The 235,313-nt window shown below is 38.5% G+C and overlaps 3 protein-coding genes across 10 annotated transcripts; 2 read left to right on the forward strand and 1 right to left on the reverse strand.

The window, feature by feature from the left end:
• Positions 1 to 14,036: 14,036 nt before the first annotated feature.
• On the forward strand, positions 14,037 to 51,947 carry LOC103055799 (prominin-1-A-like). Of its 8 annotated transcripts, none has more exons than XM_088131659.1 (25): positions 14,037 to 14,167; positions 16,506 to 16,861; positions 28,697 to 28,758; positions 29,074 to 29,279; positions 30,666 to 30,786; positions 32,735 to 32,798; positions 35,053 to 35,142; positions 35,830 to 36,020; positions 36,498 to 36,572; positions 37,679 to 37,742; positions 40,655 to 40,814; positions 41,482 to 41,634; positions 42,068 to 42,191; positions 42,561 to 42,652; positions 43,452 to 43,536; positions 43,762 to 43,911; positions 44,870 to 44,941; positions 46,785 to 46,877; positions 46,967 to 47,020; positions 47,547 to 47,627; positions 48,303 to 48,371; positions 48,882 to 48,971; positions 49,413 to 49,525; positions 49,869 to 49,895; positions 50,376 to 51,947. In XM_088131659.1, the coding sequence occupies exons 2-25, from the start codon at positions 16,732 to 16,734 to the stop codon at positions 50,422 to 50,424; spliced, it is 2,415 nt and encodes an 804-aa protein (XP_087987785.1). In that variant the 5' UTR covers positions 14,037 to 14,167; positions 16,506 to 16,731; the 3' UTR covers positions 50,425 to 51,947. The 8 variants fall into 8 exon arrangements, with proteins under 8 accessions (XP_087987785.1, XP_087987782.1, XP_087987779.1 ...); XM_088131656.1 differs by lacking the exon at positions 14,037 to 14,167 and adding an exon at positions 14,208 to 14,461; XM_088131653.1 differs by lacking the exon at positions 14,037 to 14,167 and adding an exon at positions 14,208 to 14,383.
• HPS6 (HPS6 biogenesis of lysosomal organelles complex 2 subunit 3) lies at positions 51,925 to 59,244 on the reverse strand. The gene has a single exon (XM_088131652.1). The coding sequence runs from the start codon at positions 58,592 to 58,594 to the stop codon at positions 56,150 to 56,152; it is 2,445 nt and encodes an 814-aa protein (XP_087987778.1). The 5' UTR covers positions 58,595 to 59,244; the 3' UTR covers positions 51,925 to 56,149.
• A 2,552-nt stretch (positions 59,245 to 61,796) lies between these two features.
• Positions 61,797 to 211,204, forward strand: ARMH3 (armadillo like helical domain containing 3). Its single transcript, XM_088131951.1, has 26 exons — positions 61,797 to 61,929; positions 68,099 to 68,210; positions 68,406 to 68,462; positions 68,582 to 68,728; positions 69,316 to 69,423; positions 70,220 to 70,312; positions 71,272 to 71,346; positions 72,036 to 72,122; positions 81,778 to 81,834; positions 82,494 to 82,537; positions 83,720 to 83,780; positions 83,996 to 84,042; positions 87,571 to 87,646; positions 90,077 to 90,170; positions 93,075 to 93,176; positions 96,416 to 96,474; positions 98,426 to 98,491; positions 100,034 to 100,103; positions 101,342 to 101,402; positions 102,876 to 102,964; positions 120,580 to 120,662; positions 124,031 to 124,157; positions 126,135 to 126,210; positions 168,209 to 168,287; positions 206,252 to 206,368; positions 209,140 to 211,204. The coding sequence occupies exons 2-26, from the start codon at positions 68,109 to 68,111 to the stop codon at positions 209,230 to 209,232; spliced, it is 2,070 nt and encodes a 689-aa protein (XP_087988077.1). The 5' UTR covers positions 61,797 to 61,929; positions 68,099 to 68,108; the 3' UTR covers positions 209,233 to 211,204.
• Positions 211,205 to 235,313: the final 24,109 nt, after the last annotated feature.

The following is a 235,313-nucleotide window of genomic DNA, read 5'->3' on the forward strand; positions in this document are numbered from 1 at the left end:
CGAGAATCAGACATGATTGAATGGATAACGTCATTATCATGTGTGGAAAGGATGTCTCTTTGAAACTAGCATTTGTTGATAGTCTAGGCTGCTGCATAGAGAAGCATGTAGAAGGAGGATACTAGTGGCTAATAAGTATATCAAAACACAGAAGGATGCTTTCTTTTGACTATCATAAAGGAAGAGATGGATCAATAGTCTTGTCCTACTATTGCAGATACCTGAAGTACAGGGTATCTATTTAATAAGTTGGTAAAATTAATTATATTGTGAAATGTCTCTTTTTTGCATTTAAGAGTTCCAGAATACATGTATAATGGGGGAAGGATAGAAAGTGTTTTATGAACCCACCACCTTAACCTTTAATGTTTATATAATATATTTCAACGCAATACTAGAAGAAGTCACAGTATCAAGGAAGTGGCCCCAAAGACAGAATAAATTCCATATCAAAGCCAGAACAGCATGGCCCTACCCTCTTCCATCTGTTGATTGTAAATTTGCTTCCTACTTCTGTTCTCATGCATTGCTAATCTCTACAAAGGTGTTTCTGTCAGCCGCACCCACTGTAAAAATAAACACAGTTCCCTGTAGGATAAGAACTTGTCCAAGAATTCCAAATCTAAGAATAGAAAAATGGCATTTGGTTTTTCTTTTTTAAAAACATTGTAGCCATATGCAGTGATACGTCCTACAGAGTTGTGAATAACTTGAGTTGTGATTGAGATACAATAATGGTCTTTCCGTTGTTGAAAGATACTATGTAAATGCACGTCTACAATTATGCACATCTATTTAAAAGGCTTTTAAAGGCTTTGCAAAGATCAAGAATGGACTTCTACACCCATGGAAAGAGTGAGTTCACACATGGTTTTAAGCAAGAGTGGGTGGAATGATAAAACAAAACTGGCAGAGCCAGAGTTGTCTAGTTTCTAAATTATTTTAAGCCTATTACAGAACTTACACTCTGTATGTGTGTCCCTGTCCCATCCCAACTTACAATGGCAGGAAATCATATTGCTGATTTTTGGCAACTGTAGTTAGAAACTCTGTCAATGGCAAAAATAGGACTGGGGAGCCACAAGTGGCCCTGGGGCCTCAGATCACCCACCCCGTGCTAAACTGTAATTTAGTTTTGGGGTTTGGTTTAGCACATTGTGCTTCTGCTGGTAAGTATTGTGCCTTAGCTTGATATGAACCCAGTCATTGTGACTTATTCAACAGAACATAGGGTTCTTTCAAGGAACAGTATTAATATGCAGTCCTCCAGTAAGTGAATCATCAGAAAAGTATGCTGGCATAAATTACTCTGCCCAGACTGCCAAACCCTGTTTATGTCTCAGTAGTGAGACTGCTGAGTGGTGCTGTCCTTTTAGCTTGTAAGGTGATTTATGGATTCTCCAGCTTTGTTCCCTTTCATAATGAGCAGCACTTAGTAGGAAGAACAACCACTCTGTGTGGTGGGATGGAGTTGGGCAACTGGGCAGTGTTCCTGGGATGGATGGTTTAGCCACCTTTCAAGCTGCCCAAGTGACTGGTCACAGGCAAAGTGGTGCTCCATGCCTGGGACTTGTCACTCAACCTATTTCTGAGAAACGGTCTACTACTCTTCTGAAACAGTGCTAACTTTATGTTCAAAATTATCATGGCTGCCAAATGGCAGTCATGGAGGAGGAGAATCGGGATTGTGCAGGAGGAAGCAATAAAGAAGTGCTGACAGTGAGTGACCATAGCCAGCAGCACTTTCAAACCCAGTCAGGGGGGGAGGAGGGGAGCTGTACTTAAATGTGAAAGAACATCATTCCTGAGAGCACCAGACTTTCCCAGCTACTCAGGAAAGTCTATAGGACCCTAGACATAAAAATACTCAGAGCTGCCACACACACACACCCTCCCACACATCCCCTGTTGAGTATGGTGGCAGGTTTCTTCCCAGTGGCTAGCAAGCCCCTCACATCTAGACTCCCAGAACTGTTCAACATGCCCTTCCTAAGAGGCCAAGCAGGGGATTCCAGGAACAATGACGGGTGGATTCTCTCTGGCTGCCAAACTACCTTCTCACAGGCGGACCTGGACCTGGACCTGCTCAATCCCATCCCCCAGCACTGGTTTCAACGGACATGATAAATTCAGACAAGGGGGACACCCCCAAATAGAGGATAGGAAAATGGAGAACCTGCATACATGAGGCAACAAGGGCCTCCCTGGCTACTTCAGTCTTTGTCAGGACTTCCACCTTTGGACCAAACAGCTAGTTCAGCCCATCACTCCAGAGTGTAGGTTGCTAGTTTGGACAGTGCCTAGTTCCCAGACAGAGGCCTGGCAGATTGTATAGGCACCAGGAGAGAACTACAGCTGAAAACAAAGTGTTAAAGCTCTATAAATCTATTCTCATTTTGAGCCTGTTCAAAGGTGGGCAAGCTACTTGATGACACACAAGATGGTGTCCTAACTGCAACTAAAGGCAAGAAAAAAGCCTTGTCCCTGATCATCAAGAAATAGGAAGGCAAGGACAACAAAATGCCAAACTATTCCCATTGCTTTCATCCCTACCCACCCAGAACAAAATCTTGAATTAGATAGGTCATGGATTACTCTAGGGGAAGGGGCGCAACAGACAGCCCAAAACAGGCCACACCAACCCCAACCCAGGAGAACTACTTCCCCCATCAGTAGAAGGGACATGCATGCAAAGAACACTTCTGGGTGAGAGGCTAAAGGAATTAAACCACCTATCAAACTTATGTGTCCTAAAGATTGTCTCACACAGTTACCCTACAAAATTTACCAGTATCCCCACCCAAGATTATTTCACCTTTTGCCCCAGACTGTGCAAATAAGCCCAAACATAGACTGCAGGCAGGTCCTGAGGATCATAAACCACCTTCAGCACATTTAGGCCATTAAACTTGTCCCTCGGAGGATGTGATTTTCTGGCTTCACTCTTTACTGTCATCCCCAAGAAGAAAAAGGTCATCAAGCTGGCCAAGGAAAAACTAAAATAACATTCCCTGCAGGGGATCGCAGCTCCTTTCCCTAGGAATATAGCTGCCTGGGCTGGTCTTGATGATAATCCTCTCCTGGCAGACATCTGTAGGGCTGCCACAAGGCCCTTTTTTATGAAGCAGATTATGAAGATTAATTATTCTGCCTTGACTGAAGCATTCTTCAGCAGGAGATTCTACAGAAAAGAGTCCTCAGCAAGAACTAGTCTCTTCCCCTTCCCTGCCTTTCCATCCTTAGGGACAGTTCTGCTACATCCTACTTTGGTATGTCCCTGGTCCCACTGTAGGAATATGATACATTGGACTTAGGAGACAGGTATACAGTCCATCCAGACTTTTAAATAAAAGGGGGATAATTATTGAAGGCCCCATTAATATTCACAGCCAGTACAGAACCCAAGGTGTTTCCCTATTTTCTTATCTCTTCACATTTTATTTCTTTGAGCTAGTTTCCCTCTTGTGATTTTGGATCTGGTGCTAGATCTAGATCTGCCTCTAGAGCAAGTGGGAGATAATACCCACTTTAGAATGCCTTGTCTGTGCTGTCAATAATGGACCTTCATGGTAACCCCGGTGCACCATTTTATAATTTTAAGTTTGTGCTTCTTATTCTTTCAAACCCAATCAAACATTGGAAAGAAATTATGCAAAAAGGTTCACCACTCTCTGTATATCTGCAGGAACACTCTACAAACTGAACAGAATGGGATCACATTTGGTGTGAGAAGAGAACTGGCAAAAGAAAGATTGTGTTAGAAATTGGGCCAGGGGCTGTGGAAAAGAAAAATCCCACAGTGCATCTCAGTGGGAGAGGCAGCTGGGCAATGTCTCAAAATGCTACCTAGTCTTCTATTTTAAGCCTCCTCCCTTTTCCTTCCTAATCATGTGAAAACAGTCGTGCATATAACTCCCCCCTTGTCCAGTGTGCACACCTATGGAAGCATAGAGAGATGTAACACATTACTTGGTTATAAAGATGAAAATAAAAATATCTCTGCTGGTAAAGAGGTTTGGAAAGAACATCAAAAGCCCTGATCTGCATGCTTTCCCTAATGTGTATACTGTATTTTTATTTGTTTGTTTTTGATTGCTTTGGGATCCTTGGATGGACAGCCTTTTTAGTGGAATGGTTAAGAATTGCAGCAGTTCGGGTAACTGATGCAGCTCTGCTACTTACAGAGCAGTGCAAATCAGAGGAGTAGATCATTGCAGTTTGCATTTTACAAAAGCTATCACTGTTGCACCATTCCTACTGATATTTCTTAACTGCCTATTTATAGGCAAGAATATGGAATTTTGCTCTGCTGAAAGGCCATGAAGTCCAAATGAAACAGAAATAGTGCCACTCAACAATATTCCAGGTGAATCTGGCCAACAGTTGGTCCCTAGGCAGACAATGGGTCTGGTCATCTGCCAAAACATCCCAACCACTGATGCTGAGCTTGAAACCTTACCTTCTTTCATATTTATATTTATATTTGTAAACACTACAGTGAGTAAAGAGAAGGATAAACCAATGGATATCAGGCAAGTTTAGTAGCAAGCTTCTTAATATGCTTCTCTAAATATTAAAAAAATGCACTCACACACTTACCTGTTTAGCCCTGCATCTAAACTCACAAGTTCCTTAGGGAGTGGCAGTGAAACTGAAAGCCTTGGGCTTGTATCATTTCCTATACACGCAACAGTAGGTTCACTGAAATCAGCCTTTTCTATATTGTTGCTATAAAGGACACACCCATTATTTTAACTCATGATTTGGATAACAGGCCTCAATTTGTGTTGCATTTTGTGTTATAAACCTGGATGTCTTTTGTCCTTATTGCTCTGACAGCATGTTTTTGATGTTCCGCAAAACTAGAGCAAGGGATAATAACTGGTGGAAGAGAGGCAATTTGCTGATCTGTGTGACCCTTTTTAATTGCAGGAGCCTTGTTTGCTTTGCATTTGCGTTCACTGGCGTCTCATTGCTAAGCCAACAAATGTTTTCTCACATCAGACATCACCACCTCTTTTGTCAACAAAGAAAACTCCTGGTCTTTACACGTCACATGTTGCCAAAGCACCCATGTTGATCATGAAATAATGTTCTAAAACCCAGTTTGCCAAGATAAAATATTTTGGATTTTGGATTTCTAAAAAGTGTTCTGTATATTATTAGGAGAATAGCTAGAAAACTCTGAACTTTTAAAATTATTTCTCCTTAACGGCAATCCTTCAACATCAAGTTGCATTTGTACAACTTTCAAGAGATTGCAGAGATATTCTGTGAGGCGGCCACTACTATTCCCCACTGTCTGTTACCTGATAGTTGGGCTGTCTCCCCTTCTGCACAACTGACCCAGCTTGCTCCATTTCAGCATATATTTCAGAAGGGATCAAAGTCACTTTATCATTCGTATTGTTACAGAAATCCTTGCTGATCTAATGGGCGTAGAACCCAACACTTTTGGCAGCCATTAAAAACACAAACCTAATCATCTATCTCAACAAGAGTTTCTGTTGCTGTGTTACCATTTCAAGATTAAATATGAACCATTTCAGAAATTACCTTTTTTTTCTCATCAAGAAAGAGCCTATCAAATAGTATGGGTTAGTTTCAGTAAAGCATATGTTTCAAGGGCAGAGAGTAAACTGTATGAAAGCAAAGCCGTATCCTTCCTTCAGCAATCTTTGTTAAGTTTACTTATTTGGTTTTTGTTTTGTTTTGTTTTGCAAAACAATTCTTTTTTTCCAGAGACATGAGCTGTTTTCAAAAAAACGTCCCTCTGGAAGGATGATACAGGAGTTCAGACTCTCAGGTGGCTGTTTCAGTCTACCCCAAGGAACTCTTAGCAAATTGAACAAGGATGTTTCTATCAGAAACTCCTCATTCTCCAGGCCCTACCATGACAATTTAGCATCTGGAAATTGGGTGTTACAGCACAGGACCCCCTCTATGCTGGGGAACAGGAGGGTCTAGTTCCTTTCACAGGAAAGGAGACCAAGTAAAGCAATTATTTCTGAGTTAGATGGAACAGCAAAGCAGAGGTGCATTAATAAGCAGCTTTCACTAATCTCTGCTCAAATTAAGAATAAATTTATCAACACATTATCATTTCCTCAAACTTCCTCATAATAAAACTGCCACATCAATACTTTTTATTTCAAATTTCTGACTCATATTTCCATGTGAAATATGAAAACTTATTATTTCCTTTGACAAAAAGACAAATCACCTGCCGTTTAGCAAAGCTCCTCCTAATCCATACTACAGAAACTGCCAATAGTCAGAGGAAATCTGACTTTAGCACTACATATTCATCCTGTGTCACCTTCAAGGTTAATAAATGTAACTGCAATTTTGGTGAGTCAGAACTCAACCTAACAAATGCTTGAAACTGCATATGACATGCAGGTGGAAAAATTCACAGCAGATCTATCACAATGGGATTAGATTCAAATAAATATGTACAGGCTGAGATACCACTAAATAAGAGTGAAAGTAAAATCTCCAAACAAACAAAAAAATTCCTGGTGAACTTATGGACATCCCTTAGTAACAGTGTGGAACTGGCTTGCTACTGCCTCCATATGGAATAAACAAGATCCAAATGTTATTTAAGAAATCTGGAATGCATGACATGGAAGGTTTTTCTACATGCAAACAGAACCTTTGTATTCTTCCTTTTTGGATAAGCATTGTTATGCAAAGTTTAGAAAAGGAGTTAGAAATAGAAATCAAAACAAATTAGAGATAAGAAAAATCAAAGGAAATATAGCCAATTTTAATTTATTTTGATACCATTCATTATATTTTTCTATCTTTGCAAACCATCCTTTCTTCCACCATATCCAGTCACTGCTTTATACACTGCATTTTGTTCTTTAAATTCGCTTCTCTCTTTTTTGAGGATCTCATCAGCTCTATCCAACCATGACTTCCTTAGTCTTTCCCTGCCTTCAACTCATTCACTCCTCCTTCATATAATGTTTTATGATTTGATCCTCATTCTTTCTGTATGTACAGAGCAGCTCAATATACCTCTTTAGACTCATCATTTATAGTATTCAGTCCATATTCACACATCATCCATTTGTTTTTGACCCTTTGTCTTATTTTACCACACCCTTCATAAATTACCTATTCCATTTCAACTTACTTTTATCTTGATATACCCAACTCTCAATTCTCTTTGTACAGCAGGCCAAATGCAATCTTCACATACATGTTAAGCAACACACACAACTCCCTAAGTAAACCACGGCCATGTTTTATATTTCTCCAGTTACACTGCCTACACCTCCAACCCTACATTTTTTCAACATTCTGGCAGCATTGATGAATTTTTTAACATTTTTGTTCTTGGACTTTTTCTGGACATGTATCAGACCCTTATTGCATTCCATTCTTTGATATATCATCATTCCCATACAAATATTTTAAATACTGTTTCTACCATTCCCTCCTTTAGTTTTATCTCAAATAATTTTATCACTTCTATTTTTAATTTTGCTGGGCCCCTTCGTCCACTCTGAAGACAAAGTTTTCAACAATGTAGATTATGGAAAGAAGGAAAATTTGATATCACCTTAGAAAGAGAAGGTAAAATATAAACGTACTTATAACTCCTGTGAAGAAGATTGGAAGCCACTTCTTTATCATTCTTCTTTTTTTTTCTTTTTCCTTCTTTTCTATCTCTTTTTCTTTATTTCTTTTTCATTTTTCTATTACTTTTCTCTATTTCTCTTACCTTTAAAATTTGTATTGTTTTTACTCTCTGGAAAAACTTCTTTAATAAACATTAAGTACACACTCTTTCACTTCATCATTCTACCAACTATCCTTTTCTTACTTCCCATTGGCATAGCTCCACATACTTCTGTGGCTGTTTGTAATATGATTCTTTTTACTCTGTACCGAGCAGCTTTCATGGATCCTCCTTCCTTATGTCCACTTTCAATTTATTCTGTTGGGAGATTATTTTACCTTCTAACACTTTTTCTTCCTGCAATAATTATTTCATTCTAGTTTTAAAACTGATTTCTTTTTCTTCACGTTCATTTTTCCTATGATCCCCTCTTAACAGTATCAAATAATGTTCTTTCCCACATTTGGAACCTCTCATCACCCTTGTATCCTTCACTAACTCTCTCAATCCTTCATACTAAACAATCAAATCAATCATATTTTAATTAATACCCTTTCTATGTGCATGCTTGAATAAAGTTATGCCTACCTCATGTATTGTAAGCAGATACTAACCAAAGAATCACTATTCTTACTCATTCTTGGGCCTCTGAATAGTGCAATAATTTTTTCCCCATACTCTCTTATCAAATTCCCAACCATCCCATTCTCATCACCTAAAAGAACTTTTTTTCCCATTCAGAATGTTGCACAATTTTTCTCCAGACTCATCCCTGGTTCTTCCAATACTGGCATTCATTGGAACATAACACGCAACTATCACCAATCTATAAATTCCTATTTTAATATATCCCTACAATAATCTTGATGACACTAATTAATACTTTCTGAGATGTATTTTTGTCTTTTAATTAGCAGTTCAAGTGACAAATACCAAATTACATAGCAGTTCATACAGTATCCTATTAGATATCTGATCAGTATAAGTTGAATAAATAACAGACAATTTTGTTAGTTAATAATACAATGATATTATAAGAAAATCTGGCAAGGAAATTCAGTACAAATAGTTTCTAACTTTTAATAATTCTATTGTTTTCATGTCCTATTGTCTTTTGCTCTTTGTTTGACCAAGTAGTTTACCATAGCGTTTGTAGATTTTATTTATTTAATATTTTTTCTTACTTTTCTTACTTATCTTTCAAGATCATGGTCTTCATAAAGCAATTTAGACTATAAAATCAGTGTTAATATAAATTTAGAAAAACATGTTAGATTAAACAAATTTACAGTAAGTCTATTAAAATAAAATATAGTTTCAAGTATCTAGAGCAAAAAAATGTAATATCTTTTCAGTTAAAACACAATTAAAACCACCATATTGGTAAGAACAATCACAGATGGAGTCGGCTATATTCCGTTAGGGAGAAAATACTGTGGGATAGGAGAAGGCTTTCTCTTTGGTGCCCACCTGAACAATTCCACTGAGTGTTTTGGTAGACCAATAAGTAGATCCTTTGAAGATAATCTTAAAGCACAGAAAAATACATACAGGGTATAGATGCAGTCCTTAAACCACTGGGATTCAAACTTTTAAGGCTTTGAAAGAGAACATCAGCACCTTGAATGGAAGCTAAAAATGCTCTGGCAATCCATACATCTGATACAGGATGGGTGTAATGACAAGAGCACAAATTACTCCATTTAGTACCAGCTGAAGCTTCTATTTTATTTTTAAGGTTCTACAAGTGCCCTACAGTAATGCAGTATGGATCGCACTAAGGCCATCAGAGCAACATACACTGTGTTTGCACAAAACAGTAAGCTAAAATAAGGTTGACTAGTGGATGGCTCAGAGTGGCATGTAAATATAGCCAGACCCTCAGTTTCTCTGAGATTCTGTTAGTGAATCTGTTTTCATGGAGCTCAGACTGAAATTCAAAAACGCACAAAGAATTCCTTGGGTATATTAATCAACATATGTATTATATTCTGGCATCTCCTGCTTCTCCAGCTGTGGTGGGTCTCTCTTGGTCTCTCCTTCCTGTCTGTAGATTCTTCTCTCTCTCTTGGCTTTTTGTTCTCTTCTTCTCCACAAATTCTTTTCAATCTCCCTCTGTTCTTGCCAACTGTCATAGAATCTTCATATTCTGCCTTACATGGATACTTGCATTTGATGTGCACACTAATATATTTCTATGGAGCATTATTTTTACCATGAGTATGAATTGCTGAAGTGATATCTTTAGTCACAGAAGGTACATATTGGAGTTTATAGTAAGTAATGGCAGAGTTTGCACTTGTGGTACTCAAATGATGTTTATTTTGTCTACTGTTACTTGGTGATATTTAATAATAAAATAAACATTCCATAAAAGGGATAAAAGTAAAAGAGACAAATGTAGTTTAATTATATCATGGAAAATCAAAATACTAGATCTGAATATTTCCAGAAAATGTCAACAAAAATCACAAGAGGGTCTGCCTAATCTATGCCCCAAAAAGAAGGTCCTTTAGATATCACATATAGCTAATGTCATATTATTTTGATTGTTCTTTGTTTATGCAAACATTCCTTGATTTCCAAATGAATCACAGAAAATATAAAAAGCTTACCACACAACTCACAAAATGGAACTGGTAAAGCTATGGGAACTATCTGGATATTGGTCAGAACTTTTATCTCCATCTTTCCTCCCTTTTCCAATTGCCTGGGATACCTATTATAAAATTCCAGAAATCCTAATTCATTACATTACACAAATGAGTTCATCCACACTATAGAAAAGGCTCTGTGTCCACAGGATCAAGCTCTTGAATGCCTTGCAAATGAATAATTAGCTGTTCTAGGATAATGAAGTACTTGCTAAGAGCGAGGCTGCACAATCGACAGGCTCCTAGCAGTAACACGAGATTTTGAAACACCATCCTGCTCTGAAGGGGGAGAAGAGAAACTGCTTGCTCAGCTGCTTCCTACTGAGCTGCCCTCTCTTTGCCAAAGGCTACCATAGGAGCAGAGGAAATGAAAGGATCTGATTTTAAAGGCAACATAAAAACAACACCACCCAGATCCAGATAGCTCTGCAAGGAGAAGCAGCTTATGTTTGATGGGCAGTGTCTGGCTAACTCTGGTGAATAGGCTTTGGTATGTTCTTTGCTAACTGCCATCCAACCATAAGAATCCTTAAATGCTTTTGCTTCCAATGTAGGTGACTGAAAGTATTGAAGGGAACTAGGGAACTAATAAAGGCTACCTGATGGGAAGAGAGTATGGCAAAGAAGGAACATATTTGGGAACAACAGCAATATTAAAAGATAGCCCAAACAAGAAAAACACAGCACAGTAATGGTGTTAAGTGTTATTTGTGCCAGTCAGTCCTGCTCTTTCCTTGCACAGGAGGGAGGAGGGGTCAGTTAGGCAAGAAAAAAGGCATTTTTCAGCACTTAAATTGGAAATGCAAAATTGTGGCTGCCTTGCCAGCTCTGGTCCTGCCATATCATAAGAGCCTATGACAGGGGAAAAAGGGAACAAGGAAGAATAATCATAAAGGTTAGCAACAGCTGTCCTCTATTCTATCACACCCTCAATCATATGCATATAGGAGATGGATTTGAAGACTGATGAATGATATCAAATTCAAAATTGAGAAACACTGTACAGTAAAGCTAACTGACAAAAGCTGTTTGCATAATACCTTGAATCGCAAACTCTTCAACCACATTTTAGCCCAACATATTGTGCTAACCTAGCCCATGTACTTAGTTTATCACCAAGTGTGTCATACTTATCCATAACATTTTAGTTAACCAAACATGTTCAATAAACCATGGATAAGCATGTCTTGTGAACAAGATTATAAGCATCTTCCGCTTCAGTCCTTTGTCCTTCCTAGAACAGAAATGAGCACGCTTTGCCCCTTGAATTATCTTTTTGTGGCCCTATAGCCTCCAAAAGGGGGATGTGGTGGCGCAGCGGCTTAATGACACTGAAAGTTGCCGGCCAGAAATGGTCGACGCTTCAGCGGTTCGAGTCCAGCCTTCGCGTTAAACAGGGTGAGCTCCTGTTTCCTCCCCAGTTCCTGTCAACCCAACAGTTCGAAAACTCACGTGAGTAGATAAATGGGTACTCTCACTTTGGTGGGAGGAAAAATGCTGGTGGCGCCTTGCAAAAAGGAGTCGGGAGCAGTTGCCAGTAAGCACGAAAAACTGCACGCGCCTGAAAAGGGCACGAAGCAATGGAAACCCCGCCTCCTGCACTCGCCAGCTGGGCTCTGCTCTAGGAAGGAGGCTCTGGCAAACCACTTCAGAAAAACAATTGCCTTGAAAACTGCAAGGACTCGTCCAAGCAGTCACTGCAGGGTCAGCAATGACTGAGCGCAGACAAAAAAAAAAAAAAAGCCTCCAAAAACTCACCTCAATTCCTCCCCAAATGTGTGACACCATCCTGCACACCTAACTGCTCTGCGATGAAAAATGTTAAGTGTGGCTCCTGGCCCCCTGTTCTGATGGCTTTTGTTTTTCTGGCTGGGCCCCCACCATAGCCAGCCAATAACAGAGTCTTCCTCTTAAGCTTCCCTCTTGACTCTCTTTGTCCTCATCCTTCCAATTGCTTTACCATTTTGGATCTTCTTCCTGCTCAGAGAGAGGGGATTGTATTAGCACCTACCATCTTTTACATCCCAGTCCTATTAGGGCTCAGGAGATACTATTGATTCCTCACTGGATTTTCTGGGGATTGTCCCCTTGGGTTCATGAATGAATTCTCTCCCTGGACTTTCCCTGGCAGATAGGGAGCACTGGGTACCCCAGCTCCCACTGGCATCCTTTCCCAGATTGGCTCTATTACATTTACCTGACAGTATTCAGTATCCGATCTTTCCCCCTACTTTCAGTGGTAAACTCTGTGAACCACTATGGGTTAACCGTTGTTAACCTTTTTTTTTAGAAACTATCACTGAATCTGCTCAATGAGAGCAGCAAATTTGCAGAGCCGCTACCTCCAAGGGCACATATTAGAAAGTGTTAAAAGACCTGCCAGTGGCAACAGCAAGGTTACTAAAGAATCATAGTGGCTGTATGTGGATGATAGGCTTACATATACTTAAAAGAATTAGGGTTTACTAAACCCACTTTTGCGAGTTTGTTCAACATAATGGTAGTCTATTCAGTGTTTTGTACAAATCCAGCCCGTGTTAATTAGTTCTACAGTTTTTTCCACTTTTGAACTGATGTCACACATAGAAGACCCTTCTCACAAGGAGCCTGTTTATTTTAGGGCAATCCTACATAGAAGTTAGCCACTATTAGACAACTACAAGAAGCTCTCCAGGTCACAGAAAAAGCAGAATAAAACATGTTGTTTATAAGAAAAATTTAAACTTTTAGGAAATTTTAAAAAAGAAAAATTTTAAATTTTAGGAAAATATCTTGTGGCAACAAAGATGAAGAAGCGAGCTAGCAATAAACCTACTTGCTCTAGATTGAGTCCTGGAGGCAACTTCAAACATCATACCACTTCAGCCGGGTGTCCAGTTTCACTGTAATTTCTCTGTTCACATCCCATGCAAGTTGTAACTAGGTGAATTTCATAATTTTGGCATGGTCTTTGCTTTGGTTTCTCCCTCCATATTCTCCAGTTCTGTGTTTTGTAACATCTTGCCTGGGGAAAAACTCCCCTCCCTATCTTTTTGAGACTTTTTAGAGGTATTGCTTAAAGATGGATTTTGATTTTCTCTTCTTATGGCCAAACACTGTTTCACATAATAAGAGAAGATGACTGAAGAGCCACATGAGAACAGCAAGCAAGGAAATGCATGTGGAGAAGCAGCTTCAGTAGTCTGTGACACACCTGAAAAGGTAACTTATGCAAGGAACGTTTCTGTAAAGCACCAGTCTGGAGAATATTTAAAAATGGAAATGAAATCTATGAATTCCTAGATTTTAGAACATGTAGGAATGGGGTATTTTTCCATCCCAATCAGTAAGAGGGAACTTTTCCAGATGTTAGAGGGTTTAAAAAAAACAAAACAAAACCAGAGGTGTTTTCCACTTAAATGTAGCAACTACCGGCTACCGTTACCATTTCAGGGTCCTACTTCAAGAGAGGAAGAGCAGAGCTGCGTTTGTTGATGAAACCTTTTAAGTCCCGTTTGCCAAAGGAGGATGTTGCATTACACGGGCCCTTCCCCCGTTCGGGCACTTAGCACTGCCAAGAAAACGTTCGAAAGCCACCAATATTGTGGCTTTCTAATATTTGTTTCTTTGGAATCCGAGGGCCCCGTTCGGAGACTGAAGGAGTCCTGCCCATAAAAAATAAGGCAGCGAAAGCGGTTCTGCGCAGGGCTGCGGAGGAAATGGAGGGGTACAGTTCTCGGGAGCTTCCAAACTCCCGGCTCTGGAAAGTCTAAGTGTCGTCGTTGTTTCGGACTCCACGAGGCTGTCGCTCAGATCGTTCTTAAGGAAACCGAGCATTAGGCGTCTCTGTCTCCAGTTGCTCCGGGCCTAGGTGGAGTCGACCAGCCGCGTTTTGGAGGTCAGGGAATGGCCAAGCCGCCCAGAGAGAAAGAGAGGGAGCAGACGGAAGGGCAGGGCGGGGATTGGATAAAGTCCCACGGGTGGTGAAACTAATCTCGCGTGTCCAGCCCCTCCTTATACCGGGCAAATCCGCTATGGGAATTCGCGTCGACCCTCCTTCTAGATCTTGATCTCTTTTCGGCGCCCCCCAGTGTTCGCGGAGCGGCAGCATCAAGTGAGCTTCTATTCTGACCCGGGGGGGGGGTTCCATCGCCCCCATCTACCCCGACTCGTGAATTTTCGGCAGAACAAAGTGAGATATAGGAACAGATGGAGGGACGGGAAGTTGCGACTTTGCTGGCCGCTCGCGCGCTCGCCCTCAAGGGCCGGGGAAACCGAGGGTGGGAATCGCGCCGCGAGCAGCTCTCGGATCCTGGCTGAGTCGGAGCCGAGCAACAGCGCGCCTTGGTCCGGACTGAGCCCCCACGATTCGCCGCGATTGCCCTATCTTGCTCAGCTCCCCCTTTTGTGTGGAGAGGTCGGAGTGCGGGTTGATTTATCCAGGTTTGCGCAAGCGAGGGAGGTCTTGCAGCTGTGGTGCAATTCGGTTACGACTGAGTACAATAGTTTTATTGCGCTGCCAGAGCCGAGAAGCCCTGGGAAAGACGCACTCCGAGAGACCCCGGCAGCCTTGGGCTCGCCAAGCCCCTTTCACTCTCCCGGCTCTTCCAGCTCCCGCAGCCCCTTTCCCGTCCTGCTCACCTCCTACCAGGTGGCGAGTCGTTTTTTTCTTTTCCTCTGCAACTTTTGAAAGAATTTGGGCGCGTGGCAGCAAAGCTGGACCCACCTCCCATCCGGGGCATCTTAATTTCTTCTCCGGGAAGGGAGAGGCGCGAAGGGAGCGACAGGATAAGGCTGGGGATTATTTTTAAAAAGGTGCGTGGGCGCGGTGCAAGTGAAGTTGAGGTACGCAGGGCTGCTCCCTTCCCTTGCGTGTCCCTTCGGAAGAACGCGGTAAGCCACGCTTGTGTTGAGCAGGATGTATCCCCCAACGGCCGGGCTCGTTAGCATGAGCCAAGGATGAATGGCTGGGGAGGGAATGTGTGCTTGGGGCAACCTGGCTCATTATTCTCTTTTGTGAAAGTAACACTGGGATCGATGGGGTTCTCTTCCCCAAAAGGTGAAAGTAGAAAGTACTCTCTCAGAATTCTTGTGTTATCCAGGTATTAAAGGACAGGGTTTCTAAGATTATGTCTCAGAAATCTGGTAATCTTTTACTTAAAGTAGGTGACACAGGTGTTTCAAGGACCCATTATCTGTTGATTTATGGGGTAATCATTGCATTCTAACTTTAAAATATAAAATAAATAATAAGCCTGCCATCTGCTAACATGGACCTGCTAATAAAGGCCTTGCTCCACCATATATTATACTGGCATTTTTCCTCTATGTCCACTGCCCCCCCCCCCCCCCCGGCCACCAGTATACTTTCTACTTGTGTCTTGTTGACAACTCAGATTGGCAGAAGGGAAAATAATAGGAAGTATTCAAATGAAGGAGAGTGCAAAGGAACTCCTGCTTCTTAATGTTTTGTGCAAGCCGCTGTATTTAGGGGGATATAGGGGGCTTGAACATTTTCCTTCTGAGAAAAGGCTAAAATTCTTGGATTCTTCAGGTTTGGAAAAAAAGCTGCTGACTGGGAACATGATTGAGGTGTATAAAATTATACATCAGGGAGAAGGGTTTTTTTTTGTTTTTGTTTTTTTAACTGTCTCTTCAAACACTAGGACCAGGGATCATCCAATGAAGCTGATTCAAAAGAGATTTAGAACAGCACCCCCACCCCACCCCAGTACTTCTTCATGTATTGCACAGCTGTAACATGTGGAACTCATGGTAATGGCCACTAACTTGGATTGTCTTAAAAAGTGACTTGGTAAAGGCAACGAGGACAGGTCTGTCAAGACCTATCAGTGTTACTCAGTGTAATCTCAGTTTCAGATGAGGATAACATGCACCGAAATACCAGTTCCTAGAGAGCAGGAGAGGGGCACGTCTCTGTGTCTTCCCTCCAGCATCCTAGATTGGCCATTGTGAGAAACAAAACGCTGGACTGAGATAGGCCTTGTCTGATTTTGCAGGACTGTCTTATATACTTATGGCTTGACTTGGGGAGAGCCGGGTGAGGGGCTTTTGGGCTTTCAACCATCCCTTCCATAATTGGAGCACTGAAAGGTGAAGGTCGCCTATCCCAAAAATCCACATTAACCACTTGCCTCATCTGATTTTTTTTTTCCCTGACAAGGAAGCAGATAGCGCTTGATATTTCACCTGGCTTTTTCCTGGTTGGTTGCTAGGCTATACCTTCTTATTCAGACTCCGGCTTTATCATCACCTGAGTTTCCAGGGCTGGTGAGAGGAAGCTTCAAACAGTATTATATCTAAGTGGAAAGTGAATAAAGGCCACCTTGCAGAGCAGCATCAGACAGAGATTCCTATGAAGCAAACAAGCTCCTGAAGATCCATGAAATCTTTCTAACTTGACTGGGACTTGGGATTGTGCTGCCTTTTCATTCTCTGAAGATGTCTCTGCAAAACCTCACACAGCCCACCTATCACCAGCCGCCCAGTAACTCAAATGGTGGCTTACAAGGCTTGTTCAATATGGTGCATGGTTTCTTGGGGATCGTACAACCCAACAGTTTCCCAAAAGGTAAGAATACAATGATGATTTCTTATCATCAGTAACTACTATGGTACAGAATGCCATTGGGTTTTCTTCTCCATAAGATGTGATCAACCATTGTTTTCCTCATTGTATGAACTTCTCAGATTAAACGTTGTGGAGGACACACATTTAATTTGAGAATTCGGTAGGAAAGTCTCAACCGTTTGCATGCCCAGGTTGAGTCTGGCTAATAGGCAAATGGCAGTGAGTTTACTATGGCACTGTGGGGGAATGCAAGGTTAGCTGCCTTAATGAAACAGCACTGGAAAGAAGACACTCAATTTTATCATTCTGTGATGAGAATAATGTTGATTTATTGTACCAGGTTTAACTGGAGCCCAAGCACTGAACAATATGATAATAAGGGTCTTGAGAAGGGTATAAGTTACAGATTGTCCATCTGTTACTTGAGCCTGGAAGGTAAATACCATCTACTATTTGTTTATGGTGCATTTATTTATTCAACAATATTTCTTCAGATATTGAAAAAGATGAACTAACCTTTGAGACTGCTTGTATTGAAAAATCAATGCATGCTATAGTTTTGTTCATAAAAAATAGCATTTATTTCCAAATAGTTAGTTTTAATTCATCCCTTTGCCATCTTTGCCAGTCTCTAAGATTCAAGTTCTTCAGTAATTTGCTATCACATTTTTAATATTTTCCTTTTGAAGAGAAGAATTTAAGAAACATTATAAATGAAAAGCAGCTCAGGGCTAAACCTTTTTCTATTAAAAAAATGCAACTGCAGCCGCAGCCTTTGGTGGGTAGAATAATGTTGTGGCAGTACCCTAAATGGATGGGACCTGGTGCTTCCAAGAGACATTCGTTTTTAGAAATTAGTACAATATATCTATTTTTTAATGTGAAAGGCTTATATTCCATTTTTCTTTTTCTCCATTAAAAAAATCTGAAAAGCTACACTTTGTTGTCTTTTGGTAGTTTGCTGCCACAATTCTACAATTTCTGGTGGTTATGAAACCTAAGTCTGGGGGCCAGGTGCAGCCTGCATGTTACAGTTTCCCACCCCTGCTTCATATTAAAGTGATGAAGATTTAGCATGACTTTACACATCAGTTTTACTTTCTCATCCCTTTGAGAAATGGAGAAATACATAGTAGAGTTGTGGCATTTTACATAAATGACTTCCTCCCCGATTTGAACTTGGGATAACCTGTTTTTCTGGGTTATGGTAAAAAATAGGCTACTTTATACAAATAGATTTTTCTTTATGTCAGTCAGAAAACACTTTTTCTTGTCTAGCTTCAGTGTCAATCAACTCTTCTCAGATTTTTTTTAAAGTGCAAAGAACCTTGTGTAAATAAGAACAAAGCACTCAATAAGCATTTGATCTGATAACTTTGTAGTCACTTTAAAAAAGGGAACAAAAGGAAAAGGTCTGCTTGAACCATGGGCAGACGCTAGGCACTGAGTTCATAGTCTGAATGTGAAGGAGGAAAGTTGTAGGGATCAGCTCACCACATAGCAGAAAGAAAGGAAGAAAGAGCCCACACGCTCTTTCTTGTTTCTGAGATCTGCTCCAGGAGAAACGATCAAGAAACCTTCTACTTGCCTTCATGCATTTTTTGTTATATGATTTCTGCTCTTTTCTACTAAATTGTCTCAAAACTTCAAATGAAACTTCTGTGGAAGACCTCAAGAAGTGTTAAGTGGTACAGTTATCCAGATATAACGCAACAAATTTGGTGCCAGAAACAGAAAATGCTCCTTTTCATCACTTACATAAATTAAAATAGTAAACATATATACTATCTTAGCACAGTCTTCTGAAATCTTCAATATTATGGCTGAATGTAAATGTAAGCAGCTGTAACGGCAAGGCCCCATTTATTTCATTGTGGCTCTGCCAACGTGCAACAGGACTGCGTTTTAACAGGAAAAATGGGGTGGGGGTGGTGGAGAGGAGGAGCTACATCCTCTGCTGGGTTGTTTATCAGGCTTGGTTGCCTAGACTTTTTCCTCCTCATGGCCTTGAAGAACTTGCAACTGACCACTACTGATTCAGCTGGAGGAGGTGGTGGTGTTTTGTTTCTCTTCTTAAAAAGTATTATATTTAACATTTTAATAGGAAATTGTAATAGAAAGCAGGACTAAAACCATATATTTATTTACTAAAAATATTCCAGAGGTTAAACACCTGAGAGAAATAAAAGTCTGTGTCTGGTACACTGGGGAGAGACTCCCCAGCCAAGTCCAAAGCAGAAAGAAGTCTGTCCTCTATAGCCCTCTCCCTTGGCTCATATATCTTGGGCACTTGGAGGAAGGTCCCTGAAGAAGATAGACATGGGATAAGATGATTTCTTCATCTAGCATGTTTGTGCAAGGTTTAAATACAAGCACCACTCTTTGAACAATGTTTCAACATAAATTAGAAACCTCGTATAGAACTTTTCGAGCCTTGGTGAGGTGGGTTTACAATGCCTCTTATTCTACTTAATAGCCCAAAGGCTGTGTTTTGAACTAACCCCAAGTTCTAAGGCAGCAAATGGGCTGCCCATTCAAATGTTTAAGTTGAAATTCACTAGGACCTAGAGCATGCTTAACTATAGTCAAGTTTCTATCCAAATGGAATTGAAGCTCAGATCACTTCATAGCACTGTACAGTTTCAGCTTTAAACTCCCACCGCCCCACCATTGTATACAAGCATAGGACAGCAACACAATTAAGAGTATGCTGGAGGCTTTATCATGCAGTTTGACCCTGAGGAGACCCTGCTTCATCCTTTAGAATGGTGAGACAGACCCTGAGACTATGATTCCTTATCTTGGATATAATGCTTCTTGTGATACAACTCAAAATGTTAAGATCCTTTTGACAATAGTGTTGCATGTTGATATGTATTCAGGCTGTAGACAACTTGATAATCTAGCCCTTGTGGCCTTCCTGAAAGTTATTGTTTCTTTCTCTTTTAAGGCTAGATATAGTTCTCTAAACTCAGTGTTGTAGCCTGTCGCAGCTTAAAGGGGTTGAGAATAATAGCTACTGAAAGTTGTGAGTCTTCTAGTAACTGTTCTTCTGGACCTTCAAATCATTGAATTTGAAGCTACAAATTAGTTAGTTATAAGTAACTTCAAAGATCTCTGTGGTGCAATATTTTGCTTCCAAGAATAGCCATCTATTCCCCATTTAGTTTGTGTTTTACTACTACTCTTTAACTATGATGGCAAAGAGCTATTTAAAAACTTATATAATTTATCTAATCCTTTAAAAAATGAATCTAAGGTTAACAGGCATATTGAACAATAGTGTATTTGTTGTATTTAACAGTTACCTTTCCATGAAAGCACCAGTTCTCTTATTCTTGTGAATGCTAAGTTTTCTCAGATATGAGTTAAAATGTATGTATGCTGGCTTTCCCTGGTCAGGATGTTTTTATTGATCATTTTACATAATCCTAAAAGGATTCATTAGGCAGAATTGCCTGCAAAGCACTGGACCTGGGCATTCTGATCCACAAGGTCACGTAAACTTCAGAATCAGCTCTTTCTCAGCTGTTTTGCCATTCTGCTATTCTGTCACTCACAGACCTTTGTTGCCGCCAGTGCCTATTTTTTATTCTGTCTTTCATTGACATAAAATGTGGTGTCTGGAGAAAGTATAGAGTAGATAATATATTCAAGGAAATCTGGGATTTTTCCCAATCCTTGGAAAGGCAGTCATGTTTGATAGGTTGTGGAGAGCTGAGGCAGACATGAAGATTGTTTTGAAGTCCGTTCTACACTTTGGCAGCTGCTGTGTTCTCCGTTACAAGCTTGAGTATCAACATTTCTATTTGTTGCAAAGGAGCTGTTCCAGTTCAGTCAATCATTAATTTTTTGTTTAATCTCCAAGCAGGCTGTTCCTAAATGCAGAGTAGAGAAATTGGTTGGAGTAGGAGGGGGAAAAACAGCATATTAAGATGGGAAAAGAGATATAAAAGTGGCATGGCAAAGGAAGGGCGGTGCCTTTGGCAGAGCACTCTCAACAGGGTCTCTAGTGATTAACATTCAATATTATAAAACTTTCCAATTTGCTTTAGAGTCATGTCCCCCAGACCTATTTGTTCACACTGTGTGTTTGGATAATATGCATACATACATGGCGTTTGATGATCTTTTATAATGTGATATCTTAGCTTTCAGTTGCTTTCCTAGTTCCCATTGTTTGGGCCTATGAATTCAATAGAACTCAGCAATTTCCACTTCTTAAATTTAACCCTTTGGAGTATTGCTTTTCCTCTGAAAAGTATAATGCTACATATTTGCCCTTATGAAATAGGAGTCTGTGGATTATAGCTCAATATTTGGATTTATTGTTTCCTTCTACATCTCTTTATTGTAAGGTCGGTCAGTTGACTCATGTTTAGATCACATTCCAGTAAGGCACAAGTTTCTTTAACAATGCCGGAATTCAACCAGTTTCTCCAGTTTGAACATTTGGATTTTTTGTTTTCCTCTCTTCCTCCTTCAAAATAAAATACATCACATTTGTCAATGCTAAATGTAATTCTGTAGCTTACAACCTAATGCATCAGTACATTTAGTTTTTCAATCTTGCCATTGTACCACATCTGCTATTCTTTTATAGTTTGCTTAATTTATTCTAAATCCCATCCCAACTTTTTCCATAGTTGGGATGGGGTTTAGAATAAAAAGTTTCATGAAGATTTGAAAGTTTAATGAAGGGCAGTTTAGTGGTCTGTTTATTTTTTACTGAGGTAAGAAACTGAACCTGTTTTCACTTAAGGAAGTACTGATTTGTAATGGTAGTTGCTGATACAGAACTTTTCAAATCAACATTTTCATTATCATTGACCAGCATAAGATAATATAAAACCATGAGATAAAACAATAGTTATATTGTGTTGTGATACACACACACACACAAACAAAATTTGGTATAAATATTATTGATATTTTTTTGTAGTATCACATAGTATAATATTAGTTAATATACGTATAAAATCCCTATATGTTGGTAATAACAGATATTACAGTTTTGTCCTATATTTAAAGTCTATGTTAAACATAATAAAAATAAACAGGCTAAATAACTGGAGATAATAAACAATGATACAAATGTATGGATATGACATTTATTTGATTGAATTAACAAAGAAATCAAATTTCATTTGCATTCCCAGATAAAAATGATGTATGAAATAGCAGAATAATAATAATAATAATAATAATAATAATAATATAAATAAATTATACTACTGCTGTAAAACTTATTTATCCCACCTAATCTACAGTTTGACTAATTGCTTGCAAGTTTTGCATGCTGATAATGCAAATATAGCCACAACATATGTTATTTTAGAATCTTTACCTAATAAGCGGTATTGAACATAAAATGCATCAGGATGTCCAAGGAATGTCTTAAGTAATGGTTCCACCTGGGAGTTTCTACAATCTCTATAAAAGTTACAGTATAGCAGGACATGGGCCAATGAGAAAATTTCAACTGTTATCCAATTCACTTCCTTAAATATAAATGAAACAGTAAAGACATTACAATTGGCCCTTTGCAGATAATTCTGTAAAAGAGAACCTACATAGACATTATGTAACACACACACACGCATATAGTCTTGCAATTTAAGAAGAAACAGCCAGGGAAGACTGACAGTTTAAGCAGAAGAATGGCGAAGGGATGGAGCAGTCAGCTAGCCCTTCTTTCTTCTTGCCATTTAGCTGTTCAAAATCTCCTCTTTTTTTTGTGTGTTTTCCTGTGCCACTTTTCTGCAACAAATGACACATAAACTTGTGTACGAGGATATGAAGTCATAAATCAACCAGAAGACTGCCAGTTAATCTAGTTAGCCTATGGATCTAAACCAAGAACAGTATGAATGGGCATAAAGACGCTTTTTTCCCCCTGCATTCATTCTCTGGATGACTTACAAAATCATCTTAATCGATGAGGTGTAGAACCTCCAGAAGTTGGGCAGGTGGTTTGTCCATATTCTATCAATTAAGAGGAATGATCAATCCTTAACTTGTTCCTACCAACCCTATTAAGTGGACCAAAGCCAATATCAGTTCAGTATCCTATGTATCAGTAATAGAAATTCAGTTAGCAGAGGAGCTGTCCCAATACAGAGCACAGCAGAGGAAGTTGCTTAAGCAGGAGCTAGCTTCTGAATGAAGAGAGGCAAGGTTTCTTCCCTACCTCTTTCTGATTTTTATCAAGGCATGATCCACACAGCATACTTCCCCTTCACAAATAGGAGTCATATCCTTATCTAATGTGCTGTCATCTGGGCACAGCACCTTTAACACAGGTTTCCATCTGACTATGCTATTATTACCTTTGTTCCTAGAATTTGGGAGGGAATCCTTTGGCTTTTCCAATGTTGTGATCTCTCTGAGTAGAACACCCCCTGAGTGGCAGGCTATCAGCATCCTATAACTTTCCTTGACATTGTTCATAGTAGGGCTAACAATAAAGTCTTCCCTCTTTGAGGACTTGTTTACTTCTGGGATAGTTTTAAAAAAGATAGAGGGGCATGACAGTCTCTCTCCCTCCAATTGTCCAGATTGGAGGAGTTTGTTAAAGCTAGCCATTTTTCAAGCTTTGCTTTTTTGTATTGTGGATCTGGAATCTTAAAAAAATGACTTAAAATATGAATATGAAGATACTAAATGTATGAGCTCGTAGTTTTGTTTAATCCTATTACCAGTAGAATAGCTGTTAAAGAGACAGACAGACAGAAAGAATTGTCATGGTTTTCACTTCTTGTCCCTGCAGACCCAGCAGGGCAGAGTCTTTGAGTGAAGAGTCTTTGCTGAAATCCCCTGATGCTGACTCTAGTATCCAACGCATGGATGCCTCAGTGCTGTGTTCTGCATCTCCCTTTCAGCAGGATGATGCTCAGCTCAACCACGTGTATGCCCTAAAATACCACAAAGAAGTACAATTAGCTCTCATTCTTTGGGTTTTGCACCTTGTCTGCTTGATCTTCATCCAGCCTCAGATTTCAAGAATAACAATCCAGGCTTGTTCCTCTGAATGGCTGTCATGGTCTATTCCTGCAATGTCTTATATCCTGGAATATTGCAGGATAATGTGCCAAACATTCCAGTCCAGATTTTCCAGAGTATCTAAATTAATTTACAGTTATACTTTTATAAGAGCCTTGGGATACTGAGCCCTTAAACATTAAAGGTTTCTTCTCTTTTTCCCTGCTGGACAGCCTGAGTTTGAAGGGAGACTGCCCTTTTAGGGGAATTAGTACTTTGTTATCAGATTTATTGAACGTACAAATGCTGTCTGTCTTTCTCTGTGAACAACTAGCAGTAGCAATCCCCATAAAAAGTGAACTCTACTAAATTTCTTTTGATAAATGTCTACTTTCCGCTAGAAAGTCTTACAGCTCGTACTACTAGTGACTGGGATTGTTTTGAAACTGGCTCACTGATCTTAACTTCCAGTTTCCTGACTGAATAATGATACTGGCTGGCAACTTTAATGCCAGGATGGGAGGCGGCAATAAGGCTCTTTTACAGCATTATAATGTCACCTATTCTTTATTTGGGGAGATTCCATGGAAGTCCAAGGACTGTGGCATTAACTCAGGGGTAGAGATGGTTTACAACAAAATCTACAAAAACATCTAAATCTAGTGGCTATATATTTCATTGCAAAGATTGCAGGGTAGATTTTCATTTGGGGACTGATCACCTACCATTACTGGGAATGTTCACCTCCATAAGAAGTGAGCAGAGCCACCAGCAGTCTCTTAAGAATTTACCCATTAATGGCAGGTATCTTAGATCAATGTGGATATGTAAGCTGGCTTTGGCCATAACGCAGTTTTTCAATGCTCCACAAACTACCCACCTAAATCAGTCACTACTTGCTTCAAATAACCATCCTGAAATAATCTCAATTTTTCAAAGTCTCATTAGCTTTGCTCAAAAGTATATTCAACCTACTCCAGCCTCATTCTCATACCAATCCACTAAGGGATCCCAATCCTGGTATGATAAGGAATGTATTTTAATTAAAGCCCAGGTAGCACTATCATATAGGATGGCCAGAACAGCTAATGATTTTAATACCTGTGAATTTTTTTACTCACTATAGCACAATAGAGCTATAACAGGTGAATAGAGAAAAAGGTTGGGCCAGGATACAGTAGGTTGTGATGAACAAAGATCATCATCTGTTTTGGCAGCTTGTTTCTAAATCTACAGCTAACATAAACTCCAATAATCATAATCATACAGTTCCTCTTCATACTTGGTCCAGACATGTCTGAGGTATTTTTACTGTCTCAAGATAGTATCCCCAATATTCAGTCATTAGATGATCCAATCCAGAGTGCCTTCAATATCTTTTGCTAAGATTCAAAAATGAGTTGTTCATCAAAAAAAAAAAAAAAAAAAAATCCTTGCAAATATTTAATTCCACCTGAATTTTTAAAGCTAAATCTAACATGGTGGGAATCAGTGTTAGCCCTTCTCTTCACTTCCATAAATCTATATGAATACCCAAGGAATGGCTTAATTCCATAACACTCTCAATATATAAAAAGGGAGATAGGTGTGACCCTGCTAATTATCACCCAGTCTTCTTTCAGAAATTAGTAAACTAAATGCCAGGTTTTATATCATAAACTTTCAGATTGGCTACACTATGAGAATATTTTAGTGCCTGAGCAGGCCAGTTTCAGATCTGGATACTTTACAATGAACCAGCATATAATTCCGTATCATTTAGCGGAGAAATACTATAATCTCCCAAACGGAACCCTCTACACTTCCGTCTTAGATCTAAAGGTGGGTTTTGATTTTATACCCTGACAGAAACTCTGGAGAAAATTAGTAGCCTCAGTAATGGATTGTCATCTCCTCAAATTGATTATACCATTACATCAAGGCACTGTCACACTGGTCAAGGAATAGCAATGGGAACTTAACAGAGATTGTTCTTACCTGTAAGGGAGTCAAGCAAAGGTGCACTTTTGCCCCTCTTGCTGTTTAACCTCTATATTAACAATATAGGTGAGTTTTTTGCAATCCAGACTTTCATCTTTCATCTCTAGCCAGTTGCCCCATGTCTTGCTCTTTAGTATGTGGATGATGCAGCCATTCTCTCTATATCAAAAGTCAGGCTGCACAAGTTGGCATGTTTTAGAGCATTATCGGCCTATTGTGATAGAGAATGCTTCAAAATAAATCACTAAAAAACAAAAGGCCTGGTATTTTCAAGAAAACACTTCAACTCCTTGGCTAGATGGATGATAAATGGAAGATCTGTCAAGCAGATAAGTAAGATAAATGAGATTAAGCATCATGTCAGTTGGATGTCTTAATCTGCTGGGTCAGTTCCTTCCTTTCTTTGTGGTTGTCAGCATGCATTTTTATTTCAATTTCAGACGACTGTTGTTTCCCAAAACAGCTCAGATCTCTTAAAAAAAAAAAGAGAAGCAAGCCTCAATCTTTAGGATCTCAGAAGTACCCTTTAGAGGAGAAACCACAAAGTGCCTAATGGCATCTTAATACCCAAAAGGTATTGCAAAAGACTGACAGAGCTATCCCTGTGGAAATTATTTGTGTGAGCTAAAGGTAAGCAAGCTTACAGCAGCCTTCTGTAAGGAATCAGGTTGGCTTCCTTCACATTGCCATGATGTTCTTCCTGGAAGACAGGGAGAGCCATTTCCAATGGTTCATTGGCAGATGGATGACGCTAAGATATGCTGCCCTACAATTATCTGGATTTAAGAGAATTTTTGAAGAAACGTTTATTGGACAAAAAAAGTGTTTCCCTTTTCCTATCCTGACCTAGTCAATGGTAAAGCAATGAATAATTTGATTTCCTCTGTATGCTATTGCCTATATTCAAGCAGAGATGTCTTTTATAACCTCATTTTATTTTGTCAATTTGTATTAGATGCTTAGGATCTAATGCTCAAACTCTCTTGTGCAAAGAAGTCTATGGAAGTTTCAGTCCCAGCAAAAATGTTATTTGATAAATTCATACTCCTGCAAATCCGAAGCCTACTTTTCTTTTTTAAAAGAATTCTCATTCTTTGTAAAACACCTTGCATGGTTTCCTCAGTGCTTTCTTTACGTGCCACGAGAGATCTCAGTGGCTAGTTGCAAACATTTGTAAATCTAATTCACTTAGATATATTTATAATTTATATCCTGCATTTCAGATGAGATTAGTTCCCAAAGTAACATTAATAAAACCAAGATCATAAGGGGAAGTTGGGACAATGCATTAAAAGGAAACAAAACCAAAAATGCTTGCTAAGAGTAAACAAGGGAGGTATTTATGCAAATAAAGTGAGCTTTACTGGAAGTGGAAACAGCTGAGAGGAGGTTGGAAAGCTGCAAAAAGATTTTGATGCTCAGGGGCTACATTTCAAGATGAGAGACTTCTCAATGGAGGGTGACAATGTACATTTATGAAGAGGAAATGTGCTGAGGCATCAGCCTGCCTGATAGTTATGCTTCCAAACCTGGAAAGTACTTAATCCTAATACTAGATTTCTATAGGTTTGCTGTTACTACACAGTATTGGGTGAAAAAAAATCTGATCCCAAGTTCTCTCTGATATTCTTGCTGAGCCCTGATAGGAGTTTTGTGACAAATGTTTACTTCAGATTAAATCATATCTTTTAACAAGCAAAAACCACACTTACGCTAAGCACTCTTCTTTTAGCATAAGGGTGAACTACATCCTGCCCCAAGGCCCCTCAGATAACATCTGAAAATTAGTACTGGGGCCTTCTGCCATTTTGGTCGAGAAACACATGAAATCTATAGTGTAGGTCATAAAATTGCCTTAACATAGCTTAAAGGAAACAAAGGCCTACTGCAAAACTCTTAAAGCATTCTCCAAACCAAACATCTCAGTACTGCTGATTTGCATTGTTACCATTTATTAGCCTGCTCCCAAGTATTAAGTTTCGGTGGCCCTCAGCCACCAAAAAGTTGTTTGCTACTGTTCTAGGTTAAAAAGCTATAGTTGACATGGTGACCATGAGGAAAACCAATATGAAAATGCATGAAGGCACCTTTATTGAAGTTGTACAAAATTGTTACTAGATGATAAATGTTTTTCATCAAGCATGTGGGTAGGAAAGAAAAGAGGGTGGGAAAAAAAGCATGGCTAGTCATGGAGTCATGTTTTTTCCAGCTTCCCATGGTTAGATAGAATGATGGGGATTTTCAGATGTGCAGATGGGTTCTTCACTGGTGCTGAGTAGCAGTACATCCTCTGAAAGCTTGCTATATGGATTTTGGATCTTCTAGCATGACACAGATATCTTATAATTTCCAGCTGACTTCCATGTAGCTGTGGCTAATCCCCATATAATGTTGCACTGCACTGCATTGCTCAGTGGCTTGGTAGAATATTTGTTTTGGGCACTTTCTGTTGCACTGTGTCTGTTCCTTCAGATCACTCCAAGCCGATAACCTTTGAAATGGAGAATGTTTGCAAAGCATGGAGCACTGCACCACTTAGAGGCAAAGAGGGATATTGCTTGCATAGCAGTGCCAAAGGAAATATTTTTTTCTGACATCGGGGTGATAGGATCAAATCCAGTTACCTGAACTTTCCTGCTCCTGGAACTAAAGAGTGAGGTTTCATGTGTTCTGAAGACTGGCATGGCTGCCATACATATGGGCTATAGTAAAATGGCTTTGGAGAAAGGGAGCCTGGGAAATGACATTTTCAGCTTGGTAACCCAGGCTCCAGGCAAGAAATTTTAAACAAATTTAGGTTTTGGATTATCTATAGATGTAAATAAATAAATAAATGATAGCATTTTCTACCAACCTCTCTGTGCTTCTCCGTAGATCTCCTGACTCAACTGATCAAGCGTCAAGATTTCCTTCAAGACCAGACAATATATAAAGAGGTGAGTAGGGTGTGATCCTTGTGATTATTGCAAATGTGGAGATGTCTAAGACTTGATGTGCTGACTCACTGTCCTTTGCTAGGCCTGGTCCATCAGATGAGACTTTAAAGTAACATTCTTGCTGTTTAGTGATTTTTTTGAGGAAGTAAAATGAGTAGTAAAACAAGATGGTATCTGAAGTAAATCCAGTGGAATTTGCTCACTCCTGGAGACAGTCTTCTGTTCAGTCTTCTATCCTTCTTTGCATTTTGAAGCGGACAAGTGTCCACAAATTGCTAAGTCTGATAACTCTCTTTTGCTTCCCTCCACTTCTAGATGCTCAAGTATGAGACGGGCTTCCTGGTTTGTACCGCCATTGGTCTTCTGTTTATCGTCCTTGTTCCCCTAGTGGGCTTGTATTTCTGCTGCTGCCGCTGCTGTGGACACTGTGGAGGTTTCATGTACCAGAAGCAGAACAAGCACACTGCCTGCAAGAGGCAGACTCTTTTTTGGTCTCTGCTGGGTATTACTGTTGTTCTTCTGTGAGTTTCATCCTATGCAGAATAATAGAATGAGCTGGTGGGAGGTGCGACTTTGGCCTTTTGCTTGTGCTACAGTCTCTGATTTAAAGCAAAGAGTAGCTACTCCTGCATCACTGCATTAGATTTTTTACATTGACAGAGAATTGCGTAGCACCCTAAAGATTAAATAGTTTATTATTGTATCTCATGAAGTGGACAGTGATCCATGAAAGGTGAACTTATAAAAATTGGTTAGACTTTAAGATGTTTCTTGTTGATTTTGCAACAAGAGGCAAACACAATCACCACTCTGGAAACACATTGAAAGATTCCTTGATTTGTATGGATAGTACTTACACAGCAGATGTTCCTAATATATATGCACAGTGGCTGATGGAAGTGTTAAATGAGATGTGATCCAGTCCTCTTGTCTCCTTGGCAAGTCTGTCAGGATTGTTTGTACTTGGGGAATGGTTTCCTGAAAAGTAGGGCATGGGATGGGATGGGCCAAGCAGGGAGGCAGTAAAGGAAATGGCCACGGTGGGACAGCAGATTCCATTGTGTGGGACAAAAGAGTTATGAAGTTGCTCTGAGGCCAAAGAGCACAACAATGTGATCGTTAGCAGCCTGGAATATTCCTGGCAATGCTTGATTTTGCCAAAGCTCCACTCAGCACCTCTTTTCAGAAACAAGCACATTCCTAAAACATAAATATGCCCTCTTTTTTTTAATTACAGAAATTCCTACATTGGAGACCCTTAGTATATAATTTGTTCCTGTGTTATTCCCAGAAAGACACAAAGATCAAAGTTAGCCAGAATGTACTTTTGTAAATGCGGGCAGGATTACAAAGAGATCATGCCTGGCATGGTCAGCCACAACTGAGACCATGGTGCTAGAGAGAGAAGGTGTTGCACAATACAGAGTTACTCTGACAAATTACAGTACTGGGACATTCCAAGCCGAAATAACACTATGATTCTGATATATTAGAGAGACCATGAGCATAAAGTGCTGGCTCTAAACCATACTTATCTTTCCCTTACATATTGCTCAGCTTCACACATAATGCTAAGGTATGTTTTTAAACCATGTTTTGTTGAACATAATAAACTGGTTCACACATAATACTAAGGCAGAATTGGTGGCTTCATACATGATGCAAAGCCAGTAAAACTCAACTCATTTACATCTAAACATTGTACAGGTACAAGGCCTGTATCTCCATTGCCTTCCAAATAATTAACACAGCATCAACGTACAAGTAGATTTTATTTATTTATTGCATTTATATCTTGCCCCAGTTGGATGAGACCTCAACATACTGCTATGTTCGCAGTCTATTGGATGATATTACTATTTGCCCTTTACAACTTTGTTCCTTTCTTTTTTCTTCCTCTGCTAAAGGGCTGGAGATATCTGTGCATATGTCTGCAACCAACGTATATCCCAGGGTGTAGGGAGAAGTTTTGGCATTTTTAACAATACAGTGGGCAACTTGCAAATTTATCTGAATTCTGTATCTCAGGTAAACAGGACACATATCTACCCCTCTTCCTCATCCTATTTTTTTTTTTTACAACCCGTCCTGCATTTTCCTTCAGTCCCAGTTGCCATGTGGTTTGCTCTGTTTTCCAGTAAAATATCTTTGCTTCCATTCTGCAGCATTCCTTCTACTTCTTTTGGGAAACTCTAAACATTGATTGGTTCCTTTTAACCCACCGACATGTTACTATTCTCTGTCCACAGTTCTGGTACTTCAGTGCCTATAATAAATTACTCATCCATTGCCTGCTGGCAAATGAACATTAGGTCCTGTTAAAACTGGGGAAGATCCTAGTAAAGAAACAGGGTAAAGGCTTATAGCTTTTCCATACCGTAGCAGAAGGCTAGAATATAAGGTAAAACTCTTAAGAGACATGTGAATGTTCATAATTGTTGATGGTATTGCATTTTCATGCAGCCTTTTCCCTTATCTGTGCCATTTATTGTGGTGCACAATCAATCAATGTTTAAGTAGAAGCAGAAGCAAAATGTAATGATTTTTGTAATACCAGAAAGAATAAACATACATTGCTGTTAACAGAAAAAAGTTTAAAATGGTGCTGAGTTAGATTTTTTCCCTCAATATTGTTTTAGTAGCAGTTCCCTTTGAAGGAAGCTCTCACATTTAACTGCTTGGACCAGTATATCATGGCATATTGTATACTTCTGAGAACTACTTTTGCAGAACAGTTGTTCTCCAGGAAATATTTGCAAAAATCAGAAAGGTGTCTAAATCCATGAATGTTTCTTAATCATTAGTAACCAGGGGAATCTGGCAAGAATGGATTGTAGAACAGAATCTTGGAATAGCTGTGCTCTGGTTCCCCTTCACCAGAATTAAAATTAATTTTGGGCAGCCAGATTGTTATTGTGGTTGATTTATATGCTTCCTTTCACAATGTTTTTTATAAGATAGCATATACTGTAGCCAAATACCCTAAAAATATCAGTAATATCTGAATGCATAAAAGTAGCATAAAAAAGCTAGTGAAAATAATTAAACTCAGAAAAAAAATCAATTAGATTATCTTAACAATCAGTTACAATGACCACTATATGGCAAAAAAACAACAAAAAAAGCCTTAAAAAAACCTCTTTGTCTTGTATGAAAAAAGTGGGTGTCAAGCTTTATCTCCAAAGAGACCTTCCAGAATTGCAGAGCTATCACTGAGAAGGCATCCACTCAGAAGGTTGTGCTCCATGCTTCAGAATGGGAGGGCACTTGGAGCAGAGATAGCTAAAGATGGCTGTGATGCACATGTAGGAATTCATGGGCATCTGCATCCTTTCAGAAGCTGTGGCCCCAAGCTGTGAAGGACTTCATTGGTTGATATCTGCTCTTTGTACTGGAAATGAGCCAGTACAGGAAAAATATGATCATAATGCCCCATTCCAATTATTAATCTAGCTGCTGTATTTTGTACTAATGGATATTTCTGGACTATCTTCAAAAGTAGGCCCATTTATTTTTTTGTCTCTTTCTTACTTATTTACCTCCAGAATCCAAAATTTGCACTTCATTTATTGTATTGTGACAAAAAGCCCTTAAGGACAGTTCCTTAGAAGTAGTCCACTAGGATCTTCAACAAATATTGGTGCAGGACAATATGGGATCTATTTCCTATGGGCATAGCATATCAGTCTTTGGTGAATTAATGGCCCTTCTGTTCAACAATTCTGATGCTACCAGCAACTTTGCCACCTGAATCTATGTAAGAATAGTCAATATATGACTTGATATCTGACAACATATATGAATGCCTTTTGGTACAATAAACAGATTTTAATACTCTTATGTTCAAATTGTATATGACGTCCTATGTTTTTCTCATAATTTCCATGAACATAATTATGTCCAGGATTTTAGTTTTGTGTCCTGTCTTCTCTACTAAAAATAGGATTTTATTTCATCATTTTCTTTGTCCCCACAGGAGATTAGTGACATCATCAGCTTCAGTGAAGTGCCACTGAATGAAGTCAATAGGAGCCTATTGAGTGAGTTTATGCTTTTGGCTACAATTCTGGGGGGAAAGATTGATGCAGTCTCTAGTGAAAGAAAGTAAAAGATGGGCTTCAAGCTGACATACTGGAAATGTCTGAAATGTGAAATGTGATTGGAGCACTGCATCCTGTGATTACAAAGAATCAGATTATGACAGATATCTCTGAAAGTTTTCAGAGCATTGTGGGGAAAATAGGTGAGAGCATTATGTACACCACCTTGAGTTGTACAAAATAAAGGTGGGATATAAATATTATTGTTCCTGTTATTGAGCACATGAGTGCAAAGGCTTTTTTAGGTCAAGGTATGAATGTGAGTCATGATATCTGCTGGGGGAGGTTGCATATGGGTAAAGTGAAGGGGGAAATAGGTATGGTCAAATCAGAAGGTGGATGTAACAAACATATTTCCACTTGCACATTTCTGTCCATCCATCCTAAAAATTTGATTTTAACTTGGAAACTGCCTTTATAGCTGAATAACATACTACAAAGTCAGACTGCATTGCTTCTGCTCTTACTAAATGCAGGATCAATAGAAGAGAATATGTGTAGCTCAGGGCTGAACTGTGGAGTCCCTGGAGTTCTCTGAGCTTGGCTGTTTTCATTACCCGGCTAGGTAACATCTTCAGTCCTAGAATGGAATGGGGTTTGTTCTCTGTTTATATACAGTGGCATGCCCGGCCAGTATTGGTGGGGGTGTGGGTTTGGTTTGGTTTGGTTTGTTTTTTTCCTCTGGTAGTTCCTTGATTCGGGTATTGTTTACTGCTGATTGTATGTCTGGTGATAATCTTGGTGTTAATCTCTGTTTATCTGGGTGATGATTACTGGTAAGGAGATGCTCTGGTCTTTTGTTTCCTTTTTATTGTCTCTTTTGAATAGTGTGTAGATGTTGTTTATCTCTATGTGCCTGTTGATGGCTGCCTTGTCTGAATACCAAGCTTCCAAGAATTCTTTTGCATTTTTGGATTTAGCTTGGTCTAAGATGCTGACAGTTTCCCAGTTGAAACTATGGTTAAGTCTGTCCATGTGCTGTGAGATTAAGGAGTTTTCATTGTGTCTTCTGACTGCTAGTTGCTGTTCATGGATGCGCTCTGCTAGCCTTCTGCCTGTCTGTCCTACATAGTGGTTGTTACAGTCCTTACACTATATGTTGTAGATGACTCCTGTTTTTTCTTCTTGGGCTGCTGGGCCTTTTGATTTGCTTAAGAGGTTTTGGAGAGCTTTAGTTGGTTTGTGTGCTGTGGAGATGCCATGTGGTTGTAATAGTCTGTTGGTAGTTTCTGAGATGTTTCTGATGTATGGCAGGGTTATCCTTTTCATAGCTTGTGTTGGTTGTGTTGTAGTAGGTTCAGTGGTCAGGCACTTTTTGATAAAGTTGCGTGGATATCCATTTTGTTGGAAGATGTTGTATAGGTGGTCTGTTTTCTTTTTCTGCTGTTCTGGGTTGCTGCAATGCATTTGTGCTCATTTGAATAATGTTCTTACATAGCTCCTCTTGTGGGAGGTTGGGTGTTACTTTGGTAATGGAGTACTTGTTTAGTGTGGGTTGTCTTCCGATAGACTTGGGTTTCTAATTTGCTGTTTCCTCTGCTGATGAGGATATCCAGGAAGGGGTAGCGTGTTGTTGTTTTCTTCCTCTCTGGTGAATTTTATTCCCTTGAAGATGTTGTTGATGGTTTCATGTGTCTTCTCTAGTTGTTCCTTTTTTATTATAACAAAGGTGTCATCTACATACTGGATCCATACTTTAGGTTGTATGTGTGGAAGTGCTATAGTTTCTAGGCGTTGCATTACAATCTCTGATATGAGTCCTGACAGTAGAATATTCGCTCTTCTCTGTGAGATGTCCAAGATTTTTTGTCAGTTTTTTCTCTATGTTGTATGTTGGAGTCCCTGGTAAAGATATAATTGGTCGGAGCGGTATGTCAGGCTTGTGTATTTTTGGTTGTCCATAGAAACATGGGACGATGGGTCTACTGCTTTTCATCTGCCACTGTTCTTCTTTTGTGATCTGGCCTTTCTTGGTTAGGTCACTGAGGGTTCTCTTGATTAGGTTGTCTAGTTTCTGTATCGGGTTGGTGTTAAGTGGGATGTAAGTTTCTTTGTTCTCTAACAACATTTTGGCTTTTTGCAAGTATTGTGAACCAATCAGCCGAACCACAGTTATTATGGATAAATCAAAGCAAAGGACAATGAAAAAAGTTAGTGTTAGTGACTTCGTGTTGATGCTTTTCTTTCTTTGCAGATATTGATACTATCTTGGGGAACAAGATCAAGGAGCAGCTAGGTGGACCAGTAGACAAAACACTAGGCATAGCTGAGCAGCTTCTCCAAGGTATTGCAAGGGAAACTGGTTTGGGAAATGATATGGGGATCTAACAGTAGAGTGGAAGCCCAGAAGCTCTGTCTGTATTTTGGTAGTACAGGGCAACCCAGAAGTTGGAGGCACTTTTAAGGAATGTCCTCATAAGAAAACCAAGACTTCATTATAGTTCCAGAGGCAAGTGACTTGCCAACTTCACAATAAGAGATGCCATGACAAGAAAGAAAGTTCTTTTTCTCTCCAGAGTAAAAAAAATGGGAACCCAAAGACTGGGGAACTGCTGGAGACCTATTGACTGACTTCTCTTTCATTATGTTTTGTACGTTTGAGGAGTAATTCCCTGTGGACAAATCAGTGCCAGCCCTTTGAGGTAGGCCAGGTCAAGAAACAGACATCAAAGGGATTCCAGGAATGTCATTTATTGTTGTAGGATATAATAACAGAATCTTGAAAGCCTGTTCAAATTTCCCTCTGTCTCATCTTATACCGAACAAAACCAAAGTGGGGTTGAGTTCTTTCTCATGCTTCCTTCTAATTCTTGATGATATAAACTCATGTCCAAGTCCCTCCTAAATGGCTTCTGTATTTTGCCCAAGATCAGCTCTACATTCCTTTACAATCAAGAACTAAATGGATACTGCAGGTTGGGGAATTCATCCTCGGTCTGTCCCTCTGTCCTTCTTACTTTTTTTTTAATAGACATTCACAGTATAGAAAAGGAACTCCAAAAGGTCAACCAGACTGGCGTTCGCTTGCAGGAAATGCAAAAGGAGCTGGACAAAAACCTGACCCGCCTGAGAACCGAGATCAATGACACTCTGAATCATTGTGGTGGCCCATGCCGGAATGTGTCCATAGAGAACCTGACGCCTGGGGCCAATTTTAATACGGTAGAGTGGGGTTTGGAAGAGAAAGAACTATTTGGATAGGCAGGGTGGATTATTTGAAGGCATGGGAAGAGACTTAATTGAGGTGGGGGTATGGTGAATCACCCAGGGTGTTGGGTGGCATAGAAATGCAATTCATGATACATTTTAAAAGGGTAAGGGAGCATAGAATAGTTGGGATGAGATTGCTGAGATAGTTGACACCATGGGAGGCTGAAATCAGAGGCCATGAAGCAAAATGTGCCCCAATTTTAACAGAATAGAGGATTGGTTATGATGTGGGAGTATGTTTTCAAGATGTCTAGCTCTGCGTCTGTTAGTTCCTAGTCATCCATAAGTATGCAAACATTTCTATGTGTGCCAGCTCTTGCTTCATGTGTTTTTACTTCATCCCACTCGAAACACGGTGCATTTTCTATTGCTTAATTGGAGTTGATCAAACAATAAAAAGGTACATTTCTGCATTATTTGTTTCCACAGATTCCTGATGTCAATCATCCACTTCGTCTGATATCTGATCTGACAATGTCAGATCCCAACAGCACTATCATACAGGTAACACCCTCCTTTTCTTCTCCAATTCTTTTTTCAAATATCCAATCCAAGTGCCAGTGTGCCAGAATGGGTTGTCTGCGAGAGGTTGAGCAACAGGAACAAAATGGTCACTACAACAATCACTACAACGATTCATTGTTTGGAGCCACTGGGTTCATGGACCTCTGAACCCTGTTTGCATGAGACCTGTCCTGTGTCCTCTAAAGTGATTAAGTCTGGTGATTTGGGGAAATAGCAAATGTATCTGTGATGGGTTCTTTTTAAACTGTACCCAATTTGATTGGCTCAGACTTGAAAGGTCCACCAAAAGCACTGGACCCTAGACACTTGGATTTTTATATCTCCCTATAAGGGTTGGGGAGATGTTTTATTTTGAAAAAAATCTATCCAAGATACAAAAGTGAAATATGAAACTTACAAGTCTATATATGAGTGTTTTCTATTGCCTCTATCCTATATTCTATTCCCATTATTTCTATATTACTATGCTAATTACTATTACTATAACCATAACAATTACTATACTCTATTACTATTCAATTACTATTACAATATTTCCTCTGTACTATATTGTAGAACTATTCTATAACGATGTTTTCTTCTTGCAAACACTATTCTGCCTTAATTCCTCTCTCTGGAATTTCTTCTGCTTTTTTCTTCTCTGTTACTGGCCAGCATGGAGAGTACTTGCAATTTTCCACATGGGGCTTTTATACTTGCACTTTTCCTTGCTCTGCCTCTATACTTCTTTTCCTTTGGGCCATCCAGTCTCTGTGAAGGAAAAATGCCTTCTTTTATTTGGCTGCTTTTCTCTGTCTTCATCTGCTGCTGCTTCCAAAACACACACATCTCCTCCCTCACCTGTTTCAAGGTTGCAGCTTTTGTAAGCAACTCTGCCATGCTGACGTTGGGGAGAAGGCTCAAATAGGAGGGGAGGGAGGCAGCACAGGGGCCTACAATTTTGCTAGCAGCCTGCTCTTCCACAGTATCCTCTCAGGGCTTTGTCTTTTGTTCATGTTGTACTTAGCTTACATTTTGAGATCTGGGCTTTATATGTCCGTGTCTTCATCTGTGTCTGTCTATATCTTGGGTTCCTTTGCTTGTAGGCAAGAAATGCGCTGGAAGAAATACCACAGAAAGTCTCTAATCAAACCAAAAAGGAGGTGTCTGGTAAGTAACCCCATCACAGAATCTCTTCTTCATTTCAAGCATTAAACAGCTGCATGTTGTGGTTTCCAAAGACATGTATGTGTAAGAAATTATACACAAGATTGGCATAATGGTATGGGGAGGGGTGCATTTATAACAAAAGATCCTACATGACCCTCCCTCACTTATGGATACCCTACAAGCATACCCACTTCAGCTATATGCAGTTTTCCAATATTCCCATTTTTCCAAAAGAAAGGTTTCTACTTTCCTCCTCACATATGCATATTAAATGTAATTAATTAATTGGCAATTTAGGCATTACATTTATATCCCACCTTTCCACTAGAGTCAGAATTAGAAGGGAACCTTTAGGTAAATGAGTTAATCCCTTCCTCAGTGCAGCAGTTCAAAATAATGCCAGACTACATCCCCTGAAGGAAAGTTAACCAAATCCCATGTATTTGGTTCCACTGTCAAACTGTTCTTACCTTTGGAAGTTTTTTCTAACATTCCATTGGAATCTCTCTTCCTGTTACTTCAGACCATTATTCCATCTTAATGATAGAGAACAGGTCCTGACTTCTTCTGTACGGCACCTCTTCATTTACTTGAAAAGTGCTATTATATTCCCCCTTCGAAAGCTCAGGTCCAAACATACCAATTGCCTCAGACTTCTTTTTTTTTTTTTAATAAGAGTTACCTTTTAGTCCCCTTGTTGCTCTTCTTCACCTGTTGCTTTGAAACCCTATTAAAGCATGGTGCCCAGAACTGGACACAGTACTCAGAGTAGGAAGTAATTATTTCTCATGATTAGGTAAATTAAGATCTATTGACACGGTATAAAACTGCATTTGCCTTTTGAGCAGCCATATTTTCAGCTGCCAATTCCTTTTTCAGAATTAGGGTTACTAAGCCAGATATACTCCCATGCTCTACCTGGACATTTTTTCCCCCCCCTAAGTGAAGATCTTTCCATTTGTCATTATTACATTTTCTTCTGTGCTTTTCAGCCCATTTCTATGACCTACCAATATTATTTTGTATTCGGTTTTAATCTTCTAGAGCAGTATTTTCCAACCTGGACAATTTCTGATGTGCAGACTTTAACTTCTGGCATTCTCATGCTAGCTGGGGAATTCTGGGAGTTGAAAGTCAGACACCTGGAAACACTGTCCTGAGTTTTAGCCCAAGCTGGGAACCCCTATCCTACAGTATTAGCTATCCACCCAGTTTTATGTCACCTTGATATTTGATAAGCATTCCTGCCAACTCTTTAAGACAATTAATGACAATGTTTAAAGGCGCTACAAATAGTAACTAAAGCTGTGGTTATTAACAACAATAAAATACAGACTGAAAGTCTAATGAAAATGAAAACTGACAACATAGTTATAAACATATCTATTATGTATCTTTATAGTTCTCTCTCTATATATGAAACAGGTCTGTGGTACAGCCAAGAGCCTGTCTGAATAAAAATATACATTGGCTTCCTGTTAGAAGGAAGCCTGGCATCTCTGATAGGGGGCTCTAGCGCCTGCAGAAGATGTCCCTTCTTGGGTTCCCACCAAATATGCCTCAAAGGGTAGGATGTCTCCAAAGGATTTTGGCAAGTGTCAAAATATTTTGCCTAGTGATGTTTCCTCTGTTGGGATGAACACCATGCTCAGTACTGTGTAAACGTTTTAAGTAATCAGTACCCATAGATACCAAACATGCTGGCAAGGCACCCTTTTTGCATGCAAAAAAGCCCAAGTTGTCTCTGGCTTCTTCAGGTAGGACTGGAGAGATCCCTTAGCAGAAAGTCTGAAGAGTTGCTGCCCATTAGTAGCCAGCTTGCTTATTGTATTAACTCATATGGTGGCTTATAGTCCTATGTGAGGTGACTTTTATTTGCCACTCTGAAGACCTTCACATTGTGGATGCAGTATGTTCTCCTCATTGGAGCAAGAGAGCAACAAAATTAGCCTCAACTGATGTAATCTCCAAGTTTCCTATCTCTGTCATCTGTGCAAGTTAAGAAAGGCTTCAGTGTGGGGCTGTACCTGCGTAGAAGCCTTTTCCAACTTTGGTTAGAGGTGGAGGAGACTATCTATCATGCTGTAGAAGAAGGCTGCAAGGAGACTCTCAGCCAGCTCTGCATAGAGAAGGTGTGACAGACTTCTATGCAGGTGCCTCTTGATTTTTCTAAGTGCCAGAGGATATTGAGAGATGGTTGAAAAGCAGAGCAGTGTGAAGCAAATGATCAGTTCTCTTTAGTCATAGTTTTGAGAGTACTTCATTTGAATTTTTATCAAAGTGAAGTGTCCTTTTGAAGATTTGCACGGTCTAGTCAATTTGCTCTTTTTTTTTTTTTTTTTTTACCATGTAAACCCATCCATTCAACCTAGCTACATGTGAATCAGCCCATTATGGCTTGCTTAATTAACCATGGTTGAAAATCTTGGGGTTTTATATGAACAGAGACAGTGTAGATAATACTAAGATCAACATCTGATGCAGTATTAGGCAGATTCCTATGCTTTTCAGGATTCGTAATTTTTCAGCCTCTTTGGTCAAACATATCTAGTTTCTTGAATTATTCTACTCATTCTTCCCATGTGGAACTATTTATCTGCTCCTAGAACACCGACTTCAGTTTATCTCACTTAATGGGATCTGATCCCTCAAAAAGAAAGGAATTTTCATTCCTAGAATTTGCAGCCACCTTTGTCTGTGGTTTTTTGCTTTGTAAAAGATGCCTCTTAGGTAATATAAGAATTGAACTGCATCACTTAGATTGAGATGCAGTGTGAATTGTATCTGCATAGAGTGCAAATTGGAGAGCTTAACATATCCACAGCCCTTGGATGATGGCTGCTATGATTTAGGTGGTCCATGATAATGCACATAGTATAATGGTTTATCTGTGTTGGCTCTGATTCTTAAAGAGATGCAGGCTCAACTTTACCATGTCAAGACGGAAATTAATGCAATCAGTAGTAACTTTAACATGCTGGACTCACTGAAGAATATCTCTGGGCTCATGGATGATGCTGTAAAGATGGCAAATGAATATCAGCCAGCTGTGTTCAATTATGATGGCTACAGGTAGGAGTAAAACTTTGTTCAGCTTTTCAAATGTTGCAGAATTCCTTGGGCTGAGTTTACAGGTCAGATGAAATGGATATTCACATTCCTTTTTAATAGGCAAAAGGCAAGTTATAGGAAATGTGGTGCAGCTCAGAAGAAAAACGAAGCCTCTAGAGATCTCTGAGGTGCTGTTTTTAGCATTGCTGTTTGAATGGCTAGCACTTCTAATTTGCAGAAGTTTAAGGGCCTATTAGTTCATTAGATCAGGGTTTATTTCCTCCTATTGCTCTACTATTCCTCATTTTCTGGGCTTGAACTGGATCTCATTATTTTCATTACTTCCTTTAATTTCTAGTGCCCGTGTTCATATGATGCACTGAGCTACAAATGATTCAACCACATTTTAGCCTAAGATGTTGTGCAAACCCGGCTCATGTGGTTACTTTGTGGTTTAATGTGTTGTGCACCTGAGAAAATTGGGTTAATTGAGAAAATTATAGTGATGGTTGGTAAGCATTTTGTTTGACCACAACTAGTCTGTTGTACATGCTAACAGAGCATAGTCCCGCTGATCCTGGTTTCAACTAACTGAACTGATTTGACCCAACTGAGTATGTTTGCACCTCTTTCCTTCCTTCACTGTTGTTTGAATCTGAGTTAACTAGTTTGATTTCTCTCACTGCAGGTGGGGTGTTGGCTTCTGCCTTTGCTGCCTGCTGCTTGTAATAATTGTATTCAATGTGTTGGGCCTTTTGCTTGGTGGTCTTGGGCTAGATCCACATGAGATGCCTACCAAAAGGGGCTGCCTCTCCAACACCGGTGGAAACTTCTTTATGGCGTAAGAGATGTTGTACTCACTCTCTCCTGTTTCAGTGTAGGGGAGTAATTGACAATAACCTTTTTGTATCCCTCCAGACCATAGCCAAAGACACCAGCAGAATTTGCTGATATTTTTATGTAATGTTAGCTGCTATAGAGAAACCACTTTGCAGAGAGTTTTCTTATTGTGTAGTTAGCAGATTTCTACCAGGAAAAGGTAGAGTTGCACTGTTTCTAAGCGCCACTGTTGATGGCAAGGTACACTACTAAGTTGCAAATCAATGTCCTCTGTTTGCCTTGGCACATTGTTTTCCTGCCTTGCCTTACAGATCTTCACAGCAGTGGCATCATGAATATAAGACCCAACCGTAGAGGAATCTGTGGGCTGTTCTTCATACCCAAATCAATAGTTGAATTGTAGACTTCTGATTGTTTCTCATCTTTCATGACAGGAGTGTTGGATTCAGCTTTATATTTTCATGGTTGCTGATGCTACTGGTTCTACTGCTATTTTTAGTCGGAGGCAATTCATACACACTGGTTTGCCGGCCTTGGGCCAATGGAATTCTCCTCCAGGTAAGCCACCTAGGCTGTTATTGTACTCATAGATGTTATGGCGTCCCTTCATGGTTGGGAATGAGAAGACAAGGGGCCACTCAGAGTTGGTTGACAATTGGAGTGGCATATAAGCCTAATAAAATAAATGCATAAATATTGTGACATAGGGAAGGTTAACTCATGGTTATAGAATTAATAATGGTATATTAATTTGCAATCTTTGTCTGCAGTCCCCTCTTCTAACTCTCATAAGTCGTTATTTTAGTCTCTGGCTGTCAGCTCTTGCACTTTCTGGAGAGGAAGAAATACAGCTAGAGGAAACAGTGAAAACTTTGTTTTAAGAAAATAGAGAAAATATCTCATCAGGTGCTACTTATCTTTTTCTAGTTTCTGGACACACCTGGATTGTTCCCTCAATTAAATGTGAAAAAGCTCATGCAACTGAAGGGTTCTGATGTAAACCTGACCAGCATATACAAGTGAGTGTCATGCTGCTTGGCTGGGCTGCCATGATACTGGTCCTCAGATTCTCTAAGGGGAAGGAGAATCTGAAGGCACATAAATATTGCAGGTCTCGTGGAATAAATTGTGAGGGATGTGCAGAGGGAAACCTTGTACAGAAGAGGGGAAATAGTGGCTTGTCAACCTCTAATGAAATACATGGAAGCACTGCACTGCCTAAAGTATTTATACATTGGTAAAAGCTTGCTGGAATACAGTATGAGCCATGTTCCCAGAATGTGGTCCCTGTGCAAATTATGTGCTTTCTCCATAGGTCCTACCCAGACAGCATTCTCCTAAGCCAAAGATTGGCAACTTGGTGCTTATGGCACTCATACAGCATCCTAACCTGAGGTTGGCAGGTCCCTTCAGTTTCCCCTTCCCAGTGGACATGCTCCTTTTGCCCCAGCCCAGCCCATCCCTCCACCTCCGTTGGTCCCAGGTAGTTTGCAGATCCCCTAAGTGACAGGACTAAGTTGCTCTGTTTAATTGCAGTGGAGCAGGTAAAAAATAATTTACATATTTTTGCTGGCAATGACAGCAAAAGCTGCTCCTTTGCAAGGAAAGAGGAAGACTCATTGATGTGTGCAAGTGATAGGAATGAATAATGTGCATGTTCCTATAGTAAGGCTATTTCTAGCTATGGACCCCGTGGGCGGGGAGAAAGCTAATGTGTAGGACTGGAGAGCTTGGTCTATGGGGTGATGCTCTTCCAATTTATTCTTGATATAGTATTATGTATCCTGGCCTCTTAACTCAAGTTTTCTTCTTTTAAAGGAACTGTGAAGAAAATGCACCCTTGTGGAATACCTTTCACCTAGATGAGATCATCTCCCTGGATGATACCTTCAACATCAGCAAGGTCAATGATGGTTGCCTATAATGAATCAATCCAGTGACAGAGAAATGCCATCACCAGTTAACCTTTTGCTCCCAGATAACAGCTTAGGGTTTTCACTTGGAATAGTTTAAGCATATAGGTATGGGGCATAATTGCAGCCCCCTGGACAGTTCTAGGGGATGTACTGCAGAACAAATGATGTTGTGCTCTGCATTTATTCATCTTGCATTTCTGTTGTCCCTCTAGTACACTCGAGACATTAATTCAACCTTGGATAAAATAAATGTCAGTATTGGGTCTATTGATCTTCTGGATGATGAACAGAAACGCAGCATGCTGAAACTGAGTTCAGAAGATGGGCCTCTAGATATGGATTTTAACAGTACTCTTAAACAAGTAAGATGGGAAATAAGGAAAAGACTGTGGAAGAGAGAAAAACTTTATCATAAGATAATTTCCTTCCCAGAACCCTGGGATTCCCAGAATCCTTCCCATAGAGAACCCTGCTCTATGAGGACCAGGTACTCTTCTGCATCTGTTTGAGAATATGTGATGTTCACATTTGCTGGGACACATATTGCTGTTCCCCAGCAACAGAAGATTGTTGTTGAATCCTTCCACTGGAAGGATTCTGAGTTGATGTTGTCATAGTAGCTTATTGGCAGCTGATCAGTTGTCATTTTGTTTGGAGAACCCTAAGGTGGCCTCAATACCAGTGTTAGCATTTATAGCAAAACAGTAGCTGAGAGAGAGTTTGGATTATGTAGTTTTAAAGTTTTGTGTGGATTTTTAAAATAATTTATTTCTTAAAAACGTGTATCTCTGCTGCTATAGTTGGCATTTAAGATAGATTAACATCTCATTATAGCATAACAAAAATGTGGCATTGTTCTGTAATAGTGCAATAAAAACATGTCATTCTTTATAAATAATAGCAACTGCAATGAATAATTAAGCAGTGATCAGCAAAGGCCAGCCCCATTGATCAGTTTGCCTACTAAACACTTGTGAAGAGGGCAGACTTTGCCTAGTCCTTAAAGGGTAATAAGAAAACTTGGTGGGGTGCTCTGCTGTCAGAAAACAGCCACAGAAATGCCTATGTTTCCAAAAGCAAATCATCTAACCTTTGCTAGTGGAGGCACTCAGAAAAATCTCCGATAACAGTTGAGCAGAAAAGAGGGATGAGGTGGGATGAGGAAAAACAATAACATGTATTATATTAAAACATGAGTATTGACTGGAAAAATATGCAGAAGTATTCAAAAGTTAATCTGCCCTGAATTCCATATTTAATTCACTTGAGTGTCTTTTGCTTGCTTGACCTCTGTGCTCTCTTTTTCTCCTTTTTCTGTAGCTTGACCAGAATCTGACCAAACAAGACCTGAATGCCTTGGCTAATAAATTGGAAGATCTGGCAAAAAAGGTAGTAAGTAGACCTTGGGCAAGGATACTCACATACTCCTATACAACTGCTATTCCTCAACTCCCTTTCTAAGATATACAGCAGACGTTTTGGGAAATCCATTGGAGTAGATATGGAATTTTGCATATCCAGATGTTCTCCCAGATGCCACTGGAAGATGAAAACTATGTTTTAAATTGCCTCTTGGAATGTTCTCTTCAAGTAGCTTTGGCAGTGAACTGCAACAAAAATAACAGAGACCAAGCAGGAAGTTTAAAGTAATAATAATAAAATAACAGTGGACCACCTAGTTAGGTGCTGCAAGAAGATTGCATAGACTGACTACAAACAATGGCATGACAAAGTAGCAAACATTTGCCTGCAGGCAAGAACTGGTGGGACCACAAAACAGACAAAGTAATAGAAAATGAAGCTAAAGTGCTCTGAGACATTAGAATTCAAACAGACAAGCACCTGCCACACAACACCCCAGACTTAAGAAAGATAAAAAAAGTCTGGCTCGTGGACAGTGCAATACCTGGAGACAGCAGAATAGAAGAGAAAGAACTGGAGAAAATCACAAAATATAAAGACCTGCAAATAGAAGTAGAACAATTATGGCAAAAGAAAGCAAACGTAGTACCAATAGTTATAGGTGCCTTAGGTGCAATCCCAAAACATCTGGAGCACTATTTGAATACCATCGGCATGGACAAAATTACCATCAGTCAATTGCAAAAGGCAGTTTTACTTGGAACAGCTTATATCTTGTGATGATACCTTTAACATCATCAAACCATCAAACAATAGCTGGCTATCCCAGGTCCTTGGGAAGGACTCGATAGGTGGATAAAAATGCCAAATCCAGTTTAAACATCTGGCTGACTATGTGACTAACCATAATAATAATAATTGTATGCCATCTGACTCCCAACCTCTGAGTGGCTCACAGTAATCAAACAAAGAAATTACAATAAAATCAACAAAAGATAAAAAAGATGGCAAGCGCAACAGCCCAGATGGAATGAAATGAGGGGTCTCACTCTCCCTCACAAAAGGCCTGGGTGGTAGCTTTGAATCATACCTTGAACCCAGAAAGCAAACTAGCACCTGGTGCAGCTTGTGAAGCAAAGGTGTTACATGGGCACATCAAGGTATGTCCATCATTGCTCCTGCTGCTGCATTCTGGACCAGTTGAAGTTTCTGGATGGTCTTCAAGGGCAGCCCTATGTAGAGTGCATTGCAGTAGTCAAGCTGCAAGGTGACTAGGGCATGAGTGACTGAAGGGCTCCCCAATCTAGGAAAGGGTGCAACTGGCGCACCAGATAAGTTGTGCAAAGGCCTTCCTAGTCACAGCTGCAATCTGCTCTTCAAGCAGGAGCTGCAAGTCCAGGAAGACTCCCAGACCGCACAGCAATCTTGAAGGGGGAAGTGCTATCCCATCCAAGGTCAAAGATAGAACATCTCTGGCCCTGGAGAAAGGAAGAGAACCCCTGTAAAATGGTACCTCCAATCCCCAACCCATGGGGTTGTTTCAGAAGGATACTGTGATTAATGGTATTGAAAGCTGCTGAGAGATCAAGGAGCACAAAGATGGAGGCATGACCTCCATCCTGGTTTAACCACAGTTCATCAGTAAGCATGACCAAGGCTGTTTCAGTACTAAATCCTGGCCTGAAACCTGACTGAAACAGGTGGAGTTTCAGTCAGGTAATTGTTGAGGTGGAGTGGAGTACAGCACTGAAATTACAGAGTACGAACACTAACTGGATATGACCTCATGTCAAGTTTAATGCATATGTTTAAAAACAACAAATCTATCAATAGTGTGCGTGTGTGTGTATTTCTTTCTTTCATTCATTTTCAGAGCAGTGATCCTACAAGGAGAGATCTGCAAAGTCAGGCTGATGAGCTAAAGAGGATCCAGGATTGGATAAACCTCAGATTTCCTCCAGAAATTGTGAGTGCTGTTTCCCTTGCCTGTATTTATCTTCTTTGGCCAAACCTGGTGTCACTCTGAATGAGGGATTTCTTTGTTTTCTCTCTCAGCAAGTCCTGAAGAGAAGCATCCAGAACCTGCAGAATTCCGCACCTCAGATTCCAGTAAGCAGGCTGGGTGGAAGTGAACATTTGAGAAAGAGGCCTTTGATTCCAGGATTCCCAAAGATTTCTGCGAAGGACCCTCTTTGAGATATTTCAGAAGTTCTGCTAGGGGACAATCTGTTCAGGCCTTGTGATAGAAGCAGAAATTTGCGATATCATGTTACTAAGTACCAGTTGGGGAATTCAGAAATTTATCTTGGCATAAGAAGGTTTTAAATTTATTAGGAAGACTGAAAAAATTGAGGGGTTGGTAGACATCACACAAAGGAGAGTATGGGTGTGGAAGGCAGCTCTACAGCATTAGCAAGCTGTTTGCAGTGAATACTATTAATTTAAAATATTTATCAGCCACAATCCCTACATCTCATGTTTAATGTTCTTAAAATATATCAAAGGATTTGTCTTGGCTTTTGATATGCTGTGGATATGCGATGCAAGGTGTATAAGGTGTTTTTCTTGAGTGGCCAGCCCAGATATACTTGAAAAGTAGCCTTTGAATGAACCTAACAGTGATGTATCCCACCAGAAACTGATAAACTTCACGCTGTCGGAAATAGATAAGACCGATTCATTTATAAAGCATCAGACTGAGGAAGTTATAAAAAATGTAAGTCTTCATCAGTAACTCAGTGTGTTTATTTTATTTATTTATTATGTGTGTAAACTGCCCCAACCAGCCCCAACACTTTGGCCAGAATTGACCTACCAGCAATCTGAAGTGGGACACAAAAACAGGGCAGGGGATGAGCAGAATCTCCAGGATAGGGCATATTACTTCCTAGGGCTGCGTATGCTTAAAAATCATTTAGAAAAAGTGCTTCAGAGATTGTGGGAGTGCTGTTGTTCATTAAGTGGCCTAAAGGAAAAACGCTGCTACTTCAAGGAATCCACTCATTAAAGCTAATGGATAGATTCCTTAGGCTAGCTTCAAAACCTGAAAAAAAGTTATGCTTCTTTCATGAATAGCAGTACAGTTCTGCTGTCATGCTTGCAAGAAATCTGAAGGAGTTCTTCTGAGTAATTTAAACATGTAGAGCCTTATTACCTTTAGCTGATCTTGCATGAAACAGCTTTACTCTCTCCCTCTTCCCCCAAGTCTTCTAGAGCTTCATTTCCATTCATGGAGCTGCAATGAAATTTATATAGGATATTTATGCTCCAAAACTCATGAAGCTGCAATGCAGTTTATACAGGATATTTATACTCCATAACAGAACCATTTCCTGGGCTTGGAAAAGGATTCTCTATCCTCTTACTAATACTCTTTTCTACTTCCATCTAGGAGACGAAGGTTTTTGCATGGCGTGTGCTGGGTTACTTTGCCTCTTACCTGAACTGGGCTCAGGATGTTGTAAGTATTACCAATTATTTCTGGTGGAATAAGGCTGGATTTACGCTCCCACCTTGCCAAAAATATGGAGTTATCTGTCCTTGTTTAAGCCCTTACCCAACAATATGGGTAAGGCATAATTAAGGCTCAGAGGCATGACTATTTTTTAATCATAACCTATCCATTCCCTTGGTATGTTTTAGGGAGGTCATTAGGATGTTTGGTGACCCAGACCAACCTTACTATTTGTTTGGATGTGCTAATTGTGTTTTGTTAACCTGAGTTTAGGTTTAGTATGTTGTATGAGGCCAGCCACTGACATTTTCCCTTATTTTTTAGAGTGAAAATGCAGAATACAATTATTGAGTGATTGAACTTTTCCTACTGGGTTGGAAAAGAAATTTTGTGGAAGATTTCAAAATATATGGTGGTCAAAATGATGAAAATCAGTGTCCAAGAGAAGACTGGGGCTGGGTTTACTCTGATGAAACTTCTAATGAAGTATTGTTGTTTTTACATTTTTGTTGGCAGATCAAAGGACAAGTGGGTCGCTGTGGCCCTGTAGCCTGGGCACTGGATAGCGTGAATGTCGTTGTCTGCAATTACACCGTTGATTCTTTGGTGAGGAAATCAGCAGGACTAGTCAGCATTAATTGGGATGCAGGATTGCTAAATATGTCAACATGGATAAGGCAAGAGATGGTAGTTACAACCAAGGGTGTAACATTGAATTGTACATGTGAGGAGCACATTATAGTTGTCTTGGGAGTGAGTTTGCTGTGGCTACGCATAAGTGTCTTAATTTTGAGAAAAGATGTAGAGAGAAATTAGAGATGCATATACACACATAAAAGCTATGCCTTCTGAATAGAAGCTGGAGTGGGATGTACATAAAGAAGGCTCTAATGCAGTGTTAGGACTGGAAAGGTGCAAATACCTAATGTTTGAGGATATGTCCATCATTAAAGATGCTTCTCTTGGCAGCCTCGGTCAACTGAAGCTATGCTGAAGCAGTTGAAGCATTGCCTCTGACACTTTATCCCTTCTCTTTCCCCCTCTTAGAATGCCTTCTGGTTCAGTCTGGCCTGGTGCACTGTCTTTCTGTTGCCAAGTATCATCTTGGCTGTGCGGCTTGCCAAGTTTTATCGCAGAATGAGCGTCGATGACATATATGAGTAAGAGTGATTTATTATGTTGTGAGGTATGCTGCCTCTGGCTATGGGCTGCAGTCTTTCTCTTTTCCCAATATCGTCTATGTACTATAGTTTGAAAATCTCTTCAGGATCGTATGTGTAAGCACGCCCAACCTCCTGGGACTACATTCCTTGGAGCACTGCTTCAGAAATGTGATCTTGCCATAGCATAGCTGTAAACTCTCCCTTTCCCTGCCTCACTTTCTGATAATGTCCAGTTCAATTGCTACAATATTTTTTGTAGTTTCCAGTTTAGACTTTGTGGGAACTATCATGTGGGAATGGCAATATAAATGTCATTGATACTATCCCTTTCTCCTATTAGGGATGAGATTATGGAAAACTTTGAACTGTAAGTATCTTTCCGTATCTTTAATCTATCATTGCTATACAGCATTGATGTTCAAACAAATGTCAGTACTAGGCTAAAGAAGAGCCATTTAATTAGTACTAAAGGAGTGTGGAAGCCATTTGGGGTGTAGAGTATACCCAATATAGTGTAGGCAGATCCCTGTTCTGGTGTTAGTACTTAAAAGAGAACAAACAATGTTCTGCAGAGTGGGAAACAACCATCATTGAAATAAGCTGACATTTTTTATTGCATGCTGACTTTGATTACAGACAAACAATGCTTGGGATGGTGCTAAGACGTAGTGTGGTGGTAGTGTAGAGAGGATTTTTAAAGCCGTATCTTAGCATGAACCAACAGTGAGGAACTGAGAGCTGCCAAAAAAAGGTCTGAAGTTTGCTATTCCCAAATTGTCATTACCTTTATTGTCACCTACCAACCATTGAGATTCAGTCTTCTCATTTTCTTCTTTTTCCATTGCAGATCAAGGCAAAACATGTTCAAAATGCCCCGGGCTGAGTTGAGGAAATAACATCTCCTTTTTCAACATTCCATCTCCGAGCAGCTATGAAGATGAAAAACAGTGGTCTAGAGAATTTTTGGATTTCTCTTGACAGTGTTGAGTGTGTGGATCATTACTTTGTCACAATTTTTTCCTGAACAAGTTTGCAATATGGCAGCAACTTTTTCCCTACAAGAGAGACTATTGTGCCATAAGCCCTGTGACATGGAAGTTTAGTTTGGCTGTATCCTCAGGGTATTGAGAGGTTGTGCTCTACTGTAGAGTTTAGGCTTGCAGTCTTTATGCTATGTCCTTTCTACAGGAAAGGCTCCTTATCCTCAGGAGACTCCAGAGTCCTTAGATTTCAGTGCCTGATATCACTGCATGCTACTGAATTACCCTACAGACCCCAATAGGCAAGCAGTTGAAATTGCACTATTTATTTATATTGAGATGGAAAGAAAGAGAAGGGCATTATGTTAAGAAGTCTCTTCTGCTTCAAATCAATCTAGATCTTTTTTTTGTGGCGCAGTTAAGATGACTAACACTGGCCTACAAAGAATTTATAGTCATGACAAGAAATGTGACAGGCAACATAGCAAAACTTCTTTAATTCTTTGAACCTCAGCAGTCCTCCACTGTGTTCGAATTTAGAAATCTTTGCTAAGTTAACTTGAATTACAAATAGTGCCTTGCTGCACTAAATCAAAATCCACACCTACTCCAAAGATTGACATTCTGGAGAGAAAGCAAATATGAGCCATAATGAAACACTTTTGAGTACTTCTATTAATCTGTGCATCAGGAAGAATGAATTGCCTTAAATTTTATCTAGAGCACTTTCCAGATTTGTGTCTTGTTGCTTCACTATACCACTGCAACCTGGGGTCATGTATGCTGCTCTCTTTCCCCCTTCCTCACATCCTCCAATACTTGATTTGCATATTTTGGGCATTTTATACCCCCCTCCCCCAATCATGTTGAACCATGAAAAAGTATTTTGCCAGAAGTGTGGTTCTCCCATGTGGTGGGGAAAATGTTAATAGAATTAGATATTGTTTATTAAGGAATTAGTAGTAGGAATGGATGCATTTAGATTAATGCAAAATGAAAATGACTCCAATAATAAAAGGGAATGATAGAACCATTTGGAAGAAGAATGCCACAAGGCTTCTATTCCTTTTAGATTAGCTTCATCTGCCCTGGGGCACTCTGGATGTGAGGAATTACAACTGACATAACTGGAAGCCAGAACGAGTTCCACAACACTGGAAATTTGCAGTTTGGGGAAAGATTGGACTAGCAGCAGAAAATATTGTGCTTTTTTTAATGAGTCACAGACTCATTAATCCAGAGTATGGCACATAAACTAATTGTGCAATGTGTTGGTCTGAATGTAAAATTACAAATTTTATTTCAAAGTATTGAATGTCAGGAGGGTAGATCATGTATTACTTAAACTTTCTGTTGTCCAATCTGCATATAAAGCTTTTAAAGAACCCATTTGTATTTATAATAAAATTTAAATCAGATTCCCAGCTGAGTAGCAGAAACCTTTTTTATGCACTTACCACCTTTTGCACAACATTGTTCTTCCTCCAAAAACAACAGTGGCAAAATTATTTCTCCTTCCTTCTGGCTCTAAATTAGCTTTGGTTAACGAAGAATGTGTGAAGGGTTACTGTACAAGAGAGAGTAACAAATGAAATCCTATTGATCATGAAATATGAAAACATTACATAAAATATAACACTTTCTCATCTCACCTAGCTCCAGGGGGAGGGCTCACATTCCCGAATGTACAGAGCAACAAGCATGCAAATTATTAGAGGGCAACACACACACACTTTCATTCGCTTATTACTTGGACATAATTAACAATGGCCTTCTCCTAGCAAATTATCCACAACTCCATCTCTCTCTCTTCTAAAGAGTTTAAGAAAAAGGGTTTATGAAAACCTACCACAGATGAGAAGCAAGTTGACATTGTTGTCATGCTATGGATCACTTAGCACAGGACAGTAATTTTCCCCAGCAGCTCCACTTTATGCATTCTGTCTTATTTCCACTAAGTTTTAAGATATTTTCAATTGCTTGGATTACATAATTTCTAAGTAAAGGTTTATTTGATTGTATGAAGGAACAGGCGTGAAAAGGAATAATCTAGAGTGAAAATAATTACACCACTCTCCCCCCTCTCCCCAACTGCTTTATTGATAAAGAGGCTTGAATCTGTGTAAATGTTTTTGTTTCACATGTGAATGAATATTCTTATTTTCATTGGTATATTGTTTATTTTGTCTTTCATTTGTAAATTCAAAGAAATTACATTTTTCATGACTTTTATAGGATTTAAGGTAGGCTTTGGATACTTAGCATTATAGACTGTTGGTCCCCAAGAATGAGTTCCAAAAAGATGCCATCTTGCTGCTACTGGAACTGCAGTGTTAAATATTAACATAAATTGGTCCAAGAATAAACCATCACAATAGCACTTTTGGACCTTGCTTGAAAATTAGCTGGTATAGTATCAGAAGGAACTCCAAGATGATCAGGAAGCTATGTTTTTCATTGGACTCAAAAATACATATGATCCTTAATGAATAAAAGAAACCTAACTCCTATGATAGTTTCAATTACTATTAAATATAATGTTGGTGTATTTTTGCAATGGTGTGACAAATGCTTATTTAACAGGAGCACCTGCCTTCAAATCCAATGTTTGACCAAGCCAGAACATCCACTGAGAAAAGGTAGCTGTTCAAGTATCAAATTAATAATTATTATATGCTTATACATCTAACAAAGAAACAAGTTACTTGTTCTCTTGATATTTAGCAGTCATTTCCAACTCCCCTCCCATCATATTATGAAATCTAATTTCAGGTTGGTTAATATCTCTTGCTTAATTCTGTTTGAATTGATATTTTTAATCTACTCTTCCCTGAATGTTCCAGTTAGAGAATCTAAAGGCAGGGATATTAAATCTATAACCGTTTTACAGAAGCTGGGAAGTTAAGAGTGTAGCTCTTAAGCTATGGCTCAACAGACAAAGAGGCATTGATTGCTAGCAGTTTGCTTGCTGTAGTTTTCCTTCCCAACAAAGATTTGTTTTCTTAGCTGAAATTCTTCCAGGTCAGACTATGATTTATCTACTAGTGTTGGTTCTCATTAACAAGTAAACTCAGGCTGAATTAACAATACAAATACTGTAGAAGATACACACAGCTGGGTGCACATGCCTATGCCAGGTACTCTGCAGCATAGCACAAAATTCTCTAAGGGTGGTGGTTATCTTTCAGTGTTGCATATAGGATAAGAAACAGCTTCCAAAAAATCAGAAAAGCATTATAAAATAAAGTTGTTCATAAAAAGTAGCTTTAAAAGCCTACTATTTCTCTGCCAAGTTACTCAAGATAGGCAGGGCACAAAGGATCCAGGCAAATCATAAGGTTAATTACCCTCTCACCCCTACTTCATTAGGACAAACATCTAACCCACTGAAGTCCAGCATTAACAAAGAATCCATTAATTGTAAAGAGAGGAGGAAAACGCTTGGCTTTTAATCAAGGGGGCATTTTTTTTAAACCCGTAACATTTTAAAATAGCTCTGGGCTGAGGAAGCCTGAGGTTTACTGAAGAATGTATATCTGTAAAAAGTAGTAAATGTAGATTTGGGATGGCCAGTTTGGTATGAGCCCAGCATTTGTGTTCTTTTATCATCCATGCCTCCCTTCTTTGCTTTCTGACAGAGTAAAGGGAGACTTAGAGCTGCCCTTGACTTCTGCGACAAGTCTATCTTCTACCCCAGAAAGGGGAAGCTCACAACTGGAAAGAACAATATTTGCTTTGCACCAAAACTCGCAGATTGCCAAGGCAGTAATGATACTCAAGCCTAGTCAAGGGATACATTAGCTTTCATTCATGTTTCTCAGATATCAGGGCAGGGTCCTATGTAACCACAGAGCCTTTCCCCACTAAACAGTCACTCAGAAAACTTTCCAAGTGTGGGAAAGAGGAACAGAATTAGAGCATAAACAAAATAATGGAAAACATATCTGCTCGTGATCATCTTCTCAAAATGGGTGGGGAACCTGTGACCATCCTTAATTTCCAGCATTTCTAAGCCTTAGTCAAACTGCTTGGGATTCTACAGAGTTGTAGTTCAGCAAACCTGAGAGGGCTTCAGATTCCCTACTCCTTCTCTAATAGTTTCCACATAGATCCCATTCCCAACCAGACCATAAGTTGGCAGCAAAGCAGCTGTTAAACCTACTTTTTAAACAGAGAATTGAAGTGTACAACAGCACTTGCTTTTATTCAACAGGCTACCTCCTTTTTGGATCATATCAAGGAAATTCTGCAGTTCTAAAAAGGATCCTGTCAGTTTCATAAGAGTTAAAATCACCAACTACCTACCCAAAGAAAAAATATTCATGGTTAGACCAGTTAAAGACCCCTTTTCTTTCTGTTAAATCTATGTGGAAAGTGGCCCTACCTATTGTTAGCATGTAGGACATGGATGGAGAACCTGGAGCCCTCCTGATGCTGTTGAACCACAACTTCTCAGCCCACAAAGCTAATGGTCAGAGATGCTGGAAATTGCAGCTCAGCAAAGTTTGGAGGGCACAAGTTCCTCATCTCTGATGGACAGTACTATCTTTAATTAAATGGTAATTAGTCTTAAGCAGAGTGGACTAATTAGAAAATTGTCAAGGGTTGCATTGTAGTAGCACCTTGCTTCAAGTCTTGCTATTCTTTTAAAGCAGAGAAAGATTTGCTTAAATTTAAGAGATGTAGCATTAGAGAGAATTATACTTTCTTACAAAGAAGCAGGGTATAAACTATTATAGTGAATCTCTTCCACTTCTCTAAAAAGCAAAAGATAAAGGCCACTATAGAGGACAAAGGTGTGCATAGATAATGCAGTAGAAACAGCTGGGGCTTCCCCTGCTGTAGATAAATATTGCTTGGTTAAATCTGTGATATATCTGGGGAGTGATTTTTTCAGAGAAGCAGCAGCTGATATGATTGCATTTAGGGAGTTTCAAAAGCATTAGTTTCAGGAGGAAGTAAGGCTGGTAAATGAAACCTATTAGGCTTATTATCAAGAACCTCCTCTCCCCCAACCCCCTTAAGAAATAACAGTGTAGAGAAGCCTTCTCCAACCTGATGCTCTTCAGATGCCTTAGACTACAATCTTCATCAGCCCCCAATCCACATAGCAGCCACGTGCATTGGAGGAAGACTACTTCTGAGCACAATAGAATGCTGCTCCTCAGCAAAACTCATATACAAATATAGCTGATGAATGCAGATTGGCATGTTATCAGAATATCAACCAGTCTCATATTATTATTCATGAAAGGATGGGAGTGCATCAATAGTAGTATTTCAGGCAGTCCTGTGTCATTCTTATATACAGCTGTCCCCAGTCTGATGCTTTCCAGATGTACTAGAAATATAATCCAGAATTCTCATTTTGAGAATTATAATCCCAACACACCTGAAAGGTTAGGAAAGAGATGCCTTTATTTACCCTAGTTTAAAGATATAAAAAGCTTCCAATCCTTCCTAGAAGCTCTGCACTCTTTCAGATAAACTCATTGGCAATACATGATTCTTGATTTAACCTCCTACTTTAGCTGGGTGAGCTTGGAATATAAAGACTGCAGCTCCTAATTCTTCTAGAACCATTTTTCAAATACCATTTTACCTGTTTCAATCCTTTTCACACCACCTTAGACATTGAAAACTATGTTTGGTTCTGAAAGAAGGTTAGATCTTCCTGGGAATCTGCTTTTGGAAGAGATTGCTGGTGTCTGGGTGGTGTTGGTGGGGGAAAGGATGAGCCCTGTAAGACATGACCAAAAATTTCATTCTGGGATGTTTGACTCTGTGCCAGTCTGTACAACAGTGGTTTGAGCAGAGCAATAGTAAGTTGGGATGACCCATCTTGTGGGAAAGGAAATGGGTTGAGTTCTGCCGATGCTACATTTTGCTGAATAATGCTCAAGACATCAGAAGCGCTGATATCTGCAGGGCAGAGCTCCCACAACTTGTCCAAGTAAGGGTCTAGTGCCCGGTGCTGGGAAAACTCCCCCAAGAGGTTAATAAAAATCTCTTTGTTCAGCAAAGGGCTCAGCAAGGAGAATTTCTCTGCTGTCTCCATCACACGCTGCCATCTCCCATATTGGATAAGGAGATCCATGGCCTGGAGGATTGCTTTGGGCCGCTGGCTACAGAGCAGGAGTTCAATTTCCATTTCTCCATCTGCTACTGGACATCTAGCACACCTTGGCAGTATAGCCAGTGCTCTCTTGTAGAGGGGCACACCAACCTCAGGGCCCTCCTTGCTTTTATAAGTCCATGAGACACCCAAATATTGCTGGGATAGTTCTACAAAGGGAGGCAACCATTTAGGCTTGAACTGGAGAAGAGAAAGACAGACAAGTTCAAAGAAGGGGAATACTCCATTTGGAGGGCCTTCTTCTTGCTTGCTTGGGTTAGGAGCAGCTCCCCCCAGAACTTTTTTCCATATATCTGGAGTGGCTCTGGCTACCAGAACGCCATCCCCATTCTCTTGTAGTTGGAGATGATTCTGGATAGCTTTCCAGAAAGCCCCAGGGAAGGCAGTAAATATGACATTCAGGTATGTCAAATTCTCTCTATTCAAGTCCAAATGTAGAAGGCGGCTAAGTTCTTGCTCCACCAGTGCTTCACCATAGCTCTCTACCTCACTTTCTGAGGCCTGAACCACACATGACTTGAGGAACTCCAGGTTCTCATAGTTCTGCAGTTCTAACTGCATTGTGCCCAGTAGCTTGGTATAAGGTTCTGGGAGGGCCCTGAGCTTTTTTCCTTTGGGATCAAGACTATGGCACAGGATGGAAGACAGTGCAACAGGAGCCTGAAACATACCCCCCTTCTTCAGTTTCTCCACAGTGAGTTGGGAGCTACTAAGACTCCGTCTTTGATAGTATTTGCAGGCTTCTTCGAACACCATCTGCACCAGGCTGGGTTCAGGCTGGCAGCCTTGATCAATGTCTGAGAAGTCAAGAGTGTAAATGCCATTCTCAGCAAGGAGCTGGACTTCCTCTATAATAGGAGAATCCAAAAAATGCACTCCTTTGGTGTTCAGGATTTTTTTTTCTATCAGCTCTCTACTGTTCAGATCTATAAGATAAAGAGTCTCCTTCAGCAAGCAAGCCAGGATGTTCCCAAATACCTTTATTTGGACCTGCTCCCCTGAAGACAAAATGCTTCCTGCAAAGTCAAAGACAGGTCGCCACACACCATTAGGTTGGACTCCCTCTACTGTGCCTGTTTGCATAATGAGGAGGAGCTCTCCACAACTGGATAGGGCACAGCTGTGTACACCCAAATATTCCATGGATGCCAAGAGTCCCACATAGCTCAGCACTAGCTTCTTGAAGTCCACTTCGCTGCCTGCATGTGAGGCTTTTGTGGAAACACACAGACCATGTGGCGCAGCAATAATAATATCAGCCATTTCAGGTCGCCAGATGAGGACAAACTTGGCTATTCCCGGGAAGGTGGCTGGGGTGGGCACAAGGAAGACTCCAGAGGGTTTGGCCAAGACTCGGTAAACAGGGCTATTGTGCAAGACAACCCTGAGAGGGCTCAGCTGGACTCCCTGCTCGCCAACCTGAATACCTCGAACACAAATACAGTACTGGAAGGCTCTTCTCTCAGGAGATGGCTGGGCATCCAAAGGAGGCCTCTCTTCACACCACACAAGCTGGTCCCCGAAGCCACAAATGGAGACAATCCGAGCACGGGCTCCATGGCACAGTTCCAGACTCTGCAGCAAGTGCCATCCCGCGGTGGGCACAAAGCGCCAGACTTCGGTCCTGCCTTGCTCCCAAATGATCACCAAGACCCAGGAGACAGTTGTGCCAAGGCTTTCCAGGAAAAGTAGCTCCACCACGGGGGGCTGAGGTGGCTTCCAGGTCCTCTCCAGGTCCCCTCCATCAAGCCCCAGCCGCTGGAAAGCCACCACGCGAGCCTGGCAGGCCGGCTGGTTCCACAGGAAAAGCAGATGCTGCTTGTCAGGGCTGGTCACGATGCGGCTGGGAGGCTCGCCAGAACGGCGCTGATCCAGCAGTTCCCTCAGGCAGCGGCCTCGGACAAAGTCGCTCCAGTCCGAGAGCTGACGAAGCTCCACCTCTCCCTTCATTTTGAGGCGTCCGGAGTGGCTGCCGACCACATAGGGCCGGGGAAAAGACCGACGAGCGGTAGCAGGCCCAAGCTTCACCGACCCACCTAGGCAAATGCGGAGTTGTTGAATTCCTGCATCTTGCAGGGGGAAGACAAACTCGGCCCTCGCAACTCTTCCCACCGATTCTAGCGCTCCTGGATCTCCGTTATTACGCGCCCCCTTTTCGACAAAGGCGTACAGTATATGCACTTCTACGCCCTTCCCTCCAGCTGCTAATAATCTTTCGCTTTAGTCTTCGCTGAAGCTTTCAAAACCCGCTCTCTCCACGTCGCCGCGCCCCGCTCCGCTTACGGTTTGGGGCTCCAGCTCCCTCCGCACTGCATACTCCAAGGTCTGCGTTGCCCTCTCTAGCTCACACGGGCTTCCGCCCGAGCTGCCTGCGCTCAGGCGAGTAGCTGTTTCTAGGCGCCTTAGCCCTCCCGGAACAGGCCAAACGCCGGGCTACGGCTCGATCCAGCCAGTTCTCCCGCAAAAGCTTGGGAGCGCGCTCAACGTAATCCGTCAGACCCGCCACAGTCCAGGAGTAACAGCGCCGAATTCCCTATTGCAATCACGAGGTCTTTCGTTTCCGGACTGAGGCACTCCCCTCCTGTACCTCGCACCAAATCCGAACTGCCTCCAATTCTTTTACTTCCGTCCCTGCCCGATGAGGTTAAACCTGACCGCCCCAATTAAGCTGCCTTTCCGCAGAGTGCAGGGGCTGGCGGAAAACGGGAACTAGAGTGCGTTAAAGGGACACTCGGCTTATGCGTTGGTCTTATAGACTATACAGTACTTTGGGGGTGTGTGTGTGGGGGGGGCGGTGTTTGAAAAAACCCTAAAATCCTGCAGAGCCTGAAGCATAAACTTCGAATTGATTCAGATTCCAGAAATTGCTATTACTGCTAATGTTGAATGGAGCGTTATTGTTAAATCAGCAAAAATATTTAGAGAAAAAGAGGGAAAAACCCTTCCCTTTAACTAAATTTAATATAGAGACAGATATATTCCAGATCACCCAGAAATCTATTAATACCTTCTGCCCATGCCCGATGAAGAAAAGAATTACTGAATGAACGAATGAAGAGAGATGAAGATTTGGATTATGTACAAGCATTGGATTCTGTTTGACAAAATCTTGTTTTCTACTTGCATCTTAAAATGCTGGTTAGTCACATTTTTCCTCAAAAGTATTCATAGCACTGCTGCTTTAATTGCATTCAAGATTAGCAATTCTTCCTCTCACACCAATTGCTTCCCCTCCCTCCCACAGCAACATATTGCAGTATCTGTGCCTCTTTTCAGGACAATTAGATCAATAGGAGACCTGCTTTGGCATGTTGTCATGATTATAGGTCAACTCAAAGTTGTGGTCCAATCCCTTTTCTTCTGGTCACTAGCTGACATCCATACCACCATTTCTCCTGTCAAATAAAAGGGGTCTAAGAACTTTTCCCTGCTCCCTCACTTTTAAAAAAATTAAGTTCAGCACAGTGGGGTATATCATAATCTTTATATAATGATGTGTTTTAACCTCAGAAGCCCTGTGTCAGAGATCAGGATATTTATTTATTTATCATATTTATATAGCTGCCCATCTCACATTTAGCTGCAGATAAAACCCATCAAAATTGAATTTCCAATCCAGGCAATCAACTTTAGGATGATAATGTTTTTAGGTGACCCAGTGAGCTATGGGTGGCATTATAAGACAGAAGTGTAGAAATGGCCTTAAAATTGGCTTTTGGAGATTACAGCAATAGCACAATGGTCTCTTAACTATTTTGAAGTGTATATGGAATTGCAATCAAAATTTCTAACATGCAATGTATAAACAACTTGACCCATGGAATGGTAGTGGGCTAACTTATACCAGAAGTTGCTTCATATAAACACTTAGAAATACACCTTCCTGAAATAAGCATTACTTTTGAAAATGCACATATAGGATTCATGTGCACTTTTAAGCTCATTTACTTATTAGAATGCTCTGCTGAAATTGTCATATTTTGGGAGAGAGAATCAATGAATGTGCAGAGGATTGAATTGCCATATGTGCTGGTTTAGGGCATTAGGAACACATTCTGTTTTGTTCCATGCAACTACCTCCCTTTTCTCTCTTGTGAAGCATGGGAAAAGGAAGGATGAAGCCAATGGAAAGTCAGATGGAAGCACCTGGTTTTACTGACTTCTTGTTTTGCCAAGAATGGTTTGAATCCAGGACACGAACATTGATGCACCTGCATTTCTTCTTCAGAAGTAAACAAGGAGGGACAAAGACTGTTGGGTATAAAATGATATCCTCACCTAGAATACATTCAGGCTACAATCTCCATTTTGGGGTGACTCTGAACTACAGACCATAGCTGAAACATGTGGCTGAACTTTTGGATTCTCCTATTTCTCTCCATTTGATGCACTTGTACAGTAATCACTAGCCTGAAGAAGAGTCCTGGAGAAATTGAGAACTTCACTCTCCTGTAACATTTTGATTGGTCATAATAAAGTCTTACTATGGACCTTGGAGTTTCCCCTCCCCCAGCTTTATAAATAACGCTGGGATATTCAGAGCAGAGCCTTGAGATATGAATTAGGACATTCCTGTAAATCAGCATACTACAAGCAGGAAACCCCATGCTATCAATTTGTGCTGCATGTTGTGCACACCATTAATAGACTACACACAGCTCGGCAGCTTTAGTCTCCTAATGAATTTGCACCATGAGTCCGTGAAGAATTATGCATGTTGTAAGCCTACCACTGAAAATCAGCTCGTTACCACGACTGTGCAGTAATGAGATCCGTGCAATCATGCCAATTCGTGGCTTAGAGGATCAAGGATCCGCTAATTAAAATCCGGATCGTAGACACCGTACAGCGGAGTACGTTCCTGCTGAATTGGGACAAGGAATTCTTCCAAACGGAAGAAAATTCTTTAAAATTCCTACAGTGAAGCCCTGCTGAAGGACAATCTTTTTTTTGTTTCCTCTGGAATAAATCCCATTGTACTGTCAAGGAAAAAGTGTGTCCCACAATTGCCTTTGTTACTCAGCCTTTCCATCTGTGCAACCCAAAGGGTTAAAGAAACTAGGAACTCATTTTCCTTAATACTGTAACCCCGTAACGCGTCTTCCTAAAGTTAGTCTCTTCCCCGCAGTCCGCTCGTATTAGTAACTCGCAGGAAAGGACATCCCTGAGACGACAGTAGGCGGAACCGAGCTGATCAAGAATTATGCGCCTGCGTGGTCAGGAGAAGGTGGAGCGAAGGGTCTCTCGTTGACGCATGCGCTTTGGCAGGCGATCGCCCCGCGCAGGTAACAGTTACGTTCCTTTCCCACCCCTCAGAATCCGGCCTCCGTTGTGCCCCTGGTCGGTGTCCAAGCTGCCCTCGCTGATGAGGGCCGGGGGAGGGCGAAGCTGGGGCTAGCTAGAGGCGGTGATGGGATCGAGGAGGGTCAGGCAGCAAGGTGTAATGGGGGTGGAGGAGAGGGGGAGTGTTGGGGTGCAGCTCGGGATTATTTGAGGAAAATGTCTGTGGGTGCTTAGGCTATGTTCGCGAGGAAGGGGTCTGTTTTTCTGCCTCAATTTTTGTATACTTATAGTTGAAGAAACTTTTCTAGGACAGGAAGAGGAAAGCCTAACTCGCTTGTAGGTGAAATAAGTCCTGTGCCATTGATGAGGCAGCTTTAATCAATGTTCCAAGTTATACCGTCTGTTTCTTTCTCGATGTCTTGAACTACGGTACCCATAAGCTCTAGCCAGGATGATCACTGATCAGAAATTATGGGACTTGAAGTCCAAGCATCTGCATGGACGCCAGGGTACTTAATATATGCCTTCCCTTTCTGAGGCTTTCAGTTTTCTGCCCCCTTTGCTGAACAGGACAATGGTGGGCACTTGGTAGGGGTAGATTTACTGCAGGTCCCCTTGGTAGTTGGCAGTCAGTCAGACCCCTCGTTGTTTCATAGTAACAGTAGTAAAATAATTCTTCCCCCTCTGAATTTTGCTGCTGAAATGAAGAAAGTTTACTGGATATAACTCAGAATCCAGAAGGACTGTGAACTCTGTTAAGTTCTGATAGAGTAATAAAATGAATGCTTGGACTTGAACTCTTTCCATTCTAAGCCGGCGTCTTTTCTACCATGCCCCAGTTGGTAGATTGCATGGTTCTAGTAAAAATAAAGTATACATATGTATGAAAACTGTCCACTGTGTTATAAACGATGAAAGATCTATCTGAAGATAGGAATGCAAACTGTTGCCCAGATGGTTTTCTGCTCATGTGGTCCTCTCATTCACAGCACTGTACAGTTTTACTCATTTCTGTTCCACATCTTTAAACAGAATGCAGAACTTTTCTCTCCTATTATGATTTGGAATGAAGTGCATAGTACAGATCACTTAAGGAAGAATCAAAGACTCTTTACTTGGTTTTTAGAAGAAGGAACCAGGGATCCTTGTCAAATTTTAGCATTTTATGTTTCTGTTTACTAATCACTCCATTCCCCCCTTTATTTATTTTTAAGAGGGTATGGACTAGACCATATTTCAGCCTAGCAAATCCAGCCAGACTGGCTGATTTATGGTTCAGTGTGTCATGTGGTTGATTAAAATATGGTTCAGTTAATTAAGGGGAAGTATGTTACATGAACATAATCATTAATATTCCCCTTTGAAAGTTGCAAGTATGTGGGTAAGATCAGTTGGTATTCACAGTTAATAGGGATTTAAATGCAGTTATATTGTATTTGAATCTGACATTGTTCACTGGATTACCTTACCCTGATTGCAAACTTGATTGAAGATTTGGTTTCCTGTTTTGATGGGGGTCTGGTTCATATACCATGATGTTAAGCCATGACTTTTGTTTAGTATGTTGCATGAAACTAGCCACATGGTTTGTAAACAGTGACTTTCTTTTTAGTTAATTCTTTATTTTAAAAAAAAACATGGTTAAGCAAACCAGGACTTAGTGTGACATAAAGTCCTAAACTTTAACATAATGGAGATTGGTTCAGAGAATATTCTAAAAACGTGAAACAGTTTTACTGCTAAAATCATGCATGATTGGTAATGTAAAGTGTCTAGACTAGAAGCTTCCTGGAAATCCTGTATAAGCCATTCTGAAGAACTGAGGAACAGCAGCCATTTATATAATACTTGTAAATGTTATAAATAAGACTTGTTTGCATGTATGTGACTGATATGCTGGATGTGCGTCACTTTTGGGTTGCTATTAGTGTCTACCATTCTTCAAAGATAGTTTTGCTTGATCATGCTAGCTTTTTCCATAACTCTTTACTATTTTTATACATACATACATACATACATACATACATACATACACACACTCTCTCTTCTATTTTTCTATTTTGAAGAACTAATAGACAAGCTGTTGGTATTCCAGATGGAGAAATCTGAGAATGCGAGTTACTGAAGCCCTAGAATGGCTAATGGTTAAATTTTAAATATTAATAATTTAAGAGTTGAGTTCTTTAAATCAAGCTTTAAGTCAAATTGAATGAAAAAAGCAACAGCTTTATTGCGTTTGTTCCTTTTCTTTCCTGTTAATGTAACATGCTTCAGATGCTTCATAAAGGGTCATAGTATCATAACCTTTTGTCATGACATAACATAATGAAAGAATCAAATATTTATTCTAGTGAGGATAGTTGCATTACAGTTTAAACTTTTATTGTTGAAAACTATACCAGACAGGCTTTTTTAGAGTGGGCTGGGGGAGAGGGGGTTACTTAATAATAACTTCCCTCAGAAGAAAATAATTCAATACCTCTGTTTCTGTAGATACACTCATTCTTGTAGATTTCAGAATGAGATATAAATGCCCTTTGCTCCCTTTTATACTGGGGAGTGGCTTTATGACTTATTTCGAGGTACTTATTTTGATATATTGCTTATTATGTTTCTTTAATTTCTTACAGTTAGTTATACTTGTACAAATGAGATCACAATGGGGTTTATTTAGGGACACGGGGACCATTTTGGTGATACAGATAATAATGGACTTAATTTTGTTCATGTATAGCTTAATTTGGCATAAAATGAGTTCCTGCCATTGGGTGAGATTGCAAGTATGATTAGCAAATAACACTTCTTGTAAAATAATATATCCAGACCATGACAGCGCAAGTAGAAGAATTCCTTGTCCTTCCCTGCATGGTAGTCCTTTCATCCCCTTATCCATGTTATCTGGAAAATTGTGGACCCTATTAAATGTGGTAAACTGTAACTCTGGGAATGGGGGGGGGGGGGAACCTCTTCCCAACATCTAAAAGAGGTTACTTCTATATGTAGTGCTCTGCTGTTTGAAGATGCTTCTGATTTTGAAGCCAAGGATAAGGCTGCTGTGGTAGGGGAGGAGGCAGGAAAGTCAGGAATGAGATTGCCAGTCCAGTTGGGTTTATCTAAATCTAAAAAAAATCCAATGTCTATGACAGATTCTTCCTTTTCACTTAATATGCCAACATTGGCATTTCCATTCATATCTGATGGCATTATATTGCTTTTGCTTCGATGATTGTAATGGGACAAATATGACTTTTGGGATAGTTAGATTATAGCCTAAAGTCAAATCTGAACATTTTCTTGCATTAACCCTAACAAAAGCAATTTTCTCCATTCTGGTATCCACCATCCCTAACCAGGGCCAGGCTAGCTATTTCTTGTGGATATTTCAGTCCAAAACATTTGGAAGACACCAGTTTTGGAAAACTGAATGGAGAGTGAACTTGGGAAGGTTCACATGGATGGCATGATATCTCTCACTCAGAGAAGATGACAACACCACACCACTTTGAACCAGAAGCATATTATTTTATCATCTATGATATAAATAACCCAGTCAGAGTATTCTGAGTGGATGTACCCAGTTTTGTGCTGCTGCTGCCCCAAAGACTTGATTCTGAGAGTGAAGGGGAGAGCCTGTTTCACCCCTGTGCCCAATTTCCAGATCTTTTACCCTATTAAAACTTTTTTTCTTCCCTTTTACTTTTCTGATTAGTGATACTTTATTTCTCATAAAACAGAAAGAAAATGGACTGTTTAAGAAAGAGAAAATATGGCTGACCTAACAGCTTTTGGTGACACAAATTTAAATGATTTTGCACTTACTAGATGTTCTTACGGGCTAATAACAGCAAGTCTATTAACCAGAAAGCAGTAAGATTCTTCATCTTCTTGGACCCCCCTTTTCCTCTTTTTTAGTAATGTTTTTAAATTTTGATGTTTTATGTATTTATATGTATTTATGGTTTTAATGTTTTGTGTGAGTCGCCCAGAGTCCCCCATTGGGAAGAGATGGGCGGGGGAGAAATTTAATAAAATAAATAAATAAATAAATAAGAGTACTGGAGATGAACTGACTGACTGGCCTGAAGTCATCTAATGTATATTGCAACAATGTGCTCCTTATTGTACATCTTGTTTCTTAAGTCTGATTTTTGCAGAAAATAAATCTCTGTGTGATGGTCTGAAATGGATGTTAGCCACTGAGAATTCTACCAGATAAGATCATTGTGCTATTTACTCCTTTATTTAAGTAGCTGTTGCACCCTCAGCTGCAGAATTATTGTTAAAGTTTATAGGCACTGTACATAACTTTGCTATATCTATGCTGTTCAATACATTATGTATTATATTTGGAGATACCACTTGCCATTCTGCTTTACCACTACATAAACACATGTGATTGGATGGGTGGGATGGCAAAAAATCCAAGGAAAGGGGATCAGTTTTAGAATTGGGTGAATTGGGGAGTACTGTGATTTGCTTTATTATTTTTATATGCACAAAAATACCTTTCATCTTTTCATTAGACACACTGAATAGTTCCCAGTCAAGCTTTACATGTTATGTTAGATATGATGTGCGTATCTGGACAAACTTAGTTCTGTGCATGTGTAGGATCTTTACACTGTCAAAGGTATACCTATGTGCTGCTTTTTTGCAGTAATTTACATGTACTGTTGAAACGAAGGTATGATGCAAAGTTTTGTTTATATAGAATTACCTTTCAAATACATGTGCGTTACTAAGAACCCTTAGATTATTTACAACCATAAATTCATAATGATAAAACAATATATGAAATATTTTTTTAAGGTGAAGAACGTTTACCAAATAAATAACATGTTTAAAAATGCTTCATTGACTAGTATAAGATGGCAAAAGAGTGACCACCTGAATTTCATTGGTTGGACAATTCTACAGTTTGGTTATGACCAGTTAAAATAGACTTTTTTCTTATCCTACTCCATTAAGTCACCACCACAGAAAAGTCACAGAGTGAGTGTTCTATTAAATTTTAGCAATTGGGTAGCTGGTATGGGAGGAAGTATTCTCAATTCACCCATATAACTATTCCCAGAGCTTCACTGGTTACCAGCTAGCTTCTGGGGAATTAAACATGTTGGATGTCATCTTTGAAGTCCTATATGGCTGAGGACCTGGGTATCTTAGGGACTGCCACCTTCCAGTTATATTTGTGCATTCACTAAGCTTAGGAAGAGTGGGCTCCCTAGGCATCCCTTTTCTCAGAGAACTCTATCACTAGGGACACAGAGGCAGACCTTCAATCTCTGTTTCCTTTCTTTGGAACAGCATGCCCCCTGAGATCCAAATGACCTCTACCTGCTGTGATTTAGGAAAGATGTTAAGCTTGGCTGTTCCTTAGGGGCAGACAGGTTATGAGGGTGTTCCCTTTTGCAGTGAGGTGTCTGTTTTATTGTTCATTGGTAACTCAAAGTTATAGTTGCAATTGTTATTTTGTCATTTAAGCATGATGAGCCCTTAGAGTTGGTATTGATTTGAGCAGCATATAAACCCAGTTAAAATAAAATAAGATACAATTAAAATAAAATACCTTTCTTTTTGACTTAGCCTGATGTATGAACTGACTAACCCATTAGGACTCAGCCTTATTTACAGACCACTCCATATGCAATATGGTGATTCTTATGTATATCTTACAATTTCATTTGTAGAAATAAAATGTATGTTTAAATGAGCTACTGTTGTTCTCTGAGCTACATGGGTGGGTTGATAAGCCTGTATTTGAATTTTCTTTTGCCATGCAAATCCTTCACACAAATTTATCTGCTGAAAAAAAAAAGCACTCTTTTCTTTCTTGATCCTCCTCTTCATTACAAGTGAAATAATTCCTACACAGATATAACAAATATAAACATTACATATGTCTAACCTTTTTTGGTATGTAAAATATAGGCATCTATTATAGTCAGCTTTTTTTTGTGCACCTTGCACCCCATGTAGGAAAAATATGTCTAAACTAGGCAAGGAGCTATGATAGTTATTACTGTATTATATAGTAAGTACAGTATAGGGTGCTTGGTGAGATCTGAGAAATTGCAAAAACATTCAGGAAAAATTTAGAAAGGTGCAAAAGCTGTGGAAATTTTCTTAGGATCAGTTTCTTTGATGTCTACCATATCTTTCAATCCACAGGTTGTAAGCCATGGCACAATCTGAGAAAAAAGGTGGATTACTTCGGAAATCTTCATCTAGTAAGAAACCCTTGAAGGAGAAGGTGGTGTTAATGTATGATGAGATCTTCACAGTAAGCACTGGATTTATTTTTCTTTCATCATGACAGTCTTCTGTATTCCAGTATTAGTAATATCTTGTACTATGAATGAGAAAGGAAGACTAATCTTCCTTAGTGAAATATTTCTTGGCTCACTTTCTTGGGCACATTATTACAAAATAGCATAAGGGTAAACTTGTTATATTCAATTCAGCCATTCTCTTTCAGACAGAAGATCCCAGTAAATATAACCCTCGGTTTTGGGAGGAGCTCTTCCTCATGAAGGTAATATACTAAAGGTTGAAACCATTTCTTTATGTTTACTCTTACAGATATCAATTTCTAGTTTTTCTTGTCCTCAGTAATTTCACAAATTGGCTTAAGCTCTACCTCTTGTCTGTCAGGTGAATTTGGAATATCTGGAAGGGAAGTTGGAATCTCTGGATGGTGAAGAGCTAATGAAGATAAAAGATAACATTAATTGCTTGTTCCAGCGTTGCATCTGGGCTTTAGGAGAAGAGCATCCGATCCGAGTGGTCAATGCATTACAGGTGCTATAAATTTCCTTTGGCCTTCATTAAGCAAAACTTATGAACTAACAACTAATGATTGGTTATGTTAGTTAATGAAGGAATTAGTCTGCATTATTGAGGTCTGCTGAAATACCTGTTGGTTCAGTATACTGGATCAGGTATCCCTTCTTAAGTACTTTAACATCCTAGGCAATGATAAAATCTTTTCTTTTTTTATTGTTAGATGATTCAGGAGAGCTTAACATGTTATAAATTTTGGAAGAATATCAATAAGAAAACTATAGGTGAAGCCAGTGAAGTTCTTCTGCCCATGACACTGTTTCCCTTAGTGAGATCTTTCCTATCTGCCTATGGAGGTCAGGTTTTTGGTTTGCTTGTTTGAGGAAGGGTTCAGTGGAAAGGAGAAAGTCCTGTTGTACAAGTGAACTTCTGCTCACACAGTATTGGATTTACAGTATTGAAATTCACTCTAAGTGATCTGGGGTATCATACTATTAAAAGGTAAAATACCATAGATTTAAATTTCTGGGTTTATAATGGCAGTTTTAAGTGCCCAGGAGGCTTTGTCTCACAGTTCCTGCATGTGTATGTGTTTTCTGCTGCAGACACTATGTGCACTGATCCGTGGGGTCCATCAGAAGAACAAATCCACATCTGGCTTTGATATCATCAATATGCTGATGGGCTTTGACAAAGCTGAACTGTGCATGAAGGTGAGAGCATGCTATATAGAAATAACAGGTTTTGTTTTCATTCTAATAACATGTATGTTATGTTGACTTCTCAGCTAGCTAGATGATGTCAGGAAAGCATGGATTTTGGGGAGGGAGAACCCCACCCATTTTGAAAAGCCCACCATGGCCTGTGGCTGTTCTCCCTCCACTCTGCAGTGCTTCTTTTCTCCTGTGCAGAAGGAAGGGGTAGAGTGGGGAGAGAGGCATTGAATCCTCCTGCACAGACAGGAAAGAGTTGCCATTCCTGTCACCTAGAGCCTGAAAGTTCTTTTTCAGTCCCCAGTCCTAAGAGAAGAAAGTTTCTCAGCCCCAAGGAAGAGAAAAGCAGTCCCACCTGGAGAAGAAACCTGGCTTTATTTGGTTTGCAGGCTAGATTTTCCTCATCCCTAACTTAAGTTCTGGTCTGCCAGAAATTCAAAAATAGACATGTGTTCAGTTAGCAGAATAGTCTGTAGATAGAATAACATGCTTCTCCTTTCTTTTCCTAGGCCTCCTGATACGCCCTAGCCTAGATACTGACAAATGTATTTGTCAAGGAATTAACAGAAAATTACAGCATGATAACAGCTTCTTTAACATTACAGCATGACCATAGAATAGCATGTAGTTAGGTTCTTTAGGCATAAAATAAATAGTGTGAATAAGAAGTATATTAGCTAATCAGCTTGAGTTAGATTTTTACTATCTCCTGCACAAAATACAGAAGCACAGCATTAGTGAGGGTTAAAAGGAATGTGAGCTTGCAACAATTTATAATAACTACTCTCTTTTCTAGAATCTGATGGAGAGTTTGGATGCGTTACTTTGTGCAGAAGGCTCTGAAAGCCTCAAAAGTTTGTGCCTGAAACTATTGCTTTGTTTGGTGACTGTAAGTAATAGATAATGGGTGGGTTAACTATAAACAAGTATTTACTATGCAGACATGGGAAATGTACCTTTAAACTATTATAAGCTGTTGCGATACTGTAGTAATCAGTATAACATGTTTTACAAATAAATACAATAATAGATTAAACTTGTATGCTGCCCGACTCTCAGCAACTCTGGGCAGCTATATTACAGCCTTCTAAATTAAGATTTTTTGATCTAACTATTGTATTAGATATATTAATTAATTATGAATTTCCTGCCTCAGTTATGCTCCCATGTCTAGGCCCTGCTTTAATTTTTTTAAATGAATGCACACAATATGAGCAGAATACCCAATTTTGGTCATCCAAACCAAAAAGAAAGTGGAAGTAATTATGAAGAAAGACAAGTGGGTGAGAAGTAAACCAAACTAAAACTAATGGAAATATAGGGACTTCAGCATTATTTATATTAAACAGCATTAACATGGCTTCAACTCAATTTAATAATCTCTAGCATTCCTTTTACCCATTGTTCAGAAATACAACAGAGGTAAGAACTCTGCTGGTGATACTTCCAATATTAAATATTGATCTCACTGCTACCAAAGAAATGTTTTGGATCCTTGAAATTTGCTGTTTAGAAAATAGTCATAAAATGGACTAAAGCCCTGAACAAAATTATTAAAGGAAAATTGTACAATGAAGGCAAAGTAACAGTCTGGTACTAAACAGAATGTTTACAGTGTTTCATGCTGTGCCCAAAATCCATAATCTTGGGATAACAATACATATGTATGAAACACATAACTTAAAGAATTCTTTATAGGAGAGTTTAATAAAAGATACAATTGAGAGACTTTTTTTCAAACTGTTAGATCATGACATACACAGATTCATTGATAGCAAATGATAAGAATGTTTGAATTATTTTGGAACTGGAAAACTCTAAAAATCCCTAATCCTTTGATTCTACTAGGTGACGGATAACATCAGTCAGAACACAATTCTGGAGTATGTGATGATTAATAGCATTTTTGAAGCTATCTTACAGGTACGTTTCCTTATTCTCCCTTATCTCTGGGCTGCTAATCTTTGATAAAGCATTTCTATACATCATGCATTTTTGGCTGCTTTGTTCTGCCTCCATCTGGGCGGGAGTAGCAGGGAACTAGAATAGGATTGTCAGGAGTGAGAGGGACAAGGCGTCTCTTTTGCAGAACTCCTGTAATACATACGGCTATGTGACTATGTGTCCATGGACCCTAACCTGGCAGCAGATATAGGCCTTGGGACTGAAATGGTTGCCAGCACACTTGCCATAATTATACATACACTTTCCCTTCATGTTGCTTAATTGCAAATATGAGATAATTGTAAGCAATGTGGTAACTTCTCATGCTGGTAGGTAACTTTAGTTACCTTTAGTAACTTTAGTAACTTTGTGCAAGAAGAACCACATAGGATACTGAATCTAATTCCCTAGAATAGTACTGAACATCTAAGTCTGTACCCATCTGTACCCCTCAAATATGCTCATTATTTTTCAGGCAAGAATTTGGTTTCACTTTGTGCTTTCTTCATGAAAGAAGACAATTTAGCTCTATTCTAAGCTTATAAGATTCATTTTGGCTATAGGAAGTTTTCAGCTCATCATTCTACATGTTTCTGAAATCACCCATCAATGACTTCTTGAAATACATAGTTTTGATTAATCTAAGCTTTGTCTTGTCTTATTTTTAGATCCTTTCCAATCTTCCCAGTCGCAGGGAACATGGTTATGAGGCTGTTGTCTTGCTTGCATTATTAGTGAACTACAGAAAGTATGAGGTGAGTGCTTGACATGGAGTGTGAGGTTTTAATCTGGTGGAGCTGTGAAACCAAAAGAAGTGGGGACAGACATTCTGTCTTTCCTCCATGGAAAGGGCTCTTGTTCTTGGTGTTGCACTGTGTCTTGGGAGTATAATGTGCATGTGAGGACTATTTCTACATCTTTGTTTGGGAGATTGTTCCAGCAATAGTTTTGCATATCAGGGGCATTCCAAATGCCTTTGAAGTTCAGTGTGAAAATTACCCCAAGCTCTTTTTTCTAGATTGGAGGGGACTGGGGGTCATTGCATTTCCTAATTTCCTAGAAATATGTGGCAGCTGCAAAGTGGTCTCTTTCTCCCTGCTGGAAAGGCTGTTTGTTTGCTTCTGGTATGTTTCAGAACTACAATAGCAACACTGTACAGCAAAACATAGCTGGAGGGAGGGATCATTCTCATTGTTCTCATTATTGTGTTATGTTTCACAAATATGAACATCCATACAATTTACAATGGGAGATGAACCTGCTCCTTTTTCTAGATTTAAGGTTGGCAAAAGAGGTGTAGATTGTTTCATTCAATTGATGGTGATAGAATATAGTCCCGAGGAGAACTGAGGACTTGTGTCCTGGTGTTTAATAACAAAGTGATAGTAGTATCATATTAAAAATATGACAACAGCTTCTACTGTATTTTGTATATACTTCAAAAATAATTTATGCTACTGCAACATACATTGTGTGGGACAGCCTTTGAAGAAAACTTTCAAACTACAGTTGGTCCAAAATGCAATGGTCAAGATGCTAACTGAAACAAACAGGAGTAGCTGCATGACCCCAGCGCTCTGGTTGCCATATTTGTTTCCAAGCCCAATGCAAAGTGCTGGTTTTAATCTGTAAAATTCTACATGACTTAGTCTCTGTTGACTTACAGGGCCATCTCTCTCTGAAATAGATTTGGTTTGCCCTATCTAAATACCCATCTGGAACCTCAAAAACGCTTTGTTCCTGTTTTTCACTTTTCTCTTGTGCCTGTGCCTTTAACTGCTCAGCTTCAGCTACAGCCGGCAACTCCTCCGCTGCCGCTTCTTGTTTTATCTGCGGAGAGGGGGGTGCATGGGCTGCTTGCTCTCTAGCTAAGTCTGTGTATGAAGGCAGAATGACTTCTGAATTTGCATGCAGCCCTTGCCAATTAGAAGGCTCTTCAAAATTACAACTTCTGGAAATAACTACTCTTCCATTTCCTACTGAAAATCTATAACCTTTAGATTCTCCTGCATATCCAACAAATCTAAGACGCTGTGTTTTTGGTTGGTTTTTCCTCCTTTGAGCCTGAGGAATCTGTACGTAGGCAAACGTTCCAAACGTATGCAAGTGCTTTAAGGAAGGATATCTCCCATACAGCAAAAAATAAGGAATTTCATTCACAGCTGAATTCCAGTGTCTATTTGTGAGAAACACTGCTGTTAACATTGCTTCACCACAGAAATGGGATGGCACATTAGCATCCTTCAGTAGGCTATCCTTCAAAACCTTCAGAACGCCAACCTTGCGCTCAGCTACGCCATTTTCTGCAGACACACCAACATTTGTTAATCTGTGGAAAATGCCTTTTCTACGTAGCCAGTTTTGAAACTCATTGCTTACAAACTCACCCCCTCTGTCCATTTGCAAACTCCCTACTTTGTGCCCATTTTTTCTCTCAACAAAAGCCACAAACTCTTTGAAACGAGAGAAAGCTTCAGATTTCGTGAAACGTGTTTTATCATCCACTAACACAAACATAAATCTTGCTCCACCTTCACTTAAAGGAAACGGACCAGCTAGATCTGCATGCACAAGATCAAATGGTTTTTTAGCAATTCTGCTACTTTTCCTAGCAATAGGTGCAGATTTTATCTTAGATTGCTTACACACAGTACAATCAAGATATTTTTCACACTTCTTGAATCTCAAATCTGGATATACTTTTGCCATTTTTGACAAACATTTCCATCCTGGATGTCCAAGCACTCTTTGATAATAATGGATACAATTATCATGCAAAGACACATTGCCAGTGCAACTTCCAATTAACACATCTTGTTTAGGAAGCATTTCATACAATTGATTAACCAATTCCCCTCTAGCACATTCAATCCCCTCTTTACGTACATAGCATTCAGAACCTTGGAATACAACAGTATACCCAAGTTTAGTTAATACAGGGACACTGAGAAGAGAATAATCAAGTGTAGGTACACAAAATACATCAGAAACCACTTCCCCCAAACAAGGAATGAACACGTTACCTTGCATGGTTATCTTAGCTATAGAACCATCAGCCAAGTTAACTTGTTGGATTTTAGGCTTGCATTTGGTCAAGCCTAAAATCAACAACTGCTCATTGTTTACAATGATTTCACTACAAGCAGAGTCCAATAACCACTTATCAGTACAATGTTTGTTTCTGTTAGACATCAAGGCAGACACCATTCTAGTGCTTGCTTGCTTTTTAACAAATTGTCCTTTTCCACGATGAGGAGCCTTTCTGGAACTCTCAGTAGGCTGATTTTTCATAGGACAGTCTTTTAGAAGATGTTTGGTAGACGGACAACGAAAGCATTTCCTCACCATGCACGCAGTCTCTGTGCCAGTAGAAGAGCGCTGCTTTATGTTATCAAGCATAACATAATTGTTATGTATCAAGCATAACATAATTAATTGTAAATCCCTTGAACTCTGAATTTCTTGCAATCTGTTTGTCAGGTAATCAACAGTAAGATCTGCAGGTGATAAAACATTCACAGCTTCTACAAGCATATCAAACGAATCATCCAGACTCGAAAGTACTATACATGCTTTTTGATTCTCGGGAAGTTGCATATTCCGATCTGCCAACTCAGCAAACAAAGTTTTCATCTTGTTCAGATGCTCAATCACATTAGCACCTTGCTCCAATTTAAGGTTATACAACTGCTTTGACAAACTTACGATGGCAGCTGAAGTCTGTCTTGCATAGATTTCACGCAAAGCCACCCAGCATCCATTAGCAGTCTCCAAATTACGAACATGCACTAGTTCTGAAGACTCAAGTCCCAATATAAGATTACCATATGCACGGTCAAGCAAAACTCTCTCAGCATCTGTAGGAGCTCCTGGCGCAGGATTGTTTACAACTTTCCAGAGCCCTTCTTTCATGAAGAAAGATTTCATCTTTATACTCCATGTCTGGTAGTTCTTTGAATTCAATCTTTCAAATGGAAAACTCACCGTTGTCGTCGCCATGTTGCACACTTTATAACAGGCACTTGACACAGAAAGAATCCAAACTTCAAACGTAACGTTGACCAGATGCTCACAAGCAGGGTGATAAATCCATAAATCTCCCGTCACTTAGGAATGTCAGTCCTGGCTTCCAGCACCGGCATCCACGGCAAAACAAGCCTGGAATTTCACGCCTGGGCTAGCACACGCCTGGGACCACAGTCCTGGGACTAGCACTCCTGGAACCATAATGCTGGGACAATACTCCACACCTGGGCCGGCACAGCACCACTGGCCATAACCTGGGCCCATAACCTGTCGGGCAGAGTGATAATCACAAACACTCCTGTTTGTGCAGAGCACAGCAAAAACTCCAGGAAAATATTAGCCATGAAAGCAAACATAATGCAATGTCCATTTCTTGTTTCACAAAGAAATCCAGTCAGAAAAGATATACTAACTGGTGTTTATTGATACAAATGCAAAAATCCATAAAATGCAAATATCATACAAAATATAAAAAAAAACACATCTTCTCATGTAATGTAGCATCCAAGACTTATTAGCAACACAAGCTTAACAAAATCTCTAGCTACAAACTCTTAGAGAAGAGGTACACTACTTGGTACTTTGTTACAACTACGTAGCCCATAAAACCTACATAGTGGCTAACACTAAAACAACTACTCAGAGAGGCTGCACATTTTCCTCTCCTTGGCTCTATGCCACCCCCACTGGGTAACTAGCATACACACGCCAATAGGTGGCAGTAAATAGCACAATACACAACACACAATAACAGGTGTTTTTCACATGATCTCTGTAGTCAAAATATTATTTGTTATTGTTGTAAAGATAACGGGATGAATCCTTTCCCATGAGAAAGAAAATCCTGACAGTTTTGACTGAGAGTAGATGTGAAATTAGAGGGATGGGGTCCTGAGGGAAGCCCCACCACTCAGTGGGACAGCATGCTCCATGGAATGCTTAAAGCCCCCAACCAAAGACTCCTACTTCAGCAGACATTTAACAGATGATGGGTGATGCTAAGCTGCCCTTCATTGATTTTGATTTGTGCTATTTGGTTCGGGTATTATGTATGTTTGTATGAGGTTATTGTAATATATACATTCTTTTTACATTTATTGTAAACCACCTTGAATTTTGAAAGTGAGCAGCATATGAATGGTTAAATAAATAAATCATATGAAACTTTCCTATAAACATAAAAATAAATATTCTATTAAGTAGATACAAGCTTCTTTTTCCTATCTCCTTTAGAAACAAATACTAATCTGGAAACAATTTTTTTGTTCTTTCTAAAGGAAAGATATATTTGAGATTCTGCTATTCCTAAACTATTCTTTTTTCCCCCTTCTCTCTAGTTTGCATGTGTCGCATAATATTTTGATAATGGTTTTTAGCTTTTGCTGAGTTTTCAGGATATGAGCTCATTGTTTTCTAAAAGCTGCTGAAATCCATAATTTTCTGGCTCGGGAAGCAAGGTCTATCAAGATGTTTTACATAAGGGAAATTAAACATAAAAATATTACTGTACTTGTTATCATCTCCCAAGAACTTCTATAAATTAGAGCACAACACTGTTATAGGACTCCATTAAGTCCTATAACACTCCATTGGGAGTTCGCTAGTTGAGTGCTTTAGGGAAAGAAACTGGAGGCAGTCAGGGAGTGTCAAAAGCAGAAGCGTTGATGGAAGAAGCTTCCAGTGAGGAATGGCAAACTGATGTCCCATGGATAGCAGGAGACATTATGGCCAAAAGGCAGCTGGATGCTGGATCTGGACTGCTGAAAACTTTCTCTGGAACAAGGAGAGACCTTGAGATCACCCAATTGTACTCTGGGCAGCTGTTATTTTGTGTGTGTGTGAGTAGATGGCAGAAAGTGACATTTTTTGCGGTCTCTTACAAACAACTGGGAGTTGCGGGATTCCGCCGAGCTCAGAGCCATTAATGTAGCCATTGATGGAGTCAAGTTTCGACCAAACCTCATCTTTTTAATCACTTTGGAGTTTTTTTTTTTTTTTTTAATTTCTTGTTGAAGATTGAAAACCTTCAGAACCGCAAATTTGGCTGCATTCACTGGGTGAGTTCTCCTTCAATCTGTTAAGAAAGAAAATTATGAATTTAAAATTTTGTAAGAGGTTTTTTTTTTTTTTGGAATATACAGCAAAAGGGCAATTGTAGCATTGATTTTAGAAAACTTTAAATGGATTAAGGGCTTGGAATGGATTTGGATTAAAGAAAGACTTTGAAGTTAATTAAAAGAATCTTTTATTGTGGGAAATGTGCTTGTTTATATCTAAACAACTGATAACATGACTTTGAGGGTTAGATGCTAGAAGGAAATAAATGATGGCTAGATTAAAGGAAATTTTTGACGAATGGGCTAAAGATGTAATTATAAAGTTATCTGCTGTTATAGAATTTGAAGATGATCCTGATGAGGAGCAAGTTCCACTGAATAAAACTGAAATGGATCTCAATGTGGATTTAAAAATGATAGCTTATAAGAAAGAGATGGAAATAATGGATTTACAAATGAAACTGGATGATGATTTAATAATTGTAAATGAATTACAAATATTAAACCAGAAGATTGATGTGGATAATTTTTCTACAATGGATTTACAAAAAGGACCTGTTGGAATTGTCAAAGATTTTGTGAGAAGTGACAGTGAGAATATGAACAGTGATGTGGATAATTTTTTTATATTGGAATTACAAAAGAGGCTAGATAAAGATGCCAATGATTTTGAGAGAAGAGATAAGGAGAGTATGAGAAAGCAGATGTTTGGACTTTGAGGGAACTAAAGATTGTGGGGAAAAAGAAAAAAGAATACAAAATTGGTTTGTTTGATCAAGGTTAATACAAACAGATTGCTATTTTTGGTAATGTTTAATGGATTTTTGTAGACCAGGATTGTATGATGATATTTTAAACATTTTGTTATGCTATCTCTGGTGAGGTCTAATGGATTTTTGATCAGGACTGGATGATGATGCTTTAAAAACTTTGTTTATTTGAAAATGAGTGAGACAGATAGAAAATGAGTTAGGGGGATAGAAAATGAGATGTGAATGTAAAAGGAAGGATTCAAAGTGGATTTATTAATGTAATTTGTTTGGCATGTTGTTATTTCTGGTAGCCATTAATGGACTTTTGCTGATTAAGATGAAATTATGAAATTGTAAAGATTTGATTGTAGAAGATGGGGTGAGATATGGGATGAAGAGGTGATTGGTTTTTTTTTTTTTCCTTTAAGAGATGATGATAAGTTGTTAATGTTGATTATACTTCCTGGGGAGGAAGGGGGAGATTTCTTCTTTTTTCTTCTTTTTTTCTGCATTTTTTTCTTTTCTTTTTCTTTCTTTTTACTCTACTCTATGTAGAGTGTATTAGTTTTATTTGTATAATATAATCTTAATAAAATTATTTTAAAAAAGCAGAAGTGCTGATGTTCTACAGTAGAAGTAAATAATCTTCTAATATATATTATACAGTGGAAATAAATCATCTTTCTTACATATATATCTCCCTGGATTCCTAGGTCGTGGAGACCATTTTCTTATTGCTTAAAAATATAATAAATAGCTTTGGGAAAGCATAGATGCCCGCCCATCTCAAGGTATACTGTTAATCTAATTGCAGTATGGCAGTTAGTCATACTGCCCGTCCATCTCAAGGAATGCAGTTAATCTAATTGCAGTATGGCAGTTATTTCTGGTAGCCATTAATGGACTTTTGCTGATTAAGATTAAATTATGAAATTGTAAAGATTTGATTGTAGAAGATGGGGTGAGATATGGGATGAAGAGTCTGGTCCCCAATCCACCCATAATCTTTATCTTTCCTAATTTCCTTTGTGAAATGGAGCATGAATTAATGCTAGTAACTTTTGCATTCAAATATTTGAACAAAAGTTATTGTAATCCACAGTAGTAATTGGACGTTTCTGTTTCAAAGTAAAACAGTTATTTATTAGAAGGCCGCTTTGTGAGGGCTGCCAGGGTGAGCTGCTGCAGAAGGTTCTGTGGAGTTTTTTAGCCCTGGGCAGAAAACGTTAGCATTTGTTCAGAATGGTGCAAACACTCTGGGATGAATAGCATCTTCAAATCTAAAAGAAGACTAGAAGATCAGTGGAATATGCTCAAAGGTTTGGCATCTTTAATGACACTTATCTGATAGAAAAAAAAATCATTTGAAAGCCTTTGCATAAGGCTTACTTTTTCCCAAGTATTTATTTTTCCTTTGCTTTGAAGCTGAGAGAATTTCCATATATATAATGCTGGATAAAGTCATAATTTTAAAAAACAGACATTTCTTTATTCTAATCAGTCTTGGGAGACATTCTTATAATGTCTGAAATTTTATTTTTATGTGCATCGTGTTTCCAACAGTGAAAAATGTTTCTTGCTGTTCATGTGTGTAAATGTGTGTCTGTGTATGTTTATTTGCTTTTTTAGTAAGTTTGTTGCAACTGTTACTAATCATACTATTTCTTCCAGAATCTTGAAGGTGGCTAAGTTGTTCCATTAGGTTAAAAAAAGTAATTTCATTCAATATGCATTTATTTTTTTATGACTTTAGTGCTTCATTTTCTATAAAGTTTTAAAAACATATTCCATATTTAGTGAAATAACTGTTCTAGTATTTATTATTGATCCAGCTGGTCCTTATAGTTTTTACTGCAAAATCATTCTGATTTATAGAAATTGCCCAAACTAGTACAGAATTTCAGTTTATTGTCAGGCTGAGAGCTTGCTGCTACCACCAAGGGCCATCTTTATAACTATTTGACTTCATTGACCATAAAGTGGCAGCTTCATAGGTGATAGGGATTCCCTGTTATTATTGATTTTACCTTTTTTTGGGCTCAGAAGCCTTCGATATTCAACTCTGAACATCAGGCTTCTGAAGTCCTAATTAAATACAGCAATTTAGCAGTCGTAAGTTAAGAATGGCTGCTATTACTTTAATCTTAAGGCTTCTAATGTACTGGTAAATTTACATGAACAAGTTGTTTGTTTTTTAAAGACACACAGTATTAATTAAATGGTAAGACTAATACATCAAGCTAAGGAATATGAAATAGACTAATGCTTCCTGACATTGCTCATGGTTTGGGGCATAGTTTAGTTCTAACAAAAAATATATAGGAAAATGTGTTTAGAACAGCTTTCCTACTACGACCAAAGGAAGTAGGATGTTGTTGGGTTTAATGTAGTGCAGTTTTAGAATATCTACTCAGAAATCAGCCCTGCTGAGTTCAGTTTAAGTTATCCACATCTAAGATAAATATATATATATAAGATTATATCCGTATGTATTTGTGACTTTAAAGAGATCTCTCACAGTTCTACCCATTCTCTTATCCACAATTAATTTTTCCTTCTTGGTTATGCAAATATAAAATATTAGCTCCATATGAAAAGCTCTTAATTTAATTTCAGTACTTGAATGCAGAATTTCATATCTATGTTCATTCCTTATCTAATTTTGAAGTCTCATCCTGCAGTTTAGGTTTTCTTGCTAGGCTGCATGTTGTGCTATCCAGCTCTATTTCTTATTGCTTCACTTTTTGTCTCTGTGTAGCTCCTTCCACAGTTCAATGCAACTTTATGCGTAAGGCCTGTTAAGGCTACAGGTAGTCCTGGCTTAACAACTGTTTGTTTAATGATGGTCTGGAGTTATGACGGCCTTGGGAAAAGTGCTTTACGACCCCTGTGGTCATGTGATCGCAGTTTGTGACATTTTTATGATAGTCGTTAAGCGAATCATGTGGTCATTAAGCGAATCATGTGGTTGTTAAGCAAATTCTGGCAAAAAAAGTCCACTGGGGAAGCTCGATTTATTTAACGACCACGTGATTTGCTTAACAACCATGTGACTTGCTTAATGACCCCAGTGATTTGCTTAATGACCATTGTAAAAATGTTGTAAAATCAGCTCTGATTCACTTAACGACCAAATCGCTTAGTGACCTAAATTCCAGTCCCTATTGTGGTCAGATAGCAAGGATTATCTGTATGTTAAAAAATTAACAGTTGATTTAGAGTGCTGTTGTTTTCAGCTTTGTTGTTTAAGAGAATATAAAATTCTGGCAGGGATCAAGATTGAGGCCTTTTACATGCCAAGCCTCTTTTCTGTCTCTGAGCTCTGCCTGTTGTTTTAGCATCCAGTGACTGCAAAACATACATGGGATAGAAATGTTGCAATAATTCTTCTTTCAGAGAATACTTTAATGCCAAGGGTGAAACCTTGGGAGATCTGCACAAAACTGGAGAACCACCATTTTAATAGAAACTGTATGAATTTACTGTGATAAAACAAAATACGCAAGGCTTGAATGAGGTTGTGTTAACTTTGCTGATCATTAAATTATCCCATGACTTTCTTTTCCCTCTTGCAGTCTGTGAATCCTTATATAGTAAAGCTGTCAATTATAGATGATGAAGCTACGCTCAATGTGAGTATGACGTAAATTTTGTGCGATAGAATGTTAGGAATAAAGTAAGAAATGAAACGTGAATTAAAAAAGGTACACAAGGTGCTGTGGCTTCCATGTTACTGTTGAATAATATTGCAGGACATATGCAAGCTACATATTACGTTGTGGTTATTTCCATTGTTTTCTTACTCTTTCTGACTTTTGAGGATCCCATTTGAAGAAACAGTTGCAAGTCTGGGTTTAAATTATTTTGGTTCTTCCAGGAGAATTGCTAATACAATTAAAAAAAAATGTTTATCTTATTTTTTGTGGCATTTTATATCCTGTATTTTTTGCCCCCCAAATTCAAGGCAGTATACATTGTATCCCCATAACAAACTTGTGAGTGAGGTTAAACTGCCAAGGTCACTTAGGAAACTTAATAGAAAATGCTGATTTAGTGTGATTCTTTCCTAGAACTAATCTTATAATCCAGTCAACACACCAGACTGGTTCAGTTGGAATGAGGCTTCTTAGAAAGCATTGTACAATTCACTTGAAGAAAAGTCAGAATCTTATGCAAAACGAAGCCTTTAGTTTATTGACTAGTGTTTAAAGTGTTATTGTGAGTGATCTGAAAAACCTTTGCCACCTCTGTCCTAATTTGCATGCACCTTTCTCTTTTTCTTTTCTTGCAGGGAATGGGTCTTGTAGTTGCCCAGGCATTATCAGAGTACAACCGGTAAGTAACATTAAGGAATGTCTGTTGGTTAAATGAGTATCTACCTGAGAAAATGTATGCATGTTCTTACCGGCAATTTGTATGAGCAAAGTTGTGAAACAAATGTCTGAATGTTTGAAATGCTTATTTATGGTGTCATTCTTCTCTTCACACACAGGCTAGGCTTCACAGAACAGATTTATTAGCAGCTTGGTTTTGTATGAAAACTGGCAGTGTTGCGTTTACTTTCTTCCTTAATTGCTGTTGGCTGTACCTTTCTGTGAACTGCCTCTAACATTTTTTGCTCCCCAGAGACTAAGTAAATCATTTAGTGCTATCAAAAAATAAATTTTGGTGAAAGCGGTTTAAATTAGACCAGCCAGAATTTGGTCCACTTCATTTAATATCCAGATATCAACTCTTGATATCAACTAGTGTGAATTACTTGAAGGAAAGTATATGTTTCCCAGCAGGAAAGAGCATGTGGTAAACACTAGTTGGTTTCCATTCTCAATTTTTTGTAAATTACAGTACTTTCTATAGGTTGCTGTACAATGACATCCTCTTTTCATCACTATGTTAGAAATAATTAACTGTTGTAAGAGAGAGCTGCCCAGAAATTCAAATGCATTTTTAGCAAACTGCAACTGCATTTGGCTTGGTGTCTCAGTAGTGAGAGAGAGAAAGTGCAATTCCAATATAAGGAAAAGTAGGTTAGACCTTTTAAAATACCTGAGAAGGGGCTATAAGGCAGCTAGTTTACATGTAGAAAATTCCCAATATTATCCTTGTATTTGTCTGTTGAAGCATCTTGTGCACTAGTGCTGCTGAGAAATAGAAGAAGATAACTATGTTTCTGCATGAGAAAAAGAAGATGAATCAATATAGAAATAAACAAAGAACTTGGAGCATATTTTATATAATAGGCAGCATTGGGATGGATGGAACATTGAATTCAAAGGGCTTTTATAAATCATGTTCTCAGATATCTTCCCTTATCAAGTTTGTAGGAAAGTCAAAGTTTTTGTATTTCCCATTGGGAACAGATGTTATTTCTTTCCTTTAAAATAAACCCAGGCATCATTTGGAGGACTTTGTATTTTAAAAAAATGCTTATAATTAAAAAGAACAGATTTTTCTTGCTCTGTAATGATGCTCATGGCAACTTCTATTGCTTTATCTGCCACTGCTGTTCTTGTTCAGACAGTACAGAGACAAAGAAGAAGAGCATCAGAGTGGATTTTTCTCAGCCTTGACTAACATGGTAAGAAATCAGTGACTCTGTGCTGTCAGTCAGTGCTTGCCATGCAAGGAGCCTGGTCAAAAATTTGCGAGAGAAGACCTAGAATGTTTCTGTAGATGTTTTAATGGGCTTAAATTTTGACTCTGTAGAAAATACAAAGCATCTGTTACTTTTAGCCCTGTGGACCAGATAGGTTAGTGTATCCTAAAGCTATGCAATACTGCTTTGTTCCATAGGTGGGCAGTATGTTCATTGCTGATGCTGATGAAAAAATCTCAGTCCAGTAAGTACATCCATCAGATGACAAATTTAACTCTTTGATTTAGAAGTCTAAAATATAATGTATTGCTTACTAGAATTGGCACTTAATCTTCTCTTACTTTATATTTTTAAAATAGCACAAGCTCAGCAACCAATACTGGAGAGAATAGCATAAATGCCATCTAGAATATGAGTGAATTAGCAGATGCTGCATTTGCATTCTGAATTTATTTAGGCAATTTTTTTTCTGCTCTTATTCATTGGAAATACAGGGAACAAGTAGAAAGTAGAATTGTAGTACATAGGATAGCGAGTTAACATTATTCTGGAGCAGGAGCATCATTCAGGCTTAAATTCAGACAAATCTAGGACACTATAAAACTGAGACTTTTTTTAGTATTTTGAGATGAAGACCATGAAAAGTGAGGGTTAATGGCTAGAATGCAATTAATGAAAGCTCACTGTGAAGATGATAAAAGATAAAAACTGATTTACTGACTTACAGTTGTGTGAAAAAGAAAGTACACCCTCTTTGAATTCTATGGTTTTATGTATCAGGACATAAGAAAAATCATCCAGTCCTTAGCAGTTCTCAAAAGTAGGTAAATACAACCTCAGATGAACAACAACACATGGCATATTATACCATGTCATCATTTATTTTACAAAAAGAAAGCCAAAATGGAGAAGCCATGTGTGAAAAAGTAAGTACACCCTTACTGTTTCATAGGTATGAAGAAGCTAAGTAGCAGCCTGGTGCAGCTAATCAAATGCCCTTGATCAATTGATCATCAGCAAGTGTGACTACCTCTATAAAAGCCAAAATTTTTAGGAGTTTGCTAGTCTTGAGCATTGAGGTGTGTATTAACACAATGCTAAAGAGTAAAGACATCAGCAATGATCTTAGAGAAGCAATTGTTGCTGCCCATCAATCTGGGAAGGGTTATAAGGCCATTTCCAAACAATTTAAAGTCCCTCATTCTACAGTGAGGAAGATTATTCACAAGTGGAAAACATTCAAGACAGTTGCCAATCTTCCCAGGAGTGGACGTCCCAGCAAATTCACCCCAAGGTCAGTTCGTGCAATGCTCAGAGCAATTGCAAAAAATCCAAGAGTTACATCTCACACTCTACAGGGCTCAGTTAGCATGTTAAATGTTAAAGTTCATGACAGTACAATTAGAAAAAGACTGAACAAGTATGGTTTGTTTGGAAGGGTTGCCAGGAGAAAGCCTCTTGTCTCTAAAAAGAACATGGCAGCACGGCTTAGGTTTGCAAAGTTGCATCTGAATAAATCACAAGACTTCTGGAACACTGTCCTTTGGACAAGACCAAAGTGGAGATGTTTGGCCATAATGCACAGCGCCACATTTGGCGAAAACCAAACACAGCATATCAGTACAAACATCTCATACCAACTGTCAAGCACAGTGGTGGAGGCGTGATGATTTGGCCTTGTTTTGCAGCCACAGGACCTGGGCACCTTGCAGTCATTGAGTCGATCATGAACAACTCTGTATACCAAAGTATTTTAGAGTCAAATGTGAGGCCATTTGTCCGACAGCTGAAGCTTGGCCGACATTGAGTCATGCAACAGGACAATGATCCCAAGCACGCCAGCAAATTTACAACAGAATGGCTGAAAAAGAAAAGAATCAAGGTGTTGCAATGGCCCAGTCAAAGTCCAGACCTCAACCCGATTGAAATGCTGTGGCAGGACCTCAAGAGAGCTGTGCATAAACAAATGCCCGCAAACCTCAATGAACTGAAGCAATGTTGTAAAGAAGAGTGGGCCAAAATTCCTCCACAACGATGTGAGAGACTGATAAAGTCATACAGAAAATGATTACTTCAGGTTATTGCTGCTAAAGGTGGTTCTACAAGCTATTGAATCATAAGGTGTACTTACTTTTTCACACATGGCTTCTCCATTTTGGCTTTCTTTTGTAAAATAAACGATGACATGGTGTAATATGTCATGTGTTGTTGTTCATCTGAGGTGGTATTTACCTACTTTTGAGAACTGCTAAGGACCAGGTGATTTTTATTATGTCCTGATACGTAAAACCATAGAAATCAAAGAGGGTGTACTTTCTTTTTCACGTGACTGTATACTGTGGCAATGGCAAAGAAGTCTTGCTTGACTGCCACTTGCCACCCCTGCATCTGCCCAACATAGACTGGTAGAGCTATTTAAGATAATAAAGGTCTTGTTAAATGTCTAGAACATCTGTTGTGATAGTTTTAAATTTTGTAGATAAAAACCACTGAATTTGAAATGTCAGATGTTATGGTTTTAGAAAAGTCAGATATGGATAGGACTAGAGCACCACCTTGTGCCTTAATCATGGATACTTACCAGCTTGTGCAATTGGAATATATAACAAATTGCTTGGAGGGTACAGGCTTACCACCCTTACCACCTTACCTATAACACCAAGGATATGGGGAATGAGCCAATTCTTGAACTAGATCCTATTCCTCACTCTGCTCTAGTCACAAGTAGAGATAGATGGATCTGTTAGATCAGTGTTGTTTTGAGTTCAGAATGTTCATGTATTTTTTATTCCAGTTATGAAGAAATATATGGATTCTTATAAGCCAAAAGTAACAGAACAAAATCCTTACTTTTCTGTGCTAGTCAAATTCATCACATGCACCTATTTTCTAGCTGTATAGCTGTTGAGCCTGCATGAAAAAAACAGGTAGTCACCCTAATCCAGAACCTCAAATATAACTGAATACATAGGAATCCGAATCTGATCTTTTAAGGCCTTACTGCTTCTTGGATGAACAATCTTTCTTTTCTAAATATCAACATTTCTGGAATATGGAGGTTAGACTTTAGTAATGCATTCTGTATGGTTGTTCTCTTTGAAGATGAACCAGAAATTTGACATATAATATGCTGAGATGTTGGTGGGAACAGGGTGAATGGAACGTATGTCATCAATTCTGTATCAAATGCACTAATTGTCAGTGTGTTTCTGATTCAAATTCAAAGTATTGATTGGTTTATAAAACCAAAAATGGTCTGGCCATCAAGTTCTGAACTGTTGGTAAGCATGAAAGGCAAGACATTCATACTGATTTCTTCCATATTGTTACAGCTTTCTGAAGTCATTTCCAATGTCAGTGCTGCCCACTATATATAAAATGCATTACAGTAATTCTGGGCTTCTTTCTTATAAGCACAAATTAATGTACTTCATAAAATATTCCTATTTATTTAAGAACAGGATAATTTTAATTGATCTATTTATAATGCTACCTAGTTTATTGTATTGTATCGTATCTCTTAAGTGTTGTGATTCACCTTATAAAGACTACTTCTTACAAAAACCACGATACAGTTTATTATGTTCTACAACAAATGGCTTATAAACATAATTAATACAAGAAAACACACTCTGAAATGATCTAGGTTTCTGATTTGTGGGTTCTTTTGTTTTGTCAATCAGAATGTCCAAAATTATGTCTTCCCATTAGTGTAACTTGGCAAAGTGTTCCAAGAAGTTTCATTACTGCAGTAAATGTGTTCTTTTTTTAGAACTAATGAAGCTATCCTTTTGGCTCTTTATGAAGCTGTTCACTTGAATCGAAACTTTATCACTGTATTGGCACAGGTGCAGTATAATTCACTTTTGCATGTCTGGGGATGTGTGTAGAATCTAAATTGCAAAATAGCTCAGGACTTTGGAGAAGCTGCTCTAAATTAAACTCATCTTATTTATGTATTTGGTCAAGTGCTGTGTTAGATCTCAGTAACTTGCTCATGTTTTGATTTGGAAGATCGAACATATGTTCCCTTTAATTGGAACATTGAAGCATTCTATTCTGTTCCTCATTCCTGTTCACCCCCCCTAAAGAAGACAGGAGGCTGATCAAGTACCTATATAGCTCTGAGCCCCAAAATGGAATGGGAGAACCAGCGTAGTCTAGCGATTGAAGTGTTGGAGGTTCTAGTCCCCCTTCAGTTATAGAAGGTCAGTGAGTGACTAGACTTTTGGCTAGTCACTCTGTCTCAGCTCAAACTATCTCCCAGAGTTCTGTTGTAGGGAAAAATAGGAGAAAGGAGTGCTCAGTATATCCCTTTGAACTCCTGTATGAAAGGTGGGATATAAATCTAACAAATATATAAATATCACAATCAATTACTGAATCAAGAAAGAAGTTTAAGTCTGTTTTGAATACATCCATTCATTTGGCCAGCATGTATGCTCTGCTCTGCTCTGCTCTGCTATGGAATAAGCCAGTGCTATACAGCAGGGTTCCTCAGCCTTGGTGACTTGAAGATGTGTGGACTTCAACTCCCAGAATTCCCCAGCCAGCATGCTGGCTGGGGAATTCTGGGAATTGAAGTCCACACATCTTCAAGTCACCAAGGCTGAGGAACCCTGCTGTACAGAAGGGTGCTTTTTTCCCCCTTTCTGAATTCCCCAGTTCAGATAGCTTAGGAGGAGGCCTACCTATAGGGAAGATAAGTAGACTTAGAGCCTAGAAAATTCTCCCTAAGTTGGGCCAAGGACCACACATTGTGGAGATCATTTAGACTCAAGAGCAATCTCTCGGCTGATTAGAATCCAAAACTATACAGTGCCTTTTTCTACACTTAAAGTTGTTTGAAAATTACATTCAACCTCCAGTATTTTTCTTTTATTTATGCAGAGAGTTTGTAGAAGCCTGCAAAAAATGGGGTTCTTAATTCTGCCATTCTGAGTTTTGTTTTTCAGGGCTTTTAAACACTGTTGTTAATAGGTGGTGAATACTGGTCTAAATCTGGTTTAAATGAGTCTGAATAGAAGAAAAATTTAATCATGCTGTTAATGTACTTGTGTTGCTCAGAATAAATATTTCAAAGCTTTACTGTGTCATTTTTAAAAAGAAACTCAGTGTCATAAATAATAAATCTAGCATAAAGATGTGAGTAGTTTACATACATTGGGACCATAGCTATGATGTGGATAATAATTTATGTATGAGAGTTGCTTTGTTCAGCTTATTCACCTTTGTATAACCTGTATGTTTTAGAGCAGTACTAAACAGGATACATGTTGGGTTAATACTTTTTCAGTTGAACAATATAGGAATTACTGCAGTCTATGCAAGCTTAAATTTCAGAATTGCCATGCCATCCTGCTGCTAGGTGGTGCTGTTTTCCTTAGCTGGAACAAGAGTTATAAAACCTGATTGTAACAGAATCCAAGTAGTTAGGCTATGGAAATAGTCATTAATGTGTATTATTTTCAGTGGACAGTTTATTTCAAAGTTAGCCTCAGAGGTCAATTTCAAAAATTGAGGAAACGATAGTTAATCCTTACAAGATGTACTAATGAAGAGTCCATTAATAAACCAAGCTTTCAAGATTTCTGCCACAGCAGGCCCCTGTGTGAACTTGCATGAAATATTGTATAATTAAAAAAACAGATTGGTAGTTCCAAAATGCATTTCAAATCTGCTTGCTGATGAGAGAACATTTGGAGATATGTTGATATGAAAGATACTCTGTGAAACAGACTTCATTATTTCTCTGTTGAACATAAAACAGAATGGTATGCTGATCTAAATTCTTGCCTATTTTTATGGATGACAGTATTACAAATGGAACCCTATAGTTAAATCAGCAATTAGATGGGGAGCTTCTGGCTGAGATGAAATGTAGAGAGAACTAGTAGAAGCAGCCAGGCAGAACAGGTAACAGTAATAATATTTGTATAGCATTGTGTTCTCCTGAAACACCTGGCAGGGTAGCAACATGATGCATTGACTTGCTCTTTAATCAGGAATATATTAAGAGATAGAATGGAAGAAGAGGGAAGAAAATATTGCTTTCATAGCAACTTTTGTAAGGAGATTTTAAGAGACATGTTTTTCATTAATTTCTTATACGCATGGAAACAATATGACAGATGCTAGCAAGAGTTGTAGGTATGGTAAGATAGTGGAAGAAAAATAGCTGCAACATCAGGAACAGGGTGAAATTGCACTAAAGGATACTTAAAGTAGTACAGGTGTCACAGAATATAAATCTATCTGGATATGTGTTTAATTCCTAGAGTCATCCTGAAATTGGTTTAGTGGCAATGCCAGTAAGCCCAGTTCCGACTACGCCTGTTACTCCACTTGGAACTACACCACCTTCTTCTGATGGTGAGCTGTTCTGTCTGTTTCCTATGGATGTTCATTGCATTTCTGCACTCTAGGCAGGACAACGAATGGCTTTTTTATGGAGAAAAAGCATAAGGCTCTATAGATCTGGAACCTTACCACTACCAGGAATGAATTACAGAGCCATATTTTTAACTGGCTTGATCATAAATTAGTCCCAAGTGAGAATTTCTCTGTGACTGTCTTTTTTATGTGATAAGACATTGCCCTAGGCAGGAGGTAAATACATGGTTGTGTGCATGAAGTTGTGGGTGGCCATCCTAGATAATAGGATCCTGTATTCACTTGCATAGTTGCCTTGTGCGCGTTGACTTCTTTATGTGTTACAAACATCTTAATGGAAAATATGATCTATTTCAATAAAACTTTATAAGCATCTGAGTGAGAACTAGTCTTACTTAGCTGCTATTAAGGTCACTCTGGTATCCTAGTAGAAGAGTATTCTTCTCTGAGAAGATAAATTCTTTGTTGCCATGGATATCAAAAGTCTAAGGTTTTTTAAAGATGAATTGTGTCTTCTACCTCTCTGTGTACGTATTCTATAAGATGCTAAGGGTTGAGAGCTGCTTAAGCTTCTTTCAGATTATTCATTGCAAATGAATCTGCCCACACACTTTTTTTTAATGTAGCAGGCAAAATTTGTATGCTTACCTTCATCTCTCTTTTTCTCCTCATTCTCTAATTTACATAGATAAATGCAAACTGTTGTAGATATGCATAGAGAGTGTTACTTTCCTATTTCCTGGAGATTAATTAACTTTATAAAGGGAATTTTTATTTTGGCCTGCATCCATACAGCGGGGTTCACTTACAGTTTTTACCCATTTTCCATTCTTCCACATTCTCTTACTCCCCAGTATTTCTTTTTTTCAAAAAAGCATGCCAGGATTATTCCAACTCATATTCTGCCACAAAAAATTGCAGTTTAGGGATAAAGCAATATTTTGGCTTACAGTTTATATTAGATATGTCTGTTTCAAAGTCAAAGGCCACTTTATCTCTTGAAGAATATGGTCCAGAGTACTTAAGGTCCTGAGTACTTTAACAGCTGCTGGATTTTGCAAAACAAGCTTGCAGTCTTAGATCAGGTACTCTGCTTCTGACTTGTACCGGACATTAAATGCTCTTCTGATGTTTCAAGTTAATATTTATTTATTTCGATGATTTATATTGCCACCCAACTTGTGTAATCACAACTCCAGGTGGCACACAGCAAGTAAAAGCCAAACAAAACAATAATTACAAGGAAAAAATATATACAATAGAAAAAAGAAACAAAATCCATCACTAGCACATCAGACAACATACAGCCTGGGTTAACTAACACACATATCATCTCTCAGAAGATGAGCTCATATGTCATCCTGGCCCAGTGCTTGGGGAAAAACCAGGTTTTTAAAGCTTTCTGGAAGGCTAACAAAGTTGGGGCAATCCTAATCTTTGGGGGGGGGGTGTTATTTCAAAGGGCAGACGCTGTCATAGAAAACCACACTTCCTAAGGTCCCATCAGATGACATTGCCTCAGGGAGGAGACCTGGAGGGAGGAGTCCTATGAGAATTTGTGGGATAGGCAGAAATAGTTGGTGACAGGCACTCCCACAAATAGTATCTATTCTCAGCACAGGGTTAAGATAAGAAAGGTAGCAAGTTTCTGCATCGTGATTAAGAATAAAAGAGACAAATGACCTACCTTTTTCTGTTGTTGCAAAAACTGTATAAGATGCCTGTCACCATGGTATCTTAAATGCTGAATTTGCTTGCTGCTGTTAAATATTCATTCACTGTGTGCATCATAGAATACCAGAAAGGCCCATTATAGCTGTTGGATGAATATTAACTAGTCTGAGTGTAGTATTAACTATTGGAAGGTTGGGTGCTTTTGAAGTTGGGGAATGTTGCTGAGTTTCAGGCTCTACTGACAATGTTAAGAACAGCTTCCTTCCCTGTTTTAATGTGATGGAAAAGATTTGTTATTGAATTTACCTATCTCAAATACTTAATTGTGCTCATGATTGTCTTTTGGTATCTCAGACACGGAAGCAGAAAACACACTTGGCTTGCAAAAATATATAGCCATTTTATCTTAAGGGCTTGAAAACAATTCTTCAGCCCAAAAGTATCCTGAAAAAAGATAAAATATTTCTGTAGTGACTGGTGTGTGGGGGAACCTTTTAGGATCTATGTTGATTGAGATTGAGAAAGCAGTAGGACAATTCAGTTCTTAACAATCCTTGAGAGGTAATGTAATATTTTGGTATATCAGGTATGCTAATTTGGGAGAATAGAGTCTAGACATTTGGTTTCATTACTTGCATATAAACCTTCTGGTTGTCAAAGCAATGGGTAACTGGGAACAGAAAGGAAGTGATATCGAACTTCATGTCTTCTCTAAGTTTGGTCCACACCTGGAAAAAAACATATTTTAACATTTGTTTATTTATTTTGCTGGGCTTATGCTGCTCTAATAAAGTCTGATTCTGAGCAACCTCCAGACCTCTAGAACAGGGATAACTTTAAAAACTAAACATAACAACATAAACATTAAAGAGTAATAAATAACTTTCCAAATGCCGAGGTACAACCATAACAAAATCCCTGACTAAGAGAAACTGGACTTTTCACTATATACTTTATCTGGGCATTTCTGTTGGAAGTGATCCTGTTTCACTGTGTGCTGGTTGGAGTGGCAAAGTTGCTTGATTTTTCTTGTCCCCAAATTGGTAATCTACAGTGGCTCTGCCTGATATCACAAACAATTGTTAAACTGAGAAATATGTGTAATATTGAATACTGCCATAGTGGAGACATGTTGCTTTACCTCCATTTGGAGGGTTTTCAAAATGATTCAGTTCTGCTGATGAGTAAACCTTCTCTGGCTTTTCCTAGTCATAAGTACCGTGGAGTTACCCTTGGATGCTGACGTGCAGACAAGCAACCTGCTGATAACCTTCTTAAAGTACAGTTCTATTGTCATGCAGGATACCAAAGGTAGGCAGTTGTGTTGATACCACTTTATTTCTGAAATCAACTGGGGGAAAGAAAGGCTCGTTACTAATTTGACTGCATACAAAAATCTACCTAGATTCCCCATGGATAGTAAACTTCTTTAGACTGACAGAATGAACTGATTTCTTATTGCCAGATGACAATTATAAGAGATCAAGGAGCTCTGATGCTGAAGGGGAGAAAAACCAAATATAGAAGAAAATGTGTACTTTTGGGGAGTCAGAGAGACTCAGCATGCTCTTCCAAGGAAATGAACAGCTGAAAATTATATCTAATAATGCAGAGGATAGAGAGAGTATATAGCACTGCATTTCTGAGAACACCTCAAAGAGAATACTGCATAAAACAGAGCTCTGAGTTGAGATTAAACATTATAAACTCTTCAGAAGACATACATATGATGCTTCTTAGCTAGTTGGTTTGTTCTGAGTTGGTACAAGAAGGCTGTATCAGGGTGATGGGATTTGGCTTGAATTTAAAAATTTTGTCTTCTACAAAAAGTAGCATATTGGATGATGGTGGTTCACACTTGGATAACTATGCATTCTACCATCATTACAGCTGGGTAAGCCATAATGGCATGTGCACAAACATGCACAGGCAAACTTGCAGTTTTATGTTATGTTGGCTGCATTCATACATTATTTTGATTATTTGTTGAATAATGTGAGTAGTCCTTCAGACAAGTAAAATGCTCAAATCTTGAGTTGTTTTTACTTTACCTCTTCAGTCAGTACCCAGTATTTCTATATGTTAATATGTGGGGTATTACACACAGACACACACGCACCACCTGTATTAATGTATGTACTTGTCTATGCACATGTGTGCATGTAGGTATGGAATGCATTTTGCCTTTTATGTTTTTGGGGGGATGTCTGTCATGTGTTTTTTCCTTGGGGCTCTATCTGTGGATATTCTGTGTCAGCATTTTTAGTGGGATATATGTCTTTCCTTTTTGCACGATACATTTTCATGAAAGAATAAATGGTGAGTTTTTATGTAGGGTACAGCCACTCCTCGTTTAGTGACTGCAGTCTGTTCCAGCAACTTTGTCATTAAATGAAATGGTCACAAAGCAAGCCATGTGATAGAGAGAGAGAGACATTGTGAAGATTGCTGGTTGCTGCTGTCTCATTTAGATGTTCTCTCATGCAGCAATAGCAGCATTACTCTCACTCGTTCAGGTGCACAAATTTGGTTGTAAGTGTGTATCTTGGTTGGAAAATGATTTTTTTACTACTGTTTATTATTGTTGGATTTGCGAACAGTCATTAACTCTGGTAGTTGCTAAACAAACTCTTCTGTGAAATTGGTTTTTTGTTGTGCCTTCTGTTTCTGTCCCCACCTCTGCCTTGTGCTTTGGGATGGAATGGACATGAATGGTCATGAAAAAAAATTATTGCCAAGAAGGATGAGATGGAAGGAGAAAGCAAATGAGGGTGGGTCAGCTTGAAGCGTGTTTCTTTAATTGTTTGCATTTTGATTGTTTTTGCTTTACAGCATTGTGCATTGGTGATCTGGGTATAAAACCACACCAGGATTTTGGGATGTGTGATACTGTATCATTAAACTGAGGATTTATAAACCATCTTAAATCATAAACCATCTCAAATCATAAACAGTTGAATAAACTAAAGTTTATTTCTAGAAAGTTAACCATGAGTTATTGCTTGTAGTGTTTTTGGACATTCAGTTAAACCACAATTAGGTTAAACCAATCCTGATTTATATTATGTACAAACTACACCATTGTATTAAATGATAGAAATAGATGTGAAGGGTCCCCAAACTTATCAAGGTAGCATTATACAATTCCTTTTATATTTGCACTGCAGTTTAAATAACTCTTAATGAAGACATTAAACAGATGTAGTACATTTTTCTTTCTAATATAGTGTGTGTTATAACAGTAAGTTCTGCAAGTCATGGGTTCATTTAATTTCATTTTCAATATGAAACCCTAACCCTAACCCCTGTTTAAATGTAGAATGCTTATAAATTCTGTTTGCTTCTTTTCTTTGAACTAGGAGTATGGTAATGGTTCCAGGCACTCTTCCTTACCTATAATTGAATGTTGTTGAATGTTGAATGCTCTTTGAATGCTGTCTGCCATAGTGGGAGTGACTGATTATCTGCCACAATGATTGTATTAGAGTTTTCAAAATTGATGCTTAGTTCATTTCTTGAAATGTTCAATGTGACCAGTATTTTATAATGAATCCTCTAATTGCTATTCTCATGTTGGTTTCTGTTTGTTAACAGTCCTACTTTTCCTTTGTTTGAGAATGCGAACAAGCAAATTCTAGCAAATATGTAACTACATAGAATTGGTTTCACTGTGTGTTTCTCCTCATCTGTAACCCAGGGCCAAAATTGGCATCCATCTCAGGGGACCTGTGCCATTTTATAATGCAGCTAAGACTTGTCAAGGCAAGAAAGCTGTTTCAGTGCTAAAGCATAAAGCTGTAGCCAATAGAATGCTGCTAAATAAATACATCACTAGTATGTAACTGCAGTAATCTAAAGTCAAATGCTTGGCCTGAAGGAGTAATTGCCATGTAATCCCCAAGGATGTGACTTAACTGTAGCACCTAGCAGTAAGTCTCTCAATTTTGCAGTGAAAAGATAACAAGACTCTAAAGTATTGCAGCTCTCTAGGGCTGCTGTGTTCTGGAAAAAGAGCATTTTAGCTCTGTACAGCTGAATAGTCACATGTACTCATAGAGATGATTCAGATATTGCAATAAACCAAGGCCAAGTAAGGAAGTTATGGTTAATGCAGGTTGTAGTCTGCTTCCTCAACAGGAAAAATAAAGCAAAAGAGCTGTGTGAAAGTGCACAAAAATCATGCAATTCCTGGCTTATTAAAACAGGATTCATTTGGGTGGGTCATTGAAAACTCCGTACAGTATAGGGCAAGCAGCAATGCTGACTACTATTCGATGGTCAGGAGAATCATAATCTCTGTAACAATGGAAAGTATTAGTGCTGAAGACTGAAAAAAGGAGATAACTCCAGGGTTAAAAACAAAAATAAAAACCTTGTTATTATTGTGGGACCCCAGATAATACCTTTGAACAGTGCAATTGAAGAACCATGCTGGATAACCTCTTGCTCTGTTGTGCCTATGGGTTTCTGTAATTTCTGATTTGCGTATTTACCTTTTCACATATCAAGGAATGGTGGCTCATATGGGATCTGTTGACATTCATTTGCAGATGAACACCGGCTCCATAGTGGGAAGCTCTGCCTGATTATCTTAACTTGCATAGCAGAGGTAAGTTTCCCCTGTCCATATCCTCTGTCTCAGTAGCACATGTGGAAATCAATAACTTAGGATCTGTGCATTCCTTTACCACCACCACCACCCGGAAACTGAATGATAATCACTGCAGTTTAGAGAATTAACCACTTGCTGAGATTTGGCTCACTGAAAACATCTTCCCCTTCTGTCTACTATCTTTATTATGATAAAAAATGTTAAGAGAATAAATACTGGACACCACTTGTTTGTGTTTTTCAAGATATAAAAGGAGGTCCTTTTTTAACCTAACAAGGCAAGGAGGCTTGAGAAAGGGAAAATACAGACAGAAATGGCAAACCTTTGAAATTTAATAGTGCCTTCTTTCCATTTTCATGAGACAAACAGTATTTGTTCACATCCAGATTTCATAGACAGAATTACCTTTTCCAATTCATTCTGTATTGGCCTAACAGTCTGGTGATCTTCAAACTTGTTAGACTGTACATCTCATAATCCTTAGCCAGCATAGTTTTTTTTAATAATCTAAGACCATGGAAGCTACCAGGTCTTGGATGTTTTAAGTGGTAACTCAAGCTGCTATAAAACAACCATTGATTTCAGTCAGATGTTCACCATTAACTGCCACAATTGTCATCTGAGTTTATTGAAGTAATAATTTGAAAAAGACATTGATCATGTAGTCATGGATTATTTGATCATGAAATTGAATGGAAACAAATATTATATACAGCACTGTACAGTGTTATTTAGGGTCGATTTTGGAATTAATTTAATTCAGAATTAAGGTTGCAACTTCAGCAACAGGGTGGTTCTGATGGGTTTTGCATTATTTTATGAAACAGGTAAATATGTTTTTGTGTGAATTTTGTAAAACTTTTTCAGTTTCCTGACATGCAAATCAATAACAAAGGGGAGCAGAAACTAGTGACAAAATGCACATTAATGACATACTTGAAGTTATTTATATTTTGAGCTGGGATACTCAACTAGATTGACTATATATTTGAGAGAGGCTGGATTGGAAGAAAATGAGTGTGGTTATAAATTGGAGGAAGAAATATCAATGACCTTCATTATGTTGATGACATCGCTGTGATAGCTGAAGGTGCAAATAAACTTGAAACTTTAGTAATGAAAGTCAAGCACAGTAAAAAAATGGGACTAAGATTATAAAGAAGACCAAAGTCATGACAACAAGCACTGCAACCAGCCTTAGAACTGACAATGAATATATTGAAGTGGTGGATAGCTTCTGCCTTTTAGGACTGAATATCAGCAGCAAAGGAACCAAGAAATACATTGCATACAAGCACTTGGTAGGGGAGCAATGAAACCCCAGGAAAAGAGACTCAGACACTGTGATATGTCTATACCTACAAATATCAAGCTTGTGAAGGCAATGGTTTTCCCCATTACAGTCTATGAAAGCAAAATTTGGAATTTGAAGAAGCAGAAGAGTATTGATGCTTTTGAACTTTGGTGTTGGAGAGGACTCCTGAGAATACCATAGATTACTAAGAAAACAAACAAATAGATCATAGAACAAATCAATCCAGTGTTTTCACTTGAGGTAAAAATGACCGGGCTCAAGTTATATTTTGACACATTATGCAAAGATCCAGCTCTCTTGAGAAATCTATAATGCTGGGAATAGTGGAAGGAAAGAAGAGGATGACCAGCAGCAAGGTGGGTGCATTTGATTACAAGGGGGATGGGTATATCATTGGAAGACCTGAAGGACTAGGTTGGGACAGATCATTCTGGAGATCTATCTGGGTGGTTGCTAAGACTTGGCAGCAACTTGAATAATCATAATCAGTCAACTAGAAGAGGAATACATTTGAATCCATCTGCCAGGACTAACATTTACTTATTGTTTCATTCATAAAGGCTGTCTTTCAATACTGCTTTAGTGTTAAAATGTATGATCTTGCTTACTTTGGTTATTTTTCTTTTTCCATAGGACCAGTATGCTAATGCTTTTCTGCATGACGACAATATGAATTTTCGTGTAAACCTCCACAGAATGGTGAGGGCGCTTGATCAGGAGCTCTATTTGGTCGAAGTCAAATAAGAGCCTTAGATTCTTTCACTTTTCAGCTTGGTTGTTTTAATGATTTGGATTTGATGTTTCTCGGCTGCTTTGTATTTTAATTTTCATAATGTTTGTAATTGTTTTTATTTTATTTTAATTCTGTTCACCACCCAGAGTCACTTGTTGAGATGGGTGGCCATATAAATTAGACAGACAGACAGACAGATAGATAGATGCTTCAGTATTAAGCATTTGCATGATGCTGATGGTAAATATCTGAAAGTTTCCAGTGAATGTCAAGTGTACCTGGTGTTCTGTGCTTATTTTTCTTAATCTTCCAACCCCTGCCTCCAGTACTTGCAGTATGTAAGACTGGCTCATAATCATGGTTAAGCAGCCTCATCTTAATTTCTTGAGTGATTCTGGGGTCAGCTTGCAGAACACAGTGGAGAGCAAGTTGGAGTGAAGGAATGAGAGACAACTGGATCTGGGGAGATATTGGGGAATAATATATATGTATGTATGTGTGGTATTTTTATATGAGGATGAAGCTGTGTTAAGATGAAATGGCTGATGCAGGCAGCTGCTACTCCATGGGATTTTTTCATGGCTTCCCAGCTATTTCAATGGTTGCTAGAAGGTATCACTTCCTGCTATCTTTAACATTTTTGGAAGCAGTCAGGAGACTTACTGACCCCATTCATTTCTTTCCCTATTTCATCCTATACCATGTGACTGCAGGAGGAGGAGAAGGTTAAAAATAAAATGAAGAAAGAGTGGGAATTCCTAAAGCAGCCTCATTTTTAGAGCAACTGTAGGATTTAATTTTGTTCCAGCAGCAGCAGACAGAGAAAGTTAAACCTTTGTTAACACTCTCTCTCTGGTATTCTTACAACACAACTGACAAAAGAAAGTGAGTTTAACTATGAACAACCCTGGGCTGTTTTGAATTAATCTAATGTCCTCTAACTTAAGCACTGACTGGGTTATATTAAAGCCTCCCTGAGTCAGCTAATCAAAGGCAGCCTGTATGTATCTTGTCTGAATAGATGCATTCTTCTGTCTTTCCAGCTGATAGATAAAAGCACAGTGAACAATGATTACATGAAAACCTGTCCAGCTATCTTAGTATTTTCTTTCTGCAATGGCTGGTACTGCAGTTGCCCAAGCTGAAATAATGGATATCTAGTTTTTTGCTTAAAGCCTAATTGGCAAAATGACTGCTGTGGGACTGAAGAGGATATCAGTGTCTGCAGGGGAAGGGGCGGGAAGTGAAGTGAAGTAACATGCATCGTGATGTTATAACAGAAACCCCCAAATTGCATACTTGTATCTGACATCAGGATGCAATAAAGACTGGGTTTGCACAATGATGTCATGTCCATGTCATGATTTTTCCATTATTGTGACCAGCTGTGGATACTTATATGAGAGGATGAAACCATCCTTTCTTGTAGCAATTTGATTTATATGGAAAATAGTTCTGGTAATCATTGCCTTACATTTTCTGACTAATTCATCTTCATGTATTTGAAGCCTATGAGACACAGGAAGAAAGCTGCTGATAAGAATCTTCCCTGTCGGCCTCTGGTTTGTGCAGTGCTGGGTAAGTACCTGCCAGATTTCATCAACAGCTTCTCCAAAGGTGGGGGATAAAGGATTGGTGCAGGAAGGGAAATATTTATGACCTAATTCTGAAATGCATTTCATTTACCAATATAATATAGTCCTACCTTTCCTGCCTACTGCCCCTTTCTTCTTATGTAAAACAAGTTTTCATAGACAAATCCATCTGAAACTGGCTGCAATGTGATGGAATACATTTATTTTAAAAGACTTTCAGAAGCTAATGGAGTATCTATTTTGTTAACTTCTTTTATATATGGGGTGAGTGCTACATATAAATACAATTAAGTATAGAAGGCTGTATGGAGGACTGAATGCAAGGATCCTTTAGGACTCTCTCTGTTTTGCAATTTTTTGAGTACTGACAGACAAAAACTAGCAAAATTGTTTGGGTTACCTTATCAACTTAGAATAAATATACTTTGTATATTGGAGTAAAATATTTCTGAGTGTAGGTGATGTTGTAAGACTTAGCATACACGAACAATTTAAACTGCTATTGAGATATTGTCATTCATTCATGTATATGTATATGTATGTGTATGTATATGTGTATGTGTGTGTGTGTGTGTATGTATGTAAGAAGGAAGGAAGGAAGGAAGGAAGGAAGGAAGGAAGGAAGGAAGGAAGGAAGGAAGGAAGGAAGGAAGGAAGGAAGGAAGGAAGGAAGGAAGGAAGGAAGGAAGATGGAATTGCTGGGCATGGCATTCTTGCTCCACTAGGAAGATAATCCAGTTGAAGCAGTGTCTTGGAAATAGTGAGGCAATGCCAGTCTGATGTCAAAGAACAGTTTTGTACCTTTCTCTGTGGCCTTTCTCTGTGGCCTTTCTTATCCTCACCTTTGAACAAGCTGCAGCTTCTTTATAATTTACTCATCTATGGAACAGCTACTTCACACTTTCTGAATACTGAATAGCTTCTTTAATCAATGTGGTTATGGGAAGAGGTCTCTCCTACCTTCCAAGTTACAGTTATATTTCCTGCCCCTTAAATAATTCCTTACTGCAAAAGAATAGGAATGGGCTATAGGATTTCTCTCTTCCCAGCAAGTATGGCTTGGAATCATTATACTTAATTACATTATGTCTAGGCAACTGTTAATAATGGTTATTACTAGCCAAGAGTGACATAACTTAAAATTTTCAGTTAGAATGGCCACTGATTATAAGTCCTGTATCTTTAAACAGTTGTGGTGATTTCGGTATCCCTTTTTGGCAGATCTGATGGTGGAGTTCATTATAACGCACATGATGAAAGAATTTCCTATGGATCTCTATGTGTGAGTAACAGCTAGATGAATGGGCCATGAAACAAACATACATTCAGCAGCTATCATATTATCTTGTTTTTCTTGATTAGCCTGAAACTCTGGTTAATTTTAAGGATTCTCCAAAATTCCAAATGAGATGTTTCTGTTCAGTCCATCAAAAAATTTTAAAAAATGAATTGCATCCCCCCTTTTCTTTTCTAAATTACTTAACAGAATATGATAGTTGCTTATCCTCAAAGGGAATGGTGTGGTGGGTTACAAACCATTGTATGTAAAAAGTTAGGGCCCCCTGGTCAAATTTTATAGTTTTAATGAATCCTTAAGTGAACAGAAGCTGACACATCCTCTCCATGGTACAAAGTTAAACATGACATCTTTCTGCAACTTGGAATGCACACTTACTATTTATGTGTAGATTGTATCTATTCAAAATAAGGAAAAGTGAATATGGCAGGTGCAGATGTTTTGACAGCCTTTCATTTAGTATTTTTTTAATACCAACTTTGGCAGAAATAATAGCTTCCAAATGTTTCCTGCAGCTTTTATTTTTGCTTTTGGAATTTTTCCCACTCTTTCTTGCAGAAATCCTCTAGTTCAGAAATATTCTTAGAATCTTTGCATGTATTACTTGTTTGAGATACCCCACAGATTTTCAATAATATTCATATAACATAATTTTAAGCCATAATGAGTGATTCCTATATCACATTAAGCCAAAATGAACAAGCCACACTACAGTTTAGCATTATGTGTGAACCAGGGTGAGCTCATAGTAATGCTGAGTATATGATATTGTAATGTGTTAGAGTGCTATAGCTTTGAAATTTCTATGAGTTCACATAGATTTTGTTAATTCTAAATGGTCTGGTTAATATAATGTGCTAAGCCTCGTTAATTATGATTTATTGAATAAACTATTATTAAGTTCAGGGAACATGCTAAGTCATAAATCATGATTTACAAGTATTAGTGGTTGGGTTCATGCAATACACAAAGCCAAAATAATAATAATCGTATTTTGCATTTGGTGTAACATGTGAACCCAATCAATATTATATCCAATCATATTCTTGGTATGATTGATTTGAATTCCAAATTTCAAAAGAAGCTCTTAAACACGTTTTATTTTTATTTTTCTTGGAACTTAGGTTATTTATATAGAATGTTACCGAACTATAAATTTCAACCTGCTTCAGATTTCCAGCTAAATACCCCAGAATTTAGTAATTCCACATCTACCCCCTTTTCTTATTTCACACATATCAGTGGGCCTGCAGGTATTCTGAATATCCCATTCTGCTAATTTGACTCACCATTTTATAAGCAATTGGGCATATTAATTTGTTTCAACATTTCCAGCCTTGACCTTACTAGCCACAGTTCTATATGACACATCATTTATGGAGCTAGTTGTTGAAAATGTACATCACTCTCAATTCCATACTACTAATTGTGTTGGGGGTTCCTTTCTTTTTGCTCCAGATGCTGTATTCAAATAGTACACAAGCTGCTTTGCTACCAGAAGAAGTGCAGAGTGAGGCTCCATTACACTTGGAGGGAACTCTGGTCAGGTACGTTCTTAGTCTTATAACTTATCATTTTTACTCCTTCATAGGCTCATTGTTCATGGTTTTAAAATGAGTGTTAAATAACTTACTGCACTGATCATTTATACCACATTTCAGTACTTGATTGTAGGTGATCTCACCTGAAAACATAATTTGGAGAGTCAAGAAAGTAAATTAATTCTTTTAAATTCCAGCTTTGTTTTTTGTTTATGCTGAGACTTTTTTCCATACAGAGAAACCTTTTTATGGGATCCACATTCTAGAACAGAGATACTGTAGATATTCACCTCAACACAGAGCTATCATTTTGGTAGCAGCTCTGTGTTGGGCTCTTTTTCTATGCGTGTTTTAAGCACACTGAATCTGTGTTCTGACATTGTAGGAGGAGAGCCATGTTAGTCTATGGTGGCAAAAAATCAGAAGAAGTCTAATAGCACCTTTTCCAACTAATCAATTTTATGAAAAAGCATAAGCTTTCATGAGCTGCAGTTCACAATAGTTTTTGCTGTTTCATAAAATTGGTTAGTTGGAAAAGGTGCTACCAGATTCCTTCTGATTTTGAGTTCTGTTAATGTGCCATATTTTCTGCTCTCTTATTGTTGGCAAGATATTGAAAGATATGGAAAACTAAAGAGGGATGTGGGTGGTCTTTTCATAGCAGCTGTGTCAAACACCATGTCCTGGATGGAGGTTTACAAGTGAGATGGGGGATATGAAAACTTAATTGTCAGGGATTGGCTTGTATTTTGGAAATGAAATTGATTGCACCAGTAGGTTTATCTAGTCTCTTATTCTGTGTCATTGTTCCATGTTCTGCCTTCACAAAAGTCTCTCATGTCTAAATTTAAGTTTTCTCAAAAAGCTTGGGCATCCTACATATGTCTAAGGAACTGTACCTAATACTTATAGCTTAGGTTTTCAGCAAATTTCTTCCTGGTAATGCTGTTGGAAAGCTTTGTTGAATATTTTTAAAAATACTGTGGATAGCTAGCTAGCAGTCTCCCTTATTGTGACAATGTACAGCTAGAAGAAACTGCTGCCATTGTCTGATCCCACATCGGTTATTAAATATTACCTTTTGTGACATGTAACATTTAGCAGGTTCCTAAATGTATTCTATGCAGACTGTGATATATTAATAAACTGGCTACTAATGAATTGGCAAGATTGCTGTCAGAGCTGATGCTGGAACTAGACTTTCTGGGAGCTCTGTAACTGTTTCTGTAAAAACTTCTACCTCAGCCTCCTACTCCCCACTACCCTCTGTTAGTTGCCTTAGAATAATGAAATAACTGATAAAATAATGTTGTATCACATAGTTTACATCTCTTAAGTATTACAGAAGCATAGGGAGATGTGGAGCTGCTGCATTTAATGCCACCTAAGTAGTTTTTGCAAAATCTAATTCCAGGTTGAAGCTAAGTGGATGTTTACTTTACACAACAAATATGTGGGGAGTATAGAATTATGAAATGATAGGATTTAATAGCCATAGGAGAAAAATAATCTGTACCTATATTGTTAATTACACGTATGGATTGTGCTGGCTTTCTTCACAACTACTTAATTACGAAGAATCAAAGCACTTCATAGCATTCATACTGGAGTGATGGATGGATAAAATTCTGACAACTTAGTTACCACAATGCTCATTAGGCCTAACGTTGAGTCATTGAGTCTAGTTCAGCCAAGAAGACTCTAGATCAGAGATGATTGATTTTTGTTGTCTGGATGGTTGCATCAAGCTTTGCATAGTACTGAAGAAGAGTCTTCTCCTATATCTACCTACCTTGACCCTAAGATCATCTAATGAGGCCCTCTACCAAGTTCCTCACCAAAGGAGGTGAGGTGGGCCTCTACAAGGCGGGGGAGGCGGAGCTTTCTCTGTGATGATACCCCATTTGTGGAATTCCCTTCCCAGGGAGGCTTGACTGGCATCCACACTAGCATCATTTCATTTACAGGTGGAAAACCTTTCTATTTTCTCAGGCTTTTAACTTGCATTGATTTGTGTTTTAATTGGATTTTAATGTTTATGTGGTATTTTTATTTTGCATTTTATTGTATATGTTTTTATTCAATTTGTATTTTTTATGTGATTTATCCAGAGAGTTTTGGATAAAGTTTAAATAGATAAAGGTTGAGAGCTACACCCCTCCACCAAATAAGCTGCACATTATACAACCATCACTATGCCTGAAGTTAGAACTAGGTGAATTTAGGATATTGTGGACATCTGCAGCTAGATCTTTAACTTGTCTGACTAAGCATGTTGTGTAAATCCATCCTACTTGTTTATAACAGGAGCATTCAAAACTAGAGTTTTATAAATAATTAATTAGTTAATTATTGATTGTAGTGATCTTGTACTGTATAAACAGATTCATATAGTGGGAGAAATCAAGGGTTTATCTAGACCAAAGTAATTTTCTAACCACTTAATTTTTGTTCCTGAATTCATTCAACATTGGAATGCAATTAATTTTAGCAATAGTAATATATTAGGAATAGTATATTACTATAATTAGGAATAACATCTTTGATTTTAATGTGTGACTTGATTTGTTCTGTAACATTGTACCTTGCATTCTCTCTGTGTTCTATTATCACAAACCTAATAATAATGTGATACTTAATTTTTAAAGAATAGTGTTATTTTTGTGCTGTTTTTTCCCCTTTACATGGAAAAATCTTTGTAACCATAAATATAATTTATAAAATAACTAAATAAGATTGAGAACAGATTAACCTGCTTTATTTTTCAGATCTGCTTCAAAGCTTTTTTCCATCTTACCTTGTGCTAAGAAATTAGAAAGATAATTATTGAGAAGAGGGCCTTTTTACTGATAGAATCTCATATGTTCTCAGATTACTAAGGCATGTTTGCTAATGTATGTAGATCTTTTCTATTTACTCAGGCTTTTAAAAATTGTATTTCTGCTGATATAGCATATTTATTTCTATTTAATAGTGTTTAAAAACCAACTATTTTAACTGTAATGTTACAGTTTTTAGTAGATTATATTGAGTAACTGCTGGTAATCATAACAACAACAATAAATGTAATAAATTGAATAAATGTTCTATGCATTTACCAAGGCATAGAACAAAACAAAAATATAATAATTACAAGTCAATACAATACAATGAAATTAGCTCAGACACCAGTAAAGAAATATTAACACTAAAACAACTAACAAACAGTACATTTAAAATAACATCCTGAAATAGAACTGAGTATATATTCATCCATAATAATTTAAAACTAATTTTAACCTGCAACTGTTGCAACCCACATCAACTAGACTTCATCCTAAAACACTATGGTCTGGTAGTCCTTCAGATTTGAAGACACACTGTTGTGCAGTTCATCTGTGAATACGGAAGCGGCTCTGCGGTTCCAGTCTGGAAGCGCAGAGTCTAGCACAATGGAGGCACTGGAAGTCCATTGTTGCAGTAACTGTGGGTGTTCTCCTGTGATACTGCTCATGGTTTTCTATAGGTTTTTGCCAGCGCTTGTCTTCAAAGCTGGTGGAGGCCTCATAGCACAGGGCTCGCCAGTGGGTTTTGTCAGTAGCTGTAGCTTCTAGGTCCCTTGGCTGGATGTCCCAGTGGTGTAGGATTCCTTTCACAGTCTTTGTACCACTTGCATGGACAACCTCAAGGTCTCTTCCCAGACTCAATGACATTATAGAGCAACTGGCAAGGCATACGGTGGTCATCCATTCTGATGACGTTTTACACCCACTGCATCTGGGCTCTAATAATCAGGGATTCGATGCTGGTGGACTGCGTGATCTAAGATCTCCAGGTTGGAGACATAGTCTTGCCAACGAATGCAAAGGATGAAGTGAAGAGCACACATGTGAAATTTCTCCAGTTGTTTGAAGTGTTGTTGGCACAGAGTGCACGACTCACATCCATATAGGAGAGAAGGGATAACCACAGCTCTGTAGACTTTCAGCTTTGCAGAGATAGGGATGTTATGTTGGTTGAGCACTCTAGTACGCAGCGGCCGCAGAGCCTGGCTGGCCTTGCTGATCCTGGAGTCAAAGTCTTTGTTGAAAGACCCATCACTCGAGATAATATTTCTCAAGTATTTGAAGCTGTATACATTTGTCAGCTGGGTGTTGACAACAGTGATTTTTGGTTCTACGGGGTTGGTATTTGGCATGGGCTGGTAAAGTACTTCAGTCTTGTTCAGGCTGATAGTCAGGCCGAAGAGCACAGCAGTGTCTGAGAATTTGTTCAGCATCAGCTGTAGATCACTGTCTTTGTGCACCAGAAGCACACAGTCATCAGCAAAGAGGGTTTCTTGAATGACTTTATGGAGGCACTTTGTCCACGTGTTCAAGCAGTGACGGTGAAAGAGAGAGCAGTCCAATCGGTACCTGATGTACACTCCCTCCTTTACACCCTGGACAGCACATGGCAACATGCAAGCAAAGAACAGATTGAACAGGACAGGGGCTAGCACACAACCTTGCTTTACCCCATTGGAAATGGCAAATACAGCTGATGTATCACCATTGTAAAGGACTGTCCTGTCATTCCATTGTGGAGCAGCTGAATCAACTTCACAAATTTCCTCGCGTATCCATAATATCTCAAGAGACCCTCCCTGTTTACAGTGTCAAATGCCTTTGTCAGATCAATGAAGACAGAGTAAAGAGATTTGTTCTGCTTGATGCACTTCTCCTGGACTTGCCTCATGGCAAATATCATGTCTGCTGTTCTCTGTTCTGGTCGAAAGCCACACTGCACCTCTGGGAGGTTCCTTTCTGAGACAGTGACAAGTCCGGTCAGGAAAATGTGGGCAAAGATCTTGAGATGGACAGTAGTGAGATATTGTCAGGCTCACCCCAAGAACGACGATGAAACAGTTCAGTCCAGTACAGTTCCTTTATTTGCTTGCACCCTCTAGACAGAATCTCGCCAGACTAACTCTACACTACAGCAGCTAGTGGATATACCCCGTGATACTCTAGGGGAGGCTAGTCTAAACCTCTTCGTCTTCTCACAGTCTTGCTGCGGACTGAGAAAGCACTTGTCTTGTCCCCCTTTCTGGAATGCACTACCTCCCTCCTGATAGCCTTGATCTCCCATACCAGTCTCCTCCTCGCAGATACCTTCCATTACAGATATCCCTGTAGTTTCTGCAGTCTGACTTGGTTTCCTTATTTTTATAGAGAGCCATGATGAGAACATCACAAAAGTCATCAGGCGTCTCTTCTGTGGACCAAATGTCTTCCAAAATGTCTTGGAATGCCTGTAAGACGTTTGGGTCTAGTGCTTTGTAGATTTCAGCAGGAATGCCATCTTGCCCTGTTGTTTTATTGGAGTTGATCTGTGAGATTGCTCTCTTGATCTCATCAGAGGAGGGAGGCAGATCTAGGCATCCAAGTCTGGAAGCTGAGGAATCAGTAAGGCATCAGGATCAACTGTGGACAGCCTATTGAGTAGATTGGAAAAGTATTCAGCCCAGTGGTTTTTCAGTCCTTCTTGGTCTTTGATCAGGCTTGATCCATTGGATGACAGCAAGGGGGAGCTTCCTGATTTAGAAGGACCATAAACTTACTTTATGGCACGGAAGAACTCTCTGGTGGCATGCATGTCTGCATAGCATTCCACCTGCTCAGCCTTTCTTTGCTACCACTTGTCCTGTATTTCTCACAGTTCTGCCTGCACTTTGGACTGGAGGTGCTTAAACTTGTCTTTCTTTGAGACAGGTGATGGATCATTCTGCCAGTCTGCATAAGCCTTGTTGGCCTGGAGGACTGCTGAAACGGTCTCGTGGTTTTCATCAAACCAGTCTTGATGCACCCAGGTGTTCAGTCCAAGTACAGTTATTGTAGTCTGCATGATGATGACATCTTTAAACTGCGTCCACTTTTCAGAACAGGTTCCTATAAGTGGTAAATTGCCGAAGAGTTTTTCATTAAGTACATCTTGGAAGCATTGGACTTGGCTGGAACTTGCAGTCGGTCAATGTTGAATGACTTTCTGAGAGTCCTTGGTTGCTTATGATGTAAAGGGGCTATGTGCAGGTTGAGGACCAACCGGACCAGCCTGTGATCTGTCCAGTACTCAGCACCTTGCATGGCTTGGGTGATGGTGACATCTTTAAGGTTGTGCTGAGATACTATGACATAGTCAAGTGGGTGCCAGTGTTTGGACCTGGGATGTGTCCAGATTGTTTTGTACTTGTTTGCAAGTCTGAATAACATGTTAGTGATGCATAGGTCGTGTTCGGCACACTTTCTCAGAAGCAGCAGGCGGTTACTGTTTAGGTTTTCCCACCTCACGTCTCCCAAAAATTCTGTCCCAGTTGTCTCTGTCTGTCCCCACCCTAGTGTTGAAGTCACCCAGAATGACAAGTTCGTTGCTGGTGGGGGTTGTTCGAATAATCTGGTCCAGGTCCTCGTAGAAACCTTCCTTGTCTTCATCTGGACTCATGAGAGTTGGTGCATAGGTGCTGACAAGGGTGATATGCTAGCATTTGCTGAGAGAAAAGTGGAACTTCATAATAAATCATTTATTCCAGTGGGTGGAGTAGAGATGTTCTTCAGCAGAGCAGTTTTGATTGTAAAACCTACTCCATGAGTCCTGTTGTCAGTCTGTGGTTTCCCTTTCCAAAAGAATATATATCCACTCGCTGCTTCCTGTAAGAAACCCTTGTCTGCAAGCCTGGTCTCATTGAGTGCAGTGATGTCAATGCTATAATGGCAAAGTTTGGCTGCTATGAGTGCTGTTTGTCTTTCAGGCCTTGACACCTTATTTCTATCCAGCAAGGTGCAGGCCTGAAGATAAGTTTTCTTTGATCTGTTTTTCTTGATACTTGACCACTAAGGAGATGATCTGCCAGCTGTGGTTAGCTAGTCAGAGATTGTGGGGCAGGCAATAATTAGGATACCTTTTCTAACCCCCTCTCTCATGTGAGGGTGGGCAGTGCTATCCTAAAAAGGTCTGCCCAGTTGCCCTGGATGCTGCTGGATATCTCTGCTGCCCTAATCTGTCAGGGCCTGGGTACTGAGACAAATGACCACTGGTCCGAGGGCCACCCATGTGCAGGTTTGTGACTACAACTGCCTGTGGTCATCTCCACCTGTTGCTTTGCCACTCCCCCATTACCGCAGGGCTCACCAAATTAGGTTTCGACTGAGATGAATTGCAGATGAATTGTAGATGAAGATGAATTGCACAACAGAAATCTGTGTGTGATTGAGTTTTAAGTGGAACAGCCGTTGCACAGGGGCAGTCCCACTCTCTCAGCATAAAAGACCTTAATCCAGTGGCATGGACAGCCATTACGACTGGAGACTTCTCCTGCTGCAGTGGATGACCAGGATGTCTAAGTGCCTTGTCATGCTCTTAGCACTCCACAATGCCTGCTGGGCCTGCCTTCTTGACCATTGGACTGTTGATCAGTCTCTTCAATATGTCAGGGCCAGACTTCACATGCTGGGATAGACAAATCCCCTGCCTTACCTAGTGTCGATGACCCATTGGCTACCCTCACCTGATTTGGCCCTTCTGCTGAGATGATTTACTGGGGTGTGGCCAAGCACGTGTTACATCTACCTGGAGCCACAGGTGAGAGCTGAGCACCAGGTAGGGACCCAAAGTGAATGAGTGGCCTTAAAAAGGGCATGGCAGCCCTTCCACCAGAGGTGCTACCCTCTCTGGATACCCCATACAACTCCTCTAACACTAATCTAATTTAAAAAAAAGATTTTTAAACCCTTCTTACAGGCTCATTCTAGAACTGCAGGACTATGTCCATAAAGGACTAGAACCTGGGAACATGACCTTAGAGGGAGGAACAGGAAGAAGGCTCTGCTTAGAGCAACATAAAGAGGGAAGAGAATTATAGGGAGAAATAAAGGCAGACAGATATTGGTGAGGGATTGTGACTAGAGGCCTTGAAACAAAACAACCAATAGTTTGGTGTGGCTCAAACGGGTCTTGCTTTGTACCAAGACATGAGAGTAGTGTTCTGGTCTAAGGTCAAGAGACAGAGAGAGGAATCAGGAATATCTGCCAGGAGAGTGACAGTCATTTAGGTATAAGACAACCAAGGTACTCTACATTCTCCTCTGTTAGAAAAACCCCAGATCCTTCAAATGTTTATCAAGTGAATGCATAAGTTGAAGTGGGAAGGAAAGGAAAGGGAACTCTCATTCTACAAGCAGAAATTTATTCGCATAATTATGGGACTAGTTCATCGTTTGATTGTGAATTGCTTTAGATATTTTATTCTAATCAGAAAGCAACATTTAACAATTTGGAATAAATAAGCAATGTGTCATCATAGAAACTATTTTGGCTAGCCTGGGTATTGACTCTGATATTTTGTGCTGGCTTCTGAATCAGCAGAATTTTCAATCTGTTCTAATATTTCTCTGTCAGGAACACACATTTGTATGATTTCATGGTTGGTGCTTCGCCAGACTGAGAGAGACAGAAACAAGAGAAAGCCAAAGAGGGTATGGACAACATAGTTTGAAGCATTCTAGAACATGATATTTAGCACATTTCATGTAATAAAGGGTATAATTAAACCAGGACTTCCATTAGTTTTATTGTCTTCATGGAAGTCCAGTATACCAGATTATCTATGAGGTTGCTGGTTCAGTTGCATTTTATATGCAACAGTCAAGTATCACATCCAGGTATGCCCATTTCTTACACTTATATGGTAATCCATAACAAAGGTATCTTTTTCCTGCCTCTGATGTTATATGACCAAGTAAGTCTTAGCTTTAGTTTATAGGACATGTTGGGATGTGTTGTTCTAAAATAAGTTTCTCAGCTCGCCTTTCACAAAATCCCTTTGCTTTCTTGATCAATTGACAGTCAGCCTGCCAGTGTAAGCTGTATCCTTCCTAATTGCCTGCCATCTCTCTGGATCTGTGAAAAGTTGTGCTTGGGAAGGTTTGATGCCCTTGTTCATAAGAAAGAAGCTGATAATCTGGTTTTCTCCATAGAGGATGTGGCTGATACTTTCCTGTCATACCCAATTTGTAAATAATCCCCTCTCAGTCCGTGTGTTTGAACAATCTTATGTAGCAATTTGGGGTTCAGTGTAGCTAGTTTTTGCACCCTGGTTAGCCAACAAATCCCTACTGTTCCTTTAGGGGCTTCATTTATTTCTGCAGTCTTCCTACTTTCTGCCTTTTAGTAGTGGTTGTCTTAACAAGTGTAACATGCAGGCATTGGAATGTTAACTTTAGAAAACTTAAGAAAATTCTCCCATTAGTAGGGCTTTAAGGACATTCACAACCCCCTTATTAGAAAAAAGTGAATACTTATGATTACTTTAACTTATTCAGCATGTTTTTTCATAATGATTGTGTGGATCACAACAAACTGTGGCAAATTCTTAAAGAGATAGGGGTACCAGACCACCTTACCTGTTTCCTGAGAAATCTGTATGTGGGCCAAGAAGCAACAGTTAGAACTGGTCATGGAACAACTGAATGGTTCAAAATAGGGAAAGGAGTATGACAAGGCTGTATACTGTCACCTGCTTATTTAACTTATATGCAGAGTACATCATGAGAAATGCCAGGCTGGAAGAATCACAAGCTGGAATTAAGATTGCAGGGAGAACTGTCAACAACCTCAGATATGCAGACGATACCACCCTAATGGCAGAAAGTGAAGAAGAACTAAAGAGCCTCTTGATGAGGGTGAAAGAGGAGAGTACAAATGCTGGCTTGAAACTCAACATTAAAAAAACTAAGATCATGGCATCTGGACCCATTAATTCCTGGCAAATAGAAGGGGTAGAAATGGAAGCAGTAACAGACTTCATTTATTTGGGCCCCAAGATCACCGCAGACGGAGACCGCAGCCGTGAAATTAAAAGACGCTTGCTTATTGGGAGGAAAGCTATGGCAAACCTAGACAGCATATTAAAAAGCAGAGACATCACCTTGCTGACAAAGATCCGCATAATCAAAGCTATGGATTTCCCAGTAATAATGTATGGCTGTGAGAGCTGGACTATAAAGAAGGCTGAGCGCCGAAGAATTGATGCCTTTGAACTGTGGTGCTGGAGAAGACTCTTAAGAGTCCCCTGGACTGCTAGGAGGTCAAACCAGTCAGTCTTAAAGGAAATCAACCCTGACTGCTTATTGGAAGGATTGATAATGAAGCTCAAGCTCAGATACTTTGGTCATCTAATGCGAAGAGAGGACTCTTTGGAAAAGACCCTGATGCTGGGAAAGATTGAAGGCAAAAGGAGAAGGGGACGGCAGAGGATGAGATAGTTAGATAGCACCACTGAAGCAATGAGCATGAAACTGAGCAAACTCAGGGAGGCAGTGAAGGACAGGAAGGCCTGGCGTGATATGGTTCATGGGGTCACGTAGAGTCAGACACGACTTAACAACTGAACAACAACAACCACAAATCACGTTGAATTGATTTTATTCATTCAATTTACATGCTGTCTTTCTAGCTTTAGCATGAGCTAACGCTGGCTGATTATGATTATTAAGAAACAAAAAAGAGTTTCTAGTACTCATTTTGTTCAGGTAGTTGAACAAAATTCACAGCATTGCCTGTTCAGGATGTTATAGTGGAGAGATTCTGTTAGGTGTTCTGAATGTGTGCTTGATCTTCCAATCAATATGCTTGCTTGCTTATTTATTTATTAAATTTATATGCTGCTCATCTCCCCCAGAGGGTGACTCTGGGCAGCCTCAGGAATAATTTTGCTTTATTTTATCTAGTTTCTGTTGAAGACTGTAGAGTTAGAAGAATATTAAGGCAGAACTATTCCAGTCTTTTCAATTAAAAGTCTTCCCTCTGTGGTCAAACCCTTTTAAGTGAAAACCTCCAACTTCATTTATTTCTGCCTGTAATTATGAACAGCAGTTAATTCACCTTTATTTTGTAATAGCACTGTGTATATTTTATATTGATCAACTTTTTCAGGCTTCCTCCCTTCTGAGTATCTCTTTCTTTTAGCCTTGTAAATCTGTCTTTCTAGCCAAAACTTTGTTACTTTTAAGTAGGTCTTCTGAGCCTTTTCCAATTTGTCTAATAAACATTATTTTTTCTTGGAAGCCGATTAAAATAGAGACCTTTTCTTGAGAAGCCTGCTGGTAGATGATGCTAAAAAGAGTTGTTCCTTATAATTAATTAATTTGATTTCATAATTAACCTTTTTTTAGTTTTCAGACCTATTAGCCTTGATTACTGCTTGTTATTGTGCTCTTCAGTGAACATTTATAGGAGATATATGCCCTGTGACCTTAGTCATCCATTTTAATGGGATTACTGTGTTATCCGTGGGATCTTGACACTTCTATCTAGACAGAAGTGGGTAAATTTTTAGAAGCTACATTTTATGTTTAAAAGAATAGGTCCTAGATTTTTATGTTTCTTTTCTTGGATTTTGGAGTTTTATCTTTATTTTTGTTTTCCCTACCTCTCCCCAGCTGTTTTAAGCCTACTTTAAGACTTTCAGTTTTTATGTGTTTCTTGCCTTAGAGGCTAAAAACTACCCCACAAATTTTTAGTTATTGTTGTAAGAGAGAGAAAATATAGTGCATTTTTAGCAGTATTTAAAGATGATGCTTTCTGATTCTATGCATGTCTCTTTAAATACCTGGAGATAGTCTCTCATTGCACCCAAATGGTCCTTCTACAAGAATAATCCAGCTGGTGTCCATGGCAACTTGCTTCTTGTGCTTTAGCTTCCATCTCTTGACCTGGCTAGAGCGCAAAACAAATGGTACCACTTGAAGCAACCAATCTTAGTGACACATTTCAGTTCTGACCTTTCTCCCATTGTATTTTATAGGCCTTTCACTGATCTTTTACTTTTTCATGGAATCATAGAGTTGCAGGCAGCCATTTAGATCTCCGAGTCCTCCTATTCAATGCAGGAATCCTCCCTTGGGGATTTGTGATCTGCTTTTTCTCAACATTCGGGCAGAACCTGCCTTCTTATAACTTCTTTGCTATTGTATGTCTTGTGCTTTCTAACACTTGCCTTTTTGAATAAGATGGCAAATAGCCTTATGCTTGGAATTTTTTTCCCTGAATTTTAAAAATCTAGGATCATTTTATAAAACCTGCAATCACTGTGGTCTTCCTTCCCTCAGCCTCTTCTCAGCTGAAGTGTTTATTACTAAATCATGGACAGAGTACATTTGGGAAGATTTCTTTTTTTTTCCAACAGATGAGTGTTGCCTAAGGCAAGAGCTGACAAGATGTGAGTTTTGAGGCATAGATTTGGTAGAAACTTTCCAGAAACTAGCTTCCTGCTTTGCAACTTTGTATTTTCACACATCAAGATGTAGGACATCTATTTGAATAAGAACTCTGGAATCTGATTTTCAAGATGCACACAGATCTTTCCTCAGGATTTTGTGAGGAAGTTGATAAAGTTGCATTATGAGATATAGCACTCAATATCCTAATACTTAATGTTAGCTTGCTTTACCCCCAAGGCTCACTACAGTTATAATTTCTAGCATCTTTCTATACTAAATATTTTCAGCAGAGCTTTCTATTTGACCTGCATTTGACTACTCCAACATAAGTCCTAAAATTTTAATCTGATGGTTAGAAGAAAGAAGCAGGAAATACTTCAGGGGTATCCTCCTTCATTCTGCTGTATAACCTGTCTTGAATACAGAAACTGTATAAATTACTCTATTTTTCTTTTGTGTTGTCCATTTATCAGTATAATGTAACAAAATAGTAGCTTCATGCTACTAAGAAATGTGATCTTGATTTATTTCAGTTTAGAATGGCATTGCAAAATTAGAAAAGATAGCAGCTGACAAAAGAATATTACTGTTTTCCCAGGACATTTTATTGAAAGGGACAAGACCTCAGTGTTGCTTTCCTGAATGGTGGGTGTTGAGAGGTAGTATATACTGCTGGGAGACTAGGAAGAATACCACCGAAACACTATACCTCTTTTTCTTATGCTGGTTCATCTCCTGAAGCTCCTCTGATAACCAGTTGACCCTCCGGGATCCATGCACTTAGACAGTCCACCAGGCATAATCCAATCCAAGGCCATTATTGCCCTCTCATTCCAAGCAGTGATTATGGCCTCAGTTGAACGGTGTACCAGAATCTCAGGGACAATGCCAAGCTTTCTCTGGAACCCTACTGGGTCCATCAGGCACCTGGCATAGACTGATCAAATAGATCCAACCTCTCTGCAGTGGGGTGTACCTCAAAGAACTCTAAGGAATAGGTATATATCTTCAAATGTCTATTACAGAATAGTCCCAACATAATTAAGATTTGAAGACACCATTCTTGTGGACTTAGTGAAGAATAGAAAAAAAATGTGATGCCATTTCTCTTTAGAAATTAGGAAATGCCTTTCAGATGCAGTTTAATGTAATCCAGTCTTGTTGGGCGGTTGTGGAAATACACTTCTATTCCTTATGTTCTGTTCCCAGTGCCTCTACCTCCTATAAGCTTCAAGGAGGCTAAAGTCATGGAAGAGACTTTGAGCATGAGAAACCTACTGTTTGTACCCTCCCTTCTCTGTAAGAAGGAGTAAGTAATTGCAAAAGGAAAAGAGGGATCGTACAATGGTCTTTCCATTCACCATAAGGTTTTACTTCCACCTCCAAAATTTCAAAGCACCTATAGTTCCTAGTTCTACAACATACTTCTATCTATCAACCTGCTTCCAGCAACTATCCAGTAGACAGAAGTCACAGGCAGATAACAATTTGCGCTAATCCAGGAACGGAGAAGTTTTGTCACATGAAACTTCTGGATATAATCCTTATTATGAAAGGACATTGTACCAAAGGGATCTAAGGTCCTTGCTTTCTCCTGCATAAAAAAAATGGAATATGGAACATTCTAGGTCCTTGGCTGAATGATTTGACAGTGACTTTTTAAAGCTGAACCAGTGAATAAAACACGTATCTACTGCTGGGAGAAGTTCCCAATAAATTGCTAGCACAGAGACTCAGGGCAGCTGTCTTAGTCCAAAGTAGTGATTGCATGGGATGGCAGCGTTTGCCATGGAAGCTTAGTTACCTTGGAAACGTGTTTTAACTGCATCTTTGCTATATGGAGAGCCTATTTAGAATTGCTGCTTTGCTTTGAAGTCTGATGTCTTTAAGCACAATGTGAGCAGAAGTCTATTTTAACCTGAATCAATATGACATTAAGGCCTTATCCACAATCCTAAGAATTTAAATCAAACTGGGCATATTGATGGGAAGAGCATACAGTGCTCTGAGTGACAAATTAATATCCTTTATCTATTTGTGCAAATTAATGCTGCTGTGAACACACTATGCTCAGAGGATGATATTTTGTTTTATACATGTGAGGATGAAGTATTATAGTATTTGCTAGTGATTTTCCAAACTCTCAGTTATCACAGTTGTGCCTGTCTTCTTGGTTATGTTTACTTAAATGATGTTTTGCATGAAGATGACTTACTAAATATTTTCTTTGTCAGATCATTACCTGATCTACAGCAATATCTACATGTTTATTTGAACATGGGATCCTTCTTATCCTCCCACTGCCTTTTCAAATAACTTTTGATTGCCTCTCAGTATGTTAAATACTTTTGAAAACTCAGAGAACACCAATAACTGTCATTACTGTGGCTATTTGTTTCTTATTCCTCTTGTCTTCTTTCATACTTCCAATTATTAATGATCAGTGGCTGAAATCCATTCTAAATAGCTAAATATGCATGTGTAATGAATATGTTTTTCTGTGCCCTGCATATACTGAGTTTTTTTAATCTAGCTATTGTCCTGTTTCTGACCAAAAACACAAAATAGGTCCTGACATATCCAAAACTTCCAGAGAGAAAGTATTATTCTTAAACAAACAAAAATAAAACAAGCAAAAAAACCCCAGAGCAAACAAAAATAGTGAGCCACAAATGAACTCCTTGACAGAAGCCAAAAAGTTAATTTATATTCTCATGTTTGCCAAGTCAAGATTATTTACAATTCTTTTAAAGAGACAATACACTGCAGCCATCTGTTAAGGTATGTAAAAGTACTGTTAAAGTAAAGACAAATCAGCCATCAATAGAAACATAGAGATAAACCACATTTACACATCATTCAAAAGAGACAATAAAAAAGCTAAGAAGGAAGCAAAAAGACCAGAACACATCCTCTCCAGCAGCCTACACCCAGATAAGCAGGGATTAACACCAGACAATCAAGCAGAAAACAATACCCTAATCAAGGAACTACCAAGGAGAAAAACACACCCCCACCAACACTGGCAGGGTAAGTTACTGTACATAAACAGGGAGCAAATCCCAGATTCACTTGCACTGATGATGCTACCTGGTCGGGTAATGAAACGTCTGCAAGCAAACAACCAAGTTCAGAGAGCACCAAGGACTTCACAGTAAAGAATGAGTTGAGCTGGCTAACTTTAAGCCAGTTTAGGCTCCCTGTTCCTCATGGGCACATCAGGCACTAAAGGCAGTAGAATATGTTTCAAAAACAGTTGCATAAATTTATTGATTCAAATTTCCAGTACAATTTCCCCTTTAATGTATCTCTCAAGTCTGGTACAAACTGTCCAGAGACTATCACAGCTGACATGCAGCTTTCTCAGAGGAGCAAACAGGGAGGCAACTATATCCTAATAGGTTGAACTAGTAAAAATATGCTTTATTGTATTTCTGCTAGGCAGGCTGCAAACTTAGGTTAGTGTAAATTCAATCCTCAAGAAAGGATGAATAGCAGCTCAGAATGACAAATGGAATAGAATTATTTCAACTCATCACTCAGTCCCTCCATCTACATAGTATTCCTCCTCCCATAATGCTTGGGCAAACATAATTTGCCACTAGAGGGATGAATCACAAGACCATATCTGCCATTGATCATTACACTGCAGAGATAGGACAGGCAAGCTGCCACTGATATCTGAGCAAAACTGCAGTAAATAATCTGTGTCTTTCCCCCTCCAACCCAGTTTACTGTATGTTTGATTTATACTGAAATGCTAACAGCCAGAACTTAAAGATATTTTGGTCTCCTTTACCCTTATAAGGACTGCTGTACCATCTCTCTCACTCATACATAATGTGCATTACTCATACTAGCAGACACAATTTGTAATCCTGAATTTTGTATGTAACTGTCCCTACTCAAGAATGATTCAAGCAGCAGAGTTCATAAGTTTAGGTGCAAGTTTAAGAAGGGTTGGTAGCCTCCCTCCCATAGAAAGAACATTGATGGAAAGATGTTAGTAGATAAAGTATGTTGTTGGAGAGAAAGTTGAGTGAGGAGATGAATTAACAAAGCCTTATTCCTCCTCTCTTCTTATACTACTCAGCAGAACAGCATGTTGGACTCTGATGGGCAATTTCCAATTTAGCCAAATCCAGTCATTATTATAATTTTACTCCCTGTTTGGAAGGGTGATGTTCAGACTTGTTTTCTTCCAATCCCCAGAACATTATCTCTGGAATGTGTTTTAGGCAAGTCTCATTTTTCATGTCCTCCTAGCCGGTGTGTGCCCATCTTTGATGCAGTAGTGCTGATCTGAAATAGGATTCTTCCTGGCCAGTCTGGCATGACTCCTTTCATTAGTCATGTTTGCATATAAACTGATCATTCTAGCATGACTTTTTAATCAATGAGATCATTAGTTAGGAAGTAAACAATCACTGAACATTTTCACAAAGGTTACTTTCTGCTCAAACATGGAGGCTCTCTCAGGTTCGGTCAAGCTCTCTGTGTTCCTCCTATAGTTTATGATAGTTCCATGTACCCAGCAATGCATCTCATGTATTAATATTGCTCCATAACAAGGGTGAACTCTCTGCTCTCCAAGTTTCTAAATGGACTTAAACTGGACAATTTGGAGCAGAATTTCCTCGTTAATAACTGAAAATGATGTTCAATCTTACAGTTCACATGTTCAGAAGTAGAGTCTTTTATATACTAGATAAACTTCAAGTAAAATATAAATGCCTTTGTTTAAAAATTACTTTCTACTGTTATTTTGTGATTGTAATAATTCTGTCAGATACACATTCTTGCCTCATAAACTATTTGTGATCCTAGCTTTTACCACCATGGTTAGTCTGTTTAGCTGAAAATAGATTTAAAAGAAGATGCATAATCAAGGGTGTAATGTACTTTGGTCTTCAGGTAGTGCTTCTGAGCTCCTGAGTCCAAAGTGATCTGCCCTGTCCTAAGTGACTTGACATAACATATATTGAATCCAAGCAAATATAATACACTAAGTGAAACTAGTCAACTCTGCTGCTGCAGAGTTGTACCATGCATGGTTCTGCCTTGTGTATCATCAGCAAAAGTGACATCTAATATTGATTGGTTGGTTTTTGTGCTGGAAACAATTCATTTCTCATACTCTTGTTCCTACTTAAGGTGATCAGTAAGGAAAAAAAATCCCTGTTATTATTGATTACTGACAAGTTAATTTAACATAAAAATATGCAAGTAGGATAAATCTAGGGCAAACTGTCAATAAAACTGAAGCTTTCTTACTTGTGAAGGATAGGTTTCTAATTAATCAACTTCAGTTTCTTATTTACATTTTGGATAAGTACTGGCTTTATGAAAATAAAACTGTATTCAATTTTTTTTAAATTCTTCCTTCAGCTCTGATTAATCTGTTGAAGTTCCTCATGTCTAATGAAACTGTTTTGCTGGCAAAACACAACATCTTTACCTTGGCTCTGATGGTGAGTAGCTATGCAGAGATTCAGCCCCACTGAGGATAAAGAACACTAGATTTTAATTTTATTTTATTTTTAACATCTGTATGAAGCTGCTGGGAAAGGTCATCTGCTGGCACTGAGTGAAGTAGTATCAGTATGTCAATGATATCCTGCTATGCTGCCATAGGCTACATGGAAGGTGTGGGAGAAATACTGACTGGCTGTGCGGAGGCTTCCAGAGCCTAGATGGAGAGAAATGGGCTCAGACTCAAACCAGTGAAGGCAGAGTGGGTGTTGATTCAGTAGCCAACTGGCTCTGGAGTGATATCAACCCACTTGATGGGCTTATGCTCTGCCCTCAAAGACCAGACTCACAATCTGGGGGTCCTCCTGGATACATGGCTCCTGCCAACCTTTGTCCAGTGCAGCTAGTGTAATGTTTTACCTAGAACAGGACCCTCTGGAGAAGGTTATTTACACCCTTATCTCCTTGTACCTGAATTATTGCAATTCACTCTACATGGGGCTGCCCTTGAAGACCACCTGAAAATTTCAAATGGTGCAAAATGCAATGGCCTATATGGTTACTGGGCAATCACAGTATATTGTCATGTAACACCACTGCTGAGGGAGCCGTATTTGTTTCCAAGTGTTCTCAGGGAGGTTTATTACCTATAAAGCTGTCTAAGGCTTGGAGCTTGGGTATCCTAGAGACCACCTAATCCCAAATAAATTCTCACCGCATGAATAGGGAGGGCCTGCTAGAGGTCCCCTGCTATCAGGAAGTATGGCAGGATGGGGCCCAAAGGTGGGTGTTCTCAGTGGCTGTTGCTGTCCTGTGGAACAGCTGTTTTGCCAATTGTCAAAGTAGTGATCAGGTGCCCAGGCAATTGGTTCTTTTAGTTCTTTTAGATCCAGAGACAACACACCAGTAGGTAAGGAGATTTTAAGCTTTATTGTTCTCTAGCAAACAGATTTAAACAGGAATACAAGAGCATAAGATAGAATTAAACAGAAATGCATAAGCATAGTATGCATGACTATACCAAGCAAGATGATAAACTTCTTCCCCTACTGTCAGGAGCTACCATAAGGTGACAACAGAGAGACCCCAGGATGGTTTAGATAATACAGCACCTAGTCCCAAGACCTGTGTCCATGCTCCAAATTCCAGGGGCAATGCCAGGCTTTTTATTAAAGTCTGGCACTGCAATCCCATGACTCTGTTTTGGAGTCTGGGGCTCTAAACATGACCTTGACCAGATGTTATACCTGCTCATCAAAAAATTCCAGAGCCTTAGAACTGTATAGACAAGCTAGTGCTTAACCTAAACAATCCTGAGTAATTCTAAGTTAAAGTGAAAAACAAGCCAGCTAAACATTATTATGATTCAAAGTGAGCTTTCTTAACATGTGCAGGAGAAATCAAACTATGTCACCTAAACTCCTTGAAATAACAATGATCTTCTGCATTGCCACTACACAGCTTATCCCTGAAGCAAGAATGGCTCCCACTCTTATGGCTTATCCGAAAATAGCTAAAACCTGGATTTCTAGAGGGCCTTTGTTGATTAGCAGCTAGAGGAAGAACCATGGCATTCTTGTTTATTATTGCTTACAGTTTTATTTTTATTATATTGTTTTTTGTAATGTATTTGACTTTGTATACTGCATAGAGGCTCTGGAGTGAGGTGGTTAATAAATCACATATGTACATCCATACAAACAAATCCTGGGCAAAACCAGGTTAAGAATATCCTTTCCTTTCCTTTCCTTTCCTTTCCTTTCCTTTCCTTTCCTTTCCTTTCCTTTCCTTTCCTTTCCTTTCCTTTCCTTTCCTTTCCTTTCCTTTCCTTTCCTTTCCTTTCCTTTCCTTTCCTTTCCTTTCCTTATATTCTCTATTATAATATTTACATGTATCCCATGTAGATGGTTTAAGGACAATGAATAATAACAATAATAATAACAACAACAATAATTTATTAAATTTATATGCCACCTGACTCCCAGTGACTCTGGGCAGTTTACAATTGTTAAAACATTTAAAAACAAAGAACAATACAAAAACCACAAAAACAGCACAAGGCAAAAGAACAACAATGGCAAGAATACATAAATAATAAAATAAATAATAAAAATAAACCCAGACACAAACAGAAAGGAAGAAAGGGGCATCAGTCATCCTCGCCAAAGGCCTGGAGACAGGATTGGATCCATGGTGGGAATGTTCCCTTTAGGTACTTTTTGGAACATCTTTTATTTGGATAAATTATCCTGTAGAAATGTAGAAGAAGAAGAAATGTTTTTAATGTGCATTGAACTGAGTACCATATTATGAAGAGGTGTAGTTATGTGTCATAATTGGAACTTGTAAAAAGAAGAAAAGTTCCAGTGCATCTTCATCTTACAATAGGAGTGATCTTCGTGGCTTTAGGCAGATTGGAAACAAAACTTTGGAGCTCTGTTTGGGGCTTGGAAATGAGGATGGAGCTTCCTTGCAGTGATTTTTCTTTAAAATGTTGATTGCTAGCCTGAAAATCCAAATGTTCCATAGCTGTATAGCCAAGGAGGTACATTTTGGATAGCAGTAAATTGGGGGGTGTCATTTTACTTTTTCTTTTCCTCGAAATATTTCTATTTATTGCTGACAGTGGAATTTTTTATTTTTAATTTCACAGCAGATATCCTCAAGCTTCAAACCTTCCTCTTTTAAGATGCTTACTAGGGTTAAAATGGTGAAAAATAGCCACTAATATACAGCAATTCTGCACTGAGGGAGTTTCCAAAGCTTAGAGTCCATGTGTAGTCATGGACATTGAGAGAAAATTAGAGAGTTGAATAAACTTATTCTCTTCCTTTCCATTTGTTTCCCACACAGTTGACAATATGGGTACAACTGCTCTTAAAATATTTTTCTTAACATTTTGAAATTTCTTAAATTTTGGCTTTTGATTCATACTTTTACATATTTAAGTGTCCCTCAAGAGACCCTTGAGTATGTAGAAACAGCTCGTCTGATTTTTTTTTTTAGTGACTTCATTTTACTTCTAAGCTGGTACACACTCAACCATGTAAATTTGCCTTTTTGGTGAATGATATTTGCTCTCACTGTTGTCCTGGGTGACTGTAGTTTTCACTCTCTTAATAACATTCAGGTACTGCTGAATTTGTCAGGGAAAGAAAGAAGATGAATTTTGAACAAACACTTTTTATGTACAAAAGCTAAGTGATAGCTTTGGTACTTTTAAAGCTTGGATATGTTGTTTTTCATATGTTAGTATTTTTATTTAATAACCTTCTACTTTGCCCAGAGAATTCCTGTTACTGTTTGGATTAAAAATAATAAAGTTAATATATTTTTATTCAGTAATGCCTATAATCTTTTTTTTAAGGTGATAAACCTGTTTAATATGTTCATCACTTATGGAGATACCTTTCTTCCAACTCCTAGCAGCTACGATGAGCTTTATTATGAAATCATCAGGATGCACCAGAGTTTTGATAACCTATATTCCATGGGTAAGTAGCGTTAGGTGTCTTGACTATATGTTAATGTAACATTTGTACAAGTGTGGCTAAGAGCAAATAATAATGTATGACTGCTGTTCAATACATGTGTTTGTGATATAATTTTAATTAGCCTTTAATATATGAGTGTGAAATAAGCCTTATTTGAAAGGATGTTCCAGGCTAAAGAGATGTTGAAAAATGGCTCTTTCTTAAGCTTATATGAATAATAATAAATAATACAGTAATATATAAATAATATAGTTAAGGGATCAGATGATCGCCTGATACACCAGTATGCCTGCTGTATGTGAAGATGTGCTTGCTGCTGTTTCCTGGCATATAATATTTAAATAGTAGCAAGAACACACTATGTTCATTTAGAGTGAGCCAGCCTGGCATGTGCAGAGCACTCCCAATTGGGAAACTGTGCCTTAGTCTCAGATCAGAGAGCAAGCAAAGCTCCCAGAACTGTTCAGCTGCAGGGAAACATCACTATAAACACGAAGTGAAAACAGAAAGTGTGCTTTCATCTTGTTCTGATGAAAGCATGGCAAGAAATCTACTCCAAAAGATGTAGAGCATGTCATGGAACCATGTCAGTGCTTCAAAGAATGCAGTCAGAAAACAGGTTGTATACATTTTGAAAGGCATAAAAATAATGCTATCTGTAATAATGTTTTTGGGTGAGGGAGTGGAGGTGTAGAGTAATGCATTTGCTATTGCTATAGGTGAGTGGTGGACAATTTTTCTATAATTGGAGAACTGGATTACTTTATGGAGGGCCAAAGCTATAAATGGGTGATAAATCCATTTCTCTTTCTCTTCTTTATAACCTGTAAAATTCTGTACAATCCCATCCCGCACTCACAAGTCATGCACCACATCCATCCATCCTCCATTTACATATGCTCTCGTACGTTCACGCGCATTTATACATACCCACTTCTGCCTAAGATAATTCCTAAAAGGCAGAATTTCTCAGTGGGAAGGGAAGGGAAGGGAAGGGAAGGGAAGGGAAGGGAAGGGAAGGGAAGGGAAGGGAAGGGAAGGGAAGGGAAGGGAAGGATGGTTGAGTTTTAGCTTCAGGTATACTCCTGATTCCTTATTGTATTTTCAGGTACCAATCCTCCTCTCTGTATTGTTACTTCCACTACTGCCTTGGTACTTCCACTGTGCTTCCTTCAATTCATGGATAATTCTAAGTCAGCTTAGAAGTAGTTGTATTGGGATGTTGAACAGTATGGCAACAGTACAGTGAAGTTAAGGTTTCTGTGGTTTTGGAGCCCAGCTTCCTATTTCATGGCTTTCAAGGAAACTACGTGCCAGTTTAAAGAAGAAATATGGTTCCTCTAAGATTAATTATTAAGGAGATAATAGTTTAAAAATTAGTTTAATAATGTATATTTTCAGCAAGCTAGTCTCCTGCGTGTAGCATAGAAATCATGCATTGTGTTTATGTATCTGGGCAGATCTGGAAAGGAATGAAATTTGTATATTTCCTAAGTGTTTTTCTAAGAATGTATTTATTCATATTGAGGATGGACAATACACAAAATGCACATGGTCCCTAAGCATTACATTTTTTTACTGCTCCTGAATTTCCCAAGACTCTGCTGCTGAAATTTGCCAGCAAAGCTATTAAACACAACAGCGCAATTTTCTGCTGTGTTTGAGCAAGAAACTGAAGAAAATATGTATATTAAGACTTCAGTAGCCTTAACGAGCCTATTGCTGTTACTTTTAAATGCCAGTGCTCTCCCCATCCAATTTCCCAGAAAGTATAAAACAGATTGAACATCCTGTCCCCATCTCCTCCAATAATAACATGATATCATACTGCCCTGTCCCTGTAAATGCTTAGTCAGTTAAAAAAAAAAAAAAAAGGCAGGGGAAAAAGGAAATGCAGTCCCAAGCCACACAAAGGTTGGAAATAGTTGAGCTGCAGTCAAATAGGTATCACAGAATATTTTTCTTTCTTTCTTTCAGTTCTGAGGCTTTCTAGTAATGCTGGCCAGTGGAAGGAGCCAGCCAGCAAGGTGACCCATGCATTGGTCAACATACGGTAAGAAAGAAAAAGAAATGAACTACAGATTTTCTATTAACTCTATGCTCTTGCATATTGTTCGCTGCCCAGAGTCACTTGGTTGAGATGGGCGGCTGTAGAAATTAAAACAAATACATTTTCAGAAAACTTTTTTTTTGTTATAACAAGTCACAGTTTTAGATTTCTCAACTAAAGTTGTGGTAGATGAAAGATAACATTGTAAGCATGTAATATTATGTTTATTTTCTGTATTTTTAAATGTGAAGACTTTAAATGGCTACATGTTTTTCCTTATCACAGAGTATCTTGACCAGTAGTTTGAGAGTTGAGTAGATTTTTTTTAAACAGTAACCTGTATTGCCAATTTGCTTAAAAGTGTTCCTATTTGAAACATAATAATCCATGTGACTTTTTCATATGGGTCATGTGTTACTGTGTTATACTGTAAAGATACCCTGGTACTTTCCAGATGGTGATGCTTAGCAAAGTATTTGTAGGTGGCCTTTGAGTGATCTAGCTGCTTTTTAAGGAGGTGCTGGGTCTTAAACATTTATCTTTCCAGGAAGGAAGGACAAACAACACCTCAGAAACAATGCATTTGTTGCTGTGTTAACCAGCAAGACAATTGGCTAGGACTTTTTCCTGTGACAGAGTTTGCTTATGAATGAATTCAGCTGTCAGTCTTTTAGGCCAACAGTGGCTAATACTGTCTCTTTTCTCACTTTGCCTGTCTCAGTTCTTCCACATTGGAGATCACATCAAATCAAATAAATATTTATTATGGTCATAGACCAGTATACACATTGGAAAGATACATTTATGGCTCAACACCTCTTTAAAGAGCAGCTAGATCACTCCAAATCCACTCACAAGTGCTCTGCTAACCATCATAATCTGGAAGCCTCCCTCCTCCCCCAGGGAATCACATCTGGCTTTCTTCCGTTTACACTATCATTTTTATATTTATTTAGTGTGTTTATATACCGTGTGCTCCCAGCCAAGTTGAATGCCAAGTTTATTTGACCGTTCCCCACAATAACACAAGCAGCTTTTTGATTGCAGCTTTTGGCCATGCTAAAAATACACTTGGTTTTCCACTGTTTCATTCCCCTTAACACATCTTGTCTCTGCCACCATTTCTCATCCTGAGAGATGGCATGGAAAAACTTGAGATAAAATGCATTCTGGACTCCGTATAGGAGGACTGGGCTTGAAAAGCTGATTAATTGGAAAGGACTGTCTGGATGCTAAATGTTCCTAAGAGGCAGTGTATGATATGCATGGAAGCTTTCCACCTTCACGATTTCCAGTTACAATACCTTTGCAATCTGAAGCCAACTGGCCACACAGTAACATTTCTACAGCTGCCAGTGATTCTGACCCTGGGAAGATGGGGGATTTAGTGGCGTGGGGAGAGTAGGACAGATAGATGACCAAGGAGAGAGTAGCAGAGGTAGACTGAAAGAAACTGCACCATCAAGCATCTAGGTAGAGGGGAGGGGAAGTGTGCCAACAATTCTTGTTGCTCAGACTTTGGAGGAAAAGGAACCAGTCTCCAGAGAGATGAAAAGAGTGGGGAAAAATATCTCCCCTACCTGCCCTTTGGGACCAGAGAAAGGGGAGGTGGATTTTTATTCCTTCCAGACACATAGAGGGGAAGTGGGTGGAGAATTGAGAGGAGAGGATTAGAGTTAGAGTTTCTTAGAGCAGAAATACTGGTTATGTCAACAACTACTAATTGCTTAGCTTAGTCTAGCTCCAAGGATGAAAAGCACAAGGCTAAGTATTACAGTAGTTAAGTCATGGAAAAGGCATAAGAAAGAAACACAATAATTAACTGTTGTGGGAGTAAGAACAGTGTTCATGTTGACAAAGGGCAATCAACTGTTTAAAGTGGATTTGTCCTTGTATACAATAAAGGGTGCTGAGTGTCTGTATAGCTTTTGCCAAATTCAAGCCAGGGAACAGAACCTTTGCATGGAAGAGTTCCCAGAATATGGAGTCAAAGCAAAGTGAAGGATGTTTACAGGAGGAATGTTCAAAAAACAGCCTAGCTGCTATTTCCTCTCTAGTTTCATTGAAGTTTATTTACAATAATTGATTATCTCTTTGGCAATGGGGAAACAGCCATTAAAGGTACATGGCAACTTATTTTTTGACAATTTAATAGTAGAGGATAGCTCTTTTAATAGTATGAAATGCTAATTGGGGCATTAGGTCAAATGGTGCTTGCATCAGTTCTTTTCGTTCTACATCGGTAGTCTAATCGCTGCCATCACACAGTAACAATTAGCTTCTTAAAATGATTTGAATGAGAAATTTATTTTCATCTGTGATTTTTGTGAAATAATAGGTTCTGGTTGTGTGTATTTCTAATGTTGCAAACAGAGAAGATAGAATATATAGTTGCTAATTGTGGGTTTTAGACTTGATTCTCAATTCATTTGAATAAGGCAGTTGCAAATGCGTTTAAATTCTGCAAGTACTCTAATTTCTAATATTAATATGTGTATAGAAATTGTATTATGGTGATGAGGTCTTCCTTAGATTTGTCCCTTCACTTTAAAAAAAAATGTGACACTGGTGAGAGTGTATTCATTCTTTGACTCTGGAATTAATTTTAAAGCAGCAAAATAGTATATTACCTGCACAGCAAAGCAGTGGTAATTTTGCTAAGTAATTTTTGTCCATACTGTATCTTCTCCTCCTAAATAATTGCTAAGTAATTTTTTATCCATATCTTCTCCCCCTTTTCCCAAAACAATTGTGACTACTCTGCAGATTCTGTGCAGACTCACAGGAATCTGTGATGTAAAAGATTTGAGGCATGTGTTTCTCTTTCCCAAATAACATGAACAGAAGCAACTTTTTCCCTTAATGCAACTGAGATCTTTTGTTCTAATACTCCTAGCTTCTGCCATTAGGGCAGAAATTTACTGTGACCTACTTTATCCTTCCTGTTGTACAAACAAAGGCATCAAAATCTCTGCCTATTTCAGTGCTCTTTAAATTATATTAGACTTACCCAACTCTCTACTTCCTCGGCTGGTTTTGCAAGACTGAGCTATAGATTCCAGATTGGTTGGCTTGCTTATTTTAGGTAGCTGTTTTTCCCCGCAGTTTTATGCTTTATTTTTAAAAACTATGTTATATATAATACAAATACATTTTCCACTGTTTTTAAAAAATCTAATTTAAATGCCATGTGGTCATTGGATATTATTTGATGTTTAATTATTATTTGAGATTCTTTTTTTAAAGAACACCAATTCTCTTTTTCTACTAATATAGAAAGTCGTTTTGGACACAAGAAAATATCTGTATATCTATAAATTTCAAATTTAATGGTAAAATTAACTGAGAGGGAACCAGAGACATGCTTAGATGGTTCCATGCCTGAGCTTTATGTATTTTAATTTTAATAATATTTAATTTTTAACACTTATTTTTTTATACTTTTATATGGTTATTTTTATATATGCATTGTTTTATTTGATTATTTTATATATGCGTTGTTTTATTGTATGCTGCCCAGAGTCACTTCCAGTGAGATGGCCAGCCATATAAATTTCATTAATAAGATAACAATAATAAGTTGGTTCTTGTTGATTATTGCTTCATAGTTATCTTATTCTTGGTTATTTTATTTTCTATTTGATACATTCTGTGTCAATGCTAATTTTCTTATATTCTTCAGTTGTTAATATTGAAAACCAAAGTGTAAAATGTTGCCATTAAAATGCAAAGTTTTCTTTTTCTTAACTTTTTTGGTGTTATTTTTCACATACTTTTTGCATCCATTTAGTTTCTTCAATATGTGCTTTAGTGCTGTTCTTAAAAATAGAAAACAAAAACCTTTAATGTATAGTCTTTACTGTATAATTTCATCTAACCAGAGATCATGTAATAAATAGGATGGTCCAACAAACACCTGCACATAGAATATGGTGATGATCAGTGAGGCCAAAGTCATATTGCATTTATAGTAAAGCCCCAGTTTAAATAATCAGTTTTATTGTGCCTGCATACTCGTGAGCACTATAATGGACTTAGTATCCAATAGGTGACACACAACCAGGCTGGCACTGCTAGCCCTCCCGTGCTGCAGTAACAGAACTGAACATGCCTAAATGAAAATTTTAACAGGCTAATGAAGCAATAAGAGCTTATTCAGCCTGCCCTGTTTTTGAGCTATGTTGAATTGTTTTTCTCAGTTGCTGAAAATAGAAGGTGCACTTTTCAAGAGGTGGTGTGTGTAATCCCAACCCAGGATTTTTAAATTATTCTTTGTTGAATAAGCTGTAGCGATCTACTGTGCCATAAATATAAGGTTAATGCATCACACTAAACAAACCACTTTATGGCCTGGCACTGTGAATGAACCAGAACATGGATAAATAGGTATTTTCACAAAAGTTTCCTAGCTTGCAGACAAGAAATTTAATATACTTCATTTGTCAGAAAAAAGTCAAAATCCTTTCTAGTGAAATTCACATTTTCCTGCATCTCATTTTCTTGTCTAAAAGATAATGAGAGTTTCTGTAACTCAGTTCCTAAGCCTCAGAAGGTGAAAGAGAAATGTATTCTTTCTGTAGCCCTGATTAGAGAGCAGAAGGAACAGTTAATCTCACTCCCTTATTTAGCTGCACAAGTTACATACACTTATTTCTATTAGTCAAGTCCAAAATTTTCATTTGAGTCAGAGGTTATGAAATAGAACAGGACTTAAATGTTGGTTCCCAAACAGGTTTCCCCCCCGCTTACTTGAATTCTGAAAGGAAAGACAGAAAAGTGAATAGCTGATACATCTGAAGGCCTAATCAAGGCAATATATTAAAGTCAAGCCTCTCTTGGGTCAAATTTGGCTCCTGGTAACTTAATGGATATGTTTGTGTAGATACTATTGGCTTGGTACTGTCCTTCCAGGATGTTTTATCACTATACAATCTAGCCTACAGGCCTGGGATTTCCTGGTTGTTTCCTCTCCAAATACCTATGCATCTCATATGTTGTTTTAAAATCTATCTCAAAATTTCATCTGGAGATACTGTGGACTATCCTGGCAAGCCCAAGAGTAACATTGCTCTTACCACTAACCTAGTTGGTTGAAACACCAATTCATGCATGGTCTGTACCTGTGAGAGCACAGGATGAAGTCATGGCTGAATTATTACCTAACCTAACACCTGGTAATTTAATCTCATAGTAGCCTATTCATTGGTAGTTTAAAACATACACCCCACTGGTCTATCTCATAAACTTGGCCAATGAAAGAAACTTCTTTCTTTGCAGCTGCAGCTTCCACTTAGACTTGACTGTGATATAGTGTGCCTTTTCAAATCATCTATGTGAAACAAGTGATGATTACCCATGTAAAATACCTGCTCAGCATAGAGACAACTGATAACTGGAAAGTTGACCTTCACTTCTGTAAGGAAATAAGGAACTTTCAAGGCAAGCAATTTTTCCAGGCTAATAAGACCTTTACAATAATACTTGCAGGTTTGCATTTAATGAGATTTTTATTAATGCAAAATTTGAAGGGGCATCTTTTGATTACTTGCTAAATGATGGAGGTGTCATCTGAAACATTTAATACTTTTAATAGACTTTCTTCTGATCAGTAATTTTCTCAAGGTGAATAACTAAATTAACCCTATGAGTAATAGATACAATTGCTCCGTTATCACTATAAGGCAGTCACATCAGTTTTACACCATTTTATTTTATTTTTTGCTGTGGAACATTTTGAAATTGGCTAACAAAGTCTTTATTATTCAACCTGGGATAATATATTACTTCAGCAATTGTTTCTCTTTGCGTAGCCAATTCTGTTTGATTTTTCATTTCAAACTGAGATTCACTCTGCTCTGGTTGCCCCTTTTATGTTTTAACACAGAAGGCCTGCTGTTGTAAAAGAGATGGGATATGACTCAGCATTTCTTCATGTATATAATAGAACTTTAGCTGTCAAGTTGTGTTGACAGCAGGGTTGTGATTCTCTGATATTTAAGATAATTTTCAAGTAATTTATCCTGAAGAACTTTGAGTTGACCAAAAGATAGTGGGGTTAGAAGTACTAAAGAAAAATGTCCTCATGTTGCACAGAATGTATTTTGTGACTTACCACGTGAGCGCCTGAGAGGCTAGTAAGATCTTAGCATCTACACTAGAAAGTTCATACCTATTCCAGTTGGTTCATTGTATAAGCCAGTTCCTTCTGGATGAAACCCACTATTGGAGCAAAAAAAAAAAAGAAGTCATATAGTAAGAGACACATACCTCAAAAGCTGTACCTATTAAGTATGTTAAGAGTCTAAATCATCAGATGTCTGAATTTGTTTTCATTGTATATTCAATTGTTAGTGATGTGCTGGAAAAAATTAAGTATATAGAACCTTCCCATTTCTTAGCTAGTCCAGTGTCCTAGACTTCACACTGCAGAAATCAGCACAAGTTTATATGCCCATTTTCTGAGACCTTGTTTGATATGTTTGCTTTTTGGTTTGATCAATATTGATAATTATATCCCCTTAATCAACTCCGCTTAGTAGCAGTGTAATAATTCAGCTTAAATTGTTCACTGAGGTATACTTTAACAGTAATGACCTTTGGCATACTGTCACTACTAATCAAGTCAGGCTGATCTCAAACTGTAGAGCAGCCAAGAAGCTAAAATGCTGTCCTAGTTAGCAGTGCTTTTACACTAAAGACCTCCTCAAAATTATTGTTGAGATTGTCTCCAGAACAGATTCTGAAATGCTTTTCTGTTAGGAAACCTGCAGGTGTAATTTTCTTGGTTTGGCTGTATACAAAAAGTATAGGAAATACTGACATCCCAGAGTATGCATTATTTTTCAGAAAAAAGGGAAGAGGAGGAGGAAATCATGATCATCATCATCTTTTCCTGAGGGGAAAGAGAAGTAGCAGATCGGTTGCATAGAATGACCACTTCCCAATGTATATAATGGATCTGAAAAAATATTTTTGTTCCCCCACTTCCCTCTTCATATCTTCAGTGTGGAACACAGTATTTACATACTGCCTTTGAGAAATTGCAGGCTCTTGGCATCTTCCCAAATTCAGATGCTCCTACAATAAAATACAGATTTTTAGTTCTGCTAAGAATCTTAATTCAGGTTAACGATAGTTTTATAGTATACTAGCTTGGAACTCTTTTTTCCCCCAAATCTTGATTAAGCAGACACCATGATAATTCATGGGGGACGCGGTGGCGCAGCGGCTTAATGACACTGAAAGTTGCCGGCCAGAAATGGTCGACGCTTCAGTGATTCGAGTCCAGCCTTCGCGTTAAACAGGGTGAGCTCCTGTTTCCTCCCCAGTTCCTGTCAACCCAACAAGTTGAAAACTCATGTGAGTAGATAAATGGGTACTCTCACTCCGGTGGGAGGAAAAATGCTGGCGGCGCCTTGCAAAAAGGAGTTGGGAGCAGTTGCCGGTAAGCGCGAAAAACCACACGCGCCTGAAAAGGGCGCAAAGCAACGGAAACCCCGCCTCCTGCGCTCGCCAGCTGGGCTCTGCTCTAGGAAGGAGGCTCTGGCAAACCACTTCCGAAAAACAATTGCCTTGAAAATTGCAAGGACTCATCCAAGCAGTCACTGCAGGATCAGCAATGACTGACCGCAGACAAAAAAAAAAAAAAAAAGATAATTCATAATCACAGTTATAACATGTATGACTCCTAAGGTAGGCAGCAGGAATTCATGCACCAAAAGGGAAGGGTTGGAGAAAAAGACCAAGTATGGGACTGTATTTTCATTTAATGCAGCTGGTTTTGACTAAACTAAGAATTTTGCCCTTGGCTGAGGACTGAGTATTGGTAATAGATAGACTCCAAAGGAATGGCAATCTTGCTTTTAATCTAACAGCATGACTCATTAGAATGAAGTTGATGAAATAAAGGAGCAAGTAGTAAGCTGTGAAGAAACAGTCTTGGTCACCAAGATAGTATTATATGCCAGGATCCAAAGAATGTGCAATTTCTCCATATGTCTAAGGTCATATCTGAAGAACAGCTGTTATGGCAAATTGCTTTTGATATGAAATAAACTGTCAGAATCATTTTGTTACATGGGGATGAAGGACTCTGCTGGTCAGTAGGAACAAGAAAATATGTAGGATGCTTGTCTAAGACAAGGTCTTTAAATTGCAGTGGTGGTACTTTGATTATATTTACAACTCTAATCATATGTTTATATCCTTATCTTTCCCAATATAAACCTAAACATAAGAATTCATATCTTGCCTTGGGAGTTCTCATATCACAGTGTTTGCTAGAAATCACTCTGTTTTTGCTGAAATAGTGTGATGTTCTCCCAGGAGTATATAGTACATTAAAGCCATCCTCACAGAGTATGTGTGACATCTCTCTCTTTCCTCACTCTGTTCAGTGTTATCACATCTATTGCACTGGATTCTCTAGGGAGCTACATTATGGTTCAGACAGAAGTTTGTACATTAAAAGGAATTCTATGAAGTATAAGCTTTAAAGGAAATGGTATTGATCTAAATATATTGAGAAAGAATCTCTGGGATTGTAAAGGGTATAATGGAATGTAGAGAATGTAATTATAACCCAGGGTTATAATTAGAGCTACATAGCAATATTGCAAAAAAAAATTTCAATAGTAAGAACTCTGGGTAGTGCCAGTCATTTACCAAGATATGCTGATCAGATGGGATAATGTGAAAGGAATGAGGCAGGCAGTGTATGACTGGGAAGCCCGTTGGATGCATTTATCTTCCAGCCCCATTTTTGCATTCCACAGCAATATAGTGCCAAGATTCAATAACAAAACTGCTGGTTTTTAGTGGTAGTTGGTGTGGTAACCAACTTGGTGTGAGTTGTAGTTCCCCAAAAGGTCCTGAACATTACTGTAAGGTTTAGTACAACTATTTTACAACTGAATCCCTGTCACCAAACCCAAAAAGCAACAAAAGGCCAAAATGCACAATCATTTTCAATCCAGTCCCATGACATCACCATGTCATTGGTTGCATCCATTGGGGCCCTCAGAGGCTGAATTAAATATTAAAAGTGAGACCACTAGCTGCACAAAGTTTATTCAACCCTGGTCTGGAGCATGCAGAGAAAAAGCTGAGCCATTCAAAATCATAGTCCATGCAGACAGTGAAAAGAAAGTGAAACCAGTATTGTAAGATTCACGATCGAAGGGCAGAGCAACACTACTGGGGACAGGAGGAAAATAAGAGTTTGTCAGTCCTAAGAAAACTGTTTGGGCTAAAGAATTAGTAAGTAGACTAACAACTGATTTCAGAACTGAAAGTAATCCAGTGAACAGATGCTTTTCTCTCTGACCCCAGCCAAGGGGAGGTATCTTCACCTTCAGGAACAAGATTTTGGTACTCAAAGGGCTCCTGCAGTCTTTTGCTTCACAAGTGCTAGCAGTTTGCTAGTATCTTCCTCAGAGTCTGAAGGAAAAGCGTTATTTTCTGGTCTCATGGTATCAATTAGGGATCTCTGTAAGAGTTCCTAATCCTCAGGTTGGGGGGTTGTATGATTTCTTGCAACTATTTTTCTCATTCTCCATGGTCTCGCCTTGAGTGGTGGGAAGCTCCAGCCATGACTCATGACAGTAAACAGTACATCAATTACTTAATGGAGCTGCTGACAAATTAGGAATTTAATGGAAGCTTCCCAGAGCTACACTAAATGCTGGCCAATTTTGCTTGTCTCTACTGTGGTGTAGCCAAAATTATAGCTCGTCCTGGCATACTCTATTTCCATGGGGATAAATCATTGATGAACATGTTGTGAAAAAGTGTCAGCAGCCACTGCAGGATGGCTCAGTTGAAGTGACTGCAATCCATCAGATCCACTAACCACTTAGAAGAATACTTTTCTTTCTGCAGATGTCTGTGAAGAAGAACAAGTATTAGTGCTGAATTTTGTGCTTGCCATTTGCCTTTGTTAAGTTTTTCAGAGAGCTACCTGAAGCACCCTGCCATGAATGGTGTTAACAAATTAATAATTCTGTAACTGTTTCTCTTGTCAAATCTCACAGAATCTCTTGATAGTCAAGTTATTAGTCAAGGTGAGCTATGGTTCAGGAGGATTGGAATAATGAGACAATGGTTCCTCCCTCTCTAAACGAAGGAATTTGCTCAGGGCCTTATTACCAGAACACTTGCTTTTCTTTCATTTGATTTCTTTGAAGGTAAAGTAAAGACACACTCAATTCCTGGTGACTATAGCCATGCAGTTTTCATGGCAACAATACAGCACCGATTACCATTCTGTCTTTCAAGATATTTTTCAATATCCCAGGCTAGCCTATAGCTTAAGGAGAAATGGGGGTTGGGGGGCTGGAGAAAAAGGATGAGGATGATGGCAGATGCCAGTGATCAGCAGAAAGGAAACTAAAAACAAGAAAACTGTCGCTGGACTACCCCTTTCAGGCCTGTACAAACAGTTTTTCCTATCCTCCTCTGCTCCCTGGCCTTGAAACAACCAACTGACCAGGTGGAGAATAGACTTGTTTCCTCGAGCTGGAATGTCAGGAGGAAGGAAAGTAAGCCAGAGACCACATAGACAGAGAATTGCCTACACACTTACAGCTGAAGCTGGAGGGCCTATTGAGACGGTTGGAGACAGAGCAGAAGAAAAGCCTCAAATTTGTTGCTGCCAGAATGGCATTTTATTTTGACCATTACTTTGAGTTCTGGACTTCTCAGGCTCCAAAGAGTCTATTTCTGTTTCCAAACCATGTCCCTGAGTGCTCAAGAAACTGTGGAGAATAAACTTCATCAGGTTCTCTACATCCCCAACTTCTTTCCTTAGCTTCTCTGGCGTTCTGCCCTAGTTTGGAAATGACCAAAATCACTTTCTGTCTTTCATCGAGAGGCACGGAGCTATCTAATGCTCTGTGTATATGACAAAGAGCATCTCTCCCTTGTGGGGATGTATATTACATGTTTTGTGAATGTCTGGCAAGCAGGCAGATTCATAACATGCATCTAGGACGATTGAAGGAAGATCCATGTTCCTGTTCCGATGATTTAAATGCCTTGTATATAAGCCTAAAAGTTTTATTGTATCCCTCTTGATGTCAGTAGGACAATGGAGTGATTTGTCCCTGATGTGGCAAGTATAATTATTTTACTCTTCGTACTATGTGTTTATTGAATAAGAGATACTCCAACATCCAATAATGTTTTAATTAATAGGTGATAAAATTGAGGTGAGGGTTGTTTTACTGAAGAAACAAATTCCCATTTTTGAATTTTTTTCCTTTAGGACTGAATTAACAAAGCATCAGCTCATTAAGTACATCTGCTCATTAAGGTAATAAAGTGCATACCTTCATTGCCAGCTGAAAACAGTGATTATAGTGACTGGCACAGCTCCAATTCCTGAGAGGTTAAGAATATAACAAGAAAAGAATCCTGAGATAAAAGTAAAGATTACCATTCATATGCTCAGGGACACTGCAGAGCGCAAAGAGAATATGGCTTATTGATTAGAACTGGGTACTAGGTGCAGAGTCATTTAGAAAATGATCCAGCAGGGAATACATTGCCACCAAAATACTGGTTGACAGGGATTGGAATGCAAATTAAATGAGTCACTAATGGATGTTTTCTTTTCCCTTGCAGAAGGTACCTCTTAAATCAAGTTCCTGTCTGTCCACAAATTCTGTTGTATGAAGAAACAAGATTTAGGCTGAGCCAGTTCTAGATCACTTGAGTCAGTGGCGCGTTTCTGAGATTTCCATTTTGTGTTTTGTAATAGGAGCAAGTGTATTGTTTCAAAAGTGCACAGACAGACTGGTTCTCTAGTCATGAGTATATATGCCCCCCCACCCCAACATTACTTTGACACCTTGCCTCAGAAATCCATTATCTTCTGGGAAAAGCAGCAGAAAGAGAGTTTGCTGCAAAGGTCTCACAGTGTATTTCTCTTTACATTTTTTCTGTTGATTAAACTTCAGGAAAATTGCGGATATGGGTAAATGCCATTAATCTGAGCTGCTGTCCAGCTGGCATAACTGGAAGATTAACAAAATAATCTGGAGCTCTAGCAGGAAGAATAGCTCAGTCCTAAAACATTCCTATTGCCACAAATTACCAGTGCTCAGAGTACTCATAACTTTATTTTGCTTAATAGTGGCAATGTAGTTTTTATAGTATCTTTTTTATATTGTATGGTCAATTAGCTTGAATTCTATCAAGTAATCTGCAGACTCTGTCTGATTTCCAGGACCATATATTTCTTGGAGCTTATAACTACCTTTGAGTTTGATAGTTACTCTTTTATTTGGTTTGGAAACATACCATGAGCTCAGCTACCTTAAGCCAGAGTTTGCTTGAACCTCATAAGCCCACAAGGTGACCCTTTTCTAGTGCTGCCTTTACTCAATTGCGGTGTCTGCCCCACATTTCTAAACCAGAGCACTCCCCCTCCTTTTCTTAAACTAATTTCCTGTCGTCTTTGGCTGGAGAGATGTTTGTCTTGTGCATACAGAAGGAAATGTTAACCCCTGGCAAAGTATCCACTGAGTTGACAGTCTGCCTCCAAATATGATGTCGCTAAATTTGTAAGCTCCCTACTTTTACTTTTTTGGTGCTTTATGGGGATAGGTTGCTGGTTTTAAGGCGAATGATGGTGATCTAGCAAGGAAGTTAGAGTATTTGGAGGAGTCTGCAGCTAAAGCTCAATTCAAACACAACTGTTCAATCAGTTTGTAAAGTTTCTGGGATAACTTTTCAGCAAGTTCTTTTTTCCTCTTGTCTCTAATTCACTTTGCTTGTTGCCATTTTTAAAATTTTCTTCAGTGTAATTTACATCTATGGAGAAATCCATTTTAAGATTATCAGTTTAAGTTCTACTTTGTCCTATGTTGCATATTTGAGCTATCCATAATATGAGTAATGCCCTTTATGCTTCTGTTACTTTTCAACAGGGTCATTATATTCACTTACAATCTGTTTCTTTTCCCTGTTTTCTTAAATCTCTCTTTTTGTTCCCTATATCCTATCATTCCCTAAATTGATTATCATTTTTCTTAATATATAGCAATTGCTGCCATGCTATTTCCATAACATATCCTTTCTTGTCTTTTTTTGGCAAATGCTAAATTCCAAAGGCTTACCAAGGGCATCCAGGGAGGGGGTTAAAAAAATCAAATTGATGGCTGTGACCATGTGATCAAAGCTCTGCCCCATAGTCATGGCCACTATCCCCCTTGCAGACACTCCTCAGTGTAACACACACATGCACCAGTTTAAGTTTAAAGACCTGACAGTATCTGTAAAATATCTGATAAACTGATCCCGTGCTAAGAGGCCTGAAAAGATGGAATTCAGCTTTTATTTTTTTAAAAAACGTCTTCTCCAGAATAAACCCATTCATACAACGGCATTATAATTCCAGCAAGGGTATTTAGGAAAGCGGGGGTAGTCCCCAAATAATTTCTGATTTGGGAGAAGAAGGGCAACTGTATGAATATCTAACCGGGGGGCCAGGTAACCCCTTCCTGAGCATCATCTGTGCAGTGAATATGTGCTGAATCCCAACACTCAAATAAACTTCTTTTCTTATCTATGGATTTGACAGTATTTGTTTTAGGTGGGAATTCCTCATTAAAGCCTTTCCTCTGTAGAAGACTGCACAGTTACACAACTATCTATTGTGCTGTAGTATTGGTGCAAGCTTTGCTAAGTTCTGTATTTCTTGGTTTTGGACAAGAAAATCTAAAGCACCTTCCTTTCTAGTGTTCCAAGAGCCAGGCTGAAAGGAAAAATTCTAGGTAGAAGGTAGCTAGATAAACTAGGAGATTCAGCTGACTGATGGCAGCATATCATAATTATCTTTTATTGGGGAACTTTGAATGAAGCATCTGTCAGGGAGGTTTTACATTTTCTCTTCCAGTTTCTATCTTTTTCTACTTATAGTTATTACAGATAGAATACTAACCTGCATTTTTGCCTGGTTGTGTTCATGTGCATTAAAAATAAAATCTATTTAATTTTTTATTTGAGTAGTTTTGAATTTTTTTTTACACTTTTAAACGAACTAGTCCCTGTTTTATTGACATATATTGCATCGCTAATGTACATATCTCTAGAATAGAGCAAATATGGTAAACGTTCTTATAACGTGTACTTATGGAAGATGTATTCTGTATCCAAAGAACTCACACAGAAGCTTGTTTTATGCACAATGGTGAGTTTGAATGGTAATGAGAAGAAGGGCCATGTCTGAATTACACACAGCAGAATATATATTAAAGCATCCTCTGGTCATGGAAACAGGCTTTGTGTAAAAGTCCCAAATATTGGAATATATGCTGTTTTCATTAAGATACCGTGGGTGCTCTGACATAGCCTTTGCATTAGGGACTGATGTTTCTTTAACAGATTGAAGCTTAGTATGAAAATTATGTTTTTTTCATATGATTTTTATACTTGGTGATCTATCAAAAAAGTCTTGTTATTCATGTTGGACAATTTTCATGAGACCTTGATCAAGGAATATGGGTTCTTGTTGTTGATTAATTATTAATTAATCAACTATCATTTTATGCATTAATTACAGTAATTCTTTTCCCCTTTCACTTGGGTAATGAAGCTTCTAATATTTCTTAGAGCCTGCTGTCTTTGTCAAAAGAGAATATAATCCAGCTCTTGAAGTTTGAGAGAAATAATTGCCTAGGTTAAATCAGAAATCCTGTTCTTTACAGGAAATGGAAATTTGGTACAGACTTTTAGGAACAATAATTTTGACAGACAAATAATAACCACAGGCCTCAGATTTGGAATAAAGAGGAAATAGTACTACCCTGTACCATAGGGTGTTTTGTTGTTCAAATCCATGTAATTTTCGTTTGTGTTGAAATAGGCTGGCATCATGATTCTCATGATTTATCTCTGTGTTACCTATTTTGCTGAATTTCTCTAGGGCTGCCAAACAGGCCACAAGTAGCATATCTGCAAAGCAGAGGTGTTTTTATTATATACTTCTAATTAATTATTTAAGAGCTTGCTTGTGAATTTATGCCTTGTGCCTCCTTCAGATTCTGAGCTTTTTGCATTAACTTTTCATAGTTGTCTGAGACAAGCCAATCTGATGCAGGTGTGTTGCAAACTTTTCACGGCAGTACATTTACCATATGCTAGTTGTTATTGTTGTGATTGTTTAGTGTTGAAATAACTTTGATGCTTTTGCGAACACATCAAGGTGATTGCAAGTGGAAAAGTCATGTTTTCATTGCAGATTGGGTTCAATTGGAGGCATAAAGGAAATGGATGAACCAGGACGCCAAAATGTCTATTTATTTCAATCATAAGTAGGTATCAGAAAGAAAATTTTATTTCTTTTGATAAAAGGACTATTCTTTTCCACATGAGAATAGCCTGAACCATTATGGATACACTGTGTGCTGTATAGGGTACCTTGCCACAATAATCTCTGAGACTCTTCTGCTATTCTTATAGATTGAAAATTAATTTGTGCCACCACAAAGAGATGTAAGCTTGTGGTTATTTTTGATCTGTGGGATTTTGATTTAAATAAATGGCATACCTTATGTCCCTTTGAAAAACAAAACCATCTGTGGATCTGGGATGCTACTGCACCATTTCAAGTTAATTGTTGATTTATAAAGTTGTTTGACAACCTTAAGGGTCAACTGTATGGTTTTGAGAGCGGTGATAAGGGTTAAAAAATGAATTGGATATTATTCTTGGGGTGTTTCAGAGCTATAAGGCAGCCTTACTTACATCTGGTCTTTGAGGAGTAGTATTATTGTGAAAAGGCTGAACAGAGGAGGTCTCTCTTTTGCACTGGGGCAGATTTAACAGTATTAGTTTAAAATTCTGCCAGTCTGCCATAAATCCAGATCTAGTAGATGGAATTTAAATAGGTTAATATAGCATTTTTTTTCAAATAATTTCTAGTTAATAATAATAGAAAAAATCCCAGGAACCTAAGCCCAGAAGAGAAGCAGGAGCAGCTGCCCCAGTTCTACTTGTTATCGATGAAGTCAGCACACTCTCTCTTGTGGATGAGCTCCACCTTTGAAAGTAGTCACTTGTGTGAGAAAATGAGCCTGAGTATGATTAATGCTCTGCCTGACAATCTGGACAGGGAGCTCCCAGTTGTCTTGCATGCAGAATATTGCATTTCCACTATGTATATATCTGTGAAAGACTCATTGCTGTCTGTCTGAAGCTGAGTGTGTTAAAAATGCCAGTTAATGTTGCATAAAAATGCAGCTACTGTGGATTAGTGGCCAAATAAATTAACCTCTTCTAGTCGGGTAAGGTAAACTCTCCATTAGAAATAGCAGTTTAAAAATGTGTTCTTGACTGTCAGGAGACCTATTCCACTCTGGATTTGCATCTCTAGTTTGTCCAGAGAGGAACTACCAGTATGATGACTGGGCTGAGAAACAAGGCATAGGAGGAAAAAGTGAAACAGCTGGATATGCTTAACCTAAGGTAGAGAAGATTAAGGGGAGGTGAGACACGGTCTTGAAATATTGGTAGTACTGTAATGAATAAAACGGAGCAGAATTGTTCTCTGTTACATCAGAGAGATGGAATAGAATCAGTGGGTAGAAATTGTAGGGAAACAGATTTTTGGCTGTTAGTAGAAATTTCTTAACAGAGCTGTTCAGTCTGCCATAGGGAAGATAGGTTATCCTGTGGAAGTACTGGGCAGTTATCTATTAGAGATAATATAATGGAAACCCTTTACAGTGGTCTTGAATTGAGCAGGGAATTTGACTAGATGATTTCCGAGTTCCCTCTCTATCCCTTTTAATACTAATTTCTGAATGTGTTGTATTTTACCTGCTTGCCTTGACCTGAATACCCCAGAAATAATTTATTTCTGCTTATTATCATTTTTCTTTGGCCAGTGGCCTAGTTTGACAGATTCCAGGAATCTATCTTTTGAATCAATTTAGAGTGACAGTTGGCCACAGAGGAAGTGGTGGAAGTTGCATATTTTTTGCAGTCTTTCTTCACATTTGGTACCTCTCAGATGAATTCACCGAGCTCTATTCAGGTTGATCCATTATAGCAAGATGTACTGCAGTGTGGTAGTATGCATGGCAAGAGAGGATTAGGTCTGTTGTGTAGATGAATAATTGTTCTATCAGCGTAAGGTCACATTTAAGTTGATTAATTCTAAAACAAAATAGAGATCAGAGATATAGTGTAAGCTGAGAATAACATGAATATACTTGCAGAACACACAGTTTTAATGGAAGCGTGGTTGATTTGGTCAACAAGAACACCAAGACAATGACAAACTACAGCTTCTTACAAGGGTTCAGTAATACTAATATCCAGTTTTTATGTAAGAGTTGTTTTATAGCATTAAAATGCTTTAAAAAAAAAGGAAATCTCAAAGAATTCAACAGTCACTCTGCCTAACATGGGCTGGGACTAAGGGACATTTTGACAGATGGCTAGACCAATAGGTTTAGGCATCTGTTAAACTTTGCTCTGGTTTTGTACAAATGTTTTGCGTTAATGTATTCCATGGATTCTTTTTGGACATGGGTTTAGTGCTATTCCAGAAAAAAATCATGACCCAAAGCAACCCAGCTATCAGTTGATCAGCTCCCCCATTCTCCTTCCTGTTCCAGATTCTCCTGTTAGGATTGAGAGTGGGAATAGCACAAGGGAAGAAGAACAAGCAGATGAAGGAAAACGACATTCTCTTGTCTACCAGTCTACACACAGCAGGTCTTCGGTTTCTCTGATTTCTAGATTTGCTAACATCCACATGCATAGATACACTAATTCTTTTTTTTTAAGACATGTCTGCTGCTCTTCCAATAGAGCTGTAAACCTGGATTTATAATGTGCCCACATAAGTGCACCCAACAAGCCCTTAGATTGATTGTATAGCAAAGGTTGTGTCAGAAGAAGCTGCAAAACACTAACACCAGAACAGCTAGAGACAATGTAAATTGCCACAGTAATGGGCTAGGAATCCGTTGAAGGTGTTATCATGAGATCAGATTTTTTAGAAACAGCAGAGCACCTGCTGGTTAGCAAGATGTGAGGATGAGCCTAGGAAAAAAAAGATTTCTGTAGCTATTCTGGCAAAATGTAGAGCAGTGCACAGATAATCTTGATGAAAGTGTGCAGGAGCTGTTAAAGAGGGGAAAATAGACAACTCAGTCCTGGGAAAGGGGAAGGTGTGAAAAAAGCTCAGAATAACCACACCTTGATCCTGTTTGGTATAAGAGGTGGCAGAAGAAAATGTCAGGCTTTCCAAATTCTGCTAGTATATCTTACTACGTATAAAGTAACAGAATAAAATTTCCCTACTAGGATAAAGTACCATTCTTATAATCCTTGCAATCTATTGCTTCACCTGCTTCTCTAATAGTGATTAATGGTTAATTCTGGGATGGTAGCATGTGCTCAAAAGGAATGGTATGCACGCATCTTAGAACACTGTGATCTATTGCTACCATAGAGAGGTCAGTACCTTATTTCTTGAAATGCATGCAATGCATCAGTATGCATTGTAGATAAATTGCTGCACTATAGGTAAATTGGAGTGGCAATAATTGTACCAGGAGATGATGAAATCTAGCCCAGATGACAGAGCTCAGGCTGCTGTTTTGTTGTTTCTACTGTTTTATCTTTAGCATCCTGGGCTGGATGTGGTCAGTTTTTCAGTACTGCCAAGGACAGTAGCTTCCTGGCTTCTGAACTGCACACAGTGCAGTTCAGAAATTTAAGCCTCCTTAACTTGCAGTTATCTTTTCTTCCCTGCAAGTATACATAGGTAAAATACAATAGCTCAACTGCTAAAACTCTAGATGCATGGAGAGGGAAAGGGGTGTGTGTATTGTGGATAAATACAAAATTCTTGCCACAATAGAAAATAACTGATAATTTCTTGGGTATAATATATGTAATTGTGTAAACCATTTTATACTATAAGAGTTTCTGTTAATACTTGTTTAAATAAATTATGTATCTCCTGTATGCTATCCTGGAATAATGTGGATGAAGAGTGATATAGCAACATTTTAAATAAATATTGATGTTTCTTGGAATTAATGTGGGAAAAATCTGACAGTCATAAAAGTGAGCTATATTTTTTAGGAAATGAATGTCCACTCCTGAGTTAGTTGTCAGCTAATGCTAAAAATCTGATTATCACCAGCTAAGGATAAAGCAGTTTTCAGTTAATATATTTTTCAGTGAGCAACTGATTTGCAAACTCATTGTTTATTTCATTAAAGTATCTCTGGTGCAGCTTTGTGGCCCCTCTACCCTTCTTTATAAAATATGTGATGAAGTGTTTATTATTGAGTTCTTGATTCTCTTCCTTTTCCCTTTAATAAACAGTGTAAGGGTGATCTGTACCTTAACTAAGGCAACTCAGGAATATTTGCAGCATATGATTAAAAAAGTCAAGATCGTGGCCATGATGATACAGTCAGAGTTCCACCTGTTTTTTATAGGCATTGCAAACAAACATTTATTGTTGCCAGGCAGAACTTCAATCACAGTATCGTGGCTGTCACCTTGACTTTTTTGACCATACCCTGCGGACACCCTTGGTCGTTGCCTTCATTCGTGGTGATCAAAAAATTACTTTTTGAGAAGAAGGTTCCTCTTGTAAAATTCTGTTGTCATCTGACAAATTGCTTAGAAAACATTAGTGATGATAAATGTGATCTCCTTAAAGAGAAATCTACTCATTTGATTTAGTACTTTCAGGATTAATTGCTTGCCACACTAAATTGCTGCATAAAAGTGCACATCTTTTTTAAAAATTCAATTTCTTCATGGCATGATTAGTTAGACCATTCCACAGTTTTGTATGTTAATTACACTACTTTATTCTGTACTTTTAATGATTATTAATTCTGCACAGCATGTTTTGCTTTTAGATTTGTTGGCTATTCCTTTAAAATCCTTAGTGCTTTTTTTTGTCTCTTTAAACTTCATGTTATGTTTAGCAAAGAGGAGAAACTGCTCTAAAAATGTAGCAAGAATGCAACCAATAATTTCTTATAACCTTACCACCAATAATTTCTATTAGAAGATCATGGCTGCTAAATAAATTTTTAAAAATACTGATTAGCTGTTTCTCTTCAAAGCAGTTAATGAAAAACTCTATAATAATATTATTAAAAATATGCAATATAAAAAAATAGAAGAAAATCAACAGTGCAATCAGTGGCTTCTATCGAACCAGCAGTTGGTAAGAGAGGGGATCTAAGTAATATTAACTCTTTGCTGTAATAAAATAGTCGTAACTAAATGGTCAAATCAGGAAGGATCAAGTGAGGGTACAATGGAAGAAGTTTTATACATGACTTTTCCCATTGTTCAGAAGTGCAAAGTGTATGTTTAATTGGTTTTAGTAGCACATTAGAACAAGCAGTCTTCTAAATAAACACCTTGAGAATAGAGGTGCTAAGGAATGTGCATCCTCCTTGCAACTGTAAACAATAATTGTTCTTTTACATGTAAGTATTATCATTAAAGACCCAAAAGGCATTTCACAACCATAATTATTGTCATGGTGGAATTGGAGCCTCATCAGGATGCAGAACCTGGAAGATAAAATTGCTTAAGCATGTCTCTAATTTAGGACCTGATTTTATCCTAAAACATAGAATAAAATATAATCATACTTTTGTGTAAGATATAAACTTGTGGCACCTTCAATTTATTATAGTAGAAATGTTCGTAGATTATATTTTAGTCATCAGGTTCAACTGATGAAGCAAATGTAATTCATGAATGCTTGTGCCATAAACGTATACAGGTAGTCCCCAGTTTAAGAACGAGTTCTGTTCCCAAGGTCTGTCTTTAAGTTGAATTTGTATGTAGGCCAGAAGAGTATTATTGTAGGATACTGTATAAGTTGCCGGCCAGAAATGGCTGACGCTTTGGCGGTTCGAGTCCAGCCTTCGCGCTAAACAGGGTGAGCTCCTGTTTCCTCCCCAGTTCCTGTCAACCCAACAGGTCGAAAACTCATGTGAGTAGATAAATGGGTACTCTCACTCCGGTGGGAGGAAAAATGCTGGCGGCGCTTGCACGGGAGTCGGGAGCAGTTGCCGGTAAGCGCAAAAAACCGCGCACGCCCGAAAAGGGTGTGAAGCAATGGAAACCCTGCCTCCTGCGCTCGCCAGCTGGGCTCTGCTCTAGGAAGGAGGCTCTGGCAAACCACTTCCGAAACAATTGCCTTGAAAATTGCAAGGACTCGTCCAAGCAGTCACTGCAGGGTCAGTAATGACTGAGCGCAGACAAAAATTTTTTTTTAAAAAATTGTGTATTTAACTTAAATCATTGTGTATTTAACTCATAGGCTCCATTCTTAACTATGGGTCATCTGTAAACTGGGCATTCTTAACCCGGGGACTACCTGTATTAGCTTTTAAGATACCAGAAGACTTGCTACTCCTTTTTTTCTACAATTGACTCAACATGGCTACTTCTTAAAATGCTTATGAGATAGTATTTATGTTCTAACTACTGCGGAAAGTATCAAAACATATCTACAGACTTACAGAGCTTATGATAATTATTTTCTAAGTGTCTTACTGAAAGTTGTGGCATTTTATACATGCAGTTACTTGTATGTGTCTCAGCTTTTTCCAGTTTGAACAATAGATGTATGTGGGATTCAGGGTATCTGACTCAGTGCTCTCCATTCTTATCTGTAGTTTAGCTTATTCATCATATTGAGCCATAGCGTGGTTTGGTTTGGCTTTGTGAGACGTGTGAACCCAACTATTGTGGCTTGTAAACCATGACATACAACTTAGTGTTATATCTGAATTATGTTTGTTCAATAAGCCATGAATAAAACAAACTATGGCTTAGTGCAGACCATGAATTGAGTCTACATGTTAAAATTATGGGTACCATAACATCAGAAGACTCCTCTGTTTATGCAGAAGATAGAAGTATCCTTGAACAATTTGCAAGTCTGTTTCTTCTGTGACTGGTTTGATTATATATTCACTACCTTTCATATTCTAAAAAAATATGAGTTTGCTATGATTGCACACTCTGTCCTAGATTTTATGCAAGCATATCATTGTTTCTTATGATTATTTTAGGAACTGGAAGTATAATGGAAACTGATTTCTTAGAGACTCATTCAGATACATGAAAGAACATATTAACAAATAGCAATGTTATTTTGGTAGCAAGTTTATTGTTTAGAAGAAACATGATAGTGACTTTCTAGGGACTGAATGGCAGATAATATGTGTTTGTACATGCAGTTGTCTGAGTATATTTACACCGGGTGTAGTAAAGTGCTCAAGGTCCCAATTTCATTGGATCACTCTCTGAGTGCCATAGTGAACTGCTCCCCTGGTGTCTTAAGGCTGCTAAGCTTATCTCACAACTCAAAAATGGCAAAGCAACCAGAAGTGATTTGTTTGTAGCAGTGGTGCTAAAAACAAACGTGGACTTCCTTCCTTCTTTCCTCTCTCTCTCTTTCTCTCTCTCACACACACACCCCTTTTCCAGATTCAAAGACTGGAATATCCCAGTATTTAAAAAAGGGCCTGACTTACTTGCATCCCATCAGCATGTTGAATAGAATAAGCAAGGTATACTTCGGACACCTCAATGGAAAACTCATAGATAGTGCAGGACAACATCCTGGCAGAAGAATAAACCAATTTCATTAAGGGGTGCTTGATGCTTGATCAGTAGCTTTTTATTCATCATCTAATAGAATGCATCAGTCACTTGTGTGGGATCCTCTGTGTTCCCTTTATTGATTTAAAGGCAGTCTTTGATTGGATCTCTTAAAGCCAGGTTCTGGGAGAAACTGACTGCTACTTCTATAAATTGACATTTTTGGCTGATGATTATGAAATTACATGAAATCAAGGTAAGGCAGGCTTGCTGCAGGGCATCTTTCACCTCATAATCCACAATAAGAGGTGAAGCAGGATTGCAGTTGGGGCCCCCACTTTTTTGTTTTTATATTTAGCAGCTGTTTCACACTTTTGCCTCATGTTAAATGTGTGCTCTAGTAGAATACATGGATAGTAGGATACATGTGTTACTCCCAAGCCTATACTGATGTCTTTCATTTTTTCCCTCCAGATGCAAATTTTTCATCTCTCCCTGTTAAATTTCCTCCTGTTTTGTTTTGTGTCATCTGACGACTTGATAAATAAGCCCCCTCTCAGCTCCCCAATCCAGGTCATTAATAAATACGTTGAACAGCACAGGGCTCAGGACAGAGCCCTATGGCACTCCATTCATACGTCATCCAAGTTGACGCAGAGCCATTATGAGTACTCTCTGGGTATAGGCATTCAACCACTTACATCATCTAACAGTTGTATCATCATATTTTATCATATTATCATGGGTCTTTGCTGAATGCTTTCCTAAAGTAGTATTCTGTACCCACTTCATTTTCCAATCTTTTACAGTAGTAGTTCTATTGGAAAATTAGATGAAATGAGTTTTGTGTGACTTGTTTGAGACAAACCCATGCTGGCTTTTGTTAGTTGTTGTATTCTTATCCAAGTGTTTTTAAATGTGCTGTATAATAATCTGCTCAAGGATTTTGCCCAGTATAGATGTCAAACTGTGAACTCTGTAATTTCACAGAGTAATTCTTTTTTTTTTTTTTTTAAAGAGACTTTTTTCCCCTCCATTCTTTTGGGACATCACTCCAGGAGTTCTCAGATATTACACTTAGTGATTCTGTGATCATATCCACTAGTTTCTTTAGTATCCTAAGATATAATTCATCTATGCCTGGAGGCCTACATTCATTTAATTTAGGTAAATGTTGTTGGGTTTTTTTACCCTCTTCTTGTCTATCCTGACATGCAGCTCCCTCCTTCCACTAGAGACACAACCATGACCATCTAAAACTTTGTTTATTTTCTGAGAGAAAATACCCCAGTGAAAAGGAGCTGGCCTGACTCACTTCTGAATACTATCTTGCTTCTCAGGATTTAAATAATGTTCCTGCCCTCTTTGCTTATGTAACAGTTCTTGCCTATTTTTGTCAAGGTCATCTCCCTTCCTCCCTACAATTATGTATCTCAAAATATCCTTTCCCTTTCTGTTAAGTCTTTTCCTTTTGAGTAAGTTGTAGGCTTCCACAGCTATGTTCCAATCATTTGGTCATCCAATCAAATTTCACTGATGGTGATGACATCATGTTTGTCCTCCTGTGTTAGGATTGAAAGTTCTTCATACTCTCTGCACCAATGTAGAAATTTTTGAGGCTGTGAGTGGCACCCTTACTAGTTTCATTGTTGTAGTTTCTTACCAGACTGTAAGTCCTTCCTCTGCTCTTGTGCTTTTCCCTTTGTCTTTGGTGTTGTTGGTTCAAGTCCTTGACAGAACAGTTAGTTCTGGGCTTTTCCCATCCTCCTCCTTTTTCTTTAACTTAGCACCTTCCTAATGAAATTGGCAAGGTGCCCACCAAACACACCCTTCCCAGTCTTTATTAGGTGTAGCCCCTCTCTTGCCAAAAGCCTTCATTTAAGTTACACAGCCCACAGTCACGGAATCCAGATGCTTCTTGGTGGCACCATCTATGTAGCCAGTTGTTCACTTCCAGGATCCTGTTCTCTCTTATGGCATGAACCTTTACTAGAAGGAATAACAGGAATACTACTTGCCCTCGCTGTTTACTTTCCTGCCGAGGCCTCATAGTCTCTGAAAAGTTTTTCATGGTCTCTTCTGGTGATGTTGTTCATCTCATCATGAATAATTAGGAAGGGATAATTATTGCTGGGTTTAAAGAGTCTCAGCAGCTTGTCCATGACATTTTGGATTTAGGCACCTGGAAGACACCGTCCCCCACCATCATAAACCAGTCTGTACACTGTTTTTCCTTTATTTTGTTAGTCTTATTATGTCTCTAAGTAAATAAGCCAGTATATTGTAATAGAGAATTCTCATCAGCCTTTTGAAAACACTTGCTTTAAACATGATGTGAAAATATTTGAAAGTTCCATTTAAAAGGGAAAATGAATGAGAGGTGTGATGCAAAATGTAAACCTTTATAAAAGATTTATAAGTTTATTCCCAACAATAACATACCTACTTTTTATTCTGAAGAACTGAAAAGATTACACATGGTTTTATTCACTGATGCTGTTCTTTCGGGTAAATCAGGATGGCATTATTTTAGTTATCCCTTCCATGGAACTTCAAGGGTAGAGTCAATTGCTAAAATAGGCTTCTTATTCAAAAATATATTGTTCTTCCAAATCTGCCCATCCTGATTTCTAATAACAGTAGAATTTTTTCATTTTCAGCCAGCTAGGTTATTCTTTACTCTCTAGGTCCTTTTATTCTCCTCTGTTTACTGAGCACTGAGCAATAATGATAAAGGAGCTTCTGGAAGGTCCTTGTCTTCACCAATTTTGGACACTTCAATAAGCAGTACAGAAATGACACATTTCATGACTATAAGGCCAAGAGGAAATAAATAATTAAAAACAAATGGCTAGTATGGTTCATTTAACAATATATCTAGTTTGGCTCTTGATTATATAACACACAACAAGAAAAGTAAAGTTTAAGAATTTGGAAGCTTAATTCTAGACCAGGTAATAAAGCAAAACTTCTTTCAGTGTGAGACTAATTATCCTTTACAACTATTTGCCTGGGTTGTTTGTCTAGTCTGTAATCATTACAGGACTATATATGGTAGATATAGAAGGCCATGCATGTTACATAGAGGAAAACATCTCTGATTTACATAATTCTATATTTCATTTTATTTTTTGTGAAGATACAGTATTTTAAATTGATTTAGCAAATGTTGTTTTTCATGAGAAAGGGCAACTCTTATATAAAGAATAAAAATATATTTTTTATATATTTGGAAACTGGTGTGTGATTCACAAAACATGCCTCTGTAACAGGAACCTCAGATGCATCATGCTTGTTAAATGGAAGAAGCATGTAATCAAATGGCTAATTAGATTGCTAATTAAAATATTTTCACTTTTTGCCGTTGCCAGACCCTGAAACATTTTTAAGTCTTAGAGGGCTGAAATCTATTATGAACTATTTGGAAGCACTGAGGGGAATTATAAGCCCATGTATACAAGTGAAACTCGAAAAATTAGAATATCGTGCAAATGTTCATTTATGTCAGTATGGCAACTCAAAAGGTGAAACCAATATATGAGATAGACGCATTACATGCAAAGCGAGATATGTCAAGCCTTACTTTGGTATAATTGTGATGATTATGGCGTACAGCTTATGAAAACCCCAAATTCACAGTCTCAGAAAATTAGAATAGTGTGAAAAGGTTCAATATTCTAGGCTCAAAGTGTCCCACTCTAATCAGCTAATGAATCCATAACACCTGCAAAGGCTTCCTGAGCCTTTAAATGGTCTCTCAGGCTGGTTCAGTAGGAATCACAAGCATGGGAAAGACTGCTGACCTGACAGTTGTGCAGAAAATCATCATTGACACCCTCCATAAGGAGGGAAAGCCCCAAAAGGTAATTGCAAAAGAAGTTGGATGTTCCCAAAGTGCTGTATCAAAGCACATCAATAGAAGGTTATGTGGAAGGGAAAAGTGTGGTAGAAAAAGGTGCACAAGCAGCAGGGATGACCGCAGCTTGGAGAGGATTGTCAGGAAAAGGCCATTCAAAAGTGTTGGGGACTTTCACAAGGAGTGGACTGAGGCTGGAGGTAGTGCACCAAGAGCCACCACACACAGATGGATCCTGGACATGGGCTTCAAATGTCATATTCCTCTTGTCAGGCCGCTCCTGAACAACAAACAACATCAGAAGCGTCTTACCTGGGCTACAGAAAAAAAGAACTGGTCTGTTGCCCAGTGGTCCAAAGTCCTCTTTTCTGATGAGAGCAACTTTTGCATCTCATTTGGGAACCAGGGACCCAGAGTCTGGAGGAAGAATGGAGAGGCACACAATGCACGATGCTTGAAGTCCAGTGTGAAGTTTCCACAGTCTGTGTTGATTTGGGAAGCCATGTCATCTGCTGGTGTTGGTCCACTGTGCTTCATTAAGTCCAGGGTCAGCGCAGCCATCTACCAGAAGATTTTGGAGCACTTCATGCTTCCTTCCGCAGACGAGCTTTATGGGGATGCTGACTTCATTTTCCAGCAGGACTTGGCACCTGCCCATACTGCCAAAAGTACCAAAACCTGGTTCAATGACCATGGGATTACTGTGCTTGATTGGCCAGCAAACTCGCCTGACCTGAACCCCATAGAGAATCTATGGGGCATTGCCAAGAGAAACATGAGGGACATGAGACCGAACAATGCAGCGGAGCTGAAGGCCGCTATTGAAGCATCCTGGTCTTCCATAACACCTCAGCAGTGCCACAGGCTGATAGCATCCATGCCACGCTGCATTGCGGCAGTCATTGCTGCAAAAGGGGCCCAAACCAAGTACTGAGTACATATGCATGCTTATACTTTGCAGAGGTCCGATATTGTTCTATTTCCAATCCTTGTGTTATTGATGCCATGTAATATTCTAATTTTCTGAGATTGTGAATTTGGGGTTTTCATAAGCTGTACGCCATAATCATCACAATTATACCAAAGTAAGGCTTGACATATCTCGCTTTGCATGTAATGCGTCTATCTCATATATTGGTTTCACCTTTTGAGTTGTCATACTGACATAAATGAACATTTGCACGATATTCTAATTTTTCGAGTTTCACCTGTATAATCTCAGTTATAGAAGACAGATCAGTATTTGCTAATAATCATGGCTAGGAAACTATGATATCTGATTTTATAAAAACATCTTTTTTTAAAAAATAAGTCATTCTATAGTGTTGTGTAACTCTTGATTAGCAGTCCAATCCAATTTGAAAGTTGAATTAAAAGTAACATTAAAGGTATATTTATTTTTATTTATTTATATATCAAATTTATATCACCTCCCAACTCCCCCACAAGGAGGGATTCTGAGCCCCTTTTCATAAGGTTTCACCAAAACTGACTATTCCCATCCCCACCCCATGCATGATGACAAAACCAGGTCTTCAGTTTTTTTCTGAAGTCTAACAGGAAGGGGGCCAACCTCACTTCTGGGAGGAGGGTGTTCCAAAGGGCAGGGGCTGCTGCAGAGAAGGCTCGCCTCCTGGACCCCGTCAGATGAAATTCTCTTGCAGACGGGGTCCGTAGCATGCCCTCTCATGACTGGGTGGGACGGGTTGATGTGATGGGGATGAGACAGTTCTTCAGGTACCCTGGACCCATGCCATGTAGGGCTTTAAAGGTGATAACCAACACCTTGAATTGGACCTGGAAGCAAACTGGCACCCAATGCAGCTCACAGAGCAAAGGTGTTATGTGTGCTAATCTTGAAGCACCTAAAATCGCCCGCACGGCCGCATTCTGGACCAAAATATCTACATGTTAAAGTAGCTTGACCTTTAGTTATCTATTTCTAGAAGGCAGACAAACTCAGTGTCATCATAAAGAAAGAGTGCTAAAAGAGACACCAAATATCTAACTTTTGAGATTTGTATTTATATACGTATTTTATGTTATCCATGATATTCTGTACACAATATTCAGAGATCATATAGTTCATGGAAACTTCATTACAGGAGAGATATACATTATTCACAGTTATTAACAATTTAAATTGTTAGAGATGAATGTTTGTATATAATAAAGGATGGCACCAGAGATTCTCATCTCACCTTACTGATATGGTATTTAGAGGCAGAGTAGCGCTGGGAAATATTTCTTAATTGTTTGTTTAGTTTAGGTCTCCTAGCCAAACATTCTTTAGGTTGTGCATCCTTTATGTTAATGTTAAGCTCACAATATTTGAATACTGAGCTTTTGGCCTGGACTCCTACCATTAGGTTCTGACACTTATTTCATCTTATCTAGAAAAAATACTGGGAAAAGACTTTTGACCCCTTGGGAGAATTTTGAATGTTTGATTATCAGGCTTTAGAAACAAGCTATAAAAAGAATTTAAAATCCAGTGCTCTACTTTGGAAAAGGACTATAGAAAATTTGATTCAAAAAAAGTGTGTGAGGAGTTCTTTTTGGTTCATGTCTCTGAGTCTTTAAACAGCAACTGTAATTTAGAGTAAACCAAGGATATTTGTCTAGTATAAGGCAACTGCATTTATTCACTTAAAATGCTATTTTGAATTTATTTCAGTGTTGTTATGAATTTGATATTTCAGAGGACAATGAAGCTGGGAATAGTGGATTGGTTGCAGTACTGTTTATTAGATTAATTCCCTGTTATTAATCAGCAACAACAATAATTAACAGTTGCATTGTAAAAACTTTAAATTACTATCTTTATGTTTCTGCCTAGCTAAATGATCAGTATTGTAACCCACAGATATTTGTCTATCTTTTCATCTTCTTAAGAAAGCTCTTGCTGTTATGTGGCAGATGTGCTCTGTGAAATGTTGCTATAGACACTGATTGTATATAGTGTTAGTGATAAATGAAAAATGGTCATACTAAGACATTTTAAACTCTGCCTCTCTGCCACAGCAAAGAAGTCAAAAAGCAGTGATTTAGCAGAGGTGGAGGAAGAGTACTCTGACTCCTCACCCATCTTAAATCTACAGCCATGAGATGTGGCAGAAAATTAGCTAATTCTTCAAACCAAGGCCCAATTGTTTGGTATCCAGAATGTGATGAGATATAGAAAATTATGTGCCAAGGAAGAAATCAAAAGCATTCAGTGTGTTCCCTCTTGCAAGCAGGCCAGGACCAGATAAAAGGAAAAAGCTTGAAAAACTATTGAAGTCTCAGTCTGCCCAAGCAGACTGACTTATTCCCTTCTCCTCCATCTGTCTACAACAGCTACACAAAGGATACATCCATGTTTGATGAAAATGAACAGGTATAAAAGACCTTTTCTGTTATCATCTCACAATGCTTTTGACTTGTATCTCTTCCTGCAGGCTGAAAAATGAATGCACTTTTGCTCTCAAATTAAACTATCAGTTTATTTGTGTGTCTACTAGAGTTCTTTTTTTAACTTATGGACCAACCATTTTATATACTGAGAGAGGGGAAAAAACTGGTTCAGAGAAAAAAGTAACATGATTAAAGCTTGGCTAGAAGGAGAATCCTGTCTACCTCTTTTTTAATAGTTCGCTTGACACAAATACATGATACTGCACATGTAATGGTGGAAACACATGGGGGGTAGGTAGAATTATGGGATTAGAGAGCTGGGAAGAGGCTATTTAGGTTGCTGAATCCAACCTCCTGCTTATACAGGAACAAAACAAATTATCCAAATTGAAGTATCCAGACAGGTGGCTGCTTAGCCATCACATCTAGTGAAAGGGATCTACCACGTCTTTTGTCTGCACTGTGGAGCTGTTCTTATTGCTGGAAAGTTTTTTTTCCCTACAACTCTCTCAGATTATCCTTTCTTGTACCTTAAATCCATTATACCTTGTTTCATACTCTGGAATGAGAAATAACGGGTCTATGTGAGGCTGCCTTCGAAGGCTACTTGGAAGCTGCATTTAGTGCAAAATGTGATAGCCCACATGTTGATTGGTGAGAACCTCTAGTGCTACATTTCACTGGATCTGTAAACACTTCTTTGGCTTCCAGTAGCTTCAGAAAGCGATGGTTTTAAGCTATTAAGTCCCGACTTGGCATTTTGGTATGGACAATCATCACCTACATGTAGATCCATCCCATCTGGTGCATGCTTTTCAGGCTGGGATGTTTATAGTCCCTTTGTGTGAGATTGTTGGGGGGCATGAGCACCTTTTTCTCAGTATATGCTCTGTTCCTGTGGAATACTCTACTAAGATATGGATAGTGCCCTCCCTGATAGGTAGAAAGCAATCAAATGAAGATTTTCTTGGGTAATGTTATTGTTTCTATTGAAGTTAGTGTAGATGTCACTTATTGGGACACACCTGGTAGGTTGGATTTTGTGTCTTATTCCTCCTCAGCTTTTTTTCATTCTAAGCTTTTCAATTTTCTCTTTATAGGACTCGGTTTATAGATCCATAATCGTGCTCAGAAGTAGACACAGTGTTTTGGGTTCAGTTTACAAGCCAGCTGTGTATCCACTTAATTGTCATGCCATCCAGCCTCTGCTTAACTAGTTTGTTGATTAGCATGTCATAGGGTACTTTTTCAAATGCTTTGCAGAAATCAAGGTATAGTATGTCTACAGTATTTCTGCAATCCTTTTAAAAAGTTACCTAATCAAAAGACAAGATTAATCTGGAAAGATTTCTTCTTGACAGATTTATGCTGACTTCTGATCATTACTATATCATTTTCAAAGATCTTACAGATTGGCAATGCAAGCAGTAACACAATAATTTGAGGCCATTTGCTATATTCTGGTGGTTTAATATATTGAGAACAAGCTGCACAAGCTGTGGCTTGATGTTCTACTGTCCTCTACTTCATCCATGAAAAGAAAGGCCAAAGCTTTTGCTTCCATTTTAGATGAACTGAAGTTTGTTGCATGATGTGGACCTGACAAATTGTAGTTAACTCTGAACTATTTAAAAACAATCATTCTGTTTCAAGAAACTCTAAGATAAATATAGCTCAGTTTAGATGACATAGCAAACAAAATTTAATTGAAGGTAAAAGTCTTGCTGAACCAGGGGAGGGGAACTTGTACTATAAGTTAAAAGTGAATAGCAGCTTACTCTCATCACATTGAAAGATGATATTAGTGTAGTTCTCCAGCCATTTTGGTGTGTAGCTCCAGTTAGCCTAACTGTGGCCAGGGATGACGGAAGCTGAGCTTGAAAAATGTGTGAGTAAGACTTGTTTGGCCTGATGTCCAGAGATGTCCATTATGTAAAAAGCTAAGGATGTGATTTTGCATATAAACAGGCAAATGGTAGTTTGCTGCTTTGTGCGGGAAGAGATATTTAGCTGAAATGTTGAGGCATTGGCAGTTACTCTGCTATTAAATGAAACTCTCTGAAACTTTATGAAATAATTGAAAGGTAATCATTATTTATTTATTAAACATATTTCTAGGCCACCCACAATCAAAATGACTCTTGGCGGCTCACACTGAAAAAATACAAAATGAAACATATCCAGTGCAAAAATAAGAATAAAATAAAAGCACAACAACCCTATAGCAATATAAAGAGAAAAAGATGGCAACTTCAGATCAAATCAGGGAAAGCTCTCCAAAATAGTTCAGTATTCAAGAGGGAGCTAACCTGATCTCCACAGGGAGGCTAGTCCACGATGTTGCAGCTGCAATAGTAAAGCAGTGCTTCCTTGCCTCAGTCCCCCAAACTTTCCAACAGTGTGGGATTTGCAGCAGTTTCTTCCTGGTAGATCTAACTGGTCAGGCTGAAACTGGCTAGAGAAGGCAGTCTTGAAAATGTCCGGGTGCCAAGCCATGAATGGCTTCATAGCTCAAAAGCAGCATGTTAAATTGGACCTGGAAACCAATTGGCAACCAATGCAGTATCCACAAAACTGGTGTTATGTGCACCCAACGTTGGGACTCCAAAAGTATGTAGGCTGCTGCATTTTAAAACAACTGCAATTTCCTAATATTATTTAAGCGCAGTCCCAAATAAAGTGCATTACAGTAGTTTAGGCAAGGGGTGGTAAGCACATGTGTTATTGTTGCCAAGTCTTCCTGCCCCAGGTAAGGCCACAACTGGGACACCAACTGGAATTGGGCATAGGCCCCTCTGGACATGGCTACCACCTGCTGATTCAGCAGGAGGCATAATTCACCCCCCAAGCAAATCTGCTCCCTGATGGGTGGTGCTTGTTCATCAAAGAAGTAACTAGTGGCAACGGAAGTCCCCAATATATCAACAGCAACGTGACTTGCCAGAGTTCAGCTTCAGTTTTTGTCTTCCATCCAGAACCTGATCACCTCCAAGCAACGGGAAAGTCAACAGCATCTCCCCCATGGCCTGAGGTAGTGATATACAATTGGATATCAAGAGCATACTGATGATACCATGCTCTAAATTGTCAAATGACCCTACCAGTAGCTTCATATAGATGTTATAAAACAGAGAAGACTGACTCTGCAGCACCCCATAAATCAGGGACCACAGGGCTTACCTATCTTCCCCTATTAACACAGATTGGAACTGCCCACTAAGGAAAGAGTGGAATCCCTGAAAGGCAATGCCCCCAACCCCCTGCCCTCACAGGCAGCCCAAAAGGATACCATGATCACTGGTATCAAAAGCTACCCCAAAATCTAACAACGGAAGGGGCGCACCTCCCTTATCCAGGTCATGACACAATCCAGGACAGCAACCAGTACTGTCTTCATCCCAAGATCGGGCTTGAACCCTGACTGAAAAACCTCATCTAACACTAAATCGTGGATGACAATGGATTTATGGCAAATAAATCTGGCATTAACCACCAAGACCTTGAGGCCATTGATGGCAGCAATCTGATCACCAAGACCCCAGGATGGGGTTGACAGGGCCAGAAGTGGTGACTGCCTCCAAACTGGAGGTCTTTCCCCTGGAATGGCTACCCATGTATTTATAATTCTAGTCTCCATGGCCTTGTTATGTGTGGGGTTTTTTTTAATAGTTCTCATATCTCTGAAATACGTCCTAAAATGAATATAATCTAGTTAAATATTTTCTAGCCTGAATTTTTCCAAGGAGGAATTAAGTAAGTTAACTTGCTCCAACAAAGCAGAACATTAAAAGCATGTTGCTTTAGCCAAATTGACTAAAGGGACATCCTAATGGTAGATTTGAATATCTATGGGTCAGATGACACATTGCGCAGCTGTAAAATAACTGATCATAAAGGGTAGGTTTTAGGTACCCTTTAGATGGGAGTAACTTTTCAGGTACTCCCATCCTGAAGAATAACCCCCTCCCCCACACAATACTCTCCCATGCTCAACAGTTAAAAGAAAGAACCAGTAGGAATCAGACTGGTACTGTAGTTTGCTAAGACTGAAATTAAGAACAAATTAAAAACAAATTGTCTTAAAAAAAAAAAAGAACATAAGATATTTTTAGAGGTTCCAGAAGAGTTTTCTTTTTGCTCTTCTATTCATTGGGACTCTTTTAGAGGTTAAAGGTAATCATGGCAGAGTGGAAATGGAAGGTGGGACTTGTTAAAAATAGCACACCCCGGTAAAAGGCACAATAATAACTCAGGGAAAATATAATCAGCAGTGTATGTCAGACAAGTGTACTCATCTGGTTATGAAAACTCTGTTCTCAGCAGGCTGATTTATGTCCTACAGCAAGTTCATTAACACTATTTGCAGATTAGTCAGTAATGAATTAAAATGTGACCATCTAACCGATGCGGCCTTAGCGACCAGGAGTGTCTTCACACAAAGCAATTTCCATTTTGAATGCTAGTTACGGGAAAGAAAATCATTTACATTTGATATGTATGACTGCTTTATTTCTTGGCTGCACATACATTGGCAAGAAAATCAGAGTTGGCCATCATTTATTGCCATATATCTCTGTTTTCCACATCTATGGAAATTCAAGTGATATTCAACCAGTGCTGAATACAGTAGAGCACTGATTTTGAGTGATCTGGAAATAATGCTTCTGTTAATGTAACTCATTACATTAACATGTAATTCATTCTTTTTAGCCGCTGCATCTCACTGCTTGCTCATGTTCGGCTGGTGTTCCACCACTGCTTCCACTCCTAGGTCCTTCTCAGATGCAACGCCACCAGGCCAGGTCTTCCTAATCCTGTATCAATGCATTTGATTTTTCCTTTTGAGATGCAGATTCTTATGTATGTTAGGTGGATATTGTTCTCCTGGATTTGGCCCAGTATTTCATTTGTAGTTAAATTTAATTAAAATTAAATATAGCTAATACAATTGCTGAAGGTTTTCCTCTTGCATCACACTAGAATTTACAATTTGTAAATGACTTTTAGATGTCTCTGTGGGCTATACCTAAGATCCTCGGCAGCTGCATATTGTTGTAGGGCCACAGGTTGTGCACTTCTAGATTATATAGAATTTGTATGAGCATGGTCAATAAGTGATGTACCACATCTGCTCAGAAGAAAATTATGTTTCAAAAATTGTAAATTAGGCCTCTAGTTCTGGACAAGTTCATACATTTAAAATGTTATAACAGGATTATCAAGGGACTGCCAGTCTCCATATGTTTCTGCCCATCTGGTGAGGTCAGATAGAGTGAGCATGCTCTGGGTCTCGTTGATTAAGCAGTGGCACATTGCAGGACCCAGGACATTTGCCTTCTCAGTAATGGCTCTTGCCCTGTGGAATGATACCCCCACCCCCCTTGGGTTGAGATGATGGTTGAGCCCCTTTGGTTTTTTTGATTCTATCTTCCAGTCAGCTGTATTCTTTTTTTCTGGTATATATATGTTGCTTCTTTTACGTTTCTTTTAGAATTTTAATTGCAAGCTGTCCAGAGTCGCCATGGAGCCTCAAAAATGAATGAATAAATAAATTATAGGAAGCTACTGTATACTGATTTAGGTCATCTTAGCACTGTATAAATTTATGGCAGTTTTCCAGGAGGTTAGACAGCTCTTTCTCATATCTCCTTGAAGTTGTGGGGAATTGAATCTGCGCTAGGTGCTTATCCCAGTGGAATCAGATTGGTCAAGGTATATATTGTTTGAGAAACGGTTGGTACACTCAGAAAATAACCTGTGTTGCCTGCCTTAGCTAAAAATAACAAGAATGTTTAACCTACACTATAACCAGAATCAGCAGGAAATTTCAGACAACAGTAATGAAATATACTAACACTCTTCCAAAATTCCATAGGTAGCCATAGATAGACCTAGCATCCTTTGTGTGTTGGCTTAAATCAGTTGACTTATGAGATCTAGAGATTCAGCTGCACTCTTTAGGTAAATCAGTGGCAAGGATTATTTCTTCTCACATTTTTTTGAAAAGAGTGTCCCAGCTTAAAAAAAAACCTGACTGGATAAAAAGTGCATGTGTGAGGGAGGAAAATCTTGTTCTAGATCTTACCAGGTTATCAGGTGCAGCACTACAGGTAGCTCTAGGAGAAATATTGCCCTAAAAGAGGGAGCAATTAAGATTTTCCTGGGAAAATCAAGCAAATTAAATATAACAATTCATGATAACAGTCCACCAGGGTCAGATCTTCTGAATTCTGGAATTCTGGAATGGGTAGCAGTTTCTCAAATCAAGGCAATCTTGAAAGATACAGATTATCTTGATGCATTTCTGTCTGGGTTGAAGATTGGCTTTGAGAAAGAAACAGGATTGGCTGCCCTGGTCAGTAATTTATGGTGAGCAGTGGAAAAGGAACGAGCAGCCCTGTTCTCCTTGTCTTCTCAGAAGGTCTTGATAAAAAGTTGTTACAATGTTTGCAGTCTTCCCTGATGAATCAGTATCAGAGGATGATGCTGGGGGATTGATGCTATATGGCCTTTGGCTTGTCTGATGTGGTAGGCTTCCATTTCCCAATACTGTTTTCTGATCTACTGATACTGTACTGTGTATTTTCTGTTTCTAATGAATTTTTGTGATTGGTTAGTTGCTTTTGTTACATTCTAATCTTTGATATCTCCACTATATATGGGATTGTGATGTTTTTGTGTGAGATAGATAGGCAGATAATGAGACTACGTGTAAGTGACAAAATACTTACATTCTTGGTAACCCTTGGCAAGCATTCAGAGATTGATAGTGCTGTTCTTAGAGAAGACTGAAATCTCCAGGATATTCCTATTGAGCTCTCACATTTCAGAAATAACATTTTGCAAACTCTTGGATAGATAGGAAGAGTATGAGGTATAGCAAATTCCCCATTCTCCAACAAACAGCATATATGAAATAAGAATGTGTGGCAAGGATGGATTTAAATATTCTCTCAAAGCATGTTATTGTTTATGAAGGAGTTCCCTACCAGCAGCTTATGAATAACAAATGCTCCTTCTCCAAATGCTAGCACAGTAGGAAGAAAGGTCATGCTTGATGTAGCTTGTAGCAAATCAGTAACTTTTATAAGTACCAAGCCTCAGAAACTAATTATTTTTTTGATCCTGGAGTATATTAACACTGCATTATGATGCTGGCATAGGCTAGTGAAGTTTAACAATATCCTCAGTTGATGGAGGAAAGCAGTATATTTTTGGGTTCAGTTGCTCCACCTGCTGCTTCAGGTAGGGTGTAGTTCTGATATTTTCTGTAGGATGTATTTTTTAATTAGTCACTGACCAGAATTCTGCAAGTAACAAAATAATTGAACAGTTTCTCTTTCAAGTAAAATAAAGCAGAAACATAAAATTGTAATTAAATCACCAAGGCAATCAAGATGTGTCAAGTTTTACAAACAATATAACAAAAGTTTGCTACACTCAAGGAAATAGAGTCATACTGGTCTGACAGAAGTAGCTCTATATAGAATAAATCAGAATTGTCTGGGAGATATGGCACAGGCCCTTGCCTCCTTATAGAAGGTGTAATATAGCACAACATGGCCAGTGGATTCAATGGATCCTTCTTTACAAGGACACAGTCTTAGTTCATAAGGAACTTTTTCATGGGGGATAGCTATTGTGAGGGCATTGAACTAATATTACTGCTTTTCAGACTTTGGGAATGGTTATTTGAGTTAAATAACTTGCCAGATTGAAAAATCCTTGACTACTCCAGCTTGTCTATCCAGAAACACATTCCTGGATAGGGCAGATTGGTCCAATAGGCCCTCCATGTCTCTAGCATGTTACTTGAGTACATAAGGGCGCAATCATAGCCCATCATCAAAGTAACTCTTTTGATAACCCAGAGTATTGCTGTTTCTGCAAGGATTATGCTTTTCATGTAGAATCATGATTATCCACCATATTCAGAGAACCTAGACACAAAGAACCTAGAAGGGAAAAAACAACTCTAGGCAGTGAGCAGTAATTCAGTTTCATATGTCCATATCTTCTTCAATCAGAACAGCCTTTCTCCTTATAACCACATTAGGTACACATGAGCCCACTTGAAATATAGCTGTTAAAAATTTAGATTGAACCCTTTCCAGAGGGGCAAAAAGCAATGTACAGTAGTCTCAAATGAATTCCAGACAAAAGTTGTGTATATACTTTAGCCAAAGCCAGCTTTATCACTGTTGGGATATGCTGGGTCCCTCTGGCAATATAAAAGGATTATATTGCTGGCACTGAATTTGTGTCCTTTGAACTACATAATTTTGATATGACCTGTATTTGATGGAGCTATGAAAACTATGCCCAAGTATTTAAATATTTTAAATTGCTCTGTTGTCTTAACCATTTAACTGCTAGGCATGCACTCTAGGTTGCTTTGCAAAAACTAGGATCTTGATTTTAGTAGAATTGATCTCAAGTGCTGCCTCAGAACCATAAGTGACTATTGTTTTAATCCAGTTAGTGTTTGCCATAGGAGTACTACATCATTTGCACATACTGAGATTGCATTTATTGGAGACCTAGAATACTTTCAACCTAATGGCAGCCAATATGACAACTGCAAGTCTATAGCAGCATGTTACTCTGTCTCCCCTCTTCCCTGAGAGAGGGGGGAAAAATAGGCTTGACTGTGAAGTTACTCTCAGTGATGGGAGAATGGTTTACCCTTCCAAATTATGGCATTCATGTTGAATATTTATAAAAGATGTCACATAGGTTAAAGAATCTTGGAGGGTTCTTGCTAGTTTTGTTTTTTTGTGAGTGCTACTATTTAGTCTTAATAATTGTTTTATTAAAATGTCAGTGCTACACCTATTCTGTGATAGGGGGTATATGTAATGCACCCCCATCTTCCTGTTCCCACCCTTTCTGCAGAATTAAGAGGAGTTTTAATCCAAAATTTACTATCACAAATGAGATTTTATAGTCAGATTTTTTTCTTGTTCATTTTCTTAATAAAGAATAATTGAGCTGAGAGTTACTTCTTGCATATGAGCAGAATTGTCTGTTTAAAATTAGTTTTGTTTATCCTTTTTTCTCATTATGAAATATTGAATTGTACTATACAACTGTTTAATAAAATGAAAATCCTTAACATAAAAAGTAAATAACTTCTGCAAATGTTCTCTAGAAGCTGAAGAATACAATTAACTTTAAAGGTTCAATATGGAGGAAGCTTATAGAGAAAGTAACTTGAAACAATAGAAAAGGCATATACAGGTAGTTCTTATTTAGCAACTGCAGTATGTTCTGGTGATATAGTCGCTAAGCGACATGGTCACTAAGCAAACCACATGACAGAGAGAGAGAGAGAGAGATGCTGCAAAGATCACTGGCTGCTGCCACTTCATTTAGATAAAGTTCTCTTGTGCAGCAACACCAGCATTACTCTCACTCTGGTGTGTGTTGTTTGTCTGGTCCAGAAATTTGGGTGGAAGTGCATGCATTGGTCAGAAAATGATTTTTTTACTACTGTTTACTACAGTTTATTACTGTCATGTTTGTGAACAGTTGCTTTCCGAGTTAGTTGCTAAACGAGGACTATCTGTGTATGTGTGTGGGTGTATGTGTGTGTGTGTGCACGCGTGGGTTATAAATTGGGTGTCTATAACATCTACAGTGCTATTTGTTGGTCTCATCTATTCATGATACTTCCTTCTTGGGATGGCTCTGAAGTACTACATTTCTTGTCTACCTTTATAGCTTCCAAAAAGGGTTGGTCAATTGTAGCTCGGCAGTCTTCTCACACCACCTACTACATTTTCACTTGAGTGCCTGTGCCTTATCCCATTCACATGGGAATCATCTCATGTAATGAGAACTGTCTCCTATTTCACCCTTTGTTGAATCTTCTTAGAAGCCTGGCCGCTATCTTTGCACTAGTGACAATTTACAGATACCTTTCAAATATGTCATACTTAAAGTATATTGCAGTAGTCAAAACAGGTTGAACCAAGCTCTGAATAACAGTTGCTAAGTTGGACTGGCTCAAAAAGTATTTTATTAGAGCACTAGCTGTAATTATGCAGATGTACTGTCTGCCCTGCCATGGTCATTACCTGCAAATATAGTGATAGCTGGGGATCAGGAAGCATTCCCAAACTGTGAACCTGCTTTTTCTAGAAGAGTGCAATCCCATCCTGAAAAACGATTCACCCCCACCCCACCCCCAGTCCAGCTTTCTCCTTACCAACAACACCTGTGCCTTTGCATATAATTTCAACTTATTCTCCTTCATGTAGCTCATTATCAAGATTAGGCAATGTTCAAGGCTATTGATTATTTCCTTGGAGTTGTTAAAAGCCAGCTCCGATGATGGCATCCCATTCCAAAGCACCAAATGACCTCTCCCACTGGTTTCAGGCAAATGTTAAACAGCCTGGGGAACAAGATAGAAATCTGGGGAATATCATCAGTCAGTGATGTAAATGTCAAACAATAGTCCTCCAGAACCATCTTCTCAACAGGAAGGAATGGAACAGCTGCAGAAGAGTCCCCCTGAGGCTCAATCCTGCCAGATGGCCCAGAAGAATGCCGTGGTCAGTGGTATCAAAAGCTACTGAGAGATCCAGAAGAACTAGCAGGCTTGCTAGTTTCCAGCATTGGTCATCCACCAAAATGACCAAAGCAGTCTCAGTATTACATTCCAGATGAAACCATGATTGAAATGGCTGTTTGTGTATCTTTGTATGTGACATACACATGTAGTTACAAACTGCTATATATGCTAACTATGTAACTCTGTAAACAATACGGTGACAAAGGAACTCTAGTGATTTGTAAATAATAATAATACTTCCCATGTGATAAATTGCTTTTTGTAGAGTCACTATTGTTATCACCTGGGGTTCTTGTGTGACAGAGGATTTCAGGAAAAGATTCACTTTCTAATCTGCTGGATATATTCATTTCATTTATCCTTTATTCTTTAAGCTAATGATAGAACATAGAGAAATTGAGAGAATAGATCAGACCATTATTAGTTTTGGAACCTTAATTCCTTCAATTTCAAATAAAATAGAGGTTAAACAATTCCTCTTCAGGTAAAGAACATATCCTATATCTCTGTGCTTATATTAAATTAAATATATTTGCATATTTCCAGAACTAAGTTTGTTTAGCTGTTAACTTCTTACAAATGAGGAAACCTATCTATTTTAGAATGTGCTTCCCTTTCAGTTTTCCCAGTGGGGAAGTTTTTGCAGTATATGAAATTATGCCCTTATTTTCTCTTATTTCTCCATAGAGATAAGAACTATTATCACATTTACCATAAAAACAAATCTTGTAAAATATAATAGTTGGATGGTTTCTATAGATCCTGATGATTTTTTTTTTTAAAGTAAGAACTTTCTGAAATCTTTTGAACACTACTTTATTATCTTCATTATCTTAACTTCTCATTTTTCATTAACTTAACTTCCCAAATTATAAGAGTATAATAGCATTGCATGGTATCTAACATTTGATTGGCAGATTAAAAATTATGGGGACACCTATATTCAGATTACCCCATCTGCCATGACCCACTTGGTAAGTACTTTGCATATAAAGCCCAAGCTGTATATCACAGTTTGGCCATGAAATGCCCTTTGTCTTTAGCTTAAACAACTCTGAAGATGCTGACAGGGCAGTTAGAAAGCTATATCTAACCATGTAGGCTGTGTACTTTTGGCTATGAAAAGTAAGGAATGCCTTCTCACTGTTAAATCAAGGATGTAATCATTTTCTATTAGGTTTTAATTGCTGAGAACTCATTTTTGGCTGTGAAATAAGAGAAAAAGTTCTCTGAAACATAAACATCCAGATGACTGCATATCAGTCAAGAAACTCTGTGTACATGCTCATGCCTATATAGTTTCTAAGCAAACATCATAGTTTCAACTCCACGCAAAGTCAAAAAGTGGACCAGTTTTAAATAAAAAATGAAAAGAGAGTTTGGTAACAAATGGATGGTCCAATTTTGTTCCTTTTTTTTTCTATGTAGAGCCATGTATTCTTATAGCTGTTCACTATACGTTTTATCTGCTAATATGGTAGTATGGAATAAAATATTTCTATTGTCTCTTTATAACCTTCACATACTGTATGATATAAAATTCCTCTCTCTTTCAGAGCTATCATCAACCACTTCAATCCAAAGATAGAGTCATACGCTGCTGTTAATCACATTTCACAGCTCTCTGAAGAGCAGGTGAGTTGCATACTTTTTTTGCTAGTGGTACCTAGATCATTCTTGATTATACACTAGTCCAGAAAAGACCATTCTCCCATCTAGCTGAAACAGAAGTCTTTCAGTAGCCCAGCATGTACTTACCAAGCTGTCAATATCACAGTTTATGAGCAAGAACAGGAACTTCTGGTGCTACACAATTATAATCCTGGAAAGGAGCATAACAAGTAAGGTAGACTTCCTCAAGAATCATCTAGAATAGTGTAAGAGTGGCAGTGGAATCAAATGTTCTCCTTTGTAAATGTGTGCTCCTGGTAATTAATGGATCTGGAAATGAGTGAGATGGGCGGTGACTAAATTTGAAATATAAATAAATAAAATAAAAACAAATATGTAATAAGGTATTGGCAGGTACTGTTATGCCTGTTAGAGCAATAGATGGGATGCTGCTATATTGGAGAACTGCTGGACAAATTAAAATATACACAGTGGTAAATACTGTGTTTTCATGATTAATGAATTCACTAAACCTTAAATATCTATTTTAAGTACATTTTTAGATGGAAAAAGTTTTCATAAGAGTGAATGGGATTATTGTTAATTTCTTCACAATTTGGCATCGTTTCTTTTCTCCCTGTCCTATGAAAGAAACATTAAATGGCCCTTGGTGAAAATAAAAGAAGTTCAGAGAAGAAAAAATTGGTCACTGTATTGAAATATCATCTGTAGAAAAGAAATGGGATTTTGTGAGTTTCAGAATAAGGCAGGTCTACTTTTCTCTGTTTTAATTAATGATTGAGATGTTCTACAAGAAGTGGGTAAAGTAGTAGGCAGGTTATGGAAAATCCTCATTCTTGATGGGTTTACTTTATGGAGTTGCTGTGCAGAAAGAATAGAAAGGGAAGGCCTTTTTTGAGCCAAACTTTCTTCCTGCTGGTTTTGTGGAGAAGTACACATAGGGGGTTTTGGAAGTAATATGAACATGGTTTGTCACCTGTCATCTTCTGGATTTTTTTCAACTTCCCAGGCTAGTCTACAGCATGCTTTTTCCTGAAATACAGACATTTAATCTGCCCAGCTCAATTTTCATACCACAATTTGCTGGTCCTATTACTGTTTTCAATGATGTTGTATTTTACAGAACCTCATGTATTGTATCTGTTCACTCTTAATTGCAGAAATCTTTTAAAAAACCTTTTAATCATGTACAGTATTTAAAAATGGCCAGGGGGAGGGGTGGCATGGATTGAACATGGGAGGTTTCCTTGCCATGTTTGGCTTAGTCGCCTAGTTGTAAGAAAGAGAAGCAGCAGCTTCTCCCTGTCACTACAGTGGAGCATTCATCCGCGGTAGTTCAGGGAGGTCATGCTGAATTCTTTCTTCACCATATGCCTGTGCTTTAAATAAATCCATCAGCAGTAGCAGCAGCAGCAGGTGGCAGGTAATGAAATCAGCTCTGATGCATAGAACAGTTTGAGGAGAGATTATTAGGAAGCAGAGAAACAGTGTGGTTTCCTATTTCAAAGAGAAGCATTATCCTAAATTGGCAGAAATACCAAAAGAAATAAAAACCCGTAAAACAATAGCCCAGGAAGAGAGGAATTAAGGTAGAGCAATGTTAAATGATAGCCAGCTTTGGTTTTGCAAATTAAAGCTTTGGGTTAGGTGCCAAATTTTAACCAAATATAGAAATGTCTACTTTTCTTAAGTTATCTTCTGTGCTATGTGACTTGGCTCCTATCTTGGAACATCCCCTTTTTGCAACTAGGTTATCTTCCTAAAACTAGTAAACAGAGACAGTTATAGAATAAATGGCAAGGGTGTTAGGATAAATTAACTGTGTTCCTTGCTCAGCAAACTGGCTTGAAGAAAGAAGGAATTTAATCCTGAATGCTGAGTTAACCAAACTATCTGGCAGACTGATTGGATGTTACTATATCCTCAGAATGATTAAACATTTGAAGCCCCTTTCAGAAAAATCACTGAAAGAGGAATGGGGTATTTTGTAGTTGCTGGAAGGTTTTGAGAACCTGACCCACCCACCCACTCTTTTTTTCTCAATTCTAATCTAGATAATTGCCTTATGAGGGCCTTAGACCTATATCTGACACTATCATACTAGATATAGGACCAAGCTGTATTTTGAGTATTGATTAAACTTTTAACCAGCCAATTGATTTAAATTGTGTTAAAATATATATTATGGTATTTTGAGCTATAGGTTGACTAAATAATAAACTGAATAGTTTGTAAATTATATTAATGCATCAATTCTATCAAAATAGTTGTGATAAAGTCAAACACCAGCTTACTCATGAGGTGTGGATTCTCTTTAGCATGTGTCACTACAGGTTTTAACACACTTAGCCAATTTGGCAACAAGACTATAGACCATCAAAGAAAAGCTGGGATATATTCAGTACAGGAAGAAGTTAGGAATTCTAGTCTGCCTTTGTGGGTCAAATTCCTCCAAGATTTTCCTGTTTTGATGTTATGAAATCTACCAGACACTGACTTTCAGCTGGAAATTGAAGCATCATAGTTGGAGTCAGTGAATTAAGTTCACCAGTTAGAAGACAGCCTGCAGAATTTCTTTATAAAAAGACTCTGAAGCCTTGTACCTGAGTTATTTTTTGTTTGTTTTATTCTTCCTACACCCCTTTGACATTTCTGTTTGTTGGTTATAAGACTAAACATTTTACAAGGAACAAGCTTGTTTCTAGACAAACCTTGACCTTGATGTTTAAAGGGAAAGGATCAAATAAAAAGTCAATTTCAACACTTCCCTCACTGCTGTGAGAACCCTTGCACTTATGCACTGGTCTATCTATTTCCTGCAAGTGACATCCACATCAATATTTATTTATTTATTTACAATTATTTGTATGCTGTCTATTCAATCAGATCTAGGTAGTTCTAATTGTAATTCTATTTGATTTTCCACAAGTGTGCCATTGTGGGAACAGTCGATAAGAAATGTTATTATATAAATAATCAAGTAATTGAATTATTACCATGGAGCTTTTAAGTGATTCTCTCATATTCCATACAGTTTTCCACCACTGCAATAGTCTGTGTAGAACGGTGTATTTACAAGAAGTGTTATAATTTCTCTGACTAGGAAGCTTGTCCTAAATTATATTCATGCTTCTGAGAATCATATTAGGCAGGAAGAATTGCTTGCAATCCTCTCTGCTAGGTCCACAGTGCAGACTTTTTCAATTACATAATATGTGGGTCACTGTGTATCTTTGATTGCCTGCTCCTACCTTCCACATTCTTCTATGCTGCATGTGCTCATGGCAGAGTAATTGAGTTTGATTCTAAGAATGACTAGGTGAGTTTATTGGTCAGTTTTCTTTTCTCAGAGGATGGTGAAGTCATGTAATTGTATAATGCCAGAACACTGGATATTATGACAAGCTTCAAATATGCATACAGAGCATATTTGTCCATATACTATTTTTACAGCAGTACTACGAAAGTAACTTAAATGAAAGATATCCACAAGTGGTTAATTTTGCATCATAATGTTTTTCCTTTCCAAGCCACCTGATAGCAATTTTTAATTTCTTCTGATATGATTATAGATATGGTGCGTTTCTTTAATGGTCACAGATGATTAGGCTATGAGAGTTCTGTTCCTCTAAATATTCTGGGTTTTTGTATGTAGCGATATTTTCACCTTTTATTTATTTGTTTTCATTCTTTTATTTGAAACATTAAAAAAAAAAAATCCAAAACTTTGTTTGCAAAACTGCTATTGGACCCCGATATCAATATTATCATATGTTCCCAGGTTCTCTGTTGTTCTATTCTATGTTCACTTGGGAATATACAAAGTCCCCTGACAGAAATAAGTAAAAATGAAACAATTGTGCTAAGTACCTCTTGCTTTGGTTTAAGCAGAAATTAGCATGGTTATATAACCCAATTGTAATTTTTATTGAGTATCCATATACACTACCTAAATATGCCTCTTTATATAGCTGTATTCATTCAAGGTTATGCTCAAAATCCTACAAGCTAGGCTTCAGCAATACATGAACCGAGAACTACCGGATGTACAAGCTGGGTTTCGAAGAGGCAGAGGAACTAGAGATCAAATCGCCAACATTCGCTGGATCATGGAGAAAGCACGAGAGTTCCAGAAAAATATCTACTTCTGCTTCATTGACTATGCAAAAGCCTTTGATTGTGTGGATCACAACAAACTGTGGCAAATTCTTAAAGAGATGGGAGTACCAGACCACCTTACCTGTCTCCTGAGAAATCTGTATGCGGGCCAAGAAGCAACAGTTAGAACTGGTCATGGAACAACCGATTGGTTCAAAATAGGGAAAGGTGTACGACAAGGCTGTATACTGTCACCCTGCTTATTTAACCTATATGCAGAGTACATCATGAGAAATGCCAGGCTGGAAGAATCACAAGCCGGAATTAAGGTTGCAGGGAGAATCATCAACAACCTCAGATATGCGGACGATACCACCCTAATGGCAGAAAGTGAAGAAGAACTAAAGAGCCTCTTGATGAGGGTGAAAGAGGAGAGTGCAAAAGCTGGCTTGAAACTCAACATTAAAAAAACTAAGATCATGGCATCTGGACCCATCAATTCCTGGCAAATAGAAGGGGTAGAAATGGAAGCAGTAACAGACTTCATTTATTTGGGCTCCAAGATCACCGCAGACGGAGACTGCAGCCATGAAATTAAAAGACGCTTGCTCCTTGGGAGGAAAGCTATGGCAAGCCTAGATAGCATATTAAAAAGCAGAGACATCACCTTGCCGACAAAGATCCGCATAGTCAAAGCTATGGTTTTTCCAGTAGTGATGTATGGCTGTGAGAGCTGGACCATAAAAAAGGCTGAGTGCTGAAGAATTGATGCCTTTGAACTGTGATGCTGGAGAAGACTCTTGAGAGTCCCCTGGACTGCTAGGAGGTCAAACCAGTCAATCTTAAAGGAAATCAACCCTGATTGCTCATTGGAAGGATCGATAATGAAGCTCAAGCTCAGATATTTTGGTCACCTAATGCGAAGAGAGATCTCTTTGGAGAAGACCCTGATGCTGGGAAAGATTGAAGGCAAAAGGAGAAGAGGACGGCAGAGGATGAGATGGTTAGATAGCATCACTGAAGCAATGAGCATGAAACTGAGCAAACTCAGGGAGGCAGTGAAGGACAGGAAGGCCTGGCGCAATATGGTTCATGGGGTCACGAAGAGTCGGACACGACTTAACGACTAAACAACAACAACAACAACAATTCATTCCATTAATAAATTGCATTCAGATATATGCAATACTCAGAAACAGATTCAAGAAGTAAATTGGGCTTCATTATTAACTACATCATGTCCATATACCTATCCGAATTTCATAAGTGTCTGGCTTTCATTGGAATATGATGTATGAAGACATAATTAGAATCTTAACCTTTGCCTTCGGGGTTTGAATACCAGGCTGATTGTGTTAAACTGCTGAGAGAGCAGTTTTGTATATATATTTACTTTTAGTACACATAGTGCTCATTTACAGTTGGAGTAGCACATTCAAATTCTATCATATCTTTTGATTGCTTTAGAGCATACTCATGACAGCACTAATTGTATCCAGGAAATATACTTGCGTAAGAGAGGGAGAGGGAGAGTTAAGCCTCAGAGTAATTGCTTTAGTGCATTTTAGTGATTTCCATTAAATTTAATGTGTTGAATGCATTAAAACAAATGTCACTGGAACAGGATGAAATGGGCAGAACAACCATTTCTGAGATAGAACTGTTTATAGTATACCAGGAGGAATTTAACTTTTATTTGCCAGGAAGAAATGATCCCAACCCTGCCTCTGCTCTCCTAATTGTTTCATAAATGCATGCAATCTCTTATGTTTTAACTACATGAAAACATTGTGGCTATTTATGGTAACATTTTTTTAAATTTATCAGGGTGACTTGCATATATCAAGAGAAAAGGATAGGACTTAATTTTGCAGATTAGAAAGCCTCTACAAGTATCTTAGAGTAATAATTTTTTTTAAGTACTGATAAATAAATAGAGCATAGATCGAGTACCAGCTACTTCTACGTTTCCCTTGCTAAATACTCTTACTTTTAATATTTATATCTAAATAATACATGATGTAACTTCTGAGGGTCTCTTGTGATAGGGCGGATTCAGCTCCGATAAAATTACTGTTGCCAAAATAGAAAGTCAAGAATTTCTTAGCAGTTTTTAAATAAAAGAAGCATTGGGTTGTGGGCCAGTGGTTACTGCACACCAAGTTGAATTAATGTTTTTTGATATTATCAGTGAGTGCATATAAAAAAAAAAAATCTTAATAATCTCCAGAGCTTTGTTTCTTCATAACAAGCTACTTTTCCTAGTATTGTGGCTTAATGTTGTGGGATTTGTGGTATGTATTGAGGTTTTTTTATACAGAATATTCTCAAATTCAGAATGATGCTGTTGATCAGCCTGACCATGAACTGTCTTCTGCACTGAGCTAACGTGCCTCTAAGGATTAGTGAAGTAGAATCAAAACAGTCTGCATTTAAGAGAGATTAATTTACAATTTATTACACTTGAGATTAAAACTTTTAATTATCTGTGTTTTCAGTGTATTTTTTTTTCTCTTCTAAATCTTTCCTGAATTTAAGGCAGTAGTGGGTACCAGATGTTTCCAAGTGCCAAGCTTGGAGAGATTATATGCAGACACAATGCAGACTGCTTTCTTCATTACTAAAGGCCAAATATATTGTGACAGTTGTCTGAATATATATATTGAGTACATTTGGGCCATTTCAATAGAGACTGGTTCCTTGCCTCTTATTGTTTTCTCCTAGATTATTCAGCCTGCGTGGGTGACAGTCTTTTTCTGAAGTGATAAACTAGGTCATCTGTGTTTTTTTTCCCCCTCTTCTCTGTAAAATGGTAGCAAATCCATCAACATGTCACCTACTTGTCTTTCAAAAAGGTGCGTTGTCTGTAGTAAAATTGCATGAAAGCTAAGCTATGAATTTCTGCCTTTGTGGTTAGTTTCCTTCTTATTTTCCAATGCTACAAACTGAACTGTAAGGTGTCATCAGCAAAGCCTATCAGTCCCAAGGCCATCAGAGAGAAAAAGGCAGAGGCCATTTTGATGGACTCACTTTTTCCATGGAGGTTTTGATTTCTAGAGCTATAACAACCATCACCCTAATTACACTGGCAGATTCAGCAGGTTGGATATACTATAAAACCTATTGCAGTTAGCAGCTGTGAACTGGTGTAATAATTTTATACTGAAATGGGAAGGTTTACATTTCTTTCAGAAATAGACAGGGTTAGAGTCCAGGAATGACATGTTGAAATGGGCACTTTGCCTATGCCTTCAAGTCAGTGTTGACTCCTGGTGACTGCCTGGACAGGTCCTTGCGGTTTTCTTGGCAAGATTTCAGAAGTGGCTTGACATTGCCTGCCTCCTAGGGCTGAGAGAAAGTGAGTGGTCCAAGGTCACTCAGCTGGCTTTGTGTCTAAGGACTGGAACTCACATCTCCTGGTTTCTAGCCTGGTACCTTAAATACTACACCAAACTGGCTCTCTACTTTGGTCCACTAGTTGACAGAAATAAACTTACAGTAGAGGATATGAACAGACAAAGCTTTCTGGCAGTTATTCAGAACCTCTTTAGTTTGCAGAAGCATCTGTTATATGCCCGATAAGAATTGAAAACCCCAATCTTGAATCTAGTAATACAGTGCTGTCCTCTAACTGAAATACCTGGGAATTAGAGAGTTAATGATAGAGAACCAGTTATGTTGTTAAAAAAATAGCTTGGAAAGATTCCGATCCTTGGGCTAATAAAACTGAAGTTCAGAATCCTTTCTTGTTTGTGAACATTAATCACAATCTGTTTTATGTGAATGTCAAATAAATGAATAAATAAATATTGTGTTTGAAGCATCTTTTTTTTTTTAAGTTGGAAGTTGTTTTCTTTCATTGTGTTTTTTTTAACTACATAAGCTATTTTGAGAACTATGCTCTTGAAAACAGCCTAAAAATAAATTTAAATATATTTGGCTTTGTGAAGTATGATTTGTCAAAGTCATGAAGGATTACTAGATCTGATTATGTACATATTATTTGTTTTTATTTGTGTTTGTGTATATAAATTAGGATGGGCTGTAGTAGTGCAGTGAAATGAGCAAAAGCCTTTCTGTTTCCTTCCTTAATTCCTCATGTCAGTCAGTCCTTTATTATGGTCAATCACAGAATTCCACTTAAAAAAGATAAAAATTAAAACTTACAAAATAAAAGAAGATAAAATAAACAACAATAACTAGATAATCAGTATAATTGGTTACAATGACAAACAATAAAACAAAATTTGGCCACATTGAAAGAAACTCAGTCATATTGATCATCTAGTAACAACTGTACATAAAATAAACCAGAATGACCTGGAAATTTAGTTAATGAATGGGATATAAAATATAGTTGTAATTTTTTTATAAAATAGGCAATGCAACTATTTTCAACTGCTTGTTTGCCAGAAGGAGTGAGTCTTAAAGAATGAAGGATTTTCCTGAATTTTCCTTCAAGGATGGTTGTTGGAAGTGTTTTAAAATTTGTTTGAGTTAGTGCCCTCCTAAATTTAGGGATGGATATTTAGTTTAAATGTCTTGCTGGTCTAAGCAAAGGAGACTGGCTATAAAGACATCTCTAGGGAGGTCCAACAAATGTAATTGCCTTTCTACATTCATAGCACATTGTTTAAGGCTTGACATTGCCTAGGCAAAAGCTTTTCTGCCTCCACCATTAATTCCTAATGTGTTTAATGAACAAATGTAAACAGTCTTTGTTTATACAAAGTTATAAATAGTAGGGCCTTCAGATTCAGTTCCAGAAAGGTGCTTTTAAGGGCATGGGAGCACCCTTAAAGCACCTGTGTACAGCATCCTAAGAAAAGAAGCTTCTACTTTAAAGAATTGCCAGCAAGTGCTATGTTCACATTTTTGTGCACTCCAAAACATCTTTTTGGAATTGATTCTGAAGTCTGCACAAGCCTAGTAAATGAATTGCAGGGGTGATCATATTATTCACTTATCTAGATTTTGACCCCAGACCATTATTTATTACAAATGTAACATGGAATAATGCTGGGCTGCCACAGCAGTTCACTGGGAATTGCAAAGATCTGTTCCCTCTGAGTAGCCCAGCTACATACGTTTCATGAGCTGAATACCTCCAGTGCACATTCTACCTTCTACTCTCTGCAGTGTGGAAAGGGGGAATATCCAGTAGGCATTTAGGGAGTTGCCAATCTCTACGTCAGAAGTTGAGGTAGCTTTGCTTGGGAACACAGCTGAGTACTCTGGGAGCTATTTTCTCCCTTCTAGAGTAGTAGTTCCAACCACATTGTAGTCTCTAGAAAGTTTGCTAAAAGTTTGTTCTCTGAAGGCACCACTCAAGATAATTCTTTGGCCCCCTTTCAGTTAGTGCAACCTCTGAGCTTAGAATCATTCACCGTGAGGCTAGAAGGCAGAATGGAGATTCATCAGTTTCCCTAATGAGAACCTTCACTATAGATTATCTGTATCTCTCAGATCTGTACTTATATGGTTTTATGGGACAAAATTTAGTGTGAACATAAACTGATGATGTTAAGAAGCCGATGTCACTGAAGGGGCATAGCAGTTGGAATAAAAAAACTAGGAAGCACATAAACCTGTGTGCCAAAACAGGCTTATTAAATACATTCCTGTGTGAGAACTTCCCTATATCTTGCTTTTACTATAGTATATTTACAAACAACAACAAATATAAAACTGCTGGATGCATATATTTTCAGCATCTGGAATTCAACATGCATGTAATGGTTTTATGGTGAACAGCTATAGTTTCATGTAGGATATCTTCCACACATTGTGCATACTGTATCTTATCACTAACTGGTTCGTGTAATTGCTATTGAACTATGAATCTAAGTATCCATTGTGTACTCTAAGTGACGGGGGAAGAACAGTTGATTATGTTGCTGGACAGATTGTTTTCACATAAAGCAAGATTGGGAATCTTATGATTTCCAGATGTTGCTAAACTACAACTACCAGTTGTTTCTACTGGATAGTCAATGGAAAGGAGCCAGTGTTAGGAGCTATAATTCAACAAGATTTGGAGAGCCCACTCCCATTTCTGCCTTTGTCTTCACTTTTTCCAATTTGTACATAAGATATTAGTGTAAAGTGATAGAGAGGAGACAGTCTAATATTTTTTTCCTGAAAATTAAAAAAAAAATGTACCACTGATGCTCTGTCACAATTGCTGTATATGTATTTTGAGGAAATTGTATATGACAATAATAGAAGTAGAAGTAATATTTTTATTTACTGTGTCCTTATAACTAAGGGCACTACAGGTAAATCAAACATAATATACAATATAAAACAGTCTCTGCAATAAAACAAAGAAATAATGCATGATCTAAAAATAATGTAGATCATACTGCCTTTTTTGGGTTCCACAGATATCAGATATGGAAGTGTACTTTCTACAAGTGGGGTCTTCTATTGCTGTCTCTTTCTCCTTTACCTGCATGCTATAATGTTTCCTATGTAAGAGGTGAAATTAGCTTCTTCTCTCCCTGTTTATGATCATATAAATGAACTGTTGCACAACAGGGACTCTTCATTTGATACTTCTCTGAAGTTTTTCCATGTGATATCTTTTCCTCCCCACCCCAACTACCACCCCAACAAATTTGGAGAAGAATATTAGGATAGCTCAGTATTGTATTGGTCACTTCTTCCTTTGTCAACCATGTAGAAAGCATAAGCACTGACCTTATAAGCAGCTCTTCCTTTGGCATGTTAGAAGCTGTGGAGTCCTTGGGGTTCTCTGAGCTTGGTTCTTTTCTTGCAAACGTTTCATTACCCAGCTAGTTAACATCTTCAGTGCTAAAATGGGATAAGGTTTGCTCTTTGTTTATCTGCTGTGGCCTGCCTTGCCAGTGCTGGTGGGGATGGGGGTTCTGTTTTGCTCTTCTGGTAGTTCATTGATTCACGTATGTTGACTGCTTGATTGTGTGCCTGGTGGTGACCTTTGCTTATCTGGGAGATGATTGCTGGTGATTGAATGCTGGTGAGGTGATCTTCTGGTCTTTTGTCTCTTTTGAATAGTATGTAGATGCTGTTTATCTCTATGTGTCTGTTAATTGCTGCCTTGTCTGAATACCAAGCTTCCAAGCATTCTCTTGCACGTTTGGATTTGGCTTGGTCTAAAATGCTGACAGTTTCCCAGTTAAAACTGTAGTTGAGTCTGTCCATGTGTTGTGCAATTAAGGAATTTTCATCATGCCTTCTGACTGCTAGTTGGTGCTCATGGATGCATTCTGCTAGTCTTCTGCCCGTTTGTCCTACGTAGTGTTTGTTACAGTCCTTACAATGTATGTTGTAGATGACTCCTGTTTATTCTTCTTGGGCAATTGGGTCTTTTGGTTTACTTAGGATATTTTGGAGTGATTTTGTGGTTTGTGTGCTACAGAGATGCCATGTGGTTGTAATAATCTGTTGGTGGTTTCTGAGACGTTTCTGATATATGGCAGTGTGATCCTTTTCGTGGCTTGTGTGGGTTGTGTTGTAGTAGGTTGAGTGGTCAGGCACTTTTTGATAAAATTACGTGGGTATCCATTTTGTTGGAAGATATTGTATAGGTGGTTTTTTTCCTTTTTCTGCTGTTCTGGGTTGCTGCAATGCATTTGTGCTCGCTTGAATAATGTTCTTACACAGCTCCTCTTGTGGGAGGTCGGGTTGTTGCTTTGGTAGTGGAGTACTTGATTGGTGTGGGTTGTCTTCCAATAAACTTGGGTTTCTAATTTCCTGTTGTTTCCTCTGCTGATGAGGATATCCAGGAAGGGTAGTGTATTGTTGTTTTCTTCTTTGGGGAATTTTATTCCTTTGAAGATGTTGTTAATGGTTTCATGTGTCTTCTCTAGTTGTTTCTTTTTTATTATAACAAATGTATCATCTACATACCGGATCCATATTGTAGGCTGTATGTGTGCTATAGCTTCTAGGCGTTGCATTACAATCTCTGCTATGAGTCCTGAGAGTGGTGATCCCATGGGTATGCCTCTGATTTGTTGTATATTTGTCCATTGAATTGTAAATAGGTGGTGAGGCAGAGGTTGATGAGGTCCATGATTCTGGGTATTTTGATCTGCATGTATTTGGTTAAGTCAGGTGTGTTGTGTAGTACAGCTGATATGGATTCTTTCGCTAGTTCTGGGTTTATGGATGTGAAGAGTGCTGTGACATCAGATGAGACCATAATTTCATCTTCATCTGTGTGCACATCTTTGATTTTCTGGAGGCACTGCAGTGAGGAGTTGATAGAATGTTAGAAGCTTTCAGCTGCCTGATGCTATTGCTGCATGCCAATACAGTAAAACAATAAGGACACTCTCAAGTTTAACTCTTGATGATTGCATCCACACTGTATTCTTGGCAGCATTATGGAAGTAGTTCATCAGCCTTCTTTCAGCATTTTTTAAAGCATCACAGCATAGCTAACAGATGCGGAATTCCCAGCTGGCCCTGTATTCAAGTACCAGCTACAGCCAACCCTGTTTAGCTTCCAAGATCAGCCAAGGTTGGCTACATGCTACTTATTGCTTGAGGCTGTATGCTAGTGTCCTATTTCTTTATTTGACAATAAATAAATAAACCAGAACAATTTGACCAACTCTGGGACGTATACCTGGCAAACCAACAACAAAATATCTCAATAATTGAGATCAAAATTGTGTTCAATATAACAGTAGAAATTAAAAAAAAAAATGTGACACAAGTCAGAAGGCCCAAAGCTCACTGAACTAGAATAATCCCAAGGGTCTTCCTGAATGCAAGAAAGGTAGGGATCATTTGCACCCTTCAGAAGAAGTAAGTTCCATAATGTGGGGTCTATCACTGAGAAACCCTTGCTAGCATACATTACTCCCTTGACCTCCTGCAGAGGAGGAATCTGGGGGTGCTGTTTCTCAAGGAAACCAAAGAACAGTTCTCTATATGCTGACTTCATACAGTGTACATTGCTCTGTAATCAGTAGAAATTAACCAAACAGCCTAGAGAACTTTTCATGAATTACTAAATCATTAATAGCAAGGAATTGAGCATGGTGTACAGTATATCTGATTGCATTTGTCTGACTTCTTTTTGAGGAGCGGGTGCCAATTGCATATGCTGAGATACTGTATGCTAACCCCATGCAGACATCACTATACATATACATAATCTTTCATCGCTCCAGATAGATTTTAATCAGGACTTTTTGCTTCTGAGTTGAATTTATGCAGTGGAAATTCATAATGGAAATTGAACAAACGTCAGAGTCACATAATGAATCATATCTCATTTCCCAGTGTGTGAAAAGTAGGCTTTTTCTCTTTTCTCATTGCCTTTCCATCAACTTTTAAATTGCTCTGTTTTCACACATTGCCAGGTCAGATCCACCTTTCCATTTATTAATCAGTTCTGAATCCTTGGCCAACTCTCTAAGACGCTTAAAAAAAACACCTGAATAAATGGCTTCTCACATACCTGCTGGAATTTTATAATCTTAAATCCCGCATGAGAACTTATAAGAAGCAGCAATGATGAGCTCCTTTCAGGCTCACATGAATACACTAGAAGCCAGAACTCATAAAATGATTATGTAAGTACCTTTCTGGGAAGAAAATAAAATTTAGCAAGTTTGGTGCAGTGATTAAGGTGCTGGCCTAGAAAGCAGGAGATGTTGAGTTCTAGACCTGCCTTAGGCATGAAAGCTGGCTGGGTGACTTTGGGCCAGTCACACACTCTTAGCCCAAGGGTTGTTGTTGTGGAGAAATAGGAGGCAGCAGTATTAGATATGTTTGCCACCTTGAGTTATAAAAAAGGTGGGATAAAAATGTAATAACAAAAAAATAATTTTAGTGGGGATACATTCTGGAAAGTGGCATAATTTATACTTTCTTGAAGTCAGATTTTAATTATTACTGATTTTCTATCCCAACTTCTCTGTGAAACCCTAGGATAGTCTACAGCAGTGTTTCTGAAACTTGGCAACTTTAAGATGTTTGGGCTCCAACTCCCAGAATGGCTGGCTAGGGAATTCTGGGAGTTGAAGTCCCTACATCTTAAAGTTGCCAAGTTTCAGAAACACTGATCTACAAGGTTAAGGGTTCCCTATATTTTATCTGCAGAGAACAACTGTGGTCAAAACTGGAGAGATCTTCTATTGATAGACGCTTGTTAGCACTCATTAAAATGCGGCATGACAGTACTTACATCCAAATAAGACTTGACAACCAAGGACATTCTAAAGCTGTTTTAAAATCAAAAAAGCCACATACAAAGCCCCCCTATGGGGGAATATATATTTTTTAATCAGATGTTGTAGAACTAAGCACTGGTCCATGGTTGATCCCCCTATCCTGAGCCCAGCTTGCTTTTGCACAAGAATGGTCTCCTGTTCCAACGAGTCCATTAATTTCCAGTAAAGATGTCTAGTATAGAGGTTACTGTTAATGCTTAGTAGGCTAATCAGGTGATAATTGGATGGATTGGATCACTCCCCCTTTTAAATATAGGGACAATAATAGAGGTGTTCCATTCAGGGGGCATTTTTAATGTACAATTTATAGCTGTAAACAGAACTGCTAGAGTTCATGCCCACCAGTCAGTGCTTAGTTTAATCAGCTCTGATGGGATGATGTCTCTCCTGGGGGCTTTGCCATTTTTCAGTTGTGTGATTAGTTTGAAGATTTCATTTGGAGTGGCAGAAGGCCAGTATGGAAGCTTCTCCTGTACTTCTTTGGTGATTATGCAACTTTCAGGAACATAAAGTGATCAGTAATAAGCCTCCCATGTGGAAGCCATAAATGGAACCTCTAATTTAGGGCTAGTTTCTCTCATGTGGTCAGAGGTGATATACCAAAATCCCAGTGATATTATCCCTGATCTTGGAGATCTGAATCAATTTTTCCCAGAGAGCTTTTTGTGCATCTCTTTTTTTCTTTTTCAGTAGAGTTTTATACTCCCTTTTTTGCTCCTGGAGAAATTTCAGGAATTGCAGACAGCCTTTACTCTTATATAATTTAAAACATTCAATTAGGGAGTGCTTAGCTTTTACACATTCCTCATCAAACCAGGGTTGGGATCTTCTTTTACTTATTCCTTGTTTAGTTTTACTGGCTAGTACATCATTGAATATAGCAATTAGGCTAAGGTACAAATTGTAGATCCTTTCTGGGGATGTTTCATTAACTAAGGAAATATATAAACTATGAACTCTACCAGATTTATATATAAGCTGTATTATTCTATCCATCTCCTCTGTCCACTTTATCTGAATATAATTTGCAGTTTGATGGGAGTTCTGGATACAGTTGTAACTTTTTTTGTATTTATGTATCTTTCTTTTAAGGTTAGATACAGGTTTGGAGGAAAGTAATCACTGCTTAAGGACATCCCCATGGTAAAATTAAGGTTCATATTTTTCAGCCCATGGGAGACCATGAAGTACTCAATTACACTTGTTCCAAGGGGACCCCAATAAGTGAAATCTCCAGAGGTATTGCTTTCCCAAATACCATTTAAGATTAGCAGGTCTAAATTATTAACCATCTAGATAGACACCAGCCTGCGTAATTTACTCCTCTGTCTCTAGAGTTGTGCGTTAATGGGGAAACTGACTCCCGGACTGGATCAGGGAAGGCACAATATTGCTCATAAAGAATATAATCATTTTTGCCAATCCTGGCATTAAAGTCTCCAGCTAGTAGTACCAAGACCTTTGGTATGTTTTCTCTTAAGGATGTCACATATAATTCCAGCATAAGCCAGTTTTATTTCACTTGTTTTTGTAATAGTTGTGGAGGAGATAGGTGTTTATAACACTAAGGTGGAGGTGGCCAACCCAAAGGCTTATAGCTGTTGCAAATTGAGTACAGAGTTTCATTGGTCACCACAGGGTGGATCTTATTTGAGGCACCGATGCATGGACCACCACTTGGCCTTCCCCTTTTCCTTAATCTAGAGAGTTCACTACAAAATTATCAAGCTCAATATCCTCAGTGGCCCATATCTTCTGTAACAAAATAATGTTATATTTAGAGAGAGAATCCATAAATGATCTATCCCTACACTTAGAGTGCCAACCCACAGTATTCCATGAAAGGATGTTCAGTTGCTGTGAGTGCCTTAGTTGTCAATTAGTAGACATGCCTGAAGAGTTTCTAGGAAAGCACTTCTTGTGTGGCTCTTCCAAATCTGGTGATGGTCCATCACAATCCATTGACTGAACTTGAGGCCAATTACTCTCCAAAGGGACTTAGGTATGACGGAGTTCTCTTGTCCAGGATCAGTAATTACATTCTTGAAGCTAAACTTGCTTCATCTTCTTGAGTTTCCTGAGTTGTATGTGGCACAGATGTGATCTCCAAAGAGATTGGAATATGTTTCCTCTGAAATATGGCTGTAATATAATTAGTGGGAACCTTGCTGTAGCCTCTTAATTCCATATCTCTCTCTTCTGAATGCTCTGTGATTTCCCTTTCCTTATCACATTCTGGTTCCATCAATATTTCTTTTTGCTGCTTCTTTCTTAGGGATTGGGAGTAAACTTGTTTTTCCTCCTTGCTGTTATTGGAAGGTTCTTTAAGTATAACATTATGTTCTCATTGATTGAATTGATTAACCCTAAGCCTGTGGGTTAACTTGATAGGTTCTATTTACTTTATCCTTCTGTGACAGGCAGTCATGCAAAGGTTCAGCAGTCTTTTGATTGCAAATATGAGACAGTTATTTAAAAAATAATGTAATCCATAGTAGCTTAAACTGTGTGCTTTTTCATTACCATCAGGCAGGGTTGCCAGTGCTGCTGTACATCTAGTTCCAGGAACAAACATTAAAAAATAGTACTGGTTGGAGGTAAATCAGCAGCTCCTGGATCTGTAACAACCAAACACTTGCTTTTTATTGTACTATTTAGAACTAAAGTTTATATTGATTTATTTAAAAAAATAGAGATCATTTATTCAATAAGAAATTCATTGATGGATGTCATCTGCATGTGTGGCCTTCAGCATCCTCTAGGGTGGAGTATTGCAGATGTTCTATATTTGTATGGCAGTGGTATCAAAATAGATATAGCAGTGAATTGCTCCCTTGACTGAATCTGCAGGGGACACTTTAGGAACTTGGAATCAAATTATTGTGCTGGAAATTGGCCAGAATTGACCTGAGGATTAGCCATAGATATTAACAACAATAGCAAAACCAATTACATATTTTTTATCCAAACATTAACTTTCTGAGATGTCTGGACCTCTAGTTTTTAAAGTATATAACACAGAAAAAGAGAAATGATAACTATTTTGGATTTTGTATACAGAATTAGCTGCATTCTGATTTTTTAGAAAATCAACATTAATACAATAGAAGTATATAGCTGAGTACATTTGAAAAGCTGGTGTCTTGCCTAGGAACTGGAAATTCTTCTGCTCTTGAACTACTGAAGTCCCATTTATCTAAATTCAGACAAAGTGTTATATTATTTTGTTGAACAGTTTAGTATTGTCTGGTTGATTGCATTTATATCTCAGCTCTTCCGTGACAGCTGTATGTAATGTATATGGAAGTCTCCCTAATCCTATCCGTACAACAGCTGTACAAAGTAGCCTCAGCTGGCCAAATCGCTTAGAGAACTCTGTGCCTGCATGGGAATTTGAACTGGCTATTCAAGTCCAGCATCTTAGCACTACTCTATTTGCTAGCTACTTGGGGAAAGCTCCTAGAAGGTCCACATTAATAGTTGTCCTGTGCTCCAGTTGCAACCCCCTTTTTTCCTGGTATTCAGTAGCTTCTGACAATCACCTTAAATCTTTCCCTTAATTTACTACAAAATAAGTGGTTCCAGAGTATTTGCCACTCCACACTCCTTAATTACTGTATTTAATTTCTGGATCATTGAAGGCAGATTCTAGGTGTAAAGAAGTAAGCAAAATATCTGTTAAAACATTTAATAATCTTGACATCATTTTGAAGGTAAACCATGTGAAGCATGGTCCTTTCAGGAAACTGGTGACTTATCTTGCTGACAAATTGCCTAGGAACTCAGTGTCAGTAGTCTGTTGCACAAATCATAGATTTGATCTCTAGTGACAATAGGCGCATATTCTGCTTACAAATCACAGTGAATATAGAAAGAGTTCATATTTTAATTCATGATTTCCTTCTCTAATATGCTTTCATTTGAATAGAATTTTCTAAATTTTGGACTACACAACTTGGCCAACATCTGAAACACATTTCTTCTTTTGTCAAAACGAATATATTAATATTTTATTTATTTATAACTTTGAGAACTAAAGTTGGTAGATATTAAATGGGAGAGGTGAGAATATCAAGCATTGAGGAAACCTGCAAATCAGGGGCCTCAGTCCATCCTTTCTCCCACTACCAGCATAGACTGGAATTGACCATGAAGCAAGGAGAACAATTGTAGCACTATGCCCCCATTTCCAATCTCCTAGTCAGTCCAGAAGAATACCATGACTGAAGATATTTAACACTACTGAGATATAAAGGAGAGCCAGGAAAATTTAGAGCTACATGTGCTTCAAATAGTTATCACTTAGATGTATTTCAGTATGGAATGACCTCCCCTGATTTATGTCTCAGTGAAGTTGGATTGCAATTCAACAGAGTTGGTGGAGGCATGGCTAGTTCCAGCTATCTTAAGATTCAAGTGTGGGGATGGCTAGCTCCATAGAGGCCTGCTGTCTTCAGCCCCAGATCCTTCATCTTCTTGGACCCTCTTTCTCTTTTTTAGTAATGTTTTTAAATTTTTATGTTTTATGTATTTATATGTATTTATGTTTTTAATGTTTTGTGTGAACTGCCCAGAGTCCCCCATTGGGGGGAGATGGGTGGGGAGAAATTAAATACACACACACACACACACACACACACCAGAGAAGAATTCCTTAAACACTTTGTAGTTTTAAAGATTTACATTAAAGAAGATACTATGTGAAGAAGTTGCAGCAGTTTTTAAGAACCAAAAGCATTTGCTGCTTAAGATTTGAAATGTAGAATGCATTTGTCATATAGCCTTAACACTTTTCGTCTGATGAGAGGAGACATGCCATACTCTTTGGTGCTGTGTTTCTTATATCTATAGAAAGCATTTGACAGATATACAGTCAGGTCCAGAAATATTGGGACATCGACACAATTCTAACATCTTTGGCTCTATACACCACCACAATGGATTTGGAATGAAACAAACACAATGTGCGTTAACTGCAGACTGTTAGCTTTAATTTGAGGGTATGTACATCCAACTCAGGTGAACGGTGTAGGAATTACAACAGTTTGCATATGTGGCTCCCACTTGTTAAGGGACCAAAAGTTATGGGACAGAATAATAATCATACATCAAACTTTCCCTTTTTAATACTTGGTTGCAAATTCGTTGCAGTCAATCACAGCCTGAAGTCTGGAACGCATAGACATCACCAGACGCTGGGTTTCATCCCTGGTGATGCTCTGCCAGGCCTCTACTGCAACTGTCTTCAGTTCCTGCTTGTTCTTGGGGCATTTTCCCTTCAGTTTTGTCTTCAGCAAGTGAAATGCATGCTCAATGGGATTCAGGTCAGGTGATTGACTTGGCCATTGCATAACATTCCACTTCTGTCCCTTCAAAAACTCTTTGGTTGCTTTTGCAGTATGCTTTGGGTCATTGTCCATCTGTACTGTGAAGCGCTGTCCAATGAGTTCTGCAGCATTTGGCTGAATGTGAGCAGATAATATTGCCCGAAACACTGCAGAATTCATCCTGCTGCTTTTGTCAGCAGTCACATCATCAATAAATATAAGAGAACCAGTTCCATTGGCAGCCATACATGCCCACGCCATGACACTACCACCACCATGCTTCACTGATGAGGTGGTATGCTTAGGATCATGAGCAGTTCCTTTCCTTCTCCATACTCTTCTCTTCCCATCACTCTGGTACAAGTTGATCTTGGTCTCATCTGTCCATAGGATGTTGTTCCAGAACTGTGAAGGCTTTAGAGTTTGGCAAACTCTAATCTGGCCTTCCTGTTTTTGAGGCTCACCAATGGTTTACATCTTGTGGTGAACCCTCTGTATTCACTCTGGTGAAGTCTTCTTTTGATTGTTGACTTTGACACACATACACCTACGTACCTCCTGGAGAGTGTTCTTGATCTGGCCAACTGTTGTGAAGGGTGTTTTCTTCACCAGGGAACGAATTCTTCGGTCATCCACCACAGTTTTTCCATTGTCTCCCGGGTCTTTTGGTGTTGCTGAGCTCACCGGTGTGTTCCTTCTTTTTGAGAATGTTCCAAACAGTTGTTTTGGCCACGCCTAATGTTCTTGCTATCTCTCTGATGGGTTTGTTTTGTTTCTTCAGCCTAATGATGGCTTGCTTCACTGATAGTGACAGCTCTTTGGATCTCATCTTGAGAGTTGACAGCAACAGATTCCAAATGCAAATAGCACACTTGAAATGAACTCTGGGCCTTTTATCTGCACATTGTAATTGGGGTACTGAGGGAATATCACACACCTGGCCATGGAACAGCTGAGAAGCCAATTGTCCCATTACTTTTGGTCCCTTAACAAGTGGGAGGCACATATGCAAACTGTTGTAATTCCTACACCGTTCACCTGAGTTGGATGTACATACCCTCAAATTAAAGCTGACAGTCTGCAGTTAACGCACATTGTGTTTGTTTCATTCCAAATCCATTGTGGTGGTGTATAGAGCCAAAGATGTTAGAATTGTGTCGATGTCCCAATATTTCTGGACCTGACTGTATATAGACTTGGAAAACTAGAAAAGGATATGAAATTTCTTCTCTGCTCTGTTCCTTTATTGCTACATTAATTAATTACACTATGCCCAAGTGTCAGTGCTGTTCTGTTTTGGTTATTGAAATTGGGTAGAATTGATTTATCCTAAAGTGTTTATCCTAGTGCAAATTCTTGATTTTGGCTGAGGCATGTTTTTTAAAGTTACAAATTTTCCATTCATATACCTTCTGTCCAGCTGAACTGATGCATGTTCAGTGAGTAGTAAGGAGCATAATCAAAGAACAAAGAACCAATTTTGTTTGGAAAGAGACTTATCCTGCCAAATTATGCCATAACCAGTCACTGTGTGCTGACTTTAAAAGACTCCAATCCTTTTTTTAAAAATAGAACTATACAATTTTATCTACATCTTGTAACGCCCCCCACCCCCCATACACACACTCACAGGTACTGCCGACTGTTTTAATGTTTAATATTATAAAGTTTTACTTAGTCAGTATGTCCAAAGGAAGAGCAAGTATCAAGAATAAAGTGGACAGCAGCATGTCCATCACAAATACCTATGAAAGATGTGGGCTGAAACTCTGAGAGAGGGCAGCCATCTAAAACTATAGCTAAACAAACTGCCCAAGGCATGTTTTGGTGGTGGTGCCCTTTAATGAGACCAAGATGATGGCAAATAAAATTTCACTGAGGGACTACACATGTATTTATGGACTGATAGGGGATGTCATTTGAAAAACATTTTTAGAAAGTCGGATCAGAGGACAGCTTTTACTTTTTATTGGGAAGTTGGACAAGCTTGAAGACCCTAGGTGAGAGGGGAGCATCTCATTCACTCTCTTCTGCAATCTCTTAAAGGAAGGATTTGATTTCCCCCTCCCCCCCCACTATGAGCAGATTTTGAGGGTCCCTGCCTTCTGCTGTCTTTCTGCAGCCTTCTGTACCCTCCAGATTTTTCTTAATAATTTTTAGCATAAAATTGGCTTTCCAAAAAATATTGAGCCTTACATTTTCCAGAATATTTTTTCTGTTGCTTCCCATAGATTTGAAAAGTTTTTATCTTATATCTAATAAGCAAAACTAACATGCAAACGTTGTCGTATAAATTTCAGATGCTGTGTAAATGTATTAGAAGCTTTTTAGAAACAAAAATAATGGAACTGAAAGATTTGGTGAAAGTACACAGTGTAAGTTCAAAGCAAAATTTCTACATTACAATTCTACAGAATTTACTTCCCTTACCCTGCCTAGATTTTTAGAAAAAATGCAAAGCACTAATAACTGTTAATCTTCTAATTAAAAAAAGATCCTGAAACATATACATACAGTAAATATATTTCCTTTTTAAGGGATTATTGTTTCTCCGTTATTCAGTCACTTGCCAGTCTTTTGCAACTCAGTGGACATCATTTTGCTGAGTTTGTCAGTAATTGTGTCTTTGATTCCTTGTAAGCTTTTTGCAGTGTGTCATCAGTGATGATATCTAGTGACCTTGTCTTCTGTTGGCCTCTTTTTAAATAGTCTTCAGTTTTTCCAAGCATCAGGTCTTATCCAGTGACAGTTGCTTTACATTATATTTCCAGGATATTTAAGCATATTATTGGTGCTTCCAGTGAGCAGTCTAGGTTTGGGGAAACCATGGTTTTGACAATACTGTACATACCTTTGTTGTCAGCCTGATGTCTCTGCACTTTGATATTTTGTCTAGATATGTAACCGTTTTTTTCCCAAGTAGTAGATATCTATATTTCATGGTCACATTATTCATCCATATTAATTTTTGATCTTAAGAAGTCTGTTACTGCTTCAACTTCATCTCTGCCTATTTGCATTAGATTAGGATTGCCTGTTGACATATTCTTAGGGTTTCTTTTTTTAAAACTGAGCAGCAGACTGACTTTAGCCCTCTCATCTTTTATCTTCAACAAGAGATTCCTTATTTCCTGGGCCAGCCTGGCTGCCTGCCAGAGAGTAAATAAGGAGGCAATAAATCTGCTACAAGCCAGAGGTAAGCAAGCTCAGGCTCTGTCACAGCTAGTGGAAGTAAAGCAGTCTTTCAAAAGTCCTTTCACAGTATCTTTGAGGATAGACAATACTCATCATTCAATAGGCAAGGCACAGATTGAGACTGGTGAACTATCAGTCAGGTGATGAACCCAAAGGAGAAGCAAGAGACAAGGTGAGTTGAAAGGATGATCCAGGATCTGCATTCAGTGACCCTGCATAGGGTAAATAACTGAATTTCTGAGTCTGAGTTGCCATCAATAGCATCCTGTCAGAGCCAGAGTGGAGTCACTGGCTGCAGTACTGCTGAATCATCAGTGACAGGACTGCTGCAACTTGATGCTTCTGGTTCCACTTCTTCCTCATCTTCTTCAACTGAAGACATACCCTTAGCAGGGTCATAGCACCTTCAGTCTTCCCCACCTTCAGCCATCAAAGCCATCAGCATATCTGAGATTGTCAATGTTTCTCCCAGCAAGTATAAGTCAAATTTCTATTTCTTCCAATCCAGCACTTCTCATGAAATATTTTGCATATAAATTAAATAATTAAAATATTATACAACTTTGGCACACTCCTTTCCCAATTTTGAACCACCTAGTTGTTCCAAATTTCATTCTGTTACTTCCTAGTCATCATAAACATTTAGTAGGCATATATGGTGGCCTGATATACCCATGTTTTTAATTTATTGTGGCTTAAGTGGGAAAAAATTATAATAAAACAAAAACAGACATTTTTCTAGAACTCCCTAGCTTTCTCCATTACCCACTAGAAGTTAGCAGTGTGATCTTGGAAGCCATTTCCTCTTCTGAATCCAGCTTGTATATCTGATAGTTCTCTTTCCAAGTGTTGATAAACATGAGCATTATCTTACCAGTATGTGAGATAGGTGCATTGTTTGGTAGTTTGAGCATTCCTTAGCATTGCCTTTTTTGGTATTGAAATATAAAATATTTTTCAGTCCCTTGGCTGCTGCTTTATTTTCCATATTTGCTAAGAAACATCAAGTAGTGCTTTAATTGCATTAGCTTGTAAAATTTTAAATAGCAATGCTGGTAGGGCCCATTTCACTTCACTCTCCACAATGTCTCGTTCTAGTTCAGCATTTAAACCTTCATATCTATCATCAATTCTTGTAATGTGAGCTGCCCAGAGTCATGTACTGAGATGGGTGGCTATATAAATTGATTAAACAAACAAATATTAAATGTAGTTCTTCCCTATATGCGCGCCATCTGTTCTTTATATCTTCTTTCTCCATTAGATTTTTACCTTCTTTGTCTTTTATCATGCTCCGTTTCTTCTTTTGATTTCTGTAATTCTCTTACAGAATTTCCTCTCTTTTCCATCCTATTCAATTGTTATCCTTTGCATTAGTTATTTAGATATAACCCCTTGTCACTTCTTGCTCTTCTCTGGAATTTACTGCTTAGCTAGGCAAATCTTCCCTCTGTCTGTTGTTTTTTGCTATTTTCAACATATCAGCAGACAGCCATTCCAACTTTTTTGCTTTTTTTCATTTTGGCATATTTTTGTTTGCTTCATCTTTAATGATATATCAGGAAGTTCCATCCAGAGTTCTTCAGATACTCTATTTATCAAATCTAGTCTATTAAAACTATTTTTACCCTCACTGCATAGTCATAAGAAATATTGCTGAGGTCATATCTTTTTGGTCTGTTTATTGTATTAGTTTTCTTTAGTCGTAATTTTTCAAGGAGGAATTTGATCTGAGACACAATTAACACCAAGGCTGTTTTTTGCTGACTGATTAGAGTTTCTCTCTTTGCTTGCAGAGTGTATAGCCAAATTGATTTTAGCATTGTCCATATGTAGAACTGTCTTTTATTGGAAGAACATATTTCTTATAAACCTTAATTTTTTTTTAGTGGAACTGTTAATTAGCGTCCTGTTTCATTTCATATTCTGAAGACAAATTTTCTGATTAGTCCAGATGCTATATTACTTTTCACCTTTAGCATTCACTTTCCAGTGTCCTATAATTATTAAGGCATTGTTTTTTGTGTTGACAAGATACTTCAGGTTCTCATAGAATTCTTTAACCTCTGCCTTATCTCCTTCTGTGATTAGAGCATTGTAATTTTGTGGCTTGCCTTGGACTTGAATTGAGACCATTCTGTTAGTGTTTGGGTTGTCTCCAAGGAGTGACTTCAACAACATTCTGTTAACAATGATAGCTATACATCCATGCTAGAAGATCTGATGTGAAGTGACCCATTCCAAGCCATTTGAGTTTGCTGATTTGCAGAATGTTAATGTTCAATCTTGACATTTCTGTTCCAATATCATCAAGTTTGCCTTGGTTCATGATTTTGACATTCTGTATTCCAATCTTTGCACTATCAAACCTTCCTTTTGCCTTTGGGCACATCAACAGTTAAATGTCCTTTTAGCTTTAATCTACTACATCATAAGCTTTAGTACTGCTTGTACTTCCCCTTTGCTCTTCTCTAGTACCAATATCTTCTAACTTAGGGGATTCTCTTTCAGTATAATGTTGACATTCTCCTATTATTAAACTCTATTTGGTTTTTTTAGCAGAATACTGGAATGGGTTGCTATTTCCTCTTCCAGTAGGTTTTATTTTGTATGACCCCTCATCTGTGATCTGCCCTCATGGGTGACCTTTCTAGCAGTGTGCACTCTCAGTGATATAGCTTATAACATATAAGATGTGTAAGCCCTTTACCATTACAAGTAATGCTCCTTGAAGGGGAATTGGGAATAGTTTCTTGGAAAAAGTTAATTGTAATTAACATTTTATATTTGACAAGTGTTCTATCTATCCCACTTGCCCAGCTTTATTTAAATTGTATTCATTGTGTTATAACAAATTGCATGTAGCAATATATTTCTAAAAGTATAGAAGTAGTCCGCAAAAAATGTACAAATTGAAAAAAAAATTCTACTTCACATCATTAATTTTTTAGGTCAGTGAGTTATTTCAGTGGATAGAATAGAAGCTGAATTACAGGGTATTATCACTGTAGATTACATGCTAGACTGTAGGCAAATTCAAATATATAATCCATGTCCTCAGGTTCAAACTACCCTAGACTCTTCCTCTGTTGGAAATAGGAAAACCTTTTGTCCTTTTAAATCCAGAGGCATAAATGACCAGACTGAGGCTGGAAAGAGTAGTATTTAGCATCTTTCCAGCAGCCTCTACTTAAAGTAGAATATTTTGCAGGGAGAGTGGGACTGGAGGAAGCCCAGGTAAAGGAAACAGGAAAAAAAAATGTTAGGAATCTTCTACTTCTGCAGAAATAAGTGAAAACATTCTAGTCGTGAACATGTGCTAGTTCTTATTATCATAAGTCTAATTGTCTTTTATGTTATGTACAAAGTGGAAAATTGGATTTTATGTTAGCCTGAAATCATATTAGGCATGCACAAGAAAGTAAAATCATTCTTTATAACGTTCTGGGATCTCTAATGTAATTTGGAATCTCTTCAGTATGTGTTCTGAGATTCTAGTAAAGATCATGCTAGTTGTAGCCATCTTGCAGTCTGTCTAGAACACTGCATTTTCTTTTGCAATTTTCTTGTAAGTTGCTGTTCATGATCTGAACAACTGTAACTTAGCTTTCAATATTTAAAGTTAAGAAAAGAGGGCTTAACTATTTTGTCTTATTTTTCAAAATAAAGTTTGTTTTTGTTTTTCTCCTTTGAGATTGATCCACCTTTATTGGGATGGGGGAAGGGTTGAATTCTCCAGTCTCTTGCTTCTGTGCTACACAGCCAGGAGATGGTGCTACAGAAATTATTTCAACATTTCTTTTGACCATTTAATCACCAGAAGGGCAAAAATTGAGAGAGGCCTATCTCTCTTTCACACTGGGGTAGACACCAGATGACATCCCCAGGAACATAGGTGGTGGCAGCAGGAACAATTGAGCTTCAAAGCAGGAGTCAGGAGAGGGTGTGAAGGCCCACAGGACTTCTGGTAGGAAAGTTTTGAAAGCCTTCCATTCTACAAGTTCATCCATCTGCTATATAGGACAAGAAATGGCAATTGTACAAAAGTCCCTTTGTGCTCAGAACATGTATGTTGTTTCAGGTCATGGAGTGTTCAAATAATGTGTTTATTGCTGTTGAATCCAAGATTAATCAGCATGATATCAATGGCATTATTTTGTACCATGTGCTTCTTATACTAAGACCTACAGTGGAATATTTGGCACACTAGTATTCTCAGATAATTTTCCATAACAGAAAAATTTAACCAAGAAATTTTATGGTTAAAAAAAGGTAGCTCCTTCTTTCATGTTCATATATACCTACATACATATTCATCATGCTTTTCCCATTGGAGAAGTAAATGTTATGCCTAGTATAAAACAGGAGTAAAAATAATACGCTAAACTTGAGATCTGGAAAAGGCAAATAAACAGCTAAGACTAGTTTACATTGTTTGGTGGAGAGTGTGTTATTCCACTGTCTATCTTTTGACAAGCATTTGCATGTGTTAACATTTCTCCATCCCTTTTCCCATCTTTGATAAATATTCCTCCAAAGTACTCAAATTAATATAGTTACTCTACTTTCAGGTTCTCACTAAAAACATGACATCAGCTGCATACAAAATTACATATACAATCATGTCTCCAACCAACACACCATGTTCCTTATACATTTATCAATTAAACAAAGAAACATCACATATCTTTTTCTTACTTTCTGAACAATGTTAAGCTAATCGTTAAGCAATACATTTTTGTCACCCATGTTTTATTTCCATCATATACCACTATTATCACATTCAGTAATCAACTTTCCATTCCATCTTTGTACAATACATTCCATAATTCAGGCTTATTCATTTTATACATTTTCTCTAAAACAACAAATATGCAATAGACTTCAATTTTCACATTCATCTATTTCTAAATAATATGCTAAAGCGCAAAACCTCTGTTCTATGCAGTTGTCAGTCACACGTTTTAAAAAACTTGCACAGCATTCCATAATCAAGCCACATCTATATGTGAGTATTTCTCCAGTTATACCATCTATACCTGCAGCCTGACCATCATTACACTAACCTTTCTTTTTCATAATTCCCACTAGTGTGATTCCACACACTTCTGTGGAGTTCTGTAATATAGCTCTTTTCACTTTGTTCCAAGCAATTGCGACATCCTCTTTCCAGATATGTTGGGAGATTAATCTGTCTTCTAACAGTTTTACATACAGGACTCATACTTTCACTCTAGTTTCTTTCCTTTCCTTTCTTCCATGTCTATAGTTTCATAAGATCTACTCTTAACACTACCCAAAAAAGGTTTGTCTACATTTAGAACCTCTCATTGCCCTTGTATTCTTTATTTATTTTATTTATTTATATATCAAATTTGTCACCACCCATTTTATTGAAAAGCAACTCTGGATGGTTTACAAGGGAGATAAAATCAATTATAATGCAATATAAAAACAATCTTAAAAATAATAAATAAATTCCAAGAATGATGAAATTGGCAAATAACTCAGGAGTGACATCAGGGCTCCAGCCACCCCCAGGATTGATTAAAACTCTTATTGCCCCACGCAAGCTGGCAGACCCAGGTCTTAAGTCCTTTCCGGAAAACTGGGAGGGTAGGGACCGACCATGCCTCTGGGGGAGAATATTCCAAAGGGTGGGGACAATGGCAGAGAAGGCTCTCCTCCTGAGCCCCACCAGCTGACATTCTCTCGCTGACAGGGTCCACAGCATGCCCTCTCTGCCTGACTAGGTGGGATGGGTTGATGCAATGGGGTGAGACGGTAACCTGCCATGTAGGGCTTTAAAGGTGATAGCCAACACCTTGAATTGGATCCAGAAGCAAACTGGCACCCAGTGCAGCTCCAACAACAAAGGTGTTATATGTGCCATCCTAGGGGCACCCAAGATAGTTTGCGCGGCCACATTTTGAACCACCTGTAGCTTCTGCATACTCTTCAAGGGTAGCCCCATGTAGAGTGCATTGCAGTAGTCTAACTGAGAGATGACCAGGGCATGAGTGACTGACCAGAGAGCTTCCTGATCTAGGAAGGGGCATAACTGGTACACCACACAAAGGTGGGTGAAGGACCTCCTGGCCACAACTGTCACCTGCTCGAGCAGGAGTCATGAGTCCAGGAGGACCCCCAGATTACACACTGGTCTGTCTGGGACAGTGCAACCCTGTCCAGAACCAAAGATGGTAAATTCCTGGATACAGAGGGATATCCAATCAACAGCCACTCTGTCTTATTGGGGTTCAGCTGAAGCCTGTTGCACTCCATCCAGACCCCCACAGCCTCCAGGCACCGGGACAGGGTGGTCACAGCATCACTCTGATCACCTGGGATGGAGATGTATAGCTGGGTATCATCTGCATATTGATGATACCTCATCCCATGGTACCGGATGATCTCATCCAGTGGTTTCATGAGATGTTAAAAAGGAGCAGAGAAAGTACCAAACCCTGCAGCACCCTACAATGGAGGGGCCGCGGGCTGGACCTCTCACTCCCAATCAACACCAATTGGGATCAACCTTGGAGGAAGGAAGAGAACCAGCACAAAACTGTGCCACCCACTCCCAGCTCAAAGTTGACCCAAAAGGATACGATGGTTGATAGTATCGAAAATCACTGAGGGGTCAAGAAGAGCAAGGATGGATGCGTTACCCCCATCCCACTCCTGCCAAAGATCATCCATGAGTGCAACCATGTTAGGATTTTCTCATGGGAAAGGATGCAGCTGGTTATCTTCACAGAAAATGTTGTGACTAGAGAGAGATCGTATGACTTGTGTGTTAGCATGTATACTGCTATTTACTGCCACCTATTGGCGTGTGTATGCTAGTTACTCAGTGGGGGGGTATGGAGTGGCAATATAACTGGAGCATTGTATGCCCAGCCTCGCAGTTGTTTTAGCGTTAGCCACCATGTAGTTATGTAGTTTTATGGGTTATGTAGTTGTAACTAATAACCAAGTAGTGTACCTCTTCTCTGAGAGTTTTTGGCTAGAGACTTTATGTTTGTAGATAAGTCTTGGATGCTGAATTTATGAGAAGACGTGTTTTTTCCTATATTTTGTATACAACTTGTATTTTATGAAGTTTTGCATTTTTATCAATAAACAACCAGATAGTATATATTTTCTGGCTGAGTTTCTTTGGAGAACAAGATATGGGCATTGCAGTTTGCAAACCTCTCATGCTGGTGTGTAGGTTTTTCCTGGGCAAAGTTTTTCTGGGAGCATTGCTGTACTCTGCTCAACAAACCAATGCTGTTTCCATCCCAAATCTGGGCCTGAAACCTGACTGAAAAGGGTCCAGATAATCTGTTTCCTCCAGGATCCTCTGGAGCTGCAATCCCACCACCATCTCTAAAAAGGGGAGGTGGGAGACTGGATGAAAATTGTCCAATATGTTGGGATCCAGTGATGGTTTCTTGAGGAGCAGATGTACCAGTGCCTCTTTAAAGGCAGCTGGGAACACTCCCTCCCCCAAGGATGAATTCACCATTGCCTGGACCCACCCACATGTCACCTCCCAAGTAGCCTTAACCAGCCAGGGGGGACAAGGATCTATTTGACAGGTGGTGGCATTGACTGCCCGGAGGACCCTGTCCACTTCGTCAGGTGCAACAAGATCAAACTGTTCTCAGATAACAGGGTAAGTCCGTAACCTGGGCTTCTCTACAGACCATGCCCCATGCTTCACATCCAACTGGGTTGGATTAATTAATTAATTAATTAATTAATTAATTCTTCATTAACTATCTCAATATTTCATCCTACAATGAAATCAGTCATGCTTATAGATTTATTTTCATTTCTTAACTGTGTGGTGTGAATATCCTTATGCTTAAACCACATATTTGAAACAGCTTTTTTAAAATAAATAGTTAGGAAACAGTCAATTCTGTTTATTGTTGATTCTCCAAATAGCCTGTTCACTTCTTTACTCTCTTATCTCATTCCCACCTATTCATTAATGTCATCTAGCAGAATAATAATAATTTCCCCTGGATTGCAGGGGGATGGTGCACTATTTTTCCCAAAATTCATCTCTAGTTCTTCATTGAAGCATAACATACAGTTTTTCCCAACCTATTGATTCTTTCATAAACATCTGTGGCAACTTACAGGTAGTCCTTGACCTATGATCATTCATTCAGTGACTGTTTGAAGTTACGATGGTGCTGAATGAATGGTGGTTACCACCTCAGTTCTTGGCGTTCCAGCCATCCCAGCACCCCCGCAGTCACATGATCATGAACTGGGCGCTTGGCAACAGTTTGCACTTATGATTGGTTGCAGCACCTCGCGATCATGTAATCACCATTCGCAGTCTTCCCTGCTGTCTTCCCCAGAAAGTCAATAGGGAAGACAGGGAAGGTCACAAGATGCTGGGATAAGTCTCCAGCCACTTGTGCACCCTCCCCAACCCACACCACACCCTTGTGCACTGACCCGAAGCTGCACCACCGCCTCACACACTTTCCTCAACCTGTGCCATACCCTCACACACCCTCCCTGACCTGCACTGCACCTCTCCTGCACCCCCTCCCACACCTTCCCTGACCCTCATTTCTTGTGCATCCCCTTGCACCCTTACGCACCCTTCCCAACCTTTGCCGCCCTTCCCCTTTGCTCCCTCCCCCACCTGGCAGTAGCAACTTACCTGCCTACTAGCCTGGGACTTGCAACTTCCTGCCAGCTTCCCCACTGATTTGGTTGTGGGAAGCCAGCAGGAAGTTGCCTCACCTCACAACCATGGGATTCAGTTAACAACGGCAACTGGGACTGCAGGGATTGCCGTTGCTAAGCAATGTGGTCATGCTTTATGACCGCATTGCTTGGCAACGGAATTTCTGGTCCCAATTGCCGTCTTAAGTCAAGGATTACCTGTATATGATACCTAGCACACTACCTGCATTCAGCTCTGTTAAATTCTTCCTCTTCCTCTTAGTTTCATGGAAACAGAACATACCCACTTTTCTTTCTTTTCATTAGTTAATTTATGCTTTTTAAAATCATTTACTTCTTCATTTATGCAATCTTCCATATGCCATGGTCATCATGAGATTTTGATATAGGTATTGATCTTCACCACAGCTTGGTCAATCAAGACTTTCACATAATATTTTTTTAGTAAGCTAGAGAAGGTGTTTTCAGCCTTAGTTTTTCCCATGCCATGTGCAGCATTCCCTGTTGACGGTAAAGAGAATGCTGGCCAATTTTGGCACATTTTTATCAGTATGCCAAAATCACAACCATAGCCCTGTTTTAGTCCAAGAATACCAATACTATTTTGTTTAAACTAGGATCTAGATACTATCTTGCAAACTAATATACTCTTGCCCTTATTCCATCTACAGGGAGCTATGTGTAATGAACTGACACATACTCAGGTTATGTCATTTTGTTGTTATTGTTATTTTTTCTTTGCCCTGCCTATATTCATGGTTGATTTCTGCAGCTTTTTTGGGTGGGGCGGTATATTAACTGGGCTTAGTTTTAGTCCTGCATCTGAATCCATATCTGAAGAGCTTTGAATGTGATGACCCTCCCAACTGATAGCACCATCTGTTTGAATGATCCTTTCTGGTTTGATTTTGAGGCTTGTCCTGAAATAATAACTGGGCTTTCAGAAATGGGACTGCTATACAAATAAATGAAGGCTGATCAGTGAACTACAGCTGTTATATATATATTTCTTTATTGGGCTCCTATGGCAATGGAGAAGTGATCTCCCAGTTCAAATCCTGGCCTGAAATATGTGCTATGATGGAAACTGCGGCTAAGAAGTATGAGCCTCTGCAGTACATCATGACTGAATGATCAGGTTGTAACTAAGCAACTACTGTGCATACTGAGTTTAGTCCAATTGGGATCACTATGGTACATTGCTCTTTTAAATGTATATCCTCTCTTTCCATACAATATAAAACTAAACAATATGTTTCAATTATGCAATAGTTTACACAGCAAGAACTGTGAATAAAGCAGCAATTAATTAAAAAGGAGATTAATGTACAATTATTTATTTCAGAGATCTTTACTAACTGGCCCCTATCATTACTACCTCCCATGAGGAAGAAAGTGTAAAACTTTTTTCAAGCCAAAGGCTCCACTTGGTCTTTGAATAGTGTGTTGGTGATTGCAATCCAAACAGTGGGTGGAGCTAAAATTAAATTTGATTTCTTAAAATAATGACAGGAAATTAATTAAACCTAAGTACTCCCTTGAATATTTTATAATTATAAAATTATAATTAACAACATTAGGAGCAGGTATGAACACAAGGCTTTTGAAGGCTACATCTATATACTACTAAAACTCTCATTGTGTTTATCTGTTTGTCTGTACCCTCAAGTTAGCCCAAATGGTGCATTATACCACAACAATTTTTATATCAAGCTACCTTAGAGAAATGTGTAAAAAATATAGAACCCATTACTTCTGTGGAACTGAAATTTCTACAATGTTCATACCAGTTTTATTTGCAAAATTGTGTACATTGCAGCCTCCCCACAGTTACATAATTGTGATTTCCAGTGCTCCCTGCCAGCTTCCCACAAGCAAAGTCAGTGGGGAATCCGGCAGGAAGTCAGAAGTCACTCCTACTCGCACTGCTTTTTTGGCTCCCCATGGTCATTCTGTTTATCTGTTTAGGTAAGTAAATATTGACTTATTATTGAAGTTCATTTGCCACTACAATTATTTTTCTATTTATGATATATACTCTTCTTAGAAGACCAGAGGACCCTCCAGCATTGGGGTAAATGCTCAGCCTAAAATGTAATGTTTAGTCTGGGCACATCAAACTGCACTACCTTTCTCTCAAAGGATGGCCCAATAAGTCACAGGATTGTCTAGTGTGACCTTAGAGCCATAGGTTGGGTACTCCTGCTTATAAACTATGTAACCTGTAACAATAACTCCCCAAATCATCAAATGTATCTCACTCATTGGAAAGACAAAGGAAAAAGCCTTTCTGAAATATCTTGAAACCCAGGCAGGTTTTTATGAGAGAAAATGGTCATTCAGATTATCTGACTCAGAACCATATAAAATTGTATACGTCTTAACCAGCATTTGAAATGTGTTTAGAAATGGACCGGAGCTAGACAAGTTGGAAACAAGGATGCTGCACACTTTGTATTACTAGTATTGGTTAGAATGTAGTATTCAGAAACCTGCTGAACTTTCTTTCTTTCTGTCTGTCTGTCTGTCTGTCTGTCTGTCTCTATCTCTCTTAGAGAGAAAATTGTGATGAAGGGGGAACTCCTTTATATATTTATTTTCTTTTTCTTTACTATATTCTTATTTTTTCTTTCTTTTCTATTTTTCTATTTTTTCTCTTTTTTCCTTTTCTGTGCCTTTTTTCTTTTTATTCTTTTCTCTCTTTTTTGGTTTGTATTCGTTTTTATTGTTGTAAACTGTAATCTTTAATAAAATTGCTATTAAAAAAATGAATAGTTTGTACAGCAACTATTCTTCAACTCCAGCCTTGCTTTCTCCCTTTTGCCAGGTTTATTTAAATGTTTTGTATATAAGTGAATAGTAAATACTGCAGTAGACAACAAACACACAAATTTGTCTTTTTTTTTCTTTTTTTTTTGTGGAGAGGAATTGGGATTTGAATGGAAATGAGCTGAGTGCACCAAGCAAAACTCTAGAATTAATACTGTGGGTGGTCCAGGAATATTCTGGTCAGAATTCTAGTAATGGTTACTAAAATGTGCCGAGCATTTTGTTTTTCTCTATCATCTAATTATCTTGATACCTACTTTGTCTTTGCTGCTTCTGGGAATTAATTCCAATAAGTATTCTAGCTACATCAGCAAATTCTTAAGAAGTTGTTTGCAGACCCTGATACAATTTTTACCCTTTTCCGTTTTAATGAGAGCATATACTATGATAGTCTCTCAATTATTTCTTTCTTTATATTAAGATGCAGTCACAGTTAAAGTGAATAAGACTTTCAGGTAAAATAAATAATTCCGTGAGCAGCTAATATTATCCACAAAGGACATCTTTGTGGATAATAGATTGACATGTTAAATATGGGGCTCCTTGATCTGATTAAAATATAACAATAAGCTGTAATGTGGTATGCTTGGTTTTTGTATTTTGTGCCCATACACTGGCTTACTACAGATGGAGGAGAAAGAGGGAGAAGGTAGTTGCCACCTTTGTTGTATTCTGCTCCATATGTTGTTGAAATTGCAGCTGCTGCCAAAAATCTGGCTACTGGGCAAAGTAGAAGTAGCGGTGCCATTTTCCTAATCACCACAAAGGGAAGAAATAAGTGATGTCATGAAGTCTGGACTGGAGCAGAAGTACATTTCCGTATATGGCAGATAAGTTGATGGGGCTGCCTGCCTCTCTTTAGGTCTTCCTCCATCTCTTTCTCTTTGCTTCCTTGAGGAGAAAAATGTGCCACTCTTTGGTTCCCCTTCACACTTTTCACTCTGGGTTTCAGGGAAATAAAATCATTTTGTGAAAGAGTCCCCTCCTCCCCAAAAGAAAGGAAAAAAGAATGAATACAGGAGGAAACTTGCTGCATCATCCCAAGCAGCCTTCCCCCACCTTGGGCCCATGAAGGAGCTAAGGAGGGACCAGAGTGAAGAAACTCAATGAAGCCTGAAGTCTTTCCATGGGACAGGCCAATCAGGTAGACAAATTGTGCCTGTACAGTAAAAACTGGAAAGAGTCACTTTGGGATCACCATTGAAGCTAAAGAGGCAAAAGGACTGAACTGCAACAGCTTTGGCTAAAGTACCTGCAAAGGACTGGAGCAAGGGAAGAATCCTGTACTTGTTCCTCAGTTGCCTCTAGTAGGAAAAATTTTGAAATAGGAGCAGGGGGACTGGAAATAAATGTGCCTTCCTTGGAAAGTGTCCTTCTGAAATATGGTCTGTCTGCAGGCCTTCTAAAGCTGTTGGTCTACAGTGTCCAGCAACCTGCACCCTTGGCCAGAATGGCCAAGGCAATTCAGCAACGTTTGGAAGGCCACAGATTATAAATAAAAATTAATTTTAAGATTATGTAACTTTTGTGTCTGTATATGAAAAGTCTTCAGTATTGTGATCCTTGAGCTAATGAAATAGCCCTTGTGCAGCACTTGGAATGATGAGTGTGAGACCCCTGGTTTAGCAGAAGAAATGGAAAATAACAGCTGCAATCTCCCATAGACACTGCCTGTTCAGACTGCAGTTCTCGTATATGCATACCTTTGGGCCTCTCTTGGGAGTCTGTGATATGCAGGAACATTTGTTTTTCCATCCAGATTCCTCTTCATGTCAAAGATGTCTCTATTTGTCACAAGTATTTCCTTCAGTATAACAGCAGAAACTAGCAAATGTGTGAGTGCTCTTCAGAACTGTCTCATCCATGTACTGGAGATCTCTATCAGAAGCTTAGGATGTGGAGAGACTGGAACTCTCAGCATTAATAAGAATAGATATTCCACACCAGGGCACTTGCTTTTACAGATGATTGTATATATTGCCAGTTTCAGAGGAAAGTAAACTAATTGCCAATTGGCTCTCCTATTTTCAGCTAATCAGGGAATAATATCACCACAGTTATGACAAGAGGAAAACCAAGGGCCTTGTACAAGTCTGGAATGATAATTGCTAGTTCACGTGACTTCTGTGCGTGCTCAAATTGGGAGATTTGGGGAAAAGCAAAATTGGAATGAAATAATGTTTTGTTCCCAAGATAGCAACTAAAGTCTAATATCTTGTATTTCTATATATGCTGTTTCACAATCCCTAGAGTTACAATTATTTTCTTGCAGTGGGGTATTAATTCTTTTCTTCCACTAAATCTATAAAGAGGTCAACAAACAAAGGTCTGCTCAGTGGTATCATGGTGAAAGCTAAGGGAGTTAAATTGCTTCTTAGGGCAAGAATTTGTGACAAAAGCAATTCAATTACTCTCTTCATAAATAGTACTCTTTCACTAATTAGAGATAAACATTCACAGGTATTCAAGAATTGCAAGCCTTTATTAAATAAGGGAAATTACGCTATAGGACATTAAGGCTATAGAACTGTGTTGGGCAAGGGATGTGTAATGCTTCAGATGTTGCTGAACTATAACTCCCAGTATCATTACTGGTCATGCTGGTTGGCACTCCTAGGAGTTGAAATTCAATAGAATCTGAATGACCACATGTTCCTCTGTGTTAGTTACAGTTGGAGAATTTCCAGCATCCCACTGGATAAAACCAGTTTGTTTAAATGTAATTAAAACTATCTGATTGACAAATTGCATTCATTCCATATTGAGTTAAAGCGATGCCCATTTAGGCAGAATGCAGCAACACCATAGAAAATAACAGTTTTTAATGATAGTGTTACAAATTATGATCTTCAGCTAAAGAAAAGAATGGGGACTGTAAATCCACAAAGAACTGTTCTTTGAAAAGTTGTCATCTAAAACTTTTGTAGCTGTTCTCCAACCTGCTGTGCCTATCTTGTTGCCAAAATTCTACTAGGTTTTCTTGAATGCCACCCAGAAATTGAGATATTTTTCACCTTGAGAGGAGTTTATAAAAAAGAAACAAATTCAGTCTTTTCATTTTTGCATTGTCCAGTATCTCTGTTTCCCTCCCCCATTTTCCAAAATTCCTTCCAAGCTGTTAGGGATGATCGTCTGTATTCATCTAGAGGAGACTGGTATTTACTTCTCCTTAAAGGTGATATCAGGAAATTTGAACTAGAACAGTGTGAGAAAGCAATTAAAATGCAACCAAAAAACTATGCATTCCACTGCTTCATAGGATTGCAGGTTTTTAATTTGCTAAACTCAGTTTGGGAGTCCCTAGCCTCTCCATTTAGACTTTCAGCTTATTGATGAAGGTGGCGGCCGTTCTAATGCCATGGACTACAAATCAGATTGAGAATAGAACCATCATATGTCATTCACACATATACCTAATTGAACCCATTAAAATCATTTGCTCTCTGTGTTTCAGGAGAATTGAGAGTTCCGTTATCTTGAAGTTGAGTTCCCAGCACAGAACTGTATGATGTTGGGGTTGTGTGTTTCAGACAGAATGATATTCAGCAAGCTGATGTTTAATTTCCATTGTGTTTTTGTGAGGCAGGTTTTGGAAGTAGTGCGCTCCAACTATGATACACTCACCTTAAAATTACAGGATGGCCTTGACCAATATGAGCGCTATTCAGAACAACACAAAGAATCTGCTTTCTTTAAAGAGCTGGTGAGTTTTCATTCTCTAATAAAAGGGTCATATAATTGGTTCATGATCCAACTTGTAGTTGCAGCCATAATGCAACAAAAACTGCCCTTATATTCACCAAATATATGGATTATCTAGCTGTAGAAGCCTCAGCACTGATTTCAGTTGGATGGTGGGCAAGTATACTTAGACACATGCTTTATCTCTGTTTGGTTTGGGATTCCTTGAATTCTTTGTTGCATGTTCCTGAAGGGAGCTGGAGATAGGTCTTTGAGAGCTTTTTTTACATGCTTATGAAGCCTTTTCTCAAAAGGCAGAGAAATCTCATGCTTTCTGGTTCAGCATTTTACAACAGATCTATTGATGAAGCAGAAATAAGTGTTTTCTCACAAAGCAGACTTTATGCTGTAATTTGAAATGTTCTGTTAGGATATCCTATTCTCACAAGTTGCGCATGCCAAGAGCTGACTACTGATTAGGCCTGTGCAGGGCAGCCTTGATTCATTTTGACAAGATACTTTGCACCATGAAAATGAGGCCATTTACCTCACTGAGATGAAGTGGCAACAGGAATTGCCTGGTCAAGGTGCTTTCTGTCCCCTTATACCTTCCTCTTAGTCTTCTAGCATTTGCAGAAGCCACTTCAGTCATGAGGGAGCTCACACAGTCATGAGAAGCAGCTTCAAGGGGATACTTCACTGAACCTTCATTGATAGGTGCAGCTTATTTTCCTATTCTCCCACCGCTTCAAAAAAATGTCTCCACTCTAATGTATTTCTGTGGTTTATTGGGCATTCTTTGCCAGGTTATCCCCATATTCCTTACTGCAAATACAGAACAATGGCAGATGACTACCATTAATGCTTTTCATTTTTTAAAGTATAAATATCATTATAATGATTTTTTCCTGCATTACACAGAGATAACCATGTTTGTTCCCATCTGTGTAGCAGGAGCATAGTTGTTCTCATATGCTATGTTTGGGGGGGGGGTGTTACCCAGAAAATATGCTGCCTCTATTCTTGCCTACATCCTTTTATTCACTAGTTGAAGAGTTTTATCTTTGATTAAAATGAGAACGTTGTTTTTCCTAATTTGTGGAAGTTATGTTTCTTTGAAGAAACTATCCTGATAAATACTAACAGTTTGATTTTGTATCACTGAGAATAATTAGTGTCACTGCCAACAAATCTCTCTCTCAATATGTGGCATGCCCAAATGGTGGTACCAGGAAGCCTTTTTCATTATTTTTCCATTGGTGATTAAACAACAACCAGTTTAATTTCTTTTTTAGAGGAATAATCTCTATTTCCCTAGAGACTAATTTAGCCTCATCCAAGCCAAGCCCTTACTGAAAGCTACAACCTCCTGACAGTATATTTCCTGAGTTCACTATCAAAGTAGAAGAGAGGAATCCAGCTGATCTGGTGTAGTGCTGTGCTGACAAAATACCGTACTACTCTTTTTACCATCACAATGTTTTTTTCTTTTAGGTTCACAAATACCATGTACCTTCCCTAGAAGATATATTTTCATAAGATTATATCACACAGGTTGATGAGTAAGATCAAAGCATGTGGATTCCTCTTCTACTTTTACTTGGGTGTACAAAGTGCACATTTTTTAAAATTTATTCATCTATTGTGATGGTTTATTTAAGATAGTTTGTATTGTTGTCTCATAGAGCACTCTGGGCTCCCCTGTGGAGAAAACCAATATAGAAACAACATAAATTAAAAAGAAAAAAGAAAATAATGTGCAGAATGATAGCATAATAGACAAATGCAAAAGCCTCCTCCTCGCTCTTCCTTCCAAAGGGAAGCCTCGAATCTGCTTCGTACTGTGGGTTCACTGAAATGTGAGTAGCCAGGTAGAGCTTTTGGGAAATGAGCAGAATCACATGGAGGTAAATTCAGGAAGTAACTGCATACCACGAGTCTGGCCTAGAGCTGGAAAAAGTCCTGCAATCATGGAAATTGCCAAATGATTAAGATTGATAGTACTGTGGACAGCTCCTACACGTACCACCATCTGTGCAAAACTAACTTTTTTAAGTAGGGCAGACTCTGCAACTTGCAAAAATTTAAGGAAGAATTTGATCTCTTAAAGAACCTATGTTCTAGCTGAATTCTCTCATTTGCTTTTCTATTTTCTCTTGAAGAGCCTGTTAACATCTTGAGTGAGGGACCACTGATAGATATGGTTTAGGGTTAACTGGCAAAGCGGCTTATTAGAATATTCAAGCTAGTTGTTTGGTTGGCATGCGCTGCTTGTTCCTGGATCCCTATCAAATAAGAACTATTTTCAGTAATGGAATCATGTGCTTGCCCTCAGATGGCCTTATGGGTCCATATCTATGTCACTATTCAGGGGCAGGCATGTGGAAGTGGTTGTTCGAAGAAAATTTTTAATATTACAGTGAGCTACCTGGTGAAAGGAATGCAGATACTTGTCTGTTGTTAAATAAAGTATAGGAAAGTATTGGTAAATTCATTATTACTCATGATAGGAATGACTTACTGTCATGTCTAGGCTTGTAGACTAAACTCTGGCATTGGGTTATGCTTCTTTTTTCATATGGATTTTTTTTTTATGCTGCTAATGCAACAATATAATCACATAAGCACATTTTTTGTATCTAGTAGAAATACAAGCTAGATCTAACAAATGACATATAGACTTCCATGCAAAAGAATTTACTATATTAAAGGCTGGCCTATTCAAGGCCTCCTTAAAGCTAGAGGTACTGGGCTGAATCGGTTATATTATAGTGATTGTTCTGTCTCCTACAGGTTCGGTCCATCAGCATCAATGTACGGCGAAATCTGGCATTCAACACTCTCAGCCAGGAAGCCCTGCTAAAAGAGTTTTCAACCATCTCCTGAAGCTGCGTTATCTACTTGCTTCATAACTAGTCCTGGTATTACTGCACCCCCTTCTCCAGAATAGCTCCTGGATGTGGAATGGTCTAACTCTACTGTGTGGTTTTGTTTCTGTTTTTGGTTTTTTCAGGAAAGATCAATGGAAGGCTTGGAGTTATCCCATACTCTTGAGCTTAGAGAACTAACAATATAGACTACATTGGGAGTGGGGAAGAAGGGGCAGGAGTTATTTCTCTTTTTTATTTCATGTGACAATTGTTGTGTAGGGATAAGAATTGTTTACTAAGTGAGCAAGATTAGAGCAGAACAGTGTTGCTTAGAGAGTTCATACTTCTGGTTCTCTGAAGACTGCTTAAGCCTGAAGCCTGAAGAGAGAAAGGGGCACAGGAACCAAGTTCTTGATAATATGGAACAGTCTGACTGAACACTTATTTTATGTACATTTGTACTTGGATGCTTTGAATCTGCAGTTCATGTATATTGTTAGGCCCATTTTAGTTGGTGCTGAAATTAACAGCTGTGGGCTCTACATTCTGCACAAGGCCAGGCCCTCCTATTCTGATGGTGCTTGCCAGAACTCCATCTCAGGATGTTCTTGGTGCCCAGCCTAAAACTCTTGCTGTCTAGGGTTTCTTAGTTGAGAGATCACCTCTATGAGTTTATTCCTACTATTCCACCTTGCCATGTTTTAAAACTTTGGGAATGAAGATATTAAGATGTATCAGTGATTTTTCTCCCAAAGGAGCAATAAGGGAAAACATTGTATGGTTTTACTCGTACCATTGTTGTGCATCAAAATAAGCCAGTTCCTCCTGTTCCCAGAAGGTTGACTGAGCTCCTGTCCTAGATTCTGTAACTTCTTTCTGGCCTGATTGCCTTGGATTCTCTACATACTGGTAGGGTAACAGAGTGTTCCCATCAGGCTTGTCACTGTCTTTTCCATCAAACATAACCTCTGTGAAATTCCACAGTGATTGAGACTGTTTAAGTCAGTTCACACTTTATGTATTCCAATAAAGTACTTCATTGGAAACTCAGAATTAAAAATAAATAAATTGTCTACTTTATCAGTTCTCACTTATTTTAAGGAAAAGTTTATTTGGGAGGGGAATCATATTGATACTCATTCTACACTCCTGTCCATCAAATGAAGTAACTAGTGCAAACTAGAGTTGCACAATTATTCTGTCAAATTTTCCTTGTTATTTTGCAGGATTTATTTTCCAACTATTTTTAATGAAAATTATAACTAAGGCACTTAATTGTTTGCATTATATGTAAAGAATTTACAGGACTGGCTTTTGTTGGAAAACCAAAAGTTGGCTGTGCTTCTGGCATTGTGCACCATCTATAGATCTGTTCTTAATCCTAACATAAGGTAATGTCAATATTTGATACACTATTCTTCTGGGGAATGGGGAGCGGTATTCCCCAAATTCATATTTTCTTCCTTCTTCCAAAACCACTGCCACTGGAAACAAATATGATTGGATGAATATACATGAATGTATCTTAATTTGGCCATTCTGATTCAGAGCAAGTGCCATTTTGGGTAAATTCTTGCTCTTTTGAACCCCTGTGCCCTTCTCTTACACAGTGATGATTTCAGCTATGCCTAGCACTGAATTTTGAGTCCAGATGTGCAAAGGACATATTTTGCTAGAAGAAAGGCTGTAGAAGTTCTGCTGCTGAACAGCACCTTCAAGAGGCTTTTTTTTTTAGGGTTGGAAGGGGTTGCAATACTCATGGCTTTTGTGCATGCAATGTATCTTTTTGTGGTTGGTTTGGGGACTATATTACTAGCACTGCTAGTTACATTTCCTTGGTATTAACATTGTTATAGCTGGTATATGTACACAGATTGCATAATCTTTACCTTGGGACCCTTAGCATCTAAGTAAAGCCTGTAGAGTTGAACATTTGTGTTGGAGAGAAAATGGAGTTGAAAATGTGGCAATTCCAAAGTTTTAGAATTTTTCATTTAATCCAAAATTTCTCTATAAATTGCTATTGCATCTCTTTGTATTGTACTGTATTGACTCCTTCTGATAGAGGCTTGGGGGGCGGAGGGTGGAGAGATACATTTAGCGGTAATGAAAGACTAAGATGGGATGTGGTTTAGAATTTCCACAGATCTATGTGGAACTCCTGAATGAGTCTTACCATTGTTAATTTATAGCTGCCCTCACAATCAGTTTAGATCCCTCTGAGGTGGTAGAGTGCTAGATAAATAGAATGATAGATGCCAGGAGACAAATATGTTAATATATAATGACTAATCCTGTCTGTGAGAGAGTGGTTAAAGAAAAGACCCAGACTATTTAGATTTTCTAGCTTTCCCCCCATACATGACTGTATCTTAGTAGAAGTTTTTGTATTTCAAGTGAAAGATCCTCTTGTCTGATCCAGGTGACATTTTTTTCCATACTATATGGCACTTTTAGATGAGGCAGTATTCCTCATGTCAGAATATATTTACATACTTTTTCAGGAAATACAATCAATAGAAACATAACACATGGGATGCATTTTAACTTCCATGTAAGTAGTCAATATATTCTACTATTCCAGTCTAAACTATAGCTTCCTTGGATCTATTGTTTTCGGATGTTTCAATCTCAGTCCTCTTCTTCTGTAAGTTAAAGGTAAGTTAGGACCAATGCTATGCCAATCCTTAACCATTTCTCTTGCAACACCTTTTTTTAAGCTGCAGAAAGCTACTTTGATGTATTACACCAAGAGGTAGGTGGGTGGGAGGGTGGGTGGGTGGATGGATAGATAGATCAGTGCCACATTGGCATGCATGCACACAAATGCACATACACACACACATCAGTTTCTCCACTTATAGTTCTGCTACTACAGCCTGCTTATCCTATTTATTCATTCATTCGTTCATTCGTTCATTCTTTCCTTCCTTCCTCCTTTCATTCATTCATTTAATTAATATAGCCACCCATCTCACATATGTGACTCTTGGTGGCTTACAAAGTTAAAAGCACTAAAACAATACCAAAAATAATCAAACATAACAACAAAAATTAAAACAATAAAAACTATTAAAACAACAAAAAAAGCATAATCTCCAGGAGAGCATAATCAATTACCATCTAACAATACAGCCACTTTCAGGCTCCACACCACCACTGCCAGATCCCCACACCAGATGGCAAAGCCATGCCTTTAGGTCTTCCCAGAAGGCCAGTCATGTTGGGGCTGGACCGACCTCAGGGGGAATGATGTTCCAGAGGGCAGTTGCCATGGCAGAAAAGGCTTTCCTCCTGGGTCCTGTCAGATGAGATTCCTTTGTGGACTGGACCTGCTGGGATGGGCAGATGTCATTAGTGATCATTTTTCTTTTTGCTTGAGAAGCCTCATTTTTTAAAATAGACATGTTCAAACTTGCCTTTAGTTGAATGATGGGTAAAGACTGGAAGTCTGAAGCCTCATAGCCTAAAGGACTTACTTACGTGTTTTCCCTAAATCAGTGAAGAGGAGACCCCTGCAATAACCTTGCATTCTCAACAAAATCTAAACTAGCAGAATGCAACAGTGGAGGTGTAGTTGTCACTGGTCATAAAAGCAGTTGCCAATTGCAGAATGCTTTATCTTGAAACAAAGCTTTTGAACTGCTAAAACCTGGTTATTCATCTACAGCTCTAGAAGTGAGCAAAATTTGAGGTTTTGAGTATTCAAATTCAATATTTCAAAAGTTTGAGTTTTGAGGTGTAAGAACTGGATACTTGCATAAAGCTTGGATGATATATATATATATATGTGTATGTGTGTGTGTACACACATATGTACATACACATATATACACACATACACACTTGCATAAAGCTTGGAGGAGAGGGAGATATAATGTATATATATATATATATATACACACACACACACACATACATACACACACATATACACGTATACGCACTTGCATAAAGGTTGGAGGAGTTATATATATACACATACATACACACATGTATATACACAAATACACACTTGCATAAAGCTTAGAGGGGAGATATATATATATATATATATATATATATATATATATCTCCATCCATCCATCCAGAGTGGCTGGATAGCATAGTGGTTAGAACACTGCCTTTGACGCAGAAGACCGGGGTTCAAATCCCGGCTGGTACCTACCTTACCAGTAGGGGTCCTTGGGCAAAGACCCCCTAACGCTTCATGTGCCTACCTCAAATATGAGAGTGACATGAACTAAGAGAGTCATGCTGGCTCGGATGTCACCCGGATTAACAAGGTCCACGTCAGAAGTTGGGGAACCAGGACAGTCTGACGATAAGTGGGCTACTGGAACAAACCATACATGGACGAGACAAGAGAACTTGGAATTGATGGAATGCTACTACAACAGCAGACCTAATGAGAGGGGATATATGAAATGTACGAGGGAACTATGGATAAACAGAAGACCTACATCCACACTAACTGAGAAACAACAAGTTACCCAGCACTTCAACATAGTGAAAAGGAAGTTGCTCTCACAACTTGAGATAGACCAACTCCACGTTACAACCCGGACTCAAGCAGACCTGGAAGAACAACTGGATGTGCAGCCAACACCTGAAGCTGGAATGTCACTGCCACCCCCTCCATTACAGAGCACAGCAGCTGATATGAGGCATAAGATCATGGATAAACTAGCTACAGTCAACCCTCAAGACCAATTACCAAGGCTCAGTGGAGAAGTACCATCAGATAGTATGCTAGAAGATGCCAATAGAGCCCTCCAGACAATCCCTACTAGCACCATAATTCAAACCAATGAACTTGTGAGGAAAATGAGGAAAATATATCTTTGGGTGAACCTTTGGGTGAAAGAAGCAAGTTTTTAGAGGCCTCAGATGAATGGGATCACCTTAATAAAATTGAAACATAAAAGAATGTGCGAGGGAAATTTTTTATATGCATAAAGTTTGGAGGAGATATATACACACATATACATAGACACACGCATAAAGCTTGGAGGAGATCTATCTATCTATCTATCTATCTATCTATCTATCTATCTATCTATCTATCTATCTATCTATCTCTGCTATGACATAGACAGACAGACAGACAGATAGATCTCCTCCAAGCTTTATGCAAGTGTGTACATGTATATGTGTGTATATATCTCCTCCACCCCGTTTATATCTCCCCTCTCACCCCTGGTACTTTTCCAGCTTCTCATGCTCCTTCTTCCTGATGTTGCTGTCACTTGGCACTGCTACATCTATCACTACCGCTGTCTTCTGGTCTTTGTCTACTACCACGATGTCTGGTTGATTGGCCAGTATCTGCCTGTCTGTCTGGATCTGGAAGCCCCACAAGATCTTAGCTGTGTTATTCTCCATGACCTGTGGAATCTCCCATCTGGACTTGGGAGGGTCTAGACCATACACTGTGCAGATGTTCCTGTACACAATGCCAACTACTTAGGTGTGCCGTTCAGTATATGCTGTTCCTGCCTGCATCTTACACCCTGCCACTATGTGTTGGACTGTCTCTGAGGCCTCTTTGCACAATCTGCACCTTGGGTCCTGTCTAGTGTGGTAGACCCCTGCTTCTATGGATCTGGTGCTCAATGCCTGTTCTTGTGCTGCTATGATCAATGCCTCAGTGCTGTCTTTTAGTCCAGCCCTTTCCAGCCACTGATAGGATTTCCCAGTGTCAGCCACCTCAGCTATCTGTGGATGGCACATTCCATGCAGGGGCTTGTCTTGCCATGGTACTTCCTCCACTTGAACTTCCTCCCATGTCTGCTGCTGCCTCAGGCATTCTCTCAGCAGCTCATCTTTGGGTGCCATCTTACTGATGTACTCCTGGATGCTCCGGGTTTCATCCAGGACAGTGGGTTTGACACCCATCAGATACACAGATACACACATGCATACATACACACACATATATTTATATACCCATATATACACTTGCATAAAGCTTGGAGGATATATATATATACACACACACACACACACACACACACACACACAGACATACCGTATTTTTATACTGTTTTTATTGTATTTTAATTAATATTTATTTGTTTTATTGTGAATAACCCAGAGTCACTTCCTCGTGAGATGGGCGGTATCTAAATTCAAAATATAAATACACACACACACACACGCACGCACGCACTTGCATAAAGCTTGGAGGAGATCTATCTATCTCCTCCAAGCTTTATGCCTGCCTGCCTGCCTGCCTGCCTGCCTCCCTGCCTGTCTGTCTGTCTGTCTATCTCACATTTATATAGCCGCCCATCTCGTACAAAGTGACTCTGGGCGGTGTACAACAATTAATAGTGAATAAAAACAGGCATATAAAAAGATAAAAAGTTATTATTAAAATAAAAATATTATCACTATTTTTTTTTAAAATTAGGTTTTAAAATATATAAACCCCCACAGAGAGAGCAGGATATCAATTATAGTGGAGCCATCTAAGAATGACTCCGGTTCCCAAAGACCCCCAGGCCTGATGACACAACCAGCTTGAGGGACTTCCTAAACAACAGCAGGGAAGGGGCAAGCCTCACGTCAAGAGGGAGAATGTTCCACACGGAGGGAGCCACGGCAGAGAAGGCCCGCCTCCTGGGACCCACCAAATGCAAGTCCCTGGCCAATGGATTGCATAGCATACCTTCCCTACCAGATCTAATGGGACGGGCTTATGTGACTGGGGAGAGGCTGTCCTCAGATAACCTGGCCTCATGCCATGAAGGACTTCAAAGGTCAAAACCAGCACCTTGAATTGGACCCGGAAGCAAACTGGCAGCCAATGCAGCTCGCAAAGCAGTGGTGTAATATGTGTAATGTGTAATATAATGTATAATCCCCAATAATCAATCTAGTTATAGCAATCCGGTTCATTTTTCACAAATGCCCAAGTGAGCCAGCAAAGCAGCATTTAGTGTTTTCTAGTAAACTACGGAAGTATTCATTGGAATCCAAGCTCTAGTGATGAAACAAAGAAAAAAAAATCTACGTTGCTTGCAAGAGTTAGTCTTCTATAGTTAATGTAACTATATGATGATGTGCAAGTCTGCATATCTTCTTTTTCTATGTTTTTTTTTTTTTACAGTCTTACTGGATATAAAATCCATCAAGTAAGGCAGTTTTTGAGGCTTCATGAGTCTCAGCACAGTCATTGTTCTACAAGCCAGTTTTCGTTCCAGTTTTCTGTAGCAACTCAGACATTACCAGGACTTGATGTCTTCCTACACACTTTTGTCACACGATTTTTCAGTCAATGGCTGACTTGCAAATCCTGTAACCTGGCAATATCCTGAAGGATATTCCAAGCCTAGCTAAGTTGTGAGCATTCAGGACCAGGAATCTAATCAGCTGCATCACTGTCTTAGCCTAAAGCAGTAGCTTTGTAATCCAATTGCAGCATCCATTTTATTGCTTGGAATGGGAATGCTTGAGCCAAACTGATCAGCTTATTTTCAGGGATCCGCATGCTTTTTTCTTTCCTCTCTCTTTCCTTGAGTGTGATGGGTTCCTTCAGATTGTAAGCCTCAGGGCAGGGAGGTGACAAGGAATGTAAAACACTATCTTGTCTTCAACTGTATAGAGTGTAAATGTGGCCAGGTTTCCCTGCAAAACAGGGCAGAATTTTCACTGTGTAAAGTACTCAGGAAATAAGCTCTTTCTATTAACCATAAGACAGTAGGCCTTTCCCATTATTAGCCTGAATGTGCCTTTCTTGGCTGCCTTTATGATAGTGATTAGCATTTCTCTTATAGTCTTCTGCATATTTATCTGTTCAATAACCTTTCCCCAAGAGCAGAGTTTAAACACGGTTTGCTCTGATGGAAAGTTGCCTAGCATACTACCATTGTTTCTGTACCCACTACACATCCCAAAAGTTATTACAAAATACAAATTTGGTACATGATTCACACTGGAGAGGAAAGCATGTTTCACAGTGAAGAATATTCATCCTCTTTACTGTGCAGTAGCAATTCTGTGAATGCTGGATCTGGTGGTAAAATATACCAGCTAGTCCAAAATACTACTTACCATTCATACTTTAAGGAGAAATACACCATTCTTCTCTGATCTTCTGTGCAGGTGTTCTGCTTAGATACTGAATTCAATATAAGAGGAGTGGGTTGTGGCTATGTTTTGTTTCATTTGCTTAGATGCTTATTTTGCTTAATTTCAAATGGCTCCATGCATAAAGGTGGCGCATATAGGCCTAGTACTCATTAAGGAAATCTGAACATTTGGTGCTACAACTTGTACATGGTTTTACTAGGTTATAGCATTTTTTGTGGTTCCCATGTAAAATAATTAGGTGTATCTTTCCCATATGCACATACCTATGGATAGCTGGCTGGACAACAGGTGGTCTAGGAATCACTCTTCTTCCATATGGTAAGTAGCTATTAAAGCCTGTGATATATGATTCTGTGTTACTTCTTTGTTTTCATGGGAAACAAATGACAAAATAGAAAGGCAAGAGGGAGAAGGAATGGAATAGTGGTAGCAAAAGAAAGAGCAACTGCTACTATTCAGTAAGATGTCGGCATGACTCTGGCAGCCACAGTCTTTGCTGATATGTGACGTAGTTATAATTTACAATATGCACTTGTTCAAATAAAAGAGAATAAATTATATAATTAGCAATTTATTAAAGCCAACTCTAAAGTGTCCCCACTCAAAAAATGTTTACAGTACATCAAGATTGAAGCTAGACTTCTTCCTTCATAGCTGGGGGGGGAGGGGGAATAAAGAAAACAGAGAAAACTACATGTGCAAAAGTCATAGAGGACTTCCATAATTAGCTCTGTGTATTGCTTCTTTATGTGTGTTGGCTGTGGATCTTAATGGTATATTCTTGAAGAAGTGCTACTAAGTGTTGCATACATACTAGACACATGACTGACATTATGACAAGTTTGTACAAATGTATGATCAATGCATATGACATGCCAAGAAAAAGAATTCAATTAAAGGCACATCTGATTTTAGTTACACAGTGTGACACATAATTACTAATTTAACTTTGATGATATATGCAAAATAGGACAGCCCTTTGATCCAGATGACCTAAGTAGCAATGCCCACTCCAGTCAAAGGAAGAAATAATGTTTCATCCTAGAATATTATTGTAATAACGTTCTGTTGTAATAATATTGTATATTACTTTGTATATACTGTATATCTTGTATGCCTAATTTGTATTCAGATAGCTTTTAAGAATGCTTTGTTGTATACACACAAATATATACTTTAGTCCTATAAAAAACTGATATTTGAATGATATATATGTTTGTAGGCTAGTATAATTCTCTTAAGTGAATTAGGTTAGTTTAATGTCAAAGGGTTGAGAGATCTAGAAAACAATATGAAGTTTTAAGCCATCCCAAACCTTAAAGGCTGATGTTGCTTTTTTATAGAAGTTACATGTAATAGAAGATAAAACTATTGTTTAGGGTCTGAGAGGTATATTTGATTAAGGCTTCAACCAGGCAAATGGGGTAGCCATTCTGATTTTTAAACCTGTCTACAGGTTCAACAAGTTTTAACTGATACAAATGATCATTCTGGTTGGTAAAGTCTTTGATAGAACTTTGATTCTAGATCCTGAATTATACCTAGGAATGCAGTCACGCATAAAAAAACAATCAGTGAGAACTACAGTTAGATTGTACATGGATGAAATACATTTGATTGAACCCTGGCATTTGTTACACTATAAGCAATGGGAGTTTACTTTTTACTTAGCGGTGCATCAGGAGATTTTTAGACTCCATTATTTTTTAGTTTCTTCAACATTTCAACGAATTCAAATATACAGTAAATGACTGACATATGTTACATATCAGATCACAGCCCAGTCAGCTTAAATTTACAACTATAGTAATTTACTAAAACATCCAGAAGCTGGTATTTCAATGTCTCTCTACTGAATGACAGTGATTTATTAAACAGATGATTCCTGAGGCATTGCAGTACTTTGAATTTAATGCAGAAACAACTAGTTTTTAATTGATGAATGGCAGGTTTATAAAACTTACTATACATGCATGGTAGTGTTATTGCCTACACATCATATAAGGTACTCAAAAATAAATACAAGACTATTTGAAAGGAAAATTGAAAACTCTTTGGACACAGATGGGCAGATGTCCAACTACCCAGAGAAATACAAATAGGGAGATATAACAAACTAAAGTATGTGTTGTCCTAGAATGTTGTGAGCCAATCAGTTTCAAAAATTTGTGTTCCTGAATGTTTGCTGCTTGATTGCTGAGATATATCGAAAAGAGAGTAGCACTTAGATCTTTTTTCAAGGTGAGCTCGGACTTTTGAGCAGTCTTTTGGCCTGTCTTCCATAGAACTTCATCTGTTTTTGCTGTTTTCTTCTTTTTGCTTTTGCTCTGCCTTATGAACCTCACTGGCTTTAAAGCTTGTTGAGACATGGGTGATTAGCCAAAGGCTTTGACTCGAACTCTGTGGTAAAAACAGTGCAGAATATTGCTTCTCACCTACATAAAAGGACTTACGGTCCTTGTTTGGCCACAGGAAAATACATATTCCCAATAACACAATAATTAGTGGATAACCATAGTGCTTATTGGTGGGCCCATAGCATGGGGCACTGCTATCCATCTGAGGTCAGCTTGGCAAATGTTTATTCTCATTTCCTTGTCTAGTTGCAAACCAACATGTGGCATAATGTATTTCACTCTGTTGGCAAAAAACCAAAGTTGCTGATCTTGGCTCAAATCTGTCATAACTCCTATAGCAGCAGTGTTGGCCTTTGGGTAATAGGACATCATTTGTTTAACCAGTAGCTTCCCAGTAAGCATCTTTCATACTCTGGTCAGCAAGCAACATCAATTAGAATGAGAAAATGTCAGTACTAAACCAAACTATGCTGTGGCCTGTTAGTACATACAATTAAGCCAGTGTTTGTTGAACCATAGTTTGTGACTTAATGAGCTTGTTAATTTGTATAACATACTAAGACATTAACCATAATTTACATGGCTGAATTTGCACAACACCCTAGGCTAAAATACAGTTGGCTGATTTGGGGCTCAGTGTGTTTTGCAAGTCTAGCCATTGTGGTTTACGATATCGTTCAATACATTACATAAATTCAGGCAGCTGGGACAATTGGAGTAATTACTGTGGTGAGAACCAGTGTAGTGGTTAAAGTGTGGGATTGGGACAAGAAGCTGGGATATCCATCCAGCAAACAAATAAACAAGCAAATAAATTCAATAAGCCTGGGATCAGTTAATGACGGGTTAGCTATTGTGTGGACCCAGTCATTGATTGATTTGTGTGTGTGTGTGTGTGTGTAGGGCAAGGCATTTGGGATGTTATGTAAGAAAGTCTGTTGTTTAGATATTGAAGGTAATGTTATAGCTGCCCCTGTTGAAGTGCAACCCATAGCTATGCATGTTTACACATAAATAAGCCCTATTGAGTTAATTGTGTCTAGGATAGTTTCTCTGGTTATTGTTGTCTTGTAGAGTTTGTATATGCAGCAACAAGTCAGATATTGCTTTAGAGAAACTGAGCTCTGTTTTTGCGGACTGGCCTGTTTATTTTGAAAAGTGTCTTTTTCTTGGCTTGTGAGTGAGGACATATTGTGGGTTAGATGTCCCTGTAAGCATCTCTGTGAGCAGGGACAGCACTGTGGCAAAGATCAACAGCTAGGCGGCAAGTTCTGGCCGATGAAGTTCTCTTCGGAGAAGGAGAGATTGTGAGATCGCCCACTAGTGCTCTGGGTAGCTGCTCCTAACTAGGAGACCACACGGAGCTTTGGAACCGAGGGATTACCATCAGACTCAAAACCACTGTGCAGCCTTTATGGACACTTGACCTGCAAAAGCCTCACTTTTTAAAACACTTTCAGATACAATTAATTTACAACTTAAGAGAGATCTTCCAAATGGCAGGAAAGAATAAAGACACTCGAGTTGCCTTCTTTTTGGAATCAAGAAGAGGGGGAAAAAACACTATCTTAAAGGATTTTAACTTAAAAGCAAAAAGCTTAACAAGATTATGAATTTTAAAAGTTTTAAATGGATAAAGGGGATAGTAATTTTAGAAAACAGATCATAGATAGATATAGATATAGATATAAAATGAAAGTGCCTTTGAAAATAGTAAAATTAACTAGACAAACAGACTGGACCTTCATGGGAATGCCGATTGTTTATTATTAAGGAAAGTAGATAATTGGTGGATTTTACAAAATAAGAAGATACGGGTAATATCATCCAGACTCTGTGATTGTAGCTACAAAAAGCTAATTGAGACTAAAGCATTAAAGACAGAGAAAAGCAAAACAGAGGAAAAAAAGGAGAAGCTTCCCTTTTATTTTCACCATAGCAGTTGACTTACTTTCACTTTATTACAATGGCAATCACAAGAAAAGCAGCAAAAATAGAAGGAAGGAGAGGTTCACTAGAACAATTTACAGATAAGGGCATCATGTCAGATTTTTTGCAGAAAAAGAATTTGGCAAGAGGATGACTGAAACAGTTGCCAATAGTTTGGGTGCTTTTAAAAAGGAAATGGAAGAAGGATTTGCAGGGATAAAAACGGACATGAAAGAAGAAGTTAAGACGATTGAAGAATTTGTAGGACAATTGGCTGGAGATGTAAAACAAATTAATGACAAAGTAGAAGTTTTGGAAAGTAAGACAGAAGTTATAAGTAGAGAGATGGAGAAAGAGTTGGATAACTTGATATTACTGGAACTGAGAGAAAAAGAATTTTGTTCTTACAAAATTTACAGCAATTCCAGAAGACCATGGAGAAGATATCAGAGAAAAGATTAAGTCTCTAACTTTTTGGATTGGGATGAAAATGACACAGAGGCAGAGACTGATAAGATTTATAGAATCAATACACAATTTCCAAAATGAAGAAATGTTCCAAGGGAAGCCCTTGTGCACTTTGTCAGGAAGAAGACTAGAGATCAAGTTTTACAGCGGCATTTTAATACTAGATTGAGGATTGATAACACAGATATATTTGTACTAAGGAAATTCCAATTAGAATACTGCACAAGAGAAAAGAGGTTTGGGTTTTTTTGACAGTCAAACTCAGACAGAAAAAGATTTCATTTAGAAGGGATAAATTGGAAGAGGTGATTTTTACTTTTAAACAACAGAGATTCAGCCTGAACTCTGTGCAGAAAGCAAGAGATTTCGTGGGAAAATTTAAAGAAGAATTGGAGGAAATGCAAATGGAGTGACACTGACAGATGTGACTAAACAAATGCCACAATAGATACAACAGTATGCTGAAGATGAACATTGGGTGCTACAGGCATTGATTTTTCTAAAATCTTGGTGTAACTTATAAATGCTTAATGTGGAATATAAATGGAGCAAATGCCCTCAAAAAAGGAAAAATAATTCATTATTTGAAAAAGTTAAAACAAGATGTGATTTGCTTGCAAGAAATGCATATCAGGAAAAAGGATATAAAATATTCAAGTCACAAAAATTTGGGTGAAGAATTTATTTCAGCAGGAATGAAAAAAAGAAATGGAGTTGTTTGGTATATAAATTCTCACCTATATCCAAATGTATATTGACTGATGATTATGGCAAATATGTTGGGGTGGAAGTTCTACAGTGGGCCAAGACTTTGATACTGGGAATTTATGCCCCAAATGAAGATAAAACATTTTATAAGGGACTTATGGATAAACTATTGGACTTTCCATATGAAAATTGGTGTCGCCTGGGAGATTGGAATGTGGTGGTTTCCCCCCAAAAAAGATAGAACTACTGAGAAAAATATTAAAAATACACAAGGCAATCTACCAAAGTTTTTGTTTGATTTATTGGACAATTTGGAGTTTGTTGATGTATAGAGATACAAAAATGGTAAATCAAAAGAATATAGTTATTTTTCGGAAAAACATAGATCTTTTTCAAGAATATATATGATTTGGATCTCTAGGACTTCGGCTACTAATGTTCATAAAGTAGAGATACTACCAAAGACTTTTTCAGACCACAACCCAGTGACTTTAACTTTTAAAAGGAAAAATCGCTCCTTCAGATGGAGATTGAATGAGATGTTGTTGCAAAAGGGAATGTAGTGGAGGATTGCAAAAAGAAGTTAAAAGAATTTTTTTGAGAATAATCTTAATAAAGGCACAGAACTAAGAACAGTCTGGGATGCAAGCAAAGCTCTTACAAGAGGATATTTTATACAACATAACTGTGAATTTAAAAAGAAAAGGCAAGAGAAAATACAAATGATTTTGGATGAGATAAATAAAAAGCAAGAAGTGTTTAAGAAATCCCCAGAGAGGACAACTATTGCCCACCAAATTAAGCTTCTACAGAAGCAATTATCTATGTTAACAGTGAGAGAGATGGAAATAAAGTTGAATTATGCAAAACAAATTTTGAATTTGCAAATAAACTGGGGAAATGGTTGGCATGTAAGTTGTGAAAACAAAAAGAAAAGAAAGTGATATTAAAGTTAGAAGAAGGAAATACTGTAATAACAGATAATATAAATACAGGTAATCCCTGGGTTAAGAACACCCAGGTTACAGGTGACCCATAGTTAAGAACGGAGCCTATTGTAGAAAAATATGAGTTAAATACACAGTGATTTGAGTTAAATGCACAATGGCTTGAGTTCATTACACAATAGTATTTATACAGTATTATATAATAATACTGTTCCAGCTTACATACAAATTTGACTTAAGGACAGGCCTTAGGAACGGAACTCATTCTTAAGCTCAGGACTACCTGTATGCGAAGTGTTTCACCAGTATTATTCTAAAGGTCAAGAAATTTCCTTGGAAAAATTGAATGAATATTTACATAAACAGAATTTACACATTCTGAATGGACTTATAACAATAAGGTAAGTTTGTGACACTATTAAAAGGATTGAAACAGGAAAGGCACCTGGTCCAGATGGTCTGCCGGCCTCTTACTATAAATGTTTTGAGGATGAACTTTTACAATCTTTACAACAAATTATGAATATTATTTTACAGAATAGAAAGATCCCTGACAGCTGGAAAGAGGCTAATATAGCATTAATACCTAAAGAGGCCCAGGACCTGACTTTAACAAGAAATTATCAACCAATATCTTTATTGAATAATGACTATAAATTGTTTATAATTATTTTGGCTGAAAGGTAGAAAATAATTTTACAGGATTTTATTCATGAAAATCAATATACGTTTTCACCAAAAAGACAATTATGAGATAATATTAGAAACGTGTTGGATATTCTGGATTATTTGGAGCAACCCAATGAAAAAACAAGCTGCGCTGATCTGCTTAGATGCAGAGAAGGCCTTTGATAATCTGGATTTTCTTGTTTGGAGTTCTGGAGATAATTTTATTAAATGGGTAAGATCAATTTATACCTCACAGAAAGCACTAATAATTTTCAATGGAGAATTAACAAACCTTGTAAGATTCAAAAAGGGACAAGACAAGGATGCCCACTATCTTCACTCTTGTTCATTTTAGTTCTTGAGGTACTAAATAGGGACAAAAGACAAGATGAGAGAATCATGGGAGTAAAGATTAATAAAAAAACCTATAGGTTAAGGGCATTTGCTGATGACCTGGTGGTAGTTTTGAAGGATCCATTAGAGGGAGTAGAAACATTAATGGGAAAATTAAAGGACTTTGGTATAATAGCAGGTTTTAAGATTAATAATCAGAAGATGAAGATATTAACAAAAATATGAAAATAGAAGATAGAACTGATGGAGAAAAGTGGTTTTAAGATTGAAAAAAAGTAAAATATTTAGGCATTATGAATTGTATGTTATTTTAAAATAACTATGTTAAGGCATGGAATGAAATTAAGGACATGTTAAGATGGGAGAAATTAAAGTTGTCACTGTTGGGGAGAATTTCTGTGATAAAAATGAATGTTTTGCCTAGAATGATGTTTTTGGTTCAGATAATGCCTGTTTTGACAACTGATGTACCATTCAAGCAATAGCAAAAAGATATATCTAAATTTGTATGGCAAGGGGAAAAAACCATGAGTTAAATACCAAGTGTTACAAGATGCAAAGGAAAGAGAAGGATTGGGTTTACCGGGTTTGAAATTGCATTTTGCAGCTTGTTTGGTATGAATGGAAGAATGGGTGTTGCTGAGAAACAAAGGAGTTAGAAGAATGCAACCTGAGATTTGGATGGCGTAGATATTTATGGTACGATAAAGTTAATGTGGATTTTAAGAACCATTTTATTAGATGTACTATATTGAGAATATGTAATAAATATGAACCCAGGCTGTGCCCAAAAACACCTGTATGGATTTTAAGAAGAAGCATTTTATAGAAGAGAAACAACAGGCAAAGACAAATGGTTAAGGTTCCAGGAATTATTAGAAAATCACCAAGGAGAATATAAAATTAAATCAAGAGAGCAACTAATGACAGAAGGATATAGTTGTCAATGGTCTTCCCATTTACAGTTATCAGAAAGATTTAAAATGGATAAAAAGACTTATGGTATGGAGCAAAGACAGACAGAATCTGAAGTGCAATTGTGTACTGATGATGAACACGTAATTACTAAAATGTATAAACTTTTGTTGAAATTTGAAATGGAAGAGCAGGTTAAAGAATGTATGATAAAGTGGGCTAAGAATTTTGGTTATAATATACAGATGGATCAGTGGGAAAATATGTGGTCAAAAGGGTTGAAATTTACATTATGTTATGATCTTAAGGAGAATTTTTATAAAATGTATCATTGGTATATGACACCAGAGAAATTATCTAGAATGTATAAAGGCATTTCAAATGTATGTTGGAAATCTGAACATGTAGGGACATTTTTTAATGCTTGGTGGACATGTAAAAAAGCTTAAAAAAATAAAAATTGGATTCAAATACAGACATTGATATAGAGGATTTTAAAGATTAATATTCAGTTGAAGCCAGAACTTTTCCTTTGGATGGATAAACAGAAAAGAGCCATGGAAGATTATTTCAATATATGGTTACTGCAGTGAGATTACTATATGCACAAAGATGGAACGATTCGGTATTGCCCACCATGGAGGAATGGTTGGTGAAATTGACAGTACTTGCTGAGATGCCCAAACTGACTTCTTTGATTAGAGAAAGGTCATTATTAACATTCATCAAGACTGGAAACCCCTTGTTGACTTTTTGCATAAAAAAGAAAATGATTTTGTGACTTATGGTTTTGATGATTAGAAAGAATAGGTTATATAAAGAAGGGAATTATGATGTAATCTTAGGCTTGACTAGAAGTGTATATTGTATGAATTTTATGATATACAGTATATTCATGTTTTCTGTTCTTTTATTATCTTTTTCTTTTTTCTATTTCCTTTTTTCTTTGTCTCTTCATTTTCTTTTTTTCTTTTTCACATTTATTATATTTTTATTTGAATGTATTTCTTATTACATACATAAATTCTTTTAATAAAAACTACCTTTTTTAAAAAAAAGAGAAAAGTGTCTTTTTCTTAAATTGCTTGTGCTGATTTTTGTGATAACTTACAGCCAGGCCATCCTGGTGCCAAAAACAAACAAATTTTCTACCTTACCTTATTAAACATTCTGAGCCCAACTAGCTGTGTTTGTCAGCTGTCCTGCCTTACATTATCTCTGAACTTTGTTTCAATTCCTGGAAACAGAATGTCCCTGAACAATTCCTCCTCAGACTGCGCAGTTGCTGATGAACTCCCTGACTTTCTCCTTCAGCCCTTCTGGGCTAATTGAATTAAGTGGATGGAAAAGTGAATCCAGTTGGCTAGATTTAATGAGCTGGGCATGCATTTGAACAGAGCTCAGAGCCCTGGAAGCAATGAAACATTCCCAAGACAAGGAAGCAACTCTTCTGGCCAAGCCTTTATTTCCCTCTGAGCCTTAATCCTGGTATCATCACTGTTAACCTTTTGCTTACCCTCTCATCTCTGATCTTCCAGCAGCCTCTGCTGGGAAAGCATGATGGCTTCCTTCTCCTCAGACTCTTACCTTACCTAGTGCAGAATATTCTGATTCTCCTAGGCAATGTGTGGATAATTAGCCATGCTGTCTGACTTCAGCATAACCACTTCTACTCATGCTTTCCTCATACTGTGCTTCAGTTTTCTGAATCTGTAATGAACTGAAAGCTTGGGAGGGCCAAGTCACATCTTCACATTTAATCTCTGCTGCATCAACTACAAACACCATGGTACTGAGACTCTTACTGCACTTGGGACTTGAAATCTTCAACCAGTTGTGTTTTAGGTTGCATTCAAAGGAAATACATATTTGGCTGTCACACATCAGCCATGGATTCAGCAGCCTGTAACCTACCGTTCTCTCCTAGGTTGTCATTTCCAGTTTGGTTCCTTCTCCAGTACAACAGCTCCAGGGAATCCCTGAACTGCCTCATGCGCTACTGTGGGAAACTAAACAGATCTGAGCTCCAAAAATCTGCATGATTACTAGACAGCAGCAAAGAAATACAGAAAACCCTTTACAGCTCAGATCTGGTAGTTCTAGTACAAGAGAAACTCAGTTTGCTCAAAGATGTAGCAACCAGCCTCAATAATCATGTTCGAAAAAAGAGGAACAAGAATACTCAGTGAGTGGTTAATTTGTGATTTATTGTAATGATTAAATAAGCCACAATTGGTTGATTTCACACATTATACTTACTCATAAATAATGGTTAATGAGCTGCAGTGGCAGGATTCACAAAAAAGATAGACCAAAACCAAACAAACCACTTTCTGGCTTAGTCAGAGATTCCTATCTTGTGATTCATGTGGGTGCTACACATAGTCATGGTGCAGTACCTCTGTGTATGTGTGTGCATGTGTATGTAGTACCATCCAATTGGTGTCAAATCCATTTGGTGTTAATGGTGTTAATCTTTCATGTTGCTTCAAGCCTTCACAAGAACAGGGCTAAGCTACCTAGCTAACGTATCCACAGTTTCAGTCCCTGATAGATTACAACATATTCCAAGAACTGTGCATTGTTTATTCACAAACATAATCAAAGGTGAATTGGTGTTCATGAAAACCAACTCGCCCAGACTGCAAGGTTCCAAAAGCTCCTTAGTGGTCTTGCTGGCTATTTCATTTTCCAGAGGGTTGGAAATGAAACCAGGTTTTTGATTGTCCTACACTTGATCCTTACCTTAGGGAAGAACTAGCTGAAGAGATAAAAACAGCAAGGACCTTGGGAGGAATTGAGGAATTGTCAACTTGGTTTTTTAAATACTAAAAAAGAGAAATTGAAGCATGGTTGTATTATGTACACTAGATTTCAGGAGACCCAATTTCAATAAGCTTAGAGAAATAGTAGGTGGAATAATGTGGGCAGAAATCCTCAGCTCAAAGGAGGTGCTGGAGGCTTGGAAATTTCTCAAAAATAAGATACCTGGAAATTCAAGTGCACGTTATTCCAATGTGAAGAAAAATGACATCTTAAGAAATCATTGCAGATGCATAGGGTGCTTTTGACTGAGCCAAGAGTTAAAAGGAACAGATATAAAAATGGAAGATGGGTGTAATCAAGTCAGAAAGATTAAAGTGCAAAAGGAACTTAAGCTTACAAGGAAAGCTAAAAGCAACAAAAAGGGCTTTGAAGACTATGCCAGTAGTGGAGGGAAAAAAAGAGGTAGGTCCATTGCTTGGAGAAAATAACAGGTTGGTAACAGATAATGGAGACAGAATAGAACTCCTTAACTCCTACTTTACTTCAGCCTTTTCCCCTAAAGAAATTCAACTGGACCTAAGCAGAATTGAAACAAGGGAGTGGTAACACAAGGTAAGTGAAGAGAGAGGGAGCACACCGCTACCACAAAGGAGTAAATCAATTACACCTGGGTTTTGAGGAAGCTTGTAAATGTCATCTCAGAGCTCCTTTCTGTGATCTTTGAGAACTCATGCAGATGTGCCAGATGATTGGAGAAAGGCAAACATTCCTATCATAAAAAGAGGGGGAAAGAGGATCTGCATAACTACAGACCAGTCATCCTGACACCCAGGGAAAACTCTGGAACCAATTATTAAGCAGTTTATGAGCATTTAGAAAATATATTGTTTGGCAGGAGACATCATGGGTTCATCATGAACCGTCCGTGTCAAATCAATCTGAACTGGTTATTTGACACTGTGATATTTCCTGAAATTTAGTGATCATTTCTGCTTGTTGTCCTCAGAAATGCAGTGGGCATACTGCCAGCAAAGCATTTGACAGAGTCTCCCATGAGATTCTAGTATGGGAGATAGCAAAATGCAGGCTCAATTATACTACCAATAGACGATACAGAATTGGTTGAGCAGTTGTACCCAATAAGCATATATCAGTGACTCTGTGTCAGACTGGAAGGAGGTATGGAGTGGCTCCATTCTATGTCCTTTTCCCAGTATTCATAAATGATTTGAATGAGGAGTTAGAAAATATAATTATCAAATTTGTGCAGATGGCACAAATCTTGTGGGGATCCAGATTTAAATTTCAGTGCTGACATATGGAATGTGTGCTTGATTTTTCCCATAGAATTCAGTCATAAACATGGGAATATGCAATTAATCAACAATAAAAGAGATCAGTGATCTGTATTTGCTTAACGAGCTGCTAATTTTTATCTCTCCCAGGATAGACCAAGCATGCTGGCTGGGGAATTCTGGGAGTTGAAATCCAAACATCTTAAAGTTGCCAAGTTTGAAAAACACTGCTTTAGACTCTTAGAAGCAATCTCTGAGCATAATACTTCTGTAAGCATGTGGCTTAAGTATTCTCTGTTGAGAGTCTGACTCTTTTCTGATATGTATGTGCTGGATCTTTTCTCTGCTCTTTGGCAGCATGTGAGTAATCATAGTTTAATCCATACCAAGTTCATTTCTGTCTCTAAAAGAGAGGAACACCTAAAGGTGGACTAGATTCAGTTTATTTTTTATGGAAAGGGCATAGACTTAACCTTTTCCCTTCCAGCTGTTTTCTCATTTGGAATATGACAGTTCCTTCTCACAGTGATTGAAACTACTCTTATCAAAACATTGAAGAGATGCAGGCTGCCCCCGCCTTCACAAAAGAGACAGGCTTCCAGCCTTCTCCACAGAAATAGCAGGAGGAAACATAAGAGTTTTGCCACCCTAATAACTCACTTGAAAGCAGAGTAAGTGCTGGAATTCTTGTCCTATAACCTTAATCTTTTTTCTAAACAATACTATTAATCAAGGGTCTCATTCGTTAGATTGACTGTTTCCAGTCCAGAGTGCAAGGAGTGGTTAAAGAGTTAAGCAATTCTTCCCAGCATCATTCTGTCAATAATATTCCAAATCTCTCCCTCTTTTTCTGGTATCCAGTGGATCCAAGATGCACATGACTGCACATTGCTGCTAGTTTGGCCTTGCCAAATTAATACATCAAGGTTTTCTAAATTAATTATTTTATCTTTAAGTCTTTATGAGATTCTCCACATGAGGCTAGATCAAATAACCTTTGGAGGTTTATTATGTGGAAAGTTATTTTGGACATTAATGTATGACTCAAAACAACTTTCTGTCCTCCAAGTCACTGGGCAGAAATTATTTTGGCTTCTAAAAAATTGTCTTGGAATTTAAAAAGAAACATGAACTATACCACCCTCTCCTAGTGATTTGCCAAATTTCCAGCAGTGGAATGCATGGAAAGAAATGCAGAGGGGAATGTTGTGTTTGTGTATATCAGTGTTGTCCAAACTTGGCCACTTTAAGATGAGTGGACTTCTGGGGAATTCTGGGAGTTGAAGTCCACTCATCTTAAAGTGGCCAAGTTTGGACAACACTGGTGTATATCATCACCAGGACAATAAAATTAGCTTCTCCAGCAAACCAGACAGGAGGTGACTTCAAATGGGTACATGCATCTCTTTAGTGCCAGGAAAAACAGAAATGGCAAGGAAGGGCAAAAGACCAATCAGCAAATGTGGCATTGGATTTGGTGTTCATGTCTTAAATTCCAATCTAATCCTATTTTTAATTAGTTTTGTTAGTCACATTGAGTGGTTTTGAAGTAGAAAAGTGTGAAAAAATATCTTAAATAACAGAAGCGTCAACAGTATAATACATTACACTGTTTATAGTTGTACTGACTCAAGACAGATGACAACATGTTGCCAACCTGGGCTGATCTTGAAAAAACTAAGCAGGATCAGACCTGTTTAGAACTAGATAAGACACTACTAGGAAATCCCAGGGCCATAGACAAGACTGAGTGGTCCATAAGCACCCTAGAAGGAAGTAATGGCAAACCATATCCAAACAGTTGCCATATTGTTTTAAGGGATACAGCATGACAGAACTATTACTGGCTGCTACACATGGAGATGGAACATGTTTCAGTTCTACCCATCTTACTTCAACAGAACCTATTTTTATGACAAGCCCTTGGGGTTTGCAGGTGGAAAGATGCAGTTTCAATCCCATATCCAGTTAAATGGATGGCTCCTTGGTAAAGTGATGTGTTAAAGCAACCTCATTCTAAAGCCTATCCTAACAGTATTTTGTTAACAGTAATTGGATGGCTACTTTGTGTAAGACAATGGTTGTTTTCCCAAAATACAGTGAACCACAAACTTCCCGATCCCAGTCTAGTCTTGCCTAGTGTGTTGTGTAAATGCATCTGATATATAAGATGAAACTGGGGCTGCCAGAGGTTGAACACAAAAGGAATTTGAGGGTAGTGATGAATAGTTCCCACCCAACATCTGGTTCTGTTTTCCTGATGTCCCTAAAAGAGACATACCCCATCCAACAAATGATGTGAAGAAGGATGGGGAAAGCATATTGTAAGAATGCTTAGAAGCAGAACTAGATTATTTTGGAGTCAATCTTGAACTGTGCCCAGTCTTAGTGAGATGTATAGAGCCCTGTGGGTGTGTAAAGAAGGGGGAAAGTAGGTCAGCTGAGCTGTTTGGCATGGTAGGAGAGAACAAGCAAGAAACAGACCATCAGAATCACCCAAGATTCTCAATGACAAGGATGATCAGAAACCATGTTTTCCATAATTTGAATAAAGTCCAAGTCCATACAAAGTGTTTTATATGTATCACTAGAATTTTATCTGGCAGGCCTTTAGCTATAATAATACAATTTCATTTGATTTGGTTTGATTTGATTTGATTTGATTCAATTTGATTTGATTTGATTTGCATTAAGTTAATTCCAAGATCTGAACTATGGATTATCTTGAGGTGATAATTTATAATAATAATTAGCATTGGATGATTTACAGTAAATTGTCGCGTGTTGCTGATTTTCAATCACTTAACAATAATAACAACTAAAAAGTGTTTTCCTCTTGACTTATGTTGCTGTAAAAGAATGCTTGGAGGAAATCCAGTAACAGATTATTTTTCAGTGTAAAAAGGCTTGTATGTTTGGTTATGGTATTGATCACAATCTCCTGAATTTAGCAAATGCTAATAGAGATTATTCAGTGCACATCTTAGAACTAGAAGTCTTCATCCTCCCCTGCTTCCTCACCCTAAATTATCAATTACCCTTTCCCTAGAGACTCTCTGGCTCCAAGGCAGCCTAAAGCCCTTGGGCCTGCCACTGGTGTGCAAGAGTAAGCATGACAAGGATGGGAACATTTAACTCTTAGTAAGGAAATCTTGTCCAATGTTGATGACTTTCTTGCTTTATCTGCTCCTATGCATGGAGGATAGGCTTGGTTTTTTTTCAAAGACAAGTCTGAGTTTAGCTTGTTCTTTTGACTTGCATTTTGCAGCAAAGAACTTAGAGTACATGACAGCTTTGCAATGATAGTAAATTCCTGCCTTTGGCTCCTAAAGGCATTTGAATGTCTTTGTGGGATGGTCAGTAACTTCTTCGTAATACTGGAAATTGGCTGGCTGTGGATTATATAAAGTAGAACCCGTATCACTTCCAATTCTAATCACAGATTGGATGAATTGATGAACTGATATAGACTGAAACTCTCAAGTGGAATGAATTGGCATTCAGCTACTGAATTCATTAGAGGAAATAAATGCCATAATCTCAGTCAGATGGTGGATCTGATAAATAGCACTCTCTGCAGCCTCTAATGTATGTGCCCTCTAGATAGACAGCTGTCAGTCTGATAGCTGTTCCCTCTGTGACACTCAGTCCATCAAATGAAATCAACAGTGACATTTCTCAAGCTTAGCAGTACATAGTAGGTGCTTGCATTTCCACTTTTCAAGGGGAATACAGCTTCCTCTCTGAAAAAAAAAATCCCCTCTCACTTCTTGCTGTTTCTAAGATTCTGTTAAGCCCCTTCTCTGTAAGTTTCTTTGTTACAGCAGAAGGCTGGTACAGTACAACACACACACATACACTTTCTTTTTTCCTGTTCTATTCAGTATGCTTAAGAGTTTATGGAGAACTGAGGAATCCTTAGCTCTGAGTAGCTGGTACTCTTTCCCGAAAGTCTGAGCAAAATTGCTGCTTATTTAATTCCAGAGGCAGAAGACCCATTTGACTTATTTTCTGAACTAGGGTGGTAAAAATGTATAATAAAACATAATTGATGATTTCTTGCTCATAAATCATCCCCTTAATTTTGCCTCATGAAAAAGGCCTCTTTCCTTGCCGAAATGCAGTTGTCTTTAGGGTTGAATGCATCAGCTGTTTAGTATCTATCCACTTGATGGCAAAGGATTTGCAAGAAGAGAGCTTGCTGAATAGTCAGGGGAAATGAAGGCAAACAGAACACAATGGCTGCCAGGATAGGAATGATATGAAGATCATGTTCTAAGATCATATGGAACCAATACTTAGCACTGATTGATTGATTGATTGATTGATTGTCTATGGCTGCTCATCTCAAGTACATGACTCTGGGCAGCTAACAATTAAAAGCTGAATAAAAACAATAAACAAAATTGTAGTTAATGACTGAACTATAGCTGGTGATTTAAATTTAGATTTTATTGTATTTTAATTAATAGGATACCTTGAGTGCTTATACGAACAGCAAAGCAAGGTTTAAAACTGAATAAAAAAATAAAGTATCATGTTTTCTGAATTATGTATAGGCAGTAGTCAACAAGTCTTGAGCCGCCCCTGTTTCTATGCAACATTTTTGCTCCCTGGACTGGCAATACTAATTTTATCACCAAACAAGAGTGTTTCTCATTGCCCATTTTTATTATTGTCCGAGGTATCTACTCAGCTGACTGGATTTCGGATAGTTTGCCTCAAGAAGCTGAATCTCCCCTCCCCTCCCTTTACATTACCGGACATTTCAGTCTGAAAACAGCTGAAAATTGCCATCAGTTGAGGTCATTTAGTCCCATTTATGTGGAATAAGTCTCTTAAAACTCATGGTCTCCTTCTCCTTCTTATGTTCATATGTAGCACTGTGGTGTTGGTCACCTTGGGAAACAGAGGGAACAAAATTAATTATATGAATTATCTCTGTCATGGCACTTCACAAACAAATGCTCAATTATGTGAAGTGTGAATTCCTCAATGAGTGTAGCTTGGTATCCGAGAAATATTTATTTGCCAGATATTTGTGAAGTGGTTTGTATTTTCTTCCCAAGTTCTGTGGAGAAATTTACAAACTTGTTTTCTGCAACCAAGAAAATAAATACTGGTGGTCCTCATTTAGTGGCCACAATTGGGACTGGCACCTCAGTTGTTCAGTGAAGCAGTTGCTAAGTGAAGCTGCAACTGTGCTTATGATCTTACTTCAGCTTTCCTTTGCTTTACAAACCTGCAAAGGTCATAAGATTGGTCGCAAAGTTACTTTTTCATCACTGTTCTAACTGTGAGTGGTCACTAAATGAGGCAGTGGCTAAACTAGGACTACCAGTACAGAGAGAAGAACATATTGTTCAAGGCAGCCCATGTCAAACTGAGCTGGCTTCACCAATGCTGAATATGATCTTAATGAAGACATAGATGGAGCAAAGGAAGGTCAATTCAAAAGTACTGGAGGTTGGCCAGGGCATATACTGCTGCTCTGGCATTTATTCAGCCACAGAGATGTAGCGTTCCACCATCCTTTTGCTGGTTTGCCACTGCTAGGAAAGAACATCTCAGCAGTTTTACCCACTATAATGT

The sequence above is a fragment of the Python bivittatus genome, unplaced genomic scaffold (genome assembly GCF_059951505.1).
Source record: "Python bivittatus isolate LINGU-HERP-01145 unplaced genomic scaffold, Pbiv_v1 ctg000980_np1212, whole genome shotgun sequence".
Classification (NCBI taxonomy): Eukaryota; Metazoa; Chordata; class Lepidosauria; order Squamata; family Pythonidae; genus Python; species Python bivittatus.

Excerpts from the sequence above, each read along its gene's own strand:
- LOC103055799 (XM_088131659.1), top strand. The coding sequence starts at position 16,732 with ATGTCTCTGCAAAACCTCACACAGCCCACCTATCACCAGCCGCCCAGT. Across the intron at positions 47,021-47,546 it reads ATTCCGCACCTCAGATTCCA|AAACTGATAAACTTCACGCT; the intron begins GTAAGCAGGCTG and ends GTATCCCACCAG. Across the intron at positions 49,896-50,375 it reads ATTATGGAAAACTTTGAACT|ATCAAGGCAAAACATGTTCA; the intron begins GTAAGTATCTTT and ends TTTCCATTGCAG.
- HPS6 (XM_088131652.1), bottom strand. The coding sequence starts at position 58,594 with ATGAAGGGAGAGGTGGAGCTTCGTCAGCTCTCGGACTGGAGCGACTTT.
- ARMH3 (XM_088131951.1), top strand. The coding sequence starts at position 68,109 with ATGGCACAATCTGAGAAAAAAGGTGGATTACTTCGGAAATCTTCATCT. Across the intron at positions 68,729-69,315 it reads GAGTGGTCAATGCATTACAG|ACACTATGTGCACTGATCCG; the intron begins GTGCTATAAATT and ends TTTCTGCTGCAG. Across the intron at positions 72,123-81,777 it reads TGAACTACAGAAAGTATGAG|TCTGTGAATCCTTATATAGT; the intron begins GTGAGTGCTTGA and ends TCCCTCTTGCAG.